The sequence below is a fragment of the Vanacampus margaritifer genome, chromosome 14 (assembly GCF_051991255.1).
Source record: "Vanacampus margaritifer isolate UIUO_Vmar chromosome 14, RoL_Vmar_1.0, whole genome shotgun sequence".
Classification (NCBI taxonomy): domain Eukaryota; kingdom Metazoa; phylum Chordata; class Actinopteri; order Syngnathiformes; family Syngnathidae; genus Vanacampus; species Vanacampus margaritifer.
Window position 1 is genome coordinate 7789119 of NC_135445.1, and position 227655 is coordinate 8016773.

Consider the following 227655-nt stretch of genomic DNA (forward strand, 5'->3'; position numbering starts at 1 on the left):
ATGGTGTGTGTGTGCGTTTTGGTGTGCAGTGTAAGTATATATGTCTGTGTGCTCTGCCCGTGGCAATCAGAGTGTGTGTTTGAAGGTTCATGGGCGCTCTCTGGCCCGAATCGCTCCTGCCTCAGCGAGATTATTATCCAAACACCCCACACACACACACACACACACGCACACACACACACACACACACACACACACACACACACACACACACACACACGCATATTTGGAAACAACAGTGACTGACACCCTTAGGAAGAGCAACTATACTATTAAAGGTGACTTTGTGCATGACATGAGTACAGTTGAACCTCCATTTAATGGACTAATAGGGGGAGGGATCACCCATTAAAGCTGATTGTCTTGTCGAATTGAATTTTTTTTCCCCACCAATAAAAATACAGTACGAAATAGTTTTCTACTTCTTTCACGGCCTAGATTGTATCTGAATGTATATATAAAAGTATAAACATACAATATATCCAAAAGCTTAAGTTTTTAAGTTTCCTTTTTCATCTCTTTTTTTTTTTTTTTTTCCCAGGAGAGCTCAGTATTGTTCATTCGATTTGTTTCCTTTTTCATCTCAGTTATGATGGCTGGATGCCATAAAGAAGGGATTGACAAAAAAAAAAAAAAACATTTGGAGACTGTACCAATATAAATGCAGCAGAGATGTGTACATAATGAGCGCCAACGTCAACGCTAGTTAGATATAACACGGCAATTTGGAGCTGCATGCCTCAGGCGGCGCTAAGCCAACGTCCGTGCTTTCGATTGCCTTTGTTGGGGATTTCGCCCCTACCAACATGGCCGATGATTATGCCTATACTTTGGGCCACCGTTTAACTTTTGTTAAGGGTCAAGGAGAGATGAAAAGGTGTTTCCTTTAGAACATAGGGGCTGCGTGGCTCAGAGGTTGTGGGTTCGATCTCATGCCATAGTGACGTACCATTATCATTTAGCATAGGAAAGCACAGCACTGGTTCACATGAATTTGACTTTCCGAACTGACGTAATTGCACGCGGCTGAGTATTGTTAAAGTAACTCTCTAGCTTGTGGATATAACCTGCAAAATATTAACAATAATAAAATGAAAAAGACAAAATATACTAATTGTTGTTATTGTGAAAGATTGATTTTGAAATTGCCCATTCGCTAATAAATAATGGAAAGGTGTTTATAATGTTATTTCTTTATTTAAAAACAACAACAACATTATTTTTAAAGTCTTGAGCGCGAAACTCGAGCGTATTCCTGTAGTTTGTCAACTACGTCGATGTTGCTTTAAATATTGTTGCTGTAAAGAATTGTTGATGATATCATTTTGTCAAGGTACGACAAGAGTAACCTTTGCTAAAGGTGGCTTAAAGGTTGCACCTTTCCTAAGAAGTTGTAGAATTTGAACAATCTAATCCTCCAAGTACTTCCGGGTCATCTCACTCGGATAAGATAGGAAAGGAGATTTCCTGGGAAAAAATGTGAATCCAACACAATTTTTTGTCCGTTAACTCTGAAATCTGTTAAAACTGAGTCCATTGAATAAAGGATCAACTGTATTTGTGCATGTGTGACTGATCATACCTCCATCATTGGCCATCAGACTCTGAAAAAGAGAAGAAACAATAACCTCATTAATCCCTGTGATTTATCTTAAATGTATTTGCTATATTCGATGGAACTCATGCCTCTAAAGACACACAAAACTACAGTTGGAACATGCCTCGATTCAATCATTTGCTCTAAATTGTACTTCAATTGGATTCAAATGTAATTGAAACAATTTACAAAACACCTCACAATCATCTACCTAGAGGTTTGTTAATTCCGATTCCAGATGTGTTACTATGCAAATTAGCATGGTGTAGTTTTTTTTTTCAAATTCATGTTGTGTACCTTCTGCAGGTCTTCTATTGAGCGTTCCGTCTCTTTGAGGCGTTCCCGTAAAGCCCGCTCTTTAGCTGAGATCAGAGATTCTTCACTCTCAAGTACGCTGATTTCGGATTCCAGCCTACAAACACAGAAATAGCACACTTTTGGTCGATAATGGAGAGGTTTGCTGCTTGCGACCCGCATCCTGCGGCTGCTTACGCCAGTCAGTCCAAATTCAACTCAACACAATCGGAAACACAGATTTGTGTGATGGTAAGAGTTGGCTCTACATTTCATCCCAATGTCAACCATATCAATTATTATCATAATTTACTAGTGGCTTGGACTTGAGTTCATTGTAAACATGTTCTGAGTTTCTGTTTCATGGTGTGGTGTTTAAGGATGCAGTTAAGTGCAATGTTGATATGGAGGACCAAAACTGCCAAAATTTTAAATAAATAAATGTCTAAATAAATAAATAAATGATTAAAAGTGAAAATAACAACGGATATACAAAAATATAATTCAAAAGTTAAATCCAAAAAATAAATATCCATAAGTAAATATATAAAAGTAAAAATGAATACAAAAATAAAAAACAAGATTAAAAAAATAAAAATAATTTTTTAAATAAATGTTAAAATAAATACAATGTGTGTGTATATGTATATATATACGTATATGTATTTAAAAAAAAAAAAATTTATTAAATTTTTTTTAATTGATTAGTTGGATTTTTTAAAAAAAAAAGAAAAAAAAAGGAGAGCAATGATGATGCCAAATCGAATGAACAATACTGAGCTCTCCTGTAAAAATAAAAAAATAAAATAAAATAAATAAATAAATAAATACAAATATAAATATAATTAAATATCAATCCATCAATAAAAACGCTCTGCTCTCACATTTATTTATTTCATGCTGCAGACGCTCTGCTCTGATAGCGGGTTAGCTTTAGCTAAATGAAAGGTGAAGAATGTCAGTGACCATTGAACCCTTCGATTTTTCTGAATGCAAAAATGTTTGTCGGTCAATCCAAACCTGAGCAGCTATGCTTGAGAGTTTGCTTCGGTGTCAAGTTGACATTTATTGCACTTGTCCTGAAAGACAGCCTAATTTGATGCAAAGTACCAATGCTGAATCAGATGTTGGTTGCATACAATCCTGTTGACGAACACAGTGGGATAATGCTGTAAAGGCCAAAAGCAGTTTATCCTGAGTGAGCTGTTAAATAATCCAACGTGACGGCTCAACAATTGCATGATCCATTTAAAACATCCTGCAGTACTAATCCTATTTGCTCTTTTTCAAAGTGTAAGTAATAGCTCAAGCTCCAGATTAATTTTGGGGAAGTCATTTCACATACATTAAAGTAGTACATTTCCTAATTTGACCTAAATATGCTTTAAAACACAGTAAAAAAAAAACACTTTTCAGTTTTTAAGAGTGTTCAAATAACCTTACATGCAAACAAGTGGAGAAAACGCAGGGAGCGCAAACAAGTGAAGATTCAAACCTGGAACCTTTTGATGTGAGGCAGACATGCAAACCACAGTTTCACCCTAACCTTACTAATTAATTTCACAAGAGAAAAATGATTTACAAACAAATAGTCGGCATTCTAGAACAGATTGTGCTTGACCTTGTTAATTCTACCGCCTCTATCATTTGTACTATGCCAAAATCTAAAAAAAAAAAAAGAGTGAATTTTGGATTACATTTTGGACACCACACAATGATCCCACAACCATCCATTCACAGAGTCCTCAATTCTAAGACGCTGACGTGTAAGAGACACGCACTCAAACACTCTCGAGATGGATGTAACAACAATAGTAGGAAGCGGTCAGGGAGGAGAACCACGGTTGCTTCCTCACAGCCTGCCAGCCCTTGCAACACTTTCGTACACTCCTCTGGGATGCAAAGAATGTGTGTGCCATAATTATGTGCGAAAACTTTAAGCTTCATCACACTATCAGAAACTGTTGCTCTTGCCACAGGTTTATAGAAAAAAAACAGAGGTCACGCCCGCATTTTAGCATCGCAAGCAGTTTGATTCATTGTCGATCTGACAGGCACTCTATTCAGGGGACATTTTTAGCCATCACATTTTGGTATTCCAGAGCAGTTAAAAGAAAATGGAAAGCTTCCTTCTCTGTAGACAGTGGCACTGCAGTGAGACAATGGTGCTGAAACACAGTTCTGGTGGATAGCGGACTCTTGAGCCTGCATCAATTAGCAACGAGCCAACTTTAGAACCCCAAACAAGCACGATGACCAGCTTTTTTTTCCTAAGAGTTTATTCACTTGAGCCATCTGTCCTTAGTCCTATTTTATTGTGTTTTCTTTTTAACCCAAGGAGTAATATTTTTTAAGCTAAGGCAACAACTACTTCACTTAAAACGTAATTTTGAATTGAATACCATGAACAAATGCATTCAGAGTATATGCAGGAGGCGGGTTTCTATAAACATGCCTAATTAGGTGGTCATCGAGTCTACTTGTCAAATAGTCAACAAATAGACTCAAGCTCTATTGTTAGCAGGTGTAAGAGGTGGTATTCTCGCCGTCAAGTTAGATGCCGTATTTCCTCCAATAGCCAATAGAAGAAATGTCATGACATAACACCAAACAAAAATGCCACAAAAAAGTACAAATAGTGCAATAATAAGTTGTCTGTATTGACTCACAAAATGACATAAACAGTGTTGAACAGGAAGGAAGCCACAACTTATTTTGTTTTTAAGATTTTAAATTGATAAAAAAAAATTTTTGGGACAATTTATTGGACCACTGATGATGTCTCCACCATGGCGCCATGGTTGGGATTTGACCTCTTTGATTCTGTGGCTCAGTTAATAAATGTATTTGTGTTGATCACTTAGAAAAACACATTCTTCATGCCTCCATCTCGCAGCCTATCAAATGTAACGGCCCCTCCAAGGTCTTGCATGTGGCAAATGTGTAAGGCTAAGCAGCATATATTGTACACAGTACATACACTACTGGCACCCTCTAGTGACCAAACTAGAAACATGACCAACTGGCAGCAAAGCCAGAGAGTAAAGGAAATACTGTACTGCATTTTTGTACATAATGTATTGTGGGATTGTGTCATGAACTCTCCATAGTCTAGTTAACTCATTTCTCTTATTTGTCTCCTTTATGCGTCATTAATGTAGAAAAATAAGTGAGATTAACATGCAAAACTTATTAGCTCATTATTGTCCATTAAAATCTGACGATTTTCTATAAATTGGTATGCATGTACAGTATATATCTGGCAGCGGCAATGCTAAAAAGCGAACACTGTGCCAATGTCACTGTCCCGCCTTGTCAGCCAACCGCAGGCTAGTTGCCATGGAAACGCCCCGGGCTTTCCACATCATTCAGGACAGGGAAGAGTGCATATCTGATTTTATGTGTGGTGGTGGACCTTGCGCATATGCCCACATGCGTTGGAGATTCAGAAGCCATCCAATCGACTGATGCTATAGAGGAAGAAGAAGCTCTTAACCACGCGGTAAAGAAAGGGAGTATTTTTACACAGTAATTCATGTGTGCTGTATGTGAACTTTCCTTCTGGGTGTACTTCTTCTCTTGGGAGCCAGTTTCCCAGATGCAGAGCTGTTGGAAAGATCACACGAGTTGAGGTAAGCCTCAGCGAGCGGTGCCAGCGAGCCACCATTTTCCCAAGAATTTCACAAAAAAAAAAAAAAAAAAAATACTTTTATGCTCTTGTGAAAGTCTCAAATCTATTTCCCTTACATAAATATGTCAACTTTTGTATTTTAGCATGGGACTTGTTCTGCTGTGGTTCGTCAGATATTCCATCCATCCGTTTCGCATATTGCTTGCCTTCGTAAGGGTCATAGGTGACTTTGGGCAGGAGGCGGGGTACACCGTCTTGTCTCTAGCCAATCACAGGACATACTGTATATCAACAGACAACCATTCGCACCAGCACCTTTAGAGTCTTCAATGACCGTGCAAGTTTTTGGAATTTTGATGGAGTTCAGTCTCAAGTGTTTAAAAAAGAAAAAAAGTATAGTGTAGACTTTCATCCAATTCACACAGATGTTTTAGCTCTATTATTTTCTTTCTCTTGCTCTTTTTTTCTCTCCTGGTCCAACACACCTCTCAATTTCAATAGCATATTAATCTGTTTCTTTCCTCTGACCTATAAAATCAACTGGAAGTGTCCCACCTATTACTTTTGTATTTTTTTTTTAATAGTAAATAATAGTGTAATTAATAAAACAGACCACCGTTAAACACTTAATCTTGCACACCTCACCACAGTTGGGAATGAATTGATGACACAGTTTGTTTCATTTCCTTTTTTTCTTGACAATACAGTACAGCAAAAGGTATACATCTAGACAAGGTGTAATTCTACAAAAACAAAACATGCCTTGTGAATCTAGATGCCACCTATCTAGTTCTATAGGTCTTAACTCTTTGACTGCCAAAAACGTTAAATAACGTTTAGTAAAATCCTATGGAGGAGTGCCAAAGACGTTAAAAGACGTTTGTTTCAAAACAGAGGTGAAACTAACCATTTTCTATTGTTGATTACTGAAAAACGGAATAAGGTAGAAACAAACTGTTTTTTTCTGATGAAAGATGAGAGTCCAATCTTTCATTTGGTAGTATGTGTTTATGTGTTTTGGTGTTACTGTGTTTCCATAGTCCAAACACATAATTTTCTGTGGACCTTGAAAGATCAGTCAAAATGCTTAAATCGGCTGGCACTGGCGACATCCCGTTTCTGAAAACGTCTGGCAGTCAAAGAGTTAATAATATATCGTACTCATCTGTTGTGTTGCCTCACGTTATATTTTGCTGAAGTTTGGGCAAATGTATATAAATCAAAATATTGACCCAATTATTAAATAAATAAATAAATTCATGATTAAAATAAGTTAAAAGGTTGGCTACAAAGAACCAAATAATCAATTATTTATAGGATCAGGTATTTTAAAATGTACAGATAAAATAGTCTACCTTAAGAAAGAAAGGGTTTAAGAAAAATGAAATGTATGAAGTATACTGCAGAAGCTCTTTTGTCTTCTGCTCTTGCTCTGTTTATAGCTCTTCTGTTTCTCGATGCATTCAGCTGTAAAGATAATTTGTTTCTCAGATGAAGCTGTCCGCTCCTGGGAAATTACTTGACGTTAGGCATTTGGTCTGTGCTGTTATTATAATGTACTGTACTTGCTGCGAGAGCATCAGTTTGTCTAAATTACACGGCTGTTAAGTCAACCAAACGGCGGGTGTGTGCAGATGAAAGCAAAAACCAGAGAGCACTCAATAAGGAATGTCATTTAGGGTTTTTGTCGAAGCAACTGGTGGTGATGTAGAAACATTTACTCTATGTTAGTAATGTTAAATGTTGGTAATTAAAACTGAGTATTATATTTGTAAAACCTGTCAATATCTGTCACTGAAGCACCAGTTTTTAGTCCAATGCAGGCATTTGCTTTCCCTTCCGTTTTGTTTTATTTAAACAGTTTGTGAGAAACATAAAATTGCAGTTCCCCCGCCCCAAACCTTTACATTTGGAAACAGTTAACAAATCCCTACCAGACCCTAAACTTACAATTCAGCCTACATGGAGCGAAGTTCGATCGATTAACAATCTCAGTTCCCAATTGTTATGTTCTTGGAAGCGGTAACCGTACTGAGAAATGATCTAAACACCGATGCTACACACTGTGGGGCAAAGGATGATTATTTTCAAAGCCTTATGTAATGTGGAACATGCAGTGTTATTTCCTGCAGTAAGTATAGTTTGTTTCTGCCAGACGTGCACAAGAGATCCCAGAGGTTCAATTTGTCTTATTTGGCCTGGTTTGGACTAAGCTAAATAGTTTTTTATTCTGTTAAATGACTGAGTGTCTGGTCAATGGTCAAATAAAATAAAACATCTTTCCGTGTCTCTAATAGCAGGATTGCTTGAAACATTTCAATGACAGAATACTTAAACAGAAAAAAAATCCTCACAACTTCATCAGAGCTGTGTCGAATGTTTTGGATACTTAAATTAGTTACACGAGAATAACAATTTTAGGTATAGTTGACTGTAAGATGCCGTATTTTTTTTTTTACATCACTGCAAACTACAGCCACAATAATAAACATATTTTTAAATTAATACCTCTCTGACCATGTCAATGGAAACCAAACATGATAATCTCAGTAAAAGCTGTACAGCTCTTGCATTGAATGGCATTGTATTGTGAAATGTCATAATGTCGTAGATGGAGAGTGCAGGATACATTTGTCATAAGAAATACAATACATAAAGAATCCAGTAGGGGACGGGTAAGTACTAGTGATAGACCAATATGTTTTTTTTTTTAAGGCCGATACTGATACCGATTATAAGTAGTCAAGGAGACCAATCACCGATATTTCAAGCCAATAGTCATTTGCAGTAAAAGAGAAAGTATGAGCGTCAAAATAAAAAAATAAAAACAAAAAAAATACTTTTTCTTTTCATTTCAAACCTATAAAAAACTGACAGCTTTGCTTAAAAATGATAACAAAAATTGCAGGGAACTTCCAGGGTCATCAGCATGTGCTAAGCTAAATTAAAAACTAAGCAAGTAAATAGTTTCCTAACATTTTCTACTGTAAATAAACATCCATCCATCCATTTTCTTAACCGCTTGTCCTCACAAGGGTCGCGGGGGTCGCCGGAGCCTATCCCAGCTGGCTTCGGGCAAGGGCAGGGTACACCCTGAATTGGTTCGTAAATAAACATAATTTCTTTAATGTTATGTATTTGATTTTACAAATAAAAAGGGTCGGGTTTTACCAGCGTCAGCGTAATTATTTTTTTTTAAAGTGGAATTTTAATTAAATCCATAAATGAAAGTTCCCTGTATCTCACTGAATGACACATGCATGCCCGTCCATCCGTCTTCTTCCACTTATCCGAGGTCGGGTCGCGGGGGCAGCAGCTTTAGCAGGGAAGCCCAGACTTCCCTCTCCCCAGCCACTTCAGCCAGCTCATCCGACGGGACCCCAAGGCGTTCCCAGGACAGCCGAGAGACATAGTCTCTCCAGCGTGTCGTGTCCTGGGTCGTCCCCGGGGCCTCCTGCCGGTAGGACATGCCCAGAACACCTCCCCAGGGAGGCGTCCAGGAGGCATCCGAACCAGATGCCCGAGCCACCTCAACTGGTTCCTCTCAACGTGGAGGAGCAGCGACACATGCATGCGAATGTAGCTAATTTGGGCTTTTCGTCAGAGTTTGTAAAAGGTTTCAAAAGATATTTTCCAGAAAGTGAAAATTGGCTGAATATGTTCGAAATATCAAAAGTAAAAGCTATGAACATCTTACAAATCCTGATGAAAACCCTAAATTTGCTACGTTTGCAAGCCTTACGTTATCGGCCTTCAGATTTGTAAAAAGGCCCAATACCGGTATTTGTCAAAATGCCAAATATTGGCACAGAAAATCGGCCCAGCTGACTAGTCTATCCCTAGTTGTATCGGGTTGTAGCCGGGCCTTACTTCAAGGTATCAGTACTATCAGCTGACCGTTTTACGATCTGGAACTAGAAATTAGAAGAACATAACATTCAGGGTTTCCCCCAGTACTTTAAAGGCCTGCTCTTCTATAATGTGACAAAATATGTCCGTGCAACATGAAATAGCAGCAGTCCAAAAGTAGCACAGTACGGGTACACGTCAGGTCAGTGCCACATTGTGAAAGGGCCTTTTACGCGGTATTCCTCTCTCTCTTGTTTACTTAGCTTGGCCATGTAATGATAGGGATATTTGTAAAACTCCCACTGCCACACTCGCTCACTCCGTGTTTGTCCTTCAGGCAGTGTGAGCGTCCTCCGCTGCACACAATGACCCCTCTTTCTTCACCGCCGCGACGCTTTGTATGCTTCCTAAGTTGGTTTATGACCAAAAAATCTTGCTAAAGGACTTTTTTGGGGGTGTTGAGGGGGAGGGGTTTCCATATGTGTATAGTACAAAGATCATGCTGTTCCTCTTGATTTATGTTATTTCCAGTTTCAGGTTTACGCTCACACAAAGATGCCATTGTCTTCCTGTCTTTATGTTTCTTTTGTATAATGATGTTTGAAATATTTGGTTTGCATCTTCCAATGGAAAATCGGAAAGGGTACTTTGTTTATGGTTTTGTGGTATTTTTCTTTTGCTTCAAACTAAGTGACACCTTTACGGGCTTTCTACGCTCTTGTGCGATCAGCAGGCTGTCAAACGGCACGAGGAGCCTTAAAAAAAAAAAGCATCGGCTTTGTCTTGGTCACTTTCTATCATAAAAGTGTCCACTAGCGCATGTTACGAGTTTGACAGTTGTAAAAAGAAGATGGGAGAGGGTGTCTCCAGGGCTTCTGTGCATTTAGTAAGAAAGTGGCGGAACCTAATTTGGAAATGTTAACAAGGAGAAGGATTTGTAAGTGGTCGTACCTTATCCCTCACACTCAATTCCTATGTCCAATCTGGAGTGGTTGCAGAGGGTACAGGATATTTGGGGATCGTAAATTCTAAAAGCTTCCACGGAGACCTTTTGGATCTCCTTTCTAGCAGAACCTAGCAGAAATGATTCTTGTTGTTCATCATAAGTGTGGTTAGGTATTGCGAACAAAAAACTCTTTGTGCCTTGAAATGCTAAAATACGATCGTGTCCCAAGGGGAGATACAGCCACAAAGAATCATGGAGCCCAAAGGACTACTGAGATTAGTAAATACAGTAGTTATTGGTTACATATGTGCTATTATTTACAGTATTTACATGGACATTATTATCTGGCTTTTCTTACTCTCCACACAGTAAATTCTGTAGAGTAAATTTGACTCTATTTAGAGTGGGACCAAATAGACTCTGTTTTAGAGTAATATTTGCAGAGTAAAATAAAGTAATGAAAGTCACTCAAGGGTTGAGGAACAAACTCGCGACCTTCAGCTTGTGAGGCTGTCACACTACCACCTGAGCTATGCCCCTCAAACTGTTTGTTTGTATCCAAAAAGGACCAAAAACAACGTTTTTTGGTCTCTTGGAGTTACGAAGATTCCAGCTGACACAATCGATAAACTAACACACAGCAGGAGCTGCGTGGCTCACGGAGTAGATCGGCTGTCTCCCAAGCTGAAGGCCGTGTGTTCATTTATCAACCCTTCATTGACTTTTTTTTCCTTCACTTTATTTTACCCTCTTCCAAATATAATTATCACTCTAAAACTGAGTCTATTTGGTCCCTAAATAGAGTCAAATTTACTCTACAGAAGTTTGTTTGATGCTATGTGCAAAAAGGGGTTTATGCACAAGGAATTAACGCAGATACTAAACACACAGGAACGTAGCAAAATAAACAGTTACTTTTCTGCTTTCATTAATAAAAGCACAACAAACCACAAAGTTAATGATCTCCTCCACGAGAAACAAAATGTATCAGACAAGAAGACTATTCAGCTCAAGTCAAGTGACAATCTGCTCCACAGTGCTTTGACCATTCACTACTGCTGTTTACCTTTTCGTGGCAATGTTATCCTGGCGTCTCTGGCCATGGGTGACGTTTCCGTTATTTCAGCACTGATGATAAGCTTACAGTAGCTGGTGCTTAACAAAGCCTCTTTCATGAATGCGTTGATGGATGAGGAAATGGGTCCAGGGTGCTAAGACATCCACCTCTCAAATACAATAAATTATTCACACCAAATGTAGGATTATTATCTGGGGGGGGGGGGCGTTGTTTTATTATTTGTTACAATTGTTTAGTAAAATATTATAACATGTGTCCACCTGAGTTGTTCCTTCCATATAGTTACATCAGGGTCACGGCTAGCCTGGAGCAATGGAGCCTAACCTCACAGACCACAGAAAAGCGGGGTACACCTTGGACTGGAGTTTACAACCAAATAAAAGGACAATGATGGAGAATCGCAGAGAAATGGCAAGAACCAGGAGAGAATTGGTGAAACTAAAATGAAAGTGATAAGATCACTGGAACAACAATCCTGAGAGAGGATATGGACGGCTGGAACGTTAATCACTCGGAGAAAAATGGCGCATAACGTAGAAAATAGAGTTTAAAAGTTAAATGTTTCATGTTTGTATGTGAACGATAGTGTGTATTAACTGGCTAGTCTTTGTGTTATCCTGACAGCTACTGAGCTTGAATCCTGAAGTACAACACAGTCATATGCTGTACGCTTAAACCCGAGTCAGTAGACTTTAGTTTACTATAGTCTGAGTCACTAAAGTCACAGATACAACTTTTTTTTCTGTCTGTGGTGGCTACGCTAGTAATTGCTACCATATAAAGGTAGTAGTGCGTTTATGTGCCAGTTATCAGAAGCTAACGTTTCTAACGCTGTTAGCTAATGCTAATCTGTGCATCCAACGACATGTATGTAGCTCAGCTTAGCTTTTGGCTTTGATATATCTCGACTAGCTGTTGCTTACAAGAAAATAAAATGGTGGCTTTTTTACTCCACCATCCATCTCATAGGAGAAACACATTTTCACAACAGCTAAGTCTGTTTCAGTCGAATTGCTTGAGGTCCATTTGGTTTCTATTCTATTACTTACAACGAATAACGTCATATAAAGGACAAGGTGTGGTCATGTCCACATCCAGGCAGAGGACAACAATTCTAGTCGACTACAGCCAAGTGTTATATCACAAAACCTGGCATTTTATTCATATTCAGTGATCTCATGAACCAGCTTCATCTGGGAATAAGTGACCATCCCACAATTGATGCTCAATGGCAATCAGGAAACTCCTTCCGAAGACACAAAAGCAGGAAATTGACAGTCACATCACTTGCTTCCCTTCGTTCAATCTTCTCAGCACCTCCCTAAATTGTCAATTACATCTCACGTTCACCTCCCTCTCTTACATCATGCTTATGTTTTGCCATCTTGCTCTATTCTTTTTCTGTCCTTACTCGTGGCTTCTCTTTAAAAAGCTATTACTAAAATACTCTACCGAAGTAAAATAGGAGCTATTTTCTACACTCACAGTGTTGGTATGTTGGTGTGCATTTTAGTAACTGCGGACAAGAGAATGCTTGTGATGTGCCACATGCAGTATTACAAAATTAGAGCTCTATTTTAAGACCCCGGTTGACACTTCAAATGTGACTGTAATCAAAGTGACGCAACAAAGCTACATTTGTTAAGAATTGATGCACTGAAGAGAAAAAATATATACAAATATCCTGCATTTTTCTGAAGCAGGCTGTGTAGAAATATAATTTGATTGAGTTGTAGGGAGGAACCAGTTGAGGTGGCTCGGGCATCTGGTTCGGATGCCTCCTGGACGCCTCCCTGGGGAGGTGTTCCGGGCATGTCCTACCGGCAGGAGGCCCCGGGGACGACCCAGGACACGCTGGAGAGACTATGTCTCTCGGCTGTCCTGGGAACGCCTTGGGGTCCCGTCGGATGAGCTGGCTGAAGTGGCTGGGGAGAGGGAAGTCTGGGCTTCCCTGCTAAAGCTGCTGCCCCCGCGACCCGACCCCGGATAAGCGGAAGAAGACGGACGGACGAAGTTGTAGGGAGTCATAGGACAGGAAGATATAACCTTAGCTGCCTGAACTGAGAACAGGACAGAGGACGGATTTACACAGAATCAATTGAAAAATAAAATACTTTAAAATCAGCGTATTCTTTTTGCATCTATTCAGCATTTCTGCCTGATCCAATTGAACCCAGTATTATGAAATGCTTCAAGTATTAAGAGACATGGCGAGGCCAAACAACATTACCTTTGTATCACGTCTTCCAGCTTCTTCCCGTGCTCCTCGTCCAGTTCCAGCTGTTTTCTTCGTGCCTCTTCTTGTTCCGCTGCCATTCCCTGGAGGAGCCATCGCTCCCGCAGGGCTTTGGACTGCAAAACAGAGATACCTCAGGTGAGGATGTTCCTAAATATAGAGATCTTGTTCAGCTAGACCTATGGGAGAACATGGCTTTCTTGTCTTGAGTGAGCACCAGCTCAGAATAATAAACCAAGTGTCAAAATTCGAAGTGACCGTGGTAATTACATGGGGCTAAGAACTATGTTCTAGCAAAGGCCAACTTCCATTGAACCAATTAAAAAAATCCATGCATTCATTTTATAATCCACTGACTCGGTTCGTGATACAATACCATTCCATCTGATTAGGACGAAAGATGGACTATCGGACCGGAATGGTCATCACTCAGTTGCATAGGTTCAGTAAATAGAGCAATGGGGGGGAAAAAAAAGTTGATGTTGAAATGCTTTTTTTGTTTTCATCTCGGGTAGGAAAGCTAATTGAATTTAAACACCTAAAAAAGTCAACTGGACTCCAGCTCATCCATGACCTCAAGGAGGTCAATCAGTATAGAAAACGAATGGAGCTAAACACTGTACAGACGCTCCCCTACTTACGAACATTCGTGTTACGAACAACGGTACATACGAACATGTCGGCGCGCATGCGCGCATGTCAAAAAATGTTCGGAAAGAGATGCTGTAAGTTCGATTTTTTTATTGCGCACCTTTTTCCGAGTACTGTAGTGCTTCTTTCCGCCGCTAATACCGACGCTTGGCGCTGTGAGAGCTCACCCAGCATTGGAGGCTCAGCAACGTGTCGAGGAGGGGGAAGAAGAAGAAACGCCTGTCGCTCATAGATAAAGCCATCGCACTCTTCGAGCAGCAAGACCCAAATATTGAACGTTGCACAAAGGTTGCAAATCAATTGAATGATGCCGCATCATTTATGATGAAAAAAGAAGAAAACTGTGCAATCGTAGTTAGATCGCTTCTTTCGGCCAGTTTCTAGTAAATCCTCCAAGGAAGATACTCATCAACCCTCATCTTCTTCTCCGCGACCCTCAACTTCTTCCTACATTGAAGTTACGGAGGAGGAAGTAACTTTTGAAGCCCATTCCAGCGACGACGAAGAACCTCTCATGATATAAAATCCTCCTCTTCCTCCTCCTCCATCAAATCCTTAAGCATCGAGTACATCTTCCAAAAGTAAGTTAAACTTCATTTTATTTATCTTATTACGTACATGTACATACTGTGTGTGTGTCTCGCTCTCTCTCTCTAACATACGTAGTACAGTACTGTACGTATTCTCTTTAAACATAAATTATAATACAAAATATAGCACTGAAGCAACTTACGAACAAATTCACCTTACGAACGATCGCTCGGAACGTAACTCGTTCGTAAGTTGGGGAGCGTCTGTATTACAAGGTGGCCTAGCCAACTCTCACCAAGAGGCACATTTGGCCGTCATAAATAAATACAAAGCAGATGAACAGAAGTAGTAAATGGGTTTACTCGTTTTATGTTTGAATCATAAAAGCTAATGTTGTCTACTTGACCCACCATGAACACTTTGGTTCAGCTATGGAGAATTACTGTCACACAATCAGTTGTCTCCCAAATGACACTGCCAAAATGATGCACACGCAACACATTGACATATAAGACAGCACACAATGCAGAAATGAGTCCTCGATATTACACCACCTGTTGTCAGATGGTGACAGCTGAGCTATTTGGTTGTGTGTATCTGTGTGCGCTTCCCTTCCAGAAAACCAAGCAAACCTCACATATATCACATCTGTTGTGTGTGGTTGCCACATAATTTGAATTACGTGACAGCTGCCTTTCTCTAACAAATGAAATACTTCTAAAAAATAATGAAACTTTACAACAAGTAGGACTTGCCATCAATTTAGCGCTCCTTTCCGTTTGACTGTCTTACAGTCAAAACGATCAGCGCTTCAATCTGGGATCGTGCCTTTTGTTGTGGAGTTTTTCTCTTCGAACACATTCCCAAACCATTCACGTTAGGTTAATTAACGACGATAAACAACCAGTCCAGGACATACCCATACCAATGTCAGCAGGAATACGCCACAGCTTTTATTTCCTTTGTGATTCATCAGCCACTTTGCTATTAACTCTTTGACTGCCAAAAACGTTAAATAACGTTTAGTAAAATCCTATGGAGGAGTGCCAAAGACGTTAAAAGACGTTTGTTTCAAAACAGAGGTGAAACTAACCATTTTCTGTTGTTGATTACTGAAAAACGGAATAAGGTAGAAACAAACTTTTTTTTCTGATGAAAGATGAGAGTCCAATCTTTCATTAGTAGTATGTGTGTTTCCATAGTCCAAACACATAATTTTCTGTGGACCTTGAAAGATCAGTCAAAATGCTTAAATCGGCTGGCACCCACGGCATCCCTTTTCTGAAAACGTCTGGCAGTCAAAGAGTTAATCTCACGCTATCGAGTCCTGACCTGGAACCTCTATGGCCTTGTTCAGACTGCCAACCCAAATCCGATTTTTTAGCCCATCCAAATTGAATGTGGATGGCTCTTGTGTAGTCTGAACAGTCACAAAGCACATGAAATCCGATTTTTGCGGGACGGATTGAAACCACATGCGGGAGGTTGTTTCATATCTGATTTGGTCAGGATGCATCTCAGTCTGATCAGCTCGAAACACTCAGATTTGACTGTCCTGACATAACTAAGTGTGCAAAAACCAATGCGCCTGCACTGTCAATATCAAATCGGTTCGCTGCCCGGCTGTTTCCTCGCATGTCATGCTCAACCGGAAATACAGTGACAGTTTATGTTACTTGCGCTGAAGCCGGTCTCACTGCCCCGTCAAAGCTTCACATGCGCAACCGGAAATAGCGAAATAGTGCCCAGTCATAGCCATAGATATATGGTCGGTAAATAAAAATATAACGAAAATAAAATAAAATCGCTTAAGACGCTTGCGAGTAACGAGAAGTACGGAGCGGTAAAAAGCGTCACATGACGTCAAACACTATATGCGCTGGGCACCGCCTCCGTTCGAAGTCGTTGCTACAGCAACCTGTCAGATGGGTCAATAATGTGGCTCAGTCTGAACGGGGCCAGATCGGATTTGGACACTTACTAAAAAACAGTCTGGACAGTCAGCCCTAAAAATCGGATTTGAGGAAAAATAAACTCGCAGATTTGGGACATTATAGTGGAAAATTTTCTGAGTTTATTTCTCATAAATGTGTGATTTTTTTTCTTGCAAATTTGCCACTTTATAATGTCATACATTTGCGAGTTAATTTCTTGTAAATTTGTTAGCTTTTTTCTCGCAAATTTGTCAGTTTATAATGACGCAAGTATACCATTTTTTTATTTTTTTATTTTTTTGTTTTTTCTCCACACACTATAAAAAATATATATATTTATACGTGGCCCTAATATGCCGTCGTACTCATTACTACAAGTAGTAAAAAAATAAAAATAAATACAGAGGTGCAGAAAATACTTGTTTGCAGACCAATGCATCTAGCTGAGAGAACCCGCTGCCCTTATCAAATCACTGAGTTCTAGTCTCCTTTTCTTCTCTCAGGGCACCAGGCCCCTGGAGGCCATACTACAAAGCCTGCTTCATGCTGCTTGGCTGCGTGGCACTCAGACGTAATGGCCATTTAATGGGACTATGTGACCAGATGCTGATTACATCAAGTCGAATGGTAGTGTATGCATGAAAAGTAAACACAGCAGTGTGCTGACTCAAGGGAGGTGTTGCACTCAATAAAGCGAGGTTTCCTATAGTGCAGATTCTGCAGTCACAACACTATTGATCATTTCATCAAATGGTTTAAAAGCTGAATTTTACTGGCGCACCCTATGCCTTTACATAAAGCGGAGATAAGTCATAGAGAGAGAAAAATCATTTTGGCCTCATATTTTTAACCTTATGCAGCAGTCACTGAAGACCAACTATTCTTAGATCTTTGGCTTGGAAAAACTTGCAATGAAACTAGTTGATGTTTAGTGTAATCTGAAACAGCTCTGTTGTTTAAATTGATGGTCGTAATACTTAGTTTTAAATTATTTACGTGATGGCAAAACATCCAGAAGTTGTGTTTGTGGAGATTGTTGCGACAGTCTTGATCTGGCTGTGGTGTTTTTTTCCACTCATGTTGCTAGAAAACAGTACAGTTATGAGCTTAGTGTTTAACGTGTCATACAACAACCTATAAGGGCGCAAGTATATCAGCATGAAGGATTCCATTACATTGAGCACGACATTTTAACGGCCAGAAACATAAGGTGTGCATGGCTTCAATCAACAATCCTTTGTCAATGTTTCCACAAGTGGGTGTTTAAAGCTGGAAAGCATCGGTAGTCACGAATCACATTAACTAATAAAGGACTCTTTTATGCAAAGTGTTGAAAGGCCTTTAATTAGAGAAAGGAACGTATTTTATTTCCACTTGCAGGATATTTATAACAAAACAGGAACTCGCAGCCATTTTCCCACGCGTGCTACTTCTCAGCAGCATTTGAAATCAATTCACAGGCGGAGTCCAGTTTATGATACCATTATCCAGTTTGATGTGTTTAATCCTGCCAATGTGGATGTGGCATAAATAGGGTACTAAGTAGTAACGGTGTTAAGGTTGACATTCACATCACATCACATGATTAGGATGTCTTTATAGGATTTGTATACAGGGATTTGAAATTCTGATCATGTGTGTGGTCAAGGGGCTTTTTTTTTTTTTTGTCACTGGATGAAATGTTCAAGAGCTTAATATAAATTACTCCATAGCCTTGAAAATCCATTTTGAAAACTAATAACCTGTAACACCTTCTAGCTCCTACAATTAAAAAAAAAGAGCTCGTTTGAATGATGAATCAATGTTTTCTAGTAGCCATATGAAGATACCACACAATGAAATTTGCTGTGGCTTTTACACCATTAAAAAAACTAAACAAAAAAAAACTGCAAAAACACACCAACCTTGAGTTGTTGTAGCTGCAGAACCAAATCATCGAGCTGTCTTCTCTTGTCTTCAATTTCAGTTTGACGTTTTCGCTTTTCCTGCATAACACAAAAGATTATTAAACACCTACAATTGTTACATTTATCCATCCGTCCATCTTCTGTACCGCTTATCTTCACTATCTTCATTTCACGTCAGGTTTTTTTTCATGGTTGCAACGTTTCCTAAACGTTCTCTAAATGTCCGCCAAATGTTTTAATATTTTTTTTCTTTCCTTGTGACAACAAAGACCATTAAGACTGTTTAGAGAACCATTAAGAATGTTTAAAGACATTTAGGAGACGCTGCAACACTGAACGAACCCTGATGTAAAATCACATTCGTTAGCGTCCCCTCAGTGGAATATCGGCATAAGCCCATTGGCAACAAATGCTGATGTCATGTCTGGGTTCTTTAAAGGTCGCAATGTATCCTAAACATTCTCTAAACAGTTTTAATGGTTCTCTAAAAAGTTTTAATGCAAATAACTTTTATTGTCCTGGCGACAAGAAAAAATAATCATACATTTGGCGGACATTTAGAGAACATTTAGGAATTGTTGCGACCATGAACAAAACCCTGACATGAAATCAACATTTGTTAGCATCGTAAACGGTCACCCCTTAGTGGGATACGGGCTTTAAGGTTCATAATAGAGCTAGGCTCTATATCCCAGCTGACGGAATAAAAAGGGGGAAAACGGAGAAGAGGAAGGCAGTGTGAAAGTAGCTGCCGACGAAAATACATGGGAATGTAAACAAGACGGCATAGCCCTTCGTGGGGTAGAAGGGCATGGGAGTTTGTGGACGTCTCTCTCACACTCACACACTTCCTGTTTGCTTTAAATAACCACAAAAGAATCCCCCAAAATGTTCACGAATGGTGGGGCCTTTCTCAGACACATTTGTGCACACCAAAAATTGGAGTTTTAAAATTTTAGTGTTACCAGGGATGTGATTTGACCAAAGTGAAATTATCTGAAAATTTAGCCGGGGGTCTGGGGGCCGCTGGCACCCAGCTAGGTCCAGGGCAGTGCCCTGGTGGGGGGACAAGGGCGCCCCCCGGAGCTCATGGGTTTTCCGTGTTTTTAAGTACTTTCAATGCACTCACATGACAAAGAAATAGACAAAACAACAGCATAAATTTTCAATGTATATTGAACTATCCCATATAAAATGGCAGTTTTAGTCAACTCAAAATCAGTCACATTCAAAAACATTGGACTGCCTTTGCTTTTAAAAACTATCACTGAGAATATCATCATATCTAACTAATGTGATTACTAAGTTAACACATAAATAATGTTGAAGAGTTCAAATTTCATGAACAAATAATTGTATCATGACCAAATGAAAAGTAACTCATATTAGAGCATACCACAAATGTCTTTGTTATAGCAGACGATGTTATCTGTCGGAGTCATGTGCATACACAATGAACTACTTTAAAAAAAAAAAAAAAAAAATTTGGGGGGGAGATAAAAAAAGCGGAATTCCGCGAATTAGCGGAAAAATCACATCCCTGTGTTACATATTTCAGAGTTGATTTCAACCCCAAAGTGTATTTTTAACACACTCTGATTTTAATGGAGGTCAGTGTTGGAGTTATTTGACATTGATGATTTATTTAGTATTAAACCAAATCTGCAGAGAGTTAAAGTATATCAAAGCTAACATAAAGGTAATTAAAGCTATTTTTTGCAGTGTGTGTTTTAACAATTAACAACAACAAACAATTAATTTAATTATTTTAACACTTCTGGGAGTAAAAATAAAACTTAACAACATTGTTAAAAAAAAAAATCTCAGCAGTGTTGCCTTGCTACTCCCATTTTGTTAAGTAACTCTGGCACAGTGCAAATTGGTTAATTCATATTTAGAAAGTGTTAATTCAACTCTGTAAAGTGTGGAGCTATCTAAACCTGGGCGGGAAAAGTGTTGAAGGTGTGGGAGTCATTTTTACACTAGACTTTTTGCTGTGTGGGGTCAGCAAAAAGCTACTGTACAATAAACAGAGAGAAACAACAGATGATATGCATAAAAAATGGAGTAAAACCCACAATGATCTGCAATATTCTAACGCCATGGCTAAAATATCTGGCAAAGAGACCAGAGTAGATGGCTGGACAAAACCATTTAGTGCTGAGTCTGCTGTTCCCACCCTTTCATTTTGCACTCAAATTGAACGTTTTGTTAGTCCACTGACATTCTACATTTTTGCTCTTTTGCCCCTCCACTTGCCCTTTTGCCAACAGGATCACTGTCTGCTACAAAACTTAAAACAACAGATAGGACAAATCAATGAGCAGAGTGAAAACAACTTGGCTTTATCAGGTTTGCTGGAAGAACAGGCCATGATGTAATGGAACGGAAGTGCAACAGAGGGTTTGCGGGGGTGGGTGGCACAAGAGGGTAGTCTTGTAGGAAAAGTTGACACTGTGTCTACATTGGCTGCTGTACAACGCAACACAATCTGCACATGCACTCACAAAGACACGCCTCCAAGTGGGGGAGAAATCTGCTTTGTGGTTATGCTGGTAGCAAAATTACCAGTAGCACTTCTACTGTCTGTGGGGGGAAAAAATGTTTGTTAGGAGACTCATCCAGTTCTTCCTGTTCTTTCTTCTTCCTGTTCTTCCTCTTTCTTCTTCCAGTTCTTTTTCCTTCTTGTTCTCCTTTTTCTTTTTCTTACTGTTTTCTTCTTCTTTTTCTTCCTTTACTTCTTTGTCCTCTTTTTCTTCTTACTGTTTTTCTTCTTCTTTCTGTCTTCTTCTTCTTACCATTTCATCCATCCATTTTCTTAACCGCTTTTTCTTCACAAGGGTCACGGGGGGCGCTGGAGCCTATCCCAGCTGGCTTCGGGGCAGTAGGCGGGGTACACCCTTTCCTCATATAATTTTGTAGTGTGCTATAACAAAAGCCATCATTTTTGTATATATTTGTCTTTGATGCAGATGTGTATGTTTGAAACAGTTGTTCAATAAAAAAAACAAAAAACAACAACAGCAAAAAACTATTTTTCTTCTTCTTACTGTTTGTCTTCTTACTATTTTTCTTCTTCTGCTGGGGTCATCCCTGGACTCATGAAGCAATATATATTTTGAAGACACACACGGAGGTTAAGAGTTGATCTCTAATGAGTTTTAACTCTTTGACTGCCAGACGTTTTCAGAAAAGGGATGCCGTGGGTGCCAGCCAATTTAAGCATTTTTGACTGATCTTTCAAGGTCCACAGAAAATTATGTGTTTGGACTATGGAAACAAACATACTACCAAATGAAAGATTGGACTCTCATCTTTCATCAGAATTTTTTTTTGTTTCTACCTTATTCCGTTTTTCATTAATCAACAATAGAAAATGGTTAGTTTCACCTCAGTTTTGAAAAAAACGTCTTTTAACGTCTTTGGCACTCATCCATAGGATTTTACTAAACGTTATTTAACGTTTTTGGCAGTCAAAGAGTTAAAGTTTGAATTGAAAGAAAATCCACATTGACACAGTAGTTTCCCCCAGTGAGCGCACCATCCTCCTCCTCTGGAAAATATGTTGACATTCTTGAAGACACATTAATAGCTTCCCACAATCTGACTCACTGAGTGTTTGGCCAAACTTGGCTTGCAGCTACAGTAGGTCCTCATACATAGATAATCCCTTGTTCAGCTACTGGTGACACACTTCAAGAAAAATAAATAAATAAATTCCTCAACAGATTTTCAATTCCATCTTAGTAATCAAGAAGAGGATACTGCATAAAAAGTACAAGTCTCAGACCTAGCATGATCTGAATGAATAGTTAGCTACAGTGTAAAGTTAAAACTTGTTTTTCTCTATAAATGCTGGTTAAGTAAAGTTTCTTTGATTTGACAGCTGCTCGGTGTTGCTGTCGCTTTCAAAAACAAAAGAAAAGGGTGAATCAGTGCCCGAGTAACTGCCAAGTCATGGGACATTCAAAGAGCATTTACACGGTTGCCTCATTCACTGGAAGGTAATGAAATGTCTCGTTCATACATTGGTAATACAACCATTAAATAATCATTCACGTGCTGGAAAGCAAAAGTACCTTAAGTATGTGCTTATAATTTGGTAATGAAGTGCAAAAAGGAAATGGCAGTTGCACAAAATTCCAGCTACAAAGTATTATATTATATGAACCATCAAGGAAAAATAATGTTGTACCCCCCTTTCGTGAAGGGATGAGAGGTACAACACAGACGCTCCGCATTCTGCACATTCCAACACACCCAAAAGAAACATCTCCCAGAAGAAGATCATCTTCCATTCAGCCAAATATCACAAAGTGCAGAGCCCAAAATGGTCATTAAGAGCAAGTACTATACAGTACCTGCAAGCTCATGACTGCATTGAGCCGCATAATGCACCTTTGGTGAGTAACCTTAATGACGGTAAACTCGGTAGCTCCTCAGCAAGTGGTGTCAGGAAATGCAAACCTGGCATATGACTGAAGCGCCCTGCATGCCAATGTCATGCAATCGCAGCTGGTGCCGTCTACACGTTCACTTTCAGACCTTAAGATCATTGCTAACATTTTAGGCAATATTTGCAAAGACAGTTGAGGATCCTTTCTTCCTGTAGCGACACTCTACATTGACACCATTGGATGAAGATCACTTATGATGGGAATAACTAAATGAATCAAATATCCAGGCTCAATCTGTCAGCATTCCACTCTCTCCTGTGTCACTTCAATGCTGCCCAATCACATTCACAGACACAACTGTTCAGTAGGCCCAAAACAGCTGCTGCTAATTTTGGATGGCATGTAATGCCTGTCGTGTCTGAGACCCCTACTACGAACAAACTACCCTCCCACGCCCATCCCTATGGCCTGTACCTTATCCAGTGACTTTGCCCCAAGCAGGACACACTCCCACACACATTCATAAACTGCTCTTCTGCGACTAAAAGATCCAATCTGTTCAGTTGAAAATTGCAATACGAATTCACATGTACAGACGCTCCCCACCTTACGAACGAGTTACGTTCCGGACGATCGTTCGTAAGGTGAATTTGTTTTTAAGTTGCTTCAGTGCTATATTTTGTATTATAATTTATGTTTAAAGCCTATATAAGTATATTGAAGGTTTATATAAGTATGTTTAAGGCTTGTACAAGTAACCTGCATTGGTTTGTACTGAAAAAAACTTAATAAAATGGAGAGAATACGTACAGTACTGTACTGTACTACGTATGTTAGAGAGAGAGAGCGAGAGACATACACAGTATGTACATGTACGTAATAAGATAAATAAAATGAAGTTTAACTTACTTTTGGAAGATGTACTCGATGCTTAAGGAGATGAAGGAGGAGGAGGAAGAGGAGGATTTTATATCATGAGAGATTCTTCGTCGTCGCTGGAATCGGCTTCAAAAGTTATTTCCTGCTTCATGGGGACCGGCGTTTCTTCCTCCTCCTCCTCCTCGCCACGTTGCTCAGCCTCCAATGAGCTCTCACAGCGCCAATCGTCGGTATTAGCGGCGGAAAGAAGCACTACGCGCAATACAAAATCTAACTTACAGCATTTCTTTCCAAACATTTTTCGACATACTGTACGCGCAGAAATGTTCGTATGTACCGTTGTTCGCAACTCGAATGTTCGTAAGTAGGGGAAGCGTCTGTATAAGTGAACGTATGGTGTTCCACAGGGTTCAATTATGGGGCCCCTGCTGTTATCTACTGTCACTTCGTTCCATTTTAAGAAAACAGCGGTGGCTGTTTTAAGGTGCTCTATAAATATAGAATTGGGCTGAGTGATGGGAGTGGGCGTCCTAACTGCATGATTTGCTATGCCAAATTGAGCAATTCTAGCCCGGCACAACTAGCTAGCTAGCAAAATTAAAGGAACACTTCCTTAAGATGTGGAGATGGGGCATACAAAAATATAAAGCTTTCTGAATTCTTGTTCATTAGTTCACCAATAAACCCTATACATATGTCTTGAATTTGAAGAGGGGGCAGGGGGGGAGATCACATTTTATTTTTCAATAAAGAAAGGTTCGGTGAATGCATATAGGAAAACTGCATTATTATAAACTGCACAGTGCTGCTGACAGCATAGCCTCCCATTTCTATTTACTACTTTTGACGCAGTCCATTACTGCGCTCCTCCAATGCAGAGCAGTCACAAATCTCAGCACATGCCAATGCTATTGCTATTGCATCCCCCCCCTTCTCACTCTGTCCCACTTATTTCCCGCTGTAAGACCCCCACTAAGTGGATCCAGAAAGTGTCCAGCATCCGTTGCGATCACTACTTAGTCAGACTGGGACCAATCTGTGGTTGAACCCGGGTGCTTTAGCAGTTAAAGTGTCATTACTTTTACAACATTGCAAATATGAGTCTTCCAGAGTTTGGCGACTTCATCTAAAACTTTGATTTGCCGCAGTTCCTGTCTTGCCTGCAGATTTCATGCTCCCATCCCCAAATTGCACACACTCACATCACATGCGCTGGAGAAATGATTGCAAGTTTTAGGGCAGCTTAAAGTCCAAAGTGCTGAGGTCATACGTGTAAACATGTCCCAGACACAGTGGTATGACCAGCGTGTTCACACGTTTGCTATGGATTTGCAATGCGACCTCCCATGCTGCTTCTTTTGCCACGGCGAATGGCTTATTAGGAAGCAGTTGCACTCGCCATTCATTGGTTGATCTTCAAACCACACACAGTACGCACGCACACACATATACAAACATACCCTGAGCCACACATGTAATCAGTTCTTTAGGAAACCCTGACCAGACTCTACTCCCCCAACTCCTATAATAACAAGTTAGAACCATGCCAATTACAGGCCTGAATTTAAAAGCATGACTCAACTTAATCTGACCAATTAGTAACCACAGAAACCGGCACCGCTGGCATCTGATAGGCTGTAATCACCATCAAACAGTGGGTCTCCAAGTCTGTGTGTTTAAACAGACTGATGAACAAATAGAACACAGCACATCCTATATTGTCCTGAATGGCAACATGACCCTGATATAATATTTGATTTGTTTACAGTCCTTCTGAGTGTACATAGTACTTCAATACTTTTTTTTGACAATGTGTAACATATGTCTATGAAATAGAGTTATTAAAACAATCATATAAATATGCTCTGACTGCAGGATTCATTCATTTTGGAATTTGTATACAATGCTCTAATGCTAATTCTCATAAAGTGCATATCTGTATTATCCAAATAGTGCCATATCTAAATCTCTGGTATTGTTCCCTACAAGTTGGTTCTGTGGTCTTTAAAAGGGCACATCTAGAAATTGAATTTGTCCGTAACGAGCACAATTAACTCATCCACGGGCACCGCCCCAAGTCGTCATGGTGACGAATGTCATAGTCAGCACCGGCGCATCTCGCAGCAGACTTGTGAGCAAGTGTCTCTTTTGCATCAGACAGAACTGCAATCTTGAAGGCTGCTGCTTCATAGAGAGAGAGATTGTGTTTTACAACAATATTTAATCATGTCGTACCTGTAGATGAAAAAGTGAAGCTTAGGGTAAAAATATAGGCGAGCGGTGTAGGTCCTGTGCCGGTTACATTTGGTATTTTTAATAGACTTTGAGCAAAATAAGGGGTCTGGTCTGGGACTGGTCACCAGCCAATCACAGGGAGGAATTGTTATTGTTTCATACAATAATCAAAGCTTGTGAGATATGAAACGGTGCTTTTCTCATTACAATCGTACCCAACTTTCTAGTAATATCCTGGAGCGTCACATCTGAAGCCCTAACTTGTTCAAACTTACTACATCTTTGAAGTCATGCAATGACATAACTGTGATGACAGTTATGTCATAATTCTTATGAATCTGAGAGAGTAAAAATCCATTTACCAATAGCTCACTGCTTAATTCATGAGTTGCCCTACAGGAGGTACCCTCTGTGGTACATGGACATTATGCTTGCAGCTGTCTCCTACCTCACAGAGACTTTCTATTTAAATGGGTGAAATATGACGAGGGTCTGGCGGCGTGGTGGTGCATGTGGTTAGTGCATTTGCCTCACACTGGTCTGAATCTTGGCTCGGGCCTTCCTGTGCTCTGCCCGAGCATGTGTGGGTTGTTCCCGAACAAACCATTGCTTATAAAGTGTAAACATGAGTTTGTCTAGTTGTAGTACAGACGCTCCCCTACTTACGAACATTCGAGTTACGAACAACGGTACATACGAACATGTCTGCGCGTACAGTATGTCGAAAAATGTTCGGAAAGAGATGCTGTAAATTAGATTTTGTATTGCGCGCAGTGCTTCTTTCCGCCGCTAATACCGACGCTTGGCGCTGTGAGAGCTCATTGGAGGCTCAGCAACGTGTCGAGGAGGAGGAGTTAGAAACGCCGGTCCCCATGAAGGAGGAAATAACTTTTGAAGCCGATTCCAGCGACGACGAAGAATCTCTCATGATATAAAATCCTCCTCTTCCTCCTCCTCCATCATCTCCTTAAGCATCGAGTACATCTTCCAAAAGTAAGTTAAACTTCATTTTATTTATCTTATTACGTACATGTACATACTGTGTGTGTCTCTCGCTCTCTCTCTCTAACATACGTAGTACAGTACAGTACTGTACGTATTCTCTCCATTTTATTAAAAGTTTTTTTCAGTACAAACCAATGCAGGTTACTTGTACAAGCCTTAAACATACTTATATAAACCTTCAATATACTTATATAGGCTTTAAACATAAATTATAATACAAAATATAGCACTGAAGCAACTTACGAACAAATTCACCTTACGAACGATCGTCCGGAACGTAACTCGTTCGTAAGGTGGGGAGCGTCTGTATGTCAATAGAGAGGTGATTGCTCTCCGCACTTGCCTCTGACTCTTGATAAGTCTTCCAGCTGGCTAAAGATGTGATGAAAACAGACACTGATGTAAACGATAATTAAATTTTAGACGATGAATTATTGATGTAATCATTGTCTCGTCAGCTGCGCAGCACTCACACTGTTAAAAATCCCCGAAAAGGGTGCACTGGACGCCTAGTCGAACAAAAGTTGATTATTTAAAAAAAGATAGAGCAATAACGTATTAGGTGAGAGTTCAATGAAAATACCGTATTAAGCATTTCTCAAATTCCAGTATGCTTATGGGCATGCTAGCAGTTTATTAGTGTTATCTTTCCTTGTCCACTTGATTGGCTCCTGTATTTACATTGGACCTGCGATGCTTAACACACTCTAAGGCTTACAGAGTGCTTAGCGACCTAAGAGAATTGTCAGCAGTGTAATAGTAACCCTCCGGTGGGTTTGCCTGAGAGCCATTAGTGCTGTTACTGTCTTTGCGAGACAAGGCAGACCGGCTCAAATGATTTACTAGCATCAAACGGCACAATGTTCTTTATATCACAGATTTTTGGCACCCGAGCAGAACGTCAAATGGGATATTTGTACTATGACTACATGGCACAATTCTTTGTAGGGGAAAGTTGACAACAGCCGCCACCATAATCTGCATGCTTCGCAAAAGTTGTTCCGTTTTTCTTGGCCATGCGCATCACCCCAAAGTATAAAACTACAAAATGTGTCCACCTCTTTTCCACCAATGGGAACTTTCCACTTGTTTTTTTTTTTTAACATGCCAAGCTGGTGGACATAAATGAATCCTGGTATTGCTGCCATGCTTCAATGCGGCTAAAATAGTCTCACCATCTGCAGCAGCCGTTGCTGCTGCTGTTGCCCTTACTGGTGTGTGTTATGGGAATGTGTGTGTTCCTGTGCCTCTTAAGTGTGTGCGGTATGCTTTGGTTATTGCTGGCGCCAAATTTAGTCACAGGCGGGCAACTCAGGTCTGACTGTTGCTCTGAGGCCCTATCACTAGAAGACAGCCTAAAACCTCCCCAGATGACTCGCAAATTTGTAAAAACATCGATTTCATTCCCAACAAGCTACCATTTCCATTGGTTGACAAACCTTTCATACGAAATACACCCGACTTGACCTTCTCTGCCCACTTTGTTTTTATAATGAACTCTTACATTGAACATTGTCAAGACAAGAATAAACATTGTTTTATAATCCAAGTGTTGACAAAATTGGTAAAATTTGACTGAACCATTTTTGATTGATGCTTCGTATTAAAATCTGGCGGCAGCAGATTTCTGTGTAAAATTCAGTACTCTGAAAACGTACATTGTACGTATGTCGGCGCTTGTCATTGGAGGCTTTATAATTGGGCTGGGTTTAAAAAAACGAATAATCAAACCAATTCTACTTTTCAAGTTTGATATAAATTCATTAAACCATGAATCAATTGCTTTTTATTATTTTATATATATCTTTTTTTCACATAAATTTTGAAGAAAATAGAATTTTAAAGGCTGATTTTTTTTGTATCTTGCGGTTTTCTTATGATTTGTTGTTCTCAAGTATTTTCTTACATTTATGAAAGCCCTGACTTATCGCACTTTAAGACAATTCAAAATATTTTTAATTTGTATTTACAATTACTGAATTAGATTATAAAATATTTTCATCTTATCCTTGCTGATGTTAATGTTAATGTGTTTTTATCATGTCCTTGACATTTAAGAACGGATGTGCCATAATTAATCGATATCGGATTGAATTGAAGTGAATCGGATCGAATCGGGAAAAATCGAAATCGAATCAAACTGAGGAAATTAGAATCGATACCCAGCCCTGCTACATAATACACACATGATTTTACACACATAAAACCTTAAAACAGGACATACTAACGCATTTGTCATCAGACAGTGACGACAAATGGTCATTTGTTTTACAAAGATACCATCTTGACAACACGCACACAACATTTTCCCCTTCTCTTCTCTAGACTGAATAATTGCATCAAATTGAATCAGATGAATCATGAATGAATGTAGCGGTAGATGAGACACAGGTTAGTCAAAGAGGCTTCAAAGGTGCTTCATAGATGGCGGAGTGAATTACAGACAAGGTAGATGAAAGGCCAGTCATATATCTGTGTGGCTACGAGCCAATCGCAGGCAAACAGACCAGATGACCACGGCAACACAAACACATGAGCTGAAAGAGTTTGAAGACACTTTTGACTTACCGCCAAGGCCTGCAGCCTCTCTTTGTGGAGCTGAGCCTCCTCACACGACATCCTGAGAGGGGAAAGCAGGGGAGAGGGGAGGTGGGGAGGGTGGAAAGGAGAACGAGAGGTGAGACCACGGGAGAGCTGGGGTCACTAAACGTGAGAGATCTGATGAAGGGTCAGTGGGTGGAGCAGTGAGGGCACGGAAGGTGTCCGGATAAGATCCTATCCCTCAGGGATAATCCAGAGAGGAAGACTAGCTAGTATAGATCTCTCATTCACTGGCCATGCATGAGTCTCCCACTCTGTCGCGTTTCTTTTGGCCCGCCGTCTCTCCTCCCATACGCCCCCTTCTTCCCTCCCTCTCTCTTTTTTAGGCAAGAGACCATGTGTGATTAAACAGCTGGGAGGAGCAGCTGAGGGAGAGGGAGGGAGACCACAGCGTAAGGGACAGGGTGAGACATGAGGGAACCGGACAAGGAATAAGGGTTACAAAGAGTAACCAGATATTGGGGGGGGGGGGGGGTAATGTAACATTACTTTTAATTTTCTGTCTGAACTGATACTTGACCACTATCATTTGGCATGTAAAGCATCATCCACTGCCTTTTTTTCCCATCCCAAATCTACTTTCCAGGGTGGCACAGCATATTTTCTGCTTCTATTTATTTGAGTGGTTTTGACATGCAGATCTTGTTGGAGACGATCGAAAATACAACCTCATCAATCTGGTTGCCATCTCTTGGCATCGCGCTTGGCTCACAACAGTGGAATGATTAAAAACAAAACCTTCCTGTTGCTCTGTGTTGTAAAAAAAAAAAAATGTATTCAGCATGCCAAGACTGAGGTAAGGAATTCATTTACCGATTCTGTAAACGATATGAGTGATTGCAATGGAAGCTCAGAAGTCAAATGCCCTCTCGAGAACATCCAACATTTTACACGAAACTCTGTTCAGTTGTTGACTAGAAAGCATTAAGGATGGACTCTGACTTAGGGATTGGCGAGTCAGGCTGTTAGCAGTAGTGATGGGAAAATGAGGCCTCATGAAGCACTTGTGATATTTTTATTACTCCTCTAGATGGCACTATTGGTTTAAAAAGGCAGTGGAAATGTAATACATTTTCATTGCACTAGCCTTTATATTTGAACCAAGAGCACCATCTAGAGGAGTAATAAAAATACTAAAAGTGCTTCATGAAGCTTCATGAGGCTTCATTTTCCCATCACTAGTTAGCAGGCCTTGTTTCAAGGTATTGATATACTCGCCACATCGGCCGATCTTGTGGCCGTTTTTACGACTCAGAACTACAAATAAGAAGAATAAAAAAATTGACATTAATACGATTGGCCATGATCAGAAATCAGGGCTGATTACACGTTTTTCAGCTTGGTATCAGTCAACAATAACAATTTAAATTTTAGTTACTTGATTTGAACCATTGCTGATTTACAGCTATATATAAAAAGGTATCATATTGGGATACCGTTTAAAAAAGAAAAAAAAACATTTTGGATGTGGTCTTTTTCTTCTTCATTGCATTGTATTGCACAGGTGTTGTATCGGGGCTCGGTATTGACAGATAAAAAAAATTTGAGAGAGAGAAAAAGGTATTGACAGATAATAAAAATCAAGTGACTTGGACTTGGCTGCAAAAAAAAAAAAAAAGACATCCCCAATTAACATAATTCAATTATATGGAAAAATCGATATTGGGATATATAAGTCTTTTTTTTTTTAATTATCTGTCATTGTTTTTTTTGGGGGGAAATTTTATGTATCAAAAGTACGAGTATTTGTTATTGGTATCGGTAACTACTTAAGATTTGAGTACTCGTACAGAAATCGGTCTAGCGAAAAAAGTGCTATTGAACATTTCTTCATTCTCTTTTTTGTGTACCTCACCACTCACCAGTAAGCATCAAAGTGGCAACTGGCTGTTTGTGTATTTTTCTATTGCAACAACTATTAAAAAGAAACACCAGCTTCGACACAGTGACTCCAGCTGTGTAGTTTGATGATACACTGATAGATAAGGGTTATCAGTTAATGATCAACCAACCAACCAACTCATTGCTGCTACTTCCCATGCTCGGATGAATCATACCAATTTCATGATAAACACACTGGCCTTGTTCTCCAAAACATGTACAACCATTTCCAGATGCAACACCCTCGTCAGTAGTAATCATCAGGGTGACATCATCATTATGTGCCCGCCAAAGCTGGACTGCAAATTCTAGGTGGATGGCTCGGGCCAATAAATCCAAGTGCCAGACAGGCTCGTATTAGCTTGAAAGTGTAAGTGATGTCATTTAACCTCGGAAACAAAACCTTATTGTTGAATTAGATTAAGTACATCATAGGTCTGATTAAGATTTTTTTAGAAAAGATCACAGTTTTGATTAAACGTTGAAAATCAACCTCTGGCAAAACACATCATTCCTATACCTGTTGTCTCATCCTAAACATTTGCTTCCTATCACTTTCTTCTTCTACCCTCCTTCATTCCTTTCCCTACTTTCGAGGCTAACGTCCTTATAAGGGAAAAAAAGCAGTAGTGCCGGTAGACTCACTGGGGAATACAGAAGCATGTAACACACACACACATACACACACCAACAGTGTACATGCAAACACGCTCAGACATAACAGACATTGGCTAATGAGAAAAACAAGACAAAACATAACTGCAGCTGGAGAGTCTTGTTACTGGACTGCTGCTAGCGACCAATAAATGAAAAATGTTCTCTCATTGCACTCCCAGCCATTTTCACTGAAGCAACCCCCTTCGCTCCCGGCTCTTTTACTGGATTTTGACTGATTTTACAAGGTCCACAGAATATTGTGTTCTATTGCTATAATTATTTTTGCTCTTTTGTAGCATTAGAATATAGCTAAGTTTGATCATTATTCACAAACCTGTTTAAAACACTGGCATAAAGAGCTTGTTGCAACATAAAATCCTCTGATTTCAGCATATCAACAGTAATTGTTCAATGATTTCTGTAGTCCTTCGTGAAAGAAGATTGATTATCTTCTGTGTTTAATCAAAATAAGATTAAACACAGAAGATAATCAATCTATTTGCAAACATCTGTTTTTACTTTGAAAAACAATGACTGAACCGGTAACATAGTACATCAGCCCCCCCCCACCCCACACACCTTTTTTTTTTAAATCACTATAAGAATACAAAGTACGAAATAAACAGTAATCAGGGAAAGAAATGCTTTTGTAATACCTGTACACTTGAATGAAAAGTTAAAATTTATCCGATTAGTCGATTAACTCTTTGACTGCCAAAAACGTTAAATAACGTTTAGTAAAATCCTATGGAGGAGTGCCAAAGACGTTAAAAGACGTTTTTTTAAAACAGAGGTGAAACTAACCATTTTCTATTGTTGATTACTGAAAAACGGAATAAGGTAGAAACAAACTTTTTTTTCTGATGAAAGATGAGAGTCCAATCTTTCATTTGGTAGAATGTGCGTTTCCATAGTCCAAACACATATTTTTCTGTGGACCTTGAAAGATCAGTTAAAAATGCTTAAATCGGCTGGCACCCACGGCATCCCTTTTCTGAAAACGTCTGGCAGTCAAAGAGTTAATCAAGTGAATAATCGATTCTAAAAATATTCGACAGTGACAGCATTATTTCGTTTTGTTTATTTCACTCCTGCATTTCCCTGTGCAAACAAATGTTGACGTCATGGCATTTTTGCATTATATCTGGGGATTGACATGGTATACTATAACATGTTATTTTTGGGGGGTGCATTTTGGCGGTGCATCTCTTACCATTTATTCTAATTTCTCCAACAAATTCACCTAATCTGCTTTACAATGTGATCATATAAAATTTTGAAGCTCCCTGTTGATGGTACTAAAGAAACTGTGTCCATACTGAGACATGCACATGTCGACTGAGTTTTGCAGCTGTCTGCCTCCAGAGCGCACAGCAGTCAAGGCTTGATTCTGTCTTTTCTCTACAACCTGGATTAACACCAATCACACCGTGAGTCTGGTTGGCCTGCGCGCACCGTCATTCTCCACATGCTCCTTCCATTTATCACAACCTTTTCAATCCGTAAACCACATTGTTCTGTTCCGATACAGTCATAACCCCTTGTTCATCGCCTCTGAAAACTTTACCCCCCCCCCCCCACATTCTGCCGTCATTTTAATAGTTGCCCACCTCCAGAGACAACGGTATCATTGTTCGTCTGCATCGCCACGACGACACAATGACCTCACTGCAGAGTCAGCCAAGCTCCGCCCACCCTCAATCCAGACTCAGTGGTAATGGCCTCCAGATGTGGAACCAGAGGAGCAGAATAACACACACACACACACAGAGGAAAATAACAACATACACAGAGTGTAATGGAGGAAGGGGGACTTAGTAAATATACACAAATAAAGTAAATTAGAAGATCTTGCATGTGCGTGAGTGAATGCTTAACCTCAAGAAGCTATTTTTCTGCTAATGGGATTGCCAGAGCTTGTGATCTCATGCATATTTTATGCATCAGGGAGGTCTACTTGTTTACATGTGACACCGCCTGCATGTCATCTTCTCTGCTTTCATAGTGTATTGGAACACAATCCCAATCAGATAGTTTAAACAAATCTGGAAGCGTTTATTTGACATTTTGTGTCATTATCGGCTCGCAATGTATGCAATGAAAAATAGCTGCTCTCAATTGTGCAGGTCAGGGTTGAAATAATCTGATTGTGAGCCATTATCCCCCCCACCATACAGGCCTGTAAAATGGACTCGCCTTAGTAGATAGAGGCTTAGCATCAAGGTCAAAACATTGATTTTAGAGTAAAATTGCACTATTTAAGTAAGCATGGACAATGTTGACAGCCATAAAGTCACACCGTCATACACACACCAAAGTGTCAAGTTATTTCTACATGGCCCTTCATTAGATACAAATATAATGTTGCGCTGCATGACAAACTACAAATAACCGATTCCCACCGAAAAAATAAAAAAATAAATGACTACAAATGGTTGGCGACTCATCCAAAGTCAGCTGGGATAAGCGCCAGCTCAGCCTTGACCCTAATGAGGACAAGTAGTAAAACAGAAAATAGATTGAATGGATGGACAAAATTATAACAATTACTCAAGACTTTTTTTTTTTTTACCATTATTTAAAAAGTATGCAAAATAAGGGCGAGTGGTATGTCTACTGTGCATGGATGGTTTGAAATAGTAAAACATTACTTTTATAACATTGTGTATCAGTCTGCAACAGATTTATTGTATATTTTGTGATCTTAAGTCGGTAGGCTTTGGTGTATGACACAAACATAAATTTGTGTTTAATTGTAAATGATGGTCACATTCACTTTTGATGCTCCAAAAAAAAAAAGTTTAATCTGTTGCTGTTGCTTCTTGCTTTTCAACAAATCATTCTGCATCCCACTAATCTAAACATACGTCTGCATATTACACATAATTCCAAATTCAATGTGTGTGTGTGTTTTTTTTTTTTAAATATACCTGTATGTGTATACTTTTCTAAAATAAATAAGCATTCTTTGTAATGAAAGAGGCAATGTGAAAGTGGAACAAGCCTGTCTCCATAAATACGCAGCAAAAGATTTAAAAAAATTACTGGATTTTTTTATTCTGCACTGGCAGCCATATGAATATGTCCAGTAATAGAATGATACAGTACACCCACAAAGCATCTCCCACTCTTCTCACCTTACTAAAACATCACTGTGGCTACTTGCCTTCAGTCTTAACAATACATTTTCGCCTCAGCTGAATGAAGTGGAAGCATAAATTCAGATATGGAGAGGAAAAAAAGAGGATTTGTTTTTTAATAATGTCCCAAAAAAATCAGTCAGCTGAGCCCAAAATGCCACAATAACAAATTAACACTTGCATGAAGGGAAACCATTGGAAAGACTCACCGGATAAATACATAATGAAGATGGGTCAACTTTATAACCACCAGGGAAACGACTGTTTCTGACACTTAAGGCTCCATATATTTCTTCTTTCTTGTTCCAAATATCACAACAAACTAAATTTAACTTGGGTAAGTGTCACGTTCTGAATGTGACAAGAAGTAACCAATAGGCTGTTAGCTTCATAACACATTTGCTGCTAGCTATATACAACCCACAATGCACCTGTCTCTTAAAGTGACAGTAACACTCAGTGGCACCGTTGTACCATTCGGTCTCTGATCCAAAAATAGAAATAAAATAACCGCACAGTCCAAAATCAGTCCAGAACAATACTATGATTCTGTTTCAACTTAAAATAGCTTTGCGTGGCTTTATGTGCAAATCCATTGTTAGAATGTAGGTCTATATATATATCATGTAGCTGAAGGAACGCATGTGTTTGAAAAAACTGCTGACAGGGTTTAATTTTAGGTCCTAGTCGTTGGTGGGTATATTTCTGATTCTTTTTATGCATTGTATTATAATATATATCAATGACAAAGCAACTCTATGTACTTGGTATTTGATGGAAAAGCTCATTTATCATTTATCTTGACATTAAGACTGTACGTTACCATTCTGAAGGCTGATTTATATGATGCACAGATGGAACTAGAAAAGCACTCGTGAGAACGCAGACCTCCTTCAATCATGTGTTGGATCAGCACCAAAACTGTATTATGCATTATTGATTTAGAAATTAATTATATCACAGTAGATCAGCTCCATCCTAGGCCCTTTTCTCTGAAGCCTCGTCTTCTACAATTTGTAGTATTTGTAAAGTATTAAGCTGTATATTAGTGTTTGCTTCATAGAAACTAATGGCAAATAAATGTGATCATCATCTCCAAAATGGATTTAATGCCCATAAACCAAAAATTGTAATTATCTTAAATTAGCAAGATCATGGTACACTAATACTGTAAACATGGGCATATTTAGTCATTTGGGGCCCCAAGGTATATAATGGGGCGATCCACATGTGTGTACAGTACTTCAAAGATTTTGAATGTTACTTTTTGTCATCAACAAAAAAATGAGAGTTTGAGAAAGGAGAAAGCTCCTGTTTCCTGAGCTAATGTCCATAAAATGAGGTAAACCACTTTTTTTTTTTCTTCAATTGAAAAACATCATTTGTATCACCCTCCTTTTCATGTCTACTGCATTCCCCACTGCTGACACTGATTTTATTTCAATTATTTTATACTGTCTTGCCTTTGTCTGTGTGTGCCTTTAATTGGAGCGCTGTTCATGTTGTACCCGGTTTGGCCACTGAGGGGCAGTGTGGTTTCACACGGTCTAATACACTGTTAAGTTGTAGCCACATTAGAGAGTAGAAGGAAAAAGTCACGATCAAGTTATTCCAATAAAAAAAATCAGCGTGGAGCCGTTCTTTTGAGTGATAAAAGTGCCGTGAGTAACGCGCTAATTAGCATTAGCGAGGCAGACTGGATAAGATCATTACAATTCCTTGCACATCTATAGATTGAAGCAAAAATCATTGTCAATCAAATCATTTTGATTTTTTAATTTAAATCGCTCTTGATCAAAAATCGATTCTGAATCGAATCGCAGACACAAAAATCGGAATCGAATCTAATCGTGAGGCGTTCAAAGATTCCCACCCCTATGACACACATTGGGTGTCACTGTAAAAAGGGTTGGAACCTTTCATAGTTTGGATTTAAAAAAAAGAGTTTGTTTTACTCTCACCTTCTCATTTTCTTTGCTCCACCGGGGCAAAACTGTTTCATTTCATAACGTGCCATCGGGTTTATTTTGATGGCAAATAAGAGTGCTTGAAAAGTTCACGATGGATTAAAGATTCTATTTTTTAGTGTGTAGACTCCGTTTTTACGCGACATTTCCGGGCCCCGGGCAATTTTCTGCTTTAGCCTGATGCTAGGCCCATCCCCGACTGAAGATAAAATTACATAATACATAAACGTATTGAATGAAGCGGCCTGCAGCTGTGCTGACACAAGAATGTTGGACTGAGACTGCAGCCTGCACATTGTCAATGCTGAACATGCAACGTCACACTCACTGCACTCTATTATGATATTCAAGCTGTGAATACATACATGACACACAACACTTTGCTAATTGCACAGTGCACTGCAGCGGGAATGTGAGTGTGCATGAGGCGAGGCAAGGGAGGAGTGTACGCTGCGTTCCGCGTGTCTCCTCTCCAGTCATGACTGAGCAGCAGCCTCACCATGACGGGGCACTGGTTCCCATGACGACCCCGGTCAAATGGATGGAGGACATGCAGGGAAACGGAGGGAAAGCGATGGATGGAGAGGAATGATGACGCGTCTACTCACCGTACTGTCGCCGTGCCGTTCCTCTGCAACGGTGTGTCCGACATCATGGCTGCAACACCCTCTGCTCTTCTTCTCGTCTCCACCCCCCCCCCTCCCTCCTTTCTACTTTTCCTGTCCGCCGCTGTCCTTTCTGCCGAAGTTGTCTTTCTTCTTCCTATCCTCCTCCTGCCCTCTCCTCCTCTTCCTCCTTCTTCTCCTCCTTCCTCCTGCCTTAGTGAGTGCTCGTCACGCTATCTGTCAGTGAAGCTGCCGCAGCTCCTGCATCCCTGCATCGTCCTGCTCTCGAAGGGATGGAGGGGAGCATACTGTGTGTGTGTGGTCTTGTTTTTGTTATATAGTGGGGGCCAACATTTCGGGATTTCACAGAGTTGTGGGGCCCACCCGTCCATGTGGGGTCATTTTGCTGGGCCCCACAAGTTTAGACCTCTTTTTGAGGGTCAAGACTTGGTTTTAGAGTTTAGGTTTGAATTACGTTATGGTTGAGGTTAGGGTAAGGAATAGAGGTAGGCAATCATTTTTCATGGTTGGGGTTAGCGGAAGGGGCTAGGAAATGCATTATGTCAATGATATTGCCCCACAAAGATAGTAAAACAAACCTGTGTGTGTGTGTGTGTGTTCTTGTTTTTGTTACATAGCGGGGCCAACATTTCAGGATTTCACAGAGTTGTGGGGCCCACCCGTCCATGTGGGGCCATTTTGCTGGGCCCCACAAGTTTAGACCTCTTTTTGAGGGTCAAGACTTGGTTTTAGAGTTTAGGTTTGAATTGGGTTATGGTTGAGGTTAGGGTAAGAAATAGGGGTAGGCAATAATTTTTGACGGTTGGGGTTAGGGGAAGGGGCTAGAAAATGCATCATGTCTATGGATGTCCTCACAATTATATAAGTACAAGTGTGTGTGTGTGTGTGTGTGTGTGTGTGTGTTTGCATGCTCTTGTTTTTGTTACATAGTGGGGGCCAACATTTTGGGATTTCACAAAAGTTGTGGGGCCCACCTGTCCATGTGGGGCCATTTTGTTGGGCCCCACAAGTTTAGACCTCTTTTTGAGGGTCAAGACTTGGTTTTAGAGTTTAGGTTTGAATTGGGTTATGGTTGAGGTTAGGGTAAGAAATAGGGGTAGGCAATAATTTTTGACGGTTGGGGTTAGAGGAAGGGGGTGGGAAATGCATTATGTCAATGAGATGGCCCCACAAAGATAGTAAAACAAACCTGTGTGTGTGATTGAGTGTGTGCATGAGAGAGAAAGCATTAGCGGGTCACTTGCTTGTCAACATTTGGTAGACACCCTGACCATAATCTACCCAGTGATTACCTACAGATTAATAAAACATCCATCCAGAAGCAGCTACACAACAATTCCATCATGAGCAATAAACAGCACATGGACATCTTTAGGCAACAGGAAACATTTAAAGCCCCATGAAGAATGTGGCCACTGATGCCAGATGTAGCCACTTTGAAAACGGACAAACATAATCCGGAGGATTTATAGCCTGCACCACACTTGGATCTGCTTGTGTTAGTATCAAGGATGCTTCTATTATGATGTATTATTGATGTATTTAATTACACAGCGTTTCATTTTGACTTATTCCACATGGACTCAAAATAAGACGAAATCCAGTCACAATAGCAAACATCTTTTTTTTTACCATAACTAAAAGTGGATGTTCACATTGGATAGCAGATGCTTCACTATGAGGCAGTTGAAAGCTCATGATTTTTCAATCATTTTAAAGACAAAAATCGGAAAAATAGTTTTTTTTAGATCATTAATTGTCAAAGTCACAGCACAATACATACAAGAGATGTATGCTTTACTTATTATTTTATTTTTTTTACTGATTATTAGTAGTCAAGGAGGCTGTATCATCGATATTTGGAGCCATTGTTCACTTTCACTAAAAGAGAAAATATTGGCATAAAAAATACAAACTCATTCTTAACTTTGTTAAAATGTTTGTTGAACAACTTTTCATACTAGCAAAATGCATATACATATATATATATACTGTAACAAATTTCTGTAAAATCGACAGTAAAAAATTGCAGCATCTTCTTTTTTTATTTTACAGTATTTAACTGTATATAGCAATGCATTATGGGTAAAAACAAAGTACAGTAATTGACTGTATAGTTAGCGATAAAATACTGTAAATTTGACAGCAACTGTCAGTCAAGTAGAAGCAGCATTATTTAAGCAGATCATTTGAAATTGCAGAATGCATAACGACAACATCCTTTTGGGCTGCATTATAAAAATTTCCACATAGTCAGCACTCATTTTATTAAAATAAAGTAGACGCCATTCCCGCAGTAGTGAAAGCCCATGAGAGGTTTATGTGAGCCAAAATGTTTCACATTCTTGACTGACACACACTCGGCATGAAGTCTTCTTGTGCCTCTTTCTTCTTCTGGTCTTATCTGCATCTTCCCTGTGGTCCTCCTCGGCTGTCATTCAAGTGGACCTCGTGGCTATCATGTTGCAGTGCATGCCAGTTATTCCAAGGCCGCTCCTCAAGTTGAGGCAGTGACCTTACATGGGTAGCACACATACAGGCACTGAGCTTCTAATGCACACACGAACACACACAGTTATATACACAGATTATGTTATATAATTTATGTTAAGTTAATCATAGTAAAGAAACAAGTAGGCTAATGCTTAAAAAAAAAAGAATCGACTTTGTTTATTGGATTGAAATGTGAAGAAGTCACAACAGTGAGAGACATAACTCGACAGCGTAAATGCACGTTATTTGAAGAATGGTACATACTGCCCTCTTGTGGATTGTTGAAAGTGACAAACCTTTTTGACACAGCTACTTTTTGGCTACTGACTACTGACAAAGTTACCAGTTTGATTCACAATTCTGAAATACCATACGCTCAAATTTCCTTTAATTATACTGTATCGCTAATAATTAATCATAATCATATGATTAATGTCTCGAAATTATTGACAATGATTTAACAAAGCAGAAGAAAAAATAAATATCAATATGAAAAACTTTATTCGTATCAATCTCTGCAAGTGTATGCATTTTCAAATGATCTTTGTACAACATTCATATAGGAAATCACAATGTCCCATAACTGGGCTACTCGTGGTTGTTGAGGGTGAATTGGTGCCTTTGAATGAGTATGTTGGTGACCCTTGTTCCATGGTGTAATGTACAGTATCTAGAACCTGAAGTAATTTTGACAACAGTCTGCACATTATAAAAACTCCATCAAACTTAATTTCAATATAAAGATTTACAATTTACTTTAGGTAAGTCAAATTGTGGCTTAAAAAAATAAAACCAAAAAACACACCCATACTCCGTTGTCTTTTCCCCCCAAACTGCAGCGCACTTTGATGATTCTGATAAGAATACAATCAATCCTTAAATCAATATTTACATATTACAATGCAGGTTGTACATATTAAAACAACATGCACCGTCAGAAGAACACTGGCAGAGGGCGCTGTCTTTCAGAACTTCCGGTCCATGTAAGATCGAGCTCATCCACTACTTGAGTTTATACTGCATTTTTGGTTTGCTTAAACCAATATTACTGTATTTATATGGCTTGTTTTCCTTCTAATGTGAATAGCGCATATAATATACACATTTGTCTTTTTACTTGTCTTCTGAGAGTATACTAGTATTATATTAATATAAGCAGTCAAGGATTCATCAGCTTTCCTATGTTTTCCTTACCTTGAAATCCTAACCCGTACCTTAAACTTACTGTGACAGCCTAACTCTTAATTGAACACCTACTTTGTAACCTTACTTGGAAACTCTAACAGAGCCACGGTCACACATTCTGACAGCTGTTGAAATTTCAAAATAAAAGCTAAACTTGAGTTTTTGTTTTGTTTTTAAATTTCCCTCAAATTTCCACACTTTTCGACTAATCATCTGTTTCAACTTTAAACTGCTCAGATAATCTCTATCATAGAATGTTTTTTTTTTCAAAATTTGAATCTAAATAGCCCAAATTAAGATTTTTGTTTGGAATCAGAAGTATGTAAATTTGGTTTGTTTTGGTGGCAATTTAAGTGGCGAAAAATGTAAAATTTTTGGTATGTGGGAATTTTTTTAATGAGAAAAATTGTCCCCAAGTTGAATTGAATGAGATGAATATTTAGTAGTGCTGTCAGGCCATTGAACAAATTAATCGAATTAATTACCGGATTTAAAAAAAAATTATATAATTAATTGATTTTAATCTCATATCTGCTAAAGGTCCCCAAATAAAGAACTGTCGACGTGTGTTTTATAAATCAAATTCAAAAGAAAAAGTTTAAGCACATCAACAAACCAATTAGGCCAGGGATTATTTTTTAAAAGATAATCTAAACTTCAAAATAATTTTGAACAAAATTGAATCTAAACAAAGTTGAGGTTTGGTGTATAGATGGCATGAGATGAACTGATAATAGCGGTGGTGTTCTTTGATCGTTTGTTCTTTTTATAAATAAACTAAATTTCCCAGAGCCGTCATTTTGAGCCTAATATGTTTATTACTCGTTGTTTTGAGTAGCTAATAAAGCCCCTCTCTATGGACTTTGATTTTCAGGCTTGTACTGCTTACGCATTGACTTGCCACTCACAATCAATTGCGCTATTTTTTTAACACACTAATTTGCAGCATAATTAATGAATCTAATTAACGCGTTAAAGTGACAGCCCTGATATTTAGCATTTTACATATGAATAGAAAGGCATTCAGTCTTCAACAACAGCTTGTCAGTGGCATTCCAGTGTGGAGCTTTGTCCTCAACGAAGCCATTTATCTGAACAGATTCAAACATCCAACAAGCAGTGTAGCGGAGCGCCCCACTTCAGCTGAGCAAATATGTGCTGATGAAAAATTCACCAACATCCGAGGCAGAATTCTGGAGAAGATAAAGTGCGATGACTTTCCTCTTATCAGTGCAAAGTCATTGAATCAAATGAAATATTAAACAACTTAGCGCCATTTTGTTTTGAACAGGAAAACCTCAGCAATTGTTTTTATATCCCTATTTAGACTGCTGGGAAAAGCTCCTATTTTTTTTGCTCTGGTGTGTTTGAGGTGAGATGAGGCAAAGTCAGAATTATAGCAGATGCTGATTAGTCATCGTGATGTTTTTCTGCATCTATTGAAAGAAATATTTAATTCTGCACTATTGCTCCACTGGCCAAATTGGATAGACACTTACAAAAATATGCCTAAAGCTCAATTGGGTTTGCATAAATGTAGCATAGGAGGGATTCCTGATAAGGACGAAAAAGCTGGGAAGGCCCTTGAAGCGATTGACTCAGAAATCCGGCTGAGCTCTGGTTTGGAGGAGGGGCAGGATTGAATCATTTTAGGGAGCGCTCTGTTCACAAAGGTTGGAGGGGGTTGTGAGTGCATACTGTATGAGGCCGCGTGTGTGCGGATAAATGTTTATTTTGCAATTGAATATATCAATAATTGGGATTTCTGAAGGTCTAGTGGGGGTAAGTATGTGTATCCTGGAATGGGTTCAAGTGTGTGTGCGTGTGTGTCTATGTGTGTGTGGCAGTGGCACGTAAAAGAAGGCCAAGGCCCCCGGGACAAACGTGGCCGCTTACCCGCTTGGTTGCCATGGTGATGAGGAGATGGGAAAGGCTCTGTCGGAATTGCCATTAAAATGGAGTGCGGCGCACACACGACACACACACACACACAAGGGCATAAAACAACACACTTGTGAGTTGGGGTGATGTGGGCTTCTCCACATACGCGTCATTGTTATGGTTTTTTTTCTTCTTTTTTTTTTTTAACTAAGGGCTCTGATTGGTCCGAGCCACTCTTAATGACATTGATACGATTCCTCAGGGACATTGTGTGTGCATGTCGGTGTGAATGCAGTCTGTGTGTGTGTGGTCTTGTTTTTGTTACATAGTGGGGCCAACATTTCGGTATTTTACAGAGTTATGGGGCCCACCCGTCCACGTGGGGCCATTTTGTTGGGCCCCACAAGTTTAGACCTCTTTTTGAGGGTCAAGACTTGGTTTTAGAGTTTAGGTTTGAATTGGGTTATGGTTGAGGTTAGGGTAAGAAATAGGGGTAGGCAATAATTTTTGACGGTTGGGGTTAGAGGAAGGGGCTAGGAAATGCATTATGTCAATGAGATGGCCCCACAAAGATAGTAAAACAAACTTGTGTGTGTGTGTGTGTGTGTCGAACGTGCATTACAAATTAGGCGTCATGTTTCATTTGGTTTGAAGATTTCATCAATTGCTGCTAAAAGGTCAGCCAATAGGAATCCTATTAAGTAAAGGCTGCGGTCAAGATTAGAAGTGCAAAGATTATTGATCAATTTTAGTATATATTTAATGGATGTAACGATATCCAAACATCATGATACTATTATTATCCTGATATTGTGTGGAGGTTGGTGATATAAAAAAAGGTCACAATATTGTAAAAAAAAAAAAAAAGAGCTCATACTAAAAAAAAACCACAATATTGTGCTTTTGTACAATAAAATGCAATGCATATAAGCAACTTACAATCTCTAATAACACTTAATATTGAGGCACTTACTTGCTAATGCACGTAACCATTGAGTTCCTCCACTTATTGACTCGGTTCACAAGCATATTACGTTCCCCTTCATCTGACCATTAGTGTGGATTTGAAACATAGAAGAGCCAAAACATGCCTTGTGAAAATTAAACTGCACTAAAAAAAAAAAAGTAGCCACCAGAGGGTGCTAGGACTACATAAATCAACATAACTGCTTTTAATATCGTGACATGACGATTACGATATCGTGGCAGTTTTAATATTATCAATATTGCCGTTATTGTTACATCCCTAATCAATGCAAACCAATTCAATCAGCTAGCTGTAACACAAAGCATGAAGCGGATCAAGTTAGCTTAGCGCTTAATGTAGGCCTATTTTCACCTAGCTCCTGAGAACCCAGAGAACAGGGAGGATGGCTGACAGTTCAACTTGGTCCCGTACTGTTGCTTTTGTAGCCTAAAATTAATGTTATCACTACGAGTTAGCAGTGGGCTAGTTTACATGAACAATCCATCGCTAAAAATCAAACTGAAAGACTGCATGAATTTCACATTTTGTTTGTTAAAAACAACATGACAAGACAAGGGACTGCAAGTCAGAGAGCTACAAGGTGCATAATCCTGCTACTGTACTTGTTAATGTGTTTTCCCCCATTTCTGGACACTCTGCCATAGATCTGCATCCCGCCATCTACTCTTCCTTAATACATGGAGTCTCTCTCCATAATTTAGTCAGCACTTTCCACTCTCTCCTCCTTGTTGCAAATCCCCTCTGACACAATGGTGTGACTGTGTCTCCGGCTCCCTTTGCTGCCATTCTCCTTTAAATGCAACCATTTACTTTGAATCTACTCGTTGTCATTTCACAACAACTAAAACAACAACAATAATTCATGTACAAAGTCTAAACTTTGCCAGTGATTAAAATAATGATAATAAAATAACATCTGTTCAGTCCTAGATTATTTTTTTTAAACGAAATATACCGTATCAAAGCTAACTTTATTTATATGGCCCTTTTCATACATAAAAATGTACAAATAAATAAATAAATAAAAACAAGTCATGGTGGGGCACAGAGAAACAATGTTAGGAAAAGTAATGCTAAATGCTAAGGCTTAATTGTCAGAGGTTTGATATTGTTGCACAATTTACCAAATCAAAGTAAACTTTGTTTAGCACTTTTCATATGTAAAAATATAAAAAAAAAAAAATAATAATAAAAAAAGCACTTTTCATATGTAAAAATGTAAAAAAAAAATAATAATAATAAAAAAATATATATAATAATTATATATATATTTATTTTTAAACAGGTCTTGGTGGGGCACAGAAAAACAATGTCAGGAAAAGAAATGCTAAGGTTTGATTATCAGAGGTTTGTTTTTATGGGACAATTAACATTGAGCATTAATATTGCTCCAATTGCTCAAATGTTGATAGAGCCCTTGATTTGGGTGTCATTTGGTTATGCAGGTTTACCTACGGGTGTGGCGAGTCAGTATTATGTCTAAAGTAACACACTGAAACACACTTTATACTGCACATGAACTACATGATACAAGGACATAAATACTGAGTAATATCTTATGGTTTTTGATGACCTTTTGCATCTCAAACTAAATTTCTACTGCACATCTTAAGTGTCCTTAAATATTAATTAACATTCATACTTTGTAGTCTTCCTCTGATGTTTTACTGAACTCATTTTAAAGTGCAAATCATTATACTGTTTTTCTTCCTCTTTTCTAAAGTAACATCATTGAAAGTTGTTTTGTTTTTCACTGGGGAATTTAGTGGCAAACAGCATAGCCTTGGACAGACATTAATTAGCATTGTTCAACTCAACTTCAAGAGATTATGTTAAATCAACAAAAACAAACACCCGGCTGAACATTTGTGAGTATATGTAGATTATTATTTTTTTTAATCAAGTGTAAACACATTGCCATACAAAAAAAAAAGAGTGCATGTTGCACGTCATGGCTGCCTTACAATACATCCATCCATTGTTTATACTGTCTGTCTTCATTACGGCCACGGGTGAGCTGTAGCCTATCCCAACTGATTTTGTGCAAGAGGAGAGATGCACCCTGGAGCGGTCGCCAACAAATCACAGGGCGCATATAGACAAACAACCATACACACATTCACACCTCAGGACAACTTCGAGTCTTCAATGTTTTTGGAATGTGGGATGAAGCCGCAATAAACAGTGTCAGTCACTACTTGTATTAATTGAATACAGAAAAATGATGTCAGAGTGCTAGCTAGCACACGCATAGGATGCTAGCTTGTTCAGGTCGTCCGACTTCATGACTAAAACCAGATTAAAAGCTTGCAGATGACGCGCACTGAGATGGTTTGTTGTCATATTTACCTAGAAGCAAAAATGATTTCACTCTCATTGTACAGCTCAACACAACCTTCAGATTATTAGTCGTTAGCGCAAGAAAATTTAGCTAATGAGTAAAACATTAACACGCATAGGATGCTAGCTTGTTCAGGTCGTCCGACTTCATGACTAAAACCAGATTAAAAGCTTGCAGATGACGCGCACTGAGATGGTTTGTTGTCATATTTACCTGGAAGCAAAAATGATTTCACTCTCATTGTACAGATCAACACAACCTTCAGATTATTAGTCGTTAGCGCAAGAAAATTTAGCTAATGAGTAAAACATTAACCACGATTATCCAAAAAGTCATTCATGATTGTGAATTTTCATCATTAAAATCAATGTCGTTCCAAATGTCAGAAACAGAATCATATTTATTGGCCAACTATTTAAAAAGAAATTTGGCTTCATTCACAACTTGTCTGAGAAACGCGGGGAAAAACAATGACCAACAGAGGGAGACAGAACGGGAAGACTGGCAGTTCACTAATTAGCGCCCCGAGTTTCTTAGATGAAAAAAAAAAAAAAGAGAGAAATCATGAATCTGTGTTCCATTTATAAGGGAGCACAGTATGGACCTGGAAAAAAAATGGCAAATAGTTGTGATTTATTTTATTTAAAAAATAGTGTTGCATGTTTTTGGAATTTAGCAGGAAGCTACCAAGATTTGAACCCAGACGTGTTGACCATTCACACTCAAATTCGCACCGTCACCGAGTGTGAGGTGAAGCCACACAGCATGAAACTACAGCAACATAAAATATTATTCCCATTACAATGGATACACCCTCAATGAAATGTTGAGCACAGGTCCGAAACATCATAATGTACACAAATAGATCATTCTTCCAACAATATTTAAGACAATATTTCATGTTCACACTATTGTCCAAAATAAATGATTGTCAAAGTCATGGTGAGGAGACAACTTTGACCTTTCAGGCACACAACTCATAAAATGCAAACTGTAGAAACCTTGTCATAAACATGATTTCTGATTGATTATGATTTTATTTGACTGCACTGGCATGCGATTCTTGCAAGTATTTCCAATTGAACGCAGGATGAGTGGCCATTACATTTGCATTTACATTTGCTGCTATGCTGTGTTCACTGACCTATAAAAGCACTGTGAGGGAGGAGAGGAGACAAAATCAGAGAGTGAGAGCGGCGAGATCTGAGAGGGGGAAGCGGAAAGAAGCAAACGCAGTTGTCATTTTTTATTATTTATTTCCTACACATGTGAATTTACATGATTTATCATTGAGGCCGTCTTATATTTGCTTGGTTACCGAAATACGTTATTTATTTATTTTCACGTTCATTCGAATCATAAAGGTTTACACTCGCAAATGCAAGTCCACATGGAACTTCTGTTTGTATCATTCTCTGCTTGACACTTCACAGCCTTGAGCAACGTCTCTCTCTCGCTCTCTCTCTCTCTCTCTCTCTCTCTCTCTCGCCCTCTCTCTGTTTTGTGTGTGTTGAGTCACGTTGACTCCATAAGCATTTAGCTCTCCGAGTCGCTAATGGAGCTGAATGTCGCCTCCACCTTCATCAGTGATTTAATCACACAAATAGGATGCCACGCTCACCTTTTTCTGCATGTCCCATGCATGCGAAATCTGGACTCGGAGGACAACATTTGAATTTGACACTTTATTTCATACATATTTGTGTACAGTGCTTATAACTCGGAAGTGTCATCAAAATGTACAGTACAGTGAACCTGCATTTTGAGCACTATGCATCCTGAATTTTTTTTTTAAGAATAAACTGCTGACGTCAGAAAGTAGGGCCACTAAGTACAAAAAAATCCTACACAGAAAAAATGGCCGTTTTAACACCTATGGAGTTAAATTTAACACTACAAAAGTGTTTATATTTGCCCACACTAAAGATGGTAAAACAACACTTTTGAAAGTGTTCATTTCTTTACACTGAGATGGAGTTAAAAATAACTGATGATGCGAAAGTTAACACTAGTCAACTCTTGTCAGTGTTGATTTTTGGACTACACTAGTGTGCAGTGTTAACATTTGACACATCTAATGTTCTTTTTAGCACTCTAAACAAGTTGGATTTATTGACTAATGAAAGAGGAATAAAATTATTTGTCCTCTTTGCGTGATCCAAAATTTGAAGACAGATTTAATGTAAGAAAAAACACCTTTGCAAAAATGATTTTTTAATCCAACAGAGATCTCTGGACATTTAACAGCCTCTAATTCATCACTTAAACAGGTGGGATTCAGAGCGTCGAAATGTGTCTCTTCCGCGTGTAAAATGGCTTCTTATAGTTAAAACCGACCGCCTCTCTTTCATTTGTAGACAAAACATACTCTCTGGGTACTTTTCCATGAGCGATGGCGAAAACAGAGTCAGGAGTGCGTGTTCGAAACAGATTCTGTTCTCAAGGACCAAATGTGTTTTCGCACAAAACGCTGAGAAGGAACTTTTTAGACTAAATAGTATGTCCCAGTTTAAGGTCAGATTATACCGAAATCAACACCATCTGCTCTGCACAGGACACAAAACATTTCGACAAGGTTAATATAAAGAATTAAAATGTTAATAATGTGTAACAATGGTTAATATATGAAATGAAGAATTAAAAATGTTATAATATCTATCACTAACTGAATAATTCACTGTGGTAAAAAGTACAAAAATACTCCATTGTCAATTTAAACTCACAATTCTTTCCCACACACAGTACATTATTACTACATTCTAAAACAAAACAAAACAAAACACCACATTAAAATGAAAGATGTATTTAAGAATTCAACCACTTATTACAATACATTGACTTATAAGATCAACATAATTCCATTCATCATAAGATCACTCACTTTTCTGAAAACTCGAACAGAAAAATTAGGCAGACTTTCACGTTTTATTTCTATTTTGGCACCACTGGGTTCTTGTCTTGTCTTACTAAAACCTCTTTTGCACCCCCACCTTGGTGTTTCTTTAGGCGCACCTCCTCCCTGGACATTTGTGGTCTGTGCTTTGCCATCATTATCTGTGGGCCTGCTCATCTCTTTGCTGCCCCCCCCCCCACACCCCCCTTTCAACCATTCATAATCCAACCTTGCCTTTAACCCTTCCCCTGCGATTTCGCACACTCATTTAAACGTTACCAACCCCCGCCCCCTGCCCTCTTGCACCCTTTCACTGCCAAGCAATGACCTACTCTCGATTCTCCCTGTGATCGCGTTAAGCTTTATGTCAGCATGAGTGTCTCTACATACAGGGCGAGGCTATGGTTCATGTCAAGGAAGATGGCTGCTGTATGAGGCTGATTGTGGAAGGCAGATGGAGGCAATAGGTCAGACTGGCATCTGTCTGGTGCAGTCTATTGAGAGGAAAAGTGTAGGTGGAAAATTACAATATTGTTGAAAATGATGCATAGCAGTAGCCTGCCTTCTAAACCTTGTGTTCCTATAGATTGTAGCGAGGGAGTGTTTGTAACGACCTGCTGTTGACCACACAGAAAGACTTATGGTTAACTTCCACATTTCTTGACCGATTCCAGTCGTTTAAATTTTAAACTGTTCAGCTCATTTAAAAAAAATTTAAATATATTTTCAAAAAAACCCTTTTACTTTTTTTTATTTTTCTATTATTTTTAATTTTATTTTTTTTTATTAAATGGAATGGACTGCTATTTAAATACTGCTTCTTTTTTTTTAGCTATTACAAGTGCTACTACTAAAAGTTCTACTACTATTACTATTGCTAAAAGTACTACATACATGCGTCTTTCCACCTTGCAAGAGTCAGCAGTCCAATTCAAAATTTCCGCGGGAATTTTTCTAGTTTCTAATATTTTTTGGGCAAATTCGGGAAGAAAATCACTCTAAAACTCAGATTAGAGTTAAAAAGTCTGACATTTTTCAAAATTTCCACATTCTAATGGTGTGGGAAGTTCGGGGGGGGGGGGGGGGGGGTGGGTGCTGTTGCAACACACAGAAACTCACATCCAAGCTGGATGTGAAAGGGAAAAAAAAAATTCTAATGTACCAGTACCCTAAAGTAGCCCGGTCTACGAGGACCTTCATAGCTGCTTGCAGCTCTAGTTAGGGCCCGAGCAGTGACCGCGGCGAGGTCCCTCTTTCTTTTGTAATACAAATTCACCCTGATAATTGTTATCTGTGCACTCCACTTTTAAGAGGTGGCAAATCCAGGTCCAGAAAGTAAAAACCCTGCCACAGTTGGGCTTTAGCCTCAGGTGCTAGCTAGCTAGCTCCCTAGCTGGCTCCCATGATGCTCGTTTACCTGCAAGGGAGCTAGCTAGCTGGGGCTAAAGTCAAACTGTGGCTGGGTATTTACTATTTACTTTCTGGACCTGGATTTGACACCTCTGCTGCTGGGGTTGTTGCATCTTGGTTCAAGACAGTCAGGTTTCTGCTATTGCTGTGAGCCCGCTTTAGTATATGGCATTGAAATGGTGGATAGTGGTTTTTGGAAGTCTGCCTTGTAAAACTTGTATTCCTGTAGATTCTGGGGAGGGTAAAGACGGTTTTGAATATCTGTAATTTTATGATTACATGTTTAACATTCGGTTAACAAGAAGACTTCCTTGGCCTTTGAAGGTATTATTTGATTACTATATTAAGTGTAATCTTTGCGTGTTCAAAATAATTGCATTGAGATCTTATGAAGAAGCTTTCTTTGCAAAGATTTATTTGAGAGCTCTCAAAGACACAGTTAGGGAACCCACATCTGAAAGCAATGTCGAGCCCCCAAGTATGTACCAGACTACAAAACATCCACTCATTTATAATCAAAAGATAAAAGGTTCCTCTTCCCGCCTCTTGATTTGAACAAAGGACAGACATGTCGACTCCTAGGTTGAACAAAGGTGTAATGTTGATGGTAAACAGACATCTTTATACAGTTCCCCTTCTTGCTCGGGGAACAGATAAGATTACACAGGATTTGACCTTAGACCTTCAGTTTTTACGACCAACTGACTACTGACAACAGACTCTGATAACTTCATGCACATTGCTATCTTCAATAGCTTTGAGGGTAAGAAGATCAAATAAAGTTCACAAAATCATTATCCCACTGTATTCTTTTAACTACACTCATGATTATATCACATCTATATGCTTATAAGTAAATTTAAAAACAGCAAAATTATAAATTGAAAATGTTAAATGTCTTCACCTTTTGCAAGACTCCTGGCCCTGGCGAGGATAATAAATGAGTCCATCAGGCTACAGCTGTGATCACACCTCGTTATTGAAGGGAATCAGCGGTAGATTGTTGCAGTTGTTTGATATTTCTTTTGCTTTCACCACTTCACGCTTATGTCTTTACATTCTTTCTTTTGTCACAGCCTGCCTCTTCGCTGAATGTGCTTTTCTGAAAGAGCCGAGCATTCCCACCACTGGCATCAGTTTGTTGGTTGCCAGGGCAACCATGCAGCCCAGTTATTTATAGCAGCAGATCAGCACGACTCTTGCAAAAAAAAAATGTAAACTATGAAGGGATGCAATGCATAGTTTGTGAATTTACTTCAGAAGAACCGTCATTGAAAATATAACTATTTAAGTCAAAGTGAATAGACTTCAATTTAGATGAAAGTGAATCCAATCCAAATTGCATTCATTAAGATATAATACTTATAAAAACTGTCATCTAATTTAATGTAATGGAAAATTGGAAGTGATTTGTCACAATTTGAGCTGGTTGTATCTGTCAGGCCCCACTTTCCTACTCACGAGAGACACGCCCACTCACGTCCACTCCAATTAGCAGCAGACAATATTCCCACCTAGGCCTGTGGATAAACCAACCACCTGTCAATTACCTGTGCAGTTTAACAATATGATAACCTCTCACTAGGAAGCTTGGCAAGATGTGTTCTTTTCCCACAGAAGGATAGAATGTGATGAAATGTGTTTCGATAGATGACATCTCAGGAAGATGCCGAAGGTGACGATTGACAGTAGCAGTAGCAGCTGATTCCATTAATCCATGGACTCTTCCTAACTCCAAGAGACCAAAAACGATGTCTTTGGTATCTTGGAGATAAGCAAACAGTAGGAGGGTTATAGCACAGGTGGTAGTGTGGCAGTCTTCCAAACTGAAGGTTGTGAGTTTATTCCTCAACCCTTGAGTGACTTTTACCCCCAATTTTTTATTTTACTTTCTTCCTAGTGTAAGTCTTAGCCTACCTTAAAACTGAGTCTATTTCGTCCCACTCTAAATAGCTCTTTGGCTGCCAGACGTTTTCAGAAAAGGGATGCCGTGGGTGTCAGCCGATTTAAGCATTTTGACTGATCTTTCAAGGTCCACAGAAAATTATGTGTTTGGACTGTGGAAACACACATACTACCAGATGAAAGATTGGACTCTCATCTTTCATCAGAAAAAAGAAGTTTGTTTCTACCTTATTCCGTTTTTCAGTAATCAACAATAGAAAATGGTTAGTTTCACCTCTGTTTTGAAACAAACGTCTTTTAACGTCTTTGGCACTCCTCCATAGGATTTTACTAAACGTTATTTAACGTTTTTGGCAGTCAAAGAGTTACAGTCAAATTTACTCTACAGATTTTACTGTGTATATAAAGACTCTATTTCCCAGCTTCCGTGTCTTGTCTGCATGGCATAGATATTAAGTATAAGAGTCTAGGAACTGTTTGTAATTCATATCTCAAACATTAAGTGACCAAAAGTTTATTAATTATATATGTACATTTTTATAAATTAATCGGCCGATTAATTGGTTTCCGTAAAAAACATTCCCAAAGTGCAATTGACCTGAAACGGTGGAGCTGTTGTTAAAGCATTATGAGATATGCTAATTTAATAACAACTGAAGCATGCCTGATCACATCCACTTCCAAATGCAAGGCACGACTACTGTCATGCAAATCCAGTGCATGCATGAGATTCATTATACTGTACGTTAGCGTGTCTACGTGTGTGAATGAGTCTCTCCAGGAACGCTGATCACAGCCAAGGCTGGCGCTTCATGGGCAGTCTGTTCCGTCGCCATGGAAACGGGGAGCTCACAAGCTTAGGAGACCAAACATTGTCTGATCAATACGCCTCTCCAATAATGAGGCTATGGACACGTACAAAGCCCAGATGAACTCGGTGCGATACGGCAGTCCCAGTATTGTGCAACTTCGAAGTTCCATCAGTGAGTGGATGGGAGCTCATCTTCACTAAGCTGTACCAAGTCAAATGGAGCACGGTGTACAGAGAGCCTTTTGAACCAACTGAGGAATTTTGAGTCTTTCACTCATGGCAGAATAACAAAAAATGTAAAAATATTTTTTCAAAAATTTTTTTTAACAGTGACAAAATGCGGAATGCGCCAACTCCAACCGCCAGAATGCTCAGCGAAGCCCTATCCAGTCTGCCGAATTCCTAAACATGGTAAACTAGACGTGCCTGTTTTTACACCGGGCGAAAATATCTACGAAAATAGGGCGCTGGGTTTAAAAAGTAAACTATATGTAATATGTTGTGGCTGCTTGTTTGTTGTATTGTGTGTATGTTTTGATGTATTTTCATGTTTAACAAATTTCACAATGTTAAGTTAAAATTTAGGGGTTTTCAGTTCATTATGTTCTCCACTGTTTTCATATGACCGCAAAAAAACGGGAACTTTTTAACAATCCAATAAAACCAAGAGTGATGGAAGAAAATATTTTTATTCATAGTAATTGAAATCTTAAAACATGCCATATAAGAAACAATGTTGGAATTATTATTATTATTTTTTTATATAACGACCTGCATAAATCCATTAAAATCTGCACCATCTCAGCATCATTGTTTAATTGTAAATGGTATGTTTTAAGTTTTCAATCACTATGAATAAAATATTTTTCTTCCATCACTCTTTGTTTTATTGATTGATTGTTTAAAAAAAAAAAAAATCCTGTTTGTTATTTACATGATTATTGTGATTCCGTGAATTGTCTCATTTTTTTGTGATGCTATCTTATCATTCTGAGCACAACACATTTAGAAATACGATAATGTATTACCAGATCATTTTATTTATGCAACATTCACTTGCATTCATCTCCCTGCGACGTCTTAAACTTCTCATCATATTAATGAAAGTCTATACAAGACTGTTGAGTCTGAGTGAAGCTCTGTTAGCAGATTAAGAGACTAATGTCATGCTTCCAGTGTGTGGCATGACAAACTCCGAGATGAGGTGTAAGCTGATATTTCTGCCTGAGTAGGCTACAATATATTACGTCGTCCCCGGGGCTTCTGATAATACAATAACTCCTAGATTAGCGCATCCACGTATGTCGGGTAATTTGTCAAAGGCAGATATAAATACAGTATGTACGCTGGGCAATGAGTTCTTTACTTGAAGTGATTTTTCTACTAAACCATCAATCTGTAGTGCTGCTGAGCTGAAGACTTGCTGTAAAATAGGTACACCTTCACATTGACTTTTGTTTTGTTTCACATCATAATTACGGAATCTTTGACCACACAAAAAGACTTGGTATTGTATGTATTAGGCACGTTTATCTTTAAACTCACATTAGAGTTAAAAATTTCTTTTCAGCTTGTCACATTTTCCACCTTTTAAAGAAGTTTGTGATTTTTCGTGAAATGCACAAAAACTCACATCAAGCAAAAAAAAAAAAAATCCATATTTTAGTGGATTATTGTGCCATTTAAAAATAAAAATTCAATTCCAATGTCCCAGTACCCCGAAGATCTTTCATAGCTGCTTGCAGCTCTAGTTAGGGCCCGAACAGCAACCACGGCAAGTTCACTTTTGATTTTGTAGGACAAATTGAGCATGATCATCAGTATGTGTGCTCTTCATTTCAGCCTGCTAGTGTTGTTGTGACTTGTTTCAAGGCAGCCAGGTTTATGCTATTCCCGTGAGGCCATTAAATGCTTGTCACGGTTCTACCTCTGAAGTTGAACAATAGACCGATTTTTTTGTAAACGTTATCTTTAAAAACAAGTTACTAACGTGGTGCGATGTAAAGGTCAGTCACTGATAAGCTTTACAACATCAATTTTTTTCCTAACATTCTTATTTGTGTACAAAGATATAAAAAGGGACACTTGACTCATTGAACCAATAACAGGTGAGCCATGATTGGCCACAGGTAATGTCATCTTCAGTTGACAGAAAGTGGATTTTTTTTTTTAAAAGGTATTAGCTGTACATGAAAAGTTATTAAATTAACTCTTTTAATGCCAAACGTTTTCCAATAAACAACCCCGACAGTGCCAGACGATTTAAAGCATTTTCACTCATCTTTCAAGGCAAACAGAATATTGGATGCTATGACTACATAAACATGGTGGACACCATATGAAAGATTGGATTCCATACTTTCATTCAAAAAAAGGATGTTTCTTTTTTTTTTTTTCAGGAGAACTCAGTATTGTTCATTCGATTTGACATCATCATTGCTCTCCTTTTTTTGAAAAAACAAATAAATTTAAAAAATTTAATAAATGTTTTTTTTTTAAATATATATACATATATACATATACACACATATATATATATATATATATTTTTTTTTTTTTTTGTATGTGGGTGAGTATGTGTATGTGCGTGCGTGCGTGCGTGCGAGCGTGTGTGTATTCATCAATTCACCTAAAGCCCATTAAAAAAAATCCCATACTAATAATATAATATAATAATAAATTGCCAAATGCAGAAACATCAATGTAAGTTATCACGATGTAGTGGCTCTCGCTAACAGACAGAATTAAGTAACCAGAATTAGGTTAAAAAATGGATGTTTCTACCTTATTCCGTTCTTTAGTAATCACCATTTGAAAATAGACAATATGAGTGACATCAATCGAAAATAGAAAAAATAAGGAGAAAACAAACTTTTTGTGAAAAGATACATTTTCTGCACAACTGTGACTTTGACACAAATATTTTTTTGTTAAGTGAATTAGATTAAATGTGACAAAACGCTTTGATCATTCACGTCATCCTTGAAAACATTCTATTTCCTAAAATCTGCCATGTTTTCATGTAATTTGATAAATGGGAGCCCACTGAAAAGAAATACAATGCTGCCATCTGCTGGCCATAGTTAGTGGGTGTTTTCGGATTTCACAAACCCCATTCACAAACCAGTGCCGCACAAGACGCTGCACTGCCTATTTAGAAAAAAAAAAAAAACACAGTTAACGTCAATTACCGTTTTTGGCAGCATTCATTGGGATTTTAGTATACGTCTTTAAACGTTTTTGGCGGTAAAAGAGTTAATAAGTTTTTTAGCTGAAAATGGCTCAATGAGTCAAACACTAAAGTGAAACTCGGAAAGTCTAACGGCTCTTCCTGAGAGTCCATCTATTTCGTGTAACTCCCTTAGTTTATTCTTCTCCACTTGTCATGTTCTTCTCTTAACAACCCTGGCTGAGGCTGGAATAAGCGTGTCAAAACAACCACAAAAAGCCAAACACAGAGCGTTAAAACAGTGACGCTCACTTGAACCGAAAGCTCATATTGTCATGCATGACAACGATTCAAACTGAAACGCTAAAGTTTTGAGCAGGTTTTTTTCCATCAAAGTTTTATAGACTTTAAAAACGTATCTCCGCATTTGAAGTTACAGTGTGGAGGTTATTAGCGGTTTCTTAGTTTTCCCCATATCTTTGGCATTTCCCCCTTGTTACAAAAAGACAAACAAAACCACATTCACACTGAGAGTTTACGCTTACTAAACTTGTCCAAACACTCCAAAGAGTGCACTGTAGGAAAAAGTGGACTACGGTTCCTTTCAAAGTGGATGCCTGACACACTAATGAACCAAACAAGCACCAAATTGCGTTTGCAATACTACCGCATGTGACCTTTCTCTTTTTTAAAAAGTATCTCAAAGCCCCACGCGAGTGCACATGACCTTTATTTTTTTAACGCAACAGCAGAAATATACAAATATTCCGCCGAAAAAAACATGCAAGGTTTCAATGTATTCTTCTTGATACCTGCTGAGATATTTGGACACAAATGTCACAAATGCTACCTTGCACGATTGCTCACCACTTACACAGGAGGAATAATATATCATGTAGTCATTGGAATAAATATAATAAATGGCTTCTTCTCAGGGTGCCATCAAAACATTTGCAAGTAATGCAGAATAATTTTGCTGCGGGAGTAAGCCTAAAATAACATTTAATTCTTGTCTTTATTACATCGTGTGAACGTACCCAATCCTGTGGTACCTTACCCACAATCTGTACCAAATCTGATATTCAAACCCAATTGTAATGTACAGACAGGGCACCTCATGTTTTTAACATCAATTCCAAAATGTTTCTGCTCCGTTTGGGTAATGTGACGGGAGGCCTCGGAGAAGTGAGCAGGGCAGGAAAAAGCGGAAGACTGAAAGAGGGGTAGACAGAGGACAGAGTGTAATGTAGCGTGCCATCTAGAATCTAGATCACTGAACACACCAATGTTTCCTTCGCTTGCTTCTTTGTAGCGTCACCGTGCATCACAACAGTCTTCCATGTGTCTGTCACCCCAGTTCTGACAGTGCCAATCACATAAGATTTCATAATATAATATAATATAATATAATATAATATAATATAATATAATATAATATAATATAATATAATATAATATAATATATTATAATAATAATAATAATAATATAATAACAACAAAAATTATTGCAGCTCTGCTTACCTTTTGCTTTTTGACAAGATAGCAGGGGTGTTGCACTTGCGTGCGTGTTATGCTAATATGTGCTGAATAATTATTTTCCATAACAATCAGAAGGTACACATGGACAAACATTCGCTTTTGTACCCATGGATGATAAATAAAAGTCTTAAAGGGACGACCAATCATGGTTCAGTTTGCGCACCAAACCCAGAAAACAGGTGTGCCATGATTGGTCGTTCCTTATTTCCTCAGCACAGGTGATGTCATCTTCAGTCGACAGCAAGTGGAAAAATGCGTTTTTAAAGGTTTTAATTGTACATGAAAAATGATGACGTTGTCACAATTATAGACAAAATATCTTCTTATGGTTGAAAATTGCTCAATGAGTCAAATATCCCTTTAAGTGAAACAAAAATGTATGTTTGTGGAATGTGGGAGACAACTGGAGAGAATCCGTGCAAGTATAGAGAGAGGATGCAAACTCCACACAGATTCGAACCCGGGACCCTTCTACTGTGAAGTGGACAATCTGACAACTTTCAGGGAAAGCAATATTTTGATGATCAAGCACGAGAAACAAATAAAAACAAATGACTAAAAATAGAGATGGACGCGTATCGGTATTATTATTCCAAGATATCATATGGCCGTTTTACAAACAGGAACTAGAAATTAGAAGAATAGAAAATTGCCACTAATGCAATTTCAAGAAAAAAAAAGCTATATTGTGATACTTAGGTTTTTTAAATTGTCTTTCTTTTTGGGAGTGGGACATTTTATGCATCAAAAGTACTAGCTAGCAGTATCGGTACCTGGGATCGGTTACTACTCAAGAGTTGAGCAGGCTACTTGTCCTGGTATTCCCCCCCCCCCCCCAACCCCCCCAGAAAAAAGTGGTATTAAACATTCCTTTTTTTTCTTTTTTCTTGGAGAGCTCAGTATTGTTCATTCGGTAATTTTACCGATTTGACATGTCATCATCATTGCTCTCCTTTTTTTTTTTTGTATGTGGGTGAGTATGTGTATGTGCGTGCATGCGTGCGAGTGTGTGTGTATTCATTAATTCACCTAAAACCTATTAAAAAATCCCATACCGTTCACCTAAACCGAACACTTCCAGCCAGAGTCGTGAGGTCGTCAGGAGACCCGAGGAAGGACCAAAGAAAAGAAAGGAAAGTGAAATCCAGCATTATTAAACATTCCTAATTGAATTGTCTTGTAAGCGTTTAGGCTATACATTTAATGATGGCAAATTCATTGAACATGTCATTTGGGCGGAAATCTGCACTTAGTTCTCATCCAGTGTGTAAATCCACATCATAATGGATACGCACTGGACAAAGCCCAATGGAATAAAAACAAGGAATCTTCATGGGGTTGTAAAGGGCAGCCCGGCTGGGAATAGGCGGACTAGACAGCCCACTTGCACGGAACACAAGGTCCCTCCAGCGAGTTAAACACGCTCCACTAGAGCCCAGTGAGCGTCTTGTCCCCGCCCTCCGACGAAGCACAGCATCCGTCCTCATCCACGCCGCGTGATGCCCCTCACATCCACGCATGCAGAGCAGCCCGTGGAATCGTAGTAGTCGGGAGTAGAGGAGTGCATCTTCACACCTTCCCCCGTCTTTCATGGATTCTCCTTTTTTCTGGAATATCGCTCCATCCCATCGCGGTAAGCGGTAAGCTTGTGCCGTGATGTCGTGCGCGTTGTGGGGGGGGGGAGAAACACGCGCGTGCACACAAACAGAATGGTTGGTGTGGCGCTATTGTCTGTTGCCGGGGCAAGTTGTGGTTTTAAACGCGAGGGTCTCCTTTTGGTTGCCGTGAAAACGCTCGAGTGCGTAAAAACGCGTTCAGCAGCCGTATAGGCGGTGTTCAAAAAATGTGGGGGTTTTAATGATTGGGTGGATGGTGTTGGTATTTAAGGGGAAGACACCTGTCTCTCCACCGTGCAACAGTGGCCGCGGATGCGAGCCCCACAACACGCCCTAAACACTTACAGTAATGGAGTATGTGCGCACCCCTCACACGTATTCGGTGCACATTTGTCGCCTTCCTTGCACGACAAATGCTGCTAAATGAATATAATGTGTCCCTTTTCCCCGCCCCCCCCCCCCAACACTAGAGGCTGACTCCCCCTCCCCACCCCCTCACCCCCACACTCAAACACAGCCCCCCTTTGTGGACTCAAGGCGCAGTTGATGCCTCTCGGATCACTCAAAGGCTGAAATCTCACGCCTGTTAAGATGAAACCCATGAGCTGTAACCTTGGAATTAATTCAGGGCAACAACCTCTTTTGCATCTTCACAGCTAGAAGTGCATTGCATTTGTTTTCACCCATTTAAGAGATGGTTCATTAGAATTTGGAGGAACTGCCATCCACTTTGTGTGTTTTCACGTGATGATGTAAATGTATGTTTTAGCATTGTACTAAATCAGGATTTTCTTTTTAATGGGCATACAAAAGTTGCTAAATGCAAAGGAGTATTAACGCCAACCGCCCAAATAATTACACAGAGATTTTGAGTGATTGACTAGATGTTTACATGTCGTCAATAACCCTTTCAAAACCAGAATAATCGCAATATTTAGGTTTTGAAAGGCCGTGTAAATGCACAAAAACGTGAATATAAGCAAACTCAGCCATTTAAATTTAAATTTAAAACTAAACTAATTACCCCTTTATCTAACCCGAATATATGGTCATATAAACACAATCGGAATACATCATTTGAACGGAACATTGATCTGTGTAATATGGAGGATCAAAACTGCCCAAATTCAAAATAAATAAATGACTAAAAGTGATATAAATATATATATATATATATATATATATATATATATATATATATATGAATGGAAATAAAAACAAGAAAAAATATATATCTACAGTATATACATAAATAAATACATTTGTTTTTAATTTTTGAATAATTTTTATTTTGTATTTTTATTTATTTATTTATTTATGTATTCATTTATTTTCTTTTTTTTAAAATAATGTATTATTTATTTTGAATTTTTGCAGTTTTGGTCCTCCATAAGCTCTATGCTTAAGGGAATGCTGTCTTTTGAGCACAGGAAGTATGTGTATGCGCAGCGGCCATCTTACGTTGCCACTCACTAAGCGAGCCTAACTTGAATACATTGAGTTCTCCTCGGAATAGATCTTTTGAATGGGAACATTGGTTTGTGTTCTGCGCATGCCCTTTATGCTAGGTATGCTGTCTTTTGAATACAGGAAGTACTTGATTTGCGCGGCAGCCATCTTATGTTGCCACTCGCTAAGTGAGCCTAACTTGAATTAACGAATTTCTTCGTAGCGTTTATATTTTTTTCTCTCTCTCTATATATATATACACACACATAACTAAACATACACAAGCAGAGGTAAACAAACGAGGCGAAACTCAGACACAGCAGACTTTTGGAAGGAGGAAGTAACGGGCCGCTTTATTAGTTTGGTCAGTGGCATGAATATAATGTCTTTTATTGGAAGTCTATGTCGTTGCCTGTGCGTCACTGTTTGGATTGGTGTATTCCAATTTCCATGTATACTGGATTAACTCTGAAAATGGATGGATGGATGGGTGGATTTTTACATGTATTTAATTAAATGTGGTTTGCAGAGGGACAGGCAGGTGAGCCTGTCAACAAGACCAACTTATATGAGACACCAATCATATATTTTCTTCTTTTACAGTATGTATGTACTTAGATAATATATGTTTATATAATGCATCAATGTCTCACATAGATGGACTCACATTTAAAATGTCTAATAATGTTTTGTGCATCTGATGTCATTATGGCATCAGTTTCATCCTCCCACCCACGTTAATGGTGATTTTTGTTTGTGAGGTCATAAACAGCAGTTTTTTGTCCTTAAATGATATATCTTAACCCGTTTCATTGTCTCCTGACGTTTGTATCATTAATTACAATTGTAATTTTATTATCATTTTATGATGATAACACGCACAGAACAGTAAAGTGAGATTTTATTGTCCTTTTTTTTGCATTTTTCCCCTCAAAATAGTGTTACTCGAGATAATAGATTGCCTTCCTTAAATGCACACCAGACACACACTTTGACTGCAGGAAGGCGTGACCTTTGCCCTGACAGAGGCTGGTTATTGATCACACACACATTACATTATTAAACCCACACACGCACGAATGATTTAGTGATAGCAGGTATTTGATTACTTCTAGATGTACGTGTGGGGGTGGGCAGTGCCATTTAGGCAGTCGAATTTTCCTGATTGGGTAATAGATCTGTCAGCGATCCCTTCTGGGATTGATAGGCCCGAAGGTGAGATAGAAGCTGTTCGTGGAGAATGAGGGTTTCTGGTTGAATGTTTTTTTTTAAGAGGGAAAGGAACACATTAGGAATTGTTTAGCCGGTTCATAAGTCGGTTTTAGGCTTGAAGCCTTGATATGAAACATAATTTCAGGTTGTCAATTTTTTAATCCTTTAAAGCCTTTTAAAGGCTCTCTACCATTATACAGCACTCTGTTCATTTGAGCTAATATCTTTGTCTAAGGTCCAATACCCTGAATGATGCCATCTGTTTGTGAAGGCAACACAACTGACTGGACTGGTCAACTGGGAGAGAACAAGAGTTCCGTTCCCACGCTGGCGATGTAACCCGGATTTTGACTTAAGCCGGATTTCCCTGTTAAAGTTGATATTTACATCAAAATACTTTGTAAAGTAATTTAAAAAAAACATATTTGCGCGACCCGGAAGAGCCGGAACCGATATTTTGTGTTTCCGCACGGACATTCACGGCAGAACGGAGCTAATAGACCCATTGATCTGAATATATGACTGGATGGCCGACAGGCCAAGACTTTTGAAGCCGCGAGGCCGCCATGTTGCTCCTCCCAAGAAACGTTTCTCGGTAGACGATCCTATACATTTACTCTATCGAAATTGGAGAACATTTGCGACAGTACTTAGTAATAATAATAATAATAACAACAATAATAATTAATAATAATAATAATAATAATAACGCATCCGATTTATATAGCGCTTTTCTAGACACTCAAAGACGCTTTACAACGGAATGGCTACATTATTCATGCACTCACACGTTCACACTGTTGATGATTTATGATGTTTTAAATTTGATGTATATGTCTAATCTGTATGTATACCGTATAGTTTATACAGTAGTCTGCTCGCGAGATGGAAGGAGCAAGATGGCCGCCCTGTGTCTCGGCTATCCAGTCATATTATTCAGATCAGTGTAACCGAGCCGTCTCGTGTGACGTCAACAGTCAACAATCAGCGTGACCTAGAAAATAGGTCAAACAGTTGATAAATCAGCGACCAATCCTATGACGAACCTACGGATGCTCTAATTGCTCAAAGAGAGATGAGATCATTCTTTCGGCCGCCGGCAGTGATTCAAAACCAGGCGGAAGACAGTGAGGAGTGAAAGACGAGCGCGGTGGCTAGCGCCAAACTACGACGCAACTGCTTTGCACCCACTAAAAGTACGAGGATATTCTCAGATCATTTTATATCAGGTAGTTTTTCTCTTTTTCATATACAGTGGGTCATAACATTAACCTCCGATTGTAAATTCCAGGCAGATGTCATACTATATTATCTTTAGCGAAACAATGATTAATAATTTTTTTTTTTTGCATGAGTAATCAAGTAATTTTGAACACAAAGTTAACGATTTAACACGATTACCACAAAACTTTAACTCAGGCTGAGGAATGTGTTGTAAACGTGCGGTCTGTTTGTTAGCAGCTAGCAAGCTAACATAGCTTGAAGACTTCGATATACAGCAAGACCAGACAAACAATTTAACGAATAACAATTTACACCATGAAAGTAGTGATTGATGTTCTGTTTCAACCAAAAACAACATACTTTAAGTTTCCACTTCCACTTTGCCCTCCAACCAACTCCATTTTTTTTGTAGCTAGCGTCTACAAACGGCTGGTTTCAATGAGTCGCAGTAATGTAGTAATTTCCCACCTTTTAACAAAAACGCTCGCTACATTCATTTGTTATGGGGGGGGCTTGTCCTCCAGGAGGCGGAGCTAGAAGGGTCTATTCAAACAACAACGCAACTTTAAATAACTTAAAAATGGCGTGATTACTGTGGGAAATTAACCAAAAAAAGAAGGCGCTGAGGACGAGCCACGGGCCGCCGTAAAGCCCAAACGACGTAAACGACTCCCTGTGTTTCATAAAAATGATGTATCTCAGGCTGTAGCTGGCCTCAGGTGTTGATGAAGTCTATCTATTGGAAAGGATATAAGTCTTTATCTCGTACCGACGGGCATGTGGGTGCAGCGTGGTCGTGCTGTTGATGAGCTGACAGCTAGCTGAGAGTTTGATGGATCTTCTTGATAGGAGTTCCAGGGCACATTGTGAATAATCTGTTCCCACTGAGGAAAGGCATAAATAAGTGGACTTTTGAGTGCTTGAGGAAATGTATTTCTCCCTCATTTGGTTTTTATTCATACATTATGCAAAGCTACCTGCAGTTGTTTACCACCAGTCATCATTTTGGGGATGCAGGACAAACCCCTTTCGGATTTATTTGACTGCACGTCACAAAATATAATAGCCTGAACGCATTTCAATGTAACAGCCATATTCGATCCTCATTTTGAATGTTTAAATGATCATATCCGTCACTTCAAACTAATGCACTTTAGGTTGTCACCTAAATCGTAGATTTTTTTTTTCCCGATTCCTACCTGAGATTGCGGGCGATATTCACAGCCACTTTGCTGCGCCTGTTAGACTCAATGTTGTCATGTATTTTTCATGTCCCTACATGGAATTCAAAGCACTTTGCAGTGTTGTCTTTCTCACACACACACATATTAACACCAACGGTAAAACTCTTTTTTTTTTTTTTTTTTTGCGTTTTCACATACAGAAGACATCGTGGTCAAATCCCCGTGCACACTGACGTACAGAAATCACTGAAAACGCTTGGTAGGGAAACCAGTGCATTATAAAGATATACAGTATGACACATGATGGTTTGCTAAAAAAAATTTAAAAAAATAAAATAAAAAATAAAGTCATATGCTAAACTACAGAAGTGTGCGGCAAAAAATATTTGAGGTACCCCTATCAGAAATCTTACATCTCCTTTAACAGAAGTTGCACTGTTTTTGTTTTTTAAGGATCTATGTTCATAAGCAAACATTTTTTTTTTTTTGCCTCGTGGCGTGAGAAAAAGCAACATACTCAAACATGAATCAACCTCAAAAAAGCACAGGGGAGGAATGAAACATACTATTTATAGCGGCAAAGATGCTCCATTGGCAAGAGAGGCAGCCATGGGACAGTTCTGTCTGCACTAGAGTGTGTGAAGTGCAAATGAGGAATGGAAAAGGACTTGTGGACATTTTTCTGCCGTATAATTATTTCACATTGAATGTATAGCCTGCAGTATAAATACACTTTGTCACACAAGCTTGCTTTATTTTTAGCATGCAAAAATTGGATGCTTAAATTAGCAAGTGGTGGCTTTACGTAAGTGTTATTTATTTTATATTGTAATTTTTAAATATATATTATATTTATAATAATAAATAATAAAATAATTTATAATATAATTTTATATTATATTAAAATATTTATTTTGCTGAGGTAAAACGCAACATCAACAGTCAACAGTCAACAGGTAGGCAGAGCTGCATTGATTATTTTCTGTGTTTAATCAAAATTATACATTTGCAAACATCGTTTTTTTTTACTCTCTCTAATCACTACACGAATATGAAGTCCAAAATAACAACCAATCACTGGTTCAGGGAAAAAAGGCTTTTGTAATAGACTTTAATGCAAACATGAACTCATTCACTGCCATTGACGGCTATGGACGTCAAAAGTTCATTTTAACTATTTCTATTAGTTTAACATTTTGTTCCCACTTTTGTTAACAAGAGTGTGAAAGCCTATAATTTTTTTGATTGTACATTTAGAACCGATATAAAATTTGTGAAGTCATGCGATTAATTACAAAACGATACAATTAAAAATTTTAATCGCCTGACGCCCCTAATTTTTAATAATCTTTTCTTTTTTTTAAATAGCGTCAGGCGATTAATTTTTTTCATTGTAATTAATCAATGACTTCCATAATTAACTCACGATTAACCACAAATTTTATATCTGTTCTAAATGTATTTTTTTAGGTTTTCATACTCTTATTAACAAAAGCGGAAAAAGTGGAAAACTAATAAAAATTATTCAAATTAATTTTTGACGTCTATAGCCGCCAATGGCAGTGAATGAGTTCAAATGAATCCAGTTAGTCCATTGATCAATTGAATAAGCGATGGATTAACTGAATTAAAAAAAACAAACATCTGAAGTTGTTGCCACATGCTCACGTCTGCTGAGTGATGTTTTGGTAATGAAGTGCTGCCTCCATGAGGGAAAATAGAATCCATTCTGTGTTTGTGGAGCCTCACATCAGCTTCACAGTTACAGTCAGGATTCTGTTATAAAGACATGTTATGAAGCCACCTGGGAACTTTTTAAAATAGTGAAACAAATGCGTAATGTCTCCTTTTAAAAATGGTTGCGAAAGAAAAAAGAAAGAAGCAACAGCCAGCTCTGTCATGGTTGCAGTTGATCTTCATGGAGAGACGATGTCAGCTGGAGACGAGGAGATGTTGAATCGGATATTGCCGCACTCCATATTTTACAGTCAGTTCTTGCCCACTCTCACAGGGAGCTAGCGACGTTTTGACAAAGTCGTTGCAGCTTGGCTGAGCGGCGAGGACGAAGCTGATGAAACGTGACAGGGCCTGCAGGCTCCTGGTTTGATGAGCTCGCCTCCGGGACGACTGTCTGATCACCTTTCAGCCCCGGCGATTTCAAGAAAAAGGGTTTTAAACCTCGTGATGTCCTGAAGGTTAGTTGAAGGGTAGAAGAAATATGTCAATACTCACTACGCTGAAGTGCAACTGTGCCATGTTGTGACTTTACCGGAGCCTGAAGGCTGCTCTCGTGTTGAAGATATTATTGGATTTAGTGTAAACTCACTTATGATTAGTGCACCCTCATCACAAATTTCTTAATTAGCCCATTCACTGCCATTGACGGCTATAAACGTCAAAAATTCATTTGAGACATTTCTATTAGTTTAACTCCCCCCCCATTTTTTAAATTCTGTCTGCACAATTTCATATTTTAATACCATGAGAGCAGTTTACATTTGTAGTAAAAATAAATAAATAAATCATTGAACATTTGAAAGTTTCTAGTGTCTTGGAATATTGATCGACAACAGTTATACAAATATGTACAGAGATAGCAATTATTAGCGATTCCATGCTGCCATAATACATATCAAACTTGTACTTGGAGAGCAGAAAATATTAATTGTGTAACTTGAACCATTTGTAAAATTGTCAATTGTAAAATACATCACAGTTGCTCAGGGCTTTAGTAACGACCAATCACGGCTCAGCTTGTAAACCTCACATGACCAAACTCAAAAACAAGCGAGCTGCGATTGGTCGTTACCCGGGCAACTGTGATGTTATTTTCAGTCGACAGCAAGTGGCAAAATGGCCGCCCCCTGAAATGGATAAGAACGGGTGAATTTTGCTGCTAATTTCATATTTCACAAACACAATGTTAATCAGAATGCCATTGGAGACGCATACAACATATTATTGTTAAGACATTTTTTTATTGGGTTGACTTTCCTTTTAAATGACACATTGTACAACCTCACAGCTCAAAGTACTGCCTTTGAATGTTTGCATTACTGTTTGACTTATAATATGAAGACAAATAATAATAATAATAATAATAAAAAACTTAAGGAAATGGAATAATAATAATAATAATAATAATAATAAACGTTATTACAATTTCAAAAAGGTCCAGAAAAATGCAAAAAATAAATAAATACATTACATAAAAATAGTACAAAAGACACATAAAAGAACCATTCGCAACATATTTACAATGCAATTAGTAAAAAACACTTTAAGAACTCAAAGAGGAGACTAACATACCAATGCTTCCAAATTTTAGACAAATACCGTGTAGTGCTTCAATTCGATGCTAGTCAAAGCCATGATTATGGAATTCTCTGATTTGTTCAGCCGACTTCTAAATTGATATATAATAGTTCTCAACATGGCTTGCAGTTTCCCTCAGCAGAATTTTGAAAGCATCATTAGAAGCTACCTGAAGTTTTTGCAGGCTTGTTTTGCGGTCATTTGACCACAATGATATAAATATTCTTCGGGTAAGATAATTACCGCGGTGAAATAATGTGATGCTAGTTGAGAGGGACAGCTCACTGTGATTATAACACATCATCATCCTGCTTGAATTGTCTTGTCTCAACAAGTTGAAGTCACTTGGGGACATGAAGCTAAGCTAAATCAGTGCTCTGATTTACACTCAATTACTGAATGTGATGTTTTTGTTTGTTTGTTATTTTGGTGTAAAAAAAAAAGTGTGGATGTCTGAATTTGTAACTTTTTTTTTTTAAATCGATGGACTTAAATATTAGTGATAGACCGATAATCGTCTTATCAATGCCCGTATTGGGCATTTTGATGAATATCGGTATCTGCCTTTTTTCAAAATCTGACGGAAAATAAAAGGTAAATTAAAACAATTTTAATCTCAGGGAACTATTAACTTTATAAGAGATGCTGCTGACCCTGGGAACCTTCTGATCCTTTTGTTTTTTTTTACATTAAAAAAAAAGAAATGTGAAACTTTAAGATTTCAGGTATTTTGAAAATTTTGGAAAAAAATATTTACTGTAGAAAACTAAGTTTCCATTTAACTTTATAAGACGTACTGATGACCTTGGGAGCTCCCTGAACAATTATTATTATTATTTTTTTAGAAATTTAAAATGAAGTCTATTGTCTAAGATTAAAAAAACCTTCTAAATTTTGATGTCTGTAAAAAAAAATTCCAATAAGCAATCATGCTGTATGAAAGTCAAAGTCAAAATTGGTATTTGTATTTAAAATTTTTTTTTTACGCCAGTACTCCCCCCCTTTTTAAAAAAATAACTGAAAATAAATATTGGTTTCAAATATCGGTTATTGGCCTCCTTGACTATTAATAGTCACCATCGGTATCGGCACTTAAAAAAAAGAATATCGGTCTTTCTCTATTAAGTATTAAGTGATATTACATTTCAGGTAGATTTAAGATTAGCAGATAATTTGCATTGATGCAGTACATTAAAATTTAGAGACATCCATGTTGTAAATAGCTTTCAAAATAACTACTAATACTGTATATAATATATTAAATTTTTTGTTGTAACTTTACCAAGAATGAATATGTAGTTAGAAACAAATTTGTCTAAAAACGCTGCTTGTTTTCCAACTGTTAAATCATTTTGATGGCGGGCATGAATATTTGACTAATAAATTCAAATGAAGCATTTGGGTGCATTTGAATCAGGATGAATTTTTCCAAAGCACGAGAACTCCTACTCATATCGCTACCTGCCGTAATACGAACCGACACTGAGCCACGAGAGGCCGATTACACCGTTGAAGTGCGCTGAGACGGATCCAATGAATGTCTAGCAGCGGCATTTTCCAAGAATGTGCGGAGCGCAATTCAATTTACATGTCATTTGAGGTGAATGCTTGCAGTTTTAGTGGACTGTGAGAAAACGACATCGTGATCGGCAAACGAGCTCGGCATCGCTAGCAACATTCAAATTGAAACGACAGCTTGTTTACAAACATAATAAGGTGATGTTTCAAATCTGCCAAGCTCTTTGTTTAGGTGTGAGAATAAGTGTGACTTGGCCAGATGTTTTGTAGCTTGTGGGTGTTTGGTATACTGACATCAGCAGATGTTGGTGTCCTTCATGCTTTGTCTCGGGACAGATGTGAGAGTGACGGTCAGGTTGCCGCCATCCAGTGTCAGCGTGATGTTCCTGGATTTAGTGTTGCAATGAGATGGGACAAGCACTTAGGGACTGATTAAGCCTCATCATCATCACTGTCTCGCCTGCATCTAATGACTCAATTTGGGAGGGGGGGGGGGGGGGGCAGTTGCGTGTTCTCTATTGTTTGTAGAACTGTGACTAAATAGTGCTAAATGACACAAAGGAAGGTTCTTGTACAATTTCTGTTCTTGTATTAGCTGCAAGAAGTATTATAAATTGAATTTATGTTCAGTTTTTTTTGATAGAACACGACCGTCAAGAAAAATAAAACATTAAGTTGGCAAAAGAGGAATTAGGAATGCTTCACTCTTGCTTTCCTTTTTAAGTAGGTTAACAACAAACCTCATGCTCTAAAAAGAAGCTCATACCAAGAAAAGAAAAAAAAAATCCCTGACAGGCATCCAAGAGTGATTACATAATTCCTTCAGCTGCCGGATTTAAATGAAACAATGCTGGGATGATACTTTTCTGTATATGTTGCACTCTAGTTGGCGTTTTTCTTTTATGTTCTTTTCTACATACTACTGCTACTTCTGCCAGGAGATTATTTTCTGCTGTGTTTTTATATACGACACAGATAGTGGCTCTTTATTGTCTGTTTAAAAAAAAACAGACACCAGTTCAGACGCTCTACGCTGTAGAGCTTTGGCTAGCTAGCTAGCTAGCTAGCATAGCTAGCGTTCAGAAGCTGTACACTGTAGAGCTGTGTATAGCTAGCTAGCATAGCTAGCGTTCGGAAGCTGTACACTGTAGAGCTCTGAACCTTCCAAGCTTTTTCGAGGCCACTTGCACATACTTTAAGTCACATATATTTCCCGTGTCTTATAGAATGGCCACCTGTAGTGTTTTTCAGACTGATTCACGATTGTATATTTCCTGAATCTTATAAAAGAAATGAGCACACGGCATTGATAGCTTAGCAAATGCTCAAATTAAATGACAAGTAAATATTTTTCCAATTTTTGTGTCTACAAGTCATTTTAAATCAGCGAGGGCTATGTGTTTTTCTATTTTCTATTCAGTAAGGCTGTATAGTGATGTATTGATGCAGTGATATAAAGAGTAATGGCCAGTCATCAGCAGCAACACTCTAACTTTATTCACAGGAACCTGGCAAGCCCGATGACCATGGCTGCTTCTTGAGCCGTGTACTTAAAAGCTATGGGACATTACTCTGGGCTATTTGAAACAGTTACTATGCCTGTTTGCAACAGATATGAAGTCAAACTCAGCCTCAGTGGAGTTGAAATCTTTTTTTAGTGTGAGGTTCTCATCCTAGGGAGAGGTCACCCAAGTTGATGACCCTTGGGTCAACAAAGGCACGGTTGCGAGACGACATCTTGCAGCTGTCCGGGGCAGCTCTTGAGAGTCCCCAGAAGGAAATTAGTTCAGTTTGAAAGGACATTTGAGCTGCTCTGTTTGTTCTTTTGTGCCGCTGAGGCCAAGGAGAAGCAGCTCAAATGTTAACGCGCAGATGTTTGGGGAGGCCTCTTATGATGTTTCAAGGTCACCTTTGATTTAGCTTTGTATCATATTACATTCAATAGACACAATCATGTGTATTTGAAGACGGTTACTGCTTCTGTAACTACCAGAAGTCTTTCAAATCAGCAATAAGGAAAAACCTTTCTATCATTCCAGCTAGGCCACATCGAAGCTGATTTTCCACACTACTCCAACCAAGCAACTGCAAGGTTTCTGCGGGCCATTAAAAATGATAAAAAAGTCATTAATGCTGATTTTGCTGAAATTAAGGTCTTAAAAGGCTTTAAAAATATTACATACGATGTCCAGAGCATTAATTATTTAAGCAAAATTCATGTAAAAACATTGTTTTTCATGCTTTATTTTACATACAACATTGTGCAAAGGAGTCACTAAAACACAAATTAGTAATAATAAATGTGATAATTAAAAATATATAAATGTACAGTATTTCTGGGGACTGGTGACTAGTTGCAATTTACAAAGTGGCCTGGAGTCCATGAGTTGCTTCATGTTTTAAATTCTGATTCCTCTGAATTTGAAAATATATTTTTTTTATTGCTTCTGTTACCAATGTCCAATATGAAACGTTAATACCAACTAGTGGCAGAAAATTACTTCAAGTAACTTTATGAATTACTTACTTTAAATTAGTGTCTGAATGAACTAAAAGATACAAGCACTGTTATATTTGTTAACCATATTTGTCCAGTTTTATGTTAATTAACAAGAGTATGAAAAACTATGAAAAACATTGTACATTTACAACAGATCAAATCATGCTATTAATCGATTAAAATCGTAATTTTGCCTGGCAGGGGTGGACAATTCCGACCTCTCGAGGGCTGGAGCCCTGCGGGTTTGAGAGGTTTACCTCCGCCAACACAGCTGATTCCGATGAACAGGATCGTCATCAGGCTTATGCAGAGCTGATCATATGAATCAGGTGTGTTGGAGAAGGGAAACATCCAAAACCTGCTGGACTCCGACCCTCGAGGACCGAGTTTGCCCACCCCTGATATAAAGAGTATATGCATATGTTAAAAATGTCCTTAAAATGCATTAAATTCATTGTGCTGCCTGCAGGAACCCTTGAACTACTACGCGACTCTGACTTTCTTATTAGATCAGCATTGACGTGCGATGTCTTTCACAGAGTGAGGTGTTGTGAATCCTGAGAGGAGAGGTCTCCTGAGGGGAGACAAGATGGCGTCCAACCACATCCTGCGCAGCTACTCCATCATCCCGTGTTTCATTTTTGTGGAGGTGAGAAGTCGCGCCAAGTCCGACGTGGACAAACCATGAAAATGCACACACTGAATGCGAATGAATTGGAATTGGGGATCGGGGCGATTCGTGTGAGATTAGATTGTGTGCGCTCCAGAGAGATATTTAACCATTAGCAAAATGACCTTGTCGGGAAAATTGTAAACGGCTAAGTGGAGCATGAAGTGTTGGGATGAGTGCAAAGCAGAATGTGTGTGCCAACCTCCATATTTAATTACCTTGTAGCGGAGGGTCTTAAATCAGAGGGATGTCTCAGGGTGCCCACACAAATCTCTGTGCTTCTTTCTCCAGCCCCCACCACCGCATATTAGTTACATTCATATTTCCCTGAGAGAAATCCTCCATCATTTTCCTCCTCACTTTCGGTCAGTCTTCCCTCCTGGCACGCGCCGGGATACATAATACGCATCTCGTGTGTATTTTAGTTTTAGTTTCTTTTTTTCACGGAGCTCCACCTTGCATTCAGGGCAGCCTTTGCGCTTGTTATGTAAGAATCACATGACAGTTGTGCATCTCTTTTCACCCCCCCCCAGACAGCAACCAAGGACCCCAAATAACATAGAAAAATGTATATGTCAATGTGTGAGTTTTGCACACTGAATTTACTGGATGATTTTTTAAAATTTTACACTTGGACACGGAATGATTACACTCAATGTGTTTGACTCTCTCCTGCTAATAACTTTCCCCACAATATCTTATAAAATTCCTGTGAGGACAGGATTATATTATTATTTTATTGGGGGTGTCAAAATTTGTGTGTTAATTTTGAGTTTTTAATTTAATTTAAAGTTCCTTTTAACACCACAATTTTTTTTTGGACGCGCGATTAACGACCACCCTTACTTGGAAAGCCTGCACCGAGGGGATTCCAGTCGCAATGCAACAGACACATCCGCCTCAAAAGTTAGCAGTAATAAATATAATAATAATGCATATATTTGTGGAGACTGGCGTCAAGTTGTATTTTACAATTTTTTCAAATGTGCAAAATTTCACAAGTTACTTCATGTTAACGTGAGATAGCTCTTAAAATGAAAAGAAAAATACACTGAGCTGTCACCAATGTCTTACAAATGCAGTTATGCCATCTAGTGGCAGAAAAAAAAACTCAACACAAATTAATATCACACTCGTTTTTTTTTTTTTACAGTACAGTACATCTTGTTAATTTTAACTCAGTTCAACTCAACGGATTAGTCAGGTAAAAGCATTGTATTAAAAGACTACAATCTATCCAAACTCAACTGTACTGCATTTGATCGTTTTGCAGGCGTAGCGCCAAAAAAAAAGATGAGAGATACGACTACAGTGGTGTTGTATTGCAGACGGTTACAACACAGACAGATTGAGTCAAACCATGTGTGACATTGCTCTGCAGCTTGCCTTGACGTTAAAAGAGAACCCAGACGCATTTGAAGCACCGTTGCCTCTATAAAATGTGGTTCTGTTGTCTGCTTCACAGCTTGACTTCATTGTACGACATTTAGCTCATTCCGCGGCGTTCAAGCGTCTTGGCTTGAACTCAGTGTGTGGTTTCATTTGGACATTGCTAATCACGACTATGCAATGAGTTTAATTAGGGTATTTGGTTACAAGACAGAGGTCAATAAGTGACTGTTAATCGTGTTGATGACAACATCCGAGGATTAACATAGCGTAGTTGGTAAAGCCTGCCAAAAGCTCCAAATGATTCGGTGTTGACACTGAAATGAATGCAAACGTTCACATCAAACAGACAGACGCTTGGAAAAAAATGGCAGCTAGAGTGCTTGTAAAACACAAACCAATAAGACCTTTAAGTCTTGATGACAATAAACAAACAGTTCCTGCTAATTCACTCATTCACTGCCATTGACGGCTATAGACGTCAAAAATTCATTTGAACTATTTCTATTAGTTTCAAAATTTTCCCCACTTTTGTTAACAAGATTATGAAAACCTAGAATTTTTTTATTGTACATTTAAAAAAATTGTGGTTAATCGTGAGTTAACTATTGAAGTCATGCGATTAATTACAATAAAAAAATTTAATCGTCTGACGCCCCTAATTTTTAATCATCTTTTCTTTTTGCATTTAAGGACATAAGACGATTACATTTTTAAAATTGTTATTAATCACATGACTTCAATAGTTAACTCACGATTAATCACAAATTTGATATCTGTTCTAAATATACAATAAATTAGTTTTTCTAGGTTTTCATACTCTTGTTAACAAAAGTGGAAAAAAATGTGAAACTCAGAAATAGTTCAAATGAATTTTTGACGTCTATAGCCGTCAATGGCAGTGAAAGAGTTAAGATGTGTTTCTATACATTCCGTATTCACCCGCGTACATCTGCGCAGGGGCAGGCTAGACCAAGTTTTGGTATTGCTGTAGACGCAATTAGCTTGCCACAATTGAGTATAGTTTTGCGCTGTTGTGGCCGTGAACGCAGCCAACTTGGCAGAAACAGAAACTAATTTGCTTAAGTCCTTGCAAAAGGTCAAATGTCAAGTTCACATTTTTCGCCAAAATGAGCGAGGACTAAATACTAGGAGACAGACCAAATAGAAGGATAGATGAATGAATGGTTGTTGCTGCTGATCTGCTGTTAACTCGCACACTCAAGCTGCCTGCCACAAACACATCGGACCCCCCCCCCCCCCTCTTGTCACATGACCAAGACATAAAACCCCATCCAGAGTGGAGCAGCTGGCCTGTGAAGTTTTGCCCCAATGGCAGTGTTGACAGCTTATGGCCGTTTGTCACTTCTTTCCTTTCCGAGCCCCATGAGCAATGTTCGTTGCTGCCTTTTGCCATTTCCTTTTTGCTGAAATATAATATGAGATGAAAGCGGCATACAAATTCTAATGAGAAATAAGAATGAGCACCACAAGGGAGGTGGGATGAAAGGAGACGAGTAAGGTGTAATGAAGTGAGGTGGAAGGAAGACGGGGGGAATTAATTAAAGGAGCAGATGGATGCTGAACTTCCCTGTGGGCGTGGTTATATACCAATGGAATTTGGGAGGGAACTGGGGAAGAGACACTTGATCAATATTGTGATATCCATAATCGATATCATCCCTGAGTTTCATTTGCGGACTAACAAATTAAATCGAGTTTTGTTAACGCTTGTGTCAACTGCTGCTTTTAATAGGAAGCTATTTTCTGTTTTGTTTTTTTGTTTTTTTTTTGAAGGAATGCTTTAAGGGCAGGCTTCGGACCCAGAAGCGGACACTGACTTCTTAATAACAAAACAAACTTTATTAAACAAAATAATGACCAAACAAAGTAGCAAACAAACAGATAAATGACTAAGCGTGGCAGCTGAGTTCTGAAAATGGAAGAACAAAAAGCACTGAGAGTACCCAGGAAAGCACTTCTCAAAAATACCAAAGCAACAAACAAGAAAATCACTAGTATCAACTAGGAGCAATGTCAAAGTTCAACCAAAACTGCGAATGATTTTAGGCAGCGTATGCAAACAGCACCGTGGAAATGACAAGTGGTTCTGACGAGGAGGTCAGTCAGGCCAGGGCTTAAATACTGAGGGTGATTGATGATACAAAGCAGCTGTGTGAGGAGACCAGCACACCTGACGACGCTCAGTCATCACTGAAAACAAAAACAAAGTCACTAGTCAGGTTTCCATCCAAATGTTTTGAAATTTTTAAGCAAATTTTGTGAAAATACCCAAAACGGACAAGCGACTTATGCCCGTTTCTTTTGCGAATATTGCGAGGGGACTCCGCCCCTGTAGGTGGCGGTATACAACATAGAGATGTGATCCACCAGTAATTTAAAAGAAGAAGAAGACCAGGAAGCGAGTTTGCTTTTGTAATTCTCGATAAACCGTAGCGTTGCTTTGCTGTTTTCCATCTAAAATAGCATTCATATTCACTTCTTTAATTAATTCCACAAATATTTCAGTTTCGTCGTTACCCCCAAACATACATAACTTTATCGTCCGCCATTGCTTTGTAACTTACAAACGTACATGTGACATAATATCCAGTCAAAACGTGCAACGTGTATCCGATCTTGTCAGCGTTTATTCGCAAAAACTGTTTCCATAGCCAAAATTCAAATTTCTAGCATTTCCATTCAGTTTTATTTTCGCATTTCTTGAAAATTCGAGTAAAAATGGGTGGATGGAAACCCAACTAATGACAAAAACAGGAAACAGACCTGAAATGATGTCAAAGCAAGAGGGAACCAAAAACGACTTAGGACAGAATGAATGATTTCAAACATGTGACATAAGAAAATAATAGACACAAATTAACTTTTCTTATACACCTATAATTTTTTTTAACACAAGGGCGTCCAAATTTTCTCCTCTGAGAGCCACATACAGAAAAATCTAATCGCCACTTTTTTTTTTACTTTCTACTCTACCATCTGATTTAAATTAATTGCATGCATGTTGCCTTTCCCTCTGTAAGTTCCGAAAATGCATTACAGCTGATAAATCATTCAAATCAGCGAGCACCAATTTTGTATTTGTGTTCAGCGTTCAAGTTTAGAAAGTGACTATAATTTTCTTCTTTCATCCACCATTGTTGCTTCTCATTTCAAGCAGGTCATGCATTAAAACTGCTGATTGATTAAAAATTCATAAAAATATATATATTAAAAAATAAATAAATAAAATAAAATAAAAAAGAATCAAATTGGTAAAATTAACGAATGAACAATACTGAGCTCTCCAGATTTAAAAAAAAAAAAAAAAAAAAGACTGCTGATTGCATTTGACAATGGTAGAATCGGGCAGGCACACCTTAGTCTTAGTCCTCCCCGTGCTTTTTATGGCTGCTTCTTACATTCCCCAAAGACATTCTTGTGAGGCTAATTGAGGATACGGAATTGCAAATTGTCCATAGAGGTGAATGTGAGTGTGAATGATTGTTTGCCTATACGTGCCGTGTGATTGCTTGGTGACAAGTATAGGCGTGTCCTGTATCCTGTCATGTTTGCCCTTCAACGTTGGCTCGTATAATGGATTGCTGCAGTAACTTCGTAGCTTCCTTTTATGAGTGCCAGTCTGCCCTTCTCACAGCTGAGAAGGCATGACGATGGCAGCGGAGAAGCACATATAATGGAGCCAACAAATTTCACAGATAAGGGACCCTTGTCCAGGTATAAAGGTGTCACATAAATAAGCCCACAATGCTTCAAGTCGTCCACAAACTTGTAGAAGACTGCACCACTGAGTTGGTTCATCCAGAGTTTATTTGAGGTCCTCCCACTGACCAAAAACATGCAAATTAGGTCCAAGTGTCCTCACTCTGCAGGGACTTATCCAGGCTAGATTTCCACCCAATTGGGTACATCTCATTATGACACCACACAGAGTAAATACTGCAGAAAATGGAGCTGATTATTAGGGGTGGGAATCTTTGAATGTCTCACGAATTCGATTACGATTTTTTTGGTCTGCGATTCAATTCAGGATCGATTTTTTGATTAAGGGCGTTTTTTTATTCAAAATGATTTGATTGACAATGATTTTTGCTTCGATCTATAGATGTGTAAGGAATTGCAATGATCTACTCCAGTCTGACACGCTAATGCTAATTAGCGCGCTACTTATCACTCAAAAGAACAGCTCCACGCTGAAAAAAAAAATCTTTTATTGGAATAACTTGATCGTGACTTTTTCCTTCTACTCTAATCTGGCTACAACTTAACAGTGTATTAGACCGCGTGGAACCACACTGCCCCTCAGTGGCCAAACCGGGTACAACATGAGCACACACAGTCAAAGGCAAGACAGTATAAAATAATTTAAATGAAATCAATTTTGGGACATTTAAAATCGATTCTGAATCGTACTAAATGAGAATCGCGATTCTTATGAGATTTTTTGGCACACCCCTAATGATTATGAAAAAAAATACAATTAAAGTTGTCATCTATTTGCATACAGAATTTGAAGGAAGGTCAAGAGTAAATGCAATCATGCTAATAATACTAAACATGCCTGAGTGGCATGAATATAAATTCCAAGCTGCTTTTAGGCATTTACCCAGTAACATGATATTACATCTAAAAAAATTCTGTTGGCAGATGAACTAACATGGCGGTACTGTTTGAGTTAAAGGCAAAGTCAAACATTGGCAATAATATGTTCTATTTGACATCCATTCTGATAAATATTGCAGAAAATGAGTTAAGCAGCAAAATCCACCTGTTTTTATCCCTCTCATGAGCGGCCATTTTGTCACTTGCTATCGACTGAAAATGACATCACAGTTGCTCAGGTAATGACCAATCACGGCTCAGCTTGTGAATGTCACATGACTAAATCCAGAAAACAACCATGATTGGTTGTTACCTGAGGCCTGAGCTATTTACTGTGATGTAATTTTTAGTTGACAGCAAGTGGCAAAATGGCCGCCTAATTTTTCGCAATCTTAATACGAATGCCGTCTTTAGACTAATGGGGGAACCTAGAACAAATTACTGTAAAAATCCTTTTTGACTGATTTCATCTTGCACAGCCAATGCCATACAGTATCAAATGGACGGGCGGATGGATACCACGAGGTGTTTTTTACAATGGCATATGAAATTAACTCAACAACCACACGCACACACCACACAGAAACACACACTGTATCAAAACGGCCATCTGGAGGACGAGTATATTTGCCAAAGTATCATGCTTTCCTGTTTTCCCAGTCTGCGCCCTGCTGGTTATTTTGTCCAGTCTGGTTCACACAACGTGGTATAAATCCTAAAAGTATGAAACAGCAATATTACAGCCATTAGATTAACAATCCTTGAGAAGTTGTTTAGGCTCCATTACAGATGTATTAATTTGGAAAGTACACAGACTTTATAGAGCAGTCATACTATATATATATTTTTTTAAATGTTTTTTTTAATCCAAAACACTACATATACTTAAATAAAGCTTTGTTAAGCATTGTCTGATCGTCTCCGTTAAAACACATCAGACGTGTCCTCTTATTGAAACAAGGATGATCCTTCAGAAGTAATTTGGTCCCACCAAGTGTTAGCATTCGGTATTGCATTTACTTAGCAAGCAAAATAGAACAGACCCTCTAAAATTGTACCTTTGAGTTACAGAATGAAAGGCTGTATATAACCACAAGTGAAGCTGTGATGTGTACAGTATTTAAGTCTCCTTTTTTTTTTTTGTTATGGACACCGTATCATACAGTTAATAATTATTATTTTTTTCTTTCAATAGTTGTCACTTTTCCCTTAAAGAAAAACCCTAAAAACTTGATATATTTCTCTCAAACTCCATGTATATTATATTATTAGCATCTTCTAAGCTTGCAAGCGTAAACGGGTCTCATCACACTCCTTTGATATCCAAAACCGCAACAGATTGCCAGTAGGTTGCTTGCAATCTTGGCGCATTAGTGGTGAATAATACAAACGTGGAGGATATTCACACAGCCACTTAAAAACGCTTCGTTACGCCTTTACGTTTTTTTGCATCGCTAGTCATCGCGGACTAAATATACCATACTTTATAAAAAAGAAGCACACATGCCTGCAAGCTGATTCTGGAAAGAGTGGGGTAAAAAGAGCAGAGACAAAAGCTTCATGTTGGAGAGATAAAAAAGGATGAGGGGGTGCAGTAGGAGGAGTGAGAGCGAAAGCGAGAGACTGTTTATGTGCATGTTTTGTGTTTAAAAGCTGCTAGACAAGCACAGTCGGGGGAGACGAAAGGGTCGGATGCAGTTTTAAGGGAATTAACTTTTTTTAAATGGGAATTCTTAAAGTGGTCCTCAGCTCACTCCAACATGTTCTTCTTCCAGCTGGTCATCATGTCCGGCACGGTGCTGCTGGCCTACTACATGGAGTGCACGGACCTTTTCAGCGTGCACGTGCAGGGCTTCTTCTGCAATGACGCCGAGCTGATGAAGCCGTACCCCGGGACGGAGGAGGCCAGCTTCGTACCCCCCCTCATCTTGTACTGCGTGGTGGCCGCTGCTCCAACCGCTATTGTGAGTGAAACAGCTTCATTGGATGAAAAGTTTTTGCTCAGTGCTAATGCTAAGTACTGTTCGGTTTCCCACATGTATTTATCCATCCATTTTCTTTTTTTTCTTCTTTTTTTTTTCTGGAGAGCTCAGTATTGTTCATTTGGTAATTTTACCGATTTGACATGTCATCATCATTGCTCTGCTTTTTTTTTTTTTGTGTATGTGGGTGAGTATGTGTGTGTGCGTATTCATTAGTTCACCTAAAACCTATTAAAAAATCCCATACCGTTCACCTAAACCGAACACTTCCAGCTAGAGTCGTGAGGCCGTCAGGAGACCCGAGGAAGGACCAAAGGAAAGAAAGGAAATGTTTTTGCTCAGTGCTAATGCTATGTACTGTTCGGTTTCCCACATGTATTTATCCATCCATTTTCTTTTTTTTCTTCTTTTTTTTTTCTGGAGAGCTCAGTATTGTTCATTTGGTAATTTTACCGATTTGACATGTCATCATCATTGCTCTGCTTTTTTTTTTTTGTGTATGTGGGTGAGTATGTGTGTGTGCGTATTCATTAGTTCACCTAAAACCTATTAAAAAATCCCATACCGTTCACCTAAACCGAACACTTCCAGCCAGAGTGGTGAGGCCGTCAGGAGACCCGAGGAAGGACCAAAGGAAAGAAAGGAAATGTTTTTGCTCAGTGCTAATGCTAAGTACTGTTCGGTTTCCCACATGTATTTATCCATCCATTTTCTAAACCGCTCGTCATCAGTAAGGCTGCAAAAAACAACATATTTTATTTGTTGACATATGAGGGTATCTTTATTTTCATTTCACGTTACTTCTTGAATACGACATCCAGCAAACTCTTCCGTATCATGTATGTGAACCCCCAACAGTGCGTTGGTGTTTCAAAACTGGTGCAATAATGTGTACGGTAGCCTACAAGGTTCAATACAGGGTTTATAAAAGAAAAGAGACCATTCTAGTCATTCTGCACATAAAATTCAATATGATGAATGAGGTGTAATAATCTGATGAAGGCTATCCTAGAAATTTTGTTTGTAACTTGAATTGATGAAATATGAATATGAAAGACAATACAAATACAAAATAAGCCAATGATGTAATCAATGTACAATGTCAAGATAAAACACGCAAGTAAAACACCGTAGATGGCAAATGACAAACGCGGCAACTCGCTTGTTATCGGCTAATGCGAGATGCTAACAGCAGTCTTAACGTTCACTCAGTCCTCAATATAAATGACTAGATATTCAGTCTGGTAAAAACAAGTTTAAGGATGAATGAGGAAGTGTAATAAACAGATGTACAATATACCACAAATGTCAGTTTTTAACATGAACTGTTAATACAAAACAAAGCACTGATGTAATTAATGTACAACGCAAAACAAAACAACGCACCAAGTAAAACATTTTTTTAGATCACAAGCGCGGCAGCTAGCTTGTTAGCGGCTAATGCGAGAGGCTAATAGAAGTCTTGACTTTCACTCAGTCCTTAATATAAATTACTAGTTAGTCAGTCTTAGAAATTAATATAAATTACTAGTTTAGGGACAAATAAGGAAGTCTAATAAACAGTTTTTAATATGAATACAAATACAAAATAAGTCAATGATGTAATTAATGTACAATGTCAAGATAAAACACGCAAGTAAAACACCGTAGATGGCAAATGAGAAACGTGGCAACTCGCTTGTTAGCGGCTAATGCGAGATGCTAACAGCAGTCTATAAATTACTAGTTATTCAGTCTGGTAAAAACTATTTTAGGGACAAATGAGGAAGTGTAAATACAAAACAAAGCACAGATGTAATTAATGTACAACGCAAAACAAAACAACGCACACAAGTAAAACATTTTTTTAGATCACAAGCGCGGCAGCTAGCTTGTTAGCGGCTAATGCGAGAGGCTAATAGAAGTCTTGAATTTCACTCAGTCCTTAATATAAATTACTAGTTAGTCAGTCTTAGAAATTAATATAAATTACTAGTTTAGGGACAAATAAGGAAGTCTAATAAACAGTTTTTAATATGAATACAAATACAAAATAAGTCAATGATGTAATTAATGTACAATGTCAAGATAAAACACGCAAGTAAAACACCGTAGATGGCAAATGAGAAACGCGGCAACTCGCTTGTTAGCGGCTAATGCGAGATGCTAACAGCAGTCTATAAATTACTAGTTATTCAGTCTGGTAAAAAATATTTTAGGGACAAATGAAGAAGTGTAAATACAAAACAAAGCACAGATGTAATTAATGTACAACGCAAAACAAAACAACGCACACAAGTAAAACATTTTTTTTAGATCACAAGCGCGGCAGCTAGCTTGTTAGCGGCTAATGCGAGAGGCTAATAGAAGTCTTGACTTTCACTCAGTCCTTAATATAAATTACTAGTTAGTCAGTCTTAGAAATTAATATAAATTACTAGTTTAGGGACAAATAAGGAAGTCTAATAAACAGTTTTTAATATGAATACAAATACAAAATAAGTCAATGATGTAATTAATGTACAATGTCAAGATAAAACACGCAAGTAAAACACCGTAGATGGCAAATGAGAAACGCGGCAACTCGCTTGTTAGCGGCTAATGCGAGATGCTAACAGCAGTCTATAAATTACTAGTTATTCAGTCTGGTAAAAACTATTTTAGGGACAAATGAGGAAGTGTAAATACAAAACAAAGCACAGATGTAATTAATGTACAATGTCAAAATAAGACACGCAAGTAAAACACCTTTATCTTTAGACCACAAATAAAACACGGCAGCTAGCTAGCTAGCTCTTCACTTGTTCCTCTTGTTGTCAAGCGGATGGACTCAAATGCTCAACACCAGACATAGAAGATCCAAATCGAAGCCCTTTGTTAATAAAACACGGCTCAGTCAATCTGACCGCTATTTGTCATGTACTATCAAGGGACTGAAATGTTCCCTTTTCTGAGAAATAAACATGCCACAAAAAGCCAAATACCAAAGCGAAACAATCCGTGACACAAAATGAGATTTAGTGAGGTGTGATGACATCACGTATGATGACGGCACCGCTTGTGATTATAAATTAACGTCTTGTAACTAATGACAATCCCTGGATGACATGTCAGAAAGCCTGACTGACCATTATTGTTGTGAATGCACACTCAAATTGCTATAATAGAGAACTTGTTGTCATCTTTACTGCCACTTTGTTTCACTCTGCTGCAAGCTACACACAGTTAGGCAGCATTCAACTCTGGTTAGTCGTCACACTTACACATTTATCAGACGAAATGTCCAATCATGTTTTTTTTTTATTGCTTTCTATGTGCAGACGTGACAAAACATTTTTTTATTTGAAGTGTAAAGTCAAAGCATCATTAGTCTTTAAAGCTACAAAACACACTCGATCTTGGGGGAGACGTTCCAATCTTGTGGAATTGTCAAACTGAATGGAGTTTGCTGCTGGTTGATGGAATTATTTGGGATTTGTATCTTTTAATTGCCAGCTGGACAAAATGTCCGTGCAGAAACTTCTCTCAAACAGCCTCATCCAATTTAATGATTTCAGAATGAAACCGATTTGCCACGTGCTTCAAATGCCTTAAAAAGAAGTGACAAGTGTCTGCCAGCAGGTGTCAGTGTTGCTCCATGCCGATTGTCTAGCACGCTGAACCATTTGGTGATAAACTATATGTTCTAATTAGACTCTTTTTTTTCTAGCATCATGCATTTCACTGTGTCTAACCACAGACGATGTTATTTCCTGCTGATTTGTTGAGAGTCTTCACCGACGGCCTTCCACACGTGTTGGATGCCTCCAATCGGATGTCTGGTCATGGAATATTTAGCACTTCTCCCTGATGGGATTGGATTAGTTATTTCCTCTTCGCTTAATTTAATTTTTGGTATGAATATTTACATAGCATCCTATTTATAACCTTATAAATCCTTTTAGCTGCTTGTCCCTGATCACGCTTCACACCCGTGAGGAGTGCTGCGTCAGCCGCTGGAGTTTTGGTTTAACACTACTCATCACTTCCTGTTTTACCTTGTACACATGTATTTTCTCCACTTCTTAATTGTGCCCTCTGAGAGTGCTTTGTCAGGTGTTACAGTCGACTCTGCACATCGCTCCTCTTCTCACGCATCATAAACCACACAAGCAGCCAATCAGAATTAATGACGGCAAAAGCCGGGATGTTAGCCAATTAGCAAGCAGCCTGTAATTTATGCGGAATGTTCTCCACCGCTTCTTGTTTGAGGGTAGAAGCCCCCCCCCCCCCGCCGTGTTGTCACAAGAATTTGGGATGTTTGATAATCACTTTTGATGAATAAAATATCCTCCCAAAAAACAATGACAGATGATTTTAAATAAAACAATATAGCATATTTTTTTTTTGAAATGGCATGAAATCCAAGGCAATTTTCTAGTCTTCGAACTTCTAATTACCAGCGGCGTGACATTGCGCTGAATTAGAATTAGAATTCTGTTCATCTATTTGATCTATTACTGCATATAACCAAAAATCTATTTCAATTTAAATAGTTTCATAAAGAGTAATGAATGAATGTGTGTTCAAAATTGGCATTGGAAGAGAAATTAGAACTTTTAAATGCCCATCAGATTGAAAAAGTGGCTAGTGTCTCTCAGTTTGTTTTCATTTAAAAGCAGAAGGATCACAGAGAGCAGCACGGTGTAATAGTGGTTAGTGGTTAATAGTGGTTCGCACATCTAACAGCCTTACAGACACGGAAGATCTGGGTTTGAATGTTCTCCCCGTACTTGCATATGTTTTCTCCAGGCACTCTGACTTCGTCCTACTCTCCAAAAACATGCATGTGAGGCTAATTGAATACCTTCTAAAAATGTTTTTATTTTCCGTTAATTATATATATATATATATATATATATATATATATATATATATATATATATATATATATATATATATATATATATATATATATATATATATTTTCCGTTTATTATATGTTTTTTCTTTTTGGTATGATTTTTTTTAGTTAATTATGAATGCTTTTTCATTCATCACATATGTTCTTTTTTCATTTTTTCCAAAGTACGTTTTTTTAAAATTTTTTTTTACTTATTATACAGCACAGTATATAAATAATAATAACAACAACAACAGCATCAAATTAAACTAATATCCAAAACATTTATTTGACTCTTTTTTTTTTTTTTTAACGGTGATCGATCCATATTTATCAAAAATAAAACACAACAACAACAACAACAATAAAACAGCTGTTAGAAATGACACTCTTAATTTTAGTGATGATGATACGAGGCTGAGAACCCCATTTTGACCGGGTGACTCGGGCGCCTGCCCGGTGGGTCGATTCTAACGAGCAAGGTCGGAACGCGACGGGCCACGCACCGTTGGAAAGGTCTCGTTAACAACAACTCGTCATTTTTCCTCCCCGTGTTACATTTACAACTGTTGCACTCCTGCGACATATGACCTTCAATGACCCCAAACACACCTCCAAGATGACCATTGATTTGCAAAAGCGTGTCTCCAGACCAAAACCCTATTGAACATCCTCAAATGGAGGGAGTGGAAGAAGATTCCAGTGGCAACCTGTGAAGCAACCTATGTCCTTTGGTTGTTTTCACTTAGGGGTGTACTCACTTTTGTTTCCAGGGTGGCTGTATTTTAAGTTATTTTAAAGGAACAGTGAATTTAAGTGTGTGATATAAGCTGTTCATTGACTCATTTTCATTGTGTCAAAGTGTCGTTTATTTAGTGTTGCCCCATAAAAAAGGGGGAAAAAAAGAAATAAATGTTTTTTCCAAGTGAATCCAGTCCATTAAGAGACTGTAAGAAGTGATGGTACACATGACAAACACGGTAGTGGTCTTCGAGTGGCGCTGAGAAAAAAAAAAGAAGAAAAAAAAGATCAATGATGATTTCATGTCAAATCGGTAAAATTACCGAATGAAAAGAAAAGAAAATGGCGCTGACTAAAGAGGGAAAGATGAAAGTCTAAAAAGATCACTCTGTAAAATGAAAGAGAGAAAGAAGAGCCGCACTGCATAACTGATTTATGTATTGAGTTATTTGTTTCTTCCTTGAAGGGAGACATATTTGTTTCACAGTTTGGGCATTATCTTGCGAGATGACAAGATTAAGCAAAAACGCTGCAGTGCAAGAAAACAAATATAGCCGGGAATTGATTGGATGCATCAGCAGATAGCAAAATGATTTTATGCCTTTATCATTTTTGAATTGCATTCCACTTCTGGTTTTTGGAAGGAAGGAAGGAAGCTCGCTGCGGCCCCGCAGAGACTTTCACAGTAGTGATAAACAAAATCACAACGAACGCTACTTCAAACGGTTCCGTTGATTTGTTTGTCACTTTTGGCAGCACCGTATGAAAGGAAAGGCGACATTCGGCAGTTATGGTTTTATTCCAGGGACGTCGACATGTTGAATAAGATGATATTGCGCAAAAAGACCTGGCCCGAATATGGTGGGCAGTTGCAATCCGTCACTTTCATGTCACAGGTGAAGCGTTTTATGGACTTTCAAGGGTATTGCGATCCTGCACTTCCATTAATTACTCTGCCAGTGTTATTAAGACACGTGGAATTGCTCTTTAAGTAGGGCAAAGTGTGCGGAAGAATGCGAACGGTTCACATCACGCAAAATTCGTTCAAGCACATTTTTCTGTATTTCGGATGGATGCTTTTTAGGTGTATTCAGGTTTGTTTACGTCAGGATGCATTTCATAGCTGCATGTTGTCACACATCATCCGTTTTAAAGATTCATCCTGCTTCATGACGATGACTCTAGATGGGATGTAAAAGTCAGTCACAATAAAACGACTGCATAGTAGGGTTTATAAAAAAAAAAAAATCATATGATATTCAGAGAAAAACTCATAAATTTGCGAGTTTATAAAGTGGCAAATTTGTGACTTAATAAGGTGGCACGTTTGCGAGAAAAAAATCTCAGAAACTTACGAGAAATACACGTAGCGTAATACTCGGATGTTTGTGCCATTACTCACATCACAAGTTACGCTACATGTATTTATGGCAAAGCAACAAAAAAACAAACAGAAAAGGGTATCTATTGAAAATTACGGCGGCGTATTAGGGCCACGAATAAATATATATATTTTTTTAGAGGGTGGGGGAAATATACCGAGAGAAAAAAATAAAAAAATGTGCCACTTAATAAAGTCGTAAATTTGCGACTTTATGAAGTGGCAGAATTGCGCGAAAAAAAACAAAAAACAAAAAAACAGAAACTCACGAGAAATACACATAGCGTACTACTCGGATGTTTGTGCCAATACTTAACGTTGAGTTGAACTAAACTCTCCTTGGTGTGGGTTGAGCCAAGGGTGACATATACAAACTGAACAAATGGGGTCCTAGGACTGACCCTTGATGGACGCCACATTTGATGGCAATTCAGAAAAAAAAAAAAAAAAGCTGTCAGGGATACAGTCATATTTTTATCTGTATAATAGTGCTAACAAACGTGTACAAAGTTGCTTGGAGGAGGTTGCGTTCAAGAAAAACATTTATGAAGGACATTGTGAGGGTCAAGGGAAAGTCTGTTATGAACACAAACACTCTGCAGCCTGCCTGCCTCACTGTAGGAATTTCATTTAGTGTGTCCAGCAGCAGTTTTTCCATCAGAGGTAATGAAATGTCACCACTGTAATAGAGCCGAGCAAAGACTGCATTACCAAACAGCGCTTGTGTACACAAGAGCCACCCACAAGCCCAACGTTATCTCTCGTCCTTATTATAACACGCCTCTCTTCTTCCTGCGTTTCTAGATTTTCGTCGGGGAGGTGTCCATGTATGCCATGAAATCGACAAGGGAATCTCTCTTGGCCCAGGAGAAGACCATCGTAACTGGCGACTGCTGTTACCTCAACCCTCTTATTCGCCGCGTCATACGATTTATAGGTAAAGTTAAGCCATTCGTACACCGTGTCAAATTGAAAATGAGAACGTCTGCACATATTTGTGAAACTATATTTTATGTCCAGAGGTGGCAAATCCAGGTCCAGAAAGTAAAAACCCTGCCACAGTTTGGCTTTAGCCCCTGATGCTAGCTAGCTAGCTAGCTAACTCGGCTGTTTCATCTTCTGATGCTAGCTAGTTAGCTAGCATCAGAAGATGAAATTGTCACTAGAAAAATTATTTTTGTTACGAAAGTCTCTAATCAACCATTTACACAGCTCATGCCATGAAAAACATTTGTCACTATCAGCAGAATGCGTTAATTAACAAATGTGTTTTTCATAAAAATGTTTTACAATTAATATTAGTCAAGCAATATTTCAATAAGCACAGTGACCAAGTCTCCATGACCTTTTCGTGACATGATACATGACGAGATGGGTCATTTTTCTACGATGGCACAAAGCCAGTCGATGCCGTGATGAACGCGATGCAAGCAATGCCAGCAGGAAAGTAAATAAATACGTTTAATGACTGCCTTTTACAAGCCTTCTTTGGAAATTGTTCACTGAAGTCCATGAGGTCTGTTTCATGACACAAAAAGTGTAAAGAAAATACAGTTGTCTTGAGAATGTAATGTTTTGTACTCAAATGATGATGATGATTATTATTATTTCTTTAAGTATTTTTTTTTTTATAATAATAAATTCACCAACCAAATGGTTTAACAAAAGGTTTTTAAATTGCATACAAATATGACATTTTAAAAGGGAAGTCAACACAAAAATTTGCAACACTGATCAGCACCCCAAGATTTCGGACGTAGTCTTTGGTTTTTAAAGACAGTAATAAAAACTGTTTACTAGCATCAAACCTCTTTTCTTTATTACCAAACACAATTACTTTAGTTTTGTTTTGAATTAGCTGAAGAAAATTTGGATTCATCCAGTTTTTCCGTAGCTGTTTGTAAAACACAACATTCAGAATTGAAGTCCGAGGAAGCTGAGGACAGCAGCCAATCAGGGACTAGCGTAAAACCAGCCCACCAATCAGAAGCGGGCATTCACACAGCCGAATTAGCATATGCTAATATGTGGAAACAGTCCACCAATCAGGAGCGGGCGTTCACACAGCATAATTTGCATATATCCACTGATAATAGCTTTCCTCCGTAACATATACAAACTGAACAAAAGGAGTCTGAGCATTGACCCTTGAGGGACTCCACGTCATGGCCATTCGATCAGATTCGGAACTTCCGATCGTCACAAAATAAGTCGATGATTAGCCGTCTAGAAAATGAAAAAAATATAGCATACTGCAGAGCATTTGGTTCACGTACCACTAGAGGCAATCACTTCATTTTAAAATGCCCTAATAACGATTTCATACCCTTTTGATAAATGTCAGCATTCTATGTTCTACATCGCTGCAAACGTCATAATTATAGCCACTCACTTGCCAGTTGAAGGCTTTATTGAGATTATGACACATTTGTTTGGTTTTCATTTGCGGTAAACTAATAAGCATTTATTTACACACTCGTCCAGCGTGTAATAACAGCAAATGAAAAAAGCTTTCATCAGTGGGCCACGGGCTTTCGGTTACATCACCGTACCGCAGCCAGTGGCGTAAACTACATTTATTTGAGTGTATATCATCCAGGTTATTACTTAAATTAAATAAAGGTGTTGAAATAGTGGCGTTTTGTGCAGTGTAAATGATGATTTTGGCCCAGGCACAAAAGCCCAATTTCACACTCAATTGTCAACCCTATCATTACATAATGCATTTCGGCTCTGTTTGCATGGGAATGTTCACATTGTTATTCTTCACGCGTCTGCAGGCGTGTTTGCATTTGGCCTCTTCGCCACGGACATCTTCGTCAACGCTGGCCAGGTGGTCACGGGTGGCCTCTCGCCCTACTTTCTGTCAGTGTGCAAACCCAACTACACCGGCACCGAGTGCCGTTTGAACCACCAGTTTATCACCAACAGCAACATCTGCACCGGAAATCCCGTCGTCGTCGGGAACGCCCGCCGCTCTTTTCCGTCCAAAGACGCCTCCCTGAGCGTTTACTCGGCTGTTTACCTGACGGTGAGATTTTTTTTTTTTTGCTATCATGTCATGTCATTGCGTCCATCTTAATTACTGAATCTTCACAGGATTAAAGATACAAAGTATTACAACGCAATTCTTTTTTTTAGGGGAGCAGCCAACTTGTCTTTTCCCCCCCCTCGTCCCTATTTGTAGTCTCACTTACCAAAATGTTTTTCTGCTGCTGCAACATGAAAAGGGGAATTGAAGTGTGTGTGTGTGTGCGTTTTAATAAACAGAAGCAATAATCCACAGAGGTGTTTGTGGTTGTGAGTCCGGCAATACATCCTTGAAACACTGTTGAAAAAAAGTGTCTCACTCCAAAACATGGCCTTGGTCACATCTGGAAATGTGAATTAAGCTGCTGACTTGTGGAAAATAACAAAAACAAACCATACGAGCAAACTGATTGCCTCGGTCAACACTTTTCATAAAGGCCAAGTCCAAAGGGGTCTTTTGTAAAAAAAAAGAAAAGAAAAAACAAACAAAAACATATTTTCTAGCTCTGAGATAAAAAGAATCTAATGCCACATACAAAATAGATAAAAAATAAATTAAAAAAAGGACACATGAAAACCCATTTGTCGGAATTCTATAACCCTAATTCCTTGATGGGCAACATAAGTATTTTTTTTAAATATTTTTTACACAATTAAATCAGTACATGTAAGGTGATAGTGTCATTAGACATGTTCTATTTTCAAGCACAGTTTAAATTAGGGGTGTCAGGTGATTACAAATTTTAATCATAATTAATCACATGACTTCAAAAGTTAACTCAATAAATTTTATATCTGTTCTAAATGTACAAAGTTTTTTTTCAAAGTTTTCATACTCGTTAACTTAAAAGTGGAAAAATTGTTAAACTAATAGAAATATCGCTGCATCTTTTATTCATTGATGCAGTAATTTCATATGATTCATAAAATTGAGTTAGAATTAAAAATTGAGTTAAAGTTAAAAAGATGTACTGTACTGTTAACTGTGTTGAGGTCATTTTTCTGCCACTAGATGGCATCATTGCATTTGTAAGACATTGGTGGCAGCTCAGTGCATTTTTCTTTTCATATTAAGAGCTATTTAATCTTTAACATGAAATAACTGGTGAAATTCTGCACATTTTTAAAATTGTAAAATACCACCTGAACCCAGTTTCCAGACATATATGCATTATTACTAAATTTATTACTGCTAAATTTTGACGTCTGCTGCGTTGCGATGAATTCCCCCAGTACATGCTTACCAAGTAAGTAATCGCACGTTAAAAAATGAGTGGCGTTAAAGGAACTTTAAATTAGCTCAACATTAACGCACTAATTTTGACACCTGAGTTTTAAATACATCAGAATAGATTTTCAAAGGATCCCGTCCGTCTTAAGGACAAATAACAGTTTGTGAAACAGTTTTGTAAGTATCCCGGTTAGTATGGACATGTCCATATATATAAATTGACACCTCCACACTTGCACTCTAGTTTGTTTTCAGAGATATACTGTACAATTTTAGTCTAAACAACTCTATCTCACTTTCCCAGATGTACATCACCAGTACCATCAAGACCAAGTCCAGCCGCTTGGCCAAGCCCGTACTCTGTTTGGGCACTCTCTGTTCAGCTTTTCTCACCGGACTCAACCGGGTCTCAGAGTATCGAAACCACTGTTCAGATGTGGTGGCTGGATTCATACTGGGATCGGCGGTTGCGCTTTTTCTGGTGAGGATGATGGAAATGAGAGAAATGTGAATTTTCTTTTTTTTTTGTAATTATCTAGCTTCCAAATGACTATTTAAAGTGTACGTTTAAGGATGCTCTTTTTCTTAGGTTTGAACTTGGTACCATCCATGTTTTGAATGCGAGACAGATCACAGTCATTGTTTTAGGTTGAGGTGGTGTATCTACTAACCCCCCCCCCCGAATCAAAAACGATTTATTCCACAATCTCAAGGGGTTCATTCGGTGTAATTGCTGTTGGGTCCTCAAGTGTCAGGAGAGAAGACAGGAAAAGAGAGAGAAGACATAGAGGGAAGACTGACGACACTATAGCGGTACGGGAGCCCTACTGGCACAGAGGCATCATTTTAATCAGGGGATTGGATGGTTCCCTCTGCCAAGGTTTTAACCCACATCCGTCTGTTTCTTCGTCCGTCTGTCAGCAAGTTCCTGCGGGCTGATTTGCCTCAAGGGGAGCTTGCACAGGGCTGCTGTCAATTCGAGTCTACACTTGTAGTCAATCGTAAAGAATTTGGAGCTGTTGATGTCCAACTCATTGCTTTAGGGAAAGAAAGGGATGGGAGCTTCCTTGCCCAATTTTTACTCTTTTGTCCGGATTAGGTGAATATGGTCAAACTACTGATGTCTCTAAAGCCATTGGAATGTACCATCTGACAGATAGATAGATAGAAAATAGCTAGCTCTGATAAGCAGCTAGTAACAGAGAGAGCGATAGATAGTGTCACGGTGGGGTTGGAGGACCCAAATGCAGCGTGTTATACTGAACACTAACATGGGTACTGGATCTAACTCTAAATAAACAAAACCAACAAAGTTCTTAAAAATACCCAAAATCAAAGTAACAACAAAAAACACAAGAGTGGTGACAGCGACAATGAGCCCACCAAGACTGAACGAAACCAGTGAACTAAATACAAGCCAACTGACGAGACAACGAGAGACACCTGGACAAGACGGCTGGGGGAGATGATTGGATGACGCAAGGGAACAGGATGACGAGTACAGGTGCAAACAAAACCCAATCATAACAGATAGATAGATAGATAGATAGATAGATAGATAGATAGATAGATAGATAGATAGATAGATAGATAGATAGATAGATAGATAGATAGATAGATAGATAGATAGATAGAAAGAAAATAAATAGCTCTAAAAAGTAGTTAGTAAGAGAGAGAGATAGAGATAGATAGAAGCTAGCTAGCTCTGAAAAGTAGCTAGTAAGAGAGAGAGATAGAAGCTAGCTAGCGCTGATAAGTAACTAGTAAGAGATAGATAGATAAATAGATAGATAGATAGATAGATAGATAGATAGAAAATAGCTAGCTCTGAAAAGTAGCTAGTAAGAGAGAGAGATAGAAGCTAGCTAGCGCTGATAAATAACTAGTAAGAGATAGATAGATAGATGGATAGATAGAAAATAGCTAGCTCTGAAAAGTAGCTAGTAAGAGAGGGAGAGAGAGAGAGATAGATAGATAGAAAATAGCTAGCTCTGATATGTAGCTAGTAAGAGAGAGAGAGAGAGAGAGAGAGAGATAGATAGATAGAAAATAGCTAGCTCTGAAAAGTAGCTAGTAAGAGAAGGAGAAAGAGAGAGAGAGAGAAGCTAGCTAGCGCTGATAAGTAACTAGTAAGAGAGAGATAGATAAATAGATAGATAGAAAATAGCTAGCTCTGAAAAGTAGCTAGTAAGAGAGGGAGATAGATAGATAGATAGATAGATAGATAGATAGATAGATAGATAGATAGATAGATAGATAGATAGATAGAAGCTAGCTAGCTCTGATATGTAGCTAGTAAGAGAGAGAGAGAGAGAGAAAAATAGATAGATAGATAGATTACAAACAAAGGAATATCTTGAAGCAACCATCCAAGAATTCCTCCACATTAAATTCCAGAGACACAAAGTTTTCTCCTTCCACAAAGCTCTTCAACATTGGAACAAGAGACCAGACGGCTGCCACCCAAGACTCATCATGTCGAAGTTCAACATTTCAATCAAAGGGCTCATCTCACCAGTGACCCTGAACAGTAATAGCATTTAAAAATCGATAGATGGACGGAGAGGAAGACGGGAGTTTAGTTCATAAAGAGCCGTGTCTTCGTTTCAGTACAGGGCTCTTCGTATCGTATTTTCCATAATGTTGGGGCGAATTCCAACTTGTTCGACTGCCCACTTGTTCAAGGACTGTATCAATTTAGTTTTGTCAATATGCAGACGGCAACTTCTTATCTTTTTACTGTGCACAAAACATTTGAAGATTTTAAATTGGATTTTCCATTTTGCTGCCAAACAAACAAATCCAGCCGAGCCTGGATGACAGGAAACCCAAAATTGGAACTAAGATTGTCTCCCACTTCATTTTGGAGGTTTAAAACAAGACAATGTTTGGATGGTTTACTTAAAATGAGGTTCCTTGCAACAGGATCAGATACGGGCTGTCAAAACCACAAAGAAACCATCATGATTTATTATTAAACACACAGTGTTTGGATTCTCACCGCCGACCTGCATGGGTTTATAAAGTATTTGTTTTCTTGTTCACATGTAGTCAAACATTCATTTTCGTATCTTATCGGGGGAGCAAAGGTGGTTACTTTTTCATGTTTTCTTATGAGAATTCCAACAGACATAAAAAAAAAAAAAAAAAAATTCTTTCAAAGCCAAGTTTTTGCTCTCTCAATTCATTTTTATCCATAATTAAAAACACGGATAGGGAATATGGCATATTATTATTAACTACTGCAGAGATTGGCCAAGATAGTGTTGTTTACAAGAATTCCAATAGGGTTTCAAAAAGAATAGACTCTTCCCAAATGCATTATTTTTGGTGTAAAATCCTAATTAATGCCGGTAGGTGGACTTACACAGTTGGTATGAGGTCACTATTTGCAAAAGTAAATGTATTTAATACTTACCCGTCATTTGATTTTTTTGGGTGCTTTTTTACAGGTTATTATCGACACGGTAAATTCTGTAAATTTGAGTCCAAACAGAGTAAAATTTACTCTTGGAAGAGAGTAGATTATTATTATTTATTATTTAAGTATTTTTACTGCGTATGAGATAATTTGCCTATTCCATGAAAAAAACAACCTATTAAAGATTTTCACCCAGAAATTCAAATTAAATTTTGCAAGGATATATTTTTACAAAATTTTACTAGTTTATTATTATTTTTAAAAACGTTACACAAGGGTTGAGGAACGAACTCACGACCTTCAGCTTGGTAGGTTGCCACTCTACCACTTGAGCTATGCCACTCCTGTAGTTAGCTTATATCCAAAAGTTACGAAGATTGCAGCTGACACAAGCGACATAATAAAACAGTCGGAGCTTCATTGTTTCCCAACCTGAAGTTGTAGGTTTGTTCCTCAACCTTTCAGTCACTTTTTTTTTTTTTTTAATCATCCAAGTGTAAATTTTACTCCATTTAGAGTGGGACTAAATAGACTCTGTTCAGTACAACGGCGTATTAGGGACACGTACAAATCTATTTTTTTTAGATGGCGGGGCAATATTCGGAGAAAAAAAATTAGCAAATTTGCGAGAAAAAAAAAATTGTACATTTGCGAGTTTATAAAGTGGCAGATTAGCGAATTGAATTGATGTGTTGAATCTGCTGCTGTCCGTCATTCACTTGCATTTACCTAACGTATGCTAGCTTCTGATTGGTTAGTGTTCAGTCAGCTGATAGGGGATCAGGAAGTGTTTTCGCTCTAGCTTCCACGCATGACGAGTAAAGTTTAAATTAAGACTGAATCCGTCTCCATCCTGCCTTTTCATTTCATAAACAGTATCCCATTAACCACCAACAAATACACACATTAGCCTATTGCTATGCTACGTGTAGTCCTCATAAGTTTCAGATTTTTTTTCTTGTAAATTTGAGACTTTATAAAGTTGTAAATTTGTCACTTTAAAAAGTCGCAAATTTGCGAATTTTTTTCTCCAAATATTGCCCCCACCCTCTAGAAAAATATTTATAAGTGGCCCTAATATGCCGTCGTAATTCAGAGTAAAATTTACATAATTTGTTGTGCAGGTTGAGCCGGCCACGGAATATCTAAGAATAACTGATTACAAAAATAAAATAAAATAATGTGTGGCGTAATATGACATGAATCCTATTTGACGTTAACACGACAGGGTGTGTGCGTGGTGAACAACTTCAAAGGCGTCCACGGTGCGACAACCAAACAGAAGAGCGAAGATTACCGCGGCCTCCCCCTGATGACTTTCCCTCGCGTGGAGAGTCCTCTAGAGACCCTCAGTGCACAGGTACAACCTCAACGTATTGTTTTTGATAATTGGCAGAATTCCCTCAAGGCTTTTTGGGCTTTCCGGATACACTTCCCACTGAAGTGCACTGCAATTTGTCATCGTTTAGCGTCAGACGGAAAGTGCTTTACTTTCTTTCTTTACAAATGACTCATCAACAAAGCACAGGCATGAGTGTTTGCATGTACCTTGTACTCGTCTCCCTAATGAAACCAGAAGCTCACCTGGAGCACTCCTGACACCTGACGATGTTTTCCTTTTTTCCATTCACCCCCCCCCCCTTTTTGCACACTCTCCCCACTTCCCTAAAATCTTTCTCCGCCTCATCCCTGTCCCCCCCTCCCCGCCCATTTTCAGAACCACTCGGCATCAATGACGGAGGTCACATGACTAAGGGGGCAGTACCGGGTCACGTTTGCGTCTCCGCAGCACTTCCAGACACAATGACAAGGACGCATGTCACGTGGCTCCGATTGCTTACCAAACTCAAACATTGATATATCTGTCTAGTTCACCCCCCCGGGGGGAGGGGGGGCGTGGGAGGGGGGGGGGGGGGACGGAATCCACCATGTTTGTAATGGGCACCCGTATTACAAAACAACCTCAAGCACAGATTGTTTTCTTCATATCAACTCATTGCAACGCGGGGCATTTCCGAGGTTTTTAGTTTGAAGATGGTGTTTTGCACATTTTGTATGAGCGATTGCTGTTCCGCCCACCCTGACGTGTCGCATCACATCCGTGTCAGGTGACTTCCCTCCCGTCCCGTCCCCCCCCCACCCTCAGTCTGAAAAAGTGCTATGGAAAACTAGCAATGTTGATGTTGTCATTCTGTGATGTTTGTCATTTGTACAGAAAAAAGAAAAAGGAAAAAAAAAAAAAATAGAATCTTTCTTTTTATTATGGCTGTATATGAATTGACCGTGTCAGGTCGAATTTTGTAAAGATTTTTGTTAATCTGTACTATTACGATCCTTTTGGACCTGTTTGCCTGCTGTAAACGTGGATATGTTTTGGTATCAGTCGGACATTATTCACACGATGCTGTATTATCAGCTTCATGTATGAACATGCATGGTGTCCCCTCAAATTTGACAATTTCACAGTCAAATAACATAGTCAAATCTCAGCAAATGAGGAATAAAAATGTTAATGAGGTGACCAATAACGATTATCGCCATTTTACAATCATGGAATTAGAAATGAGAAATTAGAAGAATAGAAAATTGCCATTCATTTCATGTAAGGAAAACTGCTATGTTGTGATAAATGTGTGTTTTGGGGGGAATTTTACTTACGAGTGGTATCGGCATTTAGTATCGGTGACTACTCAAGGGTTGAGTATGGGTTAAAAAAAAAAAGTGCCATCGATCATCCGTAGTAAAAACTAATTTAAATGACACATTAAATTGAGGCTTTTTACTAAGAATGTTTGATATCACTTTTATCAGAATGATACTAGTTTGAGTACTCAACTCTTTATTTGTCACTGATATCAAGTGCCGATACCACTAGTACTTTTGATACATTTAAAAACAACAATGAATGAATGTATATCAATCCAATATTTTTTTTTCTTAAAATTGCTTTAAATTTCATGGCAATTGTCTATTCTTCTCATTTCTAGTTCCTGATCTTAAAACCCGTCGTGAGTAACGGTACTTTAAAAATAAGGCCGGTATCGGCCCCATAATGATACCTGGTATCGGTACTTGCCCATCCTTACTTTTTACTTCCAATTTAAAACATTTGCCGAATGTCTTAAATAACATGTAAAGTGCTTTCGTCAAAATACCACAAGAAGAGTAAATGTAAAAAATAAAATAAAAAGTAAGAGTAAGAAATAGATAAATAGATAATTAATTCTCTAAGTAACACCATAATGACCAATATCAAAATATAAATAATTGAGAAATGTAAGTGTGGGGGGGGGGGGGGGTTCGAGGGGGGACCCTGAAAAACTAACTTCAAACTTAAATAATAGTTTGTTTGTATTTCATGTTTCAAATGTTTTTTTGTCTTATTTAATTCAGTGATTATTTTGGGTACCAATAGAAGGAACCCGCCTCCCACGAGTGCTGTTTTCACCGCACTTTGAGAATCACAGGCCCTTGACGTGGTTAAATAAACATTCACATTTCGGAATATTGTCATTTTTGGAAAGGCGGGGGTCACCTTGAATGTTCATTTTCAACTATCTACTGTATATGTATCCACATTCATTGTTTTGGTAATAGGATTTTTTTTTTCCCAGAGAGGTTCTGCTGGGCTAGCCGGTGCCAGGCCACTCCAAAATGAAATCCCAGTCTCTGTACTGTAGAGCCATGTTTTTTTTTTTTTTTTTTTTGGGAGAGTAAATGGCTTACTATTAGGTCTGGCTAGCCCTTTTAAAAAAAAAAAAAAAAAAAAGTGACCTAGGCTAATGACCACTTCACTTTTCCCTCTCGAGGTATCCCTCCCCCACCCACCAGTGGATTGTGATGCAATGTTGTGACTCCATTTCCTATTGGAAGAAAACGCCCAGCATGAAGAGAGAAGTCAAAATGTTTTATAAATATTCATGATTTGAATTATAACTCATCAACATTGTGATTATAATTGTATTTTATGATATGGTTCAAAAGAACTCTTTTCATTTCCAATGCTGCATATATTTTATTTTATTGGGTTGTTCTCAAATTAAATAGTCGGTAGCAACACTGTGGTCTCCTGCGTTTTTGTTGTTGTTTTTTTATTCTTATTAGGTAATTATAGGGAATTATTTTTTAAGTGTTTCACATTATTACCAAATTTAAAAAACAACAACATTTGAACTGTGCCACTGTGCGATATATTGATCTTATGTCACATCCCAGAGAATAAAACCAAAAATGCAACCAAAACCTCCTCCATTCACACAAACATTAAAACTCATTTGCTCCCAAAACATATAAAAACGTTCTAATTTAAATATTGCCATGGTCCCAAAAACCTATTAATACGTTTTTTATGCTAGAGCATACAGAAGGCTTTGATGCAGCCTCTCACCTGAAGAGAACGCTTAAAGCAATGGTAGTTATAAAAAAAAAAAAGAGTATAAGAGAGCAGAAACGAATAGATATATATATTTTTTTCCTCATGAAAATCTTTCATTTGGTAGGTTCCATGTTTTTATAGCAATAGAACACAATATTATGTGGGCCTTGCAAAATGTGTCAAAATCCAGTAAAAAAAAAAAGAAGCCAGGAGCGAAGGGGGTTACTTCAGTGAAAATGGCTGGGAGTGAATGATTTAAAGTAACGATAATTTCATAATGGGTAAGTGTAAGATCTCCTTTAAGTGTCTATTTAGACTACTAATTAAAACTTTAATGGCGCGTTACTTCATAGAGGAGCGTTCCTATTGGCTGCACGGGTCCTAAGGGTCATAGATTGCTAGATTGATTGAAATAAATGGGAAACAGAGAATATTGGCAGGAGCAACGTGTAGTCGTGTGGGAATTTGTTGTCCAATTCACAGCCTGAGGGGAAGTGCTAATAGAGTCGGATTTAATGGCATGTTGCACCGAGGAAGGAGGACAATCCGGTATAGTTTGCATGGAACAAAATGTCGACTTGGGTTGTTAGCAAACAAACGTAGCCGCGTTGCAAGACGCAATGCAGCGCTTTCCTCTTCAATCGACGTACCTCAGACACGGGGGATTAGAAGTCGCACAAGACGGGCTAAGACCTGACACTTTGTTTTGTTTTTAGTTAAGTCATTCTGTCACTGCCTTATCAACTTTAGTGACATACGCGTCAGCACAAAGCAGCACTCGCTCGCTCTCTCTCTCTCTCTCCCCGTCTCAGATTCACAAAGAAAGCCGGCTGCCGTGGCAGTGAACTTGCTCTGTCAGGTATTCATTTCGGTGTTGACAGTCTGCGCTTACCCTGCAGACACGCTGATGAAAAATAAGAGCCTGTTTGTGTGTGAGTCTTTGTGTGTGTCACAGTCCTTGGCTTTTCCTTGTTCTCTCCAAGCGGTATCAGCGAGGGTTAGTGCAACAACCAAATACTGTACGTTAGGGTGACCATATAACCATTTCCAAAAAAAAGAGGGCACTTGCCCCGGCCTTGAAATTGTGGTACCAGTCGCAGTTACACAGTGTACTTTACCTCGCAATTAGTCACGCAATGCCAACCGGACATTTTCATGAATTTATAAAACAACCGCCCGGACGCCCGAACCGGACGTAAGAAAATGGTCTGTCCTCCCAAAAGAGGACCCAACTGTATGTTAACAAAACTCAACCTAACTTTTTTTTCCAGAATTCACAAAGTGTACTTGATCACGCTTAATTCCAGTATTTCACGATTACATTACGATTTTAGGTTAGCCTAGCATTTAGCATCACTTCTCCGTTTTTCCTCGTCATCTCTTCATGGCAATATTTGTCAGAAGTGTCGCTTATTCGCGATGATGGCCGACAACTTAACAACATGTTTAGCCACACCAGCCAGTAGATGCTCGTTGCTAGCTAGCTAGCCGGTGCGACTTAAGTAGTATCAAGCTTACTCGGACGTAGTTGATAAGCGTCCAGCTCAGTGACACTTTTAAGGACCGTTCAAATATTTGAAAATTCTGTGACTCCGTTTTGCTCGATGAGGAGCAAAATGCTAATTTTGAGACTTGTGTTTAGCATGTATAGCTGCAGGTGAATCTCAGTGGCACTTGAGAGAGAAATAAAACAATCCTCACAAATAAGTACTACATGAACTGGTAATCTTGATCCGCTTAAATCCAGAGCTACAACGGCAAATATCAACGGTACACGTGTTCTGAATCTGAAGTTTGAGGAAATAATTTTGCAATCATTTTATGTGCAAACGAGAGAGGTCAGTCTTTAATGACAGAACTCAAAACTTGAACAGCAAATAAGAAAAACAGCTTTCATCACAGGGGGACCATTTCAGTTGTGAATATTCATAGTTTAAAAAAACAAAAAAGTGTCAATGGTTGACTGGTGGCTTGTGTGTCAGATGTAATATTTAACTAACAATGCACCAAAAGCTTGAGGTTGGCCCATGTAGTGATACTTCTTGACATTCTTTTGAGCACACACACACAAAAAACAAGAATCTAATTGCTCGAACCTTGAACTCTTACACAGCACATCAGTATACAAGTACCTCAACGCCCGATGTCGAACTCTGCTTCATGAACATTCACAGATAAACCGACAACATGATTACCATAAAATAAGAGACCCAAGTCCAACCAATAAATGTATGAAGCTCAGAAATCTTTCACTACATTTACATGGAGTCAATAACCCTTTGAAAACCTGAATATTGCCAATATTTGGGTTTTGAAAGGCCAAACCCGAGTACTTGGCCATATAAATGCGTATCGGCATACCTCCATTTAATGGAACATTTGTTTGTGTTCTGCTCATGCTCTACTCACCAGGAATCTTGATCTTCAAGGACGTGTACGCACGGCGGCCATCTTGCGTTGCCACTCGCTAAATGAGCCTTGAACTTGAATATTCATATCACGTTATTTTCTGTCTCTACGGTGAAAATGCTACCGTGTATGATATATATATATATATATATATATATATATATATATATATACACACATATATGCGTGCATATATAAGCTTGTGTGTCCGCAGAGATCATAGAAAGTTATAAGCGGAAACAACGCCTATTTGCGTAATGACGCTCGTGCGTCACAATTTAGATCGGGATATGTGTACGGGGGCGTAACCTCCTGCATATTGACTGCATGTAAACATAGTCATGACAAATGATCTTCAATCCAAAAAAAGACATGGTTTCATCAAGATCTAAGGGACACTAAGACCTTTAACGGCTGGGTTCAAGCTCAGGTCATTGACGCTTTTCAGCGAGCCGTGACATGAGACTCGGGTGATTTGCCCCATTAGGCTTAAATACCGATGGGTCTTCATATCTGGGATCAGGCTTATCATCGCTGCAAAGCAAATCTGTTCCCTTGAAGATGCCAGGCTTAGAGAGGGGAAGGCCTGAGAGAGGGAAGCAGTAGGGAATGGATGAAAGAAAATAAAGGTAATGAGAGGTGGTAAAGAGATAGGGGGGTGGGGGGGGGGTTACGTAGCTCACCACAAACTGCAACAAGCAAGGAAGGACTGACTTGGTGCTTGGTACCTTACGTTGTCAACTACTCCCTGCCAAATGCAATTCGCATATGTCAAGAAATAATTGACTGATCACGAGATCTGATCCGAATGGAACATTTCAGTCCAGCGTTCGGGGATTCTCCTGAGTCTCGTTCATCAATAAATGCTTTAGCTGCATCCATCAGGGCTACCACATGTAGGAAGTTTTCCCTGGACAAACTGGGGGGGGGGGGGAGTTTCAGAACTCTGGGAGTGTGTTTTGGTGTTGGTTAGTCTGTTGGTGGGATTGTGTATACTGTGAGAGCTGGTTAGACTGGTGCACAGTACCTGGACTGGGTGTAGTCTGGTTTGCTAGCGGGTTTTCCGACTGGTACTTTTCCAGCTCTCTCTTCCTCCTCATTGCCGACTGCAGCTGCTGCTTGATCACGGAGATTTGACTCTCCAGGTCGGACAGCTCTTGCACCAGCGGACCGCGGCCCGCGCCCAGACCGGGACCGCAGTCTCCCGCACCCAAACCCAGACACTGCGTCGTGCCCGGTGCGGCGCCCCCCTGCCCTTGTCCCAGTCCTTGGGGGCACAGGCGGCCCAACAGGTTGGAGCGCCCGTTGGAGGTGGTCACGATGGGAAGATGTTTCTCCAGTAGCGGAAGGGAATGGTGGAGAGGAAGAGTTGAGGCTGGCGGGGGGAGAGGAAGATCCTGGGAAGAGGGACGCTCCAAGTCGTTGTGCGCCTCGTTCGGGAGAACCCTACGTCTGTTGCAGAGAGAGGACTCTGCGGGATTCCAGGATGCCGATTGGTTGTTTCCTTCATTGCACCTGGAGACGTAGACGAAGAAGGTAATGTCATGTCGTTAATATGCGATTCTTGGAGGCTGCAAGATTTCATCAATCAACAAACCGATATAATTTATACAGATGAGAAAACGACATGTTTTACTTTGCCCAATATCATAAGACTATCATTTAAATAAGACCCACTCTCCCTCTAAGATCACTCCTAAGAGTATGCAAGATAACTTTCCTTTAGGGTTGAATCTACACTATATAAAGAAATCATTATATAAGCTTACAGTGACCCATAAAAAGAAAATCTTATTGTTGTGTTATCATGGCATAATCTCACCACATCCTAAGGGTAGAGAAAAAAAATCTGAAAATACGTTGGCACTAAAAACCCCAAAAGTACAATTTTGAAGCAATGGCAAATTTGAGGCCAGCGCCGAAGGTCTTACCGGGCCTGACAGCCAGTAAATGTGACTGAGCTGACGGTTCGAACATCCTTTGCGACTCGAGCCGCCGCAGCCTCTGACACAACAGTGACTCCTCTTCGTCTAAGTCACTTCCATCCTCAGCGCTTGCGATCTTGATCCAAAATCAAGATGAATTGGGCCTGCTCAGCATTTTTACACCCCACATGCATAACTGCAATATGTGGATTTATATTTATTTGCTCGTACACATTTTTCTCTTTTTTTTTTTGCGTCTCTTCAGCGGTCTTCCAATTGATTCCGCAAAGTTAGGATTGTGTTAATGCAATATGTCACACATACAGACGGAGCTCTAAGTTTTAATATTCTATATAACAGGATGCATGGAGTCACTACGCACAACCACATTCCATTAATTATTTAACCATCAATAATTAATTTAGTTTTACAAGTACTACAATGTAGACACAACTACGAAAAGGGTTGCTTTTCAATTCTCTGTACTATTTCAACATAAGGATCCTTTCTATGTCATTTTCTAAAATAGCCTGGACCGCATACTATGCATGCACTTTGCCAGATTGTCCGCCCTCCCATTGCGTCTAATCATTCATTCACATGTTCATGATGTGCCATAAATATTAATTCTGATGATGTTCTGAACTATTACATATGTTCTTGCAGCTTGTTGTACATCGAGGTCTTGGTCGATACAATTACAAAGATCTGGCCCGTTGTGGCAGAGAGAAGGGGGACTTGCGTCTCTCAGTGGACCCCATCGTTGACGAATGGCCAAATTTTTGGTGAGTGCTTTATGACGCAAACCTCGAAAAAATACACAGACTGAGAAAGACCGTCTGGACTGACCCAGATGGATAGAGAAAAACCTGATTCAGTTGGTGCCCACCTCTGGTTATAACACTACAACGGCGTATTAGGGCCACATATAAATACAGTATTCTTCTAGAGGGGGTGGTTAATATTCAGAGAAAAAAAAATCACACATTTATGACATCATAAAGTGACAAATTTGCGAGAAAAAAAGCCACTTTAAAATGTCACAAATTTGTGATTTTTATTTTTTTTATTGAATTTTTCTCAACAAAGGTGGTAAGCTGATAGCATTTCAACTTAAAAATGCTTAGCAACGTAATTGAGAAATCTTTCATTTGGATTCACTCCAGTTGCGTCTCTCAGTCGACCCCATCGTTGACGAATGGCCACATTTTTGGTGTGTGCTTTATGACGCAAACCTCGAAAAAAATACACAGACTGAGAAAGACCGTCTGGACTGACCCAGATCGATAGAGAAAAACCTGATTCAGTTGGTGCCCACCTCTGGTTACAACACTACAACGGCGTATTAGGGCCACATATGAATACAGTATTCTTTCTAGAGGGGGTGGTTAATATTCCGCGAAAAAAAAAATCACACATTCATGACATCATAAAGTGACAAATTTGCGAGAAAAAAAGCCACTTTATAATGTCACAAATTTGTGATTTTTTTTTTATTGAATATTTTCCCAACAAAGGTGGTAAGCTGATAGCATTTCAACTTAAAAATGCTTAGCAACGTAATTAAGAAATCTTTCATTTGGATTCACTCTAGTTGCGTCTCCCGGTCGACCCCATCGTTGACGAATGGCCACATTTTTGGTGAGTGCTTTATGACGCAAACCTCGAAAAAATACACAGACTGAGAAAGACCGTCTGGACTGACCCAGATCGATAGAGAAAAACCTGATTCAGTTGGTGCTCAGTCCGTGTATTTTTTCGAGCTCTCGCACTTGCCGAAAATGTGGATATTCGTCAATGATGGGGCTGACGGAGAGACGGCGTATTAGGGCCACATATAAATACAGTATTCTTTCTAGAGGGGGTGGTTAATATTCCGCGAAAAAAAATCACACATTTATGACATCATAAAGTGACAAATTTGCGAGAAAAAAAGCCACTTTAAAATGTCACAAATTTGTGATTTTTTTTTTTTATTGAATATTTTCTCAACAAAGGTGGTAAGCTGATAGCGTTTCAACTTAAAAATGCTTAGCAACGTAATTGAGAAATCTTTCATTTGGATTCACTCTAGTTGCGTCTCTCAGTCGACCCCATCGTTGACGAATGGCCACATTTTTGGTGAGTGCTTTATGACGCAAACCTCGAAAAAATACACAGACTGAGAAAGACCGTCTGGATTGACCCAGATCGATAGAGAAAAACCTGATTCAGTTGGTGCCCACCTCTGGTTATAACACTACAACGGCGTATTAGGGCCACATATAAATACAGTATTCTTTCTAGAGGGGGTGGTTAATATTCCGAGAAAAAAAAATCACACATTTATGACATCATAAAGTGACAAATTTGCGAGAAAAAAAGCCACTTTAAAATGTCACAAATTTATGATTTTTTTTTAAATTGAATATTTTCTCAACAAAGGTGGTAAACTGATAGCATTTCAACTTAAAAATGCTTAGCAACGTAATTAAGAAATCTTTCATTTGGATTCACTCTAGTTGCGTCTCCCGGTCGACCCCATCGTTGACGAATGGCCACATTTTTGGTGAGTGCTTTATGACGCAAACCTCGAAAAAATACACAGACTGAGAAAGACCGTCTGGACTGACCCAGATCGATAGAGAAAAACCTGATTCAGATGGTGCTCAGCCCGTGTATTTTTTCGAGCTCTCGCACTCGCCGAAAATGCGGATATTCGTCAATGATGGGGCTGACGGAGAGACGGCGTATTAGGGCCACATATAAATACAGTATTCTTTCTAGAGGGGGTGGTTAATATTCCGAGAAAAAAATATCACACATTTATGACATCATAAAGTGACAAATTTGCGAGAAAAAAAGCCACTTTAAAATGTCACAAATTTGTGATTTTTTTTTTTTATTGAATATTTTCTCAACAAAGGTGGTAAGGTGATAGCATTTCAACTTTAACTTTAAAATGTCACAAATTTGTGATTTTTTTTTTTTTATTGCCACATTTTTGGTGAGTGCTTTATGACGCAAACCTCGAAAAAATACACAGACTGAGAAAGACCGTCTGGACTGACCCAGATGGATAGAGAAAAACCTGATTCAGTCGTTTTTTTTTTTTATTGAATATTTTCTCAACAAAGGTGGTAAGCTGATAGCATTTCAACTTAAAAATGCTTAGCAACGTAATTGGGAAATCTTTCATTTGGATTCACTCTAGTTTTAGCAAAATACGCAACACATTATTCCCGCAACACGCCGACAGGTTGACAGTTATAATTTCAATTGGAAAGGGCACAGTGCAGAAGGGCCTGATTGAATGAACTCAACTCCGCCGGCGGAGTAATCTATCCTCATTACTCAGACATTCCTCTCCATTTGGAGTGTCCTCTCCGCGTGTAGGGCTAAGCCAGGACAAATTTGAAACAGCAGCACGAACCCTTTTTTTTTTTTTTTTTTTCAAGAGAGAAAGAACAAAACAGAACCCTTGCTCAGCAGAAGCTCAATGGATACTTTAACCTCCTCTTGGAAGCATATCGCTACTAGTGTAGGACACGAATCACGCTTTTCTGATAATCTGCAGTCATACTGACTCATCAGATAATTGACCTATTCTGAGTCCAGACAGCTGCAGCTTCAACCGCTCTAAAGAACCTGAGTGAGTGCTGACCTCCGCCAAGGTGAAAAAAAATGGCGGTCTAAATTGCAACATAAAGAATCCAGGCAATTTGTAGTCTTATCCGTGTACGTCAAAGGAGTGTTTGGTTTACATCCCCGCGTTTTTAAGGAAGAAAAAGAAACAGATACAGAACCTTTTTTTTTTGCATGTGCACTTGGTGGAGGTAACACTGCAACTCATCGGACCAAAAGACATCTAAACAATATTACATTACTATAATTTTCCGTCGCGGATAATTAGCTTCCAACAGACTGATTAGTCTATTTACTTCCCCATTAAAATGGGTCCCTTAACTCCCACTTAGATGTTAATTGGTGTCACTTATTCTCAGCATAATATCTCAGCCATCCAATCCTGGAGGATTTAGGAAAGTGATTTTCTGCTTAAATGATATGTAAACTATTTCTGTGCAGTACCTTTTCTCGGGCTTGGTGACGGTCTGCAGCTTGTCATCGGCAAAGGCGGAGTTGAGGGCTCGGTGTAATCTCTGGAGGACAAGCAACATATAAACTCTCACTTCTTTTTGGCCTCAAACAAATTTGGGGGATTATGTAAAAGAGATGAAATGTAATTAGGAGAAAAATTGACTTGATTGATTTGATCAATTTCAAAAAAAATGAGCCATAACTAGGACTTTTGTTCCTCCAAGGTCAGACAATTTCTGAACAAAATACAATATCCTTCTAAACATTTCGTGACGAACATCAAAGACACTTAAAAAAAATCTTGAAAAACTGATACATACTAACAACACATGGTACGTTTTTAACGAACCAGTAACTTCTTAAAAAATTCTGAATTGGACCAAGTTGAGCCAAAATCTACAGAAATAAATCCCCAACTCCATTCCTACTTATGTAAAATCTCGGGGCGCTGTCTCCCTCTCTCGGGTTTTTCATGTTGCTTGGACGATTTAAGCATGTTAGCATGCTAGGCTAATCGGACGCTAAACTGTCTATATGTGTGAATGTGAGTATGAACGTCTTGCTTGTCAATGTGTGTCATGTGACTGATTGGCAACCAAGACGAATTGATCTTGTTCACAAAGTGCTGTATAATCAGAACGTATTCTAAACGTTATAGTTTAACTCATTCACTGCCACTGACGTTTTTTTTGTCGTCAAAACTCCATTTTAAACTAGACTGGCAGTGAATGAGCTAATGTCATATTTCGACAGGATGATTTGGATTGTGCAGTGTGTGTGTGTGAGTTACCTGGCTGGTGTGCAGCCAATATTTGAAGCGTGGCTCCTTGACCCTCGGGATCACCAGCTTGTACACGATGTGTTCCGCAATGGTGGTCAACAGAGATAAGGCCACGCCCACGCACAGCATCACAAAGAGCCCGGAGAAATGCTTTATACCCATCTGTAAGGTCTGGATGGAGAAACAGAGAAACACCAAAGTGTGTTGAAAGGAGAAAGAAGACTATAAACGCGTTGCAAAAGCACTTGCAAGTTTTCAATCCAAATCAGAATGTCTTGGTAGCAAGGGTGGAGGCTGTCATTGTCCCAAAATCAACTGTGCAAGTCACATTCAGAGCACCTGCACGGTGGCCGTTTCTGCCTTTTCTCTAACCAGTATTGACTTTATGACACATAAAACCTCAATTCAGTTCTTTTCATGTGAAGTCCATAGAGCGAACATTGAGGCACAACATCGCTTCAAAGTCCGAGCAAATTGAAAGAATATATTTGTGTTAAAGAGATCCCCCCCCCCCCAAAAAAAAATGCTTTTTTAACTGCTATCTTTTTAAAGGACAAATATATAGCCCGCAGTGAATTTAAACATTCTTAATGTGAACCATCTCCAACGGTTTTATTAGTCATGTCCCTCTGGTTTACATAATTTCAAATTCAAACATTTTCGGGAGACAAGACATTACAACCACCGTCATGCAAGACCGCCGTTTATTGCGCAAAACCTTTTCTGCAACACATATTCATTCAGTTTTTTATGTTTATGATAATGACGTTAAAATCCATCCACCATTTTCTTCTGCTTATCCGGCTTTATCACGGGCCAGCGTCTTGAGCAGGGAAGTCCAGACTCCCCTCTCTCTAGGCAGTTTGTCCACATCTTCCGGTGCGATCCCAAAGTGTAGGGGGTTCAGGAGGCATCTGGTTCCATGGCAGCGCTTTGCACCCTATCCCTGAGGGGAACACCCATTTTGGGGGGGCTTGTATCCGTATTCTTGTTCGATCACAACCCGCGACCATGTGAGGTGGAAAGGTAATTCTAGAGATTCACCTTTTGGCTAAGCCCATTCTTCAGCATGACCGATACATAACAACTGACTCGGCATGATTCTTTGAATTTCTATAACTTTCTAAGGGAAAATCAACAAATGTGCCAGAATCCGTCTCTCTCAGAGTCAGGTCTGGTCAACCGGGTCAGACATCAGCATCGCTTACGCAAGATGTCCTAGTGTCACTCCCGTGCTTGGAGGACAAAAGAACTAGAAATGCTCATGGACCAGAGCAGCGGAAACACATGGTGTCCCACAGGGTATGATACTGGGCACCCTGGCAGATTCCTCCTCATGTTGGGAATGACCACGTCATGCAGGGTGTCATCTATTTTATCACTATGAGCTGTTTTGGGCTAAAAGTGGCAAAGAGGTGAAGGACATCCCTCTGCCCAACTGCAGCAAATGTTGCGGTTTCGCCGCCGGGCTGCCCAGGAACACGGACAATGTCGTGCTGCCAATGACTTTTCTCCCACAGCCACTCTTCGGTTTTTTTTTGGATGAGTGAGGCCAACCTCATCCGTTTAAATATAAATGTGCTGCAGTAGAAACTCTGTGGCTTTGTAGTAGTGGGAAATACTGGACACCGAAATTGACTAGTGGTGAACTGCAGTTCACTTAAATAACGTCATGGTGTAACACTAAAATGTAAATTACATTTATTTTGCCAGTTCTCCCTACAAATGCCACTTTTGCGTGATGTTTTCCGATTTTCCAAAACTTCAATTTTAGAATACAATATAGTTATTGTTACATTTCATGATTTCCCTCTTGAATGGAAAATAACCATGGTTTGATATGTCCTCATGTAACCTCTTATATAAGGATATGTTGTTGTCCTGAACTGTTGTACGAGTCCAGGTGCCCAACAATCTGGGCACAAGGGCGGAATCAACCTGGGATCTCTTAAGTTGAATGCCTTGTTTATACTATAGTCCTCCCTGCTTCGGAAACATGTTTTCGAGGGTGCCTGGGAGAGGGCTTGGCCAGCCCGGTTTCTCACGCTCACCCCTTTTTGTTAACAAATAAAAGACGGAGCGGCACACGGTCTGGGTAGAGTCAGCTGAGGGAAGCGTACGATCGCCCAGCCGTTAAGCAGCTCGTTCTACCCGGACCGTCGGCTCACCGGTCTAGTGTCAAGGTAAGCGCGGATGATGATTATATTATGCTGCTTAGCGTTGAAGTGTGTTGATTGCTGTTTGCGGGGAATAAAGGGCACAATTATTCTAGCACAGTATATCAGTCTCTGTGTATTCATTGTTGCCGCCGATCACTCACGATCCTGCATAAAAATATAAAAGTGAAGTAGTGTTTTCCACAAAACACCTCTCTGTACCGCTAAAACCGTCACAGTCATCTTAATTGACTGTTTTCAAGCGTGAATGTGAGACCCCTCCCTAAGAGAGGTATCATGAGTGTGCGAGTAGTAATCAACAAATGTGATCTTGCACTTTTCTTAATGGAGCTCTTTGCTCCAGATAGTGCCGATGCACATCCTCGTATGAATCTTCTTTACTGCCCCGTATGAAGCAGCTCTCAATACGGCTGCAGCGGCCGCATTATTAAGTGATGTGGGATGTAAATACATGATGGATTAAATTGGCAATCTGCCGTACAGTTACTCACTAAGATGGCTGTAATGACATTCCAGGTGGAGCCAATTACTTCCAAAGCTGGGGGAAATTGTCTGAATGTTGTCACCACAAGAGCCAGTTGGAAATTGGAGATCTCAAAGCACTTTGCCAAGCCTCAGATTCACTTTTTTGAAAACGTATCGGAGTATACCGAGGCGCTAATTTAGCCGCTTTAGCGTACAAACGTTTTTTCCTTTTTAGTTTAAAATAACCTACTTTTACCTCCAGGATGCCATCGGCCAACAGCAGAAACCAGGGTCTTCTTTTGGACCAGTTCATCATCTTACGTACTAGCTGCTAGCTAGCGCTATGCTAACCTGGGTATTTTGGTATTTCCTCTCCCTTGCTAGGACATCGTGAGAAGCCAACAGCGAGTAAACAAAGGCATTTAAACACCGCTTAGTTTGGCTCTAATGACTGATTGCTGGGGGAGAGAAAAGGTGACACAGTAAGCGACACACCAGTTAGCGTTTTTGTTTTGCCGGCGTGACCCTTTCCGATTCGAATCTGAAAAATTCGGCGTTCGATTTTAACGACTTATTCGCTTCTCTGTTCGAGTCGCCAGCGATTCCTGCACAGCCCAAGTGGTGATGATACTTTTGTTATTGATTAATCTATTAGTTGTCAATGAATTCTTCTTCAGCGGTGACCTGTGAGCTCTCATGTAGCATAGAGCTTGGCATCTTGTCACTTTTTTTTTAGACAGAGCAGGTTGCGTCTGGAAATTTGGATGCCCTTTGTTTGAATGATTGCTTTGAAAATGCTGAGCAATGTCTAAAACGCGGCAGGATGGTCAATCAATATTTTACTGCCCGTGTCACGTAAAACTTTCCGCTCATGCCGTCTTATGTTCACTTTGACAGCAACTCATAACATTGCAGAAAATGATGGCAACGTGGAGGTAATAACACGGGATCACTTGCAATGAAACATGACTTATGTTTCGTCAAATCATTTTTTTTTTTTTTTTTTTACAATTCATACTACATATTTCTCAGCCCACAGCATGGCACACCATCAGCATCATCCGTGATCTGTCTGCTGGGCCTTGCTGGGAAAGATAAAGAGTGCAAAATTGAATGGCATCGAGCTAAATGCCTGCAGTCATCATAGTACGGGGCATGATGCTGCAAAATGAAACGAACCCGGAGCAACGACTGACACCATCTATTACAAAGCTGCAGTGGGAAAGGAGCTTTACTTTATTCGCGGGATTCGTAACACTCAGACAAAAGCTACCCGCTGTTTCTTTGTTTTCTTTGCCAACTCTGGAAATTAACATAACATTTTGAGCTAATAGTTGACCCAAATACAATGCGGCTGTGCTTTGGTGGTGAAAGCTTTCTTCCGTATTGAGTATCACACATTGCTGAATTTTAAAACTACAGTGACAAAACATGTGCATCACGTTTAAAGCAAATTATTCAGCCTTTGTGAACAGCGGCGAGTTACAAGTCCCAAATCCACATTTCGAAGGCATAATAAGGTTGTACAAGCCAATCTAAGCAAGGAGACACTTTACGAGATCCCAAATCACCGCTGGCAGTTAAAACGACTGACTTGTCATGGACAACAGTGCAAGATGGACCTCGGAGGGCTGTTTGACTGCTAAGGACGGGCCAAAGTAATGGACGTACAGCTTGGTTAGCAGCTGGAGGGTCATGGGGCGGACTTTGAATTACAAGTTATTGTACACATGGTAGTGGACATTTTCACAACAAAATGACCTTGAATCGACAGCAGTATGAACAGTCTAAGCTCTTGTTTGGATGACAGAACAGCTAACAATCAAACAATAAAGGAACTCTAATATTTAACTTTCGTTTCAGTTCTCATAACAGATGGCGGAAAGTAGGGGTGGGAATCTTTGACTGTCTCACGATTTGATTCCGATTTTTTAGTTTGTAATTCAATTCAGAATCGATTTTCATTTCAGAGTCTTGTTTTGATTCAAAATGACAATAATGTGTGTTTCAATTTATAGATGTAAGAATCGTCATGATCTACTCCAGTCGGATTAGCTAATGCTAATTAGCGCGCTACTCGCTTCACTTTTATGACTCAAAAGAACGGCTATCCATAAAAAAAAGGTTCAGGAATGCATACAGAGAAGCATCTTAACATTATTCACCGGCATATGCTCTTCCTACGCTGCAAAAAAACACTTTTATCGGAATAACTTGATTGTGACTTTTTCCTTCTATTCTCTAATGTGGCTACAACTTAACAGTGTATCAGAACGCACGGAACCACACTGCCGCGAGGTGGCCAAATCGGGTACAACATGATCAGCACTCCCAATCAAGGCACACACAAATAAGGGCAATACAGTATAAAATAAATAATTACAATTAAATTGATTTTGGGACATTTAAAATCTATTCTGAATTGTACCAAATGAGAATTGCGATTCTTATGAAATGAAAGGAATGGGATGCTTAACTCTTTGACTGCCAGACGTTTTCAGAAAAGGGATGCTGTGGGTGCCAGCCGATTTAAGCATTTTTGACTGATCTTTCAAGGTCCACAGAAAATTATGTGTTTGGACTATGGAAACACACATACTACCAAATGAAAGATTGGACTCTCATCTTTCATCAGAAAAAAAAGTTTGTTTCTACCTTATTCCGTTTTTGAGTAATCAACAATAGAAAATGGTTAGTTCCACCTCTGTTTTGAAAAAAAAAAAAAAACGTATTTTAACGTCTTTGGCACTCCTCCATAGGATTTTACTAAACGTTATTTAACTTTTTTGGCAGTCAAAGAGTTAAATGCCTTCTACTGTATCTCTGATCGTGGTTTCTATCTGTGTGCCCTTTTATTCTTAGTTTGTCTCAATAATGCAGTACATTAGAGGCAGGAATCGCCAAGGCTGAAGTTCACAATAGCCACACTTGCCTGCAACAGCCCAAGTGAAGCAGACAAGCACTCTGGCAAAGTTCGTTTCAAATGTCATGATTTGTTTTGTGGAAAAAAGAAAATTACATTTCTTAACTAAGACCTCCAGTCTTGTGTGCCGTTTTGAGTAGACGGGAGTGTGGTACGCTCACATTCACACAACTGAGGTTCTTCAATTAACCTTAAGGTGTTTTTGGAATGTGAGAAAAACCCACACAAGCGCGGAAGGAACACGTAAACTCCACACGGAAGGACATGAGTTGAGATTTGAACGGAAAAGATTTCCTCACGTGTTTATTCGGTTAAGAGGAAGCCATTATTTGAGGCTGGTATATGGCTGTAATCAGGTAGCATTGACTTTTACACAAGTAGTATTTTTTCACCCCGGATGTTGTGTCCCCACAAAAAGGGAAACGGTCGATGGATCTTTTCTAGGTGCCACTCGAACGAGCTTGACAGGGAAGATGACACTCCTATATGCTACCAATTGGAACAAAAACAAAAGGTTGACATCGTCTCATTTTGTGGATCCATTTATAAAGAGATTGTTGACTGTCTTTTTCCTGACTGCTACCTTCATTCACCCCTTGGCGTAAGTTCACTTGATAAATTGATAGATATACTTTACTCTAGCCATGAGGCAAATTAACTCATTCACTGCCATAAATTCTTCTTTTTTTTTAAATTATTAAAAATTAGGGGCGACAGGCAATTAACATTTTTAATTGTAATTAATCGTATGACTTCACTAGTTAACTCACGATTAATCGCAAATTTGATATCTGTTGTAAATGTACAATGAACAAAAATTCTAGGTTTTCATACTCTTGTTAACAAAAGTGGAAAATAATGTTAAACTAATAGAAATAGCCGTCAATGGCAGTGAATGAATAAAAAAAAAGAGAAAAGATTAAGAAAAATTTGGGGCGTCAGGCGATTAAAATAAAAATCGTAATTAATCGCATGAATTCACTAGTTAACTCACGATTAATCACAAATTTCATATCTGTTCTAAATGTACAATAAAAAAAATCTAGCTTTCTTTTCATACTCTTAACAAAAGTGGAAAAAAATGCAAAACTAATAGAAACAGTTCCAATGAATTTTTGACGTTTTTAGCCGTCAATGGCAGTGAATGAGTTAAAGAAGTCAACAATTAGGAGGGATTAAATGCAAACAGAAATTGTTAATGATCTTGATAGCCTTCCTGCAAACACCTCCTAATTAAACATTAAAGATGAATTAGGAAGATAAGCGTTGGTTGATTGTTTTACAGTGAGATGGTAGTTTTCTGACATTGGAAATGACTTTTTCACATTCATAACCACATTGACATAGCTCTTATCAAACGGAGCTTAGCAAAAATGTTGGCATTCTGCTTATCATTTTGTGCAGGTCGCAGCGCTCACGTATACTGTAGAGGTACAGTACATAGAGATACGGAAACTGGGAGCAGCCAATGTGAAGTAACACATTTTGACAGCCAAACAAGACACCGGCACCCCGACGGGAAGATAGTCAGCGGCGGCAGGGCGATTGGACTCGATCCCCCGGTCACCGGGGCCCGCCCTAGTGGCCAGGAGACTAACTGGAGCAGGGCAGGCCACAAATCCCCCAGCCGAAACCCCCCGGGCCAGGGACGGAGCCCCAGGCCCAGGGGAGGGGGAGCAAGGCGGACGTGCAAACGTACTTTTAAATACGTTCCACAAGTTTGCCAGTCCAAAAAATAATAATTACGTGTAGAGATACAAAAAACTGACTCTCATTGATGTGCTGTGTAGGTGTGAGTCAACAGTACGCCGAGTGAATATAAAGAACACCAACCAAAATAAATAAACGTGACACGGAGATCAACACGACATCAACAAGCTTTAATTGAAACGCCGCCAACAACAGCGTCAGTGTTGTAAGGCGGCTGCGTTCTTACCTCAGTCATGGCAAAACTGCGCTTCCCGCACGGCACCACCTTGTACCATTTGTCATGCAGCATGTCCATGAAGCCATCCGACTTGTACTGACTAACAAGCTCGGAGAAGTTGGAGGTGAGCGGAGAGTTCTGAGGCAGGCCGATCCCATATCCTGTCGGTGAGCACACAACAATAAAAAGAGTCTGTTTTTGTCACATTTCCAGTTATTTCTATTGATCTGAGTGTTTATATAAGCCATTCATCCACAACTTCGATACTGCTCGTTCTCATTAGGGTCGCAGGTGTGCTGGAACCTTTCAGTCAGTCTTACATTCAAAGCTTTCTGTTTGCTTTGCTTTGTTAAATGTGACTAACATGAAATTCGAAAAGTAGTCAACTTAACACTCAGTGATGTGAACTGAATTGACATTGAGGCTGCATTAAGTAATTAAAAGCAGCGACGGTATGCGGGACTATCGAGGCCTGTAATGGACGTTAACCACCTTGGGGACGTTTTCATTGCGGGTGAATGATGCTTTCTAAATGGGCCTGAGATTAACAAGACACTGTGTGGGACTGTAAGCTTTTGAAAGCTAGAAGATTAACACTGTTAAAGGCAAGCTGATTGATATGAGGGCTTGCTTCTGCGCCGACACCTTTGAAAAATTGATGGATTGAAACAGATCATTGGCGGAAAGAAAACTTCAAAAGTTCTTTCTTACCTTCTATAGCAAACGGTTTGCCAACCGTCAATGTCTTGCAGTCTGCGTCAATGGAGACCTCATAGTCCAGCAGAGCTTTGTCCATGATGAACGCGTCCAGTTTCTGGGGATCGGCCCTTTAAAAACAAGATAGTAAAATACACTATAAACCGGGTTGTCCCACCGTCATTTACAAGGGAACTCTTTCACGGAGCTGTCTTACAATTTGATGGGCAAGTACACGAAAATCAATTTTAAACAGAACTTGTTTGCTAACACTTGAACTGGTTAATTTGTCACTTTTATTTGTGAATTGTAAATTCCTGAAACACTTGAATGCTACAGGGGGGGCCACAATTTTTCATCAGTGCTATTAGGGGGGCACATAGGGCCATGCACTTCCTAACCAGATATATGACCAAAAATATGTGCTTTTAACTCATTCAAGCCCCAAAACTTTTTAAAATACTTTGTTCTGCACTCCCAAAAACGTATTTAAACGTTTTTATGTTTGTTGTTTTTATGCATACAGAAGGCTTTGATACAGCTTCTGACATGAAGAGGTGACTTAAAGCAATGGTAGTTATTACAAAAAACGGCCAGCATGTGGCAGCAGAGTATAAGATATCAGCCAGGGCCACGTTGCAACAAGCTCTTTTTGCCAGTGTTTTCAACACGTTCGTGAATAATGATGAAACTTACATTATAAACTTATATACAGTATATTCTAATGCTAATTGCTGCAAAATGGAAACTTATACAAATATACTTTTTTTTCCTGATGAAAGAAGAGACTTTTTTTTGGTCTTTCTTTTGGTAGGTTCCATATTTTTTATAGCAATAGAACACAATATTCTGTGGGCCTTACAAAATCAGTCAAAATCATGTAAAACAGCCGGGAGCAAAGGGGGTTACTTCAGTGTTAATTAGTTAATATACATCGTTTTTTTTTTTATGCTTGCATAAAAGATACACTATCCAACCCCTAACCTATCAACAAAGGGTGTGATGCACAAAAAAAAAAATTTTTTTTTCATTTTTCAGGAGAGCTCAGTATTGTTCATTCGATTTGACATCATCATTGCTCTCCTTTTTTAAAAAAAAACAAACAAATAAATTAAAACATTTTTAATAAATGTTTTTTTTAATATATATACATATATACACATATACACACACATATATATATATATATATATATATTTTTTTTTTTTTTGTATGTGGGTGAGTATGTGTATGTGCGTGTGTGTGTGCGTGCGTGCGTGCGAGGGTGTGTGTACAAAAAATAATCACATACTGTAATCCACCCCCCCCCCCAGTGCATAGGGTTCTCGTACATAAAAATTAACATTCAAGGATGGCACAAAACTGAGGTACAAAAAACCCAAATTAATTAAGTGCAAGAACTTTTTAAAAATATTTTTTTATGAAATTCAACTCACTCAAAATGTTTATATTATGGAGGTACTATGTTTAGCATGTTTAGCATTCCAAATCTGCCTCCAAAAATATTAGAAATATTCACGCTGTACAGGGCAGTATTTTTCTTCTCAATGATTTTAGATTTCCCCCCAATTTTTGAGAAAAAAAAATCAAAAGTAATTTAGGGAAAAAAATACATCCTTATAATATTCATTTAACATTTCATTTACAAACTGCCTTAAACGCTCGACAGGTTTTCAAATCTAAACATTTTCATTTCTTGTTAACATGATCTTTTAAACCCACCACACACACAAAAGCCAGCCCATTTACCCCAGTTTGGAATTGCATCGACATTTCTGTAGCATTGCTTCATTGGATACAACGCGGGAGGGAGCAATTCTATTCATGCTACAACTCCGAGGTTGATTGCGCTAACGTCTTTTGCATCTTGATGCTTGCAGGCAGGTTAATAAGAAAAACCTGTGCTTGAAATTGCTTTTGTTTTGTATTCATCATCAGCCAGTTGAGCCATGAAAATCTCAATCCTGATGGAGGTGATACCATCAGCGCCGCCATTCTAATATGTCCTCCAACCGTTGATGATGCGCCAGTAATAGCACCGCGAATTAGCTGCAGTTAGTATTTCTAGCGTCTGTTATGAAGACATTTTATTTGTATTTCGGTTGCTGCGATCAGCGGAGAATTGAGTCCCCGCAATGTTATTATTATTATATTATTACGTGACTGATAAGAATAAATAGTCGTTTCGTTCGGGGCGTGAATCCTTAAGTTGCACATTTCCGGCTCCTGAGCTGTAATTTCCTAAGGTTGACATTTTCCTTGAACCTTCTAATCAGCATTTGAGAGGCTCAGCTGGAGAAAAAAAAAAAAAAAAAAAACTTGTTTCATCCATTTAAATGGTGTTCTCTCCAACCCCTGTTTGTATCCAAGCTGCCATTTCTCACTTTATTTTTGCTTTGCTCAGTGGGGACGCCGGTGGAATGTCGAAGCAGCTTAGGATGACAGCGATGGCGGTGTTGGGGGTGCCGAAAAAAGAAGGAGATAGGAGCTGAATGTGAAGTGAAGGCAGACTCGCAGTAGAAAATGACAGCAGCATTGTTTTTTTTTTTGGGTGTATTTTTTTTCATTCCCATTCACTTGACATTTATGTGATATTTCCAGAGACAATAAACCATCTCCTAAGAAAGATGCTGGGATCATGACTGTGCAAATATTATGTTTGTATATATAAATGAATAACATGCTAGTATGCAAAAAAATGGAATTACTTGAGATTGTGTATGCCGTCTGGCGTTGCTGGGACGTTGTATCGTCGCATGTACTCGTGCATCTCAGGAAAGCTCTTTTTGACGTAGTCCTCAGCGCTGCTTTCTCTTACTGTAGCAAATCGGAATCCCTGAGAGGGATGGTGCAACTGCAAGAAAGATAGGGGAGACATTTAAGCTTTAATATCAACCCCCCCCACCACCACCACCACTTCAGTCTGCTATTGATTTTCTACAGTTACGCAACATTTTCTATAATATTAGAGTACCTGCATTTAGCATTACAAAGTAAAAAAATTATCTAAAAGTTTCTTTTTGCTTTTTTTTTTTGGACAACACAGTGAGTCACTGTTGAATTCATTTTTACCGTATTACCTCAAATAATGGCCTCCACTCTAACAGATGCTACCGGGGAAAGTTTTGATATAATCAGTGCCGATTGAAGATAAAAAAAATAATAAAATAATAAAATTAATCGAATACAAGCAGGCTCAAGTCTTTTTTTTCTTATTTTTTTTTCTGAGAGTGCTCAATATTGTCCATTCAGTAATTTTACCGATTCGACATGTCATCATCATTGCTCTCTTGCGTTCTTTTATTTTTATTTTTTATTTTTATTTTGTATGTGCGTAAGTACGTGCATGTGTGTGTGTGTGCATGTGTGCATGTGTGCGTGCGTGTGAGTGTGTACTCATTAGTTCCCCTAAAACCTATTAAAAATCCCATACCGTTCACCTAAACCGAATACTTCAGAATCCAGCTAGAGTCGCGAGGTTGGCAGGGGACCCGAGGAAGGATCAAAGAAAAGAAAGGAAAGTGAAATCCAGCGCCGACCAGACATCACCTACTACCCACCGGGTTACCAACAACAGGTAAAAAGGGGTTAATAAATTAGATAATGCCATTTTGTTTGCCATCGCTTTGCTAATAGTGTACTTCCATCTCATGCTAGCTAACTGCGATGAATGGCCCATTCATTCTAGTCATATCTAAAAAGCACAACGACACAAAAATCTTGTAATTCTTGACACATCTAAACAATTTTTTTTTTGTTAGGTTTGTTCCTGTTTGTATTATGTATATGTTGAGCAAGGATCTGGATATACCGTATGCGCGTTTAATTTTATGAACCCATGACTGTGGATGGCGTTGTTGGCTTGCAATTTGCGAAAATAATGTATATAACCGACATTGATTGCAAGAAGGCAATCTATTCTTCCATCTATTTTCATAATGCTTTAACCAGTCATGAGAGTTCTGGAGCCGATCCCATCTGACCCGGGACGAAAGGCAGACTGGCCCCTGAAGTGGTTACCAGTCAGTCACAGAGCATACATTATAGAGACAAACAAGCATTCCCACTGTCACTGAGGGGGGGCTGAACCCCCGCTGCCTGCACACGAGTCAAGCTAAAACGCTGCTAAGACATTTCAACATTGGCCCAAAAAGGGGCTGAATAAACAAAAGAGAAGAATGATCGGATTTTGGATGACAAGTTGAGAGCATCCCTCGCTGAAGAGTGGAAAAACAAACTTGGCAAGAAGTTGGGAAGAAAGTTTTTACAGTGGGTTTATTCCGTGCAGGTAGAAGCCCATGAATATTTTAAATGATAAAAATGTGTTCATACTTATAAAGATAATAAACACCTCACGGTGAGTAGTATTTTCTGAATGGTATTTTACATTATTTTAAATTACAAAGTTTTTATAAAATTTATTTTATTTTTATTTATTTTTTTGCATTTTGTATTGTCTGCATTCAGCTTCATCCCATAAACGTAAAAAACACTTATGTCCATTTTTGTCTTATTGTTATTATTATTATTATTATTTATTCAGTTGTTATTTATTTATTTTACCTTTGTGTTTGGGATGTCTGCATTCCGCTTCATCCCATAAAAGTAAAAAACACTTATGTCCATTTTTGTCTTATTGTTATTATTATTATTATTATTTATTCAGTTGTTATTTATTTATTTTACCTTTGTGTTTGGGATGTCTGCATTCCGCTTCATCCCATAAAAGTAAAAAACACTTATGTCCATTTTCGTCTTATTATTATTATTATTTATTCAGTTGTTTATTTATTTATTTTAAGTTTGTGTGCATTCCGCTTCATACCATAAAAGTAAAAAACACTTATGTCCATTTTTGTCTTATTATTATTATTATTATTATTATTTATTCAGTTGTTTATTTATTTATTTTAAGTTTGTGTGCATTCCGCTACATACCATAAAAGTAAAAAACACTTATGTCCATTTTTGTCTTATTATTATTATTATTATTATTTATTCAGTTGTTTATTTATTTATTTTAAGTTTGTGTGCATTCCGCTTCATCTCATAAAAGTAAAAAACACTTATGTCCATTTTTGTCTTCTTCTTCTTCTTCTTATTATTATTATTATTTATTCAGTTGTTTATTTATTTATTTTAAGTTTGTGTGCATTCCGCTTCATACCATAAAATTAAAAAACACTTATGTCCATTTTTGTCTTCTTCTTCTTCTTATTATTATTATTTATTCAGTTGTTTATTTATTTATTTTAAGTTTGTGTGCATTCCGCTACATACCATAAAAGTAAAAAACACTTATGTCCATTTTTGTCTTATTATTATTATTATTATTATTATTATTTATTCAGTTGTTTATTTATTTATTTTAAGTTTGTGTGCATTCCGCTTCATCTCATAAAAGTAAAAAACACTTATGTCCATTTTTGTCTTCTTCTTCTTCTTCTTCTTATTATTATTATTTATTCAGTTGTTTATTTATTTATTTTAAGTTTGTGTGCATTCCGCTTCATACCATAAAATTAAAAAACACTTATGTCCATTTTTGTCTTCTTCTTCTTATTATTATTATTATTTATTCAGTTGTTTATTTATTTATTTTAAGTTTGTGTGCATTCCGCTTCATACCATAAAAGTAAAAAACACTTATGTCCATTTTTGTCTTATTATTATTATTATTATTATTATTTATTCAGTTGTTTATTTATTTATTTTAAGTTTGTGTACATTCCGCTTCATACCATAAAAGTAAAAATGTAAAAAATATATATATTTAAAGACAAAAATGGACATAAGTGTTTTTCACCGGACAGCGGCGAACTGCATGTAGATGAAAATTATCCAAATGGCAAAAAAAAAAAAAAAAAAAACTCTAACGTCTAAGAATTTACCAGAACCATACAAACACAACTCAATTAACAAATTGACAAATATCACAATACTGTCAGTGGGTTTGTACTTGATTGACTAGAATGGTAGTCCAGGGCAAAACAGCACACCTTAAAAAACTTAGAGGACAAGTTTTTGAATGCTAAATTGAAAAGAAAGACACAAAAATTGCCACTAGACACGATCAGTGACGAGTCAGTCAACCCGTTTAACGTGACTAATACCTTTGGGTCGTGGATCCCCGACAGCTGCTCATAGGTCTTCTCACCAACCATGACCGCCGCCAGATTAGCCGTGTAGGTGGACAGGCAGAAGAGACAGAAAATGGCCCAAAGGTTCATCAGCAGACGGCCCGTCCAGCACTTGGGGGGCTTGATGGCGACGGTTCTCCCAAAAAGTATAGCGTAGCACACGTTGAGAGCCGAGGAGAAGGAGAAGACGCGATCCCGGTTGCGTCCGCGCGGCGTCATGCCGAATGGGCTGTGCCACTCGTACAAGGTGAGGAAGATGGCGGTGACGTGGAGGGACACAAAGATGCCGAGCCACATCGACCAGTGGAGAGGCCACATGAAGGCCCCGATGGGTGCTGCGGTGTCACGGGTGCGGACCTAAACGCACAAACAGAAACGTATAATAACACATTCAAAGTTACATTAATAGAAGTTATTGCATTAATCGTGACATTCATGTGTATGAAAAATCCTGCCAGGCTACGGCCAATTAATTCCACAAGATGTATCTAAATAAAATGAATTACATTCAAATGAATGTACAGTAGTAAATAAATCATTTAGATAAATTTGGGTAATTTTATGTCTCCACTCTCCTCTCATCAAAATTAATATTAACAACATTTTTAAAGTGTAAATGAATCTCAGTGAATAATAAACTAGATCGGGTCAACCAACATGGTAGCCCCCCCAAGGACCACATGATTATTCAACAGAGCTGTTCCAAAAATAGCTTACCAGTGATGGGGCATTGTGATTTTCTAGGAATGTTGTATAAGTTGTAAAATGTTGTATACATTTGAAAATGTAAGCAATGGAGAGATTTATAGAAATAAAGTGTTTGTTGCCTAATTATTGTGGGAAATCACTAACATGATCAGTGTCTTCATTAATGAATGTCATTAATGATAATAACTAGGGCTGTCAATAACAAATCATTTTAGAATTGATTATCTTATCCATTATTGTATCGATTACTCGGCGAAACATCCCGTTCCCTGATGTGAGGAAGACATTTTTGTGTCGACCAATTTTTGTGGTCGACTTAGCTGATAATTAGCTGATAACAAACACACTCGGAAGAACACACATTAAGTAATCACTTATATGAGATCTCAAAAATTAATTGCAGAGATACTCAACTCATTCACTCCCAGCCATTCTCACTGAAGCAACCCCCTTCGCTCCCGTGTTTTACCGGATTTTGACTGATTTTGCAAGGCCCACAGAATATTGTGTTCTGTTTTTACAAAAACATGGAGCCTACCAAAAGAAAGATTAGAGTCTCTTCTTTTATGAGGGAAAAACAGTTTCTATCTGTTTCCATTTGGCAGCAATTAGCATTAGAATATAGCTAAGTTTCATCATTAAAATCTGTTTAAAACACTGGGGAAAACAAGCAAAATGGCCCTGGTTGATCTCTTATACTCTGCTGCCACCTGCTGGCCGTTTTTTGTAATAACTACCATTGCTTTCAGCAACCTCTTCAGGTCACATGCTGCATCAAATCATTCTGTATGGTCTAGCATAAAAAAAAAAAACTAAAAAAAAAACATATAAATGCGTTTTTGGGACCATGGCAATATTTAAGATGCAAGGAAGCAAATGTGTTAAATTAGACAAACAGATGCATTGATAGAATTGTGAGGATATACCAGGAAATAAATCACAACATCCATTTGTGACAGAAGACAGTGTAATCACAAGGCCTTTCGTCAGATACTGAGGTCAAGTAAAATAATATCATTATAAGGTGACCAATCGAATCTCATGTGGATAATTGGAAGGCATGTAGTAAAAGGACAGCTTCGTGATGAGAGCGGGTTGAGGTGAGGTCAATGACAGAGGATGGAACAAAGCGTAACAGCGGAGTGAAATATAAGGAATAGACACAAAGACAAAAACTGACCAGAATTCCCAGGCTGGTGGAGAAGAAGGGCGAGGTGAAGTCGATGACTTGGCTTCTCGCTGAATTAATGCTAAAAGACGTCACAGCGAGGTGAGCAGCACCGCTAAGCAGGTCGCCCACTAATCCCGTCCAGCGACCGTTCTTAAAGCCTCCGTATTTCCCATCTCCAACAATGTAGAGGTCAAAGGTGAATCCCATATCCTCTGCCAGCTTCTCCAGCAAGTCGATACAGTAACCATAGCAGCATTTCTTTGAGTCCGTGGGGACCGATCCATTTGGTCCTGCAAGATTTTGGAAAAAACTCTGTAAAACCCCCGAGTCATTGGTGAGTGGGTCGAGGCACAACTGGCCAGCGGGACACAGCCCGTCTCCGTCCACCTCCCGGGTGAATACAAACGGGTGCTCCACCAGCGTCACCACTCGCAAATGGAGCCTGGTGGGTCTGCGCCAGTCGCCTCCCCCTCCCGAACCCTGGCGGCTCGTCCAAGCCCCCTGGTCCATCAGGACTTTCCCTCTGCGCCAACGTCCGAGTCTCGTCCAGGTTGGCTGGCCCAGAGGGTCCAGCTGGAGGGACCAGATGTAGTGATGGGCCTCTGAGATGACATTTTGGCTCTGACGGTCTCTGGATATAAAACCGCTCTGGCCCTCAAAGGATGTGTTGGAAAGAAATCTGAAGGGGACGAAACAAAAATATGAATTCATCACGGGAAGAAAAACTTTAATGAAGGTTAAAATTAGTGATCGATGAATTTGTTTTTTTCAAGGCCGAGGCCAAGGAGACTGATATTTCAAGCCGATATTCATTTGCAGGAAAAGAGAAAATATTACCATCGAAATTTAAAAGAGAAAACAACTTTTACTTTTAACTCATTCACTCCCAGCCATTTACACTGAAGCAACCCCCTTTGCTCCCATCTGATTTTGCAAGGCCCACAGAATATTGTGTTCTATTGCATTAACTCATTCACTGCCATTGACGGCTATAGACGTCAAAAATTCATTTGAACTATTTCTATTAGTTTAACATTTTTTTCTACTTTTGTTAACAAGAGTATGGAAACCTAGATTTTTTTATTGTACATTTAGAACAGATATAAAATTTGTGATTAATTGTGAGTTAACTAGTGAAGTCATGCGGCTCCCCAAATTTTTTATTATCTTTAAGCCGCATCAGGCGATTACATTTTTTGATTGTAATTAATCGCATGACTTCAATAGTTAACTCACGATTAATCACACATTTTATATCTGTTCCAAATGTACAATAAAACATTTTTTTCTAGGTTTTCATACTCTTGTTAACAAAAGTGGGAAAAAAAAGTTAAACTAATAGAAATATGGAATATGAATTTTTGACGTCTATAGCCGTCAATGGCAGTGAATGTGTTAAAAAAATATGGAAAGATTAGAGTTTCTTCTTTCATCAAGTAAAAAAAAAAAGTGTATTTCTATCTGTGTTCATTTTGCAGCAATTAGCATTAGAATACAGCTAAGTTTCATCATCACAAATCTGTTTAGAACTGTGGGTAAATGAGCTTGTTTGCAACATGGCCCTGGTTGATCTCTTATACTCTGCTGCCACCCGCTGGTCGTTTTTGTAAGTACTACCACTGCTCCACCTCTTCTCTGCAGTTCAGAGGCTGAATCAAAGCCTTCTGTATGCTCGAGCATTAAAAAACATTAACATAAAAAACGTATAAATACGTCATTGGGACACTTAAAACGTTTAAAATAGAACGTATTTATACGTTTTGGGGCGCAAATTAGTTCATTTTAAACATATAAGGAATTGACAGCTACAAAAATTGCAGGAAGCTTCCCGGGTCATCAGCATGTGTGAAGCTAAATTAAAAACTAAGCAAATAAATTGTTCGCTAAAGTTTTCTACTATAAATAAAGTTTTCCAAAATTTCAACATTATTTCTTAACTTATTTTATTTAAAATTTTCAAAAATAAGTCGGGTTTCACCAGTGTCAGCATCATTTTTTTTTTTTTATAAAGTAGACATTAATATTAATCCATAAATTAAAGTTGCCTGAATCTCACATAGCGACAAATGCATGCCAATGTAGCTAACTTGGGGTTTTCATCAGGGTTGTGTAAAAGGTTTCAAAAGGTCTTTGCTGACAATGAAAAATTGTCTAAATATGTTCAAAACTGTCTGTACCGATAATCGGCCCGGCCGATAACCGGTCTATACCTAGTTAAAAAAGAAAACAGCAAATTAAACAACCCAAGTTTAAACTAAACATAAAGTTTAATCCATCCCCTTTTATTTTATTTTATTTTATTTTATTTTATTTTATTTTATTTTATTTTATTTCATTTTATTTTATTTTATTTTATTTTTTATTTTTTATTTTTTATTTTTTATTTTTTATTTTTTATTTTTTATTTTTTATTTTTTATTTTTTATTTTTTATTTTTTTAATCCATCCATTGTCTACTGCTTATTCTGCTCAGGAATAAGCTAAAACCCCCAAATCGATCAAACCCCAGGGGTTCGGCGGAGATCAACTGTCCTGGTTGTACCCCAACAATAAGTCACCGCCACCTTCCACATGAGAGTGAACAGAATAAGTAGCAATAGAAAATAGATTGAAAGCTGTCAACAGCATCAGCAACAGACACAAGCCAATTTCACACCGTCTTCCAAGTAAATTGACGCGTAACAGGAGAGCCAAGAATGATTTGGCTGTCTTTTAGACAGAAGTCACCAAAGCGAAGTACGCAATGCTCACCTCGCATTGCGATAACCGGAATGTTTGGTGACGTCAACACAAGCGGCATCATTTGCTTTCGACACAAGAGACCGAAGGAAATTAAGTCACGGATGATAATCTCCACTTTCTGCTTATCCACCGGCTGCATTCCACCTCTGTTAAGCCTCTGATACTAGCTCGGAAGACAGCAAATTTGCAAATCGATCCACTCGTGAGGACAACATGAAAAGGTCTCACGGCAATAAATGAACCAACTGCACGTTTAAGGTCATCAAATGTTAGCTTGAGTTGAAATTGCAGTACATATTCTTTCAGTGAAATTTTTTACCGTATGTGTTGTTATGATTTGGGATTTTTTTTGCACACCAATCCGAGTCTAAATTACTTGATTTTGAGTCCCGGTTACAAAACAGGAAAAAAAAGAAGGTCCACATGCAAATTGTCTCAATTTTCTTTTTTTTTTTAATTTCATATGGCTTTTCAATGGTTCAACTCAAGTAAAGAACTAAAATGTTTTATTCACGATTTTTTAGAACATTTTAAAATATGATATTTTTCACCCGATCACCTGAAAATCACATGATCAGCCCTGATTTCCAATCATGTTGATCGACTTGGGACAACTCTAGTTATTATTAAAATAAAAATAAAAATCTGTTGACAGGATTTCTTTCTTTTTTAAACTGCCTCACTTGTTAGATTATTTTATTTTATTTTTATTATTATTATTTTTTAAATAATACATGTTAAGGTGTTTATGTGTCAAAGTGATTGGTTATTGAACGTTATATTTATTTTTAGGGATGGGCAAGTACTGATAACAGGTATTTGTATCAGCCCAATACGAGGTCTTTTTATTTCAAGGTATCGTCCCTCTTGTGGCTGTTTTGCAATCAGGAATAAGAAATGAGCAATTAAAAGAATCGAAAATTGTCATCAATTTGAATGAAAAATGCTATTTTGAGATATATATATGTTTCTTCAAAATGATCTGTCATTGTTTTTTATTTTGAAATGTTATGTCTCAAAAGTACTAGTGGTATCGGTACTTGGTATTAGTGCTCAAGAGTCAATTACTTGTACAGGTATCGGTCTGAAGAACAGTGGTATCAAGCATCCCTATTAACTCATTCACTGCCATTGACGGCTTTCAACGTCAAAAATTCATTTGAGCTATTTCTATTAGTTTCATATTTTTTTCCACTTTTGTTAACAAGAGTATGAAAACCTAGAATTTTTTTTTAATTGTACGTTTGGAACGGATATAACATTTGTGATTAATCGTGAGTTAACTATTGAAGTCATGCGATTAATTACAATTAAAAATATTTCCTTTTTTTTGATTACTTAATTATTTAAACTCAAGATTAATCACAAATTTTATATCTGTTCAATATGTACAATACATTTTTTTCCTAGGTTTTCATACTCTTGTTAACAAAAGTGGAAAAAAAAAGTGAAACTAATAGAGAGAGTTCAAATGAATTTTTGACGTCTATAGCCGTCAATGGCAGTGAATGAGTTAAAATGCTTGATTAATACACATTATATTTATATTTAATACAGAGCTGTATTTGCCAAATGGATATTTAAAATTCATTAATTTCTCCAGAATGAATGAATGTGTTTTTTTGATAAGCAATTATTATTATTATTTTTATCTAAAAATGAGGTGTGCCGTTTTGGTGGCCTGATTGTGTGTGTACGTGCGTGTTTGTGTGAAAGTGAGTGTTACAGCAGAGGACAGAGCACGGCCCCACCATCACGCCATGCCTCTAAGTGAGCCACGCTACTGGCGGTCCGACAGCGTCAGGAACCAGAAACAGACACGCACACCAACACCAAGTCATGTTTTCCATCACATCAGCGGACACAACAATGAAGTCAATTCCCAAAAAGCTTGACCTTAACGTACAAGGTGTGTACAGGCCACACACGCACACGCGCTCTTCTCCACGCTTGTAGGGACGGAGGTGAGAAGCAAATGTAGTCACGTATCGTCTAAAAGCCGCTTCACACCTCTGCGATGCAATCACATCGACTTGTTTTGTGGAAAGGATGAACAGGTCAAATGTTTGGTGCTGTGAGATTTCAGCTTTGCTTTTAACGTTTCTTGTCAATAATATGTTATGTCACCTCTCTAGTCTAAACATGACATTCTGATTAATATTATATTTATGGGATATGAGTTGTGCAGCAAAATCCAGCTGTTTTTATTAGGGGTGTCAAAAATATTTTTGAGTTAATTTAAAGTTCCTTTAACGGCACAAATTTTTTAAACATGCCATTAATGACCGCCCCTTACTTGGAAAACCTGTGCTGGGGGAATTCCAGTCACAACGCAGCAGACACAGCACAAAATTTAGCAGTAATAAATTAAATAATAATGCATATATTTGTGGAGACTGGGGTCAAGTTGTATTTTACAATTTTAAAAAATGTGCAAAATTTCACAAGTTACTTCATGTTAAAGATGAGATAGCTCATGTGAGCTGTCACCAACGTCTTTCAAATGCAATTATGCCATCTAGTGGCAGAAATATGACCACAACACAAATCAATATCACACTCGTTTTTTTTTTTTACTGTACAGTACATCTTTTTAATTTTAACTCAATTTTATGAATTATTATAAAATTACTGTATTAATGGGTAAAAGTTGTAGCCATATTTCTATTAGTTTAACATTTTTTCCTCTTTCATGTTAGCAAGAGTATGAAAAATATTTTATTGTGCATTTAGAACAGATATAAAATGTGCTATTAATCGTGAGTTAACCATTGAAGTACGATTTAAAATTACGATTAAAAGTTTTAATTGCCTCACACCCCTAGTTTTTATCCATCTCAGGGGGCGGCCATTTTGCCACTTGCCTGTCGACTGAAGATGACATCACAGTTGCTCAGGGCTCAGGAAACGTGATTGGTTGTTACCTGAGACCTGAGCAACTGTGATGTCATCTTCAGTCGACGGCAAGTGGCAAAATGGCCGCCTTGTGATGTTGATAAAAACTGCTAGATTTTGCTGCTTAACTCATATTCCCCAATATTAACCATAATACCTTATTTAGACTAATGGGGCTGCGAAAAACATGTTATTGTCAAGAAATGTTTTTTTTTTGGGGTTGACTTTCTTTTCATTTCTTGTTGTCTTATAAGCAGTGTTCTCTTTAATTCGGCTCTTGTTTGACTTTTAATGCGAACTTGCAGACTATGAGAATAGAAAGGAGCTGAGTTGGTAGACTTTGTCAGTGACGCGCAGTCACGACTTTAGAAGATGGCCTCTCACGGTTGTCTCTTTCATCTCCGACGCCCGCCCTGACGTCGCTGTCTCGCACAACTACAACACGCAATGTGACATACAACAACAAAAATGGCTCCAACTATCAAAGAGTCTCGCTGACAAATGCGATGAAGGTCCATGACGATAATCACAGAACTTTGGTTTCGTGGGACCTGATGGGCCACTCGTTCTCATGCATCGGCAGTGGGCGTTGTCTTTGATTTCAGTCGCAAGGATCCCAAATGAGTCCTTAACAGATGACAGCATCTCTCAAACGCTTCTTCATCAGAGAAAGTGGAGCTTGTCCAAGACGTACACGGCTTGATATCACACCCAATTTGTGGTGCTTTTATAATGATTGACAATGAAGACATTTACTGCCACTGATAAGTAGAGATAATTAAAATGGACACAAAATTGCCATGCCATGTAAAAGTACATCTGTTAAAAAGGCCAGGTTGTGTTACATGTGTGCAGTTCCAGCACCCTCTGGTGGTTAGTTTTTATTAGTGCAGTTTAATTTTAATTAGGCATATTTTGGCCACCTACGTTTAAGACCCACGCTAATCGCCAGATGAAGGTGAACGTAACATTAGGGCTGGGTTAAAAAAAATTGAATAATCAATATTGAATCTATTTTTTTTTTCGAGTCTGATGTCGATGAATAAAACCATGAATTTATTATTTTAATATCTTTTTTTTCCCCCATAAATTCATAAGAAAATAATATTTTAGGACACATTTTTTTTGGTATCTTACCGTTTTCTTGAAATTTACTATTCACATTTTTTTATTAGTATTAGTATTTTTTTTATTGCACATTCAGAATATTTTTATTTTATATTTGCTATTATTGAATACAACTATGAAGATATTACTTTACACTATTCTGTACAAAAACACAATATTTGAGTTTTTTGTTTTTTATATCGTGAGTTTTTATACACTATAATGAGTTTTTTTTTTTAATTATTATTATTTAATTTGATATTTATCATGTCATGAAGTTCATATCATGATTATGTTGTATCATGATGTTTGGATATTGTTACATACTGATAAGCTGGGAAAAAAGCCAACAGTTACACCAAGACAGCAGTACAAAAAAAAAAGTCATGTTGTAGGGAAAGAATCCACAACAACTTAAATAAGGAAAAGTCTGGCCAATTAAAAAAAATCTGTTTTGTTTGTAAAAAAAAAGAAGAAAAAATCAAAAAAAAAAAGGTAAACTAATGAAGTATAAAGTATCATATTCAACTACATGTGGATATTTTTTTTGATAGAAATGTAGATTAGGATTTAGCACGTATACAGTATGCGGTATGATTAAGATTCTTGTTTCTGATTATTCACATTATAGCAACTCAGATCCAAGCATTTGGTGCTGTTCCACTTCATAAACCTGATTTATTCTGTGTTTAAATACTCATGGATTTTTAGTGCAAATACATTCTTCTGCTTCATTTCACTCATTTGCATGGAAGCTACTTTTATCACTGAGGGATGCTTCGCCCTTTAAACACAATTCAACTCCCAAGTTCACAAGTAATCATAAAGTGTAACTTTCTTTTCAGGGTCGCCGCCATCGACGGCTCCTACTCGCCACATAAAAATGACGTTTTTATTATTTCCCGCGCCGATTCTTAAATGGAAGACTGATGGCATTTGAGAGCTGATATTTTAAGCCGGAGAGTGACAGCGGGGTGAATCAAATCGGTTTCTCACCATCGCGACCTCATCGGCTGCCATGTCAGCTCTGTGTTCTTGATGCCAGAAGATACGCAAAGGAAGGAAGCGCGGCTGCTTTTATGGCGGCTTTTAAAAACAAATCTCACACCCCCCCAGAGCAAACAGGAAAGTGTTTGACTTACACAAGGCTTGTTCAATGCAACCCACGCCGGGAACATTTATTATGTACGATTTTCTATCTTTGTAACTCAGCTAAGCCGCAACATTAAGGGTACTAAACGCACCTCTGTGAAGTGATCGCGGTAAAAAGAGGTCATCTCAGTTAGGTGGGAACAACAAAAGCAGATAACTTCATGACATTGATCTCTTGCCGGTTGCTAATTGACTCATTCAGGTGATTGCTGTTATAATAGCTTTCACAGGATATGTATACAATACTACGGTATTCCCCTGTGTAAGATCTCTATCTGTAATGTTTAGATATATGTTTGCAAAAATCTCTCTTGGCAGCTGTTTTGGTCTGTCAGAGCAGCTAATTTTAGGTTGTCTGTTTCATGTTTGAACAGCTCTGAAATCAAATATTAAGGGTTAATGTTCCATTAATATAACATTCTTCCATGCTTAATGTGTGAACCCTAAGTAAGACGTTTTGTTGAATATTCCCATAAAAAAATTGATGTTTAAAAATCAATTTGGCTGCATATTGAATTGATTCGAGAATTGCGCGCTGTAATATTGCGATATATTGCCGAATCGATTTTTTTCTAACACCCCTAATATGATATCATATGATATCATATTAGGGGTGTTAGAAAAAAATCGATTCGGCAATATATCGTATATATCATATCATATGATCATATGATGATCATATAATATGATAGCATATGATATCATATATGATCATCATATGATCATATGATATCATATGATATCATATGATATGATATCATATCTATGATATCATATGATATGATCATCATATGATCATATGATATGATATCATATGATATGATATCATATCATTTGATCATATGATATCATATGATATCATATGATATCATATGATATCATATCATTTGATCATATGATATCATATGATATCATATCATATAGCCAAGTCTGTTTGTTGGATTCTTTACCGTGAAGATAATCCATCAAAGGTTGAGATAACACAAAATGATAGAGATCTCAGTACTATTCAACGGCACTTTATAAACATGTAATTTAATCCAGTGTTTCTTGAAAAATGTAGGACTTTATGAGCATTCCAGACTATTTCTGGAAATATAATTATACTATACATATTGCGTCCACTCAACTGTAGAAGAGTTTAAGAACAGCACTCGGTTTGTTGTGACGGAATAACCGAGTTACCGGACAGTATAAACGCATGTAAATGCAGCTTTTGTTTGTATCCATCTTCATGAAAAGTGACTCTTAATCATCATCAATTGTTTCAAAGATCTGTCCCCCCCCCCCCCCCCAAAAAAAAAAAAAAGCATACAGTACACAGGGTGATCCACAAACAAGTTATTAAGAGAGCCAGTGCACATGGCTGGCTTAAAATCATTGACATTTGCTTGGAAAAAGTCAATCTTAAATGGCAGGGACGTGATGTGGTGATGTGCACATTCCAGATATCAATGGCAAATGACAAGCGCAGCCTTTTTGTAGTTTGTTTTAACCTGAACATAAATCAATGAGCTTGTTTAGTTTAAAAAGGTCAGGATGCACTGACGGAGCATGCGATGTGAAAATCAAGCACGTTCGCAGCATGATTTTGAGGTGCTGACTCTCTTGAAAATGGAACAATTTCTTGTCTTAGCTGATGTTGAGGCTCCAGAAAATGGATGGATGGAATAAAAACAGTTTTTTTTTCTAGTCAGTCAAGTTTTTTTCTCCTCGACTTACTCTCCAGATAAGCAATGTTCCACTGATTAGTTGTAGAAAGACTGTAGTAAGAAGAGCTGATTATACGATGGGACTCATCTACAACTACAAGTTCTAATTTGTTCCATGTTGTTTTTTGTTCGTAGTGTTTTATTTACATACGTACGCATTTATATTACTTTTTTTTTTTTTTTTTTAAAGAAAACAGGAATTCTATAGCTCATAAACTTGACGTGATAGCAAAAAACTGGGATCAGTTTTGGATTCCGCACCCAAAAATTGGATAAAACAGCTGTCAGCCCCCCCCCCCCCCAAAAAAAAATGTGTAAAAAATTGTCTCTGACATTTGAAAAAAATAGTTTTTCAAGTAGATTTCCCAAACTCTTCACTTATCCCCAAATGACACGTAAATGATAAGCGTTATCTGTAAAAGAACATTCTTACCATAATAGCAATAAACAAGTGGATTGATAAAAATAACCTTCTAAAATGATTTTCAGTAACAAAGAATACAATTTTAATCGTGAACTTCAATTGTCCCAAGATTTGTTTGTGGTTTTGACCACAAACAAATCCACTTATTTTTTTTATTATAAATGAGTTGTGCCTCTCATCTCTTAAACATTCTGTGTAAATGAAAATCCAATTTATGAATAATGCATATAACATAGTTTCTTCCTGCATCCTAAAGCGCAAATCAATCACATTCATGAATGTTTAATTCATCACTGTTAACAACCGTTTAACCAAAATAAAGAATTCATGGTGTTGGATGTGTTTAGAAGCTGTGCGAAATATTGAAGTTTTTTTTTTTTTTATGTGATTTGTCAAGCTCAATTATGTCAACTGCTAAACATACATTTAGACAGTTCTGTGAAACAAATTGTGGCCACAATGAATGTTTTTTTCCCCCCATATCAAGGAAAAAATGAATATATATATATACTGTATATTCACACATTGGATTAATCTTGGAATAATAAATGTACATTTTAGGACTTGAGGCGCAAGGATGAATCTTTGCCTTTGCTGCTGGTAGTGTGTGTCCCTCTCGAGCTATTTTCCTCATCATAATGCTAAGTGATGTGCCTTGAAAGAATCTTCCCACAGGAGCAAGTGAATTAACGTCCAATGATGCAGCACTTGGTGCTCAGCCATCAGATGAGAGAGGTAAATAGAAGGTAGTATAAAGTGGCGTGCGTCTCGCTGAAGACTTTATAACACTTCCTGCTCAAAGACTGTGAAGGTAAACCCAAAGAGTGGAGTGCAAGTAATAAATGTACGGAAGCGTATTGCATTCACTTGAAGAAAAAAAAAAAAATTCTGACAAATTTTTTTAGGGAGCTTTTTTTTTTTTGAGTATTTTATTTTAATTTTCTGTTTTTCTGAATATTATTTTCTGTTTTACTGAATATTTTTTTCTGTCCTCAAAAAAATCAGAAAAACAGGCTGACATTTTTTTTTCAAAAAAACTGCAAAAAGAATATTTAAAAAAACAGATTTTTTCCCCCCAGAAAAACAGGCTGAAAAAAAAATATAAAAAACAGAAAACAAAATATAAAAAAAAACAGAAAAAAAATATTCCGAAAACAGGCTGAAAAAAATTTATTCAAAAAAACAGAAAAAAAAATCTTCCAAAAAACAGAGCTGGTGTTCTGTAATACATCATCAACAGTTTGTAATTTTACTTTTTTTTTTACTATTTTTTTTACCTCCGAACTCCAAGTGACTTGTTGCAGATTCGCTAATAACGGAAACGGACACTTTCCCGCATACCTCCATATGCAATAAGATGGTCATGTTTACTTACTGGATCTCAATAAAGGAATTAATGTGTATACTGTATTGTGGTTTATTCTCTAAACTCAGAAAAACAGAAAAGTAATTATTTTATAAAACAGGGAAAAATTACTCAGAAAAACAGAAAAAAACATATTCAGAAAAACTGAGGAAAATATATATATTTTTTAAAACAGAAAAAAAAAATACTCAAAAAAACTGAGAAAAAAATATTCAATAAAACTGAAAAAATACTCAAAAAACAAAGCTATCCCCAAAAATTAGTCAGAAAAACAGTACTTTTTTTTTCAAGTGAATGCAATACGCTTCCGTATAAATGAGAGCAAAGTAAAATAAATTTTAAAAAAAACAGCCACTTGTGATTTTATCATTGATGACATACTGTGCGATATAGTACTGAGATTGTGTAATAAACTCAAGGCTAAATGCAGCTAGATTATAGAACTGTCCTTAAACCAACTTTCCCTTCACTACGCAAATGCAAGACAAATTGTATATCTGATTTCCAGAGAATCAACATAATCCCCAAATGTATCTTTCTCTCTATCTCGTCTCCCTCTTATACAACCGAGCTTATTAATTGATTGACTACTCCTTATCAGAGCGCCAATCAAGTGTGTTTTAGCTCCATTCTACAGTTCTTACTTTGAATTCACACTTATCATCTGTGCATTATTTATGGTGGCTGCGGCATCAACTGTGACTTTAAACTTTCCTTCGACTACATTCGTCTTTTTGTATCAGGGGGAAATATTGCAGGCACACGTGACACTAATAAATGGGCCACAGGAAGTTGACCAGACATCATCAGTCACAGCCAAATTGGCGGACCATGAATCTCCATTGTGTTTTTATTTCATTCTGGTCGGCTTGTGACTGCACATTTGCATATTGGTGCTTATTAAGGACTGAGTGCCAGGCGGGGTTCTTGGAATCGCTGTGTTCCAAAAAATGAATCATTTTGGGGAAGTGAGGTGAGGGAGGCTCAACATAACTGAAAATGTGATCATTATTCCGGCACATGATCCCCCCACCATACCACTCGATAAGCACCACCTCGAATTCAAATTTAAGCGTAGGTCAGTCAATTTCATTAGAAACTATCATTTTATCATCCTCCTACTTGAGATTTCTTCCAAAAAAAAAAGCCCCAATCTCAAGCAAGTATCCTGACAGATGGACAATGGTAGGTTTGTTGATCATTTCAAAGATTTTCCACCCCAAAAAAGTGAGCATGTTCATCCCTGCTTGCATCCTTTCTCCGCTCCTGAAAGCGACTTTTTTTGTGTCTAGCTTGAAAGCAGTCAAAGCCTCTTTGCTGCTCATCTGTCACACACTATCTCGTTTCAACATGAGTGTGGCGTCAACAGTTGCCTTTGGGTCACCTCACCCACCCTCTGGAACACCTGATACCTTTCCTGCCATGATGCAGAAATACCCCCCCCCCCCCACACATTGCAAGCGTGACGACATGAAGACACAATCCTGACTCTTCTATCTGACAAAACAAGCATACCAAAAGGTATTCAAGGTGTCTTAAATACTCCAAATGCTAAAACAAAATTTGCAACAAAACCCCTGCAAATTTATCTTAGACATGTTGACATCATGGGGGTGCCAATAGCTCATCTATGAGGAATTTGGCTGTGGAACAGCGAGGTCACGGATTGAGTCCTCACAATGGAAAAAGTAAATGCAAGGCAACGAAGCCCAATGAAAGCACAGAAGTATTTTTTACCACATCATATGTGTGTGGTCTACAGATTAAACACTTATGCAGATTTATACATTTTAAAACGATCTTTTAAAATGGAGAAAATAAATCCCTATACTTACATGACGCTCCTGCCATGCTTTCAAAATCCTGATTTCATAAAAAATTTTTTTTTAGATTATTATTATTATTACTAGTTGTAGTAGGCAAAGCAGTTTTATTTATGTAGCACGTTTTATACACTGTAACTCAATGTGGTTTACACAACCAAAAGTACAACATTTAAATAATTTATCAAATTAAACAAAAACAGAAATAAAAGATAGTTTACTAAAATCACGAAAAGAATGCACTGTGCAAGAAAAAGACCACTTCCGTTGGCAGCTTATTCGTATTTATTTATTTTTGTTTGTGCAGCGCAACACTAAAAATGCTGCTTCACCATGTTCGCTTCAAACTCTGCGCTCAAATATTTGACCCGAGTCTGCAGATCTCGTAGCCTTGCCGGATTTATATTACATTATTTCATCTTTAATGCACTCGGGATCGGATTCTGGATCAGTGATTTATATACCAAAAGTTGTCCTTGTAATCGTAACGGAATGTTCAACGTTAACCCGTTGACTTACCTGTTATTGAACATCTACCGATATGTAAATCAAAGAGAGGCTAATCAATAATTCATAAGACGCTTCAACCAGAGTAATGTTAACACAAGTCTTTCTTCCCTGAGATGATCGCTCTGCTGATTCAGTCGTTTTAAGGCGAATCTCAGCAGGGGAAGGCACACTGAAATTGTAATGCAGCAGCTTCACCTTCCCATCAAAGTGATATAAAGTTGAGCGGTGCGAATTAGCGCGCCAGTGCTTTGACACATTGATGCAGTTAATGTATGTTTAAAGTGTGTTCTAATGCGGAGTATCCGTAGGCATAAATGAGCCTGTGCAGGTATCTGAGTTAAAAGATAGATGTCAATAAACGATAAAAAATTTTGATACCACCACAGGAACCAACCATGGCAAGGAGGAAAAGCATTACGAGATCAACCAGCATCATGAACTGTCCTCAAATTCAAGTTTCAATGTATTTTTTTCTACCTTCTTCTTCCAACAAAAGCAAGCAGTATAAAAAGAGTGTAAACAACCCAAAGCAGCTTCAGTAGACCACTGCCAGACACTAAATAGCAAGATTTAGAATTTGATCAAGTCTAGTTTGTGGAAACGAATTAGCTAGAGTAATTACTTCAAAGACATTAACTCTTTGACTGCCAAAAACGTTAAATAACGTTTAGTAAAATCCTATGGAGGAGTGCCAAAGACGTTAAAAGACGTTTTTTTCCAAACAGAGGTGAAACTAACCATTTTCTATTGTTGATTACTGAAAAACGGAATAAGGTAGAAACAAACTTTTTTTCCTGATGAAAGATGAGAGTCCAATCTTTCATTTGGTAGTATGTGTGTTTCCATAGTCCAAACACATAATTTTCTGTGGACCTTGAAAGATCAGTCAAAAATGCTTAAATCGGCAGGCACCCACGGCATCCCTTTTCTGAAAACGTCTGGCAGTCAAAGAGTTAATCAATGCTAATTACGTTTTGCTTTTTACCATTAAGACAAATAGACAACTCTTGCTTTGAATTTCTGGTTAAAAGACACATTAATATGTTTTTGCAAGTTTATTGTCTATTTTCCTATTCATCCAAACATATTAAAGACAGGCGACTAAAAACAAGTGTGGAGGACCAGATGGCTCTAATGATCTTTCTTTCCTTACACATATTTTAAATTTAACATATAGTAGTGACTCAATAACGGTACATAAATAAAGTTGTTTAATGACCCCCAAAGGAGACGTTTCCATAACTTCCTGTTCCTGCCAGCTTTCTGTCCAGGGGCACGCACCGGCAGCCCTAGTTTGCCACTCAAACAGCCTCGTGGGTGTGGCTGTCAGATTCTGTGTTTGGGCTTCAGGGTACATGTAAGCGTACTTCACAAATTCTGCCAAGAAACAAGTGGCTCGGCCAACATGCCAGGAGAGGTGAACAGATCAAAGGGCATAATTGATAAACTATGAATTGGTTGCAAAGAATTGATTGTGATAAAGCATATCTTGAAGTTATTGAAATAAAGTGGAGTCATTAATTCAGTCTGAACTGGTCAGAAGACACGCTAGAGGATATTGGAATGTCTTCAAAAGCTGCCCAAAGGTTTGGTTGAATAACGACTTGAGTGGCAAAAAAAAAGGGGTTCAAGTTGATGGTGTTTGTTCATACCCCTTGCTTATCCAAAATGGGCATCCCCACGGGTCTATACCAGGTCCCATTTCATTCACATTCATTCATTTTGTACATGGTCATTAAATTTGATCTCATAAGTCAGGTTTCCATCCGATTGTTTCGAATGTTTTAAGCAAATTTACTGAAAATGCGCAAAACGGGCATGCGACGTATGCCTTTTCCATCTGTTCTTCTTTTGAGAGTATTGAGAGGGGACTCCGCCGCTGTAGGTGGCGGTATACACCATAAAAATGTGATCCACCAGTAATTTAAAAGAAGAAGAAGAAGAAGACCAGGAAGCGTCATATGAGTTTTCTTTGGTAATTCTTGATAAACCGTAGCGTTTCTTTGCTGTTTTCCATCTAAAATCTTTAATTAATTCCAAAAAGATTTCTTGTTTTGTCATCAGCCCAAACATACCTTACTTTACCGTCCGACATTGCTTTGGGACTAAAAACGTACGTCTGACATAATATCCGGTCAAAACGTGCGACGTGTATCCGTTTCCATAGCCAAAATTAGCATTTTCAAAATTCACCCCCTCTCTGAGCGTAAAAACTATTTTGCCATGTTTGGGCCCTTTTTTCAAATTTCTAGTGTTTCCATTCAGTTATGTTTTGGCATTTCATTGAAAATTCGGATAAAAATGGAAAAGTTGACAAAAATACAAATCCTTACCTTGTCAAGTATTCCCCTGAGCTTCCATTGCTCTGCTGTACATCCATACAATTTGTAGTTCCAGGAATGAGCGCCAGGGCTGGATTCTCCTGGGCTGCACTTCCAATAGCCCGTGCCAGCAGCTCCAATGAGTCTTGGACGTAGTGATCCAGAGAAGGTGACGCCATAACCCCGTGAGCCAATAGTCCAAGGGGTAATCCCTCTGTTCTCAATTCAGCCACATTCTGGCCGTCCCCTAAGATCCAGTGGAATTCCGGAAGCGTCATCCGAGTGACCGTCGCCCATAAGCGACGCACCTCACGAATCTCGCACCCGAACGTCACCACTCCGACCGTGGATGAAGGCTCTCTCAGGGCCTCCAACTGCCGCATGAGAGCTTGCTGCTGGTCGGCTTTGGCGGAGGAAGCCGAAGCGGACGGAGACAAATGGTGGGAAAATGTTGACGATGACGACTCTGCTCCTGTTGAAACACTTAACGCGCCTCCTGAGTTTGATAAAGAAGACGAAGGCAGTGCGGAGGTTGAAGTTGTCAACTTGACAAGAGTGCCCAAGTGGAAACGGGTGTTATTTTTGATGAGGAAAATAAATTCACTTATGTCCCACTCCTGGCAGAGCAACACGCTTATGTCCCACCAGCCATTCATCATCAGAAGCGAGTAGAGGAGATGCGGTGCCGGGGCTTCCACTGTCCGCATGGCCATTTGGAAATGAAGCGGATTCTAATAAAAGAGAAATACGTAAGAATTAGCAGGTGGAGAGAAACAAATTCATATAGTCATATCATGTGTAATTGGAGGTGCATGTGAGGTTAACTCTTTGACTGCCAAAAACGTTAAATAACTTTTCGTAAAATCCTATGGAGGAGTGCCAAAGACGTTAAAAGACGTTTGTTTCAAAACAGAGGTGAAACTAACCATTTTCTATTGTTGATTACTGAAGAACGGAATAAGGTAGAAACAAACTTCTTTTTCCTGATAAAAGATGAGAGTCCAATCTTTCATTTGGTAGTATGTGTGTTCCCATAGTCCAAACACATAATTTTCTGTGGACCTTGAAAGATCAGTCAAAATGCTTAAAATCGACTGGCACCCACGGCATCCCTTTTCTGAAAACGTCTGGCAGTCAAAGAGCTAAGGTGAGTTTAAATGAAAAAAAGGCAGACATTTTGAAAATTGATAGAACGATAAGACAGGAATGCAAAGAATGTAAATGACAACAATAAGATGACAGCGGTGATAAACAAATGGTAATGAGGCAGATAAAAGGTCGGAAGGGGTCATTCGGATTTCTTAGAGGGCGAGAAGATGGGAACGACATTGGGGAGGGCTGTGAGAAAGAAAGGAAGAAATAAAACATAATTAGATCAAGGGAAAATATGGACAGTGACGGGCGCACGTTACAGTATAGGATGGGGTGGCAAGCGATGGGTGGAAGATGAGGCATCGAAAACAGACGGAGTGAAGTGGAAGAGGAAATAAAAAATGGGTGATGAATCCAGCATTGGAATGACTTTCCCGCTTTGAATTCAATTTGTTCCTTGAGACCAGACACAGAGGTGAAGAGAATGGATTTTCAACCTCCACTTACCTTCGCCTATGAATATCATTACTCACATCACAAGTTACACTACATGTATTTATGGCACAGCAAAAAAAAAAAATGAAAAAAAAAATGAAAAAGGTATCTTTTGAAAATTACGGCGGTGTATTAGGGCCACGTATAAATATATATATTTTTTAGAGGGCGGGGGAAATATCCAGAGAAAAAAAAAACACAGAAATTTGCCACTTAAAAAAAGTCAGAAATTTGCCACTTTATTAAGTGGCAAATTTGCCACTTAATAAAGTGGAAGATTTGCAAGAAAAAAAATCAGAAACTTGAACAAGAAATACACGTAGCGTACTACTTGGATGTTTGTGCCAATACTTTTCGGCCGGGTTTTCCAATCAGGAGATAGTAATGGCTTTAACCATATCATGTTAAGCATTCACACTTTGAAGCGTTGGTACGGGCAGCGACAAAGACCTTTTTATTATTTACATATTCGTACATTTTGGTATTTTTTTTTTCTACAAGTAGCTAAATTGATGCATCAAATCTGCTGCTCTCCGTCATTTACCTAAAGTATGCTAGCTTCTGATTGGTTAATGTTTAGTCAGCTGAAAGGGGATCAGGAAGTGTTGTCGCTCTCGCTGCCGTTTATGACGATTAAAGTTTAAATTATGAATGAATCCGTCTCCATCCTGCCTTTTCATTTTATAAACAGTGTCCCATTAACCACCAACGAATCCTCACATGATTAGACTATAGCAACGCAACGTGTATTTTCTCGTAATTTTTTTCTCGCAAATCTGCCACTTTATTTAGTGGCAAATTTGTGAGTTTTTTTCTCCCACCCTCAAAAATATATATATTTATACGTGGCCCTAATACACCGTCGTAGAAAATATTGTTCACATTATTTTTATTTTTTTTAAATTTAGTTTGAACTAGTTGGCATGGTGGCTTTGGGCAGCCATCTTACGTCGCCACTCGCTAAACCCCAACACACAATATTTAAATTTTGCCGCGGCGTTTTCATGTTATTATCAGTCTCTACGGCAAAAATGCCACCATTATGGCATACGGTTGCACCACAAAGCACTACATGAAAATTTCATCTTTTTAAAATTTCTCTCTCAGGTGTAACTCTTAGTTCTACTCAAAGATTTGTTTGAATCGTGTTGTCAGAAGCACCAATAATGAAATGAAAGCAAAGGCCATCAAGAAGAAAAATCGCTCCGAAATGTAAACCTAAACCGCTGTCAGTCAGCGTTTCAGATAATGGATTGATGGATGGACCGTTACTCCAAACAGGGATCCTGGCATAAAACACACACTGTTAACTGTTTTGAGCAAATAGAAGTTGTTGGTAACAGTGGCAACGTAAGATGGCTGCCTTCTGGCCTATTGACAGTCCCTTCATAACTCCGTGGACATGACACGCAAAATCGTTGCCTTGGAGCAATGTCATTCGGAGGCGCTTTTTTTTATTGGCTGCTGCAGCTTGATGACCTCATTTTTGTGCGACACACTTAAATAAATACATTTAAAATCAACCCCAAAGGCTCATGTATTAAATTAATTACCAAAGATGAAAAAAATTAAGATATTTTTTCTATAATCATAGTTAGCTTTATTTTGTTTTGTAAATGTAAAATCTTGTTTCAGTTTTCGTTTTTATGTTATTTAGTTCACAGCATGTTTTTATTTTTGTTTTAGTTTAGTCTCATTAACTAAAATAACCTTGGCTCGCACACAGTATTGATCTGTTATCTGTTATTGTCTGTTTTTTGTTTTTTTTAAAGTCAGTTTTCACAAAATTGAATAAATATGACCTACTGTGTGAGAGAAAAAAAGAAATCCATCTTCTAATTTGATAAACAAGAAACCACGGCACCAGAGGAATATTTTGGGACGTACCCAAAAATTTTGGGTAGAAAATGGTTTATTTCCAAGATTTCCCCCGCGCCCTATAGACCTTAGTGTTAATAGACTTTACACAACCTGTGAAGCAAAAATCTATCAGAGCCACCCAAAGCTTTTAATCACATTAGTCACTCCATATGCATGTAATGATTCTTCATCTGCTTTCTGTACATATAAAGATGGATGACTGTGCCAATATAAGCATCGGTTACAACCATTAAATAAGCTGATTAGAAGAACTGTTTATAGATAAACAAATGACACAACGATTCATATGGGCATTCGACTCTAACCAATCTTCCCCAGGGTCCGAATTCAGTCCTCATTGTTTTGCGAGCGCCTAAACCTGTTGACGTCATGAAAAGAAGACGGGGGGGGAGGGGAGGAAGAAAAAGCCCTGCAGTGCAGATACCTGTTAACATCTTCGTATGAGATCCGTGTAAAAATCCCAACCGTGTTGTCACTGAGCTATCTTCCCTCGATTTCCATACAGTGCATCCGTCAGCTGTGAAGTGACGTGAGAGGAATATCGCATCCATTGCCTCGGTGAAGGAACTGTCATTACCACAAGCCAGCTGACAAATCAAACCGCTAATTATTTGGAGTGATCGTCCAACACATTAGATGATTGGTTGCTGAAAGTGTCACGGATGATTACATTTGGTTCCGTGAGGCTTTTTTCTTCTTCTTAGGTGAAGGGGTGAGAGATGAATTTTTCTAGGGGGTCTGGCTTAATATCATACTTTGTATTTTTATTCTATCCTAAGGCCATTATTCCGTTTTAAGTCAGCTGTGGCTTTCTATTATTTTCTGATGTATTGACAACCGAAAAAGAACTGATGAGCCGTTACTTTTTGCTGGCTTGATTAAGGGAATCACTGTTTGACTAAAGTTGTTTTCACTTGAACTAGTTCATCCTTTCTTCCACCTGAGGTTACTTTACTCTCAAGATCAGAACTTTTCAAAGCTGTCCTTGCAGTTTGTGCTGACTCACAAGTGTAAGAAACTGAAACAATCTACTATCCAGGCATCATCCATGGTTCCATATATTTTATTAATCCATTATTCATCAATAGCAAGATTCATCCATTTTCCCACCTACTGTTATCCGGCCATATTTTACCTACCCATCTACTTTGCATCTACCAATCTATGAGCTGCCGCCTATCATCTAAGTTTTCCTACGGGCTAATCAATATATCATCCAATTCATCCATCCATCCATCATCAAGTCACCCATCCAACATCCAACATCCATTCACCGGCAGTATACGATCAATCCACTAGACAAAGAGGAATTTCTGGAGAAATTGCGTGCGAGTGCTGGATAGCTGGATGCTAATAGTTTAATGCTAATAGCTGAATGCTGATAGCTGAATGCTGATAGCTGAATGCTAATAGCTGAATGCTAATAGCTGAATGCTGATAGCTGAATGCTAATAGCTGGATGCTAATAGCTAAATGCTAATAGCTGAATGCTGACAGCTGAATGCTAATCGCTGAATGCTGATAGCTGAATGCTGATAGCTGAATGCTAATAGCTGAATGCTAATAGCTGAATGCTGATAGCTGAATGCTGATAGCTGAATGCTAATAGCTGGATGGTAATAGTTTAATTGCTAATAGCTGAATGCTGATAGCTGAATGCTAATAGCTGAATGCTAATAGCTGAATGCTGATAGCTGAATGCTGATAGCTGAATGCTGATAGCTGAATGCTGATAGCTGAATGCTAATAGCTGGATGCTAATAGCTGAATGCTAATAGTTGAATGCTGATAGCTGAATGCTGATAACTGAATGCTAATTGTTGAATGCTAATAGCTGAATGCTGATAGCTGAATGCTAATAGCTGAATGCTAATAGCTGAATGCTGATAGCTGAATGCTAATAGCTGAATGCTAAGCCGAATGATTTTGAAGTTAGAACACTTGAACAGCAATCTGGCTACGGTCGGATTCCAACCATTGCTTCCTGTTTACCGGTTAAAGCTCCGCTGCGCTAGCTGAAGAGTTGTCCAAGCGGGGTTTGAACCCGTCTCCATGGTAGCAGAGTCATTGCTGCCATAGAAAAATCTGTTACATTGTAGATCATTGTAGTAAATACGTATGTTTATACGAAGTTTCATGGTAAAAAAAAAAAAAAAGTGCTTCCAGCATTCCCACAATTCATCTGCTTCCCATTGACACTACAGATCCGACCATCGTCCAGCCATCAATTTCAATTCTACTGTCCATCCATCATCTCCACACTAGCAGCTCTCTTGACATGGACCCCTAAGCATAGCACTCGATGACTGGATGGGTGAACAGATTACAGGATGGATCACTGGCAAAAATGTCTCTGGGTTAGATGAATCACAGGATACAGTAAATGGACGTTTGACAACATTAGTCGCTGGATGGATGGGTGAATGGCTCGATTGATCAATGGATGAATGAACAGACCATCCACTGACTGTAAGCAGATCTGTTGCCCCGTCAATACAACCAGAAATTCATCCATCAAGCATCAAGTTGATTTGTTAAAATAAATATTTACTTGTACATTTATGTTTCCAGAATTATTATTTACATATTCATACAATTTTTATTTTTTTTTTTTGTACAAGTAGCTAAGTTGATGCATCAAATCTGCTGCTCTCCGTCATTTACATGCATTTACCTAAAGTATGCTAGCTTCTGATTGGTTAATCTTTAGTCAGCTGAAAGGGGATCAGGAAGTGTTGTCGCTCTCGCTGCCGTTTATGACGAGTAAAATTAAAATTATGAATGAATCCGTCTCCATCCTGCCTTTTCATTTTATAAACAGTGTCCCATTAACCACCAACGAATCCTCACATGATTAGACTATAGCTACGCTATGTGCATTTCCATCCATCCATCCCTTATAATAAATGATCCCAAATTCCAATCCATTGATTAATCTCACCGTATTCGGTCCTTCCATCAATTCATCCATTGTGCCCACTCTATACTTTCCTGTCTAAAGTGCGGGAGTTTGAAAGAGACAGAAGCACACACTTTTGTTCCTGAAAGTGGCAATTGTCCCGGAAGCCTTCATCCACTGTGTGTCAGTATTTCTGTGTGTGTGTGTGTGTGTGTGCATGTGTGTTCTATTTTGAGTTGTGTGCACGGAATATCAAAAAACTGCTCCTGTCAGTGCAATTTCAGTGTGCATTGAGTTGTAATAAATCAATTTAGTTTATGTGTGTAAGTGAGGATGGCAGATCACGTTACTGTGCATTAATTTACCAATCAAGTGATTAAGTTAGACAGTATATAGATTTTGATAACACAAACTTGAAAACCTGACATGCATTTGACTTGAAGTTCGCTTTTCAAGCGACCAAAAAACAACAGCGAGGACACTTCAAATCTGTCTCTTCACAATTCTGTCCTAAGACAGAGAGAACCTCATCATAATTGCAACAGTTTTATTAGTCTTTTGGCAAGGAGATAATATTCCCACTTTTCCAGATGAGAGGTTTGCCAAATGGGAGAAATTTAAACAATATGTGACAATTGGTATTTTAATAGCATGCCCGTCATTTTTAAACAAGTCTCCACACTCCGCAGTCATTTTGGTGAAATGTAGAACAGTCTTGGGAGCAATTATTGAGTAAAATATCCAGCCTGATTTCCATCTTTCATTACAAATAAAATGTTTGATTTGCTTGAATTCGCCTTGGTTTTTAGTCACAAGCAATTAGCTGCCCTAATTGTTAAATCCAGAAAATAAAATGTGATCTTTAATGACAACAATGCCACTCTGTAATTGCACTTTATATTTTTGACAGGAATTACATAATTAAACAGAATTACGGCAGTAGTATTCCTTGCAGGGGATAAAGAATATACAATATGTTTGTGAGTAGGGCTGGGCGATATGGCCCAAAAATAAAATCTCAATTTTTTTCAGGACGATTATGATTTTAATCTAATAAACCCATCAAACATTAACTTAACATTCATAGTTTTTTCTTAAATGTCACAATTAAGTAGTTGGTAGCTATTGTAAACATGTCTTGTAAAGCAAAACATTTGAATGTAACACAACATAAGAACAACAGCTTTTAATAATCCAAAAGACAAAATTCGATATCACGATTTAGAAAATTTTCAACGATTGGGTTTTTCTACACTCTTGTGTTCAGATATCAGTTGCTTAAGTGTAACGAAACCGCCACTTACAGAAGATGTGAATTGTTAGCCCGTTTGCTTACGGTGTTTCTTGTATGCTATCATTAGCGGAGGCTACATGGTATATTGATTAAAATAGTATTTGTTAATTAATCTGCCAAAGTGCCAATGTTGTGAGTCAGCTCTCACTATAATATGATGAATCGTCGGGTTATGTGATTCATAGTCTTGGATGAAATATCACGAGCCTGCAAAAATACACAAACATAAAAAGAAACCAACATGCTAATCACTGACCATAATAACTCCATTATCTTTCGAATGTACACAAATCAACTAATTGTTACAGCCCGAAACACATCCCCGAGAGAGAGAGAGGGTAAGAGATCAATAGCGAGGATGAACGTGCATCCTGAGGCTACAATACAGTTTGTATGATGTGTCTAAGTGTGCATGTATTCATCTTCCACAGACTTGGCAGCTTTATAATAGCACAACATTGGCTGCTGGCTGATCACCTTCAATCATTTATGGAAACACAGACAACCCTCGCGCCTACCCCTGGCATGTGCTACATGCTTACATGAACCATGCATGGCTCTGTCCCTTTGGATATAGCAGGCAACATATAGCAGTTTAACCCTGGAGAACCCAAGAACCCTTTTCTTCTTTGGAAAATTATGAATTATACATTAAATGACTGCTATAAGTTCACTGAACACCAAAATATGTTTTTTCAATTTTAACCCTTTATTCCCTCATTTAGGATTAGGGCGAAATTTGACCCTTTGGGATTTAAGGGTATCATTTCGAAAAATCTGAATAACAAAAACTGTCAGTAAACTATTTAGAATTTAAGAAAATAATCAATCAAATACAGAGCTACATTGAACAATATAATTGTTTTGTTTTATTTGTTGCATTTTAGCCATCTTGTCACCACCACTCTGGCTCATGTACTGTAAGTGCAATATTCATCCACTAGATGGCCCCATGCAGGGGTCAGAAGTGGCACTCTGGACTTTTGAAGTTAAATTTGTAAAAAAAAAAAAAAGGTCTTTGTTATTTGAGTAGCAGAATTTATAGGGGCCAAATTTGACCCTGTGGGTTCTCCAGGGTTAAGGACATTTGAAGTCCGCAATTAACCTCATTTGCATGTTTTCGGAATGTGGCAGGAAACCAGAGAACCAGGAAACTCCACTCACAAAGACCTGAGCCAAGAATCACTCCCAGAATCTCTTGACTGTAAGGCGGATGTGCTGACCGGTGTGACCACAAGCCCACAGTGCTTCTGACACTATTTATTTGTGTGATTTGTGGATGGTGCTTTCATTGGTGAGGACCTACTTTTATTTAGCTCTACGTGACAGGGCAGCAATATTAGGAACACCTTTTCAGTATGATGCAGCGAAGTTTTATACCATTCATTTCCTATACAGTACTGTACTCCAGATCCACCTGTGAGCCACCAGCTGACTAAGTGCGAGATGCAAAATACACCCTGGACGGGTTGCCGGTCAAAAACACAGGGCATGATGGGCATCTAATCGATACAAGCACTCACACTTTTGTGTTCAATGAACTTAAACATGCATGTTTTGGAATTTAGAGTGAAGCTGGAAGACACATAGCAGGGAAGATAACAAAGTCACAAGGAGCTTGAGTGACTTTTTATTAATTAATTCATTAATTACTAGGAACGCAGTGGCCTCTAACCGGAAATTTAAGTAAAAGATTTAGGGGCACATATTGTAAATTCACTTGCAAAGTCAATATTCAACCCACTCATGTTCACCATATTCCAGGGCTGAAGTGTGAAACAGAAGTTTATCAGCAACATAAATGAATGAAAAAAATTAAAAATAAATGTAATGATATGTCCCCCCCCCCCCCCAAAAAAAAAATACTGGTTGCACTGCCTCAAATTTTATGAGCAAATTGCCACCATTTAGTGCCAGATGTCAACCACTAACTACCATTGCAATCTGAAATGACATAAATCCTGTTATCTAAAATAATCTGTTATCGATATAGAGGCAAATTTGTAAATGCTTTATATGCACAGGTAACGTGTATCAGTGGGGAGTAAGGGCCACCCATTTGAGATTTTTTTTTTTTTTTTTGAAGGGAGGCGACTTATCTTTGACAATACAGTTTCAGAGACATGTTAAATAACAGCAGCGACATTAACTTTTTAAAAATATATTATTATTATTATTATGAAGGATGGGCAAGTACCGATACCAGGCATCGGTTTCAGGTCGATACCAAAGCTTATTTCAAAGTATCATATCACGGGCATTTTACGATTTAGACATCAGAGGAATAGAATATTGGCATTAATTTAATGACATTTTTTTTTTTTGAAGTGAGGCGACTTATCTTTGACAATACAGTTTCAGAGACATGTTAAATAACAGCAGCGACATTAACTTTTTAAAAATATATTATTATTATTATTATGAGGGATGGGCAAGTACCGATACCAGGCATCGGTATCAGGTCGATACCAAAGCTTATTTCAAAGTATCATATCACGGGCCATTTTAAGATTTAGACATCAGAGGAATAGAATATTGGCATTAATTTAAGTTAAATTTTAAGCATTTTTTAAATTTTATTTTAATATCTGTCTGTCAGTAATGGTATCGGTACTTGGTATCGATGTCTGTTTAAGAGTTGAGTATCGTCTGAAACAAAACCAAAAAAAAAGTGATAAAGACATCACTAATTAAATATTATACCTCACTTTGGCGCTTAAACTCTCTGGGAAGAACGCTAAGGACCGGAACCCGAAGAGCTTGAGACACGAACTCCAACTTGACAAACTCGTCCCGTTTTCGTGGGAAGGACACCATGGCGGAGATCCCCTGCACGACCACCGTGTGACACACGCTCTCCACAAAGGACAGCGGGTCCTCGTCCTCGGGGCTGCCCGGGGAGGTGAAAGAGAAGGCGGGGAGTTCGCCGAGTCCCGAACCAACCGCCATGACGAGCTCCAGGGACAAATTGAAAGGAAGAATCCCGGCTCGGTTCACAGCCTCCACCGCGAGCAGGACGGACTCCCTGGGTGCGAATAAACGATTATCCCACGACGTGTTCTCTTCCCGCTGCCGTGCGTGGATTTTACCCCGACTCCCACCCCGTTGGCTGGAAGCAGAACCTCTACTCCGGAGGCTTCCGAACTGCGACCCGGCACTTTTTGGGAGCTGCTTGCCCCCATGCGCTCGCCCGTCTCCGGTCTCCGGTGAACCCCCCGCGTTGTTCCAGACATCCGAACTGCTGGAGTCGGGGAGCAAGCGAGGATGCACATGTAGAACCCCCACCCGAACCGTGTGGCCGATGCGCTTCAGAACCTGGCACGGCTGCGGGTGCGAGTAAGAGCACGGCGGGGAAAAGACTATTGCGCACATAAGTAAACACAGTGAGGAGCCGGCACCATCCATCAGCCCCATCTTCATTGTCTCCAAACCACAGCTTAACCGGACGCCCGGTTCGGCCGCAGCTCGGCCCAATACAGGGGCCGCTCCTTTGGTGCCCCTCCCGGGCCCCACAATGTGGCCCTCGTGAGACGCTCAGGCCAACCGCAGCCCCGGATCCAGCTCCTGTTCCACGTCCAGATGCCGGTCCAGCTCCCGGCAAAGTTGCGCGTTCCTCCACAGACTCAAACAACAGGCGGGAGCCGCGCGCAGCCAAGCAAATATCCCCCAAAGTGCCGTTTTTCATCTCAAAAGATTTACATCATTCGAACCTTAAGCCAAGCGAACAGGTTGTGCCATCAAATAACATCTTCACATATAGACGCGAGGAAGAACACGCAGAAGAAAGAGGAGGAATTTGAAGACAAAATATGTCCACTGCGCATTAATAAACATATTCCAAAAGAGTGGAAGCCCCCTTTCGGCTCGTTGGCATCGAAAGAAAAATAGCCCATGATCATCCAAAGCGCAGGAGCTTCAACAGGTATCACAACGTTATCAAAAAAACACAGTTTCCACTTTGCAGAGCGCGTGTTGACAGGTTCGAGTCCACGTCAAATAATGAAACTGGTGCCGGCACGAGAGCGCAGTGGGTTGGCTCTCATTGCAAGGAGGTTTAACCCTTTAACTGGCTTTACCCCCCAACCCCCTACACCCCACTATAGTGCCAGAGAATAGTCGGAAAAAAAAAAAATATATATATATGTATATATACCATATGAGCAAAAGTATTGGGACACCTGCTCGTTCTTCCTCCTTAAGCACACAGATTAGCTCGTGATTAATTGAAGCTCAACGTTATAAGCCTATCCTTTACAAAATTAGGTCATATGCAACTCTAGAAATCACAATTAACCTAGTCAGCAACCTCAAAACTTAAAACTGTGAATGGTCTAATTTGAAATGGAAGACACTTTGATCAATACTGATAAACACCATATATGACTTCAAAGGATGGGCAGGTGTGATCGGATAGACATAAGGAACATATTAATATTTTTTAAATATTTATTTGCAAGAGAGGTCGATTATTATTATTATTATTATTACTATTATTATTATTATTATTATTATTATTATTATAATGTAATCAAATCAAAATGGTGGCTTTTTGGGGCAACAGGTGAGGTCGAATGGGTGCACGCGTCGGACATCAAAGTCAAATGGGTTGTCATGTCTGGCGGGGAGAGTGACATGTTATGTCACGCTTTAAGTCCCTGCTGCAGGCGCTGCTCAGACCATCTAACCTCTAAATCCAATCGCTCAACTCAAAACAGAGGGAGGCTCACGGGCCGAGTGAGAACCTCCTTGTTTTGGACCAGACCCCGAAAAAGTGGATTTAAGCCATTAAATTTTATACAGGAGAAATGTGTTGTTTTTGAATTCCTATTCACCGCATGAGACAACAACCAAAACTAACCATTAAAAATTGTTCCAGAATGGAATAATTCTTGAGAGCCATGCCTCAACTGCTCTTACTATGTTTGGACTGGTATTGTTCCACTTGAGTCGTGTAAATGGCTGTAATCTGCCAACAGTTAAACAAACTAGGACAAATTTGCACTCATACATGATTTCAAAATTAGGGTGACTACATCCTAAAAATAAAAAAACTTGGGACACTACAATTTTGCTAAAAATCTAATATAGGCCTACAATAATTCTCACCACGAACTACTGTATTGTATTTATAACAAACTTAATTGCTAGTCAATCTGGTGACCGATTGCTGTGTTAACATTTTAGCTAATCATGAACGCTATTTTGGTTGACAGTTCAACAGCGCTAAACAAATAATGCACTCACCATTATCCAACCTTTTTTGCTCTGCCTTCGACAGCTATTAAAAGTAGTGATGGACAAATGAAGCTTCATGAAGCACTTGTGATATTTTTTGACTCCTCTAGATGGCAATATTGGTTTAAAAAGCCAGTGGAAATGTAATACATTTTCATTGCACTAGCCTTTATATTTGAACCGAGAGCACCATCTAGAGGAGTAAAAAAAAAAATTGTAAAAGTGATTCATGAGGCTTCATTTTCCCATCACTAATTAAAAGCTGGCTTTACCGTTTACCTTACACTGGTCCCACATTGTAACATTAGAAACAAGCACGGCAGAAAAGCTCAGCTCGTGTTGGGTCTGACCGGCGATCGCACCATTAAGCTAGTAGGATTAAATTTCCCATGATTCTTAGACACAAAAGTAGGAAGTAGTTCTAGTTCTAGTATGACGAAAAACACCTGCTAGCGATTAGGTGTGGCTAAGAATGAAATTCTCCAGAAAAAAAAAAAAAAGTAAGAGTAGCGTTAAATAAGACGGAATCGCTGTGAGGGGCCAAACGATTAGCTTGCTGACTGGACTTTGAAAAGAAAGGAAAAACGGGATCCCGGGACGGGACCTGTGTAAAAGTGGGTCAAAATAATGGAGCTGGCGAAATCCACCGGGGCTCAAGACACTAAAGCGAAACTGTACCGGTTAAACTGGGCGTGATGTATCGTCACCATAGTCAAAATACTATTGCTAAAAATACACAAGATCGAAGCAACGTTGATTCCTTATCATTTAGCATACATATGTAGAAACACTAGTCAATGGGATTTTCTCATGTTCTTCTGCAACTGAGGCAAAATGGCTCAGAAATGTTATAAAGTAAAAAAAAAAAGATAACTTTGCTTCAAATGTGTAATTGACTTTCTGAAATTTCTGACACATGACATTTGTTCGATCATCAGACGTCCATTCAGGACTACGGTGTACATTTTAGGACATCCGATTCCTCAGGTGTCAACAATCAGGTGTCAGATATGAGATAAAAAAAAAAAAAAAGCAGGTTTCAGGAACATGGCTGTCTTTTTTTTAATTTATTATAGCTTCCAAATTCGGACTTAAAAGTTGGCAAGTGTCAGGAAATAGCATCAGTTCCTAGTCTGTCAAATCTGTCAAATTATACCTCCAGACAACTCTGATGTAGGCAAAACTAGCTAGCTAATCAATGAAGGTATTATGGTTTGGAAGTGTGTTAAATTTTCGTTCACTGACCTATGGTTAACTGGCCAACCATAACATTTATATTACGTTTGCATTTTCAGTTGTTGAAGTGGCCTAGTGAAATTTGGCTAGCTGAGAAGCTAAATGGCTAGTCTGCAGTTGTTTTTCTGTTGTCATTTTGCCAGAGGCTATTTTGTCAGAAGCAGTTTCATCTGATGCAGTTTTTGTCTGAGGCCGAGTTGCCTGATAGTCGATGGTGTAATTCAATAGATTTGACAGGAAAACAAAACCTATTTGCCTGAAGTCCGATGGTGCAATTCCATCAAACATGACAACCTTTTTCCCGACAATGTTGAAATTGATGTCTGATACCTGACACTGTTGTTCCATAAACTTGACAGATGTGTTCTTGAGACCTGTTGCTTTTTCATTTCACATCTGATGTCTGACTCTGACAAACTGAGAATGTCCTCAAATGTCCGCCACAGTTCGATTTGAAACCTTTGAAATCTGACAAAACACCTGACAATAAACATAAGAACCAAATTAACTGTTTGTAATTAGGTCAATTGTGTCATTATCCAGTAAACGACAATGTAAAAAGTGTCAGTGAAGCATCCCTACTACTACTACCCTAATGAACTCTGCAGGCTACCTAGCTTCGGTGACGCTACAGATAGCTAACAGGTGCCTTAAATAAGTCAGAAATGTTGGCAACCAACCAGATTTGACAGTTGCTGCCGGTGGAAGAGTTTTCTGTCAGACTGTCAAAATCGGCCTAAGGGCAGCCATTCTCCGAGCCGCTGAGGGAAGCAACCAAACGTTGCTGGCACCGGCGTTAATGCTTTGAAGACCATCTGGAGGAGCCTCACGAAGGGAAGAAGACCAAGCGGAAAGAACTGCTCGCCGACTGCTGCAAAGATTGAAGGCGATATATAAAGGCACTTTTTACAGGCATTTACAGAGAACTGTGTCAAGGTTTGAGTGGGGGACTGTGAAGGACCCAAGTGCTTGATGCAGGTCAGCATGAATAATATAAATATATAAATGTATTTGTCCAAAATAGGAAAACAGAGAATGTAGAATACTCAAAAATACTTAAGTACAAAGTACAAAACTCAAAATAACAAAGAAACACTAGGACCAAGACAGAAAGAAACCAGGGAACTAAGGCCCCATTCCAGACGGAAACAAAGCCGGTTCATTCCTAAAACAAATCTCGTACACACATAAGCATTTCACAGGGATGTGATTTGACCAAAGTGAAATTATCTGAAAATTTAGCCGGGGGTCTGGGGGCCGCTGGCACCCAGCTAGGTCCAGGGCAGTGCCCAGTGGTGGGGGGGGGGGGGGCTTGAGCATGAACAAATAATTATATCATGACCAAATGAAAAGTAACTCATATTAGAGCATACCACAAATGTCTTTGTTATAGCAGAAGATGTTATCTGTCGGAGTCATGTGCATACACAATGAACTACTATAAAAAATAAAAATAAAAAAAAATAAAAAATCAATTTTTTTTTTTTTTGGGGGGGGGGGGGGATAAAAAAAAGCGGAATTCCGCGAATTAGCAGAAAAATCACATCCCTGATTTCAAGACTTGCGTGTGTCCAAAAGAAGACGCTGAGGACGTTTTAACGGCTGTAATGTATATGCCAAGTCTGGAGGGGCGCTCTAGCGCAGCCACGGGGAGTTAAAAAAAAAGAGTAGAAGAAGAATCTGCGAAGAAGACGAACACCTTTTTTCCCCCCGAACTTTATTGCAATCTACCAAACAAACATGTATTGTTAGATATTATTAACATTTAAATTCTTTAATTTCATATATTAACCATTGTTATATATTATTAACATTTTATTTCTTTATATTAACCATGCCGAAATGTTTTGTAGATGTGAGGTAGTGTTGAACTCAGTATAATTTGACCTTAAACTTAGCTGGAACATATTGTTTAGTCTAAAAAATTCCTTCTCAGCGTTCTGTGCGAAAACACATTTGGTCCTTGAGAACAGAATCTGTCTCGAACACACACCCCTGACGTTGTTTTCGCCATCGCTCACGGAAAAGTACCAAGAGAGTATGTTTTGTCTACAAATGAAAGAGAGGCGGTCTGTTTAACTATAAGAAGCCATTTGCCACGCGGAAGAGACACATTCGGCACTCTGAAATTCCACCTGTTATGTGATGTTTGGAGCCTGTCACGATGTCCAGAGATCTCTGTTTTTTTTAATAAATCATCTTGCAAAGGTGTTTTTTCTTACATTAAATCTGTCTTCAAATTTTTGGAACACGCAAAGAGGACAAAATAATTTTATTCCTCTTCAGTATCAAAACAACATGAAGAAGGCGAACACAGGAGAAGTGACAATGGCGGGTGATTCAAGTACAACACCGCTTGTTGAACGCGGGAATAAAGAAGAAAAATATTTGGCTGCAAAAGCATAAGCAAACTAAGGAGGTTGCGCAAAACGACTACGACGCGGCTATCCGCCATTGTTGTTGACAAACTGACGGTTGGCGCGCAGCCAGGCGAGAATTGGCGCATACGTCATCAATCTGCGACAATGCGTCGTCATCGAGCTGCGACGCGTACGGGGGCGCGTTTTGAAATCTTTCCACTTTGGAGCCTGGCTTCAAAAGTAATCGGTTTCAAGCTCAGAAACCGCGCCATCGTGTGGATACTTGTGAGGATACATTGAAACTGGCTTTCGTGTGGACGGGGCCTAAATGCTAATTTACGAGACAACGAGAAACACCTGGACAACCATACTGTGAGTTTCTGAGGGCGCTGATTGGTAGAAACAAGGGGCTGACGAGAACAGGTGGAAACAAAAACATAACAAGACATGAAAAATGGCATACAAGGAGTACCTGAAGAACCAAAATTCAATCTAATCAAAACAATACAGATCATGACAACCCAAAAAAAAAAAAAAAACTGAGGAAGAGGTCGAGAGATAATTCTAGAAGCATGTGGAATAGTGAAGGCCACACAAAATGAGTCAAGGACTGATCAACCATGGCTGGGTTACTTAGGTGAGGGTGTGTATTGTTGTCAGAAGTGATTCACTCATCACTCGCAATAAAGTCATGGACACAACAGTAGGAGAGGCGTTGAACTGCCGTAACATTTTGTCACAATGATTGAGTAGGAAAACATACCAAAAAAAAGAACGCAATGATTATTTTCCAGAAATATTAGATAATGTACTGTACTTATTTCTTTTTGTTTATAGCTTTAAAAACAGTATTAACCTTACCAAAATCTTAGTTGGATGTTCAACAACAGATTACACATGGAACAAAAAAATGGATGTCAAAAACTGTGTCTCTCTTATCTATTCACTGCCTTATTCTTTGTTTTCCCCGTTAATCCTTTAAAATTTCCTGTTTTCCCCCTCGCTGTCTATGGTGTAGCGGTCGCCCATTTTAATCCTATCGCCACCCATTTTAATCTCACCGCAGAGCAGGTATACCCCTCTTTTATCCCGATCTCAATAGGGTTTCTGACCTTTTTTCCTGGTTCAGTATTCTATTGTAAATCCACGTTTGTCTAATCTTGTGACCTTTTTCCTCACCTGCCAAATTTGACTATGTTTCTCTGACCTTACCCTGTACATGGTCTATATTGGGACTTCTGTGGCAGAACACACTATTTTTTGTGTCTTAGCTGTACACGCAATTGAAACATGCAAAATATAACTGTAATTTGTGCATTTTATAAACACTTTTACAAGCGTTGAAACCATTGACTCTAACTTTTGTAAAAAAGTGACAATGACTATGTTTAAATGCAGTCAACAACTTTATGATTTGGGTTTTGAAAGGCCATGCAAACACACAAAAACACAAATATGCTCTTATTCTTCTTTTTCAGAGTTTTAAAAAAAAGCAGATAAGACCCCTGTTCTAATAATATTTGGTCATATAAACGCAATCGGGGTACCTTCTTTGAACGGAACTTAGGTTTGTGTTCTGCGCATGCTCATTCGCAAGGAATCTTGGGGTGCGTTCAGAAATACGGTCCGACCGTGCGCTGTTTCACTCTGACCGTTGTGTTGCTCAAACTTGCCGTTCGGAAATTCAGAGTGCACCAAAGAAGGAGCGCCGGTGCAAACACTAGGCCCCAATTAAGAGATGGAAACAGTATACGAGGAAAATGGGAAAGCTGTGGCCTGATGTAGGATATAAACGTTCTCATTTACCATTTGTGGATAATTCTCAAGTTGGTATATTATGTTTTTTTTGTGTGGAAATTGTGGTTTAGTGGCGCAAGGTCTGGGCCTTTTCTTAAGATGGTGGTTATTATTCTGGTTAACATTAGTCAGGTTTCCATCCAATTGTTTAAAAAGAATTTAAGCCAATTTACTGAAACTGCACAAAACGGACATGCGATTTATGCCCGTTTCCATCTGTTCTTCTTTTGCGAATATCGAGAGGGGACTCCGCTGCTGTAGGTGGCGGTATACACAATAGAGATGGGATCCACCAGTAATTTAAAAGAAGAAGAACAGGAAGTGCGATGACATCGTATGAGTTTTATTTTGTAATTCTTGATAAATTGTAGCGTTTCTTTGCTGTTTTCCATTCAAAATAGCATTAATATTCGCTTCTTTAATTAATTCCATAATGATTTCTGTTTTGTCGTCCCCCTAAACATACCTTACTTTATCGTCCGACATTGCTTTGGGACTACAAACGTGCGAGTGACGTAATATCCGGTCAAAACGTGCGACGTGTATCCGGTAAAAACCTGTTTCTATAGCCAAATCATTTTCCTATTTTTTGATACGCTTCAAAAAACCACCACCTATAGGCGTAAAAACGTTTTGGGTGAATTTTGGGCCCTTCTTCGAATTTCTTTCTTTTTTTTTCTTCTGGAGAGCTCAGTATTGTTCATTCGGTAAATTTACCAATTTGACATGTCATCATCATTGCTCTCTCTTTTTTATTTTTATTATTTATTTATTTATTTCGTATGTGGGTGAGTATGTGTATGTGCGTGTGTGAGTGTGTATTCATTAATTCACCTAAAACCTATTAAAAAATCCCATACCGTTCACCTAAGCCGAACACTTCAGAGCCGTGAGGCCGTCAGGAGACCCAAAGGAAGGACCAAAGAAGGACCTTCTTCGAATTTCTAGCGTTTCCATTCAGTTTTATTTTCGCATTTCTTGAAAATTCAGAAGCCGTAATTTTGGCCTAACCCGAATATTGACTGCATGTAAACATAGTCTGTGAGCAGCCAGTAAAACCAAAGCCAGTACCAATTTAGAGGTTCCACTGTTTCCTATAACAGTTTGCTTGTCTTGGCACCAACTGCTGAGTTCCCCGTCATCCGTCTCTGTGTGAGTCCTCTTGCTTTATAGTGACTGTGTTGACCTTTCCACCTGCCATCCTAATTCTTCCATGGTTCATTTCCCTCTCCAGTGTCAGGGCTCATGACCAGATGAAACGTGAAGGCGCGTATGAGGATAAACTTCAAGGTCAGAGCGCTTATGCGATGCACATCTGCGCATTTGATCGCAGCATGGGTCAGCAGAGAAGAACCACACACCGATCTTATATGATCAAAGACAAGTCGGACGGTTGGATGGTTCAGTCATGTACGGTATTTGCGTTCCAGGCTTTATATGAAGTGACGTCTCCAACACCTGCTGCACATGATTTGTACACTTCCTAAGAAACTGTGAAATTCAATTTGAGGTCATTTTATGAGTATTTGCAGATTACTTATAAATTAACAGCCAGGCCTAACACGACTATTTGGACAACTCAGCTTTGCATAGAATCCCTGAAACAGTTGAGCCACAAGTAAACACACACTTTTAATTGCTTAATCCGTCTCACTGGTTTGCTTTGCAGCCGTAACTTTAAAATGACTTTTGTCACTGACAACTATCTTATAAAAAAATAAAAAAAACAACGTTCAGATTTTACGCTCTTTTACTCCAGAGTGGTATTTTGTGAAAATCACTTGAGACTGACGCAGTCTAATCAGGAGTAATTAGATTTTCATTGTGTATTCAAATTTACATTTAAACATTTTGTTTTGCATGTGTTTGGAGAAAAAGTTTACTCAGAGAGACAAAAAAAAAAGAAAATGATATATGCTTCAGATTGATCAGTTGACTACAAGGTACAACCGCTGTTAGTTAGAAACCAACAAACCGAGAAGCACAGTTGTTTTGGGAAGATGATTCAGCAGATTTTTAAAAACATTTATTTTGACATAATTTCAAGGTAAGGACGGTACAATATCAAGTCCAAGTTGTTCATTCACAATTTATGATTTATCAAGTTTATAGATAGAGTACTTAGTTTTGACTACAATGTGTGTCTCATAAATCAGACAAAACTTTATAATTTTAACTACCATCGTGCGCTTTGTAGGTAATCGCTTTTGCAAACATCAGCAAAACACAAAGTGAGTCACTTGTTAACACCAGCTCGTGTGTATCTGATGTATCTTAACAGGGAAAAGAAAACGCTTATAATGACACGGGCCTGTGGGCTCAGCTCATGCTGACGTTAGCATTATGCTAACCAGATGTATTATTTGCACTTTAGCACATTGTGCAACGCATTTAAAAAAAATCATTATTTCATATATATACACACACACACATATATATATATATATATATATATATATATGGAAGTAATACTTAAACTATAATCCAATTTGAGGAGAGTATGGCCATCTGATCGTCGTCATAGCAACCAAGTCACAAAGCAAAAAGGATTAGTCGGCAATGGCCTAACCTTCGGCTCATTCTTCTCCTGCTGAGTGGAAGATTTTTGACAAATGAAAATACGTGACCTGAACATATTTAATTCAGGAGGCACTTGAGCTCAGCCCATCATGATTATGATCATGCATATTAATCTCGGTTTCCAGATGAATATTTTGCGTGTCAATGTGCTATTAGTAGAGCACGTCATGTCATTTTGGGATTAGTTTACTATTAGACACACAAACAGCCAGGAAATCATATAACTAGCTAATATTAATGGTCTGCACACCTGCAGTGGCAGCTGGTCCATTGACATTGCGAAGTCTCATATTTCAATGAGCCACTCGAGTCAGCACATACTTCATTTCTCAGGATTTTTCTATTTTTTGTTTTGCACAGGCAGAGGATTACCGGCTCGGCGGGATCGCTCCCCTGTCGAGATAGCTGGCCTGAAATGATCACATACACGGTTTCCTTTTTGGAATCCCCATTCCAACATTTCTCTATCACCGGCAGGCTGTGTCAGCCCTTCTCCAAAATATTCAGCCATTTTCCTTTGTGATTTATAACTGTTTTCTTATATACAGCTCATCATCTTTCCCTGCATTATTTCCCGACGCTTTGTACGGCATTATCTGAATCCGCAGCTATTTTCCGTGGCTTTTGTCTTTTATCTTTTTATTCACCAAACAACCCCTATTCATCAAGTAAACAAACCCACGATTTATTTATACAAAAACACACAAAACCATTCATGTCAAGTACCCACTCATCATTCATTCATTTGTTAACTATCCACAAATCAAGTCAAATTACCCGGAAGTCTGATATCGTCCCGTCATTCATTGGACGACGCACATATTCATCCATCCAGCCATATTGAACATCCATCCATCATTCATTCATGAAACTACCTACAATATAATCCGTTTTTTTTGAATAATTAATGTATTCATTGAATAATCTGCAAAACCACTATCCATCAAACTACTCATGAATCGTCCATCCATCCAGCCAACCACCTTGCCAGCCATTTAACTACCGACAAATCTCTCCTCGTTAACTCTTTCACTGCCATTGACGTTTATAGACGTCAATCAAAAACCTACGGAGCACTGCCAATGACGTCTAAAGACGTCATCCAATTTTTTATTATTTTTTTTTTTTGAAACGGGTGCGGGCAAGGCTTCTGGAGCTGTGGTGAAAGTTTCCAGCCGGTCTGTTGTGCCTAATGACTATTTTTGGCCCCTAGAGGGCAGCGATGACTCTCTTTTGACAAGATCGGGTGGGCGTCAGTAGAGGCGGAGCTAGAGCGTCGAGCAGGAGATGAGAATGGAAGACAAAGGAAAAATGGCGGCCGGTCGCGAGGAGCTCACGCCCGAGCCGTTTTTTTCAAAGACCAAAAGCATCGCTGAAAGAGCACATTGTTGACAACGATGATCATCATCAATGATGAAGATGAGGGTGGTGACTCCGTGGTTGGAAAGCATTGACGCGGGAGTAGAAGACGTTAGCTGGAGCTAGATGGAGGAGGGAACGGGCAATGGCGAGCGTTTGCAAGCAGCTCTACACTTACAAGACGAAAGGCATCAACCAACGCTAAAATAGTACATTGATGACGACGATGATCATCCTCGATGATGATGAAGGTGAATCCGAGCTTGACGGCGAAATTGGAACCGCTGACGCGGCGGCTATGACGGTGTCGTAACGCGGCGCGCAACCGAGCACGCACAGACGGACGTTCGATCGGACGACGGAGAGTGCCCCGAGTCCAATGCATATTCATCGGAGGAAGTGTGTACAGTCTGCTACTTACTTTTTATTCCCCGGAAAAAAAGGCCGTCAAGAAAGTGTAACGTTTGCACACAAAACGGACCAATGCGAAAGTGAAAGTAAACTGTTGTGCGAGTCCTGGCGTCTCCTTGCACGCAGGAGAGCGTTACAAAAAGAAAAACTGTATTTGAAACATCCACATAATTGTAAGTAGTACCACAGTTGCACACATTTGTAAATAGTTTGCGAAATTGTTTTGTCAAATTGTTACACTGTTGAATGTAAATAAACGTATTTTGCAATCAAAAAACACTTTTTCATTGTTGGTGAAAGCGTTTTACAGAAGTAAAGCACTATTTAGGTGTTTGTGGCATCATTCATGGACAAAAAGAAGTGTAGAATTCACTAGAGTGCATGAAATAACATCGTTTCACAAAAAGCTCTTTTTCTCCCTTTTTTGTTTCAAAAGAGAGAATTTCGGTGAAAGTAACCATTTTCTATTGTTGATTACTGAAGAACAGAATAAGGTAGAAACAAACTTTTTCTGATGAAAGCTGAGAGTCCAATCTTTCATTTGGTAGTATGTGTGTTTCCATAGTCCAAACACAACATTTTCTGTGGACCTTGAAAGATCACTCAAAATGCTTAAATCGGCTGGCAGTGGGGACAACCCGTTTCTGAAAACGTCTGGCAGTGAAAGAGTTAAGCACCAACGCAACAATCGTTAATGAATTGAATGATCCCGCCAAACTCCATCCAAACTACCCTGCATACTTTATCCATTCATTTACCCAATCAGCTGTCATCACATCATGAAGTTATCCACACATCCAATCATTCTGCTGTCTCTCCATCCATTCTTCCAAAATCCTAATTACTATCAATAACTATCAGTGTATCATTTGTTTATCACATTCCTGCTGCATTTATATATGCACTTACACTTCTATACATCACACCAAGGGAGGAAAGTTGCGAACATGTTTTACTGCCCGGTGAGCTTTTACATTGCAAACAAGAACATTCAGATTCAAACTTGTCACCTCAGTCATTCATTCCTGGCACACAAAAAAAAACAAAAAACACAATACACTAACTATTCTGTAATTAGTGCACTTGGTGTCTAACCCTGCTAACAAAAAATTTTGTCAGAAATGTTTTAAATCAAAAAGGGTCCGTTCCATTTAAAAAAAAACAACTTATTTTTTTCCATAAAAAAATAAACTATTTCTTTTTTTTTTTTCAAGAGCTCAGTATTGTTCATTCGATTTGACATGTCATCATTGCTCTCCTTTTTTATTTTAATTTTTTAATTTATTTTTTAATATATTTTATATTTATATATATATATATATTTTTTTTTTAATAGTATATATATATATATATATATATATATATATATATATATATATATATTTTTTTTTTTAATAAACTATTTCTAACAAAACAATGAAAGGAAAATTAATATACACATAAGTATTTTTTTATTCTGCTCTCATTTTAAGTTTACCAAATGACTGATTGATGAATGATTACATTGAGCGAGTGCTCAATGTAATATCAAGTGGCTTTTACTTTAGATTTCTAATTATACAGGCATCTGAGCGAGCCAGCTTTTCCAATGTGCGCTCAGTCTTCATTTCTTAAATTGTTTGGAAAAACGGTGCGCTATAAACGTCGCTTGCCATTACGACTATTGAGACGAGGGAGAATAAAACCGCCCTCGAAGTACTGCAATAGAGCTACATAATAGCGTTGCTTATATGTAACAGAACAAGTCTTGCTTTAATAGCCTGTGTTGCGCACACATCTAGTTGACATATTTGTGTTTCTTTTCAATATGTATTTTAAAGTGTCTAGTTTGCCAATAGTGGGGTTTCCATCCAACCATTTTATTCCAATTTTTAAGAAATGCAAAAATAAAATGAATGGAAACGCTAGAAATTCGAAAAAGGGCCCAAAATTCGCAAAAAAAATAAAAATAAAATTACGCTTCAATGGGGTGGATTTTGAAGCGTATCAAAAAAAAGAAAAGCAAATTTTGGCTATGGAAACAGGTTTTGCGGATAAACGTTGACAAGACCGGATACATGTCACACGTTTTGACTGGAGATTACGTTACACGTACTTTTGTATTCACAAAGCAATGGCGGACAATAAAGTATTTACATACATATATATATATATATATATATATATATACAGAGAGCGGTCCGTCACCGGACTGGCACAGAAAATTGTTAATGACCCGACTCGCGTTCTGCATCATGAGTTCCAGCTACTGCCTTCCGGCAGGAGATTCAGGGCCCCCAGAACCAGGCTGAACCGCTACAAAAAATCTCATTCCTGCCGACATCCATCAAACTGCTTAACAACCGACATTAACATTAACTCAGTGCAATAAGATATATGGTGCAATGTTGTGTTGTGTTGTGTACATACTCATGTGTGTGTATATATATATATAGGTGTATGTATATGGGTGTGTGCAATGTACTTCTCTACACATGTATACTTCTGTGAAGTCTTCTACTTATTGCTGCACTTCTTATTTATTTAATTTTAATTTGATCTCTTTCTATTCTGTTGTTTCTCTTTACTGTAAACTGCAGCTGGACGGAGTCCAGGAAAAAGTTCCCTACGGGGAAAATAAAAGTATATCGTATCGTATCGTATCGTATGTTTGGGGGGGAGGGGGGTGGGGGGGGAACAAAACAGAAATCTTTTTAGAATTAATGAAAGAAGCAAATATTAATGCAATTTTAGATGGAAAACAGAAAAGAAACGCTACGGTTTATTAAGAAATTACAAAAGGATGTCATCGCACGGCGCAGTTGCTTCCTGGTCTTCTTCTTTTAAGTTACTGGTAGATCACATCTTTATGGTCTATACCGCCACCTACAGCGGCGGAGTCCCCTCTCAATATTCACAAAAAGAAAACGGGCATAAGTCGCATATCTGTTTTGCGCATTTTCATTAAATTCGCTTACATTTTTTGAAAAAATTGGATGGAAACCCAACTAGTGACATGATTGACACATGCCAATCATTTTGATGTTTCAATAACCGAAAACAGCGAAACGTTTCTGCCTCTCCAGATAGTAAATGTGTGTTTCGGCTGTGATGGCAACAGTTCAATGAAGAGAGAAAAAGTTAATTAATTCATCGTCCTCACCTTCAGTCTGTTCAATACCCAGTTGGGTATTGTAATGCAGTCCCATTGCACTTTTAATTGTCCAGATTTTCTAATTTGCGCAAGAAACAAAATAAAACTTTACGAGTGCTGTGGTGGGATCGTTGAACTGTTCATTGGGCCACTGTGGCGGTAATCATCTTCTCCTCAGTCGCTATATTCTATAATTAACCTGCTAAAGGAAGCTACAGACAGCCACGAGAAAAAAAGATGGATGATGCACCCGTTGTGTTTTGGACTATTTAAGGGAGGCGACATAACAACATGGCAAAATGATGGGGAGCATAAAAGCGAGACGGACAGACAACTGCTTGTGTTCAGTCTACCAAAGTTGATTGTCTGACACGCACAGGGGGACACTGTTAGGGGGTGTCAATGGGGACAAGTCCAATTACAGTATGGAACAGGTGTTCCTTGCAGAAAAAAAATATATAAGCAGAGACTTTGTTGATGTTATTATTGTTGCTGGAATTGGGATCTGCGGTAACACCATAAAGGTTTAATGAATATATCTGAATAACTAAGCTGCATCTGCACTTACTTTCTCAAGATAGGAAAATGCGATAAGACGGAAAAGTGAAACATCATCAAACTGAGTTGTGCCAGAAGTGTCCCCTCTGCACTACGGTGAAAATGACACTCTGTAATTGTATTTTGTTTGCTATGCCTGGGGATGGACTATTTTTGCCCCAATCATGCAGTTGTATTACTGTTAAAAACAAATAGTGTTTTCATTCACTAATGTGTTTTCACTGTATTATGGAATCAAATCATTGCTGTCCAAGTGATCAATTTTTCTGTTCTTTAACCTCAACATGAAGAACAGTCATTTTTGTAGAACAACCTACTCTTAAAAGCTATATTTGACCCCACTCGGCTTTAAGGTTAGTACCCATTATTTCCGTCACTGACATTCATGAATAATAATAATAATAAAAAAGCTTTTTCTTGTAACCCCAAAACATGTCCATTTTCTATTAATGCATCACAGGGCATTATAATTCTGTAAAAAAAATGTCAGCCAGACTACAACCCTGGATCTCTACAGACAAAAGAAAGCAGCATTAGTGTACCAGCTCTATTCACTGCAATTTGATCGAACCCAACGCGTGTAGTTGTGTACCAAGAGTAATTTTGAAGATCTCATTATTATCATTTAAAATATTATACTATAATATTCTGATTATTATATATAAGGGGTGTTGCAAAAAAAAAAAACACGTTCGAACCACAAGAGTTTTTTGTTTAAAAGATGTGAGTGCATCAAATCGGACTAAATTATTCCACTTTTAAATATATTGAGCTACGTATTGAATCTTTTTTTTTATTTTTTTTATTGGAGGTACATATCTAAGAAGGAAATGGTAAATGTGCAAGCTCTTTCAAATATTTTATGTAAAATAACACCCAAAAAGTTATTGCACCCTCTCGAACTAATTTCAAATCAAATCATAATCCCACTAATATATATATATATATATATATATATATATATAGTAAATACACATTTTGTTTAAAACATGTGAGTGCATCAAATCGAACTAAATCGTTCCACTTTTAAATATATTGAGCTACGTATTGAATCTTTTTTTTAATTTTTTTTTTATTGGAGGTACATATCTTAGAAGGAAATGGTAAATTTGCAAGCTCATTCAAATATTTTATGTAAAATAACACCCAAAAAGTTATTCCATCATATCCTCTCGAACTAATGTCAAATCAAATCATAATCCCACTAATATATATATATATATATATATATATATATATATATATAGTAAATACACATTTTGTTTAAATATATTGAGCTACGGTATTGAATCTTTTTTTTAATTTTTTTTTATTGGATTTACATATCTTAGAAGGAAATGGTAAATTTGCAAGCTCATTCAAATATTTTATGTAAAATAACACCCAAAAAGTTATTCCATCATATCCTCTCGAACTAATGTCAAATCAAATCATAATCCCACTAATATATATATATATATATATATATATATATAGTAAATACACATTTTGTTTAAATATATTGAGCTACGGTATTGAATCTTTTTTTTAAATTTTTTTTATTGGATTTACATATCTTAGAAGGAAATGGTAAATTTGCAAGCTCATTCAAATATTTTATGTAAAATAACACCCAAAAAGTTATTCCATCATACCCTCTCGAACTAATGTCAAATCAAATCATAATCCCACTAATATATATATATATATATAGTAAATACACATTTTGTTTAAATATATTGAGCTACGTATTGAATCTTTTTTTAATTTTTTTATTGGAGGTACATATCTTAGAAGTAAATGGTACATTTGCAAGTTCATTCAAATATTTATGTAAAATAACACCCAAAAAGTTATTGCATCATACCCTCTCGAACTAATGTCAAATCAAATCATAATCCCACTAATATATATATATATATATATAGTAAATACACATCAAACAATGGTTTTGAGAAAATTAATGACATGCTGAGTCAGTAACTGCCTCGTCAAACACAGCCAACCTCCAACCTTTGGTCAAGGCCGCTAACAGCTTGATGTTGACGTACAAAACAAGTTAGAGTCAAACACTTCCAAAAGCCTTTCACACCAATAAGAGATGCTTCCTGGCTAGATGGTGAGTTGTGAATGCGCAACCTTGATAAAAATTTACAAGTTCTAAAAGCATCAACACTTACAAAGACTGTCCATGAACATAAAAGATGAGCACATACTCGAAAGGTACATAAGCATCCATAAACAATGCCTGGGAAATTTCACCTCTTATTTCACACATTTAAAGTGTCCTCATCTGACAAAAAAAAGCTTTAACATGACTTCCAGGAAATGTCTGTTCTAGGATGGAAATCTGTACATATCTGTGCTGGATAGACAGCTAGATGACATGTAATTATTCAGGCAAGAAGCGTGATGTCCTTATTGATCTGTGAGGCTGTGCGGAGACTGTCTCTATTTATCCTGTCTGTGTTATGAGACACAGAAGCACTCAAGTCCACTATTATAGACCTGGAAACAAACTACACTGCAGTATATGGACATGGAGTAATTGCTTGTTTGGGCACACTTCTTCATCAATCAAATGATAATGGAGGGCGCTTGTATAATCCCGTTGTTTTCTCTGAATATTGGTTTGTTTGGGACAATCGCATATTTCCAACATTGCGGTAAGATTTTGCGGAAGGCAATTTTTACACTTCAGCATGGCTGCGTGCCAGTGACTAAAACAAGTACCATAACTGAATGCTTGATTAAGTTTGCTGCGGAAGAAGTGGGGAAATCCCGAGCTCTACTACTGAACAACTTTAGGATGAACTGGACTATAAATTTTATCCATCATCAGTGACATCTGCTCTCACACATTTTCTCCTGGATGGACAATTCAAAATTCTTCAATTTCAATTATTATAGGTGGAATAACCCTGTGTATCTATTTTTTTTTTAAATTTACAATCCACACACTAGGGCTCTCATTAGGATTTTTAAATTTTTTTATTTAAAATTTTTTTCTGGAGAGCTCAGTATTGTTCATTCGGTAATTTTACCGATTTGACATGTCATCATCATTGCTCTCCTTTTTTTTTTTTTTATATATATACATATATATATATTTTTTATATATATATATATATTTTTTTTTTTTTTTTTTTTTTTTTGGTATGTGGGTGAATATGTGTGCGTGCGTGCGCGCATTCATTAGTTCACCTAAAACCTATATATATAAAAAAAATCCCATTCATTCCATCTCATTAGGATTTTAAATGACTTGATTAAGCTAACTGGTTTGCACAACAACAACAACAACACACACCGCCCCTCGCCTCCTCCTCCACACACACACACATAAACACAGATCTGTGATAAGACCGACTGGCTGCAGATTTCCTCCAGGGCAACGAGGAACATGTCATCATTATCAGAACCAAAAAAGAGGGCAGAAGACGGTCTGCATGCGCACACACGACTCACAGGGGATCACATCACACAGAGGAACGAGAACAGGCTCTGTCGTGAGCGATCAGACAAATGATGGTGATTGTATCTGATCTGGGCATGTTTAAGTTGATATATTTAATCATTTGACACTCGTGCCTTTAAGCGTTGAAGTCATGCATGTCAATTACAGTATGCGGAGTGTTTCGATTCAGGCGGTCCTCAATTAATGATGGCGTTCCATTCCTTTGGCGATGATGTAACCTAAATTTGTCAGAGGGGTAGTCGATCATCAACCCAATGTTTCCCAACCTTTATCAAGCACTTTACACACAAGGTATTGTGTCATTAACTCTTTTACTGCCAAGGACGTTAAATGACGTTTAGTAAAAACCTACGGAGGGCCGCCAAACACGTTAAAAGACGTTCTCCAATTTTTTATTTTATTTTTTTGGAAACGGGTGGAGGAAAGCCTTGGCCAGCTGTGGTGAAAGTTTCAAGCAGATCTAGTTAGCCTAATGACTATTTTTGGCCCCTATATGGCAGCGATGACTCTCTTTTGACAAGATTGGGTAGGCGTCAGTAGAAGACGTGAGGCGGAGCTAGAGGAGACAATGGCTGGGGATGGGAAGTGAAAATGGCGACCGGTTGCAAGCAGCTCATCGACCAATGCTAAAGAGCACAGTGATGACGACGATGATGATGATGGTGGCTCCGAGGTTGACGCCGAAGTTGGAAGCGTTGACGCCGAAGTTGGAAGCGTTGACGCGTGCGGCTATGACCACGTCATAAAGCCTCACCGGCTAGTGATGCTAACACCGGAAAACGCGGAGCACAACCGAGCACTTCTGCACAGGCGGACGTTCAATCGGACGATGAAGAGTACCCCGAGTCCAATGCATATTCATCGTTGGAGTGGGTACAGTCTGCTACTTGCTATTCCCCGGAAAAAAAGGCCGTCAAGAAAGTGTAACGTCTGCACGCGAAAGGGGCAATCGAAGTGAAACGAATCTGTTGTGCAAATCCTGCTCCGTCTCCTTGCACGCAGGGCAGTGTTACAAAAAGAAAAACTGTATTTGAAACAGCCACATAATTGTAAATAGTACCACAGTTGTAAATAGTTTGCGAAATTGTTTTGTCAAATTGTTACACTGTTGAATGGAAATAAACGTATTTTGCAATCTAAAAACACTTTTTCATTGTTGATGGTAGCGTTTTACAGAAGTAAAGCACTATTGAGGTGTTTGTGGCATCATTCATGGACAAAAAGAAGTGTACAATTGACTAGAGTGCATGAAATAACATCGTTTCACAAAAAGCTTGTTTTCTCCGTTTTTTTGTTTCAAAACAGAGCATTTCGGTGAAACTAACCATTTTCTATTGTTGATTACTGAAAAACGGAATAAGGTAGAAACAAACTTTGAGAGTTCAATCTTTCATTTGGTAGTATGTGTGTTTCCATAGTCCAAACACAACATTTTCTGTGGACCTTGAAAGATCACTCAAAATGCTTACATCGGCTGGCACTGGCGACATCCCTTTTCTGAAAACGTCTGGCAGTCAAAGAGTTAAACTCAACTTATGATATTTACACAATACATGTTTGGGAATACAAGCAAATTTTTGCAGCAGGAGTGAATCAAAAACATTCTTTCAATTTCACTTTAGACCGTGCGCAAGGTGCATTCAGTGAAACATGTAATCTAAAAAACACGACAACAAACACTCTCAATAAGTTAAACCCATTGGAGGCATAATATTACAGCCACATTTGGCTCACTCATCACTTTCAGAAAGAAATTTTCGCTCACACTGCCGTGTAGCTTAAGGGATCTAAATAGCATCATTATTTAATAGCGACTCCCGTGTAATGCCTACGCGACCCTCGAGGGCCTCACACAGGGCACCAAATAATTCTCTTCTTTGTGTGGTCCAATTTATGCTACGATCAATTGTTTGAAAGTTCAATCGCTGCGAACAAGTTAATCCAGTCACCAGATACGTGCGCCAACTTCTTCGCTCCCCATTTGCTCCCGCTCCTATTATTATTATTAAGATCCTGGCCGGTAAAGGAATCTGTTTGTGTTGTTTACCTCTTGGTCCAACAGACAGCAATGATATCGCCACAAATTGTTTTTATTTCACCATTTAGTGAAATAATTTTGGGGGGAGGTTTTGTGTCCTTTCTGTGCTTATGTTTGTTGTAATAAGTACATTTTTTTAGACCAAAAGTTAAATTGCAAAATTTTTGCTTTATTTTTTTGAATTTTTTTATTATTTATTTTTTTTTCCTCTCCTGACAACCTCACCATTCAGTGAAATAATTTTTTGGGAGGTTTTGTGTCCTTTCTGTGCCTATGTTTGATGTAATAAGTACATTTTTTGAGACCAAAAGTTAAATTGAAAAATGTTTGTTTTATTTTTTTGATTTTTTGATTCATTTATTTTTTTTCCTCTCCTGACGGCCTCACCATTCAGTGAAATAAATTTTTGGGAGATTTTGTGTCCTTTCTGTGCCTATGTTTGATGTAATAAGTACATTTTTTGAGACCAAAAGTTAAATTGCAAAATTTTTGCTTTATTTTTTTATTTTATTTTTTTTCTCTCCTGACGGCCTCACCATTTAGTGAAATAATTTTTGGGGAGGTTTTGTGTCCTTTCTGTGCCTATGTTTGATGTAATAAGTACATTTTTTGAGACCAAAAGTTAAATTGAAAAATGTTTGTTTTATTTTTTTGATTTTTTGATTCTTTTTTTTTTTTTTCCTCTCCTGACGGCCTCACCATTCAGTGAAATAAATTTTTGGGAGGTTTTGTGTCCTTTCTGTGCCTATGTTTGATGTAATAAGCACATTTTTTGAGACCAAAAGTTAAATTGAAAAATGTTTGCTTTATTTTTTTGATTTTTTGATTTATTTTTTTTTTTTCCTCTCATGAGGCCTCACCATTCAGTGAAATAAATTTTTGGGAGGTTTTGTGTCCTTTCTGTGCCTATGTTTGATGTAATAAGCACATTTTTTGAGACCAAAAGTTAAATTGAAAAATGTTTGCTTTATTTTTTTGATTTTTTGATTTATTTATTTTTTTTCCTCTCATGAGGCCTCACTCACCATTCAGTGAAATAAATTTTTGGGAGGTTTTGTGTCCTTTCTGTGCCTATGTTTGATGTAATAAGTACATTTTTTGAGACCAAAAGTTAAATTGCAAAATTTTTGCTTTATTTTTTGGAATTTATTTATTTATTTATTTATGTTTCCTCTCCTGACGGCCTCACCATTCAGTGAAATAATTTTTGGGGAGGTTTTGTGTCCTTTCTGTGCCTATGTTTGATGTAATAAGTACATTTTTTGAGACCAAAAGTTAAATTGCAAAATTTTTGCTTAATTTTTTTGAATTTTTTTCTTTATTTATTTTTTTCCCTCTCCTGTCGGCCTCACCATTTAGTGAAATAATTTTTGGGGAGGTTTTGTGTCCTTTCTGTGCCTATGTTTGATGTAATAAGTCAATTTTTTGAGACCAAAAGTTAAATTGAAAAATTTTTGCTTTATTTTTTTGAATTTTTTTATTTATTTATTTATTTTTCCTCTCCTGACGGCCTCACGACTCTGGCTGGAAGTGTTCTTTAGGTGAACGGTATGGGATTTTTTAATAGGTTTTAGGCGAACTAATGAATACACACACACACACTTGCACATACACAGTCACCCACATACAAAAAAAAAATAATAATAATAATAAAGAGGGAGCAATGATGATGACATGTCAAATCGGTAAAATTACCGAATGAACAATACTGAGCTCTACAGGGAAAAAAAAAAAAAAAAAAAGCTAAATTTTTGCTTTAAACGCGCTGCCTGGAACGCAACCACAGAGACTGTATAGGGAAACGCTCTGCTGGGAACGCGCCAATTGCATGTAGTAATACACAGTGGTGGCCTCCGCAGCTGTTATTGTTTCAGGGGGTTTGCAAATTTTCATGTCAACTTTAACCTCCTCACATACCAACTATCTGGGTAAAAGCAGTGAAAAGCCATCTTACATGGCAAGTGTGTATATGTGGTATGGCTTACGTATTCAATGCAGGTGTTTTTCAGGTGTGTGTTTGTTTGTGTGTCAAATGAGAACTCCCAAGTGGCCGGTGTGCTGTCTGTCACGGTGATGCAGCGTGACAGCACATCTTCCTGGGCCGAGCCCAGCCAAGAACCTTTCTCTCTCATTCACTTAATGCTTCTTTCTTTCTTCTATCGTCTTGCTTTTTCCTCCCCTCTTTGTACTCCCATTCTTCTCATCCGTCATTTAGATGCCGCTTTTTCTCACTTTACCTTGCTTTGTCCGTTCAAAGGTATTCAAACCTCATGCATAATGAGAGAGGAAACACAGGAGGAGGAAAGCCATTTGTTTGCTTCCTGTGTCTTTGTCACACAATGTCAACAAATATAAAAGGACAGTTCTGGTGAAAGAGGCTGAAGAACGGTGAAGACGCCAATACGTGACATAAGCTAAATGCTGAAATCTACCACAAGAGACACAGTGATATGATATGAGTTATGGAGGTGAAAATTGAAAGTTACAGCATAAGAATGAGTTCAATCATATATTTAAGATAGGTTTGAAGCAGCAGTGATTGTAGAGTAGCTGTTCTGCAACTGGAAAATGTTGTTTTGATTCCAAGTTGTAAAGTTGTTCTATTAGCATTTTTTTTTTTAAAGCATCACAATTGGTTGGCTGCCTTCTGGCAATGTTTTGACCATTTGTTTATATGGTAACTGCATTTTAGAGCCTGAAAATTCAAATGAATGAAAAATTTCTCAATAAATGGTCGTTTTTTTTTTTTTTTTTAAGTGTCTTCTGCGCAAATGGTGGATGTGCACTTCCTATTTACAGAGGATGAAGAAACCCATCTTGTGACTTTTTGATTATGGGCTTGGGGTTGATGGTTCCATGGAGACTCAACTAAAAAAAGAAAAAGAAAAGAAAAAAGGAGAGGGATAGAGTGAGAAATTTCTCTAATCAAGGTGGTAAAATGTGCAGTGTAACATTTCTTTGTTTATCCATCCGTATTAACTAATCCATTAAAGTTACTTAAGCCAAATAGATTGCTTCTTAAATTTTTATAAATGTCTTGAATAGTGGAAACATTAAACATTTAGAAAGTTTGTAGGCTAGGGAATGATTCTTCCATTTGGTTTGTGAGCAAACTAACTGCTTAATTTAAACAACAGGATGAGAGAGAGAGAGAAAAAATACAGGCTCAGTTTTCGCAATGATTGGAATGGAACGCCTCAAAATTTTGTGGGAATTGTCTGTTAAACCAGTACTTCTAGCTTTCGTGCCAAGTATGTGGGCATGATTTACTTTGTAAATGCAATGCTTGTATTAAATTCTGTTGGATTATACAGTATACTGTAGCCGTTAGGGCTGGATTATTGATTTTAATTTCCTCAATGGATTCCATTTCGATTAGATTTTTCCTGATTCGATCTGCTTCAATTCAATCCGTAATGATTAATTATGGAACATCAATTCTTAAAGATCAAGTGCTTCTGAAGTCAGGTCATTCATTATTGTAAGAAAATACTTTTAAATTCATGTGAACAATACATTTCAAGGGTAAGATACAAAAAAATAGCCTTTAAAATTCTATTTTTTTAAGAATTTATGGGAAAAGGGAGACATTAAAAATAATCGATTCATGGTTTTATGAATCAATATCAGGCTCAAAAAGTAAAATGTATCCTTTTTTTTTTCTTTTTTTATGGAGAGCTCAGCATTGTTCATTCGATTTTACATGTCATCATTGCTCTCCTTTTTTTTTTAATTTATATATATATATATATATATATATATATATATATATATATATATATATATATATATATATATATATTATTTTTTATTTTTTTGTATGTGGGTGAGTATGTGTATGTGCGTGTGTGTGTGCGTGCGTGCGTGCGTGTGTGTGTGTATTCATTAGTTCGCCTAAAACTTATTAAAAAAAAAAATCCCATACCGTTCACCTAAACCAAACACTTCCGGCCAGAGTCGTGAGGTCGTCAGGAGACCAGAGGAAGGACCAAAGAAAAGAAAGGAAAGTGAAATCCAGCACCGACCAGACACCACCCACCAGGCCACTAACCAGAGTCCTTCACCAACCCCAGAGACATCTAAACTCCAACAAATCAGGGAGACCTCAAAAGACCAAAGGAGAGACTGAGAAAAGGAGAGGCAGACGAGTAAAATGGATCCTATCGATTATTCGATTTTTTTAACCCAGCCCTAGGACCTGTAGACATCCGATAAATGTAAAACCCCTTTTTTTCCAACCTTTTGCATGTTAAACCTCGAGTCCCTCAAGAAACTTGGTTGTGATTACAATTATATGGAATGTCATCTAGTGCCAGACACATCATGTTATTTCTCTCCGGTTATTTTTGTTGAATATCGTTTGAGTACGTGTGTGCTGAAATGATGGGCCGTTTTCTTTAGTAACTAAATTTATCCCTCAAATGTGTTTACACACTCGCGAATCACGTGTAGTTATTAACCGGCATCACATTCCCACAAGGTGCCATAAGTCTGTCATGTGACACCAGATGACTTCAATTATATGGAGGCCGACGAAGCAAGAGCACATTTGATGAGCTTGCAGGGTTTTGCCCTTCTAATGGCTTTTCTCTTGCCGGGTTGCTAGGATTAGTATAAATGGCTTCATATCAATCAGATTAGCATTTGGATGTTCAAATATAGCCCTATAAGCAGAAGGAATGTAGACACTTAGATACACTCATGCATCTTAAAACACAGAACTGGGCTAAACCTTTTACATGTTCTATTCGTCAAATTACAACGTATATTGATCATATCTCAGAAATACTCGTTGGTTGACCATGGAAGAGAAATAGCCCTCCCAGATGACCAAAATAGTCACTGCCATACCGCCAAAGCATGTTTTACTCTATATGATGTTTGCAGTCTGATAAGACAAAAGCAAGGAAGACAGCATTACAGCAAATGGGGAGGTACAGTAAGTTAGCATTAGCTTTAAACAGCTAGCATGACCACAGTGTTGGTCCAGATATTTCCTGCTTCTGTTTCTCCGTCTCTTGGCCATGATGATAGCGGCTGTAAGTGTTTTGAAGCGGGTGATCAAGACTTTTTACAGGGTCTTCCTCAGCATCAGTCAGAGGCAGAAACAATTAGATAATTTCTCAAAAAAATTCGACCTGTCTTGACTCCAGATGGACATCCATTTTTGATGAAAACTAGCCAATTAGTCGCACGATTGTACATCTTTCGTATGAGAGAGCTAAGACTTTTACAGTGAAGAAGCGCAAGGGTTAGCACCAGCTTCATCCGGAACCTTGTATTTTCAGTTACCCAATCTGAGTAAAAACATAAATCAGTCATTTGGAAGCTTTGCTTTTTGGCCTGTTCGACAACTACATCTCAGACATTGTATCACTCATTACTCGGGTTTTCATCCAATTGTTTTTGAATTTTTTTAAGCAAATTTACTGAAAATGTGCAACACGGACTTGCAATCTATGCCCGTTTTCATCTGTAGGTGGCAGTATGCACCATAGAGATGTGATCCACCAGTAATTTAAAAGAAGAAGAAGACCAGGACTGACGTTGTAAGAGTTTTCTTTTGTAATAATTGATCAATCGTAGCGTTTCTTTGCTGTTTTCTGTGCTAGTAAATAAAAGGCATAAATATTCACTTATTTAATTAATTCCAGAAAGATTTCAGTTTCGCCGTTCCCCCAAAAGTACCTTACTTTATCGTTCGACATTGCTTTGTGACTACAAACGTACAGTAAATGTGACGTAATAGCCGGTCAAAACGTGCGACGTGTATCCGGTCTCCTCTTTCTGTAGCCCAAATTCTCATTTTCAGGGATGTGATTTGACCAAAGTGAAATTATCTGAAAATTTAGCCGGGGGTCTGGGGGCCGCTGGCACTCGCTCATGGGTTTTCCGTGTTTTTAAGTACTTTCAATGCACTCACATGACAAACAAATAGACAAAACAACAGCATAAACTTTCAATGTATATTGAACTATCCCATATAAAATGGCAGTTTTAGTCAACTCAAAATCAGTCACATTCAAAAACATTGGACTGCCTTTGCTTTTAAAAACTATCACTTCTAACTAATGTGATTACTAAGTTAACACATAAATAATGTTGAAGAGTTCAAATTTCATGAACAAATAATTGTATCATGACCAAATGAAAAGTAACTCATATTAGAGCATACCACAAATGTCTTTGTTATAGCAGAAGATGTTATCTGTCGGAGTCATGTGCATACACAATGAAATACAAAAAAAAAAAAAAAAAAATCGGATTATTTTTTTGGGGGGGAGATAAAAAAAGCGGAATTCCGCAAATTAGCATAAAAATCACATCCCTGCATTTTCCTTTTTTCGATATGCTTCAAAATTTAGCCCCTCTAAGTGTATAACCTTTTTTTTTTTGCAAATTTTGGTCCCTTTTTCTAATTTCTAGCGTTTCCATTCACTTTTATTTTCACATTTCTTGAAAATTTGAATACATTTGAGTGATTGACTCCGATAAACCCCAGTCCAACACTCTAAAAATGGATTGGTTAAAAAAAAAAAAAATACCAATCTAGTAGGTTAAGTTTATATTAGCTTTAAAGAGTTTACCAACATTATTAACCACATGCATATAAATTCAAGGCAAGAACTGAGCACGGGTAAACAACATTATTTAAATGCAAGAAATATTATAAAACAAGGGACAGATGGGGAATACACAATTCATCACCTATGACAAAGATATTAAATATTGTGTGTATCTTTTCAGGTTACTGCACATGCTTGCAGTAAAACGTTATCCTCTGTTGATTTACAAAGTCTATTTATTATGTCTATGTATTGACTAGTTTGTAGCGCAGCATCAGCACTGTGTTGCTCCATGGAGACACTTCCCCAAATTCAGACTCACGATAACATAACTTTATTGATTCATTTTCTGACCTAAACAGTCAGGGACGCGGTAATTAATATTCTTCCAAACATCTGAAAGGTCGCAAAAGTAGCAAGGCTGCGTTCATTGCTATTCCTGCTGTTCGGTCCATGCGGCAAATATGCTGTCAACATCCTAAATAGTTCATTGCGGTATGGCGAGCCAGAAACGACGACGTATTGTGTCACCGGAGCGTCGGGACCAACTCGAGAGTACAGGCTTGCTTTTCAAGGGCACTTCAAGACGGCCACTGGAGTGCCGGCACAGGCAAGCATCCTGGATCATGGCGCCACTGGTTAAAGATCTTGACAGGTGAAGGGAAGAGAATTGAACTTTCAGACTCAAAACAATACTTTGAGACAGGGGAGCCACTGCCACGTTATTTACTTTGGGAAAACCGAACGGAATCTGTAATTGAAATAGCAAAGTTGTGAATGCACTTTGCTGTTATGTAGGATGAGGGGAAACACTTTGGTTAGCGGCCACGGCTACGGTTAATAAAGACTAATGACCTGACAGGCTTTAAAATAAAATGTCGCGTACAGTTTTATTGGGTTCTATTATTTATAATAGTCATATCATTGTGAGTGCAAGTATATTAAAACAGTCACAAGATAGAGAAACTCTGTTAATGTTTCTTTGTACTGATATTACAATATATGCTATATTTTATCATGGAATTTTGGATTAGTGCTTTGCATATTCTTCAACTATTTGTCACATTGAACTTAATACAACCTTGTATATAATGATATTTTATCTTATATGATTCATGTCAAGAAGGTTGAGGTTTGGTGGAGGACCCAGATGCAGCGAGCAAAAACAGCCGGGCAAGGATGCAGTTGATGATGCAAAAAAAGGGTTTTTCATTTCTATGAAACAAAAGGCGACCTTCCAAATTACAAGATAAACCAAAACATGGTGGGGGGACAACAAGGCAAAAACGAGCAGCATGACATGGGGAAAAGACAATGAACCAACACAGACAGAGGGGAGACAGGAGACTAAACACACAGTCGCTAATGACACAACAAGACACACCTGGGGCAAGACACAAGTGGCTGAGGGCACTGATTGGATCACACGAGGAAGGGCAGGATCACACTTAACAAGACCAAGGGAGACACACAAGGAAAACAGAGCCCAAACATGACAATTCATCACCAATCTTGTCGTCCAAATTGATTATATTGAACCACATGACTCACTTATATGGGGATTATGCAAACATAAAGCAGCATTTTATAGACAGGGATGTGATTTGACCAAAGTGAAATTATCTGAAAATTTAGCCGGGGGTCTGGGGGCCGCTGGCACCCAGCTAGGTCCAGGGCAGTGCCCTGGTGGGGGGACTCATGGGTTTTCCGTGTTTTTAAGTACTTTCAATGCACTCACATGACAAAGAAATAGACAAAACAACAGCATAAATTTTCAATGTATATTGAACTATCCCATATAAAATGGCAGTTTTAGTCAACTCAAAATCAGTCACATTCAAAAACATTGGACTGCCTTTGCTTTTAAAAACTATCACTGAGAATATCATCATATCTAACTAATGTGATTACTAAGTTAACACATAAATAATGTTGAAGAGTTCAAATTTCATGAACAAATAATTGTATCATGACCAAATGAAAAGTAACTCATATTAGAGCATACCACAAATGTCTTTGTTATAGCAGAAGATGTTATCTGTCGGAGTCATGTGCATACACAATGAACTACTAAAAAAATAAAAATAAATAAAAAAAAATAAAAAAAATAAAAAAAATCGGATTTTTTTTTTTGGGGGGGGGGAGATAAAAAAAGCGGAATTCCGCGAATTAGCGGAAAAATCACATCCCTGTATAGATTAAGTTTCGTATTAGAAACTCGTAAAGAAATACCAAATGTTTTTTCGTCTTTCTGACTGAGTGAAAAATCATCCAAATTATATTATGACCCACCTCACTCAATCTTCTCTTCACCCGCAGCCTTTACAGCTCAGATGTGAAAGTGCACATCCACTGTGGAGTGCACAGCATAGCAAGCATGTGTCCCAAGGGTCGGGCATGAAGGTTAAAGAGGCTGGGAAGAGGAGGGAGGTCACCGTCGCTTATCATTTTGGGTGTCATTTAGTCTGCTTTCTCTGGAGGCTTAACAAACACACTCGATGTACGAAAATATATAGATAAGCACAGCAGCGTACGCGTGCACGTGCGCTTCTGGCAATTAGCCTGAGCCAAAATTAAACGAGATATTTATCCCTGCAACAAGGGAGGAAAGTCACTCATTCAGTCGGCAAGGGGTTGTTTTAGTCAAGAGGAGGCGGGAGGTCTCAATTTGAGAGGTGACGACGTTTGATTGATATTTTAGGAGTGCAGATACAAAATTGTGACCGGGCCCAAACAGATTCAGGCAGGCCATTCACTCTCACATTCACACAGTCACTGATACATCAGGACCCCTTGTTTCATTCCTCCACCCCCCCCAAAAAATATATATATATTTTTTAATTTGTTGCTAATGGTGCACCTTGGGTGTGGTCTTACTTTTCCCGCATCGGAATGTTGGTTCTCTCTGCTTTTTTTTTTTCCCGGTCCTCGTGTAAAAGCTTCTCCTTCTTCTGTCTTCATCACTCTCTCTCTTGCTCTTACCTGCAGCATCAGCAGCATTTGCCACAATAGGTCAGGTGTTAATGTGATTTGCTTGCTTACATAATCTGCACTCTCCCTAATCTCACGGAGGCACAGGCCAACTCTGTGGACTCAGTCTGCTATTTTGCAGACTCGTCCTCATCTTGTCGGCAGACTGCAATCTCAAGAAAAACCCAAGTTACAAAAAGAGTGGATGCAGACTCTTCCTGCTATTTGTTTAGATGCTTTGTTTTCCGAAAGCGTGCTGATATAAAAGTCACAGAGATGGCATTTCCTGGAGATTTGTCTTTCTTATTTAATTTTTTTTTTTTTTTTTTTTTAAATCTTAATGTAGTGGTGTGCAAAATATGGCCCGGGGGCCATTTGCGGCCCGTCGTTTATTTTTAGCGGCCTGCGGCATACTGAAAAATGGGGGAAGATACAAAAACAAATACATTTACAGCTCAAATAATAACACAATTTCTCTTCAGAACACTGTGGAAAACAAAGATAATTCGGTTTCAGAAATTAAAATGGTTTCCTCTACTTTCTGCTTAGTGTCAAGGTCCCATTTGTGAAAATCTGGTGTGTTCAGCTGACTACAGATTACAGGGAGTCCTCGAGTTACATTCCTACGCTGGCGATGTAACCCGAATTTCGACTTAAATCGGATTTTACCGTCGATAGTTACGTCAAAATACTTTGTACAGTAATTTTAAACAACATCTTTGCGCAACCCAGAAGAGGCGAAACCAATATTTCGTGTTTCGGACATTCATTGCTGACGGACGGCAGAGCGGAGCTAATTCAAACTTAAACACGGAAATGTGCTTGATGGACGTCTGTTGCTGGAGGTAACAACAACACAACTTTAAATAACTTTAAAATGGCGTGCTTACTGTGGGAAATTTACGAAAAAAAAAGGTGCTACGGATGAGGCAGGAGCGCCGTAAAGTCGAAACGACGTAACTCAAGAACTGCCCAAACTCTTGTTTTGGTTCTGAATGTGGAGATGGATCCAGCTGCTGGTCACAGGCCACCCCGAAACCTAAATAAAATCTTGAACTATTTGCCTGGCACCTGAGAAAGCTTTGATGTAGTCGTTTTTCAAAATTACTCCATTATATAAATAATTTATAGTGGTTGAACTGTGTTAAGTAATTTAGTAAGTAAATAAAATAAAAAAATAAAAGTGGCCCTTATTTTTCTCAAATTTGGACCCTCTTGCCTTAAAATGACACCTTCAGTGGGTTGAGGCATTCTCTGTGGGCTTCCACTGATAACTGAATAAAGCCCAAGGGTCCTAGTGCCTGACAACACTATTTAACACTATTTAACACGCTCCCTGATGAGAAAGCATGTCAATATTGACGTGCTCACATAAACAGGCGGTTAATGTACTTTGCTTTTGAGGCTTGATTTACGACATGGTTGGATGTGGGTCATGAAGAGAAAAACATGGAATTGGATATCCTCAGATTTAGCCGAGTAACAGAGCTCTTTCAAATATATATTATCAATTTATTTGGATAGACCATTCCTCGTATATTCATAGTGTTTCTCCAGGTACAATTGACACAAATGGTACGTTCCGAAAACATGCATGTAAGGTTCAGTGAAAACTACATCGTCCTGAGGTGTGAGAGTGAATAGTGGTTTGTTATACCTTGTGCTCTGCAATTGTCTGTTTCCGCCTTTAGCCCAAATGTATATGCTCCATAAGGACGTGAGGAGTTGGTATAGAAAATGGATGGATGGATATTTTATGTCACTGCCGGTTTAACAGTTCACTTCCCTGACTTGCAGGCAATGCGGGTCCAGTTCCGACTCAGTGACCGTGTGAATGTCAGCGTGAATGTGCCTGTCTCGATGTGCCCTGTGATTGACTGGCGACCAGTCCCGTGTGTAGTCTGCCTTTCGGTTTAAGTCAGGTGGGGATAGGCCGTAGCTCCCTGCAACCTTCAACAGGTTGAGCCATTACTAACTCTTTGATTCACTTTTTAGGCTAATTATGCTCGTTAGGGTTGCGGGTGAGAAAGTGCATTTGACTAACAACCATTCATGGAGAAAACTGAGAAAAAAACACGGGGGCTGTCATCGTTTTTCTTGCTATTTGCTTGTAACAACTTATGTACTAGAAAATTGTTGTTAATGAGAAAAAATAGGCTAGCTAGCTAGCTAACTTAGTGGCAGAAATGGGCATAGTGATTATAAATAAGTAACTGGCAGTCATGCGAGTTAGCCCCTGGTGGACCAAAGAGACCCCCCCCCCCCCAAAAAAAAAAAATCAGCACAACTAAACTGGTGACAAACACAATAGCATGATGATTGAGTACAAGTATGCATTGCTAAGTCTTTGTACATGCTTTCAGCAATTATCTTTAAACACGCATGTGTGGTATTTACAAACAAATCTCTGAATTCCCTTTGCAAGGTATAAACATGAAGCTTGAACAAAATAGACAAAACTAAATGACAATCAAAACCAAAGACAGTCCAGAGAAGCATGGTACTCGATTGTTTGAAGACATTTTGTAGCTGACTACACATAGCCTTGTGATGACAAAGGCTAGATTGACAATCTAGTAAAACATTAGCATTCCTGAAAAAGAAGTGAATGCTTCTTCTTCTTCTTTTTTTTTTTTTAAATAGTCAAGTAAGGTGCAGTGTACGCTTCCTAAGGGAGTCTGGTAGAAGACCCAAACTAGACCCACACAACAACGATCAAATTAGCATGGCACTCAGTTGAGCGCAGTTGTCTGCCAATGCCAACCCGTTATGAAGAAGGAAAAAAAAAAAATACTTGATCGTGTTTTTCTTTGTTTGTTAGATTCTTGGACTTTGTATATGGCAGAATCACAAATGAGTATCTAGCAACGATAGACCCACATTTTGTTGACTCATGAGTGCTAGACGAGTGTCACTTATTGTTAAATTAACAATGAACTCTTTTTGGTAGATGTTTATGCTCCGTCTTGGTGGCAGATGATTTAGTTTGACGGAATGAATGATGCTTCATAATTACACTTTGCTCTCAGGCAAAGGGCACACTAATATTATGCAAACTAAAATGACTGAGGGAGGGGGGGGGGGGGGGGAGTCATACATAGTACTTAAAAAGTGTATAATGTGATATTCAGCCTACAAAACATGTTACCATGAACTTGGTGAAAGAGTATAAAAACTAAAGCACTGGTTTAACTCTTTGACTGCCAAAAACGTTAAATAACGTTTAGTGAAATCCTATGGAGGAGTGCCAAAGACGTTAAAAGACGTTTTTTTCAAAACAGGTGAAACTAACCATTTTCTATTGTTGATTACTCAAAAACGGAATAAGGTAGAAACAAACTTTTTTTTCTGATGGAAGATGAGAGTCCAATCTTTTTTTGGCAGTATGTGCGTTTCCATAGTCCAAACACATCATTTTCTATGGACCTTGAAAGATCAGTCAAAATGCTTAAAATCGGCTGGCACCCACGGCGTCCCTTTTCTGAAAACGTCTGGCAGTCAAAGAGTTAAATGTGATTGACGTGGTATCGTTTGTCAGTCAGTGTATCGGTCACAGCAGGCAACATGACTACAGGCCTTATGTTTTCCCCATTCTTTGTGATCGACAGCCTATGGAAAGTCCCGACGTACACACATGGACGCACGCGTCTGCCTGCAGCTTCATTATGCAGTCATGTTAAGTCAGCCAGAGATGACAAGGGCATATGCGACCTGCTCAGCACTGTGATAATGATTAGCCTGTCAAATAATGATAAGTTTGTTGTGGCGGGTGATAAGTTGAGATAATATCAGACTTCCAAACTTTGCCTAAATTGGTTCTTGTAATTGTAGCAACTGATATATTTCTTTTCATTTTCCTTACCAATTAATTTGAAAGACTCTATGGAAAGCCAGTTTCAATGTATCCTCACAAGGTTTCGGAGTTTGAAACCGCTCACTTTTGTAACCGGACACTATAAACAGGGTACTCCTCCAGTGATGACGTAATGGTCGCAGCTCGATGCTAATGAGGTACGCGCCGATTCTCGCGCAAACCGTCAGTCTGTCAACAACAATGGCCGCGTCGTAGAGGTTTTGCGCAGCCTCCTTAGCTTGCTTATGCTTTTGCAGCCAAATATTTAGCTTCTTTATTCCCACGTTCAACAAGCGGTGTACTTGAATCACCATTGTCACTTCTCCTGCGTTCGTCTTTTTCATGTTGTTTAGATACATGCAAAGCCATGTTTGTTCTTTAGAATGCAATAAAGTTAGAAAAAAAAAAGTGTTCATCTTCTTCGTTGATTATTCTTCTACGCTTTCCGTACAGCGCCAATCCAGACTTGGCATATACATTACAGCCGTTAAAGCGTCTTCTTTTGGACACATGCTTTTGTGTGTACGGGATTTGTTTGCTTTGCTTACGTCTGGGCGTGGCCTAAAGTTAGAAAAGTGACTTATTGTATTTACCACACCGAGTGAGTTTACTCGTTTGGGTTTCCTTTCCACCTGTTCTCATTAGGCCAGTCTCTTATGTCTACCAATCAGATCCTTTAGCCACTCATGTCTTGGCCAGGTGTAGATGGTTGGCTCGTCAGTTTGCTTGCATTTCGTTCTCTTGTTTACTATATGTTGCTCTCAGTCATGTCATTTCTACAGTGATGTTTTATTTGACGATATGTCCTAAATTGACGAAAGGGAAAATTAGTGATCAGTTAATAGATTTATTTTTTTTTTTTAACGATTCTACGTGCTTCTATCTTTCTTTTTGATACCCGCACAGTAATTTCTGTCTCCCATTCAGATATTGTAACATCCCATTCACAAAAATCCCAAAAAATGCTTAGCGACAGTAGCGTTAAGATCTTACCCTCATAAATTTCTCCCGGTGAGGAAGTTTAAAGAGGCCTTCCCAATAAAAGTTTATGATTCATTAGAGAGGTGAGCCAGGTGGTCTAAAACGTTCTCATTTTTATTTCCTGTAGACACTTCCAGCTGTTGCTTTTTCTGCAGAATAATTGCATTCATCTCACATCTGGGCTTTCGTTTCGAATCCTTCCTTTTTGTCCGAGACGAACTGGTTAGTCCCGATGCATTTTGTCCTGTTATAAAGAGTCTTTTCAAGTTCATCTCAACCTTGTCTGTTATTGCTGTTTCTATATTTTTTTACACACGAATAACCGTTGAATGAGGGCATATGTTCCTCCTCATATTTGTAACTCATCCTGCTCTCATCATGCGCATATAAATTAATGTACTGATAGAAGTGTATGGCATTACAATTCATTCCACTTCAAAATCCTGCTAGCCTGCACTCTGTACTGTCCTAGTTAAATTTGATTAGCCTAAATTTACCTTCACCCTGCGCTCATCTTTCTACCTCTACCCCCCCCCCCCCCCAGTCTAATAATGCAAAACAATCAGTTTTGTGTCTTAGAGTGGTGATCAGTGGAACAGTTTAAATTTTATTGTCCGCCGGAATTAATGCAGTCGATACAGGTCGGCGTGGTGATGAAGCTGATGGCTGTGAGTCAGGACCAAGTCCAAATCAATAACACTCTAAACTTTATTACGGCCATAAAACGCATGCATACACATCGGGATGGATTTACAACAAGTGTGCGTTTAAAAAAAATGATGCTGTTGTAAAAATGTCTGTAAAAATAAATAAGAGATGCTGTTTGTCATTTTTCGAGCGGAATCTGGAGGAAAAAAAATGCTTCTCAGCAAACTGAGAGCACAGACGCAAGATATTTGGATTCCTATATTTGCTTCCTGTATTCTTGTAATGAGTAAGTATAAATATATCCATTTTGGGGACAGTAATTAGCAAAAGATTCAGTCTATAATGAGAAATGAGTTTGACAGCATTCCTTCTCCACAAGCTTGCACAAATCAATTCACTAAAGTAAGGCCAAGAATTTTTAAAGCGCATATCTTGACGACACAAAGAAACATCATTAGTTGAAGCTGGTGTGGCTTTTGAGTGAGGCGTTCGAAATATTTTACATAGAAGGCTGCTTGAAATGAATATTAATAACTTCAAAAGGGCTTCGTACATCAAGCAAACCCATGTTTAGCTTTAAGGCTTAATATAAAAGTTCAGGTAAGAATCCAAGGATTTCTTGAATTTCGGCATGTAAAAGAAGAAGGAAAAATTTGTCTCCTCAAAAAGCTTGTCTAACATAAACTTTTTGTACTGTACATTAAGTGCTGGAGAGATCGTAAGTCCAGATAAAAAAAACTTTTTTCACTATCAAGATGCTACAACAAATTATTTCTGGATCTGATGAGAATGAGTGCAGCTGGTTTTATTTAATCGCAAATCATTTTGGCTGTGTCCACACCCACAACGTTTCAAATTTAGCTACGTGCGTCTGCAAAAATGCCAAAACCAAGTCTAGTCCGCCCCTGCGCACATTTAGAGCCCTTAGTTGGATTTGTACATCCTCAGAGTGATTGTTGTGCATTGAGTGATTTACTGAAGTAGTTGAAATGCATCAGCAGGCACCTCATTTATGACAGCCAGCAATGAATAAGCATTTTGTCTGTAGTTACTCGCTATTGGCATCGCCTTGTTTTGACATTATTTCTAGTGGCAACCCGAACATTGTTCACAATGAAGACACGGACGGCAGAGGCAAATAAACATTACGCTTTGCCCCATGTATGTGAACTTTAGTAAATCGAACTTGTTTCCGCAGGAGATTGTTGCAGTCCACCTGTGTCTCGTTTCTTAATCAGAACTATCAACCCTTCATGGCGTTCGGCCAATCATCTCCCTACTTTCATCTTTGCTGTCGCACCTGCCAGGATGTGATAAGTTCTTTTGTATTCGCCTCCCTTGTTTTTTTCTCTTCTATTTGTCACTAGCTTTGTCCTCACCACCGTCAAATGTGTTTGTGTTGTTCTCCCTCAAGGTTTCCGAAACACGATTCATCATTTCACGTTTTTTTTTTTTTTTTTGTCTTGCTAAAGCTAAAGTTTGTCTGTTTGGGTTCACTCGCCTTCACACTACAAACAGCCTACAAAAAAAAAAAGAGGCAATCCTCTTTACCTTGCAGGAGTTCACGATTTGTCCTAGTTTTGGAATGCTGGAAAACCAGTGATGCACCTACAGTGTATATTGGTACCAACATTCTATCCCAAATCATTGGAGAAGATATACAGTTTAATAAAATGTGTGGCTTATCACTTGTATCCAATCGAAGGTTGAAAATCTTTGATCAACATGCTCCTTCACCCTAGATGATTATTTGAAATGAAGTCTGCTCGCTGTGTTGCCACCAGATCTAAATGATCACCTGTTAGAAAGGTGCTCTGATTACGAAGATTACAAGCATCGGTGAGCGTGAAATGCCGTTTACATCAATTATAGCCAATCATGTCAGTGACTCTCGTGTCTTTTTTTAAATGCAGCGCGTGTGTTGAGCGCAGTCCAGCCCTAATCCCACTATATGAGAGAACTAGCCACATATTTTAAATTGAATGGGCACCCAGTGGGCTCTGTTAATCTTCGATTTCTGTATTGTGCATTGTGGCTCTTGCTCATGCATGCAGGATTTTTGAAGCTGCAGTCAGCAATTGTACGCTAAAGTCAGATATTTGGAGAACCACTTGTGAATTTGCTATCAGAAAATTAATGAACGTCAAAACTAGGCTTAGTTCAGTTACATTTCATACACATTTGCATGATGTGCCGGTTGAAAGGGTAGTTTTCAATTTTTTTTTTGTCAGTGTAAACCTGCAGGGATGTGATTTGACCAAAGTGAAATTATCTGAAAATTTAGCCGGGGGTCTGGGGGCCGCCGGCCCCCCGGAGCTCATGGGTTTTCCGTGTTTTTAAGTACTTTCAATGCACTCACATGACAAAGAAATAGACAAAACAACAGCATAAGTTTTCAATGTATATTAAACTATCCCATATAAAATGGCAGTTTTAGTCAACTCAAAATCAGTCACATTCAAAAACATTGGACTGCCTTTGCTTTTAAAAACTATCACTGAGAATATCATCATATCTAACTAATGTGATTACTAAGTTAACACATAAATAATGTTGAAGAGTTCAAATTTCATGAACAAATAATTGTATCATGACCAAATGAAAAGTAACTCATATTAGAGCATACCACAAATGTCTTTGTTATAGCAGAAGATGTTATCTGTCGGAGTCATGTGCATACACAATGAACTACTAAAAAAAACAAAAACAAAAAAAACGGAAATTTTAAATTTTTATTTTTGGAGATAAAAAAAAGCGGAATTCCGCGAATTAGCGGAAAAATCACATCCCTGAAACCTGTCAGCCCTACATTAGTTAAAGTAGTTTACATGTTTACAATGTAAACAGCACCATGACAAGTGTCCGCCATCTATGTGGAATTTTCTGGAGAAAAAAAAACCCACATGTAATGAGCTCTTCAAACATTACTTAAAAACTTTGTTTGTGTTAGCATAAAATACGAATGACCTTTTTGCATCAGCTCTGCCATAACGATGGAGGAGTTTACATCAGGTCAAATCTCATCTGACTTGTGGTCCTGTACAACATAACCGTTTACAGGAAGGAGTGCTGACCCAAGTTGTAAGGTCAGTAATGCCAGTGAGTTGGGCCACAGCCATCACATCAAGATGCATTTGTCAAATCGAGGTCCCGAAGCTGACCTCCAGTGCACAAAAAAAAAAAATAGACTGCTGCTAAATGATTAAACAGCCAAGGTGACATTTAACATTTAAACTTGGGAAAAAAAAGGCTGATACCAGTACGGGAAGGCAACTCGATTAATCACATATACCGAGTACCGATACTAGTACTTTTGATGCATAAAATTTGCCCCAAAAAACTCTAAAGACAGATAATTATAAAGAAAGACCTATGTATCCCCAAATAGCATTTTTCATTTAAACTGATTGAACTTAATGGCAGTTTTCTATTCTTTTAATGTCTGTTTAATGTAAACGGCCACAAGAACGCAGCTGATATTTGTATCGGTACTCGCCCATCCCTACTCGATAAGATGAGTTAGTGCTTAGTATCAAGCAAAAGAGAGTAGTTTGTCAAATATGCCGGTGTTTCCCACAGATTTGAAATCTACTTGGGTGGGGGTACTCCTTGGGGGGTTGGGTGGTGCGGCGTGATCTCAGTTCTGCTAACCTCTAACCTCATGATCCACAAGTGAGTGACGGCGAACTAATGTTACATGCGGTATATCTGGTCGTGACACGTTTTTTTTTTTTTTTTTGGGGGGGGGTATTTTTATAACATTTTCTTGAACTCTACTTGGTGGCCAGTTTATTTGGGTGGCCTGCCCAAGTATTAACATGGTGTGGGAAACATTGTATGTATACAATTCAAAGTTAACTCATTATGAACTTCAAGCTTCGATCATGGTTGTCATACACATTACAGTGATCCAAAATAGTGCCAAACCATGTTTAACATCCACACTAATAAGAGTTTCTAATAAAAGCTGACATTAAACACGGTGCTGCCAACTCACTTGGCTCTTTAGTACAGCAATTACACAAAGTGGTGACACACATTCGATATAGATCCATGGATTATCCCAACATAACCTCACACGGTGGTGTGAAATTTCCACATCATAAAGCTAGCCATGCAACTAGCCATCCTTCTGGCTCTGGCAATCAGACCTCCCAAGAGTGTCTGCTAGATGAGGGCACAGCTCTTGATGAAAAATTGTGAAAAGGAATCCAAACAGACCACACATGGTCTGCAACAGCCAAGTTGGGCTTGGAAGCAGCTGCTCAGCTTCAGCGAGAATGGACTCAGGAGGGAAAGTCCACAGCAAGCGAGGAGAGCGCATGGCGGCGGGGGGGGGGCTGAAGGTGGCAGTTCACAAACAAACTTGAAAGTGAGGATGAGTCAGGCGTGGATGCAGAGGTGCTGTGAGATGGGGCAGACAGACAGATGAAGGCAGCGGTACATGGAAATAGAGCGGGACAGAAACGATGCTGATGTAGGGAGACAAGGGAGAGAGGCGGAGTGAGAGGCAGATGCTCAAGGACGGAGAGACTACAGAGCCAGCATGTGTCGACACACTTGTAATTGCCATCTCATGGTGGGCAGTTTGAGTGGGAAGTAGAGAAAGGCCAGAGGCTGAGATAACGTGGTGAAATACTCGAGTTGACATCTGGAGACATGAGCCATGTTGCTCAGTCTACTAAACAAGTAGACTTAGTTTGACACGGTGGCTAAAACTTTGACCTTGTCATTGGCACGGTTACTATTCGCTTGCTGAACACGACGAAGGGTAATCTCAATTTCGACCTGCTGCACTGTATTTGAATCAGGACTCGCTTTCTCCTTCCGCGCCTGTGACGGGAAGCAAAAAAACAACTAAACAGCGGTCAAAGTGCAATTGAGGGCAAACTGAATGAAGTTTGGCATGCCAGATAGGTCAATATCATCATAATGATTTTTAATTAAATTAATTGTCTTTTTAATTTTTAACCAACTAAAGCCCTTTACACACTGCACTTAGCAATGTTCTGCCTTCAATTGGGGAGGAGCTGGCGGAGTGATTTATGTTATTTTATCTGACTTTTTTTTTTTCCAAGTGATGGCACTATTAACTCATTCACTGCCATTGACGGTTATAGACGTCAAAAAATAATTTGTTAAACATTTTTTTTCTACTTTCGTTAGCAAAAGTATGAAAACCAATATTTTTTTATTGTTCATTTAGAACAGATATAGCATTTGTGATTAATCGTGAGTTAACTTGTGAAGTTATGCGATTAATTATGAGTAAAAATGATAATCGCCTGACGCCCCTAATTTTTAATAATCATCTCATCAGGCGATTACTTTTTTTTAATTGTAATTAATCGCATGACTTCACTAGTTAACTCACAATTAATCACAAATTTTATATCTGTTCTAAATGTACATTTTCATACTATTGTTAACAAAAGTGGAAAAAAATGTTAAACTAATAGAAATAGTTCAAATGAATTTTTTACGTTTATAGCCGTCAATGGCAGTGAATGAGTTAAACTGTCCAAGTTCCCATCAAGCCATTAGTTTTTCACCGCTGCACTAACCCTAACCCTAACCCTTAAAACGAGAAAAGTCAGTCAGGACTTTTGTTGTTTTTTGCAATAATGAAGGATACATATTGTTGAGATGCAAAAAAAAAAAAAAATCTTTGTTTTTGCTTCCTGGTAAATCCAAATATGGACACACTAGAAACTGGTCATTTCACATTGCCGTGAGACTGTCACACTGAGCGAGTGCAGTGTGAAAAGGGTTCATCAGGCCATACAAGTCATGGTAATCTGCAAGGAATCAACTGCATTTTTCTTTAAGACTTTTAACTTTTAATCCAAAAGGCTTCTTCAGTTCTAATTTTCATCAACTGGTGGAGATAATGTGGTCCAATTCTCTGCATTGTTCCATGTTACATTATAGCGACGTATATGAGGTGAACTGAATATTGATTAGTATTTATTTATTTTTTATTTTTTATGGAGAGCTCAGTATTGTCCATTCGGTAATTTTACCGATTTGACATGTCATCATCATTGCTCTTTTTTTTTTATATATATAGATTTTTTATCAATTTTTATTTTGTATGTGGGTGAGTATGTGTATGTGCGTGTGTGCGTGCGTGTGAGTGTGTATTCATTAGTTCACCTAAAACCTATTAAAAAATCCCATACCGTTCACCTAGGGTTGCTGAGTATTGATTGGAAGCTGCGGAAGGATTTGTGAACAATGCAGTATCACACAGCCTGCCTGTTTTAATGTGTCTTTACTCGGGGAGTAAAATTAAATATTTTCTCAAATCCCGTCATGTCCATCACTTACTTCAAACATGAAATGAGCATCTGTCCTTGTCCAATAATCACGCTTTCAACTTGATATAAGATAAAAGCCCAAATCGCCTCAAAAGGCCAAAAGCTTTTGGGCAACGAGTCCCTTATTCTCATCTGCTAAGTAATGCACCAATTCTACCTTTCCAAGCAATTTCTCTTCATCCATTTAGCCCGCAGGGGGAAAACTTATGAAACACTTTGCACACCTCATGTCGACTCTACTCTGCACTTAACATCTGCATCGATCCTCGACACCAACCCACCCCCCACCCCACCCTCTACCCCCTCCATGTCTTCATGTCCCATCTCTTTCTCACACTCAGCTGGCATCAAAGGCTGGCTGTGAGGAAGGGAGGGAGTGAGGCTGCCAACGCAGTTGGATAGCGATCCACAATGTGTTCGGCATACTAAAAGCTCAAAACGGGATTTTAATTCAAGATCTGGCCCGTCTTCAGAAGCCGTGATTCACTTGTGTCTTCTCATTTGATCCATTTATGTATTTTAAAATAAGACTGAGTGACATGCGCGCATAAGAGCAATTTGCTCTTGCGTGCATCTTTTGTAATGTCGCTGGGGTAATGGGGATCAGTAATGAGTCATACATATGCTGCCTGCCATGGATTTCCTCCGCAGAAGCATGATCAGTAAGTCGCTACAGTATCTTACAAAAGTCAGTAAATCATCACATTTATACAGGAATTATTTTTTTTTTTTTTATGAGACAACAGTGAAGAAATGTGACTTTCACACAATGAAAAGTAGTCCGTGTACATCTTATAAAGCAGTGTCAATTTACTGTTCCCTCAAAATAGCTTCAAAATAAAGTCATTTTACAGCAAAACGACTTGACAACAAAAGTGAGTACAACCCGAAGTGAGCACAGTTAGTTGTTCCCTCTATGTTTACCTGTATAATAAGTACAGGTGTTACTGTAACAAAAAGCTAGTTAAATTAGAATGTTTGAATTAAAAGATGCAAGTGCATTGAATCAAACCGAATCGAATCTATCTTATTTAAATCTTTTACTGCCAAACGTTATCCAAAAAACAATCCCAACTCGTTTTTCAAGGCAAACTGAGTATTGTGTGCTATGACTACATAAAAATGGTGGATACCATATGAAAGATCGCGTTCCATTCTTTCATTAGAAAAAAAAAACATGTTTCGACCTTATTCCGTTCTTTAGCAATCACCATTTTAAAATAGGTAATTTGAGTGACGTCAAGCGAAAATGGAAAAATACGCTTTTTGTGAAAAGATACATTTTCTGCACAACAGTGACTTTGACACTAATATTTTTTGTTTAGTGACGCTCTGTGAATTAGATTTAATGTGACATACGCTTTGATCATTCACGTCATCCTTGAAAACATTCTGTTTCCTAACATCCGCCATGTTTTTATGTAATTTGACACCCTGGAAGTGCATTGAAAAGAGATACAATGCTGCCATCTGCTGGCCATATTTAGTGAGTGTTTTTTTGGATTTCACAAACCCCATTCACAAAGCAGCGCCGCACAAGACGTTGCACTGCCCATTGAGAAAAAACAAAAAACACAGTTAACATCAATTAACGTTTTTGGCGGAATTCATTGGGATTTTATTATACGTCATTAAACGTTTTTGGCGGTAAAAGAGTTGAAATACATCTACATAAGTATCAAATTGTCTTTCATTGTTGAAAGATGTCTTTGAAAACTATATATGTCAGGTTTCCTCACAAAATTCTGTACATGGTTAAAATAACACAAACACGACAAGAAAAAAAAACATCAAACAATCCATTTCTACTTGAATGCATGCCTAAAACAAATGCGACTTTAACTGCTTTTGAAAAATGTCTACAAAAAAGGCAGCTGTTAAATCTAATGGAAGTGCAATCCACAATTTCACCTTCAGTTTGTAATTTTGTGTGACTGATAGTAGAGTCGTAAAATAAAAGGCGGCCAGCAGACTGCGGTGACCCCTCAGTACGATAAAAAGACACCAAATCCAGGTAGGGAGGAACCTGACTGTTGAGGGCTCTCTAAGTGACTGTTAAAAGTTTGCACTGCGTATTAAAAATTGACAGTCAGCCAGAGCAAGTATGAAGTAGTGACGTGGCAGAACCTATGGGATCTGGACAAAAGCCGAGCAGCTCATTGGAGACGGTCTCATGGACTTGAAGAGCATGAGTTCCATAATACAAATGCGTCACAAACGCTGCCTAATCACATTGGGACTATTGCATATGCAAATGTTTTTTTACTGTGTTGCTGGCTGGATTATAAAAAATGGAAGTGTGAATGCTAAGTGCCATCAAACATGTGATTCAAAACTACGTATTGCAGAAATATGTGCACTAAAATAATAAACAAGCTGCCGGTTTTCAGTTGTTTTATCTTTTAGAATAACAGTGCATAAATTGCTTTATACTGTCAATATAGAACAAAACAAATATTTATGGTGTATTGGAGTCTCCAAACACAAACGTGAAAATGAGTATACAGTACATGAGATATTTGATAGCAACACGCATTTGTATGATTTTAAAATAAAAAATAGAAATTTAAATGAAAACTAAGGACCATTAGAGGAAAGAACCACAACATTTTTGACATGTGGAACGTCCCAGCCGTGATGCCATGTGATAATGAGCAGCTGCTTGAAACCACAAGGACTACAAGGTGACTACACTGCTCTTACCATCAACGCCATGCAGAATGTCATTAGATTTAGTTTTAATATTGAAAAAAAAAATGCATAATGGACTTTAGGGTGGCTCTCGAAACAGATTAAGCCATTCCATTAGATGAGATTGTGACTCATTCTGCAAGAGCTGAATAAAAATATCTGCACTGTAATGGATAAAAGGCCATATGATTGGGACTGACTGTGACAATTTGAAATCTAATTTAGCATGCGGGCCAAATTGGCCGTTGCTCAAATACGCCAATTAAGATGCAGAGGAATACACTGTGAGAAATGTATTAGCGTTTGTGTCGAACTTTTGTGTTTTTGCTCATGCGGGCTTTGTTCAAAGTACTGCTGTATGTGGATATTTGCAGGCGGGTTGCTGAGCTGTACAACCCACCATCTGTGAAACCCAAAGATGTATTCTATGTGTGCGCATTTGTTCGCATGTGGGCTTATACTATATTTTGTCTCACTAAGCCTATCGGTGTTTTATGCTCCTTCAGGATGTGAGAATTCCTGGTAGGACACGGAGGTAACAGCACTCGAAAGAAGCTTTCCAGAGTTCCAAACCAAATGGGATGACTTAAGAGGGTGGATTCCAGGCAGAGTGAGAAAATGAAAAGCCAGGACATTAAAGGTGTGGTTGAATAAGACATTTTACTTGAGGACTCATGTGTGTGAATTTCTGATAAGAATATTAGAGAGTAAGGAAAACAAATAAGGGGAGGGATGGTAAAGACATCAGGACAAAGGAGTGAACCGCAAAAGTGCCAATGACAAATGTAATTTCAACTTCTCAAGTTGGTTGCACAACTCAAAAGTACAAAGTAGAAGGATGGGAAACCTCAAGACGCTAAGAGACCTTGACGTACTGACAAAAGTGTCACTCAAAAACTCCAGCAAAGGTACAATTCTATATAACAGAATAAAAGCCTATGTAGTAATAAAATAAGAGTAACTCATCATAAGGGACATAACAACTGCATGACAACTACCAAATAAAAGTGACTACACAAAATAAGGATGGCACAGAGCCACTGCATATAGCAACTGACCTCATTGTCACATTATCATCATAAGGAACATAGTAACTGTATACGACTAGACAAACTAAGAGTGGCTAATACGGTTAAAACACCCCGTAAGAGACATAGTAACTGCATATCTACTACAAAATAAGCCTAATATAAGCACAGAGCCACTGCATAGCATCTGAACACATTATCACATTACCATCATAACCAACATAGTAACTGCATAAGACTAGACAAACTAAGAGTGGCTAATACGGTTAAAACATCCCCGCAAGAGACACAGTAACTGCATACCTACTACAAAATAAGCCTAATATAAGCACAGAGCCACTGCATAGCATCTGAACACATGATCACATTACCATCATAACCAACATAGTAACTGCATAAGACTAGACAAACTAAGAGTGGCTAATACGGTTAAAACATCCCCGCAAGAGACACAGTAACTGCATACCTACTACAAAATAAGCCTAATATAAGCACAGAGCCACCGCATAGCATCTGAACTCATTATCACATTACCATCATAACCAACATAGTAACTGCATAAGACTAGACAAACTAAGAGTGGCTAATACGGTTAAAACACCCCGTAAGAGACATAGTGACTGCATACCTACTACAAAATAAGCCCAATATAAGCACAGAGCCACTGCATAGCATCTGAACACATTATCACATTACCATCATAACCAACATAGTAACTGCATAAGGCTAGACAAACTAAGAGTGGCTAATATGGTTAAAACACCCCGTAAGAGACATAGTAACTGCATACCTACTACAAAATAAGCCTAATATAAGCACATAGCCACTGCATAGCATCTGAAAACATTATCACATTACCATCATAACCAACATAGTAACTGCATAAGACTAGACAAACCAAGAGTGGCTAATACGGTTAAAACACCCCGTAAGAGACATAGTAACTGCATACCTACTACAAAATAAGCCTAATATAAGCACAGAGCCACTGCATAGCATCTGAACACATTATCACATTACCATCATAACCAACATAGTAACTGCATAAGACTAGACAAACTAAGAGTGGCTAATACGGTTAAAACACCCCGTAAGAGACATAGTAACTGCATACCTACTACAAAATAATCCTAATATAAGCACAGAGCCACTGCATAGCATCTGAACACATCATCACATTACCATCATAACCAACATAGTAACTGCATAAGACTAGACAAACTAAGAGTGGCTAATACGGTTAAGACATCATCATAGCATTCAGCTATTAGCATTCAGCTTTCAGCATTTCCACACAATTGAGACTTAGGAAAGCATGTTTTCACAAAAAGTAATAAACTTTAAAAGAAGTAATGAGTTTAGTAGTACAATAATGCCTTAGTATTTTAGTTTCCAGTCAAATTCTTGTGGAATTGCTGAAGGTCGCTTAATGGCTTAAGGCTGCCGAGTGTAGTTTTTATCATTGTGAAACATTATGACAAAAGGGTATTTATAAAGCTCAAGAATGACTTTTACGGGAAAATTGAAATAAAAAATTGTAAAAACTAGTCCTGCTTATATGTATCCCTTTAAATGCAAAGCACGTCACTTTTAGAAAGTGATGTCACCCTTTTTTTCCTCACCAGGAAGTCAGGGGACAGTTCTTTTGATGCATAAAAAAAAAAAAAAAAAACATCACATGCTGCCTATGTAGCTAGTCATCAAAGTGACATCTCACTCGGTCCAAGAGAGCAGAGCAAAGCTCAAGAGGGGATCAAAAAGTCACTTTTGCGCACATTGGGCAACATTGCCAGGGCAGCACTTTTCCCAAAAGATGTTTCAGTCTGGCAAAACATATCCTTTTACCCACAAGTGCCTGGTGGGTGTGTTGATTGAGTCGCACGAATCCTGCCTAGCAACAAGTGGAAGCACATTTTGATACCAACCCCAAAATATTTTTTTAGATTTCAATCCATTTTCTCTTCTCCTGTTCCGGAACTGGAGTCTATCACTAGTTGTCAATCAACCCCAAGTTATTTATACAGATAGACACCCATTCACATTCACACTATCACTGAGTGAGAAATGAACCCACACTGACTGCACAGAAGTCAGGCTAGTGAACCACAACATCATTAGTGACCAAATGTTTTCAGTCTACACTACAGCAATGATAAAGGAGTTGCCCTCTAACTACACTTCTAGAAGTGTGCCATGCAAATTACATGTCAATGCAAAAGTGTCCTCCATCTGGCAATTCTTTTCAATTTCAATGCCTACTCTTATGTTCCGTGGAGTTGTTAGTAATCCATTTCCCCTCTGATACACATGAAACAAGAGCTAATTCTTTTCACCTGACAGACTGAAGCATCCCAAGGAGAATATGACGCACGCAAGAGCACAAACTATCCCAACAGTGCCTACGACGTTCCCACAGGTGCCCCGGGCCGGCAGCGGAAGTTGTCACAGCGCCGTGACAAGGTCACGACCCCCTCATGAGTTTTCCAAACTGTCAACTCTGCCGGTTGCGTGTAATGCAAACTGACTTAATGAGCCCTTTGAGACTGTGTTGGTGAGGTCATATTTTCTCGGCTACTTTTGGTCCATGGAAAGGCCTAATAAAGGAGATATTAATGAAAATGAAAACATTAATTGGTAGTAATAACCATTTTGAACGGCAATCTGGCAGACCGGAGTATGCAACGGCTTTTGCAGTGCACATTTTTAAAGTTATTATACACATGTTTAAGCACGCTTGTATTCACACCGGCGTAAAGCACATGGAGCACTCTTACATAATTACACTGGATGGTACATTAAAATAGTATCAGAAAAAAAAAGAGTGGAAGTAGGAATTAGTTCAATGCCCCTCTGGCTATAATAGATGTGGAATAAAAGTCTGCAATTTCACCTTTGAAATAGAAAAGAGAGCAAGACGGAAATGATGCTTCCGCCTGTCTTAATTAATGTAAATACTTACTAAATTGGTTCGGGCACAGGCGATATCGGTATGCAACGTTCCCATTGGTTTGTCTTGGCTTTTGCTCAAAATCCCCACCAGAGTCTGAGGCAACCGCTCATGCTTCCTTTAAAACTATTCCACGGAAGTAGATAACAGAAGAAGAAAAAATATTCTGAATTCTTGACAGCTCCATTTTTGCAGTTCAATCCATGAAACAGTTGCAGTAAAAAAAAAAAAAAAAGGTTTTTTTTTCTTTTCATTTTTTTAGGATTTAAAAATCATCTGTTCCACAGTCAGCTGTAAAATAGATTTTAAATGTGTGCTACTCTGCTATAAATATGATATGATCACGTTCATGAAATGAGGTCACCATATTTGGGTCAAATAGTGGCGCCAAGACTTCAAAGCAAACATGGTGCATAAACATTTAGCTGTTATGCCGCACGCAAATTAAGCTGCCAACAGAACTGTAGTTAGCCTCAAGTGTAAATGCTTTAAATCCAAGTTTACCTTTTAAATGTCGGTACATTAAAGTACAGACAAGTGTCCCCACATTTGTTGTTCTTTCTTTTAATATTTAACAACATCCCTTGTTGACATCGCTCCTGCTGACGATGGGTAGACGTCAGCGTTGCTCAGTTCCAAATTAAATTCTCATAACCTGTCTACTACATTTCCGTCAGCTGCACATCACTCTTTCTATCTGCCTTTCAGCTATCTTATCTGCTTAGCCAGATGGTTCGTCTCGCAGTATAGGGCTGATCTTTTTGTCTTTCGGGATCTTTGGCCGTCTGCTCGCCGTCGCCCGTCGGACACTGATGTTACGTAATCAAAGAATCACTGCTGAAGCAGAATGATATACGAGAAGCGCTTAGTACTGCCGACTGCCTTCTAGGGTTGTTCATCAAAAATACAGGGTTTTTTTATTCCCTGACTTTAGAGACACATACTTCTACAGTCTTCTTTTCAGGAGAGCTTCATGGTGTAATCGTTGAGCAAGGGACCGCAAGAAAATTAGATTAATCCACCCTCTTTCTCACATGACATTTTGATCGAGAAGTGCCTTTTTTCGCTTAGCCTTTTAGCGATGGCTTAACTATTAGCATTGTGGGGTTGATGCACACTGCAGCAACACTTGGGTGGGGGTGGGGGATGGGGGGTTGAGAACAACCACGTACAGATAAACTGGTGACATTTGCTTGAGTTCTTTCTTCAAATATTAGTTTGCCAAAGAAACACAAAGACAAAGAGAGAAACACTATTTTGAATCCAACATCTAATGCCACGTAGCATTTTTTTGTATGGCCTTCCTTAAAGTAGCACTAAGGAACTTTTCAGCCTTGAAATACTTTCATAACTCTTCTGATGAAACATTAACTTAAAAAAAGTTGAATGGCACCTTTGCCATGGCCTGAGGAGGTCTGTATGTATTTTTTTACTGGCAATAAGCAACTTTGAAGAGGATGGTAGGAACACTGCCACACAAAAAAACTACATGTGTGGCAAATCTATGTTACATATTTGTGCTGACATAACATTATGAAGCGCCTGAACACAACAATGTGATAAGACGGACACACGCGCAGAGGAAATACAACTCAACTAACTAACGCACGCACACGCACACACACACACACACACACACACACACACACACACGCACACACACACACACACACTTATCCATCCTATACACAAGACCCCTTTTAAACTAATTGGTTCTCCAGCAGCATTTCAGGCGAAACTCATTACAGGGTTGAACTTCATTCAATGTGCTCAGACACGGCTTAGGTATATAAAATAATAAACAAAACATTTCCTCACTTTATCTTTTATTACTTACTACACAATCATTGGAATGTGCAAATGAAATGTTTTTTTTAATTATAAACTAGCCCCCCCCCAAACAAAAAGTTACATGCTGACAAATTTTATTAAATTGCTCTCCAAATTTCAAAGATTAGTTTGGCTGTAGTTACGATAAATGATCGTGATCAATTCATGCTGACAACCGGGATAATATATTGTAAACGATTCTGCCAAAGTCCCTCTTAAAAAAAACAAACGAGATGCTAAATCTTTTTGCCAGGGTTTCATTCTTTGCTTTTTATTAATTTCATTAAAGTGACCTCATAGAACCGTGGAGATGCTGCCACACTTCACTAAGATCCGTGTGATTCATTTTCATTGATTTTCTGATCATTGTCTTCATTACTTCGTGCTCTGCCGAGATGTGCAGCAGACTAATTGCTGCACTGACATTTCCATAATCAGGTGATTTTTTTTTTTCCCAGTGCACTACATTAACCAAGCAGAAAATTGACTATAAAGCTGGTTAATACTTCACATCATAACGTAGCAATCATTATATACTCAATACAAATATGCCCCATAGAGGCTGTAAACAGTATCGGTGTGACGTCAAAGCATGTTGCTCACAGTTGTCCCAAAAAGTATGATTACGACGCTCTTGTCTCAAGTTACCCACAAACTGACGTACTCAAAGTGAAATTCGGGCCTGTTTAATTAACTCTTTGACTGCCAAAAACGTTAAATGACGTTTAGTAAAATCATATGGAGGAGTGCCAAAGACGTTAAAAGACGTTTTTTCAAAACAGAGGTGAAACTAACCATTTTCTATTGTTGATTACTGAAAAACGGAATAAGGTAGAAACAAACTTTTTTTTCTGATGAAAGATGAGAGTCCAATCTTTCATTTGGTAGTATGTGTGTTTCCATAGTCCAAACACATAATTTTCTGTGGACCTTGAAAGATCAGTCAAAAATGCTTAAATCGGCTGGCACCCACGGCATCCCTTTTTTGAAAACGTCTGGCAGTCAAAGAGTTAATTATAAAGCTGATGTACTTGCAGAAAGGCCTGACTTACTGTGCTGTATGACTAGCAATAGATTTTATTATACATTGTGCCATCTACTGGAAGAACACTTTATTATTCTTTTTTTTTTTTTCAAACCCCCCAAAAGTGTGTTATGTGCCCTATATGTCTATAAAAGTTTATTGTGCAAAACTAGTGCAGTGAGTTAAGAGGACCACCCGAAGTGCCAGGAGGTCCACCGGAGCGGGGCGGGCACAACACCAATATACCCACCCGAGCGCCTAGACCCGGGCCACGGATGGAGCCCCCGGCCCAGGGGAGGGGGAGGAAGGCGGACAGGGGAGGGGGCAGGACACTTTATTATTCTGTCTGTGACTCCATGTGCTTGTAACTAATAAAAAAAATGATTGTCAGATAAATTAAGTGAAATTGGATCATTTCCCACAGCACTCATGATAAGTTGAGAATCACTGGTCTACAGGACCATAAATACAGTACAAGATCAACCTTGACCATATTCTACACATGGAGGTTTACCAGCTGTGGCTGACCCCGCTAACTGACCCCATTACTTGTTGCTTTAATGAGCCAGTCACCGCGCAAACAACATTGTTTTGAATGACGACTTTGGCATGATTGGCAATGACCCTCATTTGAAAGTTTTCTCAAAATGGTTTGATGTGATGTGAATCGATTTGGATCATGTTTACTAGTGCAACTGACAAATGCCACGCAAATGTTGATGATGTACAGAATCAGTGTTACATACTATTTCTTCCTAACAACACTAAACTCCCAGCAATTTATTTTCATTGTTTTTCTTTTTTAGCTATAAAAATCGATCACGTCTTTCTATTCAGACTACTTTGGTACAATTACATTTACAATTTACAATGTTTAAGATAATACACATCATGACTTTGCCATTCATAAATCAATCTAATCGAACTATATAAGTTGTCCTCATTAACTCTTTGACTGCCAGATGTTTTCAAAAACGGGTTGTCGCCAGTGCCAGCCAATTTAAGCATTTTGAGTGATCTTTCAAGGTCCACAGAAAATGTTGTGTTTGGACTATGGAAACACACATACTACCAAATGAAAGATTGGACTCTCATCTTTCATCAGAAAAAAAAGTTTGTTTCTACCTTATTCCGTTCTTCAGTAATCAACAATAGAAAATGGTTACTTTCACCGAAATTCTCTCTTTTGAAACAAAAAACGGAGAAAAGGAGCTTTTTGTGAAACGATGTTATTTCATGCACTCTAGTGAATTGTACACTTCTTTTTGTCCATGAATGATGCCACAAACACCTAAATAGTGCTTTACTTCTGTAAAACGCTTTCACCAACAATGAAAAAGTGTTTTTTGATTGCAAAATACGTTTATTTCCATTCAACAGTGTAACAATTTGACAAAACAATTTGGCAAACTATTTACAAATGTGTGCAACTGTGGTACTACTTACAATTATGTGGATGTTTCAAATACAGTTTTTCCTTTTGTAACACTCTCCTGCGTGCAAGGAGACGCCAGGACTCGCACAACAGTTTACTTTCACTTTCACATTGGTCCGTTTTGCGTGCAAACGTTACACTTTCTTGACGGCCTTTTTTTCCGGGGAATAAAAAGCAAGTAGCAGACTGTACACACTTCCTCCGATGAATATGCATTGGACTCGGGGCACTCTCCGTCGTCCGATCGAACGTCCGCCTGTGCGTGCTCGGTTGCGCTCCGCGTTACGACACCGTCATAGCCGCCGCGTCAGCGGTTCCAATTTCGCCGTCAAGCTCGGATTCACCTTCATCATCATCGTCATCAATGTACTCTTTTAGCGTTGGTCGATGCCTTTTGTCTCGTAAGTGTAGAGCTGCTTGCAAACGCTCGCCATTGCCCGTTCCCTCCTCCATCTAGCTCCATCTAACGTCTTCTACTGCCGCGTCAATGCTTTCCAACCACCGAGTCACCATCATCTTCATCATCGATGATGATCATCGTCATCAACAATGTGCTTTTTTAGCGATGCTTTTGGTCTTTGAAAAAAACGGCTCTGGCGTTAGCTCCTCGCGACCGGCCGCCATTTTTCCTTTGTTTTCCATTCTGATCTCCTGCTCAACGCTCTAGCTCCGCCTCTACTGACGCCCACCCGATCTTGTCAAAAGAGAGTCATCGCTGCCCTCTAGGGGCCAAAAATAGTCATTAGGCTCACGAGACCTGCTTAAAACTCTCAGGAGAGCTCCGCAAGCCCTCCCAGCACCCGTTTCAAAAAAAAAAAAAAAAAAATGGGAGGACGTCTTTTAACGTCTTTGGCGCTCCTCCGTAGGTTTTTGCAGAACGTCATTTAACGTCTTTGGCAGTAAAAGAGTTTAAAAAAAAAATGCTGTCTAATGCTGTCACTTTATCCTAACAATGTTAGCAGCATCCGCTTGATATTGTTTCGGCCCTTGTATTTAATTAGTCTTGCCTTCAGTTTGAAAGGACTGTACAGTATTGACATACTGTAAATCATCGAGAGAACCCGATGAGAGGAGTGTTGTAGGACTGAACCTGTCTGCGTGGGTGAGCTTTTCAACAGCTTGCATTTTTCAGCGAGTGCACATGAGCGTTCCCTTGCAGTGTTTTGCGACTGTCTGATTGTGACTCACTACTCCAAATGAGGGGTCATTAGCTGCTTCTCTCAGTCAAACGGTCATCAGCTCGATCCGACCTAATCACTTAATGGCCTCAAAGGCTGGCAGTGAACGAGAGAGAAGGAGAGCGGGGGGGGGGCGGTCACACAGCTCGGCCTGCAACCATCTGGATGAATAATGAACTCCATGTTCCACCAGGAAAATGGTTAGTTTGCAATCACGGTAATTTGATTGTTGAAACTGAGACACTTTGACCAATAAAGCACGAGTAGCTTTTCTTGCGATGCGCACTGGACCATCTCAGGCACCTGTCAGCCTTTAAAAGATACCAAATATTAGATTTTAAAAAGTTTGCCTATGTGGGTCAGCACTCTTGTGGTTTGGAGTGGACTCTGACTTTGGACCTGTGACTTTGTATGTTTTATTATTTATACATGCTAATGTGTTTTTGGACATGTCTAAGGGAGCTTGTAATAGGTCACTGCCTCACACACTCTGCTGTATGTCATGTGCAAAGATCGCTCCTTTTCGTTCAAGGGAGAATTGGTTCTCTAGAAATCAATGATTTCAAAACGGGCATTATCATTTCCTTTATACGTTTATTTTCTTTTTGCAAACATTACACTTTAATTAGGTCAGTCAGTTACTATAGTATTTTTTTTTCCCATCAGGCTATCAATGTGTTCAGATGCATTATTGGCTAAATAAACTTTTTAAAACTGTCCAACTATAACATAGATAATACTACGGTAATTTAAAAAAGGTAATACTTTATTTTCTGGTTAAAATATTTCAAATGTAAATATTTTTTACATGTATTTTCTGTTTAAAATAATTTCATTTAAATTGTTTTGTACAGTAAGAGCAACCTGCAAACTCAAAATTGTCCATAGGTTTGAATGGAAGTGCAGGGTTTCCCCCTTTGTAAGCCTGGTGGAACAAAAATTTGTCAGGGAAATAAAAATCATCAACTTGGGAAGGGGAATGAAGAAAATAAGACAAATCATATTTGTTGTTTGTCTACGGGGGAAGAGAGTGTGCATGCAAATTTTCACTTTATTTCACTCATAAAATACAAAATGGTCTCTTTGCTTTGCACTGAATTCACGTCATGTTCAGGTTTTTATTCTTATACAGTAACAGTGCTAAGTTATGACTGACAGTCAAATAAGTACTCCGTTTTTTTAAGATGTACAAGAGCTTGTAGATGATTTTATGCTATCTCATCCTTCTTATGCAGCTAAAACAAAAACAAGGCAACCTAAATGTTAAATACCATCAAATGCTGCCCTTTACATTTGTAATCATGAGATCCCACGTTTATGTCTGAGCCCTAAAAGATTCTACCAGAGTGACTTCTATGACTTCTTGGAACAAACTGCCTTTGATTGATATCTCAAGAATGTTAGCATGCAGAATCACTGGGTTACGGTAGCATTGCTTTAAGCCATGTCTAAGATTATAGCAGGTACGGGTTCGAGTTTTTCAATGATTGCTAGTTGTTTATTGCTTTAGCTATCACATTGTTCTTTGCAATAATGTGGAACTCAATTATGTGAACAAATCATTGGACTGTTGCTGCTTTGGTCTGTTCTCCCACACAAACAATTGTAAAGTGGTGAAATTGTGTTAGTTCAAATATTTGCAAGCATTCCTAAAGAGTATGTTAAAGTGGAAGTCAACCTTAAAAAATTATTGACAATAATATGTTACAGTATATGTGACCTCACTAGTCTAAACATGACATTCTGATTAACTCATTCACTGCCATTGACGGCTCTAGACGTCAAAAATTCGTTTTAACAATTTTCTATTAATTTAACATTTTTCCCACTTTTGTTAACAAGAGTATGAAAACCTAGATTTTTTTTTTATTGTATTAGAACAGATATAAAATTTGTGATTAATCATGAGTTAACCAGTGAAGTCATGCGATTAAATACGATTAAAAATGGTAATCGCCTGACGCCCCTAATTTTTACTAATCTTTTCTTGGAAAAAAAAAAAAGATTAAAAATTGGAAAAAAAATAATTACAATTATTTTATTCTTTTTTTTTTAAAGAAAAGATTATTAAAAATTAGGGGTGTCAGGTGATTAACATTTTTTATCGTAATTAACCGCATGACGTCACTAGTTAACTCACGATTAATCACACATTTTATATCTGTTCTAAATGTACCAAAACAAATCTAGGTTTTCATACTCTTGTTAACGAAAGTGGAAAAAAATGTTAAACTAATAGAAATGGTTAAAATGAATTTATGACGTCAATAGCCGTCAATGGCAGTAAATGAGTTAATATTAAAAATTTTGGAATATCAGTTACGACGCAAAATCTAGCTGTTTTTACCCATCTCAGGGGGGCGTCCATTTTGCCACTTTCTGTAGACTGAAAATGACATCAATGTTGCTCAGTGCTGAGGCAACAACCAATCACAGCTCACCTGTTTTCTGAAGCTCCGCTGTGATTGGTTGTTACCTCAGACCTGAGCAACATTGATGTCATCTTCAGTCAACAGCAAGTGGCAAAATGGCCGCCCCCAGAGATGGATAAAAAAGACTGGATTTTGCTGCTTAACTCATATTCCACTAACTCAATATTAATCAGAATACTATATTTAGACCAGTGGGGCTGCATAGAACATATTATTGTCAACAACAACAAAAATTGGGTCGACTTCTCCTTTAAAAGTGATTCACTCTCAATATACCTGCTGGATATTGTACATTGGAAGGTTTTCACACTATAGGCCATCTGGTAGGATAACTCGGGATCATGCTGAAACATCCCCGGTGGGATTATGTACCCCCTGTGACTTGCATGTGAGCACACGAGTATCCGGAGTACACTGCTGGAGGAAGTGAATGTCCATATTACAGCACTCAGTCGGATACCGCTGTTACATGACTCCTTGGGAAAAAAAGGATGGACTTTTACATTGTGGTAAGAAAGGTTAGATTAAGGTTAGTGTTAGATGTTAGATAAATGGAATGGGAAGGTAATTGACAGTTCAGACACACAGAAGGGTAGGAAGAAGAATCCACGTAAGAAAAACAAGCAAAGAATGTATTTTATGCGGGTCATCGAGGGTAGAGGGAGCCCTCCAGTCTCTCTTAAAATGCAGTGAGGATAACAGGCTCAATCTGTCAGGTGTATCCCCAATGTTCATTTTATCTTGACGAGTAGAGGAAACAATGGGTCAGGGAGCAGTGATAAGGTTCAAATCCAGAGGGGAGCTGAGAGCAGGAAGCGGGGACAGACAGAAGGGGACCGAGGACGGTTGTGTTGTGCCAGGTGATAGATGGGGAGGAGGGAGGGTGGATGGAAAGGGCTTCAAAGAGGAGGAATTTAGTGGACTGCAGAGGATAGAAGAGCGAGGTTGGGATGAGGGAGGATAGAAAGAAGAAAGTTAAAAAAGTAGATGTCCCTGAGGAAATATAAGCCAGGGGAGAACTCACTGTTTCCTATTTACTGTTTTAAAAAAAAAACTCTCCATCGAACTGTCTCGCTGTTAATGGATGCACACGCGCACAGATAATAAACACAGGAAGTAGACTGTGAATAATTGCCTCATGGGAGAAAAAAAACCCTCAGCAATGGATTGACATTTGGACTGGTGAGTTGAGCAGAAGCGGACGGTTTAGAGGGACTTATGATATCTATACATTTGCAGCACACACACACATATACACACTGTGTTCTCGCCAAAGCAAAAAAAATGTTCAATAATTTTTGGTCACCTCTTTTCAAAAATAATTAACACATTTACATGTAGTTATCACTAGATTAACGTTCCAAAATTCAATGTCATCGAGCGTATTTACAGAGCTTCTGTTTAATTTCATGACTGATGTTCATATTAATTCAGTATGTCTTTTGTGCCATACTTTTGACATCATATTTCCATCAAAATGTGCTATTATGCATCATTATGAGCATCCGTCACTTCAAGGAGAGCCTATGATTTTTCATTACACCATTTTATGTTTATAGCCCATGTGCCTTTCATACAAATACTTATACTGAAATTATGACTTTACTACAGTCCGACTTATAAACAAATCAAATTGACATCACCACCGTAGGCACGGAACTCTTATTGTAGACTTTTCTAACCATACAGCCACATATTCATCAAATATCCCGAACACGCAACATTTAACTCTTTGACTGCCAGACGTTTTCAGAAAAGGGATGCCGTGGGTGCCAGCCGATTTTAAGCATTTTGACTGATCTTTCAAGGTCCACAGAAAATTATGTGTTTGGATTATGGAAACACACATACTACCAAATTAAAGATTGGACTGTCATCTTTCATCAGAAAAAAAAGTTTATTTCTACCTTATTCCGTTTTTGAGTAATCAACAATAGGAAATGGTTAGTTTCACCTCTGTTTTGAAAAAAAAAACATCTTTTAACGTCTTTGGCACTCCTCCATAGGATTTTACTAAACGTTATTTAACGTTTTTGGCAGTCAAAGAGTTAAGATGTTTCAGCAATTATCTGTTCCAGTATAAGGCCGCAAAGGTTTCGGCGAATACCGTACTTGGCATGGTTTTGGTTTTTAATGTCAACTGCGTGGCTTGACCCATCTCAAACTCTAAATTATTTTTCATATAGTCCACTTCTCACCCTTGAAATGTTCACCGCACACGTAGTAGTAGTACTTGTATGTTTAAAATGTTATCATAAAAATATGTCAATATAGAGGTGTATTTTTCTTACAGATTTACACGTGCTTAACATGATATGGTTCATTTCTGATAATGCAATTACTATATTACTATCTCCATATTTGAAAACCGACCGAAAAGTATTGGCAGAGTTGTACGCTACATGTATTTCTCAAAAGTTTCTGAGTTTTTTGTCTTGCTTATTTGCCACTTTATACAGTAGAGTCGCAAAATTTGTTACTATACAAACTCGCAAATTTGCCACTTTATAAACTCCCACATTTACGTTTTTTTTCTCTCAGAATTTTGCCCTCACCCTCTAAAAAATACATATTTGTACGTGGCCCTAATACGCCGTCGTACAAATAGGGTGGGACTTCAGTGATTTTTTTTTTCCAACTAAAATAAAATGTAATTGCACATCCACTTCAGTAGGTGGCAGTGTTTTGTAGACAAATGATGCTATTTATAATCATGGCACAGAATTGAGGGTCCTCCTAGTGTAACAAAAAATAAATAAGAAGCACTGCAGTAGGAGAACATGGAGAGGAACTGGGATTGACAGAATTTGAATACTTTTCTTTTTCCCGCCTCTTTAGTGTAAATGTAAATGTCAATAACCTATGATTAAATGTCATTTCTGTTTAGACAACATTCAACAACAACATTCCACTAGACAGTTACACACACGTTAGAAGAATGTCATTATTTAAAGATTAGACCTGAGTCATTGAAACAATTAACTCTGCTGACGTGAGCTCATGTTGGGACACCAGAAGCAGTTGTAATATAAACAAGTCTGTAGAAATGTAATTACTATGAGACACGAACAGCCCTGCACAAGCATACAAAGTATTTTGTAATGTCTGTGTGTTAGTGCAAAGGCGAAGGCTACCAAGCCGCTCAGCTCAATAAGTTGTCTTCCGCTCCGGCATGACTTTGGCACAGAACAAGAGGAGGCAAACCGGCGTGTCCTTTTTTTTTTTAATATATATTAACATGCCAGCAGAGTGGCACAAATAATCAAACTAAGTGTGTTTACTTGTAAGATGAACTTGTGTAATTACGTCTCAAGTCAAGAGTCAATTGATTAGTGAGGTATAATTGATGATAGTTGACCTTCTAAAGAATGCTCCCCCGACATTGAGTGAATAACACTGAGCATAATTGCTTCAAATTTAAAACTAAATATGAATTTAATTAAGGGTGGGACTCACAGAATAATTGGTGATATCATATTGGGGTATTTTGCAGATGCAAATTATAGTATTGACAAGCAATTAGTAAAAGTGTAAAACACTCAATGAGTCAACGTGAATTCAAACCAATATGTGAATTTATAATGAATAGAAGTCAGGTGTCATAAATGATAACTGAGAAAACCAACAGTGATTGTGCTGGTAGTACTCGTCATGGATTGGCTGCTTCTGACATCTAGTGGTCACTGTAAGAATTGCAACGATTGTTGTTTTGTACAGACCATTATGAAAACATTTTCAGAAGAAAAAAAAAAGCTTTTAGAAGATTATTAGGAAAGGAAAAATATAATTTACCCTTTATATTTATAAATATCTTTTCACTGATTTATATTACCAAAATATTAGAACACACCTCCGTCAGAATAGAAAACTATAAAACAATGTAAGCGATCATACTGTCAACTGAATACAATCTGAATAACAAATATAATCATTCCATCTTTAAAGGACAAATTGATCTCTTGTATTGATCGCAAAAGATCGAGATGGTATGCGCATCTGTTGTGATCAGCGCGCTTATAATCAGGGACAAAATGTCATTGTCATAACGCTTTCATATGAATGGGTTCTGTTTTGCATATCTGGTTATGCTTGTGAGCGCTGCCCATTAAATCACATCATTGCCACGCCTGCTAATGCAGCAGCACAATTAAAGATCAATGGTCCAAATCATAAAATTGTCAGTGAACTTTATGTCAGCATCTCCACTGAATAGCTCCACTGATAATGAACTCTCCATATGACTAAATAACAAGCAGCAACAATAAAATAGCCTGGTGGGCGCTATCATTTTTTTTTATGTGGCTCATAAATACAATGAATTCAGAAATTCCTCTGACCAGATGAGGGCGCTAGTTGCACATGTTTTCGCTGGACAGTTTCACAGTTTAAGCAACGTTATTACAGTTTTTTTTTTTTTTTAATGTTCCATTTAACAATATATTCACGTTACTCAGAACTTTCAGTGAAACGTCAACATTTTATCATCAATCTTTTCAACTTTCCAGGCCTTAGGAGCCCACTTGACAGAGGTAACATGAGTCTATTCATCCATTGCTGTACCACTCTTCCTCATTATATCCAATTTATCTTCTAAATTTTCTAGGTCTTAAAATACCCTTTGGTAAAAGTAACATGAATGTTGTCAAATAAAGAGTCTAATCCTTACCAAGAAAATTCATAGAAATAAATGTAAGTATTTTTAGCATCAATTACCGTAAGTAACTACAATTGTATGCTGATATGACACTTTATTAGCTCTGGGTAAAAAAAAAAAAAAATGCATTACATTGCCATTAATCTCACTAGACCTCTCCAATTAGTGTAATCTAATTAGTATATCCTGGTTAAAGGAGGCCAGTGGCTCAACCTTTGATGAGTGATGTCGGCATCGATGTTCAGTGGATCCCTAAACAGTAGTTTTATAATATCTCACATGACATTCTCACAGTCGCAGGGTTTGTGCAGGCCTCATATTTTGCCACACAGACCCAAACATCAGCATTTCATTGTTGCATATTCACTCACTTAAATGCGGAAGGTGGTTAACGCTCCAATTCTACAGATTGTTTGGGGATTTTCAAGAGAAGTCACTTGAAATTAAGATTATTTTTTAGTTTTCAAGTGTCTCACCATGAATCTTAATCACATGAATTGAATATATATTTTAAGAATGCTGTATAAGAAACATTTTGAGTGATATAGAGTTTTGCACATATCAAAGTTACACACTGCAAAAAATGCTGCGTACTTTGTAATGTTGTGTACTGTACTGTGTTTACTATGGTGATAATAATAGCCCATTTTAATTTCAGGAATCTGAGCTACAGTGTATACAAAAAGTCTACACACCCCTACACATATAAAATTAATTAATTACATAAATAATTAATTAGTACTGTCAAATAAATACATTATTATTATTATTGTTATTAGCCGCAGAATTAGACTTAAAAAAAAGTTTTTTAACTTAAAAAAAAGTCATTTATTTGAAAATGTTAACAGACTGGGGTGATGTAGAAAGTTAAACGTGAATTTTATAATTTTGTAAACCTTGCATGTAGCGTTGCATAGTTAGCAAGCTAACACTAATATTTATGCAACAATAAAGCCTCAAAAGCAACATTACAATCCAAATTTGTCAGTTATGCAACAATGTTAGTAATGGTTTGAATTCATCTTTGTTTGCTTTGTAGTCAGAAATCTCTTGTACTAAATTTGTAACTATGTTTGTAGCCAGTGAATCAGTATGTGTTTTTCAAATATTGCGATAATATATTACAAATATGTATTTGCTGACACTGCAGCCAGAGTGTATAAAAACGACTTACCACAGTAATATTATCGAAGACTCCCACGATGCGTTGTTGCTTTGTGCACTGGACTAGTGGGATATTAGACCAGGTGAGCTCTGGAGGATAAATGGAACAGGGAAAAAAATATATATTCTTTTAATAACTGCATTGGATATAATGTGTCCACATTATTTCCTCTATCTTTCCATTCTGTGGGGGTTCGTTTGCGGATAATTATGCCTTAGGTGATGGACAATGTGATTGGGCATAGGGAGTGCAAAGTGGATGAAAGAAATGGAATTGGAGAGAGACAGAATTCAGCCCTCTGGGTATGAGGACATTAATAATGACAGCGGCCACTGTGCGCTAGATACCACACTTACTATATTAAAGTCTACCCGGACACGAATGCACTAATCAGACCTCAGCTACATCTGTACTCTTGATAGAGTTGACCCAGAAATTAATAAAATACATCGAGAAGGGCATGAATAGATGATGTGCAGGTTTCTCGAGCAAAAGGAAAGTTTAACGTTCACATTTATGGTGGATTAAGTCCACGCTAAAGGTCAAAGTACCAAATGAAAAAAAGGTATACCAGTTTTTAGTGTTTTCAACTGCGTCTCTTACTGCTGATTTATGGTGGCATCATTATTTAAACACTTGAAAATGTGCTCCATAATCAAACATATGAATCCATTTGCAAACACACACAGTCTTATCAACAACTGTCTTATTGACAAAGATCAAGAAACGCTCAACAAATCTTTCTCCTTGAATAAGCATCTGCTGGAGTGAACAGAACCGTTTAATGAACACGGATCGGTGTCCAGAAGCAATTAACATTTTCCCCACAGAGACACAGAAGGCCTTCAAAAGGGGGAAGAAAAGGGAAAGCTCAAAGACAATCGGCAAGCCCACAGAAGGAGGACTCACCTGGGACGCGAACACAATGTGCCGTGGAGGGAAATTCACAGTTAACGCTGGCCTCAATGTGGGAACAAGGCTGGAGGAAGAGAGGGGAAGAGATTAAATAAAAAGCGGGTAAGTGAAAGAGGGGAACACTAGAAAGAAACAAAGGGAGGAGAAAACATGCACAGATGGCAGGGCATACGGTGAAATGTGTCGCCGGCGATGATACCAAACTTGGGTTGGGGGGGCTAACGGGGAATTAACGTATTTGTGTCTGTATGCAGTATGTGTGTACGTACATACTTTTGTATCCTCTCGATTTGGGGACAGATTTGTTTCCGCCGACATTCTTGGAGCCCTCTTGCGAGCTTGGAACTATAAATCAGATACCATTAGGGAAACAATATTAAATTAATCTAGCATTTATTATGGAACTGTCTATGCAGTGTGGGCTTTGTGCACTGATCGGTCTTTCCAAAATGTGAGCGATTATCAGTGTTGGTGACACGAAGACGCTATTCATCGGAGGTACCCCGTGCAGAATAGCTGAGGCTACTTAACCATTTTGAAGAGAGAAGTAGTAAGTGTAAATTGCGTTACATTGCGGAAATATCAGCAATGCACAGATGCTCGAAATTGTCCAATCAAATGTAGCACTGGTCAGATATGGGGTACTCGAGTCATACTTAGACACAAGTCGCTGATTTTTGGTGAAAAAAGACAACAACATTCAACAACGACATTCAAGGTTTTCCAACTTGAGGAAAAGAGAGAGAGAGACATATAGCCGTTACCTTCATTTGTAAGCGCAGGCAAGCCAGGTGTGTGAACTGTCAAGCTAAGCTAGCAAGGTTCGCTTGACACATTAGCTAACCTATAGCTGATCAAATATGAACTAAACTTCGTATCAGTTCTGCAGGGTTAGAAGATAATTGGACAGTACGGAGACTGTCTTGAATCGCTACATAAAAATCTAAAAAAAATATTGCCGTGCAAGCATAGAAATGTATACAAACTCCACTTTGTTTCACTTTTGTATACGTCAACGTGTCCGCCATATTTGATGTGGCAAGACCCCATAAAGTAGTTTTGTTTTTTGTTTTTTTTATTAATGAAATTACAAAATTCAACAAACATTTTGGCATTACCCATAAACTATAGGTAATGCACATCAACTGCACTGACCCTCAACCTATAAAGTGCATCAAACAATTTATTTTTCTATTTTAGATGATGGGTTCTTCCCTGCAAAACTCTAATGACTGTGTAGTTTAGTTGTTCATGCCTACCCAAAAAGCAGGACACAAAAAAAGTACAAGAGACATTATTACTTGTATTGCTCTAAGTGTTACTGTATGTAAAGATAGCTAGACCCTATGTGCACTTAAGGACCAATGTGATGTCCCCAAAGCCCTCAGCTTCCTTTTAAGCAGTCATTTGAGTGTGTGTGTGGGGGGGAGTGTCTCAATCACATTCACAACAGGGGTAACCTTGCCAGCAAGATGAATTCTCGCGGTATTTGTGAGTTCCCAAACTTCGGTGAATACATCTTGTACCGCTCCCGCTGATACGTTTGCAGCCCAAAAAGATTCAGATCGGACCAATCAGGCTTTGTTTTAGGCAGGATGAAACCAATAAGCGCCGATGGTGGTGGGGGGGGGGGGGGGGGGGACAAACAAACCTAACAGACGAATGGATGCTGCAATTAATTATGTTCTCGCTTGTTGAATTTGAACAGCGAGAGGAGTTTCGTGCATTTTTACTACTAGGCTACTAGGCTACTGCACTGGATCATGAAAGTTGGATGAGAGCTTTGTCTAATATTTCAGTTACTTCCATTTGTTACATGAGAGAGTTACAAAAAAAAAATACAGCCTTTGCCCTTTGGAATAGCTCTCAGTATGATGCAGTGCAATTCTACATTGCTGGGAGCTACAATCACAATAAAAGATATGTACTGTATTTGTGGACAACTGCATCTTGCTCTTTTTTGTGCAATTTAGTCTGTAAGGCAAAAGGTGAATTACCTCTTAAATTGTGCTGCAAACAATGTCTTGACAGCCAAACATCAACCATCTGAGACAAACAATAGGCTACTGTACGAACAAAACCTCAAATTGATTTCACCATGTGCCGAGCTGCAGCTTTATCAATAATAGATCATGTTATTTCACTTTTTCTGTTCTTAGCTACTCTTCTTTGTGCACTCACAAACAATTCAGTCTGAGTTAAGAATGGCATGCACTTACATAACTCGATCTACATGCACTTTAGTGTCTCATAGGATGGATGACCTTTTCCCTTTACAGCACAACTTGAAGAAACTTGCAAAAATACTGTAAGTTACTAATTACTCTCTCATTTCGTACTCAAATAGTGGGAAGTTCATAAAGTTATTCTATTTTTGAAGTTGATCCATATTTCTTTATTTTTTATTTTCTTAATGTTAATACGAATACAATGTTATGCAAAGGTGTACAGTACTTGTAAAAACTTTATAGATAAATTATACTATTTTTAATCACAATGGAGAGAATTTTGTTAACAGTCGGCACCCTTCCGCCATCGTTACTCCGTCAATATCTCAATCAAAGGGTGCTCGTCTTTTGTCATCAAAATGGGCATTCCATCATTGATGGGTTGATCAATTAGATTGATGGATTGACGATTACACTGACAGACGAAAACCCACTTCCGGTTTCCCGTCAACAAAGTGGGCGTACATCATTGTTGTGAATATTGACAGACTGCCCAAATTCCAGTTTGTATATGGACTATATACCTATGTCAGTGTTGTTTGTTGTAGGCCTATATAAATATCCATGTTAATATATTGTGTGTATTGTGTATGAAAAATGTACATATTTATTATTGTGGCTACTTCAAAGATGTTTTGATTTCTGTGTTGTTGTTTTTTTTATACTGTAAAGTCTTGCAAAAATGCCACCAGCAAACATTGTTTGGTAAGTCACCCTTTTACAGTATTTATCTTGAACAAACACGCCGGAAAACAACAATTCATGAGCGGCAAGCAGTAACAGCAAAGAGCACACGTAACCAACACGAACGCAACGTGCCTCTCCTCTCGTGTGTTGCGTTTACTGACACTCGGACATAAGAGTGCTGAACACAAACACACTTAAGATCGTTACAACACTGTTCCTTTCAACTCGTAAATGCCTGCCTCAAAAACAAACTCATCTCACATATCATGTCGTCCTTTTAAAGTCTGCCTCAGTTGTCACGCTGGCTAATAAAACTGTGACAAGCTGAGCTCCAATCCTTGCGTGCGTTGGGTTATCCTTGATTTTGTCGCCATCTATTGACTTGTAAGAGTTAGCTCATTCAGTTGATACATGCACCCAAACAGACATACCGTACTCTTAAGACACACATGTGCACTTTATTATCATGCAAAGTCATTCCCTGGGCATGTTGTGTCTTGCTGATTATTGCTTTGAGTGCATTCAAGCGGGCGAGTGAGATGAAGACGACTATGTCGGCAAACGTTAACGAGATGATAGACCTTTCTAGATCGAATCTGAAGTCAGAAAGAGAGGGGTATCATAATAGTCAAACGAAGAAATATAATAGACAGAAGCAAATATTTAATCAAGATAAAGGGATGGTCGAAGGTGGCAAAGGAATATGGATGAGGGTTATGAAAAATAATGCGGGATCATTTATTCACCCAGTATACAAATAGTGTGACATATAATGCTATTATCTGTAATGATATTAGGCAGCTATTTCAGGAGGAGAATCTGCCCCCAGCTGCTATCACAGATGTTGAAGCAGAGATTGGAGACGAGAGGGAGGTGGGGGTGAAACTTGTTTATTTTGTTCATGCTCAGGCAATAAAGTACATGTTTGCATGCTTGTTTGACCTCCCCGTTGGGTAAGTGCATGCTTGATTAGGATATGTTTGTATGCAAAAGTACATCGTCCTATAAGAGCGTGGATGCACTATTCAAGCATGTGTGACCCCCCCACCACCCCCCACAATCTTCACTTCCTGTGTTGAGGTATCCTCGTTCCCAGCATTGTGATGTTTTCATCTACGTGTGATTGCTACAGTTGCCCTCAGCCAAAACACACAGCTCTCTGAAGGCGCGCGCCGTGCCAGCTTTAGCCACCCTCCGAGGAGTGCGCGTCAATAAAATATGAGCGCATGCATACACCCAACCAAACAGACACTGGCTGTGAGTCGCACATCAATACACGCGCTTAGGCCTGCCCCGGCCTGCGCGTTTACACTGCTGTGAACACCGACACTAAGTGGAAGTTTGCACGCAAACATGGCGGCCGCGAGAGTTACCTCAGGCCAGCTGTCGTCCACAAAATCAAGCATCACCTACTCTTTTATGCCCATCATTATTGCGGAATTAATGAATGAATCTTTGTCTTTTTAATAGCCTGTTTTGACCCTTAAGACCTCTTTTTCTCTCCTATATCCCCAGCAAAGAATGAATGAGAGAGTGAAAGTGTGACTTTCCATGTGTGCAATAAGTGTTGAGTGGGCGTGGGAACTGTCGGTCCAGTAAGCTTATTTGTCGGTGCGTCACGTGACAGTGACAAGCTGGATTTGCACTCCAGGCCCAAGAGCAGAATTTTTATTTATTACCTCTATCCAATTAAAAAAAATGCTTTTCATTTTAATTATTATTATTATTCTTTTTTTTACAAATAAAAAACTGAAACTAGGACGTATGAAAATATTCACCCCCTTTTCTCTCAGTGCAGCCAACTACTGTATGTCCAGATGTTCCCTATATATATATATATATATATATATATATATATATATGGTTTGTCAAAATTATTATTATTATTATTAACGCCCGCCCCTTGCACTGTGCTGTTATCAATGTCCAACATTAAACGCATATGCCATCTACTGGAAGAAAAATGACCTCAAGACAAAGCAATGTCTCACACTGTTCTTTCACAGCCCCGTACATCTGTTTACGTCAAATTACTTTATGAATGACTTTGAAATTACTGTATCAATTGCGCTAAAAGATACAAACATATTTGTATTATGTTAAAATATTTTTCCCCCCCCACACTTTTATGTTAACAAGAGTATGAAAAACTGTGGGGTTGGGGGGGTTATTGTACATTTTATTTTATTGTATATTCTGATGTAAAATGTGTGATTAACCATGAGTTAATTAATGAAGTCATGAGATTAATTACGATTAAAAAATGGAATCGACTGACACCCTATATATATATATATATATATATATATATGGGTCGTCAAAATTATTATTATTATTAACGCCCGCCCCTTGCACTGTGCTGTCATCAATGTCCAACATTAAACGCATATGCCATCTACTGGAAGAAAAATGACCTCAAGACAAAGCAATGTCTCACACTGTTCTTTCACAGCCCCGTACATCTGTTTACGTCAAATTACTTTGTGAATGACTTTGAAATTACTGTATCAATTGTGCTAAAAGATACAAACATATTTGTATTAGGTTAAAATATCTTTTTCAGCCCCACTTTTATGTTAACAAGAGTATGAAAAACTGTGGGGGTGGGGGGTTATTGTACATTTTATTTTATTGTATATTCTGATGTAAAATGTGTGATTAACCATGAGTTAATTATTGAAGTCATGCGATTAATTACGATTAAAAAATGGAATCGACTGACTATATATATATATATATATACACATATACACACGCATGCACAATTTTTATTCAAGTTTGAAGCTCTTTGAAGCTCTGCTCCCTGTAACAGTAGTGTCAAACTTTTGCTAATTAGTAGTGACAATGAGAATTGGACTTCTATTAATGCATGTGTTATCGCTTCAGATCCAGACTACTGAGGTATTTCATGGTCTGGCTGAGGGGACATCAAGCGTGGATTGACGTTTGCAGTCTTTTATGTAAGCCGCGCGCTCAGACAAAAAAGGGAGGCAGAGCTGATGAACTTAGCAACAGTTTCATAACTTAATCATATGACATAGTTTGACACTGACAATTGCGCAAGAATACATCATGTTTGTGTTTCTGAACCCACACAACCAAGTTTGTGTGTTGCCAATCCCTCTGAGTTTTGGGAAGCAAAAAACGGATGGCTTGCCAAACCGCTGGGCTCCCCATTAGATGGTAAAAATACAATTCAAATTCGCCTACAGGGTCGCATGTGTGGGAGGAAACCAGAATACTTGGAAAACCCCTCCAGGTTTGAACCCAGGTTCACCTTTGCTGTGAGCAACATTGCCCAAAAAAAAAAAGGTTTCTCTGTGCTATACCTGTTCTCTTGTGAATTCAATTGGAAACTTGAAACTTCAGTAACTGGACCTGAGTGAGCTCAGTGAATTTCAAAAAGCCCTACAGATCAATTTGCACTGAGCAAAAAATACTCTACAATCAATTCATCATTGAATCATGCCCGTGGCAAGTACTGCCAATAGCCCACTCCCAATCAAACGTTACTCTATGTTACCACAAAATGATATACTTTGACAAAAATAAAAGCACGGGTCAAAGAAGGGTTTCCGGGTGTTATTTTATTATTATTATTATTATTATTATTATTATTATTATTATTATTATAGTTTTGTTTACGTAGAAACATTTTTTAACCCCCCAGCATTTGATTAAAAATTATTTTTTTTTAAATTACAGTCTGAACTAGGATATTATCTAGAAAGTATGCAAAAACAACATGCCCTACGCCATTCAGTCTGACTTTGTAAAAATAAAAAGATAAAACACTGCACCTGTGCACATACATCTGATTGTCCCCCTGCGTCGCATTTAAAACCAGACCCTCAAGTAATATAAACATAATAATGCAATTTTTACAGATCGCAGTGGACAAACTGCTACCAAGCGGCTCTGAGGTTTCCCATCGTTGTTTTATTTGTTATTTATTCCCAAAGACAATCATTTGCATCATTTACATGAAAACGATCACAGTGTTGCTCCGAAAAGGGTCAAAGCGCTCATTCCTAATTCCTACCGCGACCTATTTTTCAACTTGTCTTTCGTTCTTTTTTTTCAACTGCAGTATGTCAAAAGTTGCGGCGGCACTCATTAAAGCCTTTCTTTATCATTTAATGAAGTTATTGAATTAGAGGTGATGCTTTTGGCCAGTCAAACACGGACGGAGAAGTGTTGGTACGGAGGGGTTTGATAGCACCAAGCGAGAATTTTGATTTTGCATTCTTCATTTATTTTCATTAGTGAGACTACCATGCAAACAACAGCACTATTTGTGTGTTTATTGTCTCAAAAAATATGTTAAGTCATGTTCCGGTTTTGACCAAGTGTTTTAATCTTGTGGATGGATTTGAACTTCAACAGACTTCATTATGATGAAAAGAAACTGCATTATGCGTGCATATGCATAACATTTGCCAGCAAGACCAAATGCATTAAATAAACGGCAGGGGTCACAAGTTAGTTAAGCGAAATGAATCTAATGCGGAGCATGAAGTCATGCTCAATGAAGTGAGACTGTCAACAATCTGTCTTGCTCAGCCAAGCGTTCCTCTTTGAGTCGACGCAGAGCACCTGCTTGTGGACAAACTGCACAAAGCACCATAGCAATGTTTACTTAATTATATGCTGGTGAGGGATGGTCTTGGATGAAATCTATTTATAACCTGTTGCAACAAAAGAAGCCCAGACAAGTTAGGCGAGAGAGAATAATAATGCTGCTGCTCTAAACAGAGTAAATTGTGTACTTGGAGAGAGTAAAATACAAAAAAAAAAAAAAAAAAAAGAAAGAAATACTAAATAAAAAAATAAAACAAATTCGAGAGTAAAATACCACAAAATCACCTGGAGAGATAAAAAACAAAAACAACTGAGTAAAATAAAGAAATACTAAATAAAATAAATAAAACAAATTAGAGAGTAAAATACCACAAAATCACTTGGAGAGAGTAAAATACAAAAAAAACTGAGTAAAATAAAGAAATACTAAATAAAACAAATTAGAGAGTAAAAGACCACAAAATCACTTGGAGAGAGTTAAAAAAAAAAGAGTAAAATAAAGAAATACTAAATAAAATAAATAAAACAAATTAGAGAGTAAAATAGCACAAAATCACTTGGAGAGAGTAAAAAACAAAAAAAAACTGAGTCAAATAAAGAAATACTAAATAAAATAAATAAAACAAATTAGAAAGTAAAATACCACAAATCACTTGGAGAGAGTAAAAAAACAACAGTAAAATAATGAAATACTAAATAAAATAAATAAAACAAATTAGAGAGTAAAATACCACAAAATCACTTGGAGAGAGTAAAAACAAAACAAAAAAAACAGTAAAATAAAGAAATACTAAATAAAATAAATAAAACAAATTGGAGAGTAAAATACCACAAAATCACTTGGAGAGAGTAAAATACAAAAAAAAACAGTAAAATAAAGAAATACTAAATAAAACAAATTAGAGAGTAAAAGACCACAAAAGCACTTGGAGAGAGTAAAATACAAAAAACAGAGTAAAATAAAGAAATACTAAATAAAATAAATAAAACAAATTAGAGAGTAAAATACCACAAAAAATAATTAATAAATAACCCATACAAATAATAATTTCCCGAATGGATCTGCCGAGTGAAGTTCCAGATTGAAAAAGTGAAGAACTTGTGAGGTTAGGACTCTGTAAAATAGTCTACATACTTTTTTTTGTATTACATAATTTGTAAGGACATAATTGGATAAAAAAATATATAACCAAGTGACTATTCACATCCCAACTCTTTTTCTCCCCATTCCCATCTTTTCCCATAATTCCAGACCCCCCTTGTGCTTTCTTTTCCCCTTTCAGACACTTTTCAAACTTACATCCTTTCCCCTCCCACTGTCTCACTTCGCGCTACCCCCGAGTCCTTCCATCCTCTCTCTGTCCTCCCCTCCTCCATTCACTCATTCTATAGGGATAGAGGCGCAGTAGAATTACCGTCCTCTTGATCTATAATTACCACACAATTCGCTACCGCTGGCTCTTTCTCCTTCCTTGCGCTTGCCAAGACAATGTGGACGCGACTGCGCATGACGTCCAAGCCCCCCCACCACCCCCCGTTTCCATGTCGTTGTTACGGCTTGACTACTTTGTTGAATAATTTGGTAATGTATTACAACCTCTTACAAGCCAAGTTGTTCAATATTGCTGTCACCAACTGAAAAATGTGCACATAATTTAATAAATTTATAAATTCTGTAGAGTAAATTTGACTCTATTCAGAGTGGGACAAAGATTCATTTTAAGAGTAATATTTACACTTGGAAGAGAGTAAAATAAAGAATTGGAAAAAAAAATAAAAATCATTCAAGGGTTGAGGAACGAACTCACGATCTTTAGCTTGGGAGAGAGACGATCGACTCCCTGAAGCACACTGCCCCTGCTGTGTGTTAGTATAGCGCTCGTGTCAGCTGGAATCTTCCTAACTCCAAGACCCCAAAAAAAAAAAAAAAAAAGATTTTGGTCTCTCGGAGAGAAGCAAAAAGGAGGAGGGGCATAGCTTAGGTGGTGGTGTGGCAATCCCGTAAACTGAAGGTTGTGAGTTCGTTCTTCAACCATTGACACCCACCTCCCTATTTTTATTTTTTTTTACTCTCTTCCAAGTGTAATTATTAGTCTAAAATTGAGTCTATTTGGTCCCACTCTAAATAGAGTCAAATTAACTCTAAATTGAGTCAAATGTACTCGATTGAATTTACTGTGTATTAGGCCTACTCTTCACACAGAATACTAAAATAAACACCTCCTTTCATTTAGTATCCACGGCCACTCATTTTTGCTAATACTGAATGCGCCATTTGCATTAGTACTGCATATTAATTTTTTTGCTGTTTTACATAAGATACATTGCCAGCTGCAGTCAGACTTACCAATACACGTTTATCTCAACCACTAAGACTGACTTTATTGAACGATCTCATCATTTAGATGCCGTGCTGTCAAATTACAAAATAAAGTCTATGTTGAAATGAAAGATGAGATTCAAATTAGGGGTGGAATCCGACTGGTATATGAATGTGAGTGCGAACGCGGCATTGTTGCGCAATGGGTGTGACGGGGAGCCAAAATTTGGCGCTTGCCATCATTTTGTTTCTGAGGAAGAAAAAAAAATATGAGCAGAAAAAGGGAAATGTGATCATGTTCATGACCTGAGAAAAAGAGCCGAATAAAAAAGTATTCACATTATATTGTATATTATTTATTTTGTCATAATAAAGTCTCTTTCCGAAATGTTTTTTTTTTTTCACACAATTCTACACGCAACATGTTCTGAATAAATCGAGACATCTTCGCTTAATATTTTGCTGATGCACCTTCAGTAGCAATTCTTTTTGAATATGTTCAATCAGATTCAAGTCTGCGCTCTGGCTGGGCCACTCAAGGACATTCACGGAGCTTTCTTCAAGTCGCTCTTTTGATATCTCGACTGCGTGTTTGGGATTGTTGTCCCGCTGAAAAGATTAATTGTCAGCCCATACAAGTAGATCCAAAAAGTTTCTGTACTTTGATGGGTTCATCTTTCCCGCAATTCTAACTCATCTGTCACTTCCTGATTAGTAACATGCCTGGTTTCCTCCAAACATAAATCCTGGCATTCACACCAACAATTTTTGTCTCGTCAGACCGCAGTCCTCATCTCCCATAGTCTTAAGAGTGTGTTAAATACTCCAAGCGGTGTGTCATGTTCCTTTTACCAAGAAATGACTTCCAACAGTCCACTTTCACATCAAGACCTGATTGGTGGATCGCTGTAATGATGGTTGACCTTCTGGAAGGTTCTCCACTTTCTACAGAAGGTTCTTGACCTTCTCCCCTGATTGCTCAATTAAGACCATCGACCAGTTTCCTGGTCAGTATTTTTTACGATCAGGTCATTGAAAAACTGACACCATCTCCCTATTGCTGATTCAGCCCGCCTGTTTAAAAAAAAAAAAAATTTTTATGAGTGTGCTTGAGAAAATGAATCAGTCAGATATTTCCGTAAAATTGATAAGACAGTCGATAAGGCAGTGAGGGTAAACACAGTTTGTAACCTACACTTCTACTCACCTCCGCATCTATTATTCATCGGCCGAGATGATTCTTTCATGAAGCAAGCTAGTTGCACATAATTCATAACGCGGGCTGTGGAAAGTAGGACAGAGTAAAAATGCAGGCGGGCGGGGGAAGGGGGGGGGGTTGGAGGAGGGGTCTGCGGGGGGAGGAAAAGATGAGAGGGCTGAGGGAGAACGGGGGTGACGAAAAGATGTAGACAGAGAGAGAGCGAGAGAGGTGATGGAATTACAGTTGCGACGAGGGAAGCGAGTCTGTTTACCGCAGAGGGGGTGGGGGGGGGAAGTGAAAATTAGGAGATTAAAGGCAGGAAAAAGACAGATTGACAAGAGGGGAG

The 227655-nt window shown here is 38.4% G+C and overlaps 3 protein-coding genes and 1 long non-coding RNA gene across 20 annotated transcripts in view; 1 reads left to right on the forward strand and 3 right to left on the reverse strand.

The window, feature by feature from the left end:
* Nucleotides 1–38273, reverse strand: part of palm2akap2 (PALM2 and AKAP2 fusion) — a 73681-nt gene extending 35408 nt beyond the window's left edge. For 3 of the 11 annotated variants that reach the window (XM_077586003.1, XM_077586002.1, XM_077585996.1), the window contains exons 1-6: nucleotides 38025–38271; nucleotides 29739–29790; nucleotides 18652–18732; nucleotides 13626–13747; nucleotides 1895–2009; nucleotides 1583–1604 (exon numbers count right to left, since the gene is read on the reverse strand). In XM_077586003.1, coding sequence (XP_077442129.1) covers nucleotides 1583–1604; nucleotides 1895–2009; nucleotides 13626–13747; nucleotides 18652–18732; nucleotides 29739–29790; nucleotides 38025–38071 — 439 coding nt within the window. In that variant the 5' untranslated portion in view covers nucleotides 38072–38271. Of the gene's footprint in view, nucleotides 501–1582; nucleotides 1605–1894; nucleotides 2010–13625; nucleotides 13748–18651; nucleotides 18733–29738; nucleotides 29791–35658; nucleotides 35880–38024 lie in introns of those variants that run through there. The other 8 variants (XM_077585994.1, XM_077585992.1, XM_077586001.1 and 5 more) reach the window with 6 other exon arrangements.
* A 21823-nt stretch (nucleotides 38274–60096) lies between these two features.
* On the forward strand, nucleotides 60097–100063 carry plppr1 (phospholipid phosphatase related 1). 5 transcript variants are annotated; one of them, XM_077542876.1, is made up of 9 exons: nucleotides 60097–60297; nucleotides 67354–67537; nucleotides 73215–73324; nucleotides 81133–81321; nucleotides 89127–89259; nucleotides 91103–91353; nucleotides 92888–93064; nucleotides 97233–97364; nucleotides 99814–100063. In XM_077542876.1, exons 3-9 carry the CDS (start codon nucleotides 73265–73267, stop codon nucleotides 99856–99858), a joined length of 987 nt encoding a protein of 328 aa, XP_077399002.1. In that variant the 5' UTR covers nucleotides 60097–60297; nucleotides 67354–67537; nucleotides 73215–73264; the 3' UTR covers nucleotides 99859–100063. The 5 variants fall into 5 exon arrangements, with proteins under 5 accessions (XP_077399002.1, XP_077399001.1, XP_077399003.1 ...); XM_077542875.1 differs by having other exon boundaries at nucleotides 60097–60290; XM_077542877.1 differs by lacking the exon at nucleotides 67354–67537.
* A 2133-nt stretch (nucleotides 100064–102196) lies between these two features.
* On the reverse strand, nucleotides 102197–215447 carry grin3a (glutamate receptor, ionotropic, N-methyl-D-aspartate 3A). 3 transcript variants are annotated; one of them, XM_077543089.1, is made up of 11 exons: nucleotides 215387–215447; nucleotides 156643–156833; nucleotides 141843–142561; nucleotides 125788–126457; nucleotides 123873–124256; nucleotides 120468–120613; nucleotides 117775–117890; nucleotides 117073–117224; nucleotides 109581–109742; nucleotides 108782–108852; nucleotides 102197–104303 (listed from the first exon to the last, which is right to left on the reverse strand). In XM_077543089.1, the coding sequence occupies exons 3-11, from the start codon at nucleotides 142541–142543 to the stop codon at nucleotides 103727–103729; spliced, it is 2979 nt and encodes a 992-aa protein (XP_077399215.1). In that variant the 5' UTR covers nucleotides 142544–142561; nucleotides 156643–156833; nucleotides 215387–215447; the 3' UTR covers nucleotides 102197–103726. The 3 variants fall into 3 exon arrangements, with proteins under 3 accessions (XP_077399215.1, XP_077399214.1, XP_077399213.1); XM_077543088.1 differs by lacking the exons at nucleotides 156643–156833; nucleotides 215387–215447 and adding an exon at nucleotides 152195–153463 and having other exon boundaries at nucleotides 141843–142326; nucleotides 142435–142561; XM_077543087.1 differs by lacking the exons at nucleotides 156643–156833; nucleotides 215387–215447 and adding an exon at nucleotides 152195–153463.
* An 839-nt stretch (nucleotides 215448–216286) lies between these two features.
* LOC144063684 (uncharacterized) lies at nucleotides 216287–217201 on the reverse strand. The gene is made up of 3 exons (XR_013296621.1): nucleotides 217057–217201; nucleotides 216562–216637; nucleotides 216287–216356 (listed from the first exon to the last, which is right to left on the reverse strand). It is a non-coding gene; the product is annotated as an uncharacterized LOC144063684 (long non-coding RNA).
* Between the last annotated feature and the right edge of the window lie 10454 nt (nucleotides 217202–227655).

Excerpts from the sequence above, each read along its gene's own strand:
- plppr1 (XM_077542876.1), top strand. The coding sequence starts at position 73,265 with ATGGCGTCCAACCACATCCTGCGCAGCTACTCCATCATCCCGTGTTTC. Across the intron at positions 81,322-89,126 it reads CCGCTGCTCCAACCGCTATT|ATTTTCGTCGGGGAGGTGTC; the intron begins GTGAGTGAAACA and ends CTGCGTTTCTAG. Across the intron at positions 89,260-91,102 it reads CCGCGTCATACGATTTATAG|GCGTGTTTGCATTTGGCCTC; the intron begins GTAAAGTTAAGC and ends ACGCGTCTGCAG.
- grin3a (XM_077543087.1), bottom strand. The coding sequence starts at position 152,911 with ATGAAGATGGGGCTGATGGATGGTGCCGGCTCCTCACTGTGTTTACTT. Across the intron at positions 117,891-120,467 it reads GACGGCATACACAATCTCAA|GGCCGATCCCCAGAAACTGG; the intron begins GTAATTCCATTT and ends TTGTTTTTAAAG. Across the intron at positions 108,853-109,580 it reads ATTGGCTGCACACCAGCCAG|AGATTACACCGAGCCCTCAA; the intron begins GTAACTCACACA and ends CTTGTCCTCCAG.